The sequence below is a fragment of the Syngnathus floridae genome, chromosome 19, assembly GCF_059516105.1.
Source record: "Syngnathus floridae isolate MCC-2025c chromosome 19, RoL_Sflo_1.0, whole genome shotgun sequence".
Taxonomy (NCBI): Eukaryota; Metazoa; Chordata; class Actinopteri; order Syngnathiformes; family Syngnathidae; genus Syngnathus; species Syngnathus floridae.
Genome location: NC_142431.1, coordinates 395,202 through 615,954, shown reverse-complemented (window position 1 = coordinate 615,954; position 220,753 = coordinate 395,202). Strand labels below are relative to the sequence as shown.

General features: G+C 51.9%; 28 protein-coding genes and 3 long non-coding RNA genes across 64 annotated transcripts; 16 read left to right on the top strand and 15 right to left on the bottom strand.

The window, feature by feature from the left end:
* Positions 1-4,733: 4,733 nt before the first annotated feature.
* On the top strand, positions 4,734-36,484 carry ylpm1 (YLP motif containing 1). Of its 4 annotated transcripts, XR_015854475.1 has the most exons (34): positions 4,734-5,593; positions 5,780-5,980; positions 6,072-6,260; positions 6,460-7,490; positions 7,583-10,321; positions 10,399-10,519; positions 10,590-10,698; positions 10,758-10,838; positions 10,915-11,089; positions 11,244-11,425; positions 11,491-11,627; positions 11,708-11,770; positions 11,854-11,973; positions 12,222-12,398; positions 12,479-12,562; positions 12,634-12,717; positions 12,789-12,863; positions 14,960-15,011; positions 15,393-15,520; positions 15,666-15,852; positions 16,513-16,763; positions 18,623-18,960; positions 19,304-20,400; positions 20,503-20,551; positions 23,003-23,284; positions 23,353-23,406; positions 23,558-23,779; positions 25,005-25,080; positions 29,196-29,396; positions 30,355-30,447; positions 31,640-33,163; positions 33,242-33,338; positions 34,773-35,677; positions 35,848-36,484. XR_015854475.1 is itself a non-coding variant. In XM_088362576.1 (21 exons), the coding sequence occupies exons 1-20, from the start codon at positions 5,060-5,062 to the stop codon at positions 15,810-15,812; spliced, it is 6,429 nt and encodes a 2,142-aa protein (XP_088218702.1). In that variant the 5' UTR covers positions 4,734-5,059; the 3' UTR covers positions 15,813-15,852; positions 16,513-17,104. The 4 variants fall into 4 exon arrangements, 2 of the variants coding, with proteins under 2 accessions (XP_088218702.1, XP_088218701.1); XR_015854474.1 differs by lacking the exon at positions 34,773-35,677; XM_088362576.1 differs by lacking the exons at positions 18,623-18,960; positions 19,304-20,400; positions 20,503-20,551; ... (8 more) ...; positions 34,773-35,677; positions 35,848-36,484 and having other exon boundaries at positions 16,513-17,104.
* On the bottom strand, positions 17,664-21,639 carry LOC148381323 (uncharacterized). Its single transcript, XM_088362584.1, has 5 exons — positions 20,171-21,639; positions 19,351-20,066; positions 18,844-18,945; positions 18,555-18,749; positions 17,664-18,286 (listed from the first exon to the last, which is right to left on the bottom strand). The coding sequence occupies exons 2-5, from the start codon at positions 20,035-20,037 to the stop codon at positions 18,131-18,133; spliced, it is 1,140 nt and encodes a 379-aa protein (XP_088218710.1). The 5' UTR covers positions 20,038-20,066; positions 20,171-21,639; the 3' UTR covers positions 17,664-18,130.
* Positions 21,766-27,765, bottom strand: jdp2b (Jun dimerization protein 2b). Of its 2 annotated transcripts, XM_088362582.1 has the most exons (5): positions 27,580-27,765; positions 26,608-26,651; positions 22,970-23,190; positions 22,798-22,902; positions 21,766-22,700 (listed from the first exon to the last, which is right to left on the bottom strand). In XM_088362582.1, the coding sequence occupies exons 3-5, from the start codon at positions 23,162-23,164 to the stop codon at positions 22,509-22,511; spliced, it is 492 nt and encodes a 163-aa protein (XP_088218708.1). In that variant the 5' UTR covers positions 23,165-23,190; positions 26,608-26,651; positions 27,580-27,765; the 3' UTR covers positions 21,766-22,508. The 2 variants fall into 2 exon arrangements, with proteins under 2 accessions (XP_088218708.1, XP_088218707.1); XM_088362581.1 differs by lacking the exons at positions 26,608-26,651; positions 27,580-27,765 and having other exon boundaries at positions 22,970-23,798.
* On the bottom strand, positions 31,089-33,695 carry LOC148381321 (protein c-Fos-like). 2 transcript variants are annotated; one of them, XM_088362579.1, is made up of 5 exons: positions 33,453-33,695; positions 33,228-33,371; positions 32,970-33,143; positions 32,311-32,418; positions 31,089-32,230 (listed from the first exon to the last, which is right to left on the bottom strand). In XM_088362579.1, the coding sequence occupies exons 2-5, from the start codon at positions 33,342-33,344 to the stop codon at positions 31,628-31,630; spliced, it is 1,002 nt and encodes a 333-aa protein (XP_088218705.1). In that variant the 5' UTR covers positions 33,345-33,371; positions 33,453-33,695; the 3' UTR covers positions 31,089-31,627. The 2 variants fall into 2 exon arrangements, with proteins under 2 accessions (XP_088218705.1, XP_088218704.1); XM_088362578.1 differs by having other exon boundaries at positions 33,228-33,695.
* Positions 36,485-37,362: 878 nt separating the features above from the next.
* On the top strand, positions 37,363-39,765 carry fosab (Fos proto-oncogene, AP-1 transcription factor subunit b). Its single transcript, XM_088362577.1, has 4 exons — positions 37,363-37,674; positions 38,022-38,249; positions 38,351-38,458; positions 38,672-39,765. Exons 1-4 carry the CDS (start codon positions 37,528-37,530, stop codon positions 39,260-39,262), a joined length of 1,074 nt encoding a protein of 357 aa, XP_088218703.1. The 5' UTR covers positions 37,363-37,527; the 3' UTR covers positions 39,263-39,765.
* Positions 39,766-40,237: 472 nt separating this feature from the next.
* LOC148381318 (uncharacterized) lies at positions 40,238-43,801 on the top strand. 3 transcript variants are annotated; one of them, XR_015854477.1, is made up of 3 exons: positions 40,238-40,369; positions 40,890-40,973; positions 43,117-43,801. It is a non-coding gene; the product is annotated as an uncharacterized LOC148381318 (long non-coding RNA). The 3 variants fall into 3 exon arrangements; XR_015854478.1 differs by having other exon boundaries at positions 42,334-43,801; XR_015854476.1 differs by having other exon boundaries at positions 40,890-43,338; positions 43,432-43,801.
* A 58-nt stretch (positions 43,802-43,859) lies between these two features.
* Positions 43,860-46,814, top strand: tmed10 (transmembrane p24 trafficking protein 10). The gene is made up of 5 exons (XM_088362580.1): positions 43,860-44,123; positions 44,768-44,888; positions 44,971-45,044; positions 45,452-45,578; positions 45,727-46,814. The coding sequence occupies exons 1-5, from the start codon at positions 43,947-43,949 to the stop codon at positions 45,846-45,848; spliced, it is 621 nt and encodes a 206-aa protein (XP_088218706.1). The 5' UTR covers positions 43,860-43,946; the 3' UTR covers positions 45,849-46,814.
* A 279-nt stretch (positions 46,815-47,093) lies between these two features.
* eif2b2 (eukaryotic translation initiation factor 2B, subunit 2 beta) lies at positions 47,094-49,312 on the top strand. The gene is made up of 8 exons (XM_088361740.1): positions 47,094-47,378; positions 47,666-47,786; positions 47,964-48,115; positions 48,250-48,413; positions 48,541-48,636; positions 48,700-48,837; positions 48,914-48,980; positions 49,127-49,312. Exons 1-8 carry the CDS (start codon positions 47,207-47,209, stop codon positions 49,282-49,284), a joined length of 1,068 nt encoding a protein of 355 aa, XP_088217866.1. The 5' UTR covers positions 47,094-47,206; the 3' UTR covers positions 49,285-49,312.
* Positions 49,313-49,845: 533 nt separating this feature from the next.
* On the top strand, positions 49,846-61,053 carry LOC148381315 (apoptosis-stimulating of p53 protein 1-like). Of its 4 annotated transcripts, none has more exons than XM_088361736.1 (19): positions 49,846-50,222; positions 50,439-50,519; positions 52,517-52,664; positions 53,341-53,460; positions 53,742-53,806; positions 54,717-54,818; positions 54,919-55,093; positions 55,273-55,472; positions 55,549-55,689; positions 55,852-56,044; positions 56,453-56,578; positions 57,098-57,225; positions 57,329-57,776; positions 57,880-58,655; positions 58,771-58,902; positions 58,963-59,096; positions 59,175-59,341; positions 59,446-59,645; positions 59,875-61,053. In XM_088361736.1, exons 2-19 carry the CDS (start codon positions 50,511-50,513, stop codon positions 59,914-59,916), a joined length of 3,306 nt encoding a protein of 1,101 aa, XP_088217862.1. In that variant the 5' UTR covers positions 49,846-50,222; positions 50,439-50,510; the 3' UTR covers positions 59,917-61,053. The 4 variants fall into 4 exon arrangements, with proteins under 4 accessions (XP_088217862.1, XP_088217861.1, XP_088217863.1 ...); XM_088361735.1 differs by having other exon boundaries at positions 55,549-55,713; XM_088361737.1 differs by lacking the exon at positions 56,453-56,578 and having other exon boundaries at positions 49,847-50,222; positions 55,549-55,713.
* A 672-nt stretch (positions 61,054-61,725) lies between these two features.
* LOC148381313 (disheveled-associated activator of morphogenesis 1-like) lies at positions 61,726-77,375 on the top strand. Of its 8 annotated transcripts, none has more exons than XM_088361544.1 (27): positions 61,726-61,888; positions 68,803-69,086; positions 69,614-69,703; positions 71,226-71,297; positions 71,409-71,503; positions 71,564-71,897; positions 71,962-72,072; positions 72,152-72,255; positions 72,330-72,396; positions 72,507-72,624; positions 72,702-72,840; positions 72,961-73,019; positions 73,093-73,280; positions 73,356-73,640; positions 73,712-73,819; positions 74,148-74,177; positions 74,413-74,510; positions 74,598-74,682; positions 74,760-74,866; positions 74,966-75,054; positions 75,127-75,295; positions 75,387-75,494; positions 75,565-75,625; positions 75,716-75,847; positions 76,352-76,522; positions 76,598-76,813; positions 76,947-77,375. In XM_088361544.1, the coding sequence occupies exons 2-26, from the start codon at positions 68,883-68,885 to the stop codon at positions 76,808-76,810; spliced, it is 3,237 nt and encodes a 1,078-aa protein (XP_088217670.1). In that variant the 5' UTR covers positions 61,726-61,888; positions 68,803-68,882; the 3' UTR covers positions 76,811-76,813; positions 76,947-77,375. The 8 variants fall into 8 exon arrangements, with proteins under 8 accessions (XP_088217670.1, XP_088217668.1, XP_088217669.1 ...); XM_088361542.1 differs by having other exon boundaries at positions 76,891-77,375; XM_088361543.1 differs by having other exon boundaries at positions 76,598-76,836.
* Positions 63,511-68,273, bottom strand: LOC148381314 (uncharacterized). The gene is made up of 3 exons (XR_015854331.1): positions 67,590-68,273; positions 67,254-67,512; positions 63,511-67,164 (listed from the first exon to the last, which is right to left on the bottom strand). It is a non-coding gene; the product is annotated as an uncharacterized LOC148381314 (long non-coding RNA).
* Positions 77,105-79,343, bottom strand: l3hypdh (trans-L-3-hydroxyproline dehydratase). The gene is made up of 6 exons (XM_088361547.1): positions 79,197-79,343; positions 78,472-78,959; positions 78,219-78,388; positions 77,940-78,062; positions 77,708-77,845; positions 77,105-77,645 (listed from the first exon to the last, which is right to left on the bottom strand). Exons 2-6 carry the CDS (start codon positions 78,950-78,952, stop codon positions 77,520-77,522), a joined length of 1,038 nt encoding a protein of 345 aa, XP_088217673.1. The 5' UTR covers positions 78,953-78,959; positions 79,197-79,343; the 3' UTR covers positions 77,105-77,519.
* A 2,535-nt stretch (positions 79,344-81,878) lies between these two features.
* On the bottom strand, positions 81,879-89,973 carry LOC148381311 (voltage-gated delayed rectifier potassium channel KCNH5-like). 3 transcript variants are annotated; one of them, XM_088362062.1, is made up of 13 exons: positions 89,719-89,973; positions 89,267-89,382; positions 88,291-88,414; positions 87,976-88,082; positions 87,762-87,890; positions 86,946-87,061; positions 86,440-86,832; positions 86,281-86,364; positions 85,773-86,202; positions 84,510-84,709; positions 84,186-84,438; positions 83,916-84,112; positions 81,879-83,562 (listed from the first exon to the last, which is right to left on the bottom strand). In XM_088362062.1, exons 1-13 carry the CDS (start codon positions 89,838-89,840, stop codon positions 82,627-82,629), a joined length of 3,207 nt encoding a protein of 1,068 aa, XP_088218188.1. In that variant the 5' UTR covers positions 89,841-89,973; the 3' UTR covers positions 81,879-82,626. The 3 variants fall into 3 exon arrangements, with proteins under 3 accessions (XP_088218188.1, XP_088218187.1, XP_088218185.1); XM_088362061.1 differs by lacking the exon at positions 89,719-89,973 and having other exon boundaries at positions 89,267-89,425; XM_088362059.1 differs by lacking the exon at positions 89,719-89,973 and having other exon boundaries at positions 84,186-84,659; positions 89,267-89,425.
* LOC148381310 (sphingosine-1-phosphate phosphatase 1-like) lies at positions 89,858-93,565 on the top strand. Its single transcript, XM_088362063.1, has 3 exons — positions 89,858-90,870; positions 91,286-91,375; positions 91,727-93,565. The coding sequence occupies exons 1-3, from the start codon at positions 90,229-90,231 to the stop codon at positions 92,276-92,278; spliced, it is 1,284 nt and encodes a 427-aa protein (XP_088218189.1). The 5' UTR covers positions 89,858-90,228; the 3' UTR covers positions 92,279-93,565.
* Positions 93,566-93,986: 421 nt separating this feature from the next.
* On the top strand, positions 93,987-98,663 carry abcd4 (ATP binding cassette subfamily D member 4). The gene is made up of 19 exons (XM_088361690.1): positions 93,987-94,235; positions 94,311-94,432; positions 94,834-94,961; positions 95,045-95,184; positions 95,243-95,359; positions 95,489-95,614; positions 95,862-95,912; positions 95,984-96,078; positions 96,155-96,276; positions 96,503-96,594; positions 96,662-96,751; positions 96,826-97,031; positions 97,112-97,203; positions 97,271-97,307; positions 97,402-97,451; positions 97,564-97,616; positions 97,740-97,816; positions 97,881-97,996; positions 98,406-98,663. The coding sequence occupies exons 1-19, from the start codon at positions 94,192-94,194 to the stop codon at positions 98,493-98,495; spliced, it is 1,848 nt and encodes a 615-aa protein (XP_088217816.1). The 5' UTR covers positions 93,987-94,191; the 3' UTR covers positions 98,496-98,663.
* acss1 (acyl-CoA synthetase short chain family member 1) lies at positions 98,094-104,571 on the bottom strand. Its single transcript, XM_088361689.1, has 14 exons — positions 104,133-104,571; positions 103,694-103,790; positions 103,360-103,559; positions 101,425-101,600; positions 101,208-101,360; positions 100,868-101,015; positions 100,603-100,740; positions 100,155-100,247; positions 99,881-99,993; positions 99,526-99,652; positions 99,317-99,444; positions 99,151-99,214; positions 98,959-99,074; positions 98,094-98,877 (listed from the first exon to the last, which is right to left on the bottom strand). The coding sequence occupies exons 1-14, from the start codon at positions 104,413-104,415 to the stop codon at positions 98,698-98,700; spliced, it is 2,016 nt and encodes a 671-aa protein (XP_088217815.1). The 5' UTR covers positions 104,416-104,571; the 3' UTR covers positions 98,094-98,697.
* Positions 104,572-104,688: 117 nt separating this feature from the next.
* Positions 104,689-108,826, bottom strand: LOC148381307 (visual system homeobox 2-like). The gene is made up of 5 exons (XM_088361691.1): positions 108,125-108,826; positions 107,474-107,564; positions 107,073-107,196; positions 105,993-106,173; positions 104,689-105,391 (listed from the first exon to the last, which is right to left on the bottom strand). The coding sequence occupies exons 1-5, from the start codon at positions 108,594-108,596 to the stop codon at positions 105,129-105,131; spliced, it is 1,131 nt and encodes a 376-aa protein (XP_088217817.1). The 5' UTR covers positions 108,597-108,826; the 3' UTR covers positions 104,689-105,128.
* A 5,214-nt stretch (positions 108,827-114,040) lies between these two features.
* On the bottom strand, positions 114,041-117,516 carry LOC148381306 (uncharacterized). The gene has a single exon (XM_088361839.1). It carries the CDS (start codon positions 117,341-117,343, stop codon positions 114,518-114,520), a length of 2,826 nt encoding a protein of 941 aa, XP_088217965.1. The 5' UTR covers positions 117,344-117,516; the 3' UTR covers positions 114,041-114,517.
* A 137-nt stretch (positions 117,517-117,653) lies between these two features.
* On the bottom strand, positions 117,654-118,577 carry LOC148381305 (adenosine 5'-monophosphoramidase HINT3-like). Of its 3 annotated transcripts, none has more exons than XM_088361975.1 (5): positions 118,376-118,577; positions 118,194-118,311; positions 118,029-118,098; positions 117,839-117,965; positions 117,654-117,751 (listed from the first exon to the last, which is right to left on the bottom strand). In XM_088361975.1, the coding sequence occupies exons 1-5, from the start codon at positions 118,460-118,462 to the stop codon at positions 117,677-117,679; spliced, it is 477 nt and encodes a 158-aa protein (XP_088218101.1). In that variant the 5' UTR covers positions 118,463-118,577; the 3' UTR covers positions 117,654-117,676. The 3 variants fall into 3 exon arrangements, with proteins under 3 accessions (XP_088218101.1, XP_088218102.1, XP_088218100.1); XM_088361976.1 differs by having other exon boundaries at positions 117,654-117,741; XM_088361974.1 differs by having other exon boundaries at positions 117,654-117,965.
* A 125-nt stretch (positions 118,578-118,702) lies between these two features.
* Positions 118,703-120,130, bottom strand: LOC148381304 (adenosine 5'-monophosphoramidase HINT3-like). Its single transcript, XM_088362010.1, has 5 exons — positions 119,962-120,130; positions 119,516-119,633; positions 119,377-119,446; positions 119,080-119,206; positions 118,703-119,014 (listed from the first exon to the last, which is right to left on the bottom strand). The coding sequence occupies exons 1-5, from the start codon at positions 120,052-120,054 to the stop codon at positions 118,967-118,969; spliced, it is 456 nt and encodes a 151-aa protein (XP_088218136.1). The 5' UTR covers positions 120,055-120,130; the 3' UTR covers positions 118,703-118,966.
* Positions 120,131-120,249: 119 nt separating this feature from the next.
* Positions 120,250-125,775, bottom strand: ncoa7b (nuclear receptor coactivator 7b). Of its 3 annotated transcripts, none has more exons than XM_088361863.1 (16): positions 125,646-125,775; positions 125,119-125,267; positions 124,384-124,454; positions 124,207-124,314; positions 124,040-124,135; positions 123,836-123,961; positions 123,567-123,751; positions 123,173-123,327; positions 122,684-123,085; positions 122,446-122,617; positions 122,202-122,349; positions 121,996-122,121; positions 121,753-121,905; positions 121,587-121,682; positions 121,430-121,503; positions 120,250-121,366 (listed from the first exon to the last, which is right to left on the bottom strand). In XM_088361863.1, the coding sequence occupies exons 1-16, from the start codon at positions 125,720-125,722 to the stop codon at positions 121,231-121,233; spliced, it is 2,274 nt and encodes a 757-aa protein (XP_088217989.1). In that variant the 5' UTR covers positions 125,723-125,775; the 3' UTR covers positions 120,250-121,230. The 3 variants fall into 3 exon arrangements, with proteins under 3 accessions (XP_088217989.1, XP_088217991.1, XP_088217992.1); XM_088361865.1 differs by having other exon boundaries at positions 123,173-123,294; XM_088361866.1 differs by lacking the exon at positions 125,646-125,775 and adding an exon at positions 124,590-124,695 and having other exon boundaries at positions 125,119-125,253.
* Positions 125,776-132,494: 6,719 nt separating this feature from the next.
* On the top strand, positions 132,495-136,603 carry gata4 (GATA binding protein 4). Of its 2 annotated transcripts, XM_088361941.1 has the most exons (7): positions 132,495-133,317; positions 135,313-135,479; positions 135,564-135,689; positions 135,763-135,844; positions 135,968-136,137; positions 136,201-136,375; positions 136,452-136,599. In XM_088361941.1, the coding sequence occupies exons 1-6, from the start codon at positions 132,723-132,725 to the stop codon at positions 136,324-136,326; spliced, it is 1,266 nt and encodes a 421-aa protein (XP_088218067.1). In that variant the 5' UTR covers positions 132,495-132,722; the 3' UTR covers positions 136,327-136,375; positions 136,452-136,599. The 2 variants fall into 2 exon arrangements, with proteins under 2 accessions (XP_088218067.1, XP_088218066.1); XM_088361940.1 differs by having other exon boundaries at positions 136,201-136,603.
* Positions 136,604-137,650: 1,047 nt separating this feature from the next.
* On the top strand, positions 137,651-141,782 carry fdft1 (farnesyl-diphosphate farnesyltransferase 1). Of its 2 annotated transcripts, XM_088361927.1 has the most exons (8): positions 137,651-137,936; positions 139,026-139,123; positions 139,359-139,542; positions 139,682-139,810; positions 139,995-140,186; positions 140,294-140,470; positions 140,602-140,754; positions 140,900-141,782. In XM_088361927.1, the coding sequence occupies exons 1-8, from the start codon at positions 137,838-137,840 to the stop codon at positions 141,119-141,121; spliced, it is 1,254 nt and encodes a 417-aa protein (XP_088218053.1). In that variant the 5' UTR covers positions 137,651-137,837; the 3' UTR covers positions 141,122-141,782. The 2 variants fall into 2 exon arrangements, with proteins under 2 accessions (XP_088218053.1, XP_088218052.1); XM_088361926.1 differs by lacking the exon at positions 137,651-137,936 and having other exon boundaries at positions 138,087-139,123.
* A 494-nt stretch (positions 141,783-142,276) lies between these two features.
* On the top strand, positions 142,277-144,702 carry LOC148381300 (phospholipase ABHD3-like). The gene is made up of 9 exons (XM_088361943.1): positions 142,277-142,588; positions 142,762-142,922; positions 143,023-143,205; positions 143,290-143,335; positions 143,405-143,517; positions 143,590-143,763; positions 143,828-143,876; positions 143,986-144,151; positions 144,233-144,702. The coding sequence occupies exons 1-9, from the start codon at positions 142,469-142,471 to the stop codon at positions 144,427-144,429; spliced, it is 1,209 nt and encodes a 402-aa protein (XP_088218069.1). The 5' UTR covers positions 142,277-142,468; the 3' UTR covers positions 144,430-144,702.
* Positions 144,703-144,836: 134 nt separating this feature from the next.
* On the top strand, positions 144,837-150,833 carry prkg3 (protein kinase cGMP-dependent 3). 2 transcript variants are annotated; one of them, XM_088361879.1, is made up of 22 exons: positions 144,837-145,595; positions 146,222-146,341; positions 146,420-146,482; positions 146,543-146,669; positions 146,732-146,898; positions 146,966-147,079; positions 147,316-147,421; positions 147,497-147,560; positions 147,645-147,722; positions 147,795-147,883; positions 148,118-148,183; positions 148,286-148,333; positions 148,428-148,469; positions 148,534-148,645; positions 148,707-148,843; positions 148,915-149,004; positions 149,120-149,261; positions 149,333-149,496; positions 149,703-149,819; positions 149,897-149,959; positions 150,127-150,202; positions 150,264-150,832. In XM_088361879.1, exons 2-22 carry the CDS (start codon positions 146,236-146,238, stop codon positions 150,348-150,350), a joined length of 2,058 nt encoding a protein of 685 aa, XP_088218005.1. In that variant the 5' UTR covers positions 144,837-145,595; positions 146,222-146,235; the 3' UTR covers positions 150,351-150,832. The 2 variants fall into 2 exon arrangements, with proteins under 2 accessions (XP_088218005.1, XP_088218004.1); XM_088361878.1 differs by having other exon boundaries at positions 147,645-147,883; positions 150,264-150,833.
* On the bottom strand, positions 149,651-154,601 carry LOC148381298 (potassium channel subfamily K member 2-like). The gene is made up of 7 exons (XM_088361939.1): positions 154,197-154,601; positions 153,515-153,834; positions 153,333-153,450; positions 152,863-153,023; positions 152,434-152,629; positions 152,096-152,238; positions 149,651-151,379 (listed from the first exon to the last, which is right to left on the bottom strand). Coding segments are annotated over exons 1-7 (1,296 nt in total). The 5' UTR covers positions 154,198-154,601; the 3' UTR covers positions 149,651-151,022.
* A 288-nt stretch (positions 154,602-154,889) lies between these two features.
* Positions 154,890-165,882, top strand: LOC148381297 (fibrinogen-like protein 1). Of its 3 annotated transcripts, XR_015854379.1 has the most exons (12): positions 154,903-155,138; positions 155,386-155,444; positions 160,013-160,176; positions 160,475-160,669; positions 160,737-160,955; positions 161,341-161,460; positions 161,542-161,659; positions 161,733-161,870; positions 162,001-162,217; positions 162,495-162,690; positions 163,040-163,233; positions 165,756-165,882. XR_015854379.1 is itself a non-coding variant. In XM_088361921.1 (11 exons), exons 4-11 carry the CDS (start codon positions 160,532-160,534, stop codon positions 163,291-163,293), a joined length of 1,395 nt encoding a protein of 464 aa, XP_088218047.1. In that variant the 5' UTR covers positions 154,890-155,138; positions 155,386-155,444; positions 160,013-160,176; positions 160,475-160,531; the 3' UTR covers positions 163,294-164,421. The 3 variants fall into 3 exon arrangements, 2 of the variants coding, with proteins under 2 accessions (XP_088218047.1, XP_088218048.1); XM_088361921.1 differs by lacking the exon at positions 165,756-165,882 and having other exon boundaries at positions 154,890-155,138; positions 162,500-162,690; positions 163,040-164,421; XM_088361922.1 differs by lacking the exon at positions 165,756-165,882 and having other exon boundaries at positions 163,040-164,421.
* On the bottom strand, positions 164,091-171,947 carry snx9b (sorting nexin 9b). Its single transcript, XM_088361893.1, has 18 exons — positions 171,632-171,947; positions 170,694-170,780; positions 170,275-170,349; positions 169,475-169,600; positions 168,718-168,886; positions 167,928-168,051; positions 167,714-167,798; positions 167,508-167,633; positions 167,291-167,408; positions 167,093-167,223; positions 166,916-167,019; positions 166,753-166,856; positions 166,602-166,679; positions 166,370-166,446; positions 165,786-165,875; positions 165,315-165,429; positions 165,095-165,186; positions 164,091-165,028 (listed from the first exon to the last, which is right to left on the bottom strand). Exons 1-18 carry the CDS (start codon positions 171,641-171,643, stop codon positions 164,981-164,983), a joined length of 1,761 nt encoding a protein of 586 aa, XP_088218019.1. The 5' UTR covers positions 171,644-171,947; the 3' UTR covers positions 164,091-164,980.
* moxd1l (monooxygenase, DBH-like 1, like) lies at positions 168,710-176,046 on the top strand. Of its 4 annotated transcripts, none has more exons than XM_088361890.1 (15): positions 168,710-168,904; positions 169,805-170,061; positions 172,716-172,936; positions 173,016-173,162; positions 173,560-173,715; positions 173,801-173,884; positions 174,018-174,173; positions 174,254-174,356; positions 174,430-174,602; positions 174,681-174,769; positions 174,828-174,924; positions 175,188-175,247; positions 175,324-175,436; positions 175,542-175,641; positions 175,874-176,046. In XM_088361890.1, the coding sequence occupies exons 3-15, from the start codon at positions 172,748-172,750 to the stop codon at positions 176,030-176,032; spliced, it is 1,626 nt and encodes a 541-aa protein (XP_088218016.1). In that variant the 5' UTR covers positions 168,710-168,904; positions 169,805-170,061; positions 172,716-172,747; the 3' UTR covers positions 176,033-176,046. The 4 variants fall into 4 exon arrangements, with proteins under 4 accessions (XP_088218016.1, XP_088218015.1, XP_088218017.1 ...); XM_088361889.1 differs by having other exon boundaries at positions 172,711-172,936; XM_088361891.1 differs by lacking the exons at positions 168,710-168,904; positions 169,805-170,061 and adding an exon at positions 170,226-171,312 and having other exon boundaries at positions 172,711-172,936.
* A 344-nt stretch (positions 176,047-176,390) lies between these two features.
* Positions 176,391-217,356, top strand: rps6kc1 (ribosomal protein S6 kinase B1). 3 transcript variants are annotated; one of them, XR_015854373.1, is made up of 23 exons: positions 176,391-176,620; positions 177,549-177,584; positions 178,060-178,180; positions 178,365-178,480; positions 178,552-178,645; positions 178,931-178,984; positions 179,077-179,478; positions 179,578-179,702; positions 179,792-179,890; positions 181,578-181,625; positions 182,241-182,373; positions 182,709-184,223; positions 184,869-184,958; positions 188,218-188,300; positions 189,998-190,093; positions 190,258-190,402; positions 191,624-191,759; positions 192,030-192,283; positions 192,358-192,448; positions 195,550-195,668; positions 205,862-205,923; positions 212,908-213,014; positions 217,315-217,356. XR_015854373.1 is itself a non-coding variant. In XM_088361834.1 (16 exons), exons 1-16 carry the CDS (start codon positions 176,519-176,521, stop codon positions 190,357-190,359), a joined length of 3,216 nt encoding a protein of 1,071 aa, XP_088217960.1. In that variant the 5' UTR covers positions 176,392-176,518; the 3' UTR covers positions 190,360-190,858. The 3 variants fall into 3 exon arrangements, 1 of the variants encoding a protein (XP_088217960.1); XR_015854374.1 differs by lacking the exon at positions 176,391-176,620 and adding an exon at positions 176,651-176,756; XM_088361834.1 differs by lacking the exons at positions 191,624-191,759; positions 192,030-192,283; positions 192,358-192,448; ... (2 more) ...; positions 212,908-213,014; positions 217,315-217,356 and having other exon boundaries at positions 176,392-176,620; positions 190,258-190,858.
* Positions 205,754-207,402, bottom strand: LOC148381294 (uncharacterized). The gene is made up of 2 exons (XR_015854384.1): positions 207,199-207,402; positions 205,754-205,981 (listed from the first exon to the last, which is right to left on the bottom strand). It is a non-coding gene; the product is annotated as an uncharacterized LOC148381294 (long non-coding RNA).
* Positions 217,357-220,753: the final 3,397 nt, after the last annotated feature.

Below are 220,753 nucleotides of genomic sequence, written 5' to 3'. Positions count from 1 at the left end.
CGGCAGGGAGGTTTGATGAGTCGCCATCAAACAGAACTTAAATAAGCCTAGTCCAAACGTTTTGTGTGCGATGTCAAGGAAAGTTGAATGGAGGCGGTGTCGTCGTTCTCCGTGCGTTGACCTGCCATTGGTCGCTCTGCTACCTTGCTAAAAAAAAAAAATAACTATGATGGCACGACAACCTTGCGCTGTCAAGATGGAGTTGGGCGCCTCTGAGAATAGGTTGTAAAGTGTCAGTCACGCGTTGTCGCCGACGATACGAGCGGGTGGACGTGAGCGGAGGAGATGGCTAACCATCAATATGCCTCCAGTGGAAATTGAGCAAGCTCATGATTTATGGCGTCCGCATCCACACCAAATACATGCTGAATATACTCTTTTTTTTTTCCTTTCTGTTTTCCCCCATTCCTATCAGGCTCAAGGGCAGGGAAGAGCATCTTGGACAGCAAGTACTTAGTTGAAATGGATTCAAAAGTGTGAGGCTTCCGGTGGGGTTCCTCAGGGCTTCCTGTTGCGGTCATGCATCCAAACAAACATGGTTCATGCAAACTAAAACTGTGCAAGGATTCTTCTCAGTGAGCAGATTGAAGTCTTTAGGATTTATTGGGGTGATTTATTATGTCTCTCTGCCCGATTTAGTCGGAAGGAGCCAGACTTAATAAACTCAACCTTCATTAGCATTTGACCGCCACGCGATGTGTTGTTTACCTTCTTCTCCTTGCTTGTCCGTGTGTCTCACTTTAGCGGAAAATCGGGACCTTCGCAAAACAAGAGCGTGACACAGTTTTGCAGCTAAAGAAAGGTAAGTGTCTCATTTGCATCGTAGGGGTTGTTACCAGCCAGGAGGGGGAGGGGGAGGGGGGGGCCCTCTGGGATAAGGCTCGCTTCGTCTCATCTCGGCTCCGAAGTCCTGACGGCTGCCTAGACCCCAAGAGACGATGGGAACGGCCAATATTTTGTGGTGAGACGCTTAAAATACGTACGAAGATCTTGTACGCGCAACAGCAAATCATTTTCACAGGCGTGTATGCGCTCGCTCGCTCGCTCGCTCAGGCTGCTCTGTGGGAACTACGTACCTCGGGATTATCTGCGGACTCTATCTGCCGCGTCTTGCTCATTCAGTAGCGTGCACGTTTAGATTCGTCGACAATGCTCGTTCGTGTGTGAGCTTAACTGACAAAGATGTAAGCAAAGATAAAAAAAATATCATCGGTTGCTTTGATGAAGGCTCTGAGATCAAGAGGTCATATTGGTTGCGCTTGTCGTTGAGAAAAACGTACAGTCGCCGCAGAAAGAAACGCACCACAAGGGCAATTTTACGCATTCCCACGTCTGGCGGGCGAGGCAGCGAGCCAGCCATAACAAACAAACGTGCGCGAAGGTGGCGCGCGCTTAATTGCGCTCCAAGAAACGCCGCCGCCGCTGCCACCCTCATTTATTTCCTGCCTGTCCGTACAAGGATGATCATGGAAAGCCATTCATTTCACGCAGACACAATTTTCATATTTAATGAGCATGACTCGGATACAATTACTGTAATTAGTCAAAGCTCACTTGCTGGCCCGCATTATTAGCGCCTCTTATTAATGATGTTGCACGTGTGGAGCTCGCAGGGTAATTGGGGGCATGTGTGGGAACAAGAGGGGGGCGGGGGGGGGCGATACCCAACCCCCAATAAAAGTCACAAAGAAGAATCTTAAAGCATATTGGTAGTGGTGCTGAAGGGAATCCAAGCGCCCCCAAATGTATCATTTGATTTTTTGATTTGATTTTTTGACCGCGTGACTCATAACTTGTCTACCTTCTCTCTCAATGTTGCCACGCACAGGCAGCTTGAGTTGCTTGATCCGCTTGCATTTGTACAAAGCGTAAATAAATGTCAAATCCTTCTTCCCGCCGCTGAGCTGACTGATGACGCCGCAGCGTGTGACATTTGCGAGGCTCCTTAATAAGTGGCGCGCTCTTAAAGAGCAAGTGGCAAAAAAAGTTGCGCAGAATCGGCGCCGGCCGGGGAAGAAAGCGACAAACGTGACCTCCGCTCTTTGATCCAATTAGGAGCAGAGTCACCGCCAAAGAGTTAATGACTTGAGAACACATTAACGTGGGCTAATTAGCGCAATTAAAGCGCATCAAGCCAAAGACAATTTGCTGGGCTTTTATTGAATACGCGCGAAAGACAACAATTAAGGCAGACTGAGGATTGCCTTTGTCTTTCGCGGTCTTCGGGGACGTTGCAGCTCCGAGGGCGACAGAGGTCACATTGAGGAGGCCCCGCAGCGGAGCGGCTGCAGAGCATGAAAAGTCGGCAAAGTCTCCTTGATTGCGCCTTTTGGTTCATGAGCGCGTCACTTTGACTGGGATGCCCCGCCCCCTTCCTCTCACCTTGATGCCAAACCTCCATGACCCGGGCCAAGATCAATACGGCGCTTTAAAGAGGACGGACGGCATGTGTAAAGAGAGACGATAAATCCTGCCGAGGAGGATTTCCTGAGCGCCGATCAAGTCTCACGTCGTCGCCTGCCAATACGGGCGGCCGTCCCGTCGGTGGGACGTCAGCCAGTTGAAAGGCCGGTTGCTGCCTTCGGGGTCGACCCGGGATTTGGAGTTGCGCTCGGATGTGGTCAAGCGGCTCGATGGCCTCCGGCGGTGTGAACTCGCACCTGGTTGCGTTCACAGCGACGAATGGGTACTCCCTCCGTTCATTCGGAGCTCTTTGATTAATCAATTAATATTCCTCTCTGCCCCTCAAGGTCCGTTCATTCGGAGCTCTTTGATTAATCAATTAATATTCCTCTCTGTCCCTCAAGGTCTCTTTATACAAAGCCCGTCATTAATAAAAGCAGACATTCAATTCACGGGCAAATCTTGATTGCCGGGTTTTTGTCACAATACGCTTTCATTCGGCGCCTTTGTTTTTTTTTTTTTTTGCTTCAAGTTCACGCAATAAAGCGTCCGTGGCCGCAAACACGCTGAGGCAGCACTTTTGAGTGTCATGCGCTCGATCTTATCAGGCCAGCATCACCTCCGCTCTAAACAAAGTCGGATTTAGCCGCCTGATTCCGTTTCGGGTCTTTAACTGGCAATAGTTGACAGAGGCCTGCGTCGGGCCCGACCCGAAGCCGTCGGAACCGGGCAGACGATGAAGGCCGGTCGGCGCTGGTCAAGAAGAGGCTTTCAAATGTCATAGCAATTAATCCATGCAGCCATCAAACAATATTCTGGAACCAAAGTCAAGGGAGAACAGGGGAGGGGGGGTGGGGGGGGACGAGGTGCCGATCAATCCGCATCACTTTTCTCCTCACCGGGTTATGGGAAAATTGATTTGCCAAACAAAGCATTTTGGAAGCAGCGCGTGGACGTGTTGGGGATCCATTAGCCTCCAGTGAGCATTTTGTTTAACATCGGATTTTCATCACAGAGAAAATGCAGTGTCCTCAATACTTTGAGCCGGGGCTTTACCATTTCTGATTTCTTTGTTCTTGTTCCGAAAGCTTTCCCAAAAGTGCTGATCAACAATGGCAGGGGGTGCGCTGGGGAGGGGGGGTCACTTTCAATTACCCAGAAAATATTAAGGGTGTCTGTCCATCTTAAAAGTCAACATTTGTTGTTGTTGTTATCAATGCACGGTTTGAGCTGTCTGTGCTTTTATTGGTTGCAGTGTGCATGGTGGCCCGTGGCCTTAAGCTGTCTCATCAGCGCAGTGGCGCAAGTGTATCACATTGTGCCCGTCACGCTGTTTTCCAGCTTCCTCTTTGGGATTTCCTCCACACACCATAATGGATCGTCTCTCCCTCAAGGCTCGGCCTCCGTGACCTTGTCTTACTCACCGAGGGCGTCTTAAGCCAAAGAACCCGAAGAGCGCCGTTCCCCCGTCTTTTCACACCCCTTTAATGTCATCAGTGAAATATGAAGTCATTAGGCGATATTAAAACACTGCTGACAAACTAATTAACGGGGGACATTAAACAGGGTGGCCTTGATTAATCCGCTTTAACGATTTCTTTTTTAAATTGGCTGCGCTCAAAAAGGAATACACGTTTACTGGTGGTCTTAAGTTGGGAAAAAAATACTCCGCTGTGTATCGGACCTCAAGGGCAAGCTAAAGTCGGTGGTCCTCTTTTTACCTTCAAGTGTTCTCCCGCGGGTCCTGAAGTCTTTTTGTGGGGTATTTGCTCTTGAGCAGAAGTCAACTGACCCAGCCCAACCTTCTTTCTTAGAATGTCTCTTTCATCTTGGAATGTTTTTGTAATGTTCAACAAACCAATCAAACGCTCACAGGTACGTGGCACGCATTAGACATTCTAAATCATTTGGTTTGTTTCATTTCTTGTTTTTGTACCTTTATCCGCAACCCCTGAGTGCTTGTTAAGAAATGATCTTGTAAATGACGCCCTCGCGTGGTCAAAATTCGTATAACACCTCTTGAGGATGGTGAAGCCCTCCAAAAGGAAAACGAAGCCCGAACAAGCCAGTGCAATTCAACATATTTGTTCTAGCTCACGTTCTATTGCATGCATTTTTTGTTTGTTTGTTTTTGGGCTGTGTCTTTTGTGGGTTTCTAGTTTCTCCGCTGAATTTGCTTTAGATTTTGTCCAAATAATCAATTATTACAGTAAAGTAGTTTCACCACTGATCACACACACCTTCACACCTAAATGTGTATGAAATTAGAAGTAAATACTCTCAAGTTACGATTACTGCCTCAACGGATGGTATCGATTACCGGAAGTCGTCACACAAAATACGTGACGTCACTTCGCGGTTGTACGGGGGACGCCACATTCACAGCCATTCCAACCGACGGATGTAAAAAATATATAGCCGAGGAATAAAAGTACACGTTTCTAATTCCAAGTGATAATTTAAGGCGTTATTGGTGCGGGTAAAACGTTTTTTAACGGGACGTTGTCGGTTTGTAAAATACGATGTAGCAGCTCTCGTTTAGCGAGAGCTAGCTAGCTAGCGAGCAAGCAAGCGTTAGCATCATCGTGCGTATCGCGGCCCCGGCTGAATGTGAGCACAAAGGCAGCGCCCCCACCGCACGCCTCGTTTCGGAACAATGTATCCTTCATGGGGGAACTATGGTGCGCCCCAGTCGCAAAACTACTCAGCGCCCGGACCGCGTAAGCTCCCGGGCGGAGGCCACGCAGGCCCGCCGACGAGTTTCGGCTCTTTACAGGCCCCGTCGAGCGGCTCCATGTTCTCGAGCCTGCAGGAGCAGCACCTCCAGCAGATGCAGCAGCTCCAGATGCTGCACCAGAAGCAGCTCCAGAACGTGCTCCATCCGAATAGCGCACCACCGTCCTTTGGTGGCGGACTCTCGGGGGGCTACTCGGCGCCGACCTGGCAGTCGACGGAAGCGGCTCCTTTGGACCGAAGCTCCGGGATGCACTCCCACATGAAAGGAGACAACGCCGCGATACAGCCGGACCACTCGCAGCCGCCTCCAATTTCTTCATACGCGCACAAGATTGAACCTAAAGCGGCTCCTCCGCTGACTGAGAGCCAGTCAGTTAAACCGCAGGACGCCAACGCTGCTCCGGACGTAAAAGCAAAGGACCCAGTCGGTAAAGACAAGAACTCCACTTTGCAGGTAAATGTCAACAAATGTCAAGTCACAGTCTAATATGACAACTGCGCATGATTATTCATGGCTGTAGTGTTAAATAGTGGTGTACCACAAACGCTTGTATGAGCAGCATGCTCAGACTATTTCTTGTTTGATGTGTCTGTTTGATGGACTTTGGTGTACATGAAGAGAGTGTTCATTTTCACACAGGATCAGCAGCAAGTATGGTACAAGCAGCATCTAGAGAATCTGCAGAAGTTAAGGCAAGAGAAAGCCAAGCCCAATCCAAATAATGCAGAGCCCCCCAGCAGCCAAGCCGTGCAGCCGCCTCCTCCGTCCGAGCCTCCCAAAGGCGAGCCTCCTCCTCCCCCTCCGAAGGAGGAGCAACCGGCGCCGCCTCCGCCCCCTGAGGTGAGCTTTCTGACCATGCTTGTGTGGGCCACTGTGGGCCAGTTCCAACTCGCCATGCTGAACTCCATCTTGTCACGTTTTCGTTTGAAAGCCTGACAAAAAGCAAGACCCGGAAGAGGCGGCCCGACTCCAGCAACTCCAGGCTGCGGCGGCTCAGTGGCAGCAGGTTCAGCAGCAGAGGGTCGGCTTACATTATCAGGCTCTAATGCAGCAGCATGAAAAGCTTCAGCAAATACTGGAAAAGTATCAGCCACTTATTCAGCAACCTTCAAACCTCGAGGTGGGTGATAAAAGCCAATGCCAAACTTTCTCCGTTTACCGTAAAAAACAAGCAAGTCTTTTATGAAGTGTTGGCGTTTCCAAAATGATCCCATTTAGCAACCTTTATGTCTTCCATTGACACTTTGGATTCCGATCTGTTCAAACTTGCGTAGCTGTTGGCATGGTAATAAAGCGCGCCCTTCACGTTTCCTTTTCAGTCAATGTCTCCCGAGATGCAGCTGAGGCATTACGAAATGCAAAAGCAGCAGTTCACGCCCCTTTTCCGAGATTGGGAGCTTACCTTCAAGCTGTGGTCCGAGCAGTTCCAAACGTACCCGCACAAAGACCAGCTGCATGACTATGAGAGCCAGTGGAAGCAGTGGCAGGATCAGATGAATGCCACCAATGTCCACATTCAGGAGACCATCGTTGCACTCACTGCCATGGTGCCCTACGCCGCCATGCAGTATAACAATGCAGCCATGGCGCAGTATGGCGCTTACCCGGGACAAGACATGCGAATGCCGCCACCTTCCATGACTCAGCCGCCGCCCATGACTCAGCCGCCGCCATCCATGACTCAGCCGCCGCCATCGATGACTCAGCCACCACCATCGATGACTCAGCCGCCGCCATCGATGACTCAGCTGCCGCCATCGATGACTCAGCCGCCGCCATCGATGACTCAGCCGCCGCCATCGATGACTCAGCCGCCGCCATCGATGACTCAGCCGCCGCCATCGATGACTCAGCCGCCTCCGCCGATGACTCAGCCGCCACCATCGATGACTCAGCCGCCGCCGTCGATGACTCAGCCGCCGCCGTCGATGACTCAGCCGCCGCCGTCGATGACTCAGCCACCACCGCCGATGACCCAGCCTCCCCCGCCTATGACCCAGCCGCCCCCGCCGATGACCCAGCCGCCCCCGCCGATGACCCAGCCGCCCCCGCCGATGACCCAGCCGCCCCCGCCGATGACCCAGCCGCCGCCTCCACCACCAACGACTCAGCCACAAATAAATCAGCCACCACCAACGCCTCCTGCGGTTGCTGCCAGTCTCACATCCCAAGGCCCACCTCCCGGTCCTCCTCCCGGTCCTCCGCCGGGTCCTCCGCCGGGTCCTCCGCCAGGCCCCCCGCACACTTCAACTGCTGGACCCCCGCCCAGAGGAAGCACCCCCTCTGGAATGGGAGCCAAGTGTCCTGTTAATGTTCCGCCACCAAACTTCAACAGCATTGGGGGCCCAAGGTCAGTACCTATAATTATTTGTAACCAAGTACAGATGGCCAAATTCAAACTTGAATTTGGATCTTTACGCTATTGTTTTATCGTTTTCTTAGAGAAAACATCAGCGGATTCAACCAGCCCATGACGTTTGACGGACCTCTAAGATTTGGTCAGCGTTTTGATCGTCCCCCTCCGTTTCAGCCACCTCAACAGCACTTTGACGGTCCTCCTCGGTTTAACCAACCCAGGATGCGCTTTAATGGGCCTTCTGGGTTTGATCAGCCCCGCCAGAGCTTTGACGCTTCGCCTGGTTTTCAGCAACCCGGTTCACGTTTTGATGGGCCTCCCAGGTTTGACCCGCCCAAGCAGCGCTTTGACAGTCCTTCCAGATTTGACCAGCCGCCCCCATTCGGCAAGCGCTCTAGATTTGACCAACCCCCTAGACAGGCTTGCCCGCAGCCTCCCGTCAAAAGCCCGCCAGTTCCGCCACCAAAAAAGGAAGAACCCCCGTCTCAAGCCCAACAGGGCCCCACGCACCCTGTCAGCGAGGACTCTTCCTTAAAAGCAGTTGAATTGCCTCCAACTGATCAGCAAAACCATACAAAGAGTTTTAGTAATGGCACCACGGACAAAGACATGATCGATGACTTGGTGGAAAGTGGTGGATTTTTTCTTCCTAGCGAACCAATACCTCAGAACAAAAATGCACACACCGAGGAAGATGATTCGATGGACATTTGCAACTCCCCCAAACAAGTTGACGGTGATTTAAGCCAGCCTGCTGCTGCGGCTGCTGCTGCGGCTGCTGCTGCGGCTCCTGCTGCGGCTCCTGCTCCTGCTCCTGCTCCTGCTCCTCCTCCTGTGGAATCCCAGCAAGCCAATTCACCAAATTACCTTCAATTGAACGGCCCGTCAAACAGCAGCGCTCCCGCCTCCCAAAAACAAGAGGAGGAACAACCGCCTACAGAAGCGCAATTAAGACCGGAACCTGTAGGTCCTTTCCCAAATAGAGGGCGAGGTCACCCCATGCAAGGCAGAGGACGAGGGCTGAGGGGACACGGAGACTTCAGGGGGCAAAACACAGGAGCACCCGTAGGGGAGTCTGACAAAAGGCCTCATGAATTTATGCCTCCTGAGGAAGAATGTTATCAGGCGCAAGAGGACTGTCACTGGCAGGATCCACCATACGAGGAGTTTGTCGAGTCTGGGGAACCAGCTGAAGAAATTTGGATGCCAGAGGAGCATCACTTCGGCCCAGAGGAAGAGTATTACGAAGAACCCATGCAAGGACCTCTCAGAGGTAGAGGTGGGCCGATGATGAGAGGACATTTTCCCATGACCCGAGGAGGACCACCAATGGGTAGAGGAGGGCCACCCATGGGTCGAGGCGGACCCATGATGGGTCGAGGCGGACCCCCGATGGGCCGAGGCGGACCCCCGATGGGCCGAGGGGGGCCGCCCATGGGTCGAGGGGGGCCGCCCATGGGTCGAGGGGGCCCGCCAATGGGCAGAGGTGGGCCGCCTATGGGTATGACAGGACCGGACATTGCTACAGGTCCACCCATGGGCAGAGGCGGGCCTATGGGCAGAGGTGGTCCGCCCATGGGCAGAGGGGGTCCGCCCATGGGCAGAGGGGGTCCACCCATGGTGAGAGGAGGTCCGCCCATGGGAAGGGGCTGTCCGCCCATGGGAATGGGAGGTCCGCACATGAGTAGAGGAGGTCCGCCCATGGGAAGGGGTGGTCCGCACATTGGGATGGGAGGTCCACACATGGGGAGGGGGGAACCTATGGACAGTCAATGGGATGAAACGGGGCCAGCTGAGTACCATGAAGAAGAGGAACCTTGTTGGGGGGATGGGGGCCCTCCAATGAGAGGGATGAGACCTCCATTTCCGCCTAACCGCGGTCGTCCACCCCGCGGCCATCCTGGATTCATGCGGGGTCGAGGACTCCCGCCGCACCGAGCGCACGGGCCAGTCGAGGAAGAGTCATTTGGCTTTGGTAGGGAGTCTGGCGATATGGGCATGGAGCAACCGGGTCCTTACATGGGCCACGGGGACGGTCCTCATAACTTAATGCACGCCGGTGCAAGAAGAGGCAGGTGGGCACCTCCTCACAAAGTCATGGTGCCTGACGAAGAGCCATTTTATCAGGAAGAGATGGAGCCCGATCAGGACTGGCGGACACCCTACGGCAGGTGTCCTCCAATGCCGCACGAGCTCCTCGAAAGAGGTGGCGAAATGAGGAGACGACCTATGGGTCGTGGAATGGCCAGAGGCGCGATGAGGCCAGGTATGCCGCACGAAGAGGAGGAGGAATACGCTTTTGGTTTTGTCGATGACTACGGCCGCGAAGAAGATGACCGTCACCGGATGCCGCCTCAGTCCGACGACCCTCGAAATGAAGGTCGGTTCTTCAACCCTGAATGGGACAGAGAGCATCCTCCGCGAGACAGAGAGCATCCACCTCCACCGCCGGAGCACTACCGGGATGAGCGCTGGCTTGAGGACAGAGAGCGAGGCCCCCCGCGTCCTTTTGAAGAGTACGACCATAGAAGAGGCGAGATCAGAGTTCACGATTACACAGAGGAGCCGCCGTCCCGACCGGAAGATCTGCCACGTCCTTCCGAATGGGATCGGCCTCCTCGATTCGACCCGCCGGCAGAAAGAGCTTTCCCAGCCTATCGTGACGGCAGAGATGAAGCTCCTCTGGAAAGAGCTCCGCTTCCAAATGAACCTGGCGGAAACCCGCCAGAGTGTTCAGGCGACATGCACGGAGGGAATCTGCTGGCTCTTTCCCAGCGGCAGCATGAAATCATCTTAAAGGCTGCCCAGGAATTAAAACGCCTTCGGTAGGTTCCGTCCGACTGAGCTCCAGCGCCGTGTCAGTCAGTATTGTTCCTCAGCGCGTCTTGCCTTTGGTGATCAGGGAGCAGCAGGAGGTGAAAACCGATCCTACTTCTCAGCACACGCTCGTTGACACCTTACCTGACCTTCCCGCCGGGATTCTGGGTTTGGAGATCCCGACCGAAGTCCGAACTGCGCTAAAGGTAAACAAACGTTTGATGAGCGAACCCATCTCTGGTGTTTGGAGCGCCCTCCAATTGTTGTCCTTTGCAGGGCATGAGCTCATCTGGCCACACGGCCGTATCGCAGTCTTGGGATCCCAATCCCGCCGCCTCTGCGCCCACGGTTATTCCAAAGACTGTGGATTACGCCCACGGACACGGTATAGCAAACCATCCGTCTTTATTTCACAACAGCCGCAATACGTGTAACGTGTTTCAGAACCCGGTACCACTGTGGAGAGGATCGCTTACGGTGAGAGGATTGTGTTGAGGCCCGACCCGGACCGCTGCTATGAAAAAGGTGGGTGTCGCCTTTGATTGACAAAGCTGAATTTGGCTTTTTTTACATTTGGATTTTTTCCCCATTGCGCTCCCAGAACCTCTCCGAGATCCTTACAGCAGGGACCCCTATTACGACAGACGACCGGACCCTTACATGGAGCGCCTGGAGTTCAGTCGAGAAAGAGAATTCTACAGAGAAACCCCTCCGCAAGAATATGAACGGGAACGATTCGGGCGGGAACGATACCCTCCGAGAGATCGAGACGATAGGTAGCGCCTCCTCGGCGTAGTAGTATCGTGTTTTTTTTTTTTTTAAATTCAAGCTCGCTTTCAATGGCTGACGAAAGGGATCGCAGCGCGGCTAAGTATGGCTTTGACGAAAAGCCATCGGATCGGAACTCACCTGCCTTTTCCGTCCACGCAGGCCCCCTCATCGTCCGGGCTACCGGGAACGAGACCTGGACTTTCGAGAGAGGGACCGGAGCGGCAGCCGCGATCGGGAGGACCCTTTCGGGAGGCCGGGCTACGATAGGCCGCCACCCTATGAGCGCTCCGGACACGAGCGCGGCGGGCCCGAGCGCTACGGACATACCTCCTCTCCCTTTGGTAAAGCAATTTTAATCTTGCACCTGTTAAGGAGAGCTGGAAATTGTCAAAATGTTGTCCGTTAGACCGAAGAAGCTACCCTGAGGAGCGAGGCCCCCCCTCGGCAACGCCGCAGCCGGCGCCCCCTGTGGAGAAGAAGCCCGAGATCAAGAACGTGGACGATATTCTCAAGCCCCCCGGAAGGCTGACGCGGCCCGAGAGGGTATCTGATGCCGCCGCCGTGTCTCTGCTGGCTAAGTGGCTTTCGTTTTCGTGCTCATTGCGAAGCCGCTGTCGTGACAGATTGTCGTCATCATGAGAGGGCTCCCGGGCAGCGGAAAGAGCCACGTCGCAAAGCTCATACGGGTCAGGAGCGGCGCGTTCGTTTTTGGTTTGAAATGTCATTTGGGTGTTTACGGGCAACTTTCTGATCGTCTTTATACCTTCAGGATAAAGAGGTGGACTGTGGCGGCGCCCCACCAAGAGTTTTGGTTTTGGATGACTACTTCATGACAGAGGTTGAGAAGACCGAGAAAGACCCAGACACGGGCAAAAGGGTCAAAAGGAAGGTGAGGACTCCAAAAAAAGTTGATTTCACTCCAGGGTTGAGACTGTTGCGCAAAAGGTAATCATCCAACTATGATACAATTGCCACCAAGATGGCGGTAAAGCACCCCTTTTGTCTAAATGACGAATTCAACAATTTGTATGTCAAGGCACTTGCGTCACATGATGCTCAGCTTTTGAATTTGATTGCTCGGCATTGTAATTGATCAAAATTGCAAAGCCTTCAACAACAGGACGCCTCCCCCTCCAGGTCCTCGAGTACGAGTACGAGCCGGAGATGGAGGACACCTACCGCGGCAGCATGCTCAAGACCTTCAAGAAGACCCTGGACGATGGCTTTTTCCCTTTCATCATCTTGGACACCATCAATAACCGGGTCGGGCATTTTGATCAGTTCTGGAGCGCTGCCAAAACCAAAGGCTTCGAGGTACGTTGTTTTCTTAGAGCCACAAAAACAAGTCCGTCCTCTCCCTTCGCTCATGTCGAGAACGCTCGTGTTCCGTCAAGGTCTACATCGCCGAAATCAGCGCCGACGCCCACACTTGCGCCAAGAGAAACACCCACGCGCGCACCCTGAAGGACATCCTCAAGGTCTGAAATGGCAAATGACTGAATGGGCCGAGAGCACAATTGCTTGACGGCTCGTGTCACCCCTCATGCAGATGTCCAACACCTGGGAGTCCACCCCTCGTCACATGGTGCGCTTGGACGTGCGAGCCCTGCTGCAAGACGCTGCCATCGAGGAGGTGAGTTCTTCCACGCTCCGCTCTCCCTTGCCACGCTTGCGCCTTCAACTCACAACGGGTCACCCCGCCAGGTGGAAATGGAGGACTTCCATCCCGAGGAGGAGCCCAAGGAAGCCAAGAGAGAGGAGGAGGAAGACGGGGATCGGGTAGGACATGAAGCACTCTCGCATTGGCAGCATCCATACATATGCACATAAACTAAGTTGTTTAGAACATTAAAGATCGGGGGGCGGGGGGGGGGGGGGGGGGGGGGTGATAATCAGCCCGGTTCACAAAAATGGAAAATAAAAAGAAATGCCCTAATTAAGCCTGCACAAAAATGGACCGACTGCCGAGTGTCAGAAAAGCTTGAAAGTCGTAAGAGCAAAGCATCAGACCAATTAAATTCAATAGAACCCAATGTAAAGGTTGCGCAACCGATAATTACGACGGCCTCTTTCGTTAGTTTGAAAAAGTCAAAAGCAATTTCACTGGTGTATTTAATTGCGCTAAATGTGTAATAAGGGTCAATTCAAGCCAGGAACTTTAAAAGCACTTTACAGAAAGATGAAATCAACTTTTGATCACTTGAATCTAAACTGACATTTTATTTGTATTTAATATTTGTATTTCGACTGCCCATTTACTTGTCACACAGTCGTAGATCTTTGCTTCAAGTTATTGGACAGCCGAGTAACTATTTAGTAGTCCTGCCAAATAGTAAAGTAATCATTAAAAAAAACATTTTGGAAAAAAAATAAAAATACTGTACCTATGATACTGTAACTTTCTATAAACAAACAAGCTGATTATGAGCAAACATATGCATGTTATTTTTTGTCATAAATGAGATGAGGGGGACGGGTTAAGACCTCAGCCGAGGCTCAGCGATTGTACTTGTCGCCTGTTGTAACTTTTCATACATAGCAGCCTTGCACATGCATATTGCCCACTTTGCATTTTTTTCATCCATCTGGAAAGATGGCTCCTCTTTGGACCCTCCCTCCTTGTGTTGCGTAACCTCTGTTTCCATTATTTCCTTGACCTAATTGAGCAATGATCACAAAAGATGAGACAATGATGTCCAATGTGAAAATGATCTTGAATATTTTTCTATCCTCCACGTACTTGCGCTAGCAAGATTTCAATATAGCCGCATTGGATGCGCAACGCCAACTCGGTGGTGGGATGTTTTTAGTTTGAAACATTCAATCAATTTTCAAAAATGGTGGTCAATTTATCTGACAAGACACTGAGAATGGCATCTTTGAACGGTGGTTTTCAAAGTGCAGCCATAAAATATCACTATTGCATGTCGTTAACTCTTTATTGTTCAGTCATCTGCCCAAGAACATTTTCAGTGCTGTGTGCAAATGATCATTTGAAAAATATTTTACTGTTACCTTATACAAACAGAAACTGTTGTTGATGTTGTTTTTGTTGTTTTCTCAAAACTGCAAAGTCTGCTTTTAAAATCAGATATTTATTTTTTATATACTTAAAAAACTGTTGGTGACGCGTGTCCGAATGTCCGTGGAGCATAAATGTCGGCCGCTTAAAATGCGCTTGGAAAAGTTGTTCACTCAAAAATGTTTAAATATTAGTTTAGTTATATATATCGTTTTAAATACATGTTGATGTATCGCCCTACTCTGTGCCACTCTATTTTCAAAACATATTTTTAGGCTTTAAAAGGTGAACAAATTCCATCATAAGGTGTGTGACTTGGTTCAAAAACCACTCCTGGCAGTTATACAAAGTTAAAAGAAAAGAGGTGAATTTTATTTGGGGCATTTTGTGTCTGTCTTGAAAGGAGTGAGGCAACCTTTGAAACCTTGTCAATGTTTGTCCACCAATGTTGCCCATGTGGCCCTCGAGGTCAGTCGGCTGCACCAGAACACTTGCTTTCCCAAAACTCATAACTTGCACAAATGTCAACAATGTCTAGCACATGCCTCATAATGTGTGTTTTATTATATTCAATTAATGAGCAACAAATATTTTGAAAGTATAAAAAAAGACAAGTCCCACGCAGTATTTGACGTTAGCGTGGACTTGCGCACTCGTGTCAGCAAATTATTATTTTATCTGAGTTGATATTGTTTTCGTACCATCTGCTAGTTTGCAGTCCTTCCACTTGACCTCATAAACGGGTGTGGTCTTTTCTTTTGCAGCAGCTAACCCTTTTCTTTCTCTCTCCTGTCTGCCTCGTTTTGCCTTGCCGAGATGTTTAACTTCTGCAGTGTCTCTTTACACAATCCAGGGCTACATTCCAAAAAGCAAATGGGAGATGGACACGTCGGAAGCGAAACTCGGTAAGTTCACTTCATGTGTGTGATGCGGTGTTAGAAGAAATAAAAAAAGCAATGGCCGACTTGGGCTTTGCGGTTTCCGTAAGCGATTCTTCGCCAGCACGTTTTGCAATTTAGCATGTCTGAAAACACTCGAGCAGGCTTTGGCGCAAACTCAGAGAGCGAAACGAAAAGCGCTAACAACAGATTGAGGATTTGAGGGAAATCTGCTAACCGTCTCAAACGAACGCTGACATTTTCATCGGCGACGTGTCGTTACCTCAAAGCAGCGGCTACGAGCGTCAGAAGCTCGCCGAGCCATTTTGCGCTTCACCAATAAATGCCCGGCCGGCCCGGCCGGTTCTTGTCGGCCGTGACCTGAACAGCAACGGTGCGTTTCTTCAGACAAGCTGGACGGTTTGGGGATTGGCAGCAAGAGGAAGCGTGACGCCGCTCACATGGCAGGCATGGAGGACTACCTTCAGCTGCCCGATGACTACGCCACCCGCAAGTCTCAGCCCGGGAAGAAAAGGGTAAATGGGCCCCCGTTACTCGCTTTGACCCGCCTCGCCCAGCTCCGGTCGCGCATCATTTCTTTCGAAAGTTGCAAGGCGCCACTTGACGTTTTTGTTCACTTGATTGTGATGTCACGCAAAATGTTCTTGTCTTTTTTTGAAGGTGCGGTGGGCCGATCTGGAAGAGCAAAAAGACGCCGACCGCAAGCGTGCGATCGGCTTTGTGGTGGGCCAAACGGACTGGGAAAAAATTACAGACGATAGCGGGCGCCTTGCACAGAAAGCGCTCAACCGTACAAAATATTTCTGAAGCATCACCACCGTCGCTCTTTTGTTTGTTGGACTTGAAGGTATGTACGGCTTTCTTCTAACTAACATTGCGTACACTCGTCATGTATTTCTGAACAATGGTGAAAATGGGCAATTGATTGACGCCCGCCGCAAAAAGGAGGCCGTGATTGGCTCTAGGGGAGGGGCGCTAAGATGGAGAGGATGGTAAAACCTCAACGCCATCCATGTAACAAGTTCATGTCAGTCACTCGTGACTTCATGTTGGAAATGAATTCCACCAATAATCGATTCATCACACTTGAGCATCACAAAGACTCGGACTGTTCCAAATCTCCAACGGGGTTGTTTTGTTTTGCAGATGTCGGGACGCTAAAACGGGAGACTCTTCAATCAATTCTTTTGTTCTCCTTGACCAGGATAGGGTTTTTTTAGGTTGATTTTTAGGTCAGCATTCTGGTAGTTATGTATTCAGACAGGCCTTTTTGATGTTTTATATCTGTAACCGTTTGTTTGTTTGTTTGTTTCTCGGACCATGTACGGAAACAATAAAATTTCACACACTTGGCCAATTTGCAACCACATCCGTTTTTGTTTTTAAATTCAATTTATGGACCGAACCGCACTGGTTCCGCAAAACGTACATTTTCACTCTCCTGCATTGATAACGTGTGGTGCTTGATCTATCCTCTTCTTGCAAATGTCTGCTTCCTTTTCCTTAGGTCTAATTCCCTCCATGATGCCGCTGACTTGAATGTAGCGTGTTATTGTAGGGCACGCTCGTTCGCTCGTCATCACGCTTGAACATTGAGCTGGGAAGCAGGAGTCTCCCCTCCGTCACCAAGACTCACTTGTTTTTATGCAGCATTTCCACCCCCAAAAGCCAGAGGAACAAACTTGTTGGAATCTTCCATTTTGTCACTGGATTGTCCTAAAGACTTGAGAAGAGACGAAGCACCTTGGATTCACCGTGGTGAGTATGGAGGAGAAAATGCTGATGTTTTTGTTTGACTGCACTGCCGGCCGCAACAATGTGAGCCCGCCCTTCCAATCCGTTTGCCTTTTCACCTGCCGAGGTCTTTTTTGTTTCTGGTCAAGATTTTTTGCCTTTACCTACAGACCGGCGAGCTATTTTTAATGGGACAGAACGGTAGCAGGCGTTCAAAGGCTTTATAAGACCTCAATATTTGCCATACTTTGTACAGTTACTTTTAAAAAAGGTTGAGAATGTTGGATTGAGGCAAGTATGAGCAAGGAGGGAAGCCCACCTAATTGTCACTTTGTTCAATTGTCATTAAATAGTCAACAAGCACAGAGTTGTGTCCTTTTGTTGCTAACAAGGTTTAGTTTGGTTGAGACGAGTCACTATCTCGGAAATTAGTTCAAAAAATCGAATGCGGCAAACGTGCTGCTCCCAAATTTTTTCATTTTGGTCATTTATCCAGGCAAGGCAATTAAACGGTTCTCTTTTGCAAAACGGACCGTCATGTTGGAGAATGAATCATATCTGCCAACCCAGAATGGGTTTTAATATCAGGAATTCTGACTGTCACAGTACTTGACTTCCTATGTTGATGAGCATGACATTGAAATGACTGTTTTCTTGCCAGTCTACTGCAAAATGTGTTTCTCTTAGATGACCCCATGAAGGGCAACTCTCACCCAGGTTAGTAAAACTGGCCCATTTCAAGTGTCCAATCTTTTGTTGCAACTGCTGTGTATGTCAATCTACTGAGTACAGTATTTATTTATGTACATAAAAAAAACCTATGCATCTGTGTTTGCGTATCCGGGAGTCGACATTTTACTCTCACAAGTGTGCGATTTGACATCGATGTAACGTGGATTTGGTAAAAACATTGACCGTCCAAAATCATGTTTACTCTGATTTAATATGCTTCAAACATTGCTCATTTACTACACAAATGTATCTGAATGTATTTGTCATTATTGTCTCCAAAAAACATCTCCTGTGTCAACCTTAAAGGGGAAGTCTACCCCCCAAAAATGCTGTGTAATATGCTCTGTGCAGCCCAACTGGAGGATGAATTTAACAAGCAAAACTGGTCTCAGCGGGGCGGCAGCCATTTTGCCCCTTGTCGCGGACTGAAAATGACATCGCAGTTGCCAGCCAATCACGGCTCACCGCTTTTGTGAAGCTGAGTCGTGAACGGTTGTCGAGACCCGGCATCTCCGATGTCATTTTTAGTCGACAGCAAGTGGCAAAAAGTGACTGCGGAAAAGTTGCATGGGGACAGACCAATACAATACTGTTTGAATGCTCCCGAGTCGCTCGAGTAAGCCCACGTCGCCGTTGTGGCAAAGCAGACGTCATCAGCCCTAAGTCTTGAACTGGGCCGGGACGTCGGCGTCCAGTTTACAGATGACCTTGTAGATGGCCTTCTTCCAGGACGGTTCTCGGTCCTTTCCCGTGGAAATGGCAGTGTAGAATTGCCGCAGTGTAATCTCGGCCACTTCAAGGAAGCCATTGGGGACCTGCTTTGAAAGGCAGTAGCATAGACATCTCTGACATTTTTCACATTCTAAAGCAGCCCTTGTAAATCAAGGTAAGTGCCATCAAACAGCAAACGACTAGCTGAGTAACTGCGCTTGTCATAACATTGTTTGTCCTTTCACAAGACTTTGAACTTTTCTTGTTTGCCTTGAAAACTGCCATTTGAACACAAACGGTGCAGCCACACATGTAGACAGCAAAATGGGGGGGGGGGGGGGGGCATTTCAACACGGAAAGCCTCAAGCTCACCTGGAAGTCGCCGCCTTTGTTGTAGTGCACGTTGAGGGCTCTGAAAAGTTGCGACTCTCTGCCCACAGACAGCGCCACCGCGTGGGCCGGCCCCTCCGCCACGGCGCGCCGCGCAAACTTCTCCATCTGGATGTAGTAGAACTCGCGGAAGTTACTGAACCACTTGATGAGCTGGGAGCCGATGCAGCGTGTGAACTGCGAGCAGCGGGTGGGTAAGTGAGATGGTCAAACGTTTTTGCTGTGTCCTTCCATGAAATGAGAAGAGCAGCGCGCCGGCGTTCACTGTCACCTGCACATCGTGGAAACACATCTTCAGCACCGGCGAGCTGGGATAGCGCGTGTAGAAGAACATCAGCTTGGCTTTTTTCAGATGCTGCGTGGTCAAACCCTCCTAAGTGGCCCACAGGTAAGGACCACACTGGTTTTGGCTTTTTTTGTGTGTGCTAATGTGCTCATTTCCGATGGCATTTTGCATCATGTTGGCATTAAGCTAGTGGACCTTTGACAATGTGGCTTGCTTAAACATTTTGGTCTTGAACTATACTAATTGTCATTTAATGTCCCGGTTTGAAATGAAAGTGGCAGTGCTTGAAGCAAGCACGCTTTACCTCTTTTGTGAAGAAGCACACAAGTCTTTGTTTTCCCAAAAGTGCTTAGTTCTAAATGACAGATAGGTGATGTACTTTTAAAAGTGTGACTTAAAACTTGTTGGCAATGCACCCACGTTCTGTCCCACCTTTCTTCACCAGGTGAGCCAAAGGCCCCCCCCACCTATGTGGTCAACATGGAAGGATACGTTGAGGCTGTAACGATGATTCTTGAGAAGGCCGCTTGACTCCATCTTGACGCGCGGGAAGCAAACACTCGGCACCTCAGTCGATCCGGACTCCGCCTCGGATGGGACTTTGAGCGACTTTGACGCTTCCTCTCGAGGTCCTCGTACCACCAGAGACAGCGCCTCGGTTTGAACGTCGAACACCTGGCGCGGACCCCTCGAAGACCCGTCGGCCGCCCGTATCAGCGGCATGCTTTTGAAAAGCGAGTCGACGCTGTGACTCACGGCTCTGGAGAGTTCGTACTTGAAAACGTCGGCCATTGCTTTTCCCGGCTGGAGTGAAAAGTTGCCTGACTTTGTGCCACTTGTGGTTTCGCAAGAGTCGCCATCCCTTAAGTTTGCATGCGGGGAGCCGTTCCACGTTGGCCGTGGCTCTTCCGGAAGAGTTGTCAAGAGAGCCGGCTTCCGACTTCCCTCCGCTCTCTGGACCGGGTCTCGTTTCATCTCGCCAACGCTCAGGGTATCTTCCACCCGGGCTCGCTTGGCTGGACGGCCGCTCCGTTGGACGGCGGGAGATGCGTAGCAAAGACGTGGCGTCCTGCTCGTCTCGTCGAAGGCGTCTTGGGATTTTGCCCGAGTGGGACGGAGCTCAAAAGGAGCCAGTTGGTCCAGCCAAAAGATGTCATTGCTACACATGCTCACATTCATGTTGGATTAGGATCAGTCAAGCCCTGTCCCTGATGAATGCAAAAAAACGTCATCTAAGTGATGCGGGGCACATATGCATCAGGATGAAATTTAAAAAAAAAAAAAAAATGGTTTTGATGAAAGCGAGTCCTACCTGATGTCCACCTGTTTGTTGTCTTCAGGGAGACGTCTTCGGAGGACGGCTGGCGGACTGGAGCTGTGACTCGGCTCGCCGCGCGCGAGGCCCTTTAAAAATCGAGGGGTGCGGCCAAGCGACAGGTTGGACCGGCCCCCTTTTTGCCTCCCATTGACCGACAATTTCTCTTTCTGTCCAATTCATCATCCAGCGCCTGCAGTATTCTGGCTCCAAGTGACTCCTTCGAGGTACGGCTCACATTAGGATTCTTTTTGTCTTTATGAATTTGACGCTTTGCTCCGTTCTGTCTTGTCTTTGTATTTGGACTGGGATGCTGATGAATCAACAAGTGGCACCAGAGGATCACTCCAGAGCCACCAGAGGATCACTCCAGAGCCAGTAAGTGCCACTTTGCCACTTGCTCATGTCTGACTTGCCTTCAAGTGCTCAATTTGCTCCTACAAAACCACTTTGCTCATCTTCCAAAATATTTTTTGCAATATTTTCTTGATTCCGTTTTGTCTTATTCGGCACGCCGGCGCCCTCTATTGGCCAGACGCCCCGGACAGCTTCTCTGAGCTTTTACGCGTTGTCGTCACATTTGCACGGGTGGCCGTAACGAACGCTCTCGCGGGCCACGTGCGGCCCGGCGGCCCCGAGTTGTCTGGCCCTCTTCCTGTCACGGCACATTTCATCTGCTGCCAAACGCATCCCGAGTCTTCAAAGCCGTGATTAGCCGCCTCGCTCTTGAGAATGCCCAAATAATGAGATGATGTTTTTTTGCCCAAGTCTTGAGGGTCGCTTGCTCCTTTCTGCCGGCGTACAAACGCGGCCTTGGAGTGCCTGCAGCTGCGAGCGAGCCCCCCCCCACTATTTTCTGTTTACTTTAATAATCGTGGGGATGACACGGAGGCCCTTACGAATGTCTTTGTTTCTCTGCCAGCACCTACACAAATGTCCGAGGTAGCAAAAAACACAGAATTCATTAAGGCGGAAACAAAACGAGGCGGAATATGCGATTAGCATGAGAATATGGCCGCCCCAATGCAGGAGACAATGGCCCAAGGCTTCCTTTTAATGCCGTTATTTACTTCCAGTAGCCCTCAAGATTCCATTAGCGTTGTGCAGACGATGTTAATTGGCCGCGTGCGCCAGTGGGAGCATAGAAATCGGAAGGGTTCTTGGCCGCCTTTTTTGTTCCTCCTTGGAAATGCGGCCGGCCAAATCTGTGAATTTGTCTTTGTGATGAATCACATGAAAGGAAAGTGTTTGTTTTCATCGAGCCACATCACAGGCATCGTTTACCTTCATTATTCCCCCCCGTCGTATTATGAAATAGGACAATTGCATCAATGTTAGTCCAAGCGAGGACTCTTTAGCAGACCCTCCAATGTTTGATGAGGCCTCAAACAAAAGTCGCCTTGTGCAAGATTGCCAAGACGGATGTAAATAAGAAAAATGAAAAGGCAACAAAACGACCGATGGATGGGAAGTGTAGCTAACCCAAATCCCACTTGATGTTGGTTCACAAAGTGTCCAGCAGATGGCGCCAACAGTATTGACAAACGGCCCCTTTTCATGGTGTGTTTTATAAAAGGGAGGACGATTACAAATGAATTCAAAAATAGATTTTAATCTATGCAGGGTAACAGAGTCATACATGGCAGATACATGTCCAGACATTGAAATACTGCTCAACAACAAAACGCTCGCTTCCACTGGAGGTTGAAGAATCACATCAAGTGATCGCCGGGGATTTTGGGTCGTAGAAAACAAGTACAATAAATGAGTGTAAACATTTTTTCAATTTTTTCCTTATGTGCTATTTCATGACGCCAGCGTCACCACGAGTCGGATCAACCGGTAACTGCCGCCGTCGTTTGCGGGCGGCTTATGCAAAGTATTACAAAATCCAAAAGATGTATAAAAAACAAATGGTGGTGCACTTGCACTGAGTATAGTACGCCAGAAGTTGAGCAAAACTGGCCACGGCGCACCGCCAGAGCACCGAGCGTTCTTTGCGGCCTTTTCCCACCGGTGTCCATTGGTCCCTTTTTTTTTTTTTTTTTTTTTCCTGGGTGCCGTTTCCTTTCATATGCGGAGCCGGCACGTCGGTGACGAGGCACGGCGGGTGTCACCGTCGTTGGCACGGCAACCAATCCGGAGCTCTTTCCGGTCTGCCGCGGACACAGCCGCCTCCTGTTTGCACACAACTGCACGTCTGTGTGTCCAGTCCCCAAAAGTGGCCAGCTTGGAGCTCAAGTGCTTACTTGGAAATGTGATATTGGCACGTGTGACGTACGCCCGTGGCGGGGGTGGGTTAGGGTTCCCTCTGTGTCCCCTCCACGTCCCCCCTTCACTTGGCGTCGGTGGACAGTTGCTCCATCAGGGGGTCGGCCTCGCTTTCGGGGGTTTTGACACTGTCGGTGCGCACGATGCAGGTGGGCCGGTGCAGGTTGAGCATCACCATCAGCTGCTGCCGCTCGAGGCGGAGCTCCTCGATCTGAGCCTTCAGATCCGAGTTGACCATCTCCAGACGTTCCGATTCCTGACGGGAGGGAAACATGGGCATTGCTCAGATCGACAACGGCGGGGGGGGGGGGACGTCGCTCGTGCATTCGTGGGGTTTGTGTCGGAAAAATTACCCTTTGAAGGAAGTCCGTTCGTTCCTTCTTCTTGTTCCGGCATCGCGCCGCCGCTACTTTGTTTTTCTCTCGCCGTCGTTTCCTCCTCTCTTCGTCTTCATCCATCTGCAAACGGGTCGACGGTCAGATTTGAATTTCACTTCGGGCCGGCCGGCCGCGTCTGGAACCTCACCTCTGTCTTGATGCTCAGCGGCCTCTTTCCCAGCCTGCCGAGGAAGTGCAGCGGCGAGAACATGGCGCCCAGCTGGTGGAAGTCGGCCAGTTTCAGCTGGTCGGTGAGCGTGGTGGCCGAGATGCCCGCCAGCGGGCCCAGGCAGGGCAGGGAGCCCGCCGCCAGCGAAGGGTCCGGGATCTGTCCCGGCATCATGTCCCGCCCGGCCGCCGCCGCCGCTGCTGTTGGGAGGAGAGCGAAAGGCTTGTGAGTTTGTATCCCAGCAGAGTCCTTGGTCAGACAGCGGCCGTCCCAGCGTGACATTGCGGCCGCGACGTAAGCCCCGCCTCCCGTCCTTGTGCTCTGACATCACCGCGACAACCGCTTGCTGTTTTTGCCAACAGACCATTTCAACGCCGCCGCAGCCACTTGGTGCGAATCGACCCTACACTTGCTTGGTTGCTTGGTGTTGTTGTTGTTATTCAACAGTGGGGAAAACCCAAAAGTCATTTGAGGAAAGATTAACCATTTCTAAAAATATAGTCTTGTGTGGCATCCACATTCCGCTCCAATTTCAAATCGTCTGACCTTTGAGCCCTTTGATTTCAGAACTTGCCGCATCCCCGGCCGGCCAGGGTGGTGGGGGGGGAGGCCAGCGCGTTGCCAGTTGTATTCCCGAACGGCCCCCTCCTCGGCTTCCGTGCCCGGACAGGTTGGACGGGAGCCGAACAAAGCCCCTCTCAGACGCGGCAAACAAAGAGCGCTATTGTGCCGCGCTCTCAAACAGCTGACTGTGCTGCAGACCGACGAGCTGACAGCCAACGATGGATGGTAAGTTATACCCCCCCCCCCCAAGACTTGCGCTATTACAAAAGCCATAGAGGGAGCTTACGTAACGCACTCCACCCCAGCATATGGAGCGCAAAGTTTTTTACGGTTGGACTGAAAGAGAAGAAACATTGATTCTGACTCTGAAATGGCCGCCGTCTTTAACTTTTGGCGTCGACAGGAAAAAAGCGTCCGTCCGTCCACCTGCGCTGGCAAGCTCACGTCTGCATTTGTCGTGACCTCTTCATTGGGGCTGCGTGACTTATTCGCTCCAAGGGTTCGAGTGCAGAGCCAGCGTCAAATGAGGCATTTGATCATTTAATTCCTCTCTCCCTCCCTTTTTTTTTCCCCCCCTCTCTCTCGCTCACTTCATGTATAACTCCCATTTACACGGCGCTTGGCAGCCGCCTGTTGTTTTTGCTGGAGAGGAAAAGAACAAGACAGCTCTGGTAAAGATCTTTCTCAGACAAAATTGCCTCTCTGTGAAACTCCCGCGAGGGATGTCAGAGCGGAGGGCGCCAAGGACTTTTGCATTTTGTGCAGCGGCCCGACCCGGCCCGTATGGGAGCCGAGCGAGAGCGACAGTTCCCTCCAAACGAGTCGTTTGAGAAAGTCCCTCGAAAGAAAAACGATTTGAAAAAACCATGTTGTTCGAGTCCCTCTATGACAGGGCAGGGGCAACCCGCTCCGGGCCTCGTTCCACTTCCGACCGAATTCCCCTTTCGAGTTGGGCGCGAGCGTCTGAAAAGAACCTGAAAAGTGTTCATCTTCTCCAACGCGAAGGACGCCCGGCCGTGTGAAGCCACCAAATGTCACTCGTGTATTAGCTATGAAATAAAGGAAGGACTCGCTCAATGTTGGTTCTGGTTCCTGGCCCAAAAGTAGTCTGGCTGGCTTCACGCATACATTTTGGATGGCCTGGGCTCACTTTCAGCTCGCTCCATTTCCTGAGTCTTTCCTGAGAACAATTAGCAGGGCTGTGGAATTCCTTCTCAATAGCCAGCGGGACGACCGGCGGCCCCCATTATCCGCATTCCCTCCAGCCGCCGTCAATGTGAGGAGGGGGGGGGGAGGCGCTTTCAAAGGCATTTTTTATATAGGTTGTTTTTGGGGTTTTTACAGGGCCACTGCACTGTAGGCTAGTTGTTGTTTTGAGCAAGCGCTCAGTTCCATTTGTCACCATGTGCTCCAGCTTTTGATTTGTTTCCCCCCTTCTCTCGTCACGCAGGAGTGGAAATCCGAGGAGCGCTCGGCCGCCTGTCCCGAAACCATCGCACCTCCGTGGGACGGGAGCTAAACCAAAGGTAATTAACTTGGCTTGCTTGACCTTGAGACAAAGCCTTTTGGCCGCCAGACTTGGTGTTTGAAAGCGCCACATTTACGGGAACAGCCAGAACACTTTCCAAAATGGAATCAGCCACAGCTATTGAAAAAGGCCGCACAGCAGCATCTCGCCCGGATGAAATGTTCCGCCGAGTTGCGAGCGGTAAGCGGCGAGGCCGGAGGCCAAGGCACGCACGCACGCACGCTCGCTCGCTCGCTCGCCATCTCCGGCCAGCGTCTCAGCCATCATCGTTACCATCTGCGCTCAGTCGCTCGGCCTTACGCAACGCACCCGGGAAACCGGAGAATTTGTCTTGAGAACAGCGAGAGTCAGGACGGACATTCCTGCGAGCCCTCGTCCTATTTTCATTGGCGTGTCGGTACAACCGGCCCGGGAGCCGGCGCCTAAATGTGGACGCGAGGCCCGGCGGGTGGGTGGGCGGTCGGACGGAGGGTGGACGGAGGGTGGGAGGTGCCGTCTGGGCGGGCGTCGTCAAAGTTAGAAGGCGAAAATTGCAACAATCAAAGAATAAGCTGTCCGCCATCATCGGCCCGAAGGTATTTGCATCTTGGGTGGGCCTGTTTGATACATTCAATAACGGCAGACAAAAAGCCACGGCGGTTCCCACCCGTGACAAATCTGGCCCGCAATCCTCCACGAGAAGAAATTGGCCGAGCCGAGGCCAGAAAATGTGATTTGTTGAGGCGACCGTGGTGAGATTATGCAACAGCCGCATGTCAATTTAATGCCCTTCCATCCTTTGTTCCGTGTTTCGCCATCCATCCATCCATCCGGCACACTGTGATGAAACACGCTTTTGGCCCCGTTGCCTATTGGAGCCCACCGTGACGTACTTCTTGCAATAATATTCAAAAAAGATTTACAAGGCCAACAATGATAAGGTGACACCATCAGCAGTGAAAATGGGGGGGGGGGGCTTGCTGTTGCCTAGTTGGCTGGCGGGCCTGCAATGCGTCTGCAGTGTGTGCACTGCGGTGCAGCTCGCCAATTCCAGCTCCCCACAGACGTACTGGAAGGCATTTCTACTTAAAATAAACCGCCCGCGCGCCCACGTCCAGGCTCTCAGCACCTTTAGCCCCGAGCTGCCTGCCGGCGGCAGAAATCCCTTCTTTTTTTTTCTTGTCTAACGCCCAAACATGCCCCAACGACACAAATAGAGCCAAAGGCGAGTAGACGCGTCACACACGCGTTGCCCCCCGCCCCCCGCGTGCATGCAGCAGCTGGAGACTCGTCCGGTCACAAATTTGGAAAAGGCTGAACCTTTGAACTCGCAGGTCGCATGCATGCCTGCCATCACATCATAGTTCCCATTCCACGGTCGGCCTTAACTATTCAGGCAGACCAGGAGCCTCGACAGCTTGAGGTTCATTTCGATGAATCACTCCAAAAATGTTCTTTCTTCCCTTCTTTGAAATATATTTGCGTTAACCTTAGTCACACAATCGATTGCTTAAATTGAAAAGTTTGGTCAATGCACAATACTTACTCAGAGAGAACTTCTTCTGTCAATGGTGCAACTGTGTTCGCACACTGTGGAGAAATAGCATGATTAATTAGCATTTAATTTGAACGCAGCGGTCAGGAAAGTTTGCCGCTTGAGTCATTTGTGTAAACATGCCCCAGCAGAGTATGTGGCAATTGAATGAAGAGCATCACATTCTTTTCTTATGTACTGTATTTTTTAAATCTCTTTTGTCTGAATCTGTTTTGCCTAAAGAATACTTGAAAACTATGACCATTTATTCACACAGTGACAGAAACATTAAACATGACAAGTTGACAATCAAGAAGCAGGTCAGGAAACGTCTTTGCGATCGTTTACGACCTTGAACGAACCCTGCCGAAAACGGCCAAACCTACGCTCAAACAAAATTCTTCCATAAACGACACGTACGAACAGTGATAGGATATCTGACGTGGCCGTATGTGAGCTTTCACTTGTCTCTATAGCTGCGAAGTGACAATATTGGAAAGTCGCGATTGAACTCCCCGCTTTTACCGGTTTGAATCTGAAACGCGTGCAAAGTGAGCGGAGTCTGGCCGGGCGGGCGGGCGGACGAGCGAGCGAGCGCGGAACTTCGCTTGCCGTCATCCTGCGACGTGTTGGCGTTACATAACTGTCTCCGCGAGCGGAGTAACCGACACACAGTCCAGTGCAGAGAAAAATGAAAACGCTTGATCATTTGGCGTGTTATTAGAGGAAGCAAGCTTGCATATCGCGGAGGGGGAAGCGGGTGCCAAGCACACATCCCCTACGACCATGTAACACAGCAAAGTTTACAAGGGATTGCAGCGCGGTGCAGAGCACATGGCCGAGCAGCGACTATTTTGCCAAGTAGCAATTCCCCCCAAAATGTACATCGTGTACTCACGACTCTAGCGAGCGATCAAAATAATCATCATAATCATAATAACACATAAGCGACGCAAGGAAGGCGACGGCGAGTCGCGCGCTTACCTGTTGTGCGTCTAAACAAACAAAAATCAAAACAATCCGGATGGGATGAGCGAAATGCGGAATTCGGCCTTTATTTTTTTCCCAGAGTCGGCTTCGGGTTCGGGGACTAGCCCGAGTGGTTGCATCAGCCCGCTTAAGTAGTGGGCCAGGTCTGGGAGAACTCCGGAATGCGGAAGTGGCCGAGCCAGACGTAAGCGTGCGCGCATGAGACTCATGCAAGAGGACGGACGGAGGGGGCGGAGCCGACCAGCCGGCCGGCCGATCGGCTCCGCCCCCTAGCAACCGAAAACATACACAAGCAAGCGGGGAGGAAAACTTTGGACGCTCATCCAGGCAGGCGCCTCTGCTGTTGACAGGAGCCGCTACTTAGAAACAAGTGCCACTACCGCACCGAATCAATGCAAGCGCAGTCCCCTGCAAAAGTATTGGAACAGGGTTAGCAAACATACTCTTTTAGAATGTGTGCATTGAAAAAGCAGTTATTGTAGTGGCCTATTTCCGCTTGGCTATATTATTGCTGGCGTGACAAGTGTTGATTTGCACTTCCTCTTTTATTCCTCGCTGTATGCGCCACTTGACGAGTTACACAAGACTTACTTGACTGGCTTTTTATTTGCTTTGTTTAACCCTCGTTTGCCCCCTTCGTCGACACATGCGATTTGTCGCGCGCCTTCCATTGACTGCTACGGACGACCTCACATGCAGCTTGAAATCATGTTATTGCAGCTGGCCCGCCAACTCCGACGCTATAAATCTTGCAAGGGCGACCGCCATCTTGCTTTGGCCTTAAAGTGCCCTTAAGTGCTGTTTTGCTTGAGTCACAATTCGGTGTTGTTCAAGAAACCCAAATCGAATGTACGTCTCACGATTGGCTGCATGTTGTTAAGGGAGGTTAAGGAAAGTTCCAGAAAGTTCCAAGAGTGTGAATTTTGGCCTCTCTGCTTTCCCCTAGTGTTCATAATCGGTAACAAAATAGGAACGTGCTGCATCGTAAAGTAGACGTGCGGTATTCGAGACTTTACTTGCAAAAGTTACCGTGTGTCTTAGTTCAAGATTGTCCACTCTTGACTAATTTCATATTTTTGTCAACGTGCTCAATTGTTCCAGTCACAAAGCATGCCACCGGGGTTATTCCAGCCCACCCCCCCCCTCCCCCAAAATACCCCACTGTGTTCCCCTTTTTTTAGCTTCTAATTTGGCTCTGCTGTGATTTATGTCTCACATCTGTGGGGGAGGGGGTCGTGTGTGTGCGTCACACTCGCTCCAAACATAGACCTGGAACACATTTCAGAGGTGCCAAGCGGGTTAATAAAGCAGAAGTGATCATAAAACAGGCCACGTTCTGTAAGGACGAGATGGTCACAGCTCTCTCTGCAGCAAAGTTGTCCAAAATGTCACCCGAAATGATCTGACATCGTCAAACGTGTCGCCCGATCGGATTTGGACTCCACGTTCATCGGTCGGAGTGCCTGTGAAACAAAAGTCAATGTCTTGTCAATTTGACACACCACAGAGAAGAGTGGCAACAACTCAAATGAGCCTGAGGTCAAATGGACTTTTTGGGTGTTGCGTTTCTCATCACTGATGTGCTCCACATTTGTGTTTCCCGGCGGCAGGTGTCATTCCCCGAAAGGCGCCCGCCTCCTCACGTGAGCGTGCAGGTCAGTCAGTGTTATTTGCTTCACGTCGGCTGGGTGACAACCATGCCACCTCTCTGGGAAATACCCGTGGCTCACGCCAGACAGCGTCCAGTCCTGTCCTGTCCCGTCCCGTCCTGACTCATTCCTCTTCCTTGACCGCACTGCAGACACAATAAGGCAAGCGGTCCCTATTAATTTGCTTCCTTCCTTCTTGTTGTTCTCCTTTCGGGATCGTCGCAGACGCCCGTCCGGCCGGCCGTTGGCACTTTTTTTGAAAATCTTTCCATATTTCATAAGAGCCGGGGCGGAATAGGAAGTTGGCGGCGAAGCGCTCTTGATTTCAGCAATTGAGATCTTTGCCATTCTTGCAGTTGTGCTGAAGGAAATTCTACTGTTGAGTTTCATTTGTATTATTCCCATAGCTCATTTATGATCATTCGTAGTTCCATTGAAAATGGAATAAATGGCTAAGGAAGCACAAAAACTCTTTTCAGTCTCTTATCAAATACCAAGTGGGACAGTTTTAGAATAAACAGAGCCCGATGCATGAAAGAATCGCCCCATCGTCGGCTCGTTACTTGGACGGATTGTCTCCATCGTCTTGTTGCATGTCTCACATTTGCGCTCACTTTTTCCGCATCATGGTATCTCATCACCAGCGCGCTTGCGCTTACATTCCCAGGGAAGTGCTACATATACGGGCATTCATCAATGTCACGGGGCCGAGTCACCATTTATGGCGAGCGCGTGGTGACGTCAGCCCATCCCAGCCCATCCCATCAATGGCCTTTGTATTATATGTTAGCATGAAGCTTGCAGACTGATGACTTCCACTAAGCTGCTTTCCAAATATTAACCGTCCTACTGTGGGAAAGTTGACCCGCTCAATCAAGTCCACAAGAACAGGGGTGTGTAGACTTTTGATATCCTCCGTGTTCACGCACCTACCTAACTATTTGTCCGAGCCAAATCCACCGCGTGTCTCGTAACTGTCAGCTTGTAATGTTTGTGGCTTCAACAGTTGTGTGGTATTTTGCCGTCGCAATGCCAGAAGAGGTGAGAAGCGTCTCGCTCCCGGGCTGGGATGAAGCCGTCAGATAACATCAACGCTCACAAGCTCTGTCCATCATTGCAGCTCAAATTTCAAAACGGGAAGCGGTGGATTGGACACTGGGACATGTACAGTCACTGGCCAGAATATTGGGAACACCTGCACAATGCCACACAGGTATGAATCACTGGTGACACAGCACTCACGCGAAGGACAAATTCTATTCACAGATAGCTCAAATAAAATAAACCATTGGTTCTACACGCTAGTAGAATTTTGATGGAGTCCACATTATTGCCCAATGTTGTGGCTAGTGAGTGTCGTTAGCCCGTGAAGGTTGTAGCGCCCCCTAATGTGTCTGAACTCAGCATCTGAAATCTCATAATCGCACAGTGACCTTGAACGCACCAACACATGCGGCGTCGTGTCCCCGTTTTGCTTCGACTTTCTTTGCTAGCTCGTGATCTACTAGCAAGTTGTTACGGGAAACTATTGTTGAAATGCTCGTCGAAACTCGTGGTTGTTTATTAACGTTCGATTAAAAAAAGAGAGGACGTAAAAAACGCTCCCTCTTTTTCCCCCGGCGACGACACGGCCGTTGCCATAGAAACAAAACAGCCCGCTATTCCCCGCCCCGCTCCATATTTGGTCAACGGACGTGACGCCGCACGCAACTCGCTCTGTGACGTCGGCACGTTGCTTTTGTGGAGCGTCGAAAACGCAATGAATAAGTCATTCAAATCAAGCTCCCACTCAGTGTTTTCTCCTCCACAAATGATTTTTATATAATCCTCGTTCTAAATATAACTAAGACGCTCCATGTTTCAATGTCACCGTTTATTTTTTACCTCTTTGCATCGCATATTTTCCATATGTAAAAAAATAAACTATGTCATAAAATATGTCCCAGTAAAATAGAGATGGCACAAACATTGAAATAAGACATTACATGGCAAGAGATACACGTAAAATGCTACACATCAGTTACTCTTTTGGTAATTGTTACATCACAAGTTTGTCTACAGCACGTACATGTTTAGATCCAGCTTTACATGACAGCTAAGGGATAAAAGACACTTGTTATAAGAGATTTGCATGCATGTTTTTGTGAAGCGTTCATTTTGGACAACCGCACTTGCACCAGAATGGAAGAATTCAGCCCCGCCATATTTATTCCACATCGTCTGCACTTTGGAAGTTTCAACAACAGCAAACATACACTACCAAAAAAAACAAGAGTACAGTGAACCCCTCTAGATCACAGTTTGGCGTTTTTACAATAGATATTTGATATATAGTACGTGTATGATTCACTATATATTGTACTTTCTTTTTTTTTTTTTTTTTCCCCTCCCATTCACAACGCCAGGAGTGTCGGTGAGTTGAGACTGTCTTCCAGGCCGCTCCGGGCGTCCTCCGCCAGGGCGTCCAAGTCGGCCAAGTTGAAGGAGAAGACGCCGGTGCGGTAGATGCCGCCGCACGAGGGGCCGGAAGACGCGGCGAGCGGCGCGGCCAGACATTCCAGGTCGTCGGCCACCGACTTGTACAAGGTCTCCCAGTCGGGCAGGCAGAGAGGCCCGCTCAGGTCCACGATGTCGGGGACGAAGGCCCCGGCCGCCGTCTCCCCCTCCTCGGACGCCTCCATCTCAAGACTGGGGACCAAGTCGTCCAGGTCGTCCTTCAGGTCCTCCAGGCTCTCGTCTTGGTCCTCCTCCAGGTTGGAGGACAGGAGGAGGTTGGAGTTGCCGAAGATGGCGGCGGCCGGGATGCAGCGGACTTGGGCCAGGCCGACGCTTTCGGCCGACATCATCGTGACTTCGTCCTCGTCGGCTTTCTCCTCCAGCTTACAGCAGGAGGACTCGTGCGAGGACAACACCTGCTCCAGGCGCTCCTTCTCCTTCAGGAGCTCGTCTATCTCCGACTGAAGGATGGACTTCTCCTCTTCCAGTTGGTCAGTTTCCTAGCGGGGAGGGATCAGGGAAGTCAGGCATCGCGCCTATGCTCTATAGAGATAAACAACAGGATTTTCTTGACACGTACAGCTTGCAGCGTGTCGATCAGCTCCCTGCGCCTGTTCCGGCATTTTGCCGCAGCAATTTTGTTCCGCTCGCGGCGAATTCTCCGCCTCTCGTCCTCTTCTTTGGAAGGCTGCAGACGCAATCGACAAAAACAGGCACATGGATGCATTTCAAGAAAAAAAGTGTACACGTGTTGTGCTCGCCAAAAGTTTAGATGAAAAATATGTTTCAAAAGTCAAAACTTCTCAAGGATGATATTCTTCCACTGTAAGGAAACCAGTGTGACTTGACGGTGGGTGACCTGCTGTTAGGAAGTCTGTTGTTGCCATCTAGCGGTAGGACTGAGAATTTCACTCATTTTACTATTATCATTAGTACTGCATTTTAAAGGTGATCACCTTTACTTCAATTGCCCCCCCAATTAGAAATGTTAAAACAGGTTTTACAATGGTAATGGTGTGAAATCCCGGAGCAGATGAGATTATTACCATTTTCATGAGCCCCAGTGGACGGGAAAATATTTAGGCGATGAGAACAAGAACCGCTCCACAAAGTCCCTGCACTGAATGCTGATGCAGAGGCGCTGCAGACTCGGAAGATGCGCGCATGCACCTCGTGTATTAACATGCACGCGCTGTCCTTTAAACACATTGCAGCGTCGTCTTTCCCGTCGTCCCGTACCTTGTCTTTGTGCCCTTTTCTGCAGGCGGAGGGCTTGGCCTTCTTCTTAAAAGGCGTCTGGCCCCTGCTGCCCTCTTTGGAAGGCGAGACGCTCGGTTGAGACGTGCGCCACCGATCCGGCGAGATGGCATCCGCGCTGGGGACCACGCAGTCCGACGCACCGCTGTCCACATCCTGACACCGCCAAAAAAATGGTGCGTCTTTTTTTCTCTCTCTCTCTCTAAATTGTAGTAATAATGCTTTTTTCTGACTCTTTACCTGGTCGTTGTCAGGTGCCGGTGACAGAGGCTGCAGGCTGCACCCAAGAGTGTCCCCGCCAGGCGATGCTGTGCTGCAGCTGGACGACGACGAGTCCGAGGAATAATCCGGGTGCATGATTTATTTCAATTTTCTTTTTCTTAACTATCAAAAGAAATGAAAAGAACACATTTAGATGCGTCTGGAAAAGGCAGAGGATATCAAATAATGCATACGATTGCTCACTTATCTTCCATTTGCCAGCCTTGGTGAATGTTGCAAAGTGCAGCGAGTGGCAGGACGACCCGCCTTTTATAGTGAGCTGGATTTTATGAATGAAACGTACGAGAGCAAACCATTCGGTGGGGTTAGGGGGGAAGCAACGGTGCGTCCCCCGCCCCCTCCAATGTAGCACGTGAAAGTAACAATCATAAATCCACAATCAATGATAATCCAATGAATATATGTTTTGATGAATGCAAATGATGGAAGTAGAACAGTCTTGTTCGAGGCGGCACCCCACGCATCAGCACGTCACGAATGAACGACGTCATTGAACGCATGCAGTTACTGGATCGTACCTGCAACGTGACCCGTGGCCCGTTTTTTTTCCTAACTCGTTTTATGAGAACATGCCCTCAGAAATAGGATTCATTTCCAATAGCAATTCCTTCTTTTCAACAAGAACATTATTTTTGCTCAGTCAGCTTGTGCAATCGTCATTTTGCACAGCTGGTTTATGCAACGAGGCACAGCGCTCACGTGCTCATTATCAGATGTTTTTTTTTTTTTCATTCAATGTTTATTTATATAAAAAGGTGCCTAAATTAGATACAATTCGTGTTGTCTTTTACGTCTGTGCATCTGATCAAAACGATAGATCGTCAGCAAAAAAGAAACAAAATTACCCTCTGCGCCATATATGGCATTTCCGGTGAACAGGGACGCGCAAGCGCAGGCAGGGGGCGCTTGGGACGGCTCCAGACGCAACAGAGAGAGAGGGGGGGGATCTGTTAATTGACCCTTCGTGATTTATTTTGGTTTTTAGCACTCAATGAAGAAATTTAACGCCCACTACGTCACCCATGTTACACTGGCAACAAATTATGACTGTATTTTTATAATCAGAGATGCAAGTCCACTTTTACAGCTATTTTGGAGTGGTAAAAACCTTGTTAAATTTGAATGCGACTTTAAAATCCAAGCAAAAAAGACATGTTCTTGCCGCAAACACTGTGGGCGTGTCCGCATTATTCGCAGTAATTGTCAATCACATTCCACTAGTCCTGCAGAAATGATAAGAACCAAACCCAAGCCAAAACCCTGTCGAAGTTTTATTCCTTATTGCCTGAATACAAAGTGTTTCTTAGCAAGATTGTGAAAGAATACAATACAACTTTATAGAGCGCATTTCACAACAGCTTGAGCTGTCACAAAGCGCTTGTCAGTGAAAACAGTCAATGAAGCCACAAATGAATAAATACAGTCGTAGAACAACACAACAAAGTCGAAAACCAAAATGGGTCCCCTGACTTCACTAATGGGATTTCTACGGGCTATTTTTAGGTCGCTGATGACATCACAGAGCCATTGGAGTGACCGGTAGTCGGGGAAAGCGAAAGCGGGCCATTGTGAATGGAATAGAAAGGAAAGGATAGGAGAGGAAAGAAAAGGGGGCCTCTTGGGCTTCCCGGCAGCCGCTGCCTCTTCTGCCAGGGAGGGGTCGGGCTTGGAGGAGGCTTATTTCCTGGCACATCATTAGCCAGGGAGTTCAAAGTTCACCTCCGAAAAAGGCTATTTTTAACTCGGCAGCATCAGCGCATTGGTTGATTTAGGACTTGAAAATAAAAACAAACAAATGGCAGCACAGAACGCCCAATATGTCATGGAAGATGCAATTATGCAATCTATTTGCCAACCAAGCGAGCCAAACAAAATACGAGAAGATGGCACGCTCGCATCGCCTGCAGAGGTGTCCTATTTCAGCCACGACGCTCACAGACAGGAATCCACGCAAGAGCGCTCACTCTGCCGTCTTTCTGGAAGCTTCGCTCGTGTCGTCACTGAGTACAAAGCCCGCCGGAGCGAGGAGGAGTCTGGTCCTTTTTTCCTGCCGTCGAGCAATGCCACTTTGTTGACATAAATAATCTCAGTTGCCCTACGAAACGATGACGTCACTACCGCGAAAGGGGTGGAGTGTTGTCATGGCGATCGGGAATATTCAACAACAACAACCAGCGCGGGAAAGAAAACACACAAAGCTTTCAAGCGGCGTGATATCGTCAATAATGCACATTCTAAACTTGTTTTCAGCATTTATACTCTGTCTCGTGGAGTTACTATGACATCATAAATTGCATTAACACGTAATGAATAATGAGCATAAACTGAACTATGACCTCGTTCCGCATTCGCTGGAAGTATTGCACAACATGACTGTGCACCACGCAAAATCCTTCACGTGAAGGGAGGTCGGTTCGTGGCAATGACAATAGCGGTTGCTTGGTTGCTTGGTTGGTTGCTTGGTTGGTTGCTTGGTTGGTTGCTTGGTTGGCTGGTTGGTTGGTTGGCTGGTTGGTTGCTTGGTTGGTTGGTTGTCAATGCACAATGACCTTGTTCTACCTGTCTGTCCTCCATGCAGGTGAGAAGGGGAGAGGTCACAGGGTTCCCTCTTGTCCTTCTCAGGGAACACCTGGAAAAGTACTCGCCCACAACCATCTTGTTCTGCAAGTGCGACACGCCTGTTTGAGAGAAACGTACGAGCACCTCCCCGGGGCTTTGAACATGCGCCACACCGCACGTCAACGGATGGCCTGTTTTGCACGTCAGCATTTCAAGATTCAAGAATTTTTATTCGCCATGATTGGGTGTGCCAAACAAGGAATTTGACTTTGGCACATCACAGCCTCTGTTCAACATTTAGGTGTTAGGACTAACAACACTCATTCAAAAATTCATTGGAAGTAGACAAATTGACATCCCACACAACTTTACCTTAGGTATGCCCCACTTGCTCAATGCAAACACGTAAGCAAAAATGGCACCCACAGGCCAAAGATTTGCACATTAAAATCTCTTCCATTCATTTATAAGGGTAAATATACGAGCATTTTAAGTCACGATTTTGGTCAAATTAAGATCATATCTCAAAACACTGCTGTGTTTTACTCGTTTCTGTTCTAATGCCTTGAGTTTACCATCATCTTCTGAATGACCTTTGTCGCGGATTACTATATTAGTTAACCAATTTTAAATGAATACATTCCATTTCATAAATTCATGGACTCTTTTGTTTCTCTGTTGAGGTTGATCCATAACTTTACACATTTCACTAGTATCTTCATTTCCTTCACTAAATCTCGGTCATCAAAGAGCCACTGACAATTAGGAAGACCACTCTTCTACCTTGTTGCCTATAAAATATATATATATTTTTTTTCTTAATTAAAGACAAGATAAAACATTACTGGCATTAAATGTAGCGTATAGGAGTTGCTTTAGGCCAAAAGGAGAAAGATTAAGTTTACTTTTAAAAATATGCTAAGCAGCACAAAAATATCCCCGTTTATAGATATGCTGTTCAAATATTTACTCTCCTTTTTATCCACCGGCTGACGTTTGTCTGACTATATAAAAGAAAGTAGGTCGCTCCTTAGTTGAGAACAAGCCGTTGAAAAGGCACCGAATGATTGTGCTGTCGTGTTTTCGTTGCATCACGTCCTTCACTTCTCGATTGTGCTGAGCATTATCTTTGGTAGTTGTTGCGTTTTCACAAGTTGAGTGTTTGTTGCCTTACGTAACGTCACGGCGGCCAGCTCTCGGGTTTACCATCAGAGCCCGCCCCTTTTTACAGGATGCGCCATATTTGGAAAATTACGTACAGGGGATCCCGGAGCGGAATCTTCCATTCCTTGAAAGCTGGAGGAACACTCTTGTCAAAATGTGGACTTTATGCCGCCATAATTATCCTTTCAGTTTCACCAAATGCTACTTATTTTGAACGGTAGACGTATTTGAAGAGGTCTTGTGTTCTGATAGCGTGACGTTTTCTTCCGCGTTTCTGTCTTTTCCACCCTCGGTGTCTCCCCCTCGCCCCCGTGACGTCACTCGAGCGGCCCGGCCGCAGACTATAAAAGAGCTGCTAGCAGACTTGCCTGCCAGTTCACGCTCAGCTAGGCGACGAGACAACAAGACCGAACAAGCCTTTGGAACGCCTCTCATTTGATTGTATTTGAGCCAATCTACCTTTGCAAGCCTTTGCTGGCACGGATTTCCTCACGCTTTCCTGTTGAATTTGGGAATTTGCCTCGGTGCCGGAGCGATGATGTTCAACGTTTTCAAGCCGGAGTGCGACTCCTCCTCCCGGTGCAGCACCGCGTCCCCGGCCGCTGACAGCAACAGCAACGTCGGCTACTACCAAGCGTCCCCAGCCGGATCCTACTCCAGCATGGGCTCGCCGCAATCTCAGGTACCCGTTTGCTTCAAAAAGAAATAATGATAACAATGGAGCCTTTGAGCAGTACACATTTGTTCAAATGCAAATATGAATCTTAACTTTTACGCATAGTGCATTTTATTGGAATCATTATGCAATTGAAGTGTTAATATTGAAAGAGTGCCTTATGTCGTAGTGGCTGACAGGAGTATTTATTAAATACGCTTATTAGGGATAAAACTGGTCTTGTTTTTGACCAACATTGCGCGTTAGCGAAGATACGAATTCGCAAGTTTGATGTCTGACAAAAGTATTGGCTACAAAACATCATTCCCCCTCCTGGAATTGCGCTGACGTCCATTTTTCTTGCCCCTCTGCAGGATTATACCGAGCTGACCACCATGAGTGCCTCGTTCGTCCCCACGGTGACGGCCATCTCCAGCAGCCCTGACCTGCAGTGGATGGTGCAGCCGCTCATCTCCTCGGTGGCCCCCTCGCACAAGGGACACTCCTTCACCTCCAGGCCCAGCCCCGCCTACCCCAGGGGGGCCGTGAAGGTGTCGGCGTCCCGCCCTCACAGCACCACCAAGAGAGGCAGGATGGAAGAGGTGAATATTTCACTAGGGTTATTATTTCATCAGATGTCTTGAAAATGTGCATTTTCTTGTCCATGAACACACGGGTTAACGTTGTCTTTCAATTTTTGCAGATTTCAGCCGAGGAGGAAGCAAAAAGAAAGATTCGCCGGGAGAGAAACAAGCAGGCGGCCGCCAAATGCCGCAACAGGAGGCGGGAGCTTACCGACACCCTCCAAGCTGTAAGTATCTGCCTCACTTGGGACTGACTTGGAATACGCTCGATAACGCTGGCAAACAGCTGCTGTTGGCCACAGTTCACAGCCAGATGCTCACATACAAACTAAGCGGCCAATCTGGCTCCAGTCACTCATGTCACTGACTAGGCCACGCCCACAGCAACCCAAGATTGCAATTTCCGGCACTGATTCCTCTCCTCTTTTATGTCTTTTCAGGAAACCGATCAGTTGGAGGACGAGAAGTCGAGCCTTCAGAACGACATTGCCAACCTCCTCAAGGAGAAGGAACGTCTGGAGTTCATCCTGGCCGCCCACCGGCCCATCTGCAAAGTTCCCGCCGAACTGGACTCGGACTTCCCTCGGGCATCGGTCTCGCCGGCCCGCTCGTGCGTCTCCGCCGAGCCCCCCGCCGTCTCCAACTCGCTCTTCTCCGGCCTGTCTGCCGGCACGGCCGCATCCGGCGCCGCGATCAAACTGAGCGACTTGGACGCTTCGGTACTGGACGAGTCCCTGGACCTGCTGAGCAAGACGGAGGTGGAGCGCTCGGTCCCCGAGGTGGACCTGTCCGGTGGCGCTCAGGACTGGGAGCAGCTGCACCCGTCGGTGACCAGCGGTGACTTTGAGCTGCCGCTGTGCACGCCGGTGGTCACCTGCACGCCGACCGGCACCACCTTCACGTCCTCCTTCATGTTCACCTTCCCTGAGGCTGACGCCTTCCCTGGCTGCGGAGCGGCCCACAGGCGGGGAAGCAGCGGCAACGAGCAGTCGTCCGACTCGCTCAACTCGCCCACGCTGCTGGCCCTTTAAGACATCTGGAGACCCTTGGGAGTTACGGCGACTCAGAAGCCCCTCTGTCCCCCTACTTGACTTCCAAAAGAGCACATGGTCTCTCTCCATCACAGAGCTACGGACAATTATTTATGCTATGACTTGCCTTTTTACACGTAGCATGTTTCACTACCACCAAGTAATCTACAAATTCTTGTACCATCTGTTTTCCAATGGTGCTACATAACCGAGAGTCGTCTCTGTCTTTGTTGTTGTTGTCGTCGTAGTGTTTCCCGTCCGAGGAGCAATAGTAAAGAAAAAAAAAAAAACTGACAACTTCAACCATTGGTACAGGTGCTCTGTCCTGAATGCATATGAAAGTTTTCTGTGAAAACAACGCAAGTTTTTCTGATTTGGGGGAATTAATTTATGAGATCTGACTTTATTTTTTTACAACAGAAGCAAACAAAACAAGTCAATGTCAATGTTTGTTATATATACGTAGATAGATGTAAATAAACTCTTAGCGATATTTAAATTGATACTGTGGTCTGGTGGCGTTTGTATGCTCACATACCTTTATTCGGTATGCACCTCATCTTTGGAATCGAAAGGTTATGCTGCAGACATTCAACTTTTTGATAATGACACCATTGATATAGTGTATATTTAGTTTTTTTAAATTCCGTTATTTTGAAATACATTTTGAAGATATATTTTTGAACTATTTTAAGATTTACATGTCAGAAAATGATTTCATAATATATCAGAATAGATGTTTCTATTTTTTCAACTCTTTAAACACAACCTGTATAGTTCCAGACATTTTAAACGTCTGCTATACAGTAGTTCAAATCAGACCAAATGTTTGCCTAAGTAAATGATACAATATGTTTGTCGGACTTTTCCAGCGTTACCCATTTGTTCTGTGTATTCTATTCATGTACTTTCTGTTGCCAAGGTTAACTGTGCTACAAGTCACACAACTCTGACGTCAGTGGTTTTTTTTTTCTTCTTCTTTTTTCCTCCGAACGCTGAGCGCGGCGAGATGGCGTCACACTTCCGTGACCAAATGGAGACTTCGAGCAAGCCGGTTTGGACTAGCGTTGAAAAGTTCCCAGAGGCGGCCTCAAAACGCATTCAAAGGTGACTATTTAGAGCTTCACCCCTCGTATAGTCAATCGCAATCAAATTGCACGGGAACGGTACAAAAGGTGCCAAATTATAGGGGGGAACATGGTCGCTTCGTGGTAGCTTGGTGGTAGCTTGTGCAACAGAGAGGATCCGAAAGCGACGTCGTTTGCATCTCGACCACAAATTTGCAAGAAAGCAAAAACCTCACTGGAAAGCCTCCTCACTCGCAATACATCAAGCAAAACTCCACGCTGCACCGAAAATTGCTTAATAATGCACGCAAACGCAGCTTTGCAAAAAAAAAAAAAAAAAAACCACACGTCCAAAACAAATGTGACTTTTGGCACGTACATATTTTATACGGTGGAGCACTGTTTGCACTTAACACTCGATACCAACAGTCTTCGTAAAGTTTATGGTTCAATAATTCCCCCGAATCTCCGTGTTGCTGGCTCGTGTCATTTAAAAGTGTACCGTATAAAGCGAAGTGTACTTTTTACAGGTTGTCATAAGAGTGCTATTTGATTGACAGTTCACAGTTGAGCCGACCGGGCGCGGTCTCAGCGGATCCAGCGGACACGCCCACCGGAGAAGAGCACTTGATTTGTCTGTTTTCGTGAGTATGGATTTTGAGGACATTTTTTGCCTGGAATATTCATGTGAAACATTACGATTCATGGAGTATTTTCGATCCAATTTTTTGTTTACCGTGCTTTGAAAAGTGTGTTTTGTTAAATGAATACATTGCTCTATGTTCTGCTGCTCCGTGTGTGTCAAAGTTGTACTTTAAGGTTTTGTCATATTTTAAAAAGCGTTTTAAAAAAAAAAAAAAAAACTCCAGCAATCTACCACAGTAATAGCGTGCGCAAATGACGCAACGCCTAATCCTCCCCACCCTTCCTTTCTGTGCAATTATCATTTATTCATTGAATCATGTGCATTTTTTTCCCCCAGTATAAGAGCGGCGGCTTGCCCAATAAGGCGTGTGTGAGTGCGTCCGTTTTTTTTGTGTGCTCGTGTAAGGAACGTTATCACCCTCGCACACCCAGCTATTGTTCAGGCGCGACTGGCGTGGAAATTTCCGCAAATGACACCAATTCAGCCGGCTTCGGTCTTGGCAGTGATGCACTGGCGTAGCCCGGACGGGTTATTAGCCGTTGCATAAGAGCCGTGCAGTGACTGTCTGCCCCCCCCCCCCCCCCCCCCTTCCTCTCAACAAAAGATGCTACGTGCCTAATATGCGTCTATTAATATTCTTCACAACCCCCCGTGAGGATGGAGGGCTATAGCAGCAGAAATAGCAGGTGCCTCTTTTTTCATAACATCAGCATCAACAGCGGTAAAATTAGACCACTATGACGCCAAAACGCGTCGGCTTCACAGCCCAGGGGAGGGAGGGAGGGAGGGAGGGAGGCAACCAAGGCGATGGGGAAGAAGAAGAGGAGGGCGATGATGTTGTTGTGAGGTAGACTGGATGGTGATGACGATGGCGATGAAACAGGCAGGTTCCCCCACATGCCAACCTGAGATGCTTTGAATAGAACACTTGAGACACGCCAGGCAGGCAGGCAGGCAGCCAGGCAGGCAGGCAGGCAGCCAGGCAGGCAGGCAGGCAGGCAGGCAGGCAGGCAGGCAGGCAGGCAGGCAGGCAGGCACAGACGTACACTTCTGCACGTAAGCACAAGTACCCAAACGTCAGTCCCCCCAAAAAAAGGTCTGGTTTTAGTTTGGACGTTTGCTAATAAGTGGTCAATAGAGGGTGCTAGGGCACATACCGCACGATTTCCCCAAAGACTAAAAATTCATTCAAAAATAAATAAGGTGAAACTTTTGTTGCATGTCATTTAAGAGCTTGCTTGTCTCAAATTTTAAGATGTCAAGACATACTCATCGAACTGACAGACACATAGCTTTACTAAGTGCCAAATAAATGGACTGTATAATTTCCTTTTGTGGAAATGTACTGCATTTGACAGGACTTGAATAGCTTGGAAGCCAAACGGGCGTGACAGAAGATCATATCCTGTTCCACTCTGAAGACTCAAACATTCTCCTCATCTTTGCACATAGTGCGATTGGCGTACACAATTTGATGATCTCAATAATTGACAGCGATCAGCGTCAAGGGGCGGGGCGAGGCGCCGCCTTGCGTCACCCGGCCACATTCAGGGAATTTTTATCTTTGTGCTCTGAAAAAGTAGGACACGCCGTTGCCACGTCAGTTCCAAGTTTCATTGATAGATCATCGGCACGTTACGAGCTTTAACTGGAAATGTACGTTCTGGCCTCCGACCAAGTGAGCAAGTCTTGGCCTGAAGCAAACTTCTACTTTTAGTGTTACAAAATGATCACAAAGATGGAGCAAAATAATCCCAAGCACAAATTATTTTGAGCAAGTAGCTAAAAGGATAATGAATCAACACGAGCATGGAAATGACCCCAGCTATGCCCCAGAATACAAATTGGGTGTTTAGAGTGGTGAGAGCACATCGAAAATATCATTGCAAAGAAGGTTTATGAATTGACTTCAACTTTATGATGATTATGAAACACCAAAAAGTCCATCCGATGCTTCTTAAGTGGCTCACATCTGCTGACGTCTGCCGTGTTTTGGGGAGGGGGGGGAATTGTACCACTGTTATTCTTGGAAGTCCATCTGGGTGGCGTCGAGGAGATTGCTATTCTTAGAAGCCATTTGACGCACCGAGCTGCGACACCGGGGAGATTTCTCCATCCAATAATTGTCGTTCTTGCGCCAGACTCGCCACTCGGTATCCCCGCCTCGTCCGGTGGGCTCAGGAGCGACGATGTCTCCGTGGAAACTGGACAATTTTTATGTAACCGGCTCATGTGTGAGCTGCCGGCAGACAAGTCGCAACGAATGCCGGGATGCTTTGAATGACACTCTCCCTGCCGTTGCTTTTAAACGTGAGCAATTAGGAGGACAGAGAGTGGCACTGGACGGAGTTGTGGAGCAATAAGTGAGCGATAAGAGATTTATTGTTTGTATAAAATGTCTGTGACCCAGATGGAGTTAATATTTAACACGATTTTCTATCCTGCCGCATACACAGACTCCAAGTACAAAAGCTTGGTGGCCGGAAGCCCAGCCAGATTATTGAAGAAATGGAAATATTCATAAATGGAAACAAACATACAGATTGTATACACTCTACTAATTTTCAAATAAAAAAAAAAACGAAATAGAAAAGGTTTTGCCAAAGTGTTTATTTCATTCAACACACACCTGCTTTATTGACCCCAGACAAATTGACCTGTTTGACTATCTAGAAAAAACATATATTTAAAAATGTACCTTTTTTTAAGGATAGATCTATTTGAACATCTCGTAAAATAATGTTATTTTAAGAAGAGTATCAAATATCCTCTTTTTTTACATCATTATTGCGTTACACTTTTTCATGTGTCAAAATGTGACGTGTACGTGCAGTTACCCCCTCCGAGCTCGGAGCGTCGCTGCTGCTGGCAGTAAACTGGTTTCGTTTCGCCGAAGCAGGAAGCTGTTAAGCGGACTAGCTAGCTGGCAGTGGCTGGTTGGTTGCTCGGCCTGTGAGAAAGGTTCCCAACCATGGCTCGGTTCGCGACGTTCCTGCTCTTACCAGTTCTCGTCGAATTGACGTCGTCCATCTCCTTCTTCCTGCCGGTCAACTCGAGGAAGTGCTTGCGGGAGGAGATCCACAAGGATGTGCTGGTCACCGGGGAGTACGAGATAAGCGAGCAGCCGAACACCAAAACCAACCTGAAGGTGAGCCATGCCGAATATCCGGCTCGTCCGACGAAGGCCACGGATCGACGGAAGCACAGTTTTATGGACTTTGGAGTCACAATTTAATGTCGATTGTTTCTGTCATCATCTGAGCTCGCGGGCCCCAAAAGGACGACTTCCTGGTTTAAATAAGCTATTTAATAGTTCAAGCTTAATGTCGTCAACCGCTACTTCGACATCACAGTGGCTTTGTGTGAAAGGCGCTTTTATGCTAATATTAAAATGAGTAGCTTATGTGCGGGTAGGTCATGTTTATTTTGCTCCGCCGGCTGTTACACGTCACTCTTAACGTGCCACGCTGCTAACGTTAGCATGCTACTATACGCCAACTGGGAATGCGATGACGCTCAAGTCAAACAAAACACAAAACTATAAAAGTTTATTCTCACAAGGTTGGTTGTTCTGAGAAGTCATTAACATGATCAGTCATAGCACAGCTCGATGTCTATTGACTTGTTTGTAATCCATGTCAAGTCATCATTCGTGTCATCTGAGCACATTCGTTATTTCTCAAGTGTGTGTCAAACTGGTAGCTCGCAATTTGAATAAGATTGGTGACCCTTGATTTATGGACATTCCCCCTCCCCCCAAAATGGTAAAAAAATACAATCTTTTTGTCATAGATCACAGATTCTGCCAGCCATTTGCTCTACAGCAAGGACGATGCCATCAAAGGGAAGTTTGCGTTCACCACAGAGGACTATGAAATGTTTGAGGTGTGCTTTGAGAGCAAGTCCCCCATGGGTAAGTTTCAAGTTGATAAAATAACGCTACGACTTTTGAGCAAGTCCTAACATTGATATTTGTTTGCTGCCTTTCTGTAAAGGAACCGGAAGAGTGCAGGACCAATTGGTCAACTTGGACATGAAGCATGGCGTGGAGGCCAAGAACTATGAGGAGGTACTTGCTTCGTAAATACTTCCACGAGCCCTGTTGTGTTCTCGCACTGCACTCGGATAATAAGCATACAGAAGTAATGCTGGGAATTGTGGCACATGTGGCGCAAACCTTGCGTGCGGCCCCAGCTCACAAAGACCACCTCAACTGTCATCTGTCAGCATGGACTTTACAATAGCATGATAAATGTGTCAAAAATGTCTTGTACATATTTTAGTCCTATCGAGGAGCTGCATTGATAGATTCCTAATTGTTGTCGTTTTGGTTGGACGCTTTCATTGTGGCCACCAAGTCTTAGACTGACACCTACTGGATGAACTACGTAAGAACGAGTGTTGGCTTGCTGATTGCAATTGGTAAGGCTGAGTTTATTTATAAAAATGTTTCTTATGCACGCTTTGTGAGTGCAGATTGCCAAGGTGGAGAAGCTGAAGCCTCTTGAGGTGGAGCTGCGGCGACTGGAGGACCTTTCCGAGTCCATCGTCAACGACTTTGCTTACATGAAGAAACGCGAGGAGGAGATGAGGGACACCAATGGTAAATCCATCCGTCGCTTTAGCGCAGTGATTTCCCACGGGCATGCATCTGGGCTCAATAACCGTTAGGAAAGACTGCAACTGAACACAAACGCATTCCCGTCCGTCCTTGGGAAGGAGATGTTGAGTTTCCCTTCTGCCTCCGACAGAGTCTACCAACACGCGTGTGCTGTACTTCAGCATCTTCTCCATGTGCTGCCTGATCGGGCTGGCCACGTGGCAGGTGTTCTACCTGCGCCGCTTCTTCAAGGCCAAGAAGCTGATCGAGTAGAAGAGGAGCCGGCCGGCGTTCTTCGTCATCCGGCTCGACCGACGCGTCCGAACATCCATCATTCCTGGACGGCAAGGGAAGTTTTAGGCACTGGGGGTGGGCTCAATCAAATTGGACTTTTTCAAAGATGCCAGACAACCGCAATGATCCAACAAGACGCAAAAATTAAAATGAAAATATGACAAGCTATCAGGCCTGCTTTGTTTTGCGCTTTGTAACATGACAAGCGCTGCGTGTCGGGAGCGACCGAGCACCATTTCCAATCTTCTGGCTTCCCGTCAACAATGAGCTCGTTTTTGTTTGGAGCAGACATGCCACGAGCATGCCGCTGAGGAGATCCTCGAAATCAAGTGAAGGCTATTTGATTGTTTGCTTTAGTTTGTTGCCCTGCTACATTTGCGTACGTCATGAGTTTTATTTGTTTCCATACTGGAAATGCCCGCCCCCTCCATCCCATGCACATGTTTATCTTTTTGGGGAATGGCTTGGTCACTGTTAACGTGTTTTTTTTTTCTCTTCGGTCCATATAAATGAGGTTATGTTGGAACTCATTTATGCTATCATTCACTCACCATCTAAAATGGCCTCCTGGCAGCATTTGTAAAATAGCCTGAAGGAGATGTTAGTTCAACAGCCTGCTCTTCAAGCATTTTGCTAAACTGAACTTTTGATAGCAACAAGTAACACTTCACAATTTCTTGTACTTGCAGATCCATCCCAATGATTTTTTTTTAGGTTTATTTTTTTAGGGACACTTGAGGAGGTGTGGTTACATGGACTTAGGAGAAGTTAGCTTCCGGTCTGATAAAGGTTAATTATCAAGGTATCTATTATGGGGATTTCTCTTTTTTTTTTTTTTTAAGCAGCGACCGTGTGCATTGTGCGCAATCGATTTTTATGTTGACTGGTGCATTTTGTAAATTTGTGTTGGGCTTTTACTGAATAAAATATAGGATGGATTTGTTATTTATTGCGTGGTCTTATACTCCATTAAATATTACATATACTAACTTTGGGTGATCAGACGTCCTCTTTTCCCCGGACGTCCTACTTTTGAACCCTAAAAAAAATCCCACATCATGCATACAACAGTAGTTCTGATAAAGTAAACACGCTTAAAAGACACTAAAGTGGAAATTGCAGAAAACTGTCCCGATGGATTTGACTGCGTCAAAATGATGCACGGCAAACACTGGCAAGATCTCAGCCAATCACTGACGACACCGCATTGTCACTGTGACCCGGAAGTGCCCACTGATCACTTCCTTCCTAAAATGGCCGCCATACCAACATTCGACAAACTCACCAGATAACTTCTTTTTCTTTCCCTGTGACAACAAGTTGTATATCTCGCCACAATGCCGGGCGGGGATAAAGAAACGGACCTGACCGAGCGAGTCGAGGCCTTTTTGTCCGACTTGAAGCGTGGCGGGAGCGGCACCGGACCTCTGCGGGGCTCGGCGGAGACAGCCCGAGAAACGACCTCGTTGCTCCGTAGGATCACGTCGCAGGCTCGCTGGAGCAGCGCAGGTGCTGCATAGGAAGCATTTGTTTTTCTTTTTTAAGATTTGTATCCATTACAACTCATCTGGCGTACTACTGCGCTTTTTGTCCTCACCATTAAAACAGCACAGAAATGTCATCGATGCATTACACCTTTTATTAATGAAGTCAATTGTCACCGCGTCGTTTTTCTTTTATGACCGGTGGTCTTAAACTGCCTTGTAATGACAAACTTAATTTCTCGAGCAGGCGTTGGCTGCAAAATAGTTTGAATGTAAACAAATAACTGAAATGAAAATGGTTTGACATCTCAGGTGACCTCATGGAACTCATCCGGAAGGAGGGCAGGCGCATGGTCGCTGCCCAACCGTCAGAGACCACTGTAGGGAACATGATCAGACGTGTTCTCAAGATTATAAGAGAGGAATATGCAAGGTGATTCGCATATGGAAAATGTACTTTTTAATGACTTGTGTACAGGTAGCGTGGCCTCTGGAGTGCCTGTCCAGTGCCCACCCATTAAGAATCAACCAAACAAGTTTTTTGTTATCTACTTATGACATATGTATAATTCCTTCATCGGTTGTTCACATTTTGCACGTATATCTGCAGGTCTCGGGGCAGCAGCGAGGAGCTCGACCAGCAGGAATCTCTACACAAGCTGCTGACAACGGGAGCGCTCAGCGAGGAGAACTTCCGGCAGCATTTTGCTCCCCTCAAAGCCAACGTCATCGAGGCCATCAACGAGTTGTTGACGGAGCTGGGTCAGTTGCTAACAGACGTCCGCTGTACAGTTGGATGTGTGTTCAAAAGTTAAAAGAAAGTCAAATGAAGTCGAGCTGTAGGTTCAGCCTAAAATGACACTCAAAGTGTAAAATTGCCAACTTGCTTCTTGCAGACGGGACGACAGACAACATCTCCATGCAGGCGCTGGAGCACATCCACTCCAACGAGGTCATCATGACCATCGGCCGCTCTCGCACCGTCGAGGCCTTCCTGAAGGACGCCGCACGCAAACGCAAGTTCCACGTCATTGTCGCCGAGTGTGCGCCCTTCTGCCAGGTATGCCACACTGCAGCTCATAAAAAAACAAAGTCCAGAAATGAGTCTATGTATCATGTTTAAAATGATACACTGTAGTATATATACAGTATGTTGGCTATTGGTTTATACTTTGCATTTCCATCAGGGACACAAGATGGCCACCAGTCTGTCAGAAGCTGGTATTGAAACGACAGTGATCGCAGATGCCGCCATATTTGCGGTCATCTCTCGCGTCAATAAGGTAAGCAAATCACGGCGGAAGACATCACGAAAAAGAGGACAGCGCCTTTGTTGGGCTCGTCAGGTGATCATCGGGACGCAGACGGTCCTTGCAAACGGAGGCCTGAGGGCTGTCAACGGGACGCACACGCTGGCCCTGGCAGCCAAGCACCACTCTACACCGCTCATCGTCTGCACGCCCATGTTCAAGCTCTCGCCTCAGGTGACCCGAGCGCGCCGTTTGGATACGCAGCGTCCGGCCGGCTCCGAAACGATTCTGACTCTCCAACCTCTTGCAGTTCCCGAACGAGGAGAACACCTTCCACAAATTTGTCTCTCCGCATGAAGTGCTTCCATTCACTGAAGGTGAATGAACTCACAGTTCACATCATCTGACTTACTGTTGCCAGAAGCGGTTGGGTTCACAGCTCACTCTTGACGCCTTTCTGTGCAAAGAGCACTTCGAGCTTAATTGGCTGACCAACATTGACGCTGAACCATTTCTGCCTTAGGTGAGATCCTGTCCAAGGTTAACGTGCACTGTCCCGTGTTCGACTACGTCCCGCCGGAGCTCATCACGCTCTTCATCTCCAACTTTGGCGGACACGCGCCTTCGTACATCTACCGCCTCATGAGCGAGCTCTATCATCCCGAGGATCACGAATTGTAATCGGTCCACTTAAAGAGGCGTGACACAAGTGCTCTGATTGTGTTGTGCTTATTTCAATGTGTGGGCTGCCACTCTTGGATCAAAGACATTTTTAAAAACAATCTCAGAATGACAAGAGTAACTCTAGTTTCATTTGCAGAGAATTGCTATTGGTCCTCTAAAAACAATCAAATAAACTTGATAACAGAGGACATCCACACCACAATTGTCATTTGGATCAGCAGCATTTTCATTTGGGCATTTTTTTGCATAAATATACATATCCATTACCGTGCATGAAAACATCAGGAAGTATTTTTGTAGGTTTGTGAAGTTGAGGCGGTGGTCGACCAGGGAGAGCTGCTGCAGTTAATGCTCTTACCTTATCACAAATAAGATGTTTGATGGCAAGTTGGGGGTTGAAAGAGGCCAAATAGCGTTTGCCATTTTAAAAGAAAATTACTCGCACACACACAAAAAAAAAGAACGCATTTATTCCACTATAAAGATTGTCAAGCGTCCCCATTAGTAATGTGCAGTTTTTCTACTAGCGTAACTAAGCACCGCCCCTCCCTCCCTCCCTCCGTGTAAGCACCGCCCGCCCGGTCGCCGTCAACAACACCGCAGTCGATTTTCTCCCATTAGCACTCGTCGAATAAGCAAGCAGCGAATGACTGTTTGCTAACTAAAAACGAGTCTGTCGACCACAGTTTCGCCCGATTTTGGGGGCTACTCCATCAACGGTGACAACCAACAGTGAGTGCGGCGGCGATATCTCGCTCGTGTCGCCGCAAGTGGAGGCAGCTCGCGCGGTTAGCATCTTGGCGACACGGCGCTAGCTGGTTAAGCTAGTTAGCTAGCTGGCTGGATGGATGGATGACGGTTTGCCTGGCTTTCCTAAACAACCGGCTCTCTCTTATTTGTTGCCTCGACGAGACAATGATTCGCCCTTGACAGTGGTGAGTACATTTGGTTTGCTAACATTGCCACAGGAGCTCGTGTTTTTTACAGACATTTTAAGGCTGAGCTCAGAGCAGCGGCAGCAGCTGTCCGGGAGCCACGCCTGGGCCATTTAAAGCCATTTGTTGACATCACTGTTTGCTGCTATAATTGTGCATCTCGCCACTGTCACGTTAAAGTAATGTTCTATTTTTGTGTGTGTGTATGTGTTTCAGAGAGGGAGGGAAGGGCTGCACAGGTTTATCTCAACGCGGGTTTGCCACTGATGCCAATTTGGATCTGACAATATGATGCCGGTAGGTGTGACACCCCTTGTCATAAGGCTTTTCGAAATTCTGTCTTCCAGTGCTGATCAAATTACGTGCCACGGTTGTCGAAAACCAAATGAGTTAGTGTTTACATACTGTAATGTTGTTTTTGCTCAATTCAGAACTGTCCTTTGACAGAAAGATGAATTGTCTGTAACAACCAAGAGTCCAGTTGCGTTGATTCGACTAGACTTTGTGAATGACTGAGAATCTATTCCGTCATATCAGCGTACCAAAGAACATAATACGAGAACGGGAGCAGCGCTTTGTCAAGACGACCTATTGTTAACGTTGCGGTTGACAATAGCGGGACGCATTGTGAGAACGGGAGAAAGGGAGGCCGACCTGCAACTCGTAGCTGAACTTGTAATTAGCCGAGGGAAGTCGACTGTGCGTGCGTGTCCCCCGCTGGATGTTTGCACCCAGTGGCGCCGGCTGGCTGTCATGTCAAGTCAAAGAGTCGGTGGAGCAGCTAGCGCCTGCGCTGGTGATGGTGGCAGCCAATAGGACGCCGGCCGGCACGGCCACTGCAGGTCTCTCTTGTGAAAGGCCACTCGGGAGCCCACTAAATTGTCAACCGGTGTTAATCTCACCCAGCCGAGCTGCGCTTAGCGCGATTTACCGCCGGAGTTAACACTGGAATGTCCCATTTGTCATCTGCGGTCGTCCACGCTGTCGTTTTTTGGTTCTCATATGCTATCTGATGTTTGACACATTTAGTGTTCAAGCCTGCTTGATTCCCAACTGCTTGGCCTCTTTTTTTTTTTTTTTTGCATTATTGATTTGACTTCCTCTCAGGCAGCCTCTAATGCGCATTAGTCATGTCTCAATCAAAGCGACACCTGCTATTTCCAAGACGCTGGCTAATCGGTCCCAGAAGTCCTTCTGTTTGCAAGCTGCATAGAAGAAGAAAATATGGACGGTGTAGAACCAGGGTGAAGAAATGCCCTCCTTGCCAAACACTTGGCTAGAGGCTCCTCTCTCTCTCTCTCTCTCTCTCTCTCTCTCTCTCTCTCTCTCTCTCTCTCTCTCTCTCTCTCTCTCTCTCTCTCTCTCTCCCTCCCTTCTCTCTCAGTGTGTTTGCTGCTTTCTAAGCCACTGCCCCCCCTCCCAACCCCTCTCACAAAGCCAATGCTTTTTCCTCCCAAGTCTCCTCTGCGGCACAAGCGCATCGCCACCACTTCTTTCCTGACGCGGGCTACGGCTTAGCGCGGTCTGGCGCCCTGCCGCCGTCCACCATGAAGAGGTTCGTGGCCACGATGTTGCGCAGCCTGGCCGGTCTGTCCAAGGACAAGCCCGTATGGGCCAAGGAGCTCCAGCGGCCGCCAAAGAGGGAGATCAAACGAAAAAGGAGGGCGTTCCCGAGAGCCAGAAGCGCCGGCAGACGCAACTTAGTGAGGGCGGTCGGTATCTCGCCCGCCCGCCCGCCCGCCCGCGCTTGCTCGGACCGACCCATTTGAGGCCACGCTGAGTGATTGTGGATTGGCGCTAATATTGCTTTTGGCATAGCAAAATATGATGTCTTCACCATGTTATCCCTTTTGATGGACTTGGATGGCGCTTGAATTTTGGATTTACAGTCATATTGGAAAAGTGCTTGAATCATGCAGAGAAGGCTTACACTGATGGAAAGGCAAAAAAGCCAAAGCTATTGAATGTATTTTGTGTTATTCTTGCAATGCTCGTAGTCCAAGATGGAAGTTGTTGCAATTTGAATGTTTTTTGAAAGGGACGCTGCGGGCTCTCAAATTCTCCCGGAGCAGAAGCTTGCAGGGACACGCGTTGCAATGCATTTACGTCGCAATTCAAAGTGTGTCTGTCTAATGCATGCTGCAACAGGTCTTGCCGCCGTGTGTGTGTGTGTGTGTGTGTGTGTGCGTGCGTGTGCGAGCGAGCGAGTGCGGAACAAAAATAAGGATAAGAATACACGAGAAGGCCACTGTACTTGTGCAATGCCAGTAAAGTTGTGAAACCTTTGTCCTCAGATGATCTTAACGGTGTACCTCAGCGACGGGGAACAGGCTGCGACAGAGGTGCCGATCACCCCCGAGACCACGTGCCGCGATGTCGTGGAGTTCTGCAAAGAGCCCGGCGAAAGTGGCTGCCACCTGGCCGAGGTCTGGCGAGGCAACGGTAAGACCAGCGCTCTTTGGGACCACTTTTTTTTTTTTTTTTTTTATGGTGGCAGTGAACCCACTCAAGAGTGGATCGGGAATGATTGTGAACGCAGTCCAAGTCTTTTGGCGTCTCGTGCTCACCCATGCGAATACTCGAATCTCTCACCCGCCCTTTAGCTTTCCCGGCTAATCTCGACATGCCTGCCACAGTGATGAACAATCTGCCGCTATTTGCCCAGAATTAAAAATGGAAGGAAAGTTGGGATGATCCTTTTAAAGGCCAACATCTGAAAGGGATTACGTGATGTCACGCTACACAGGGCTGTCACGACGCATTGCTCTCTAACAATTAGCTTCTGTCGCTGCGCTGGCGCACTGGGCGTCATCAGCATTTTTTATTTTTTTTTTGGTGCTGCCGAGGGGCCACTCGTCTGTTGAAAGCACCCTCCCAGCCAAAGTCGGGGTTTAGCTGGTGCCTAACAAAGCACGTCTCCTCACAAAACAAATCCGACACCCTCTTTCTCTCTGAAAAATGCAATGACCTGGTTGCCGATATTAATGATGAAATCTTTTTTAAATGCTGGGCTTTATTCTGTACTGACCCCAGCAAGTCATAACCTCATGCCTGCTCGTTTTGTGGAAAGCCATTTGTTGGCTATCCAGATGAAAGCCCCCCGTGTCTGTGTCTGCAGAGCGGGCCATCCCATTTGAGCACATGATGTACGAACATCTCCAGAAATGGGGACCTCGCAAGCAGGAGGTCAAGTTCTTCCTGCGCCATGAAGATTCCCCCACTGAGAGCAGTGATCAGGGTAAGTTTGGCCCCTCCTTGTTCCTGACATCTGCTCGCTGTTCCTGTGTCGTTCTGAATCATGTATCCATGTGTTTGCGTCAAGCAATTTTCCCTTTTTTAGCAAAAAAAATAAAAATAAATAGACAGTCTTGAGTTAGTCTGCTTTGCTTGTCCCTGTTCCTGTGTCCCTCGTGTCATGTGCAATCTCTGCCGCGGGGCTTCAAAGTGACAGTGCGTGTTTGCGTGCGGCTGAGCGAGTCTCACCCTGCTTGCGCGCGTTTGCCGACTGTGCCCGCGCAGGGAGTCAGCAGTCTCAGGATCCAATGAGGAGCGGCAACGCCGGAGAGAAGCACAACGACAAGGGGGTGAGATCTCGCCAACGAGGTTAAACGACGACACTTACACTTGGCGCCAAGGCACATGTTTTACATTTGGGAAAAAAATATACAATCGCAGCACCAAGCAAAAAAAAGTCTGCGCGTGTGTGCCTGCCTGTAGATGTGCCTGCTAAAAGCAGCCTCTGGCACGGCGTCCTCTCTTGCTCCCTGGCTCGGACCATCTGTCCCAGATTTCACAATAGACAAGTGATGTGCGCAAGGAATTGAAGCTAATTGGTGCTGCGGGACAAAGAGCGCCACCGTGGAGGCTGCAGCCAATAGCTTTTATTTCCTCCGTGACCTGCTAAGTGGCGAAGATAAATTGCGTCCAGGTTCCGCTGCAAATATGCAATTGAAGGGATTATATCCGCCAGCCCGCAAGATGATGTAACAGCCCCCTAAGAGGATCATTGCTTTGGGATTCAGACCCAGCTTCTGGGACGCCGTCTGCAGCAAGCGAAGCACGCGGCCCTCGGAAAGCCTCGCAAAGAGCCCGAGTGGCCCCGGCCAACGTGCCGAGGAGTTTGGGATTTTATTCCCGCAGCCCAATCTTTCAATAGTTCGCACTCACTGCGGATAAGTGCCAGAGCCGGGATTACAGCCCTCGTCGCTTGCGGTCGGTCGGGTCGGTCAGGCGGGCCGGCGGTTCTCCCGTCTGAGGCACCGCGTCGGCTTCTCCCTCGGGGGAATCGACACGGATGCGCTGTCGCTTCGGTGCCTTTTGGAGCGTGGCAGCGTGAGAGGCCTGTGAGTCGAGATACCCTCACAAATGGCACCGAGACATTCAGTTGACGTGTCTAGAAAATGGCTTCTTCCATTGTTAACGGCCCAGTTATTTTTTATTTTTTTTTTTGTATTGTCCCAGTTACTCGAGTCCAACATGTGCGTGTCCATGCAGGTTGGGAACCAGCGTGTGGAGCTGACGCTGTCCGAGCTGCAGGAGATGGCCACGAGGCAGCAGCAGCAGATTGAGGCTCAGCAGCAGATGCTGGTGGCCAAGGTAGTCAATGTTTCACGACCTCACTACTTTTGGGTAGTGTCACCTTTTGTACACATTTCAAATGTATTAAAGTCGACTTTTGATGCCCCCCAAACTGAAGGAGCAGCGTCTGCGCTACCTCAAGCAGCAGGAGCGGCGTCAGCAGCAGACGGCCACCGAGAGCGAAAAGCTGCAGCGGCTGAAGGAGCGTGTGGAGAGCCAGGAGGCCAAGCTGAAGAAGATCCGGGCCATGCGGGGCCAGGTGGACTACAGCAAGGTCATCAACGGCAACCTGTGTACGTCGATTCTTATTCGTATTGGACGCCAGCTTGAAGCCCTAAGGGACCTACAGTACATAAGCGTGTCTTACAGATGGGGCTAGTGAGCGCCATTGCACGTTGACTTCAGACCACACTTAATGTTTGCAAATGCGCTCATTTGAACCAATCGTCTCGTCCGTCCGTTCCCCATCCAGCGGCGGAGATCGAGCAGGTGAGCGGCCTGTTCCAGGAGAAGCAGGCCGAGCTGCAGGCGGCCGTCTTGCGAGTGGACCAGCTCAGCCTGCAGCTGGAGGACCTGCGTCGGGGCAAGCTCAACGGCATCCAGACCGCGCTGGGCGGCCAGGTGACCGGCACCGCCGCCTTGGAGCTCAGGAAGCTCTACCAGGAGCTCCAGGTAGCGCCTTGCGGCCGGCCAGCGTCACGCTAACGGCGAAAGGCCGTCGTTAACCTTGACGTGCGCACCTTGTCAGATCCGCAACAAACTCAACCAGGAGCAGAACAGCAAGCTGCAGCAGCAGAAGGACCTCCTGAACAAGCGCAACATGGAGGTGACGCTCATGGACAAGCGCATCAGTGAGCTGCGAGAGCGCCTCTACAAGAAAAAAGCTGAGGCACGTCAAAAAGAGAACCTCCCTGTAAGGCTAGAAGCGCTCAACACATCTTAAAGTGTCCTACAAATGTTCACCAGCAGACCACCCCAAATGTTGTTTGAAAACAGATCCAGATTGCCTATTCTTGTGCTTTATATTCAGTGTATCTCCTCCCTCCCACAGCTGAACAGGGTCAACGGGCCGCCCTCCCCGCAGCCGGCCGCCAGCACGCTGGGCCGCGTGGCCGCCGTGGGTCCCTACATCCAAGTTCCCGTGCCGAGCCGACAGGACTCTGGTTACGCCTTGCCGCCCGAGCCGCTCAAGCCGCAAACTCTGGCCGTCAACAACCAAGCCAACCAAGGCCGCGCCAAATCAGGTTGGTCCCACAAGTCAAAGCTAAATGCGTTGCCAGGGTATCGGACCGGGACTTTGCGTGAGCGACCGTTTCTCTCCTACTTGGTTGATGTTTCCCACCTGCTCTTGAATCCTGTGGTTTCCTTCGTCCTCTCTAACTGGGCTCTCTTCCTGTCCTGTCCTGTCCTGTGTGTGCTGTTGTTGTTGTCTGTGCTGCGACTTTCCCCTTCCTTCCTTCCTTCCTTCCTTCCTTCCTTCCTTCCTTCCTTCCTTCCTTCCTTCCTTCCTTCCTTCCTTCCTTCCTTCCTTCCTTCCTTCCTTCCTTCCTTCCTTCCTTCCTTCCTTCCTTCCTTCCTTCCTGTGTCAATGTGGTGGTGCGTGATGTGTCTGTCCCGCCGGGTTCACGGGGCGCCGGGGCGGACGCTGGCAGACGGCGGCGTGCAAAAGCCCCCCGGCGGCCCCTGGAAGGTGTCTGATTTAGACATCGTCGTGGACCCGCTGCTTCCGGAGTCTCACCCGGGTCCGGGAGCCCCCGCCGGCTCCGACGGCACGTCCCGTGAGTGCGCCGTGGGTGTGGCGCCTCGCGAAGCCTGGCTTGAGTTCATTCAGTATTTTTCCCACCACCACCGCCACCGACCGTAGCGACCCCATCGTCCGACACAGATTCATGTTTTGCTTCCATTAGTAGTCGCATCAAAGAAGCACTTTGATGCGCAAGTGTTCCCCTTTGTTGATGTCCCCCCCCCCGTATGCTTTTTCCTAAGCTCACAAGAAGGTTTTGTAATCGTCCCCTCCTAATTTTATAGTCTCGCCCGCTTGCTTGACTTTTGACTTTATTTTCTCAGATTCTGTTTTTGTGTTCTGAATTCTTCTCGCATCATAGTGAAATAACAAAACGCTAATGCGTACTTCATGTATTCAGTTTAACCATTCGTGTATTGAACATTTGCAACTTTTGACGATTGCTTTTGCGATTAAGCAAGCCGATGCATTTGAACTGACTTCCCGTGTCGTTGCAGCTGTTGTTTGAAGCTCAGGTATTGACCCCTCTGTGTCTTGACTTGTTGCGCTTCAGCCGGTGACGCCGGCTGGCCCCCTGCGGGTAAGACGGGCGCGTCCTTGAAACCTCCCGAGAGAAGGGACTCGGATACGCTGGCCAAGACCCCACCTTCCGGCCCCCCTGCCGCTTCAAGTGCAGAAAAGGTCAGCAGCGTGCTGTCTCGTAATCCTCTTAAACGCGTCCAAGGATGAGCTCCGGCTTGTTTTCCAGCTCCCGGCGTGATGCCATCCGAATGTGTTCTCACAGGTGCTGGAGGCCAAAACGGCCGCTTCGTCCCCTTCCCTATCCAAGCCGCAACCTCCGCCGTACGGTTCGCACCACTCTTCGGCCAGCTCTTTGGAGCGCCGCAAGGATGCTCCGCCCCCGCCGCCTCGCCAGCTGCCGAACCCCCCGGCGCCCACTTGGCCCCGCGTGGCGCCCACCAGCGGCTCCTCCTCGCAGCAGATCCAGCAGCGGATCTCGGTGCCGCCCAGTCCCACCTTCCAGCCCCACGCGCCGCTCTTCCCGCCCGGCATGAGCGAGCGGCTGGACCACCCGCCGGCCGTGGCCGTGCGCCCCTTCATTCCGGACAGAGGCTCGCGCCCCCAGTCGCCCCGGAAGGGCCCGGCCACCATGAACTCCAGCTCCATCTATCATATGTACCTCCAGCAGGCGGCGCCAAAGAGTCAGCCACTCAAACCTGCGCTCAAAGCAGGTAAGATAGTCGTGTTTAATGCAATGTAGTATAGAGAGACTGTATAAAACAATTATTATTATCACCGATGCTCACTTGTTTTCTTTCTTTAAACTCTTTGTAGTCTATGGGAAGCCTGTCCTCCCTCCCAACTCAACCCCCCCTTCACCCCTGCCTTTCGTCCCGGCCGGAGGGGCCTTCCCGTTGCTCCAGGGTCCGCCCGGCAGCATCGAGGATACGCTGGACGGTGACGTGGAGGATCTCGAGGGCCTACGCCACATGGAGCCGTCGGCCCCTCCTCCCAGCGTGGAGAACATCCCTCGGCCGCTCAGCCCCACCAAGCTTACGCCCATGGTCCACTCCCCGATGCGCTACCAAAGCGATGCCGATCTCGAGGTGCTCCGCAAGAAGCTGGCCAACGCCCCGAGGCCGCTCAAGAAGCGAAGCTCCATCACAGAACCGGAGGGTCCGAGCGGACCTAACATCCAGAAACTTCTCTACCAGAGATTCAACACTCTTGCAGGGGGGATGGAAGGGAGCGCCGGGTCTGGGAGCGGCAACGGCGCCGGCAGCGGAACGCCGTTTTATCAGCCGGCAAATCCGCCCGGCTCTCTGGGTTGCGACCCGGCCGCGGACACGGACAATGGCAACCTTCCCTCGGACACCTTGCCTCCGCCGCCGCAGCCCCAATCCGAGGAGCAGGGCTCGGAGGTTTCCTCTATCGACCCTAACGACAACCGGCCGTTGCCTCCACCACCCGAAGGACTTTTGGACCCGGCTGAAGAGGAAGGACCTGAAGACAACAACAACAATTTGGAGAGCTCCGAGGCTTTGCTGCCTAGCCCCGTGCTGGAGGTGACGTCTCCGGAGGAGAGCGGTATCGTGCAGACCCAACCATCAGTGAGTCAGGCATAAGTAGATGGTGGTGGGGGGGGTTGATGGTCTTCGCAGCATGTGCCTAGATACAAACAAGTAGTGTTCCACAAGGCTCAATATTTGTTTCCTCTCCCTGAAGCGCACAAACTTAAAGAAACCAGAGTCTGAGCGCACCGGCCACGGCTACCGAGTGAAGTTCAACCCTCTTGCGCTCCTGCTGGACGCCTCGTTGGAAGGAGAGTTTGACCTGGTCCAGAGGATCATCTATGAGGTGCGTTTGAGTGGCCGCCTTTGCACGAATGAGAACCGAGCGGGTCCCGCTCTGCTCCAGGTGGAGAATCCCAGCACCCCCAACGACGAGGGCATCACCCCGCTGCATAACGCTGTCTGCGCCGGACACCACCACATTGTCAAGTTCCTGCTGGATTTCGGCGTCAACGTCAACGCGGCCGACAGCGACGGATGGTCGGCGACGCCGCACGGACGGGTGGGCGCGCTACACGACGAGATCGCTAATGTGCCGATGTACCTTCTCGCAAGCAGGACTCCGCTCCACTGCGCCGCCTCGTGCAACAGCGTGCACCTGTGCAAGTTGTTGGTGGAGTCGGGGGCCGCCATCTTCGCCAGCACCATCAGCGACGTGGAGACAGCGGCAGATAAGTGCGAGGAGATGGAGGAGGGCTACGTCCAGTGCTCGCAGTTCCTATACGGTAACCATTTTCATTTTATGACGCTGGCTGGCAATTCCCAAGACTGCAGCAAACAGTGAAAATGTGCAAATACCAAACACACCGCTTTTATTTTTGCGGCGCAGGCGTTCAAGAAAAGATGGGCGTGATGAACAAGGGCACGGTGTACGCCCTGTGGGACTACGAGGCTCAGAACCCGGATGAGCTGTCCTTCAGGGAGGGCGACGCCGTCACCGTGCTGCGGCGGCAGGACGACAGCGAGACAGAGTGGTGGTGGGCGCAGCTGGAGGACACGGAGGGCTACGTGCCGCGCAACCTGCTGGGGGTACCTGCCATCTTTTCAACCAGGGCTGGCCGATGCATCCAAATTTATTTAGCAGGACAATTTTCTCATTTGCAAATACATTTTTCCCCCAGTGTTGCCAATTTGTGTTCTCGTAACCATTCTGGGGGAAATTCTTAGAACGCCATGGCCCTGCCCTTATTTTAAACACCACTAAATGTTTTGCTCAAATTTATTTTCCCCATCTTTCTCTTTTTTTTTCCCCCCACAGCTCTACCCCCGCATCAAGCCTCGCCAGCGCTCCTTGGCATAGCGTGGCAATGCTATAACAAAAGAGCAGAGAACAAATGAGCCTCATCGATCTTCTCCTGGTGGCCATTTTCCCCTCCCTCACCCTGCTGTCACTTATTTACATACACGCACTGTGATGGACAAGCACTCCAAATGCAGGAAATCCCCATGGTCACTTGGAAGCCATCACTTGAGCCAGCCCAGTTGCCCTGTTCCACAGTGCAGCTGTTGAAGGTAACCCTCGTCGCTGCAGTCCCCCCCCCCCCCTTCTTCTCTTCAGCCATCTTTTCTCCCGTCTCGTGGTCAGTAGGAGTCTACAGAGCAACAATGACAGTGCCTTGTTGCTCATGTGACATTGAATTGCATTTTCACCCCCCCCCCTCCCTTTATAGAGGAATCAACCCAAATGTTTTCTTTTTTTGTGTTTTTAACCACCAAAAATTGCAATAGGTAGTTTATGCGTTTAAAGGTTTTATGGGTGTACTATTAAAAGGTTTTACACAGCACACCAGAACTGCTGCTCTGGCAAGGTCAACACTACTTCACCAAATTGCGATAAAGAAACTGAGACGGTGACAGAAAGGCATCCTGAACTTTTTGTGAGTAATTTACATTTAATGCTAAATCAAAGCGAGTTGACATTCCCGATCGTCATAGAGATGTTTTCTATTCCAATGCGTCCCGGCTCGTTATTTTGCAACGCCACCCGTTCGTTGTGTTCCCACGATGGCTGTGACAAGCCTTCTAAGCTCAGGACCAACACGGTGCTGCCGGTGACACTCTAGTGTTGTTATTTTAATGTTCACCAAATCTCACAGGGGCAACAACCAAACGTTCGTAAAAAGTCGCCTCTATTGTGGCTGTTTTAGGAGAGACTCACCATACGGAACTGGCGTCTCCATTCATGTATTACCTTCCCATGCATGTACATTGTTGTACATGTGTGTTACCCAAAACTCTGCAGTGTATTTTTCATCCTCACGTGTGCGAATGGTCCAGGGCTTCATTTTGGATTCCAAAATTGTACATAACCCGAGGAGGAGTGTCCTACGATTCTTTGTTTGCTGTACGGACGAGGTGGGCTCGCTCTTATAATGCTGTACTCCACACAAATACAAAATCTGTAAATGTGAACAATAAAAGTGAAGCTCTGGCATGACTCAAATGTGGCTTTGTGGAGCTCCAACATAACGCAGTTCACGCATTTGCCGTTAGGGGGCACCCGAGTACCAATGTAGAGATTTTGTGCTTGAATGTAGGAAATAATACGTATCTTCAACCATGAGAATTATACATATATCTACAGTCTCTGATTTCATAAAAAAGATCATATATACGCTAGTGGAAAAAAAACCCAGAAGATAGCAATGCCGTGGTAATACCGGATCGGGATGTTTTTGCAGTCGTTTCAGTTTATATGCAATTAACTCATCTTGTGTTTTCCCCGTTCTGTTTTATTGCCAACATTTTAAATACATGCTTACCTTTATAAATAAATCAAAGTAGTTTACCTTTAGTCATAAACTCCATGCACAACAAAGGAATAATGAATGAGAAAATCGTATTTATTTTACCATAGTTGAGTTACAAATTTTTAAAAAAACTCTAAATAAATATTGATTTGTATTTTTACGTATCAACAACGTCGCTACAAACAAAATAAATCGACTAACAAAGCGATTGTGGGAATGCAGGCGTCCCTAATGAGGTGACCGTTGAATGAACTGTTTGCATTCTCCTTGCGATCCAGGTTGGCGCATGCGCAACGAAGGGTGGAGCACATCGATGACATCACGCGAGACTCATCAGGCAGGCAGGCAGGCAGGCAGGCAAGCGGCCAGTCAGTTAAAGCCATCTCACCGTCACTCGCGGAGCCTCCCTCCCTCCCTACCTACCTCCCTCCCTCCCTCGCTCGCTCGCTCGCTGGGTCCCTCCAACTGTGTCCGTCGTACTTTTCCGACCCGCCCGGCGAGGAGAATGTTCAACAGGACGCGGTAAGAGAAGCTTTTTGCATTCTTTTCTATTATCGACGGTTGTAAGTCGGTATTAGTGGAGGCTTTCGCTCCCTCCTCGCTCGGCGGTGACGTCCGTAGCCGGCGGTCAGTGCCGGCCGGCCAGCCAGCTTGTCTTGTCTGGTGACTGCCGCACCTAGCACCGAGCTTCTTATCATGCGCTTTGCTGTGGTTGTTTGTCCAAACAAAGGAGTGTTTTTGTTGTTCAATTGCTTGTCGTTGTTGTTGAACTCTAGCTGCTTCCAAATCAAGGTGTCACCGTCTACTTCCTGGCAGCAAGGATCCTCATGTGACTTTTGATACAGTGAAAGAGCGCTGCTCCTGTCAAGAGCATGCAACTGATGCATTTGGACGTCATCCACCCCCCTGCGTATCAATGTTTAAGAATTGATGCATGTTGAATTCAATAGTATGCACCTGTTGTTCTTGAAAACAATGGAAGCTAATGTGAAGGCAGTGTGCCCAAGATTTGGCGATGAACTACCCGGACTATCGGTACTCTGATATTTTCCAGAATACTTCAAAGAAGTAGCAACAAAACTCTTTTCAAGCAAAAAAGATCACATTTTGAATGTTGACTAAAACAGTCACCAACGACCAGATCTTTCTTCAGCAAAAGTAGCACCAGTCGGAGTTTGCCCTGAAAGTTGATTAAAACAAAGTCACGGCAAACGGAATGAATATGACAACAAAGATGGTAAAACGGATATTTGTGTGATGAATCCAATTGCATCCGACGGGGTGGGTTTCTCCACAATCAGTCAGGCAGGCAGGCAGGCAGGCGGTTCTCAGCGAGCGCTGGCATTCCTCAGCATTCAAATGTTCTCAACGTCTTGTGCTGCATGGAGGGAGGCCAGGGCCTGTACATGCTTGTAGTGGACTGCTGCCGCCGCCGCCTTGTCAGGGAATCCTTGCTCCCTCCCTCCCTCCCACCTAGCTAGCTGCTCTACTTACTTGGCTCGCTACGGTGGCGTGCTGTGCGGACGTCAATGTTTTCAGTGTAAACGCAGCCGAAGGCCTCTGCTCGTGTTTTGGCCACAGACATTTGGGTGTTTGCCCTGACCGTCAACTCCAGCTGCGTCCTCCCGATGAAAACTCAGCGAGGTCATAAAAAGACAATGACGAGCCACCCGCCGTAAAAGAGTCATACAAAGTGCCCAGATCAGCAATTCCTCGGCAGCGCTTTGGGAAAACTTAGCGTTTTGTACCTGTTCCTGCTCGTCAGTGCTCCTAAATGGTCTAAGCGGGTTAATGGACTGAGAGCGTTCCAATTACAAAGAGTAGAAGGGGGGGTGCCTGTCCTTCACGGTTGGCCTGCGTTCGGGGGGGATCCAATGAGCTCCTCTTCTCGGCCTTGTCACGGTCCCGTCTTGGTGCCTGATGGATGCCGAGGTCCTTCCGCGGCAACAATCGGCCTGTTTTCGCCTCTTTTGTGCTTCATTTGGGCCGGACAATGGCTTCATTTGGCATCCCTCCTCCGTCCGGACAGGGTCTGTCACCATAGGGCGACCCCCCCCCGCCCCCCTCCTCCCACACTGCTCCCCCACCCACCCTTCCGCCACCCCAACCGTGCGTCACCCTACGCCCCCAGCCCCTCCGTGCCACACCCTGCCCCCAATCCGGCCCTCCGGCTTTGCACTTGTCCCTGTTGTTGGAACAGCTGAGCCCTTCGGCGAGCGTTATTGGTCACGCCCGACTGCCGAGTTGACATTCTGCACATTGGTGCCGAGCCGGAGACCTCATTGTTGCAATTATTAACGAGCAAACGTCCGTCGTTAGAAGTCTTTTCCAGCCGAGCCTCGAGCTAGTTTAGGAAGTTGAATAGTTTACCTGTCTGTCATATTTTGACGGCAGGAAATGCTTTGTAAGAAGTAAAACTGGAGACCCTATAAAAAGCATCACTTGCAGCTCTTTGGAGTCTTTTCGTCTGCAGTCCTCGCAGCTCTGTAACTAGAACGAGAACTGGGTGACCCGACAAATTCATTTCAGGCCCATCTGGATTCACTGCGGCCGAGTTCAGTTTTTTTTTTCCTTGTGCTACAAACGCTTTTATGAAGTGAGACTGTTCTACGTTTCCGCGGGCGCCGTTGCCCTGCAGTAAAAGCGAGAGACGAAGGAGCCTTAAAAGATCACGCTGTGGCTTGAACAAAGGCAGCATCTGAGTTGGAGGATGGGAGGAGGCTTTTACGGGCCACGCGGGATTCATGTTTCAACACTCGCATGCCTGCTCTGGCGCTAATCGTCCGCTCCTGACACACCTGAAATTAGAAAACGTCTGCGCATCTGCGGCTCCCTGTTTCATGCCACCGCCGCGTTGGTCTCATGCCAGACGCTCATCTAACGCAAATGTTGCCTTCAGGCCGCTACATGTACGGTAATAACAGGCAACGTGTCTCGGTTTGAAAGAAAAAAGAAAAAAAAAAGAGCCTGCTCCCACAAGAAGCATGACGCTCCAAAATGTAGCAAACGTCATTTTCCATGTTCAGGTCACGGCGTTGTGACTAATTGCAAGTCACTGCCAAAGTCATGGCAGCTGCCTAACAAGAGCAATTGAGGCGCGCCATCCCGTCAGCTCCGCGAAAGGGAACGGACGGGCTGCCGAGCGGCGTCTCGGCCCGGCGCAAAAGCCAAGCGTGCGGAACAGGAGCGGAAAGCGCCAGGCGGGTAGCCGTGCCAGAAAGAAGAGCGGCGTGCGGCGCGCTGCTCCTGACGTGCCGCCGCCGCCGCGCCACCCTATCTATCTCAAGTTGGGGCAAGTTTGCTCCTGGCGGGGAATTTTGTTGAGGCTATGTTGTCCTCCCTCCTTTTGCCGCCGTCCACAACTTAAGTGATCTGACGGTTGTTACGTGCCACGGACGCCGCAGGGCACGCCGACAGTCAAGTCGATCCGGTTTTCTTGTTAACGTAGCCAAACGCCCGCCCGCGCCCGCCCGCCGCTCAGGTCCAGCTCGTGACACGTCCCACGAGCCTTGTTCTCAGGGCTCTACGGGTTGTCTTCCTTGTCTGTCTGTCTGTCCACTTTGCAGAACGTGGAGCGGCTCGTTTCCCCGCGCACTCGGTGCACTCGGCCTACTTCTGTCAGGATCGACAAGTTAATCCTCGGCCTTTCGACCCGCCAACTCTGTCAATCTGTTACGAGGCCGCTCACCGTCGCTGAGGCCCTTTGGCGTGTCGTCGTAGCCGCAAATGCTGCAAATGAGCAGTAGTGCAAACACTTTGACGGGACTCTTGTTGCCCTTGTGGAACCTTCAAGTTGCGAGAGCACAGTAACTCTGTCAACGTTGTTGACACAAAACGCCTTTCAAATGGCTCATAAAAGTTCATTTATTCAACTGCGTGTTAGCGAAACGGTCCCAAAAATAGAGTAGCCGTAGCCCGTTATCAAGATGGTCACGCCGGTGATTTACGTCACTTCATTTATTGACCATATAGGGCGAGCGCAGCCCCGATCCAAACTCCCCAAACTTGTGGTTTTGCCCAACTTAGCTCCCTTTTCATGATTGCTCATATTACGGGATGTCGGCAGCGGTGACATACTGCTCCAGGGGGTAATTACAAGCCAGGCCGAGGGCGGGAACCCATAGAAGCCGTTTAATTTGTGCCGCTTGGGGTCTCCTGCCGCATTGGTGGGATTTAGAAGAAACAGGTCCCGCCCTGAATCACGTTGTTTGCTTTCCGGTCGCCCGGCCGGCCTCCACCGCGCCAGCAGTCAAAATACACCCCCCCCCCCTCGACGCATTCCTCAACTGTCGCTCGCAATCGGGCCGAGTTTGTCTCAAAAAGTCGCCGGGGTCGAGATGTTTTAGATCAGATTGCAATCTGCCGTTCCGCCTGGCTTCCGACAGGTCCGGCGTGTTGTGCCGCTCGCGAGCGCGTCAACAAGTCCGTTTTTTGTTTTCTTATTAGACAGCCTTGTAATCAATCACACGGCGGCGTTTTCAGGGTCACCTCCAGTCCGCCGCTGCCACTGCCGCCGCACCGATTTGCATGCTCGCTTGCCACCTGCCAACTTGTTTTGTCAACACGTGCGACGTGTTGTGCACAAAAACACGGCAGCAAAGTCTCCCGTGTCGTGCTTGTCAAAGTAACTCTGTCACGATTCTTCCAACATTTTCCATTCCCTGCCTGCCCGGCGAATCTGATCTTCAATGCGCAGCTGCGCTTTGGTTAGAGTTGCCGACACACGCCTGCCTCAGTTCACACCCAGCCTTTGTTTCTCCTCGTGCTGCTCTCCAAACAAACCCTTAAACAAGTTGTCCACAGGCCAGGGTGGAGACTGACTACGAGGGGGAGGGGAGGGGCGGTCTCCCAGATGGGTGCCATCCTCCCACAAACCGCATCCTATTAGAATGAGGGAGTGATGAAAATGGGCGTGGCCCAGAGCCGCTAACATCTGTGCCCGTATCCCCCCTCCCCTCCCGCCCCCCACGCTGCATTCTGCAGAAGAACGAGGCGAGCGAGGGGAGGGGATCTCTCCATGCAGGCACAAGTTTTCGCTGGCCAGCTCGTCTCCCTTTTTTTTTTTTTTTTTACTTTAGTTTCACCCGTCGGCAGATTCTGGAATACCTCTGGGATGGAAGCTGCAGCAGAACGCTCCGCCCGCATGGGTTAAACGCCTCGCAGATGGGGGGATTTTAAAAAAAGGACCCGGATAGGGTAAGACCGATCGAACGAGCGAGCCAGCGCTCGCAGGGGGCTGCCGGCGGCTGGCTCGGCGCTATCTGCCGCCTGGAATGCGCGTGGGGCTGCCCGGGCCGGGGTCAGGGCACCTTTTATCACCGGTCCGTCTCCAATCTAAACCGTCCCGCTCAGGGAGGCGGGAGGGAGATGGTATCATGTCGGCCAAATTAGCGGAAAACCGTGTTGCCGTAGAAACGTCCGGGGGGGGCGGATGACAGCAGGCGCCGAGCGACGGGAATGCCCCGTAATGACAAGGTCGGTGCAAACGTGCCTTGACGAATGGATGAAAAGGAAAGTCACCTTGAGCAAAGGGAGCTCTCCAGATGCTTCTCAGGTTGCACTTGCTCAGTGTCGTGGCACGAACGCCGCCGCACTCCAGAGAGCTGCTGCTGCTGCTGCTGCTGCTGCTGCTGCTTCTTTTTTTAACATTGGTCCACCTCCATACAGGGGCGATCCCATTGGACGCAAAGATTCAAACGCGAGGGCCACGGGTGGCTTACCGAAAAAGAAAACGCCCACCACAGCGTGCGCCGGTCGACCGGCAACTGCTCTGGTTGCCATAGCAACTGAAAGGGGGGCTGTGGAAGAGAGATTACAATTCCAACAATGCAATCCGCTGTCTGTTTTTTGTCAAAGAAACTGCGCAACGGGGTCGACTCCAGCTCACCTGAGGACGACCAAGTGGATGGACGCGCTCCATCCGTAGCGGTGCTTAGATGGCGTATCGTGGAGACGAATGGATGGTCGGTCATAGTGCTCTTTGTTGGCAAGATGCCCTGCATTGGGTTTCGTTTCCTTTTAACTAAAGCCAAGGGTCACTTTTGCGTGTTTGCTCGAGACACACGGCTCCTCGTTCCCAAATAACACCAACGTGTCAGATGGCGGCAAATATTGTCGAGGGGTAGGATGATAGTTGCAGCAGCGCCCTAGGGGAAACGAAACAATGACGAAAATGCAGGCGCGTCCGAAAAACGACACCGTGATATTCCCGTGCAAAACCTACGGCCGTCTCCAGTTACTCGGCCACTTAACGTGTTACTCGGAAGGTTGTGGAATGCCCCCCCGCTGACGCACAAAAATGATTTCAAAAGGTGGCAACATCGGAGAGCTCAGCCGGCCCGGACGCTCGCACCGGAGACCCCCGCAGGCGCGTCTTACGTACGACTTTGGCCTTCCGCCAGGCGCTGATATTAATCTCCTCTTAACCTGCCAGTCAGCATTTCTGTCGTGGCCCACTTATTTTCCAATCTGTATCCAAGTATTAACTGATGAAGCTCTCTCCAAAGCAGGAATGTGGAACCTGCAGCTCGGGCACCTTTCCCCAAGTGCTTGGATGAAAGGGAGGTCACGGCCTGCCTCCAAGATCCATTCTGAACATTCCCCTTTTTCCACAACGCTTCTCGTGTTGAAAATTGTGTGTGTGCCCTCAATCCCGCTAACCTTTGAGCATCTCGCCATTCCGTTTGTTGCAAATATGTAGGTTGGAATGGCATTAGCACCTACGCGGCGAGATGATGGGCAAATCGCGTCCAGTCTGATCCATCCCAAATCCCAAATCGGAAAAGAAGATTAAAGCTCCCGTGTAGCAGACTCCTTTGGGGCCCGTCCGTGCTTGCCGCTCGCAACATCCGCCGGCTGGTGCCCTTTCTCTTCAGAACCCCGACGCGCACGCCGCTCACGTCTCCCCCGTCTCTCGCTCTCCAGAGTTAACACAAAGTTTACTGCCGGCTTTAGCTCATGGAAAAGATGGGCAGCTTTGTGGACAAATATGGTCAGAGAAGCGAGAAGCGGCGCAGCTGCCGCCCGCCGAGGCCCCCGTTCGTCAAGGATGTGTCAAAACAAAGAAGCGCTTGGCTGCGCTTCCACGTGCGGCCCCTTTTTAGCTGCTCTGGCTACGCAACCGCCCGTCGGACACATTGCTACCGACTTGTGCAGCGGCGGCGTTGCTCATCCCTGCGAGACGGAGCCAAGACGGTTGCTCACAAGCCAAGCCTCCCTCGGGCCTCGGGAAGGGAAAGTCCGCCTCCCGAGACAATGGCGACGATTGAGGCGGCCGCACGAGCTTACTCATCGCTCAGAGAGGCTTCACGGGACCTCTTTTTGTACTCCGGGCCAAAACAGCGTCACCCGTGTAATGACAAAACAGGGAGCGGCACAGTTGAATGGAAAGGAATGAAATGAGTCAATGCTCAGGACGGCCGCCGTGTCTTTTTCAGAAGGCTCTGACGGAGGCCCAACCGTGAGGCGCCGGAGGCCGTGACCAGGCAGGAAGGAGCCCGGCCCGCCAGGGAGCGCCATGGCTCCCCGGAAGCGAGGCAGCGGCGGCAACCGCGGCGCCGACGGCGGCGGCCTCTCCTCCTTCTTCTTCTGCTGCTTCAACAACAGCGAGCACCCCGAGATCACCTACAGGCTGCGGGAAGACTTTGCCCCGCAGGCCATGGAGCCGGTGCTGCCCATGCCGGGCTATGACGAGCTGGACGGGATCTTCTCTGAGTTGGTGGTGAGCGAGCGTATCAAGTCTGTCTTCTCATTTTGGAGCTTGTGGAAACGAGTCCTTTCTAGTTCATTGTGTTTGGCAGCGTTCCAAGTCCGGAACAGCCGCTTCTTGCTAGTTTAGCTCATCTTGTGAGTAACAAGGCCACGGTGCCATTCTTCCAATTTGGCTTGCCCCCCCCCCCTTCCACTCCACTTTCTGTAAGCATGACATTTTTTTGCACATCAATGGGCCTCATTCAGCGGCTCTTCATGTTCCAAGCGCTCCGCCGTCTAATTGCTTGTTTTTGTCCACTGCCCTTTGTGAGCGCATAATTGAGCGTGACGACGGGAGAGGTTTCCCAGTCGCCGTGTTTGCCCAAAAGGAAACGGCCACGTGCTTTTTTTGCCCTCGTGACCACACGCGAGCCTCGTGCGCGCCGTCTAATGGAAGGCGTTTTGCAAAGCCTCGTGTGGCTCGGGGACGGACGCATGTTGTCTCCAGATGTCAACTTTTGTAATGATCCTTTATTTTTTCTTTCCCCCATCGCGCAGGACGAGCTGGACCTCACCGAGAAGCACAGGGAAGCCATGTTTGCCCTGCCCGCTGAGAAAAAGTGGCAGATATACTGCAGCAAAAAGAAGGTAAAAAAAAAAAAAAAAAATCATTTCCATAAGGAAACGGGATGTGCGTCAAGCACACGGGGCTGAATCATTCAACATCATTTGTGTCAATTCCAAATATTCACCTCAACTCCTTTGGTGATAAAAGCATCAATGGGGCCGTAAATCCGAGCGTGAGCCCTTGTGACTTTTTCCTGCGCTCAAGCTGTCAAAACAGCCGTCGGCCCGTCGTGTATTTTCCCTACCTTCCGTCAAACGCCCGACCGACCTGGTTTCAATTAGATGACGCCGACATCGGCGCGACCTCATCGGTGTTATTTTCTCAGGCTTCGCTGAGCTCCTCCCAAAAGGTCGCCGGCACTTTTCTGTGCTCGTGGAGAATGTCAGGCGGTGGGACTTTTAGTTTGCCTTGACACAAAATCACCCGTCAGTAATCATGCTTTGACTTTACCCTCGTTTTGATTTCATTTCAACTCACCGTGAAGCGCTCTTTGTTGTCTACCGCCGTGTGATCTCAACCATCAGCTCGTGAGAAAAAAAAAAAAAAAAAGAAGTATTCCGCCGTTTCTCACGCGTCCTAGATAAGCGGCCTCGTATCTGCAGCCCAAAATAGCTCCGCCCGCATGACACGTTGGGAAATCAAACTCACCGCAGGAGTTTGTGCTACGTTTTTCTGCCGGTGACACACGCGTCGATTGCGCCGAGTCAGCTTCGAGGCCAAAGGGGAAGTCGCCGTCCGTGCGTGGCGAGGAAGCGCACGGCCGGCCGGTGGGAGCAAACAGGAAAGGCCATCAAACACCAGCGTTTGTTTTTCTGTGGCTGTACTGCTCAGGTGTTCCATGTCCAGTCACGCAGCAGTCGGCAAAAGTCAATTCTGCCCAAATACGCTCCCTACTTCCTTTGTTAAGTGCAGAAATACGCCTGAGTTGTTACGGTCTGACCTCTCCAATAAAACATGAGAGAAAAAAAAAAAAAGCAAGTGTTCTGGAGCCTTCAGCTGCTCCATTAATGAACTCTCCAAGCTCCACTTGGCAAGTTGGCCGGTGGCTAGGTGGCTGGGGCGGGTCCCCCCCCCCCCCCCCCCCCCCCCCCCCCCCTGGGCTGTCTGTCACTTCCTGCTAGACGACCGTGCCAAGAAAAAGCTGCACTTCTGCCGCTTTATGAACTACCGCCCAATTAGTGTGCCCGCCTCGCAGCTTGCCGTGCGTTTAATAGGCGTGAAGTGGGGGGGGGGGGGTGTCTTTTAACGTGCCAGAGTCGCCTTGACGGAGCGGACTCGGACCGCATTTTCCAAACGCGCCCGCCCAGGGATTAAAAGTCAGCAGGAGGCCGAGCCGTGTCCTCAATCCACAGTTTGAACAGCCTGCGCTAATCTTTGGCCGCTTTCCTCAGGCAGCTGCGCTTCCAGCTGTGGAACTCCTTCAAAGGAACCGGGCCGGGCCAGGCCGGGCCGGGCCGGGCCGGCCTACTTTTTGGCCCACTGAAACGCAGTTCCCACCGGACTGTCGTGGCTTCGTTACAAATTGTCCATTGTGTTTTCTAGGAACAAGAGGAGAACAAGAGTGCGACCAGTTGGCCGGAATATTACATCGATCAGCTCAATTCCATGGCAGCTGTAAGTCCCCCCACAAAACTGTGACTGCTTGAGGTTCTTTCCTTCCTTGTTGTGATATTATTCTTCAAAAAGCATCTGGAGTGATGCCATCAAATGATGTTTGTGGCACAGCGCAAGACGCTCCTGGCCCTGGAGAAGGAAGACGAGGAGGAGAGGAACAAAACGGTGGAGAGCTTGAAGACCGCCCTCAGGACTCAACCTATGAGGTGACGCCACCTCGGCGCTGGCGTCGGTGTGTTGAGACCTAACTGTGAATACGTGGAAAGGTTCGTGACGCGCTTCATCGACCTGGACGGCCTGACGTGCATCCTCAACTTCCTGAAGAGCATGGACTACGAGACCACCGAGTCGCAGATCCACACCTCGCTGATCGGCTGCATCAAGGCGCTGATGAACAATTCTCAGGGTCGTGCCCACGTGCTCTCGCACGCCCAGAGCATCAACATCATCGCCCAGAGCCTGGCCACCGACAACGTCAAGACCAAGGTGGCCGTGCTGGAGATCATGGGCGCCGTCTGCCTGGTGCCCGGCGGCCACAGGAAGATCCTGGAGGCCATGCTGCACTACCAGCGCTTTGCCTGCGAGCGGACGCGCTTTCAGGTGCCCGCAAACCGCTTCGCCCAGAAACATTGTGTTCCGCCCCTGACGTGACCTTTGCCCCCAGACGCTGATCAATGACCTGGACCGCAGCACGGGGCGCTACAGAGATGAGGTCAACCTGAAAACGGCCATCATGTCCTTCATAAATGCTGTGCTGAGTCAAGGCGCGGGAGAGGTAAGTGCCTGCCTGCCTGCCTGCCTGCGTGGCTGCCTGCGTGGCTGCCTGCGCCAAGTCCAAACTTTTATTCCTCCAGACAAGCCTGGAGTTCCGCATCCACCTGCGATACGAGTTTCTGATGCTGGGGATCCAACCGGTGATCGATAAGCTGCGTTCTCATGAGAACTCCACCTTAGACAGGTGAGAGATTGCTTGTGAGTGTTTCACGCAAGAAGGGAAATGAAAACATCTGGGCCGTTTTCATCTCCTCGCAGGCATTTGGACTACTTTGAGATGCTGCGGAACGACGACGAGCTGGCTCTGTCGAAGCGTTTTGAGTCGGTGAGCAGACGGGGCGAGACGGCCGGACGGACGGACAGACGCACGGCCGGACGGCCTTCGTCCACCAAAAAGCCCATTCAGCCACTCGTCTGTTTGTCGTCCGCTCGCAGGTCCACATCGACACCAAAAGTGCCACCCAAGTGTTTGAGCTCATCCGCAAGAAGATGAACCACACCGACGCATTCCCGCACTTTATGTCCGTCCTCCATCACTGCCTCCTCATGCCACGTGAGTCGGAGCTCATTTGATTGTCAAAACAACAGCAGCAGCAGCAACAACAACAACAAGCCTCCTCGTGTGCGCAGACAAGAGGAGCGGCAACACGGTGCAGTACTGGCTGCTACTGGATCGCATCGTCCAGCAGATGGTGCTGCAGAACGACAAGGGCCACGATCCTGACGTCACGCCACTGGAGAATTTCAATGTGAAAAATGTCGTGCGCATGTGAGTCCAGCCTCAACCACAAGTGGCCCATAGGAAAATCGACATTTTTTAATTTTTTTATTTTTTTGGTGATGACCCTGAAAAGATGCCGTGTCGCTAAAACCACGCGATCTCCTTCAGGTTGGTCAACGAGAACGAGGTGAAGCAGTGGAAGGAGCAAGCGGAAAAGATGCGCAAAGGTGAGCGCGGCCGGCGCCGGCCGTCTGCGGCCGCCGCGCTCACGCCCCTCCCTCCCGCTTTTGCCCCGTCCAGAGCACCACGAGCTGCAGCAGAAGTTGGAGAAGAAGGAGCGCGAATGCGACGCCAAGACGCAGGAGAAGGAGGACATGATGCAGACGCTCAACAAGATGAAGGAGAAGCTGGAGAAGGAGAGCGGCGAGCACAAGAACGTCAAGCAGCAAGTGGCCGAGCTCAGCGCGCGCCTGCACGAGCTCAGCGCCGTACGTCCCGAGCCCGCTTCCTCAACGTGTGCGCTGGCTGGCGCCTTTCATCCGACGCGCATTTCCTCCCTGCAGAGACAAGTCACCTTGGTTCCAGGCGGCGCCCCCGGGGGCCCGGCGCCACCCCCGCCCGTGCCGTCCTTCTCCGGCCTGCGCCCGCCGCCTCCGGGCGGCGCCATGGTTCCGCCGCCGCCGCCCCCTCCTCCCCCGCCGGGCGGCCCCCCGCCGCCGCCGGGTTGCCCGCCCGGGGCAGGCATCCCCCTGCCGCCCGGGGCCCCGCTGGGAGCCTCCATGCAGAAGAAGAACATCCCGCAGCCGTGCAACCCGCTCAAATCCTTCAACTGGTCCAAGTTGGCCGAGGTGAGGAACGTCGGCGACTTTTGCGCTCCGACGACCAGCACGACGACGTGTCTCTCTCGTCTGTCGCTCAGAACAAACTGGATGGCACCGTTTGGATGGATGTGGACGACGCCAGGGTTTTCAAAATTCTGGATCTGGAGGACATCGAGAAGACCTTTTCGGCCTATCAGAGACAGCAGGTATCGTTCGGGCCCTGTATTTTGGGGGACTGGAAACCAGCTGAAAATTTTGGCTACACAGGAAGAACTGCGAATTTTGTGAGCCGCGCCGTCTGAGCCCGTTCACGTCTCACCGGCTTTTGCTCTTTTGCCTTGCGTGTGTGCATGCGTGTTGCGGCCGGCCGGCTGGGCGGGCCGGCTGGGCGGGCCGGCCGGGCGGGCCGGCCGGGCGGGCCGGCTGGGCGGGCCGGCTGGGCGGGCCGGCCGGGCGGGCTGCCATCACGTAACTTGCCTGACTCATTCTAACGACCGCTTCTGCGTCTCCCCCTGCTTCCCGGCTGCACTTTAGGACTTCTTTACCATCAATAACAGCAAACAGGTGAGTGAGTGAGCAAGCAGAGTTGCTGCTCTTTTTAGGCCCTTGCCAATTTCTTATGTCCACCTCACGCTCTGCTCTGACGTTTGCTGCGCGCCATATCGGCAAGACGTGTCCGTCCTGTCTGTCGTACCGTCTTGACCTTTCCCGTGCGGCGTTTATTTTGGGTGTTGCGTAGACAGCTTGTTTGGGTGCGTGGGCGACAGCGAGTCACTAAAAGGGCACGTTTGCCTCGCAGAAAGAGGCCGAGGACGACGCGCCGGGCTCCAAAAAGGTGAGGGAGCTGTCGGTGATCGACGGCCGGCGAGCGCAAAACTGCAACATCCTCCTGTCCAGGTAGCGCCGCCGTCCGTCACAGTCGCCCGAGCGAGCGAGCGAGCGAGCGCCACGCTCGACCCGTCGCTAACGTGTCTTGTGCTGCAGGCTCAAGCTGTCCAATGAGGAAATCAAGAGGGCCATCCTCACCATGGACGAGCAGGAGGACCTTCCCAAAGACATGCTGGAGCAGGTGCCGCAATGGACCTGATTTCATCTGCTGGAATGGAATGCAGACAACTGGACCTTGACCCCTTTGTGGCCTTTCAGCTGCTGAAATTTGTGCCAGAGAAGAGCGACGTGGACCTCCTGGAGGAGCACAAGCACGAGCTGGACCGCATGGCCAAACCCGACCGCTTCCTCTACGAGATGAGCAGGTGCGTTGCAAGGGACAAAAAAAAAAACCGAGCCAGCCCCGCTTTGTCGCTTCTCCCAACTTTTCCCCACTCAAGCCTGTTTTAATCCCGCCCGTCCAGAATAAACCACTACCAGCAGAGACTGCAGTCTTTGTACTTCAAAAAGAAGTTTACCGAGCGGATAGCGGAGATCAAGCCCAAAGTTGAAGGTTGGTGGGCGAGCGAGCGAGCGAGCGTCTTCTGACTTTGAAAGCCGCCGTTGATTGCGTCGCCTTCCGCAGCTCTGACGAAGGCTTCCAAAGAGGTCCTGCACAGCAGAAACCTGAAGCAGCTGCTGGAGGTGGTGCTGGCCTTCGGCAACTACATGAACAAGGGCCAGCGGGGGAACGCATACGGCTTTAAGGTGTCCTCGCTCAACAAGATCGCCGACACCAAATCCAGCATCGACAAGTGAGAGGCGGCGCCCCGCCGGCGGCGCCAGCGACCGCCACGTCCCGTGGTGTGCTTACTTAGCGCCCGCCGCTCGCTTCCCTCTTGCCAGGAACATCAATCTTCTGCACTACCTGATCACCATCCTGGAGAAGAAATACCCCAAAGTGCTCAAGTTTCACGGTGACCTGCCGAGTGTCCCCGAAGCAGCCAAAGTTAAGTAGGTGGACTTTTCTACGGCCGACGAGCGGCGTGAGCACAGGTGACGCTCACCGAATGCTTGCTTGCAGCATGACCGAGCTGGAGAAAGACGTGGGCAACTTGCGCAGCGGCCTGAAGAGCGTGGAGAGCGTACGTGGGCCACAAATCTCGCTCACTCTTTGTCGGGGGGCGCTTGACTAAAGGTTGGCCTGCTTTTTTGTTCCTCCCTCCGCACGCCAGGAGTTGGACTACCAGAAGAAGCGAGCGCAGGAGCCGGGTGACAAGTTTGTGTCTGTGGTCAGCCAGTTCATCACCGTGGCCAGCTTCAGCTTCTCGGATGTGGAGGACTCGCTGACGGAGGCCAAAGACTTGGTAAGACTGACGGGAATTACCGTGCGGGGAGAGAGCGAGCGAGTGAGCGCGTTGACGCCACAGCTGCTGCATCGCAAACACCAAAGAGCAACTTTAACAAGAGTCAGGCCTCCATTAGGCTTTTACAAGAGGAAACCTGAGCACGTTGTTGGGCTGACGCCGCTTTATTGGCATTTTTTTTTTCCTGTTTCCGCTCATGCTTGCTGTTGTGGGCTGACAACCGTTTACATGGGGGAAGGTTTCCGACTCGAACGTTGCACAGTTCCAGCGAAACCCGGTCCCTCGGCTCGGCTCGGCGCGGCGCGTCCTGCCTTCTCGTTAACCTGCTGTGAAAAGTCGTCGCCTCCGTTTGGACTCTGGTCTGGGCTGTAATCAGCCGCCGGTCAAGCTGTGAGCCGGCGTGGCTTTCAAAGCATTTTTATTTCAAAGAACTGGCTCCCTAACGAGTCTTCCGTAAAATGGCCACTCATCGCCGAGGGGCCCTTCTCCCACTTCCTCCCGCAGTTTGTGAAGGCCGTAAAGCACTTTGGCGAGGACGCCGGCAAGATGCAGCCCGACGAGTTCTTCGGCATCTTCGACCAGTTCTTGCAGTCGTTCGGCGAGGCGCAGCAGGAGAATGACAACATGCGGCGGCGCAAGGAGGAAGAGGAGCGCAGGGCTAAAATGGAGGCTCAGGTAACGGCCGCTCGCGCGCGCCACGTCGAGCCACCGCGCTTCCGCGTTTCTGAAGTCGGTCGGGTTGCCGTGCAGCTCAAAGAGCAGCGGGAGAAGGAGCGCAAGGCGCGCAAGGCTAAGGCCAACGGCGAGGACGACGGCGGAGAGTTTGACGACCTGGTGTCGGCGCTGCGCTCGGGCGAGGTCTTCGACAAGGACTTGTCCAAGATGAAGCGCAACCGCAAGCGCATCAACAGCCAGAATTCGGAGGGCGGGCGCGAACGACCCGTCACAAAGCTCAACATGTAGGAGGTTGTTCTCCGCGCACCTTCCAGGTTTTCCCTTGCTTTTGTTTTGATTTCATGGCTAACGGAGGCGCCTTTTGACAGGATCCGTCAAGTTGTTGTTGTTTTTTTTGGTACGTATGAACCCTTCCTCCAAACAGGTTGAAGATCCCCTTAAAGACTCCAAACGCGAGGCCATTTTGTACAAAGTTGGTGAGCGGAAACTCAAGTTGAACTTTTTTCCCCTCGTCAGAGCTTTAACCGCAAGCAAAGGTCGCTGAGAAGCAGCTTCTTTTTTTTTTTGGACACGTGTGCAGCATTTCTATAAGTAATATCAGATCACTGTTTAAGAGCTGGCCTTAACTGTTTATAATTTTCACGTCAAGTCGGTACTTTTCCAGGCCTGGGCCTAAAACTTCCAAGCAATTTGGAGTGTGGACACTTGTGTATGTCCTAGATGACATACGTACGGTATATGTGTTTCAAAAAAAACACGCAAGGTTGTAAAGGTTACGTGCTTGTTCCACTTGCACATACCAAGCTGTAGTTCCTATGCTAAAATGCCATTAAAAATATACCGAAACAACCAATATTTGCGCTTTTATACATTGAATAGAAAACATATGAGACACTAGATGGAGTTAGAGCTCCATCTTGCGGATCAGAATGTCAACATGCGCCGCGACGTCACGGCTGTATTTGAACCGATGCGACGTGTAGCGAGCTAGGCTAGCTCACTTGAGCAGAAAGCCACCTTTCAGCTGATCCGCCTCCTCCTGCACAAAACAAGACGCTCCCGTGTAAAAAGCTCTGCCGGCCACCTCCACCACCACCGCCTTGAAGTCGCCGCACGTGGTCTCCTGCACAAGTTGAAGACACAGGCTCAGCAAACGTCCAGCACGCCGGCCGGTCAGGCAGGTACCTCCACGGCTTTGCCGGTGAACTGCGACCCCGTGGCGCCGCTCTGGAACGTCCTTGACTGGTTCAACCGGATCTGACCTTTGTGGTACTGGAGGGCCACTCGCGCCGTCACCCCGGATCCGGTTGGGCTGCGGTCCACCTTCAACCGGCAAACGTAAGTAGCACGCCCTCAGTATGTTTGCTTCAGTTAAGTCCCGACGGAGGCTCGTTGCACTGATTTGTCAGTAGGTGACCTGCGCTTCGGCAAACACGCAGACATTGGCGGTGGCGTCGGAGGAGAAGTCATCTTTGCCGTCGGTGAGGATGGTGCCGTACAGGAAGGCCAGGTCGTCGCTCACCGGGTGGCGCAGCTTCACCTAGGAGGAAGAACAAGATGCTGTTAATCAACCCATTTCTTTTTACACTTGTTGAGATTTTTGAAGCATTTTGACAGCGTACATGATCAATACACACTTCATCAACGCGATTGATCATGCCAGCCAGCCAGCCAGCCTTCCATGACCTCGTCGTACCTGCGATTTGACAGCTTTGGTAACGGCTGTGGCGGCGTCCACTAGATCTCTGGTCCGGGACTCCCTCACATCCAGGTCAAAGCGTCGCGCATCCACAAAGGCGTAAAAGGCTCCTCCGTAACTGATGTCCACCGTGACATCGCCAAAGCCTTCCACCGCCACCGTCACGTCTGCCAGAATCAATTTTTCAATCAATTTGCCTAAGAATTGGTCGGTTAAAATACACATTGAAAAATAAATGGTGTATATATACCCGTGGCAAAGACAAAGGCCGGCACGCTGAGGAACCTCACCGCGCCCGTTTTGCCTTGGTCGGCGTACTCGACGAAGGCCCTGACCAGCCCGCACGGGCAGTGGATGTTGACGGGCGTCTCGGGCGAGCGCGGCTCCTTGGCCAGGCCGTAATCGACGGCAAAGCGTCCCAGGGCCACTACGGCGTGGCCGCACATGGTGCTGTAGCCCTCGTTGTGCATGAACAAGACGCCCAGGTGGGCGTCGGGCAACTCGCTGGCCACCAGCAAGGCGCCGTACATGTCGTAGTGACCCCGCGGCTCCAGCATCAGCACTCGCCGCAGGTGGTCCAGGTGCTCCCGCACGTAACGCCGCTTGGACAGCAACGTTTGGCCTTTGACCTCCGGGTAGCCGCTCACGATGATGCGGAGAGGCTCGCCGCCCGTGTGCATGTCCACCACCGACAGCTTGGCGCCCTCGTGTGGCGGAAGTCGAACATCCATCGCTGCCCTGTGCAGCAAAGCAAACATTTCAGATTGATTTTGTCCGCAGATTTTTGCAGTTTATGCCATTGTTGTCACAGAATAACCGATTTGACTGATTGTTGCTTGCTTTAACGCGTCGTTCCTCAAGACCTTTCACATCGAGTGACACTTTGGCTTTCAACTATGCAATTGCAAACCAAACTAATTAAACTACGTCTTGAGAACTAATTCAAGAGTGAAAACGTCAAATATTCACGTTTACCTGCTCGACTAAACTTTCTTCTTCAATGCCACTTTTTCTTCGTTGGTTTCTGCCACTGCAGCATAGCGTTGGCTCGTGAGTGAACGATTCGTTCAAAAGAACGTACGTTTTCAGTGAACGAGAGTGAACGAATCACTTCCCGAAGTGATTCGTTCTTTTTTTTTCAGTTCAGTCTGACTTTCCCCTTCGCGAACGAGTCAATGGGGCAACTGCCTTCCTTCCCGTGCATCAACGCATCAGTCAGTGAATGATTATGCTTCTCTTTGGGTCATCTTGATTTTAGAACACTTCAAATAACGTGTAGACATATATACGCCTAGATATTGTTATCCAATATATCTACTGCGATTTCACATTCGATTGCTGGTTTGAAATTTACCTTTATTTTTTTATTATTATTTTAATAAACATTAAAACCTGTTAAAAATGTGTCTGGTGGTTTATTCCTTGTTTTTATTTTTTGGGGCATGAAAACAAAAATCTGACATTTGGTTAGCTGCTTTATATGACAGTATGTATGTGTTTTACATTGTGTAATATGTGTTGGTGTCCCCCAAATAAAGAGCAAGTAGTCAAATACACATGCTTGACACGTACAAAAATTGCATAAAGCTATTATGTACACCTGAAAATGGCGGCGTGCCTAGTAGAGTGTCCAAGTGACGTCACAGATCAAACAGCCAATCAGAAAGTGGGGGTGAGGGCGGGTGTGGCACTTTTCACTTAAACCAGGGGTTCGTCACGACTTGTCCCCGGTTGTTTTATTATGTGTAGGTTGTCATGGTTTCTGTCCGCGTCTGTGTACTCGCCCCTCCCTTCCTGTGTCTACTCACAATCAATGTACTAATCAGTCACCTGCCTCTCGTTACCTGTCAGGTATTTAAGTCCTGTCTGTGTTACGCTCTGTCGGGTCGTTGATGTATTTTTGTCTCGCGTCTTTGTCGGTCCGTTCCGTTGCTGTTATCGTGTCTGTCTGTCAGTCCTGTTGTTGGTTTTGTTAGGAAGATATGTTAGTTTGTCAGTTCCGTTGGTTTGTCCCCTCATCCTCCCTACTAACTAACTAACTAACTACCTTTTCCCCCAAGCTGCATTTGGTCGCCCTGCTCCATTCCGATCCGTGACAGTATTGTATTGCCTTTGCCTTTGTCTTTGCCTTTAACTTTGCTTTTGTCTTTGCCTTTGCCTTTGTCTTTGCCATTGTCTTTGCCTTTGTCTTTGCCTTGTAACTTTCAGACAAATCTAAATACCCAAATTATAACTTAGAAACGGGTGTCATTCATACAAGTCAGATAGTGTAGCAAAAAACCGGAATGGTGTCAGTTTGACACCATTCCGGTTTTCGATAGTCTTGCGGGTAGGTCGGTTCAAGCGTAATAATCCAGAGGTAAAAAATGTGGACGTGTAATGAAGCGGCTTTGTTTGCTCATTTCCCAAGTTTAAGAATGATTCCTCAGCTCACTAATCCTGTGTTGCTAATTATACTGCCATTATATCAATTTATTCATTTTGATTCAAAGGTTAACAAATGTTATGAAAGATCACCCATATTTATTAATTCAAACTTTTATTGTTGTTCATTCCTCTGGTAAAAGTGGTGTACCTAATGGAGTGTCCATGTGATTCCCTCGTTAAGTGCACCTGCATAAAAAGTTTTAGCTCCTGCAGAACGTGAAAGAAGCTAAAACTTTTCACGCAGGTGTGTTTAACGAGGGTCACTTGGAAAACATGTTGGAACGCGGCTCCGAGGACTAGAGCTTGACACCTGTGACTTTTGACCATGATATTTCCCAAATAAAGTGGCCTGTTATTTACACTTGTTTGTACTGTGTCCTCTCTGCATCCGTTGCAGCCTGGTCATCTTAGAAGAGGGACCCTCCCATCTGTGGTCTCTTAAGGTTTCTTATTTCCCCTAGCTGGAGTTTTGAGTTTTTCAAATCAGACAATCAGAAAGTGGGGTGAGGGCGGGTGTGGTACTTTGCATTTTCACTCAAGCTTTTTCCCCAATGAAGTGGCCCGTGATTAGGTACATCTCATGGACACTTCAATAGGTACACTACACGAGGTTAAAAAAAGGATAAAGTGTAGCGAACGATTCTTTTGAACAAATCTTTTGAGTGAACCGATTCTAAAGATTCAGTTTACTTAAAAGAACTGGAATGCACATCACTACTGTGGGAGTTGGCGATTCAGTTTAGAGGCGCTTTACTGCCTTCAAGTGACTCCAGGGAGGTATGACAGATCAAAATGTACATTTGTTGTATTTCACTCTTATTGACATTAGGAGAAATATACCTTCATTGAACTCAAATAACAATAGTTTGCTAAGTTGAATGACTAAATAAAGAGACAGAACAGCTGATGGTGGCAACTTTTTTTTTTTTAACCCCCATTTTTCAGTGTAGAAAGCTTTCCAGCTTACATGCAAAGGCCGTTAACAAATCTAATCTGCAAACACCGATGTAGTGGAGAGGTTAACATGCTTACAAAGATTGATTGCCGCACAAAAGAAGCAGGTGCATTCACTCAAATGACAATCACACTCAGATTTGCATATTCATATTTCAGTATTTCACCCTCCGTACTCGTACGAGATAAATATGATTAAATCCACACTTCAAAACTACCTGAGCATTAGAGTGCATTGCTACATTGATTTGTCATTGCATTTAACCAGGAGTCACATTTCCAAATAAAATGGCCGTCACTTTATTGCACCCACATCTGTGCTTTGCGTGCTTTGCAACTGAGCTATGCAAGGGAAACGCATCCGGCAGTTATTGCATCATCACTGTGTCAGGCCGAGGTCAGTTTAAAAATAGCAGTCTTGCGAGAAATTATAGAGTAACATTCAGACTTACTTTAGCATCAAAAAGTAGCAGACTCAAAGAAATTGACCAGAAAAATGAAAAATCTATTTTCTTGTACTGGACACATGGTAACATATGAATCAACAAAGCATCACTGAGGTTCTAGTCAAGTGTAAGGCACCAATAGTGACTCCAAGGGGAGTTCATGTTGATTTTCGTGTATGTTTAATTCATGAATAAATAAGCGGGAGAGGATCTGTAGACGTCAGCAATTGGACACGACATTCCCGTCACGCTAGCATGCCAACAAAAGCCAACGGCTCGGGTTACCCTCCCCGTCCGTCAGTGACCTGGTAACCCTACGAGTTGGAAATGTAATGCCTAAGGTTGCCAAAGGAGGGCGACAAAACGTTCTGTTGAGGGTTCTCCCCTCACTTCAACATCCAAGTTCTTTGGCACACATGATTTTTGTGCTGGGCGGCTGGCTGGGCGGTGCCATCTAGTGGGGGGGGGACAACCGTAAAGCAATCCTCCAGTCACGTGTGGGCGTTGTTTCATGCAGTGTTTTCAAACATTTCCTTGGCAGGCCAGCTCGCTCATGCTTCCTGGCAGTCACCACTTTCTCAAAAGGGCCCGTTGTCTTTCCTGGCTTGAGTCACGGAGGTGGCGCCAGAGTCTTGGCTTTTGAGCCTGGGCCTGGGCGAGGACGTGGGCGGCAGCGAGAGTCTCCTTCTGACGCAGAGCAGTCGGAGGACCTCGGCCACCTGCGCCTCCAGCGCCACCAGCCGGCCGCCCAGCGCCCGGATGTCGCCCTTCAGCTCCACCTTGGCCTCGTACAGCGCGGCCTGCAGGAGATCCCGCTCGCAGCCGCCGCCGCCAGGCCCGAAAGGGTTCCGCTCCATGGGGCTGCGCTCCATGGGGCTGCGCTCGAAGGAGCTCCTGGAGTCTCCGACTCGGTCGATGCGCAGGTCGCTCTTGGTGAGGCCGCTGTCGCACGAGTCGGTTTTGTGGAGGGCGCTGGCTTCCTCTGTGCCGGCGGCGGCGGCGGCAGCGGCACCGCCCGCCTCCTCTCCGTCCCGTTCGTCCTTTTGGCTCTGGTTCTCTTTGGCTGCTATTTCATCCGACGACTGAGATCCTTCAGTCCGAGCCTCCGCCTTCTTCTCTGGGGGCTTCTCCTGCTCTGGAGCAGGCGCAGTTGATGTGGCGTTTTTAAACTTTGCCCACCCACGAGCCCCTCCTCTGCGGGCGCCCCCCGTCCCCTCTCTGTTGGCCCCCTGGCTCTGAGGCTTCTCCGCACAAGGTGGAGAGCTCGCGGCATCGGCGCAGTTTTGCTCCGACTTGTCGGCTTGGCCTTGAGCTGCGTTGGCAGTCGGCGGCTCCTCCGGTACGCAGTTGCCATCGTGGTACGGCGACGCTTCTTCCGCCGGCTGACCGTCCCTCTGCTGCCGGAACCTCTGGAAGAGCTTCCGCACCGGGTGGTCGTCGGGAATGGAGAGCGCCACCTCATTCCTCTGGCGCTCCTGCTCCCGCTTCACATCGGCGATCTTCCGAAAGATCACCTGCAAATAGGTGAGCGCGTGAGACTTCACAGCTGCAAGTCTTAAGTGCACTGAGTCAGCAGCGATTTGTGCGTGCGCTTGACATCATTTCACTCATGCCTTTTCCACCAGCACAGCACTTTTCAACCCTGATTGTCAAATTTTCTTGTTGTTCAAAAACAGTAAAGATCGCCCGAGCAAAGCAATGCGTTGAAATATTAAAAAGCGGGAAGGAGCGAGCCCCGGAGGAGGTTCTTAATGGAAGTGTGCGGCCGTGATCCAGGCAGGCACATTGCGCAACATTGATGATCATCATTAATAATACTTCTAATGATCATTATTGTCAGACGATTGTCATAATTCATCCGGGTTACCCGTTTGCGCAGGTTGCAGGTGAGGATGAGGTTGCGCGAGAAGGAGTGGGCGAAGGCCGTGTAGAAGTCCAGCACCCGCATCAGCGCGTCCCGCCGGATCACGTGCAGGTCGCAGTAGGTCAGCGCGCGCACGTTGGCGCACGCTCGCGCCATGCTGCTCTCTTTCCAGAAGACGTCGCCGAACACGTCGCCTTTACCTACGCCGCAATTGTTGACGCGTTCCCACAGCTGAAAGCATCCATCCACACATGCAGGCATTTCCATTCTCACCCAGTATGGCGATGACTTCCTCGTCCTGGATGACCTCGAGGGAGCCGGAGACCACGAAGCAGAGCGTGTCCACGCTCTCGCCGACGTGGAAGATGAGGTCGCCGGGTGCGCAGTGCGTGGTCTGGAACTCCACGGCCAGCGAGCGCAGGCAGCCGTCGCTGGCCAGGCGGAAGGCCGGGTGGTCGTTGAACACCTGACGGTTGAGGTGCACGCAGATGTCCGCTCGCATGTCTTTGGGGCAGATGGACAAGACCTGGAGAAAAAGCCGAGAAGAAGCACAGGAGCGGCACGCCCGCCTAGCGCCGTCGTCGTCCCGAGCGCTACCTTGTCCGTGTCGATGCCCTTGGACATGGCCCAGGTGGAGACGATGAAATCCATCACGCGCTCGCTGAGGCCTTTGGGGACCTGGTAGAGTTTGAGGAAGTCGCGCACGTTGTTCAGCATCTCGTGGTAGCGGTTGGTGTTGGTGTACATCTGCTGAAAGATGGTGGTCACGTTTCCGAAGATGGTGGCGTACAGCAGCGCTGAAAGGTACACGCGCACGTCACACGCTAGCTGCGTAGAAGGATACGGGGCGGCAGAAACATTCGCACTTGAGCGGACCCCCTGTCCAGCACCCGGCCGGCCGTCTAATGGGCCGCCTCGAGCCAGTCGAGAGGAACGAGCCGAGGACTCGTAGCTCCTCCGCTCGCTCCTCCGCTGTTGGGTGCCGAGGCCTCGGGCCGCCACGCTCCCTTTTGCGCATAATCGCCGCCGTATCCATTGCGGGACATTTATTGGCGGTAATTGCAGCCTCCTCACACAAGTGAGGAGGGGGGGTTGTCGTGATTTTGCGAGTTGGCCTCCGGCGTACTGGTGCCGTTGTTCTCGAGGGGAGGCGGCGGGCGGCAGTGGATAGGGGGGCAAAGCTCCGAGCGCCGCTGTCACTTTGCGTCGCCCTGGTTTAGTTTACATGATGATGCAAAGGTTGCCACAAAGACCCATTGGGATGAGCTTGACTCATACTCAGGCATTTTTGTTCATGGAATTAGCCTCCGTTCAAGGGCCCAAACATCCAGAGTGCACAAACAAATCGATCTAAATCAGAGTGGAGCAACGACTCAATGAAACGACATTTGCTTTGGGGCATCTTGGCAGTGCGCAGGAAGGACATGGACGCCGTATGTATGTATATACGTACGTAAACGCTACTGTACTGTATATACAGTCCGTCCGTGTACATTTCGTGGGCAACTCCGGCAGCCCAAGAGTGAGCTCCGCTCCGAGCACGCTTGTATGAACCTGCGCTTCAAATGGAATTCCATTCCACGCCATGTCAATTTCAACAGCGCGTTGTGCACAAAGTGGTGGCTCCGGCTGAAAGCTCCCACACGTGTGCTCGACACGTCACTTTTCATCAGGGACGCTCACTCTCCTCCCTCCCCCCTCCCTACTGGGCGCCGGCCGCTTCAATGGGAACACCAGCTCAACGCTGCCTGCGAGTTATTAGCCGACGCTGACATGGTGACATAGGGCCAAATTAACGTCAATCTCGGATTTGGTTTTCCTCCTAGCCGAGCGGAAGGAGCGAGCCGGCCGCGTACTTACATCCCACCATCATCATGGCCACGGAGAAGATCTTCTCCCCGTCGGTGGTGGGCGCGATGTTGCCAAAGCCGATGGTGGTGAGGCTGGTCATGGTGAAGTAGAGCGAGGAAATGTAGAGCGTGTCCTTGTTGGGGCCGCCCTCCCACTGGCCCGTGCCGCTGGCGTTGTAGCGGTACGGCGTCCCGATGCTCAAAGCCAGCTGGTAGAGCCAGCTGTCCTTCTTGATGCTGTTGGTGCTCTCGTCGATGACCTCGTAGTCGCCGATGCTGTACCAGATGCAGGCCAGCCAGTGGGCCACCAGGCCGAAGACGCACACCAGCAAGACCAGCACGGCCGCGCCGTACTCCAGGTAGTGGTCCAGCTTGCGCGCCACCCGCCCCAAACGCAGCAGGCGGATCACCTTCAGCGAGCTGAACAGGCTGCTCAGACCCTGCCAGGCGAGGAAGGTGGCGCGAGTCACAATCATGCGCAAATGTCACGGTCATTCATCGCAATCCGTTTCCCTCACCGGCAGCATCGAGTCCTCCGCCCTGGTGACGTTGCGGTGGAAATTTGCCGAGTCGCGCGGATGACCCGAAGGCATGACAAAGTCCTTAGGAGACAAAGACGGAGCGGCAAAGGTGAGGCGGCGCCACCCGGACCCGGCCTGGCCCGGCCCGGCACCCACCTCTTCGAAATGCTCAAAGGCGTTGATGATGTCGTAGGGCAGGCACGACAGCAGGTCGATGACGAACCAGGTCTTGACGTAGTTCATGCGGATGAGCCTGGCGTCCGATATCACCTCGCCGGCGGGGCCCACGAAGGTGGTGTGGAAGTTGAGCACAATGTCCACCAGGAAGATGACGTCCACCACGCTGTCCAGCACCAGCCACAGCAGGTTGTTCTGCCGGGTGCGGAAGGACACGTTGTAGGGCACCATGATGGCCGTGTAGAAGGTGAGGATGAGGATGACCCAGTCCCACGTGGTCTTGAAGGTGCAGTAGTGCAGGATGATGTGCGGCGGCGTTTTGGGGGCTTCCTGCTTGTACTGGGGGAGGATGTCCGAGCCCAGCTGGAGGGCCTTGCGGCGGCGGCGGGGGGGGGGGAAACACGCACCAAAGTCCCATTGGTCAAGATACACACGCTTGCGCTGGGCGAGCTTAAGCTCTTTGCCGTGCGTCTCTGGGTGCGCACCTCTGCCAGTCTGGACGGCTTGTGGGCGACCTCCGTGTTGCTCAGCGGCGTCATCTGCTGGACCAGGTTGCGATTGTTGGTTAGCGCTCGGGTCAGCCTGGCGAACTTTGTCCATCCTGAACCAAAACAAAGAAATACGTTACAGATGTACAGTTTTCTCAATTGAAATATTCCAGTGTCATGAGTGTTTTTATGAAAACAAACCTTCCTGATTCAATAACCCTAAAAAGACAAATGCATTCCATTTTTGCATTCTATTTGCACTGGTCATGCGTGCGACTGTCCTCATGCGCTCCAACCGTTATTTTGGCTTGACGTATGTTATCGGGGGAAAAAAGACAAGCGGTCTTCGTGGCACGCGAAAGGCCCGAGGACAACATGGCGCTCGGTGCGGCCGCCGCTGCTCGCTGACCCGCACAGGCGACACCTGGTTAGCTGGACGCAGTCTCGTCTGTCTGTCTGTCCGTCTGTCTGTCGCCTTGCTCAACACGCCAGCCTTCCATCGTTGAATCCATCCAAACCTTTTTCCATGCATCCATCCTTTCGTCTTCATCCCTCCTTCCATGCGCCCCTTCTCTCCCTCCCTCCTTCTGGTTGCATCATCACTTGACCTCGTAGCTGGCTGGTGGGAGCACCGGTCTCCAATTCCATTCTCGCTGGGGCCTTCAAGCTTTCTTTGCCTTGAGCGTTTCATTGCAAGGCGCTAATATCCATTCATAATTCAGTGCGCCCTTTCAGCGTTTATTCAGTGGGCTGAATCTTTGCAATGAGCGCACGCTAATACATATATACACGTGGACATGGGCGGCGTCCCACCTCGCGTGGCTTCATCCTCGATGGGCTGCTTGAAGAGCGTAATGTCCCGGAAGGTGCAGAGGAAAAGCACCACCTTGTCGTTCTCATTGCGGATGGGCGCCACCTGCATGTAAAGCCAGATGGGCGTTCCTTGCGACACACACACACACACACATGAAATGAGCAGAAGGTTCCGGTGTGTGTCATTATTAAAGCCCCCCCCCCCCAGGCTTACTGTTTTTGGTGTAGAGCAGCACCTCGTAGAAGTTGGACTCGTAGCTGTCAAAGGTGCGTCGGATGTTGTCGATGGTCGTCTTGTCCGTCAAGTCGCCGTACATGAAGCTCAAAAGAGGAACGACACAAATTATTCTTATTCTCGAATTCCCAAAACAAGGATTCATTCAGCCTTTTATCCTCTCATCCATCCATCCATCTATCCATCCATCCATCCATCCATCCACCCATCATCCAAGCACGTCAACCCTGATAGCTGGCCCAAGCCTCCCATTTCCCAGCTGCACTTGAAAACGTTACATTTGGCAACATGTACTTGCACGAGCTGCTCCTGTGCATGACCTCGGCTCTGTGGTAGCCGGACAGCTTGCAGAATCCGTCGTTGCTGTACACCACCGGCCACTCCACGATCTGCGCGTTTCCCAGCAAGAAGCTGGTTTCTGCCGCACAAAGCAACAACGTTCCGATTGACACGCTATGTATGCAAAAAAAAAAAACATTTCAAGCAGCAATAATAGTTGTTGATAAAATGTTTATGCTGCAGCCTCGGCCTTGATGAAAAATGCATGAGGCGCTGCAAAAGTTCTCAAGCTAGGAACGCTTCAGAAGTGAAACAGTCCTAATTACTTTGGATGTCTCGGGTGTGGGGGGGTGCACTTTAGGGTGGTGTGCAGTTGCTTGAAATACACCAAAAGAAGACCACTAATGCAACAAATGTGTTTTGTTCCGTCTGCATCACAATAAACATCACTAACTAAAGAGGAGTCAACTTTTCATTGCAGCAGTTTTGTCAAAAACCGTGTGGGGGCTGAAAATACTGCACACTTAGAGTTCCTTGGAAATGCAACGCTTCTATTGTCAACCTCATTTTGGAGAGTTGCGTCGCTGCTGGGACGCTTGTGCTGCGAGGCCATTTTATTGCAAAGATATGTATCCACTCAGCACTAATGCAGCCACTACTGAGAGATCAAATAGCAGTAAGTGCATTTAGGATGATGGCACAAGCCAACATACAGTAGAGGAGGCCTCTTCAACTAAGTGGATGCATAATGAGGATGCACCTTGATGATGGGTATGATATCATTAGTCACCTCCAGTGCCCCAAACTCCTCATATCCAATAGGAACAACAATGGCTGTTTCTGAGAAAAAGTGCTTTTCTTACAAAAAATAAATAAATAAATAAATAAATAAATATCATTATTATATTCTATATTTACTTTCCAGCTTCTTCTTAAGTCTTGGTGACGAGAATGTTCTTTTGAATGAAAAATCCAAATAAGCCCAACTCACCACTAGAGCGTCTGACAATATTCTCCAAAAAGGTGTTTTGCGGGGCCACCAGTCCTCTCTTGCCCCCGTGCATGGTGCAGGCTTCAGGGTGGAGACTTGGCACTGCTCGCCGCTGGCTGGCATCAAGCGCAACAAAGCTCAACACTCAAGTGGCAGAGAACTTAAGCAAGTTCGAGGAACGCTTGCAAGACGCTTCCGAATTAGGCCTTTCAAAATAAAGGTCTTAGTGGTCTTCTTTTGGTCATTTAGGTCGTCTTGAAAAAGACCAGTTTTTCCTTTCAAATAAAAACGACTAGGGGAATGTTGCATTGCAGAACCGCGTGTGAGTGTTTAATAACAGGCCACTTCATGAGGGACAATTCATGGTCAAATCTGAACTGAAACTGGAAGAACGAGCAGCACTTCCCTCAATTGCATTTGGTTATTTCTTCATACAACTGCTTCAAGTTCACTCGTATACCTTTCTGGTGGCGTGAATGAGCTTGAAAATGTTTTGTATTAGCTTAAAAAACTTTCGGGAGCAACTTCCGTCAATACTTGTTGAATCCGCCAGAGGGTGCTCGCAGACAAACATTGAACGTGGCGGGGGAATGAGTAAGAATCGAAGAAGAGCTCCGAAACAATGAACCAACGACGAAGAGACCGCCTGCTGCCTCGGACGGAAACGGAACAGGCCGAATCCCGACTTGACGCAGTTAACGGCAACCTTCGTGAACCGGCCGGGCCCCGCTTTGTGATGTAATACGCTCGAACGGACTTTGACTGCTGCGCTGCCAAATTTCCCGCATCGGTCGGTGTACTACTCCAGCTCGGCATTTGCTCATGCTGGCAGTGAGGTGTTCATAAACCGTTGACCCGTTTTTTGTTGTTGTTGTTTATTTTTTTCATTTTTGCTTTCTTCTTCTCGTTAACGGTCACCATGAACTCGCGCAAGTAAGTGCGACGCGACGTAGTTGGACATCATGGCGATGGACGTCGGAAAGACATTTGTGGAGACGTGTAATTATCTCCAGGACCCGCGCCTGGTGGCGAGCTTCCAGCGCCTTTGCGGGGTCCGGGGGACGTTTCCGGACAATGCGAGTGAGCCCCGGAACTGCAGCGACGACAACGACCGCCCCGAGCTTCGAAAGAGGAGCCCTGGGGACGATGCTGGCAACGGGGCGGCGTCCGCGGTGCACGCCAACGGGAAGCCGAGCGAGCCCAGGCCCGAGGACGAAGACACTTCCGCCCGGGCCAAGCCCCTCCGCAGGAACTCGCTGACCGGCGACGTGGGCCAGGAGTTCCTGATCCACAACAAGTTGCTCTTCTATCTGTTCACCTTCGGCACGGAGCTGGGCAACGAGATGTTCTTCATCGTCTTCTTCCCCTTCCTCTTCTGGAACGTGGACGCCCTGGTCAGCCGCCGGCTCATCGTGGTGTGGGCCTGGAACTTGATGGTGGGCCAGTCCACTAAGGACATGGTGCGCTGGTCCCGGCCGGCCTCACCTCCCGTGGTCAAGGTGGAGGTCTTCTACAACTCCGAGTACAGCATGCCATCAACGCACGCCATGACGGGCACCGCCATCCCCTTCTGCCTCTTCATGCTCACCTACGAACGCTGGCAGGTGAGACACGCACGCACTCAAAACAGTACAACGGCAAATATTCAGAGCTTTATTTTGTTCTTCTCTATTGATTTTCTTCGGACAGCAACACAAAGGAGTAAAAGAAAAGATTCAAGTCATGTTAGAAGAATTGATGTTTTATGTCTTATGTGGATTTGTGCGCCTATGTGTGTTTTGTGGAGCGAGGAAGAGATAAGAATTGCAGGAGGTCTTTGTCATTGTTGAACACAGCGCTGCCGCTTCCTGTTAAACTCGCCCAGCACATTCCGATCAGGATCTTAGCAGTTTGTTTGTCAACGTGCAAAGGCGCCAAAACCTTGTGGAGGGAGGCATGCGACGAGACGACAGGCGGCTCGGCTCGGCTCGGCTCGGCGCCGTGACCGTCTTAATGTGTGCTGTTTGCTTTGTATGGCAGTACCCCTTCCTGCTTGGGTTGTCCGTGGCGCTGTGCTGGAGCCTGCTGGTGTGCGTGAGCAGAGTCTACATGGGCATGCATTCGGTTCTGGTAAGTGTCCATGGACATCGGGACCGTTTGTAGGCCGTGCGCACGTCAGTCATTTTCAGTCATCATAAGCGACAAGATGGCCGCAGTGGGTGAAGTGCAAAAGCGCGCTTTTCTGGCTCTTGGTCATCACAAATTTCTAATCTGCTCACGGGAAGAAGCGATAAGATGCTTTGTAGGACCATTTGATTGCTCAGCGACGGCTGTTTATTCATCACAAACGTCATTTATTATTATTATTTTATATCAGTCGGCCGCGCCCGCCGACTGCACTGACCGTAGTGCGCGAGGGACAACGCTCTTTGTCCCTTTTGGTTGGCAACAAATTTCCAGCGGTGTTATTTGCGTTGGCAGGAAGTGATCACCGGCTTCCTGTACAGCCTGCTGGTGCTGGTCTTCTTCCAGCAAACGCTGGACACGATCGACCACTTCTACATGACGCACGCCTACGCGCCGCTGGTCATCGTGGTGTCGCACGTGAGCCTGGGCCTGCTGGCCTTCTCGCTGGACTCCTGGAGCACCTCGCGCGGCGACACGGCCCAGGCGCTGGGAACAGGGGCCGGCGCCGCTCTGGCCACCCACGCCAACTACCAGCTGGGCCTGATGGCCGACCCGCCGGCTTCGGCGCTGCCGCTGGCCCTGCCCCCGCTGGGCGCCGGCTTGGCGGCCCGCGCCCTGCTGCGCTTGGCCCTCGGGGTGGCCGTCATCCTGGTCACCCGGATGCTCATGAAGGCGGCCGCCATCCCGCTCCTCTGCCGGCTGGCCGGGCTCCCCGCCGGCGACGTGAGGCGCGCCCGGCAGCGCATGGCGGTGGAGCTGCCGTACCGCTACATCGTCTACAGCGTGGTGGGCTTCACCTGCTTCTGCGTGGTGCCGCTGCTCTTCAGGCTCGTGGGCCTGGCCTAAGAACCGGCCGGGCTAAGGCCGGTCTACAGGGTGAATGCTACCTAGGCCGTACTGCTGCAACGCCAGGGAGAAAAAAAGTCGGTATTGTGAGAATGGTTTTGTTCTTCTCTTCCATTTGGATCTGCTAAGCGCTGACTCGCAGTGGTGTTCATGATGTTAAAATACGAACCTCATCGCCTTGAAATTGATCGCACTGTGATGTTTTTTTCTGGTGTGGCAGCTTCTGCCTCCAAATCTGGTGATGTTTTACATTCCTGGAAAGCATTTTAGTTTCATCCTGATATGAATCCCCAAAGCCCCACGTGCCTGGCCTTTTGGGAGGATTTTCTGGGCAAGACTGAAATAAGACCCCCCCACCCGCCGCTGAAAATGTAGCCGCCGATTGAGACACTCCAGCGGACGTTCCAAAGGGAAGAGAAACAAAAATGTGTTTTCAGGGTGTTGTGCAGGTTTTTATCGCTGACGCAAACAAAAGCGCTCCGTTGAGCGACGTTTGTCCCGCACCAAAGTGTGTCACTGGGCTGCGTTTGTGCCCAAATAAATCAGGAAACGTAAAATGGTGAAAAGCAGTCCGACGCCAGCACAAAACACTTGTCAGCCTTTGCACGTGTTTTTGAGCATGTTGGCGGAATACAATATTTGGCAACTTTGAATCTTTGACTTCACGACACAGGGTCTTCAAATCATGTCGATGATGATGATGATGCTGTAAATACACCACTGGAAATACTTTTTAAAAAATGTAGCGTTTTCTTCTGTTAGAAATGGCTTAAAAATAAAAAGTTTAGGCTCACAAACGCTCGACAGCACACTGGAGAGGAAAGATTTGGTGTCTTGAAAATATAGAAATAGCCGCTGGCAACTCCCCACGCCATCACATGATGACTTTGTGTCATTTCATCTTTGTTTCTCATTGATTGTGCTACTGTGTTATTTTTGTTTGTTTTTTAGGATCACCATCATTTTGATCCAGAGAATAAACCAAATGATGAATCATGTTTGTAGAAACGCATTTCAAATATTTGAAGTATTTGATTGTTTAATGGTCTGCATAATCGTTACGATGTCACCACTATTATTATTCCTACTTTTTGTATCTCGGGCGTGAATGATGTTTTATGTAAACTTGAGTGCTTTAAGACGGCACATAAAAAAAATGAATTACAATATAAAAGACAGTATTTTTGATGTAATGTACTCTCTTGAATAAGACGGTGTGTTAAAAAAATATTACCAGGATGTTTAAAAGTTCTTGCACTAAAGTGGATTAAAATCTTTACCTCCTTATCTTTTCTTTGGCTGGCTGCACTCAGTGGGAAGGGTTTGACTTGGTTTGGGCCAGTGGTCCCCAACCTTTTTTGCGCCACGGACCGGTGTGTCGTGTCAAATATTTTCGTGGACCGGCCTCTATATATATAAATGATACATTTATGTAAATAAATGATACATTTATAATAATGAACAATGAAATAGAATGAGACGACTGGCATAAAACCAAATATAAACCACATCAAATAAAACTCACCATTCCGTTGAATTAGTGGGAGCACTGAGGTTGTAAGCTGCCCGCGGACCGGGGGTTGGGGACCCCTGGTTTAGGCTCCTTTATTTTGACTCAAACTTTGTCTTTTATTTTCCGAAAACCACTTCCTGTTGAAGACGGAAGTGCAGATTTTGCATTCGATTACACTTCCTGTTGAAGGCGGAAATGCAGACTTTGCTGTCGCTGACGAACTTGACGGGTAACCCAATCATTCACCGTGGTCGTTCAGTAGGAGGAATGCTCAGAAAACGTTTGCTTCTATTTTTAGAAAGTAACTGTAGATTTAAACGAGCGTTTCGGAAGCTCACCTAGCTAGTTAATTTGGCTAACTGTGACATTTGACCTCTCTCTCACTCACTCGCCGGCGCAAATGCCTCGCTTCGTGAAGTCAAATGACAGAGGAAGCACACGAAGGTAATTGTTGTCAAAAGTCAATTTTACAACAACACTTTGATTGTGTAACCATGACTTGTGTCTTTGACTGTGCAGTAAACCAAAGTTGAACTGGAGCTTCGTGCAGAGGTTCTGTAGCATCCTGAAGGTTCTGTTTCCATCATGGAGCAGCCCAAGTGTCCTCATGTTTGCCACACTACTCGCAGTGACTTTGGCAGGTATTAGGAAGCTCAGCTCACACACACACACACACACACACACATACACATGTAAATAATCAACACGACACTGCAGCTTGCAAAGCAGGAAAAGCGTGACGTCAAACATCGTGAACAATCATGTGATGGAATGACTTTTTGGGGGTGAGAATATTCTCCCCAGCTAGAGGTAACTGAACCTTTGAGAAAGTCGTTACACATTGTGAGGATTGTGTTGTAATCGTTACGAAATGAAGTCGATTGGGGGGAAAAGAAAATCACAAGACGCAGCTTGAAAGCAGAAGAGGAATCGTGTCGCAATTTTATGAATTCAACTCGAGGCTTTTAACCTTTGACTTTCTTTTACGAGCTCTTTCGACGTAACCATGCGCTAAGGCATCATTTTTCCATCCTCAAACCAGAACAGCTGATCATTTACCAAGTGGGCGTCCTTCCCAGCCGCTTCTACAACGTGCTGGCCGACAAGGACAACAAGAGCTTCAAGAGCCTGCTGCTCACCGCCATGCTGTTCATTGTGCTCAACTCCACCGTGAGTCTGAGTCGTGAAGACGGATGGAGGGAGGGAGGGAGGGCGGCAAAGTACAAAGTGATAAATTAGCTCGCTCTGGACAGTTGAAAAGTCTGGAGCAGTACATCGGCAACCTGATGTACGTGAGCTGGAGGAGGATGCTGACGGAGAGCCTGCACGCCGCCTACTTCCGGGGACGCGTCTACTACACGCTCAACGTGCTCCGGGAGGACGTGGACAACCCGTAAGCGTTTCCTTTCCACGCGACGTCTTTGCCGCGCTGAAGCTCCTTTGACCGGCAGTGACCAGCGGATCAGTCAGGACACCGAGAGGCTGTGCAAGCAGATGAGCACCATGGCCGCTCGGCTCATCGCCTCGCCCTTCACCTTGGCTTACTACGCCTACCGCTGCTTCGAGAGGTATCGCAAAGTCGATTTCAATCTCACTTGGCCAAAACGTGAACAAGCCCAAAGAGCTTTTGTGACTAGCCCAAGGTGCGGCCACAAACGGGGAATCGCTATCAAACTGCTTAATCCTTTGACTTTCAGCACAGGCTGGCTGGGCCCGCTCAGCATCTTCGCCTACTTTGTGGTGGGCTCGGTGACCAACAAAATCCTGATGGGGCCCATTGTGTCCACGCTGTTCGAGCAGGAGAAACTGGAGGGCGATTTCAGGTACCTGGCGTCCTCAGGAACGGCGGCTCGATGCCCGTCTTTTCTCCGACGGGATGCATCTGTTCCATCTTGGCGTTGGGCCCTTTTAGGAAATGGCAGCGGAAAGGGACGCGCTTTCATGAAGGGCAGCTTGTCCATTTCCTCCAAAGAGCCTTGCCGCTCCGACAAACAAACCTAAAAAGGAAATCCATGTGAGCACAAAATGAATACGAATACATGATTGCTTTGTCTCTCCTCCTGGTCACAGATTCAAGCACATGCAGATCCGAGTCAATGCTGAGTCGGCGGCTTTTTACAGGTGAGCTACTCCGCACAGTGTACGGAGGGAGGCTCGCCTGCCTACTCCCTGAAAGATGTGATCTGCTGCAGGGCTGGTAAAGTGGAGCACATGAGGACCAACAGACGCCTGCAGACTTTGCTGCAAACTCAGCAACGTCTCATCAACAAAGAGCTGTGGCTTTACAGTAAGCGAAGCGCGCACTCTCGCACACGTGCACGTTGACACAGCCGACGTGAAGACGCCGCCATATTTGTGTCCAGTTGGGGTGAACAGCTTCGACTACATGGGCAGCTTCCTCAGCTACATCATCATCGCCATTCCCATTTTCGGCGGGCTGTACGATGGCCTGACGCCCGGCGAGCTCAGCGCGCTCATCAGCAGGGTGACGGACGGCTACTTCCTCTTTCTTTTTAGGACTGACGCTCTTGAGCCAAGACTTTTGTTTTGCAAAAAAAAAAAAAGTCAGGGCTTGTTGAGCAAAATGTTTCACAATAGAATGCTAAATAGTGGAAATAGTAACCCATCTCATCAATTTGGATGGCTTGAGTGATAAAAAAAGTGACCGCTAGATGGCAGCACAACTTTATGTTGTTGTTGCTTGTGTGCAGAACGCCTTCGTGTGCATCTACCTGATCAATGGCTTCACACAGCTGATCGACCTGTCAACCACGCTGTCCGACGTGGCCGGCTACACCCACAGGTAGTCCGCCAGCCGTGCTTCCAAGTCGCCAGGAGGGTTGACGTGATTCGGCCTGTGTGACGGTCAGGATCGGCGAGCTGACGGAGGTGATGGACGACGTTCTGCGCCAGCAGTGCGACTACGACCCGGCTTCGGGGGAAAGCTACGACTTTGACAGGTAAAATATCAATCAAAAGGACTCCTGGTGAAGGTCCGTCCATCTTATTTTTTTCCTTCCGTCTTTCCGCACAGTGACTTCAACGTGCACGGGGGGCCCGTGGACACGGCCTTCATTGTGGACCATCTGTCTTACACGTCTCCCTACTCGGAGCAGCTGCTGGTGGAGGACCTGAGCCTGAGCGTCAGCGAGGGGACGCACCTGCTGGTGGTGGGCAACACCGGCACGGGCAAGACCTCGCTCCTGAGGGTCCTCAACAGACTGTGGGAGGCCAAGAGCGGTGAGAGATGATGTTGACTCACTGGTGATGTCACACGGAGGGAGGCCCAGTCCCCTGAAGTTGTCGGTGTTCCTTGACAGGTTTTGTCCAAATGACCACATGCTTCGGGCCCAGAGGAACCCTGTTCCTGCCGCAAAGGCCTTACCTGACCGACGGCACGCTGCGTGAGCAGGTGGCTCACCCCATTGGCTGGCGTTTGAAAATGGCAGAATGACAAACGTGCTCTCCTCTCCCAACAGGTCATCTACCCACTCAAGGACATTTACCCGCAATCAGGTAGCAAGGACACATCGGCGCCGTCCATCAACTCAGTACTTTAGCCGCCCGCCCACTGCAGGTGCAGTATGATTTTTTTTCTTTCCTCCCCCAGGGTCTGTAGATGATGACAGAATAATGAAGTTTCTCAAGATGGCGGGGGTGGTGAGTTTTGCAACATACAGAAGAACTCCATTCTAAAAGCGCCATCTGATTTGGACTTTTTTTGTCTTTGTTTGTTTTCAATCCTGTTGGACTGCGTTGCGTTTCATTCCAGTCCAGTCTGGTGAAGCGGACCGGCGGCCTGGATGAAGTGGTGGACTGGAACTGGTACGAGTCCCGCCTCGCCTCGATTTTTCTGCTCACGCATCATTTGCTTGCCTTTCAGCCTTTCCAAACGGGGGGGTTTTGACTATAAAGCTCAAAAGATGTCTCTGGCAAACCTGGTTGCAGGTACGACGTTCTGTCCCCGGGCGAGATGCAGCGCCTTTGTTTTGCGCGACTCTTCTACCTGCAGCCCAAATACGCAGGTAGGTTCAAGTGGTGAGGAAAAGCGAGGCCTTTTTCCCTTTCATGGCGCGCCGCCGTTGACAGTGCTGGACGAGGCCACCAGCGCCTTGACGGAGGAGGCGGAGTCTCAGCTCTATCGCACCTGCAAGCAGCTGGGCATGACGCTGGTCAGCGTGGGACACCGCACAAGCTTGGAGAAGGTCAGCTCTTCTTTCATGACCTCCGGCTTAGAATTTATTGAGCTTTTTGAAAACCATTTCAAATGTCCTTATCTAAACAAAATGGCAAAAGCAGGAAAAAAGTCATGATTTCTTTTTAATTACGTCTTTACAATTATAGTTTAAAATCATTTGATTAAATACGCCACTCACAAAAAGGGAGCGCTACTCGTCTTTTAGTGGAAAGTTAAGGCTCAACCTCAAACGGATTGCGTGGCCGCTAGACGGCGACAGAGATCCGGTGGACATACTTGTGGTTTCAGTGGGAAGCTGGCTGTCCACGTCCTTGTTTCAACTTCAGCCTTCTTTAGCCATCAAAGTTAGTTTGTTTAGGACAGCTGGGTGTACCTAATGAAGCGGCCTTTTTTTTTGGTCTCCTCCTCGTCCGCAGCACCACAACGTCCGGCTGAAACTGTGCGGAGGCGGCCACTGGGAGTTGAGCCAAATAAAAGGCAGGAGTCTCAGAGAGGACGTCATGTGACCCAAGCGCCTGCCACTGTGGACACGTTAAGAAGCGATACTCCATTCGGGGGGGTTGTTCACGTCGCTTAGTTCGAGGGCTCGGCCACAAAGGACGCTGAGACTCAAGTTGCTTTTTTATGGTGGCCATCCGCTGATTCCGTGAACAATTAAAACAAGTTACTAAAAATCGGAGTCCCTTTAAAAAGGTCCACCTTGAGTCTTCATGGCTGCTCCTGCTGTTTTGCAAAGAGGTCACGGTGACCTTGGATGATCTCCTGCACGGCAGCGGGATCGTCCAGCGTGCTGAGGTCGCCCAGGCCGTCCAGGTCTCGCTCCACCACCTTGCGCAGAACCCGACGCATGATTTTGCCCGAGCGCGTCTTTGGGAGGCGCTGGACGAACTGGGAGAAGAAGCCCAAATACGCACGTTAGCACCGCTCAAGTCCAGCCAGCTCCGGCCATTTGCAGATTTTCCAACAAACCTGAATGTGGTCAGGACAAGCGTACTTGGCGATCTTGTCGGATACGGTGTTGTTGATCTGCGAGGCCAGGTCCGCTTCTTGGGCCTCCTGCTTGAGGACCACAAAAGCGTAGACGCCTGCAAAGGAGACGGACGGACGGACGTCAGATGGGCACGGCCACCTCTGAAGCCTGCCCTGCCCTGCCCGGCTCACCTTGGCCTTTGATGTGATGCGAGCAGCCGATGACTGCTGACTCGGCCACGGCGGAGCATTGGTTCTGTGACGCACACCTTGGGAGTGAGAAGCTCGGGCCGGAAAGCCAAAACTAAGCGAAACCCCAAGCCTCGCCGAAAGACAACGTAATCCAAAGCGGCTTTACCACCACATCTTCGATCTCGGCCGTGCCGATCCTGTGCCCGCTGACGTTGATGACATCGTCCAGGCGCCCCGTGATCTGGTAGTAGCCCTCCTTGGAGCGATGGGCGCCGTCTCCAGTGAAGAAGTAGCCTGCAGGGGAGGGGCCGCATCACGTCAGAGACCACAACGGCACCCCGCCCGCCTGCCGAGCGAGCGAGCGAGCGCTCTTACCGGGGTAGGTCTTGAAGTAGGTGTCGATGAATCTCTGGTGGTCGTTGTGGATGCTGCGGGCCATGCCGGGCCAAGGCTGAGAGAGGCACAGCGCGCCCGAGGCATGGGTGGAGGTCACCGCTCGGCCCTGGAGGCGGACAAACGCAACAGCGCTTTTCAACAGCCATGTGAAATACAACAAATCCTGTCTGCTCTGCACTCCACATCATAACAGCGTCCATTTGGAGTTTGGAGTGTCTGTGTTGGCTAAAACTACTGGGAACGGCTTGGACGGAGGGTCAGATGAGGATTATAAAATAGTCACCAGCTGTTTCACTTTTGATACTCCTCTCTCCCCCACCACACACACACACACCTCGCCATCCATGAGCACCGGCTTAATGCCGAAGAAAGGTCTCATGGCCATCCCCGGGACAATCTCTGCGTGCGGCTCCGACGGCCTCGGGGCGATGCAGATGCCGCCCGTCTCTGAGGAAATATATATATACATATACTATGGATTTGTTACAGATAAGGAAGTCACTTTTTTTTTCTTTTTTTAAATCAAATGATCATACCCGCAGCAGAGTATGATTAGCGGAAAGATTTGGGTCATGCAGAAGGGCGGTGAGAAGTATTTAGCAGCTTACCCGTTTGCCACCAGGTGTCCACCACGGGGCAGCGTCCCTCTCCCACCACGTGGTGGTACCACTCCCACGCCTCTGTGTTGATGGGCTCGCCCACTGCGCAGAGGACATTGGGAACATGCTGCCGTTGACTCCAAACCACCCGAGCTGGACATCTATCCGTGCGCGCGTGCGTGCGTGCGTGCGCTCGCAGGAAATGAATGCAGTAAACACACACGAGCCAAGTAAGCGCTTCCGTGGCCTTGAAGGAGAATTAGCACTCACTCCTCATCTAGTGGCCGGGAGCCAGACTTCAATAAATCAGCGCCACCCGATGCCGCTGGCGCCAATTGGGAGTGCGGCATTTCTTCTACGTTTCAAGCCACGACGGACAGCTTCTGCTTTCAACGTCAGCGTGTGTGCCCGAGTATGTTTGGCAGCGAAGCGCATATGCGAGGCGTTTGGGTCGTACCGGATCCCAGCGTCCGGAGACTGGAGCGCTCGTACTTGCGCACCCACTGGTCGCCGTACTTGAGCAGCAGGCGGATGGCGGTGGGGGCGCTGTAAAACTGGTTGATTTTCAACCTCTCCACCATCTCCCAGTATCTTCCTGCCAAACAAATAGAAACAGAACACTCCACAGGGGTTTGGAGCATGCGACACGCAACCCGACAGAGGTCCGACACGCTCCTAATTTTAGCACTCGTTGCCGTCTGGCCATCCGGGGTGGAGCGTACCTGGGTGGGGATAAAGGGGCGTGCTTTCAAAAAGCACGGTGGTGCCCCCGTTGGCCAGGGGTCCGTACACGGCGTAACTGTGTCCCGTGATCCAGCCGATGTCCGCCACGCAACCAAACACATCTCCGTCGTGGTAGTCAAAGACGTACTGGAGCGAGACGTAGTAGTACACAACATGAGATTTGAGATGAGTCCAGGTTGAGTGCTACTCAAAAGCAAGGCCACAAATATTCTTGGTCAAGATGGCCTGAAGTAGCAGTGGGAAACTAAACTACGGGTGAGGCTTGATTGTAGGGCCACATCTGATGTGTCAAGTGAGTGTTTCTTCCGACCGACTGACCTTGTGCGTGAGCGAGGCGTACAGCAGGTATCCGGCCTGCGTGTGGACCAGGCCTTTGGGCTTCCCGGTGCTGCCCGACGTGTAGAGCAGGAACAGGACGTCCTCGCTGTCCATGGCGGCCGGCTCGCAGACGACGTCCTCCGACATCATCTCCTGTGATACGGAACCCGTTGGCGCGAGTCCTCGCTTCATCTGCTTCATCTTAAGGTGCTCTCACCTCCTCCATGTCCACGTCCTTGGGCGTCATGGTGACCGGCGTCTCGGTCCTCCTGGCGACAAACACCTGGCGCACCGTCGGGCAGCTGCGCACCGCCTGGTCCACTGTGGCCTTCAGGGGGGTCACCTTGCCCCCTCTCACGCTCTCATTGACGGTGATCACCGTACTGGATTGGGCTGGAAGGAAAACAAATGAAGGTGAACTTCCTAACGTGTCCCATCTTCCGGAGACTTGTAGGATTGTCCTTGTGGTGGTTAAGTGGTGACGCCCTTTTGGAAAGCCTACTCAATACGTTTTATGAGCGACTCGCCAGTCCTTTACAATAGGAAGACGTTCTCGATGAGGCCGCTGTCCTGCAGTAAATAATCATCAGATGAGCAGCTATATGGTTCCCCATCAGATACACGGCGCAATAAAGATGAAAGATAAATACAAGATCAACTGATAAAGTCAATAAAGATTGGCTGTTTTTTAACGCTCGGCCCGCGATAAGCATCTTTGGCCCGGATCGACCTCTGGACCCAAAGGAGGCCGAGCCGAGCCGAGCCCTCATTCCTCTTATTTGCAACACACACAGCACCGTCCCGCATGGTCGGCCGCATGGTAAATACACACTCGACTGATGCAAGGACTTTGTTAGCGTTGATGAGTGTGCCGAGATCTACACAAACTGTCTACAGACAGTCAGAGTTTGCACTTTTTTGACTCTTACCAGTTGGCAAAAAATACTTCTTTTATTTATTCTTCCACTTGAGGGCAAAGTAGAGTTACTTTTGCATTCCAATGTTGCTCTTTGCTCTACACCGCTTGAGGAAAGGCGACTTCCCTCGGCCGTGGGCACAATAAATGATTATCTTATCGTGAGAAGAAAATGGTGAGCTATTAAGTCCATGCGGGGCTATTGAAATGTTCTGAAAAAAAACATTGGTGAAAAAAGTGAAGAAAAAAAAAAAAAAACCACTCCACCATCAATTCAGTCGAAATCACAGGTGTCAAACTCAAGGCCCGGCCAGGGGGCCAGATACGACCCGCCACATCATTTGATGTGGCCCGCAAAGACAAATTGTGCATCAAATTCCTGTGTCATGACTAGAATTGCAAATTGTCTTCACTTTTAATGTCTTTTTGTCAAATATTTGACCAGTTTTTACTTGTCTGATTTGAAAACGAGTTGTTTTGTAGCTTTTACTCGATATAATATGAGGTGCTCTTACATTTATTTAGTTTGGCCCTCCGAAACAAGCTATGACTACAATGCGGCCTGGCAAAAAAAAAAAATGAGTTTGTCACCCCTGTCACGACTCGTCCCGGGTTGCTTTGTTTGTTACCATGGTTTCTGTTGGCGTCGCCCCTCCCCTCCCCTCCCCTCCGCGTCACCTCAATCAATGCAACCGCGGTCACCTGCCTCTTGTTACCCATCTTGTATTTAAGTCCTGTCTGTGTGTCGCTCCCTCCGGGATCATTGCGTATTAATGTCATGATGTCTGTTTGGTTGTCGGTGCTGTCATTGATAATGTCACCCTGTCATTTTGTTTCATGTCTTTTTCGCTCATTCTTGTTGTTAGGTTTTGTTAGTGAGTTACTATGTCAGTTTACCGAGTCTGTATTTTGAGTTGCGCCAATAAACCAAGCTGGTCCGAGCTGCACTTGGTCGCCCTGCTCCATTTCCACTCCGATTGGTGACAACCCCTGGTTTAAATCTAGGCTCAGGGTTTCAAAGTAAGCTTTCATACTAGAGTTAGGGTTTTGAACTAGGGTTTAAAATTTTAAATTTTAAAAATAGATGTGTTATGTAAGGCACGCATCTTAAGCTCGATGCATTAGAAAAGTTGCGGTGCTCGCAACGCTCACTTTGTGGTCCACTCTGAATTGGCAATGATTTGGCATTGCGGCAACACAAGTCAAATTGGTCATAAGCGGCGCTAACATGCTCACCATCTCGGATTCGCTCAGCCAGAGCCTCCGCGCTGAAGCCCGCAAACACCACGTTGTGCGCCGCTCCCACGCGAGCGCAGGCCAGCATGGAGGCCACGGCCAGCGGGCACGGCGGCATGTAGATGGTGACGCAGTCGCCCTTCTTGACGCCGCGGCGCCTCAACAGGTTGCCCGCCTGGCAGGTCATCTCCAGGAGCTGCCTGGTAAGCACAAGCAAATTTGGGCTTCCTCCATTTTTTGGGGATGAGCAGAGCCAGACTTTTGGGTTGTTGTTTTTTTCCACTGAAGCCTCTCCCAGTTGACGAGAGGTGGAAAGACAAGCGAGCTAACCGACCTGTAGGTCACCCTGACTTCTGATCCGGGTTCATCCCTCTCCCAGATGAGGGCCACCTTCTCCGGGCCGCTGCGTACATGGCGGTCCAGGCAATTCACTGCAGACAGTCCAAACAGACAAGTGGAAAATAAAAAACCTGTCGGAGTGGTCCTGGCTTGGAGTTGGCAAGGTGCCAGAAGTTAAACTACGCAACACTGACGTGGAGCAGCAGCAAGCACTTATACAACCAAAGACAGCTCGAGCTAGGTTAGAGAATATGCTGCAGTTTGACACTCGAGCATTCGTCGTTTTTTCAACACTTTCTAAGACAACCAGCTTGTTGTGGTTGATGTTGTGAACTCAATTGTTGAGCAAAACGCGTCACATTTCCGAAAGTGCACGAGCGGTGGTGCGTTCAATGTCAGCAAGTTTTGAGTCCATGCGAAGTCAAGCTCCTCACCGGAGACGTTGAGTTGTCCTCCCTGGAACCAGCTGACTTTGCCCCGCTCCATGTCGTACTCGAGGACCCCGCGGAAGGGGCTGATCCAGTCGAGCCGGCGGCGCGCCACGGCCGCCCAGAAGCTCTCCTTGTGAGCGACGGAGAACTCCTGGAGCCCTGCGCGGTCCCGCACGCCCTGGAAGCCCGCAGCCTCCGGCATGAACGCCGACACTGCCTGACTCTTGCACCTCCAGCCGACTGTCGACGCGCAGGCCGCCTTGACGCATCGCTGGGAGAGCCACATTTTGTCTTGGAGGGAAGAACGCAAAGAGGAAGAAGCGAGCCGTGCTGAAACGGGACAGCCAATCCGCGCGCGGAGCCAACTTGGCTTTAGTTTCCCGAAACAAGCGGCTCCATTCCAGGAGAGGAGAGGAGAGGAGAGGAAAGGAGGGCAGGGAGGGCTGGACTTGCTTTGCGTGGAAGGAAGGGCGGCGCAAGCGCCGCCAGAGCAATGCGCCCACTTTCTCCAGCAAAAGCACAAACCCCGAAAGAGGAAACCTCGTTGGCAGCCAACACGTTTGTTAAATATTCCATTTTAATCAGACCGCTGATACATACACTATTTACAAAGACAAACAAACACGGAAACCAAATACATCTGTCCACGTTGATGCTTTTCACATTGACGGTCGCTGCTCTCCCGACTGAGGCTGTCAGAAGGCGAGGTCAGAGGTCACAGCATGACGGCTGGGACTCGCACAGCTGCTGAGCCAAGTGTGAAGAGCAAACATTCGACCTACAGCTGCAGTCAACCCTCGCCAGTAGCATTTATCGGTGCAGACAAACCACATGATTTCTTTTGGTCCATTCTTATGCTCCTCATGGACACAAAGCGGAGGCTTGACTGTATGTACAGAATGTGAGGCCCGCAGAGGGGAGGAGGAGGCGGCTCCTCCATTCTTTTCAAGCCAGCTCCTGACCCGTTACGCGCTTTTCGAACGTTCCCCCGAAACGTTGTCAGTTGTCCGTCTCGTCCTCGGTCGACCCGCGCTCGGGTTCTCCCGTGCGTCGTCGCGTGCCCAGCATCTTGGCGCTGTGCTCTTGCGCCTTGGCTCGCAGCACGGCGATGCTGTGCACCCGCAGTTCGTCTCTGTCGCCGTCCGTCTGCTCCTTTGCCTCGGGCGGGTCCGCCCTCTGGTGCGGCGGTGGCGGCGTGGCGCCGCCGCTGCTCCTTTCCTCGGCAGGGCTGCGCGGCGTCTCCACTGACTTCTTGTGCATACCTGAGGGATGGACGCAATGTGTTACTTTGTGGCAACTTTCCTCACTTGCAAATGCAGATTGAACAAGAACGGATGCCTCTTAATCAATTACGAGCCGCCTGATAGATTGCGCCCAATCGATTGACACAAAGCCAACGGGAGATAAGGCTCTAATCTCCGCTAATGAAGTAGGATTATCAGCCAATTGACTGCTGCCGCCTTATCGAGCGCTTTGACACTCTCTGGCCTCCCGTGGGAATCCACGCCGGCGCTCAGATTAACACATCCGCCGATGATGTTTTGCCAGTCGAGCGAATTTGCAAAATATTGTTGGATGCAAAAAAAAGGAATGAGGAAAAACATTTGGTTGAATAGGCAAGGCCAAAAATGTGGTCGTGAAAGTGCCAGTGACATAATGAAGCTACCCTAGTGGAACGCAAAGACACTTTAACACAAATGTAGAGAAGACCAAACAGCGAGCCTTGCGCAACACCACGAGCTCACAAATGCTTCAAATTCTGAGCACAGAGCCGTTTGGAATGTCCTCGGGCTAAAAGTGAGTTTCGTTCCTAAATTTGGGAGCATCGTTTATCCCGCCGCCGCCGGTGCCGCCGCCTCTCACCTAGTAACCAGGGAGCGTAGGACTCAGTGACGCCCTCCTTGGCTGATTTGAGAATGGACTCGGGCAGCGGGATGGAGTGCCGCACCATGGCCCCGTACAGGCCGTATTCGGCCATCACGCTGCTGCGGCCCCAGCACTTCTCACGCTTGCGCCACTTGGCCCGGCGGTTCTGGAACCACACCTGGGACGGGAAAGGAGGACACGCTGAGCTTAACCAATGCAAATCATCATCCAATGATCGACAGTGTTCATTGACGGAAACATTTTTGGGGCTACTAGCTATGCTCATTTGGAAATCCGACGGTCTCTCTATCCCCGTTTTGCATGCTTGCAACATGTGCACAACATGTGTGCGTGCGTGCATGCACCAGGAATTCATGCGCATTCTTCTCCTCCTGAGCCCAGATTGATTTTTCACACAGCCAGGCCTCGTAATAGCCTGGGTGAGCTCGTGAATATGGATGAGCCCCGACGAGCATCATAAAACGGCCCGCGAGATGGAATGAGATTGTCGGCGTAGCGTGTGCGTGCGTGCGTGCGTGCGTGCGAAGGGACGGGATTAAAAACGATCAAAGCGGAAAAGCGGGAAAGCCATTGAGGTAGCTCTGATGATAACCTCCATCCTATAAAAAGACGGGCCTCAGATGAGCAATCATGCTTTTGACAGCAGAGCGCTCGCGCGTGTGTGACAGAGAGGTGACCCCAAGGGCGCCCGGGCTGATTGAAAAATAAGTTAATTTCCAGGCCCCATCCGTGGATGAGAGACAGGCCGTGAAATATCAAAGTGGAGGGAGGGGGGGGGGGGGCAGCCAGGGAGGAGGAGGGCTGATCACCTGCTAATTCATTTGGGTGTCGTTTGGTCTCACGTTATCGATTATGATGAACGATTGAAATTTGCTTCAACCGTCCATAACAAAGCACTACGTCGGTGCTAGCTTCTCTATGGTGTTTACAGTTATGCGCTTCAAAAGTTTGCAATCCACAATATGCAGTTTTTTGCCCTGTATTTTTTTGTTTGGTTTGCCAGTGAGCTTCTACCAGGAGCACGCTAAAAAATGGAGGCAGAGTCACAGCACTTACCTGTATTCTGTCCTCTGGCAGCTCCGTCTTCATGGACAGCATCTCTCGGGCGTAGACGTCCGGATAGTGGGCCTCGTTGAAGGCTTTCTCCAGCTCCTCCAGCTGATAGGACGTGAAAATTGTTCTGTGTGGAAAACAAAGACAAATCCAAATTCAAAAGAATACTTCTAGGCACATAACATTTTCTCCAGCATACATCTTGAATGGATGTTTAAATGCATATGCAAATACATGTAAACATTTTGGAGATATATTTTTTATATACCAGGATGACAGAACAAAGGAATAAAATGCATGACAACTCCGTCATGCCTCCTCTTCCAAACTGCATGCAGGCTATAGTGTAGAAAGTGGCATGGATTTGATTTGTTTTTTTTTTTCATCAATGTTCTTATTTTTACCTGTGTCGTCTTTTCTTTCTTTTCTTGCTTTGGCTCAAGGAAGATTTGGAGAATTTTTTATCACTGGTGGGAAGACTCATGTCATCAGAATCTGCGGGAAGAAATTGAATTTTGACACCCGAGGATTAACGTTTGTATATTTGATAGCATGACAAAGAAGTTGATTTTATATTTCAGTCTCATCTTTCCTGACTGTTGTAATGCAAAAAAATAACAGTCAATGTGAAAACAATATTGGAAATATTTCTGAACATAATGAATTAATCTAAATACAGAAGGTGAAAAGAAATCTGCAGGCTTAATCAGCTTCGACGAGTCAAATTCATCTCGGATTTATTTGTGGCCGTCTGCTTAATTCCGCCCATGCTAACCTTTAAAAAAAAAAAAAAAAGTAAAAGCTATGACTGTAATTTGAATTGAATAAAGCTTGTAACAACGAAAAACGTCTGGATTAAGACATTCAACGCGATGTGTAAATGACGTTCAGACAAACGCCTGCAATATTTTCTCTTTCGTTAGTAAATGTGCCAAGTGTTGCTAATTTTTTCTTTTTCTTTTTTATTTTGGGGCATGCAGCACTCACTCACTCACTCACTCACTCACTCACTCACTCACTCACTCACTCACTCACTCACTCACTCACTCACTCACCCGAGCTGGCCGAGTTGTGCACGTCGTGCATGTGCGCGTTGGCCCTGTGCAGCGGCTGCAAGTGCACGTTGTGCGCTTCGGACAGAACCTCCAGAAAGGCGGGCTGGCCGTAGAACGAGTGCACGCCATCGGGGCCCAGCAGGCCGACGCCCAGGCCGCCCAGGCCGCCGTGTCCGAGCTGGGCCGGGCGGCCCGACAGGAGGTGGCCCCGGTGCGGGAGGGCCTCCAGGGGCCGCCTCAGGGCGGCGGCGGCGGCGGTTGCCACCGGCACCAGCGGCGGTGGCGGCTCCTTGTTGAGGCCGAGGAGCTCCTGGATGCCGAAGCCGGTGCGGCGGTGCGCCGTGGGGGGCATCTTGCAGGCGGGGGTTGGCTGCTGCTGCTGCGGCTGCGGCGGCGGCTGCTGCTGCGGGGCTCCGACTGGTTTCTGCTTATTCTCCGTGGCCGAAAGCACGGCGCCGTCCTTGCCGGTCATGATGCCGCTCGCAGATTTCACTTTTAGTTTGCAGTCGGGCGGGATGCTCCTCTTTATCCGACAACACACACACACTCTTGGACGCCCCCCTCCACCGCCTCCACCGCTGCAGCAGCAGGCAACAGGCGGCAGCCAATCATGAGCGACCCCACGTTGAACTTTTCGTTCTAATCACCCCTTTATATTATTTTGATCACGCCTCAGTTATTATTGTTAATTTTTTCGTTCCGTGTTGAACATTTCGATTTGTCGTTTTCCATTCAAGGTTAAATAGTAAGGCAAAGAGAAGCTTGTACTTTCCCCTCTTCATGCTTGTGTCACTGGTCATCATCGTTGAGCTCATCTGATGGAGCCAATGAGGCGGAACAAGCTCGCAAAATCATTTGGAAATTTAGCAGACATCACATTTGGACTTTGTTTTGTTTGGGGAGAATGGCTCAATCTGGAGCTGCACATTTTTAACCCCAAAGCAGATTTTTTTCCCCCCAAACTCCTTAGATTTTTTTTCTTATGTCGATGTTTTATTAAAGGGCATTAATTGTGCTGTACTAGAATCTTGGGCCTCGGATAAAGAAAGAAGGCGCATTTTCAAATACGTTGTGCTGCGATAAAAATATTAAGCACACTCGCAGCATGCTATTGATTGAAAAAAAGATTCACTAAAATTTCAAGTGATCATATACTATCTACGTGTTAACCACATGGCAAAAAAAATCAACTAAAGTAACACAAAATAAGGTACTGTTATAAACATCAGCTATAATTACAAATATATGTAAATTGTTTCGTTTTTTGTACCGAGACATTGCAAACAATTACAAAACATTAATGTAATCCATATACAAATATATATGAGTTTTTGTTCATTTGAAAGGATTGATACAAATTGCGTTATTGTCCCAAACATGGCATGAAGACGTCACATTCCAGCCATTTGTCCAATTTAATGAAGCAATTGAAGTGGCCATCGATCCGTTAGACGCTCGACCTCGCCGTCCGTCCGTCCGTCCCCACGCACGTACGCACGCACGCACGCGCGCTCATTTGCATATTCTAATTAGGCTTGCGCAATCAAAACGTTTTGTCTTATAGTGCGCGCATCTGTTGAAATGTTATTAAGCTGCTTGACATCCCCCCACCCCGCCAACTCGCATTTATAATCGGTCGGTCACGTGATTAAACGTCCCACTTTCGGGTATTGAGGACACACCGGGGGGACAACAGCAAGCAAACAAACAGACAGTCTGCTGTCATGTGGCTTGATGTTCTCCAAAATATTCTTGCCTTCTCCATATTGGGGGGGGGGGGGAGGAAAGCGATTTGATTTTTGTTTTGCCCTTTCTCTCGAAGCTAATCGGCTATTTATTCAATGAGTGCATCATTTCAAAGGCTGGACGTGCTGCACGCACGCACGCGCGAACAACACCAACGGGATTCCTCGGGGACCGTCAGCACGTTTGGAGAGATGGGCGCAGATAAGAGATGACGCCGCGTGGGCCATCTGGAGGCCTGCACGAACCATCAAAAACGAACAAGTGGCCGCACCAGTGAAAAACTGAAAGCTGATCCAATTTGCCACACATTAGACGTGACGTCACACCGAGCACACTTGACTCATTGAGAAAACTGGTGGTTTTAGTTGTATTGTCAGGCTCGAGAAAGGTGTAAGAACATTTTTGCATTTCAGTATTTTTTTAAAAGGACATTGGCAATATTTTGAAAAAGACAAAGGAATCACACGGATGGGCTTCCTGAGAAAACTGAAATGGCACGCAGGTCGTGTTTGTGAAGCATTGCTCCTTGTGATGGCCTTTGTCTGCGGGGCCCAGAAATGGCTCCCCTAATCTAGCTAATTGCCGTTTCCCAGCCCGGGCCGGGCCGGGCCGGGCCGGGCTCGGCGGCAGGCCGCAAACAGCCGTTGAGCAAAACATCCCATTAAGGTGAGAACACAAAAGCTTTTCTTCCACAATGCTGATTGGGCATTAATTAGGGCAATAACTTCATGCTATTGCCTTCCTCCGTCAGCTCTCTATTTGTGGGACCGGCCGGCTCCCCTTTGCCCCCTGTTGCATGTGCAGATGTGTTACTGGCGTAATGAGGCGGATATTTTCATGGGAGAGAGGCCCCCCGAAAAGAAAAACTTTCTCGACGACTACGGGCGTAATCACAAGTGACATAATTACTCGGGCCCATTTCGAGTGTAATTAGCACACTCCCGCAGTGGACGGGACGGGGACAAGCAGCCCGGCAGGAGAAGGGAATCGGACAGGCATGGCGGTGGCAGTGACACACACACACACACACACACACAAAATGGGGCCCCTGCCTAATTAGTTGAGACAATGCCCCTGACTGTTTTGGGCCATGGCGGCGGCGGCGGCTCAGGGCCGGGGCCAAGAGTGGACGCCCCGCGAGGTACACCCCGATGAGGCCCTAATTGTCCTCACTGGGGCCTGCCGGGCCCGGCCTCCTGCCGTGAGCCTTGTCCTTGTCCCGATGGTGGGGAGAAATGGGAGTTGACTGGCCCGGGATCTTTAATGTTTGCCCCCCCCCCCCCCCCCCCCCCCCCCCATGTCCAGACAACTTGTTTTAACGTCCTGCGACATGCTGTTGAAAAGCAAGAGAAGACAAACACGACATCCGGACTTAACCTCCATCCGTCAAAAGTGCTTTGTGTAAAAAGGATTGCGGGAAAGCTGCGTGGCTAACCATGAGCGCGTGGCTTGGAAAAATAGAGGCAAAATATTGGGAAAGAATTTTCCTTTATTGTAAGGAGCATGTGTCTGTTGTCATGGTTTCTGTCTGTGTGCTCGACCCTCCCCACCCCTCCCCTCCTGTGTGCCCACGATGAGTTGGATTATTCTCACCTGCCTCTCGTTACCTGTCGTGTATATAGGTCCTGTCTGCCCCTCGCGCCCTTCCGGGTCATTGTTGTCTTGATGTGTTTTTGGTTGCTGTTGTTGTCATGTCTTAACATCCGTGTCGGTCGGTCGGTCTCCTTGTTGTTTTGTTAACCTGTGTCAGTTTGCCGCATCTGTCTTTGTTCTCTCCAATCTAACAAGCTGGTCCAAAATGCATTTGGTCGCCCTGCTCCGTCCGATCGGTGACGGAGCAGAAGTCGGCCATTTGCGTCACCTTCCGATTCATTCAGTCGAGTTTGCTTTTGAATTTGTCTCATTTGTTCCAATTCCCTTTCAGTTTCTCCAGCACGGCGCTGCATTTCAACACGACGTGGCACATATGTTTGAGGGATAGGAAAAGGCCGGCGGGGGTCACCAAGGCGTAAGCATGGTTCACTCCGGCCGGCTACCTATCACCCGCCATCCCTCGGGGCGGGGTGGGGGGGAGCCGTTTTGGGGTCGTCGGCGCCCCTCACTTCTTTAATTAGCTGTCAGTTGGTGCAAATGAATCAAGTCTTCGCCTAATTAAGCAATGCCACCAGGCAGCTCCCATACACGGCCCATTGTGTGAGCGCCATGAGAAAAGCACAGCTAGCAAACCTGTTTTGGATCACGAGTGCAACTTAACGACGGGGTGGGGAACTGTTTGTGGAGGGAGGGAGGGAGGGAGGGCCAAGTATGCTTCAAGTTTAGGTGTCGACATGGCTTCGCTTAAGAGGAAAAAGTGTCAGCAACAAATTCAATGACTGATTGAATAAATATCTTGAAATATTCAACTTGATTTGTTCATTTTCCTTAATTCATATGAAATGCAAAAAATTCTTAAAATAGTAGTACTATATGGACTTAGTACAATAATAGTTGTACTAAGTTCATCTTGTTTTTCCTTTTCTAAATTACTTCACGGCTTTGTTTAATATCAAACCAATTGTTTTAGGTTCATTACCTGACATGTTTCAGCGGTTTCTTCCGCCACACTCTGATGAAGGTGGAAGAAACCGCCGAAACATGTCAGGTAATGAACCTAAAACAATTGGTTTGATATAAAACAAACCAGTGAAGTCATTAGAAAAGGAAAAACAAGATGAACTTAGTACAACTATTTGTTTTTCCCATCGTGGCCCAGAACGAGCAACGGGCTGAAGTGAGCTCAAACCGGATGACAGTGTCCGTTTGTTGCCATTCAGAAAAAAGATTTGAAGGAAGGAGCGCCACTATGCACCATCAGAGGCCGTAATTGTTATTTAATGGATTACACATTCATCCCTGCTGCGCTCGTCCCCAGAGGGCCTGACAATGTGCGCGCGCACACACACAGCAATGTTTGTGCTTAAAATTCAATTACCCACTTATTGATGGTTCTCCCGGGTGCTAAAAGAGGTGGACACGGTGCGGCTGATTTCCCAGGAGGCTTTAGCCGAGGGCCGCGCATCTCCACTTGGATCTATTTCATGGCTCCACTCATCAGTGGCAAACGAGGAACGGAGCCATAAGCGGCGGCAGCCCGCCATACCCTTGCACACGCAGAATACACAATGACACATCGAGTAGATACAGTTGCATTAGCAAACGGAGGGAAAAAAAAATGTCAAAATGAGACATTGGACTTCAGTCATGCCTCCAAATGTGTCATGGCTCGAGTCGACGTGATGTCCTCGTGGACTCCATACAGCAGGTAGCTAGCTCCCTGCGGATGGATTAGCCACGCGTCTCAAAGTCCCCCGAGGCCCAGAAGAGCACTTGGCTGGCCGTCCGTGGGCGCTAATGATGCCGCCCATGCTCCTCCCCTCCCCTCCCCTCCTCTCCGTGGCCACGCTAGCAGCGTGATGACAACCTGCTGCACGAGCAACAGCTGGGGCCTGCCGCAAGGCTTTTGTTGCCATTGAGCTGGTAAATTGTGGCTCGTGATCAGTGCCAGCCACATGATGCTCAGATGACTTTGATGTGACAGGCTCACAGGCAGACAGTCAAGGAGGACGCTAGATCGATGGCGAGGCTAGCTCGATGCTTCATTAGCAGCGCCTTTTTGCTTTAATGGTGGCCGCAACTCATCAGCTGTCAATTTGGGGGGGGAACGGACGTTTGCTTCCCCGTCTCATTCAAAAAAGGCCGCTCGGTGTGATGAGAAACAGAACCCGAGCTGGCTCCATAAAAGGTGATGAAGCCACTGGATGGACTGAGGTGCTTGATGAGGGCGGGGCTTGTGGCTTTGCTCAAAGTAGCAACACAAATAAAGCTGCACAATAGAGGAGGGACAGACACATGCCTGCAAGCCACAGCACCAACAAATGAGTCTTTTGCCTTCTTGTGCCGCATGACAGGCCATTCTTACACGCCGTGCCAGCAGGCAACATGTTTAATCCAGCTCTTGAATTGGACTGCGTTAGATTGTGCAGGCTGTCCTATGAATTTTTGCTCATGTGTTAATGAGGATTAAAAAAAAGAAAAGAGGGTTGACTGCCCGATATGTGTGTGTGTATGGGGGGGGGGGGGGGGGGGGGGGGGGGGTCACAACGGTCATTTAAGCACATTGCAACTAATGCATCAACAAATGATTAGTGTTTAACTGGGCCAGATTAGAAAACTACAAATGGTATTCACTTAACAGCAAAACAAAAGCAAAACATTCATCTTCTACTTTTGGTTCTCTGATGAGCTAATTGTGCATGAATATGGTTGGACAGTTGAATGATCTCACCAGTCGAGTGAAGACATGTTGCTGTGCTGCTGGTGCATGGCGCTGACCTTTTTTTTTTTTGCCAGTTCCAGGTCACGAAATTTGGGTCAGAGAACAATGCACTGTCAGCTAGTTAGCAACACAAGCACCAAATTCTATCTGCGGAAAGAGACTCAGTGGAATAGTATTCATAAAGTGAGCCATCTCCTCACAAGGCTTTTGTTGTTATCAATTGAAATCTTTTTTATTTTATTTACATTTGAGTCAATGGAACGTGCTGAGGAGAGCCAGGCATCAGGAGGAGCTTCCCGTTCTCTCGCTCAACTTGTTTCAACTCCGCAAAGTTAATTCAGCAAGGAGCAGTACTCGTCGGGTGTAGGGGTGACCTCCTCTTCCTCCTCCTCCTCATCTTGGTGTCCATCCTCCTGAGGTTCATTCCGCACTCCCTCAGGTGCCGCTTCCTCCCGAGGTTCGGCAATCGTCTCGTCCTGTAACGCTGAGGTAGGAGTGTCATCTTCTGGAGGTGCGCTCTCACTCTGCACCTCCATTTCCAGAGGTAAAGTTGGGGTGCTATCAACTCCAGGGTCAACATTTGCTGTCACATCCAGCTGAGGTCCATCATTGGTCTCGCTCTGCTGGGCTAATGTAGTGGTGGTGGTGTCATCTTCTGCGAGGTCATGCTGCTGCGCTCTGACGTTTTCCTCGTCCTGTAAAACGGGTGAAGGCGTCTCATCTTCCTGGAGAACAAGAGTCATCTCATGCCGAGGTCCAACTCGGCCCATTTCATCCTTTTGAGCTGCCACAGTTGCACTCGGACCGGCATCTTCCGAGCAAGTCGTGTGGTCAGACGGCGCTCTGGCGTCCGGGTCCAGATAGAACTTGACTTTCTTCACCACCCCGGGCGCCGCGGTTCTTCCACACTCGTTGGGCGGCGGCGGCGGCGGCACCAGCGCTTTGTCACTCACGAGCGCAGTCACCAAAGCCACGGGCTCGTCCGGCTCGACCGTGGCCGTGCTTTCCTCCCGTTCTGCGCTCGTCTCACATTGCTGAGATTCCAAGGTGGCTGCCGCATTCTCTTGGGGTCTGGCAGCGTTCTTCTCTTCCTCCAGCGCCGATGACTCGTTTGGACTCGCTTGACCGGTGCCCTCCTCGGTACGACCCGGAGCTGACCCGTCGCCTCCGTGCGTCACTTGCGGCTCAAGCGTTTGTTCTACCGGAGTCCCACCGCTCGGGTCCCCCTCGTGAGAAGTGGTGTCCTCCAATCCAATCTCCTGGACCTGGTGGGAAACAAGATTTGTCTGAAACTCCGGACTTGTGCTATCAAATTCTGTCCGCTCCTCAGCGCTGTTGTTCGCCGCAAGTGCAGCGGTGGTCCAGGCCGGGTCAGGGTGGTCCGGGTGGCTTTCGACTGTCTGGACCTTTTGAGCCCCTGCGTCATCTCCATGTGCTTCTTCTAAGGGCATCTCCTCTTCGACAGGCTTTGTGTCACTCGTTTGAGATTCAAAGTAGGTCTCTTCCTCTCCACATGCTGCTGTGTCATAGATTTTGGGCTCTGAAGGAATGTCCTCAGCCTTCAGCATCACATTTGAGTGGACCGTCTGAGATTCTGACGTGGTCTCTCTCTCCAGAGCCGCTCGTGTGCTAGCACTGGCGTTGCCCTCACATTCTGCGTGGAGCCCAAAGACATGCTCAGCTGTTTTCTTTTCCCCAAGAGGTGCTACATCCATCTCAATCTCCAGTCTCGCGCTGGTGTCATCTTCCAGAAGAGCTTCAGCTATCCAGTGCGCTTGAAGCGCCGCTATATTCTCCTCCGCATACGTGTCGTTCTCCACAGGTGACAAAGCAAAGGTGATGACGTCATCCCCTTGGGCCATTTCATTTCCGGGATTTGCAGCAGTCGCGGCGGCCACGTCCTGCTCCTCCCACGCCGTTCCTTCGAGCTCCTGAGGTGCCGAGGTCGTTTCCGCCTCCACCGAGGCGACGTCATCGTCATCCACTTCCTGCGTTGCGTCAATATTAGGCAAGGCTGAAGTGGTGTCCTCCTCCTCCTGAGGCGTAGGATTTGTCGGAACTGTGTCCCCCCGAGGCGAGACATCCGTCACAATCCAACAGTTGTCTGAAGTTGCTGAAGCTTTTGTGCACTTCTCCTGCAGCTCTGCGCTCATGCAGTCCGCCTTTGGGTCTTGGGGCGTTTGCTGCTCCAGAGGTGAAAGACTTCCGCCTTGTTGGAGCAGCTTCATCTTGCCCAGATGAAGCCAAGCTCTCAGCATGAGATGTTTCATGTTGAGCGCAGTCAGTCCCACGCCGGTCAGAACCTCCTGAGATCCCACCAGCGGCCTGGTATCCTCGTGTGAGGTCGTACGCGTGTCATCTTCAAGCGCAGCCTCGGGAATTGTCCAATCCTTCGCTTCACCGGCCGTGCCGGCGTCAGGTGCAGATGTTTCAGATGCGTGCAGACCATCAAAGTGCGTCTCCTCGTCTCCACGGGACGAAAGCATCTCATTTTCCCGAGGTGCAAAAATGCTCTCATCCGCATTTGACTCCAGTTGGTTGATTGGTGGAGCTCTTCCCTGCTCCTGAGTGTCATTTACAAGCGATTCGACACGAGTCTCTAGTTGCTGAGGTGATGGAGCTTTTTCCTGCTCCTGAGGTGCATCAAAGGTCTCATCCAATCTAACATTTCTTCTGTGGTCTGTAAGAGATGCAAGATGTTCCTCAGGCTCCTGAGGTGCTGCAGGTGGTGGTGGTGATGGAGCTCTTTCCTGTTCCTGTCCACTTGTACAATCGTTGAGGGAAGGCGCAGGCTGCTCTTCATTTGCTCCAAGTGTCTCAAATGTCTCGTCCAAGATGGAATCGGCAGCTGCGTCAAGAGCTTGCCTTTTGTGGGGTGCGCAGTCCACGTCCTTCTGGAGCGTGGCTTCAGCTTCAGGCCGGTCGGCATCCTTCTGATGCTCGGCGTCGGGTCTGACCTGCTGAAGCGACGCCGTTAGACAGCCCAGCTTCTGAACCGTGGCCACCTGCCCGCCGCCGGGTTCCACGAGCTGCTCCTCCTTCTCATCGTGCTTGGGTGGCGGCGGCGGCGGCGGCGGCGGGGCTCGCTGAGATCTCTGGTAGGGTGTTCGGTGTTTTTGATTATGCCGGCGTTTGCGCAGCTTTTGTTTACTCGGCATTTTGGGAGCGGGCTCGCTGCCACAGATGGGAGTGAGAAGATACTCCCGCTATACCTCAGCCAGCTTCTCCATGCGGCCCAAATGAGCAAGGTGCAGTCATTCTTTGCAAAGCCCTAGCATGCGTTTGTCATCAGAGAATCAAAGCACCTTACTCTTTGGCGCGATGATGACATCACGCCCAATCTAATCCAATCCTAAAAAATGGAATGAAATGCTGCAGGAAGCTAAAAGTTACTCTACTGCCCCCTAGTGGTCGACAGCTGTCATTGACAGCCAAAGGATCCCAAAGTGTCACTTTGCCACAAGTGAATTGACCTCGGCACTTGACTATGTTTATTCCACGGAAGATTTCATTTGATTCTGCCTCGTGTCCTGAGCTGCGACAGCGTTTCCTCGACCTGCAAGACGCTGCAGTAAGAGAAGAGGCAGGCACCCAAGGAATGTGCCCGTTGCGCTTGCTCGCGCGCTCGCTCGCTCGCTCGCTCGCTCGCTCACCGAGATGAACCAGTGCGACTGCGGCCCGTATCTCCGCTGCGAGCTTTCGTTCATCTTGCTGGCCGGGGCCAAGGCGTGCAGGTGGAGGTGGGGCACGGATGAGAAGGGAGGTACGTGGAAGCCCAGCCTGCATTGCGGAAAGGCAACAACACTTCAACTCCATCACAAGACACTTGCAATTGGCCTTTACCTGATGTCTTGGAGGTCGCGCACTTTGTTTTTCTCCAGGGCGCACTTTCCCATCTCGGCCATCCGCTCCACTAGCAAGAGCGCAAGACACTCTGTCAGTCTGTCGGTCTGTCAGTCTGTCAGTCAAGTGACCAAGCGCACCAAATGTTGCCCTATTCCCGCTGACCTGTGGGGATGTGTTGCGCACGCAGAGCTTTACAGTTGCAGATGTGCTTTCTGGTTATGACGAGATAATGATGACCAGCGCCCGGCTTGACGTCCCGGAAGCACAGCAGCTCCTCGTCCTACGCGCACACACGAGTTGGAAAAAGAACACCCGCCCAAGTTTTCCATTCGGAACTCACTTACGCTCAGGATGATTTCTGTGTCAGTTTGGCTCTTGGCTATCTGGCAAAAAGGACATTCGTCATCGTCACTGGAGATTTGAGTGGCCATGAGACCATTTGGAAGAGCGAGCGGTGACCGGCGTAAACTCAGCTGTCAGGGCAAAGCAATCGATGACCGAAGGCGAAGCTGCGCTCGCAGGCTGCCGTAATCGATGACCGAGCGGATCGGGCCAAGGTGCGTTCGAAGGCTGTCGTCAATTCCGCAATTTCAAGACACGGACGTTTAGCTCCACCTTTTTGACGCGATTTTGGCCACTTTCGGCCAATTGAAACACATGGAAATAAGAGGTTTACAAGCCTTCATTGAATTTAATCATGCATAAAAGGTTTTCTACAAGATTACATATCATTTGGGGGGTAAAAGAGCTATAAATTAGGCGTCACCAACGTTTATTTAAAAGTGAAAGCTTTTCTTTATAATCCACATCACAACACAACAGATTGCTTTTGACAAGTGAGACAGATCTTGGTTGTAGTGTGCAAAGTAAACAAATGGGGGCTAAGCATCGAAGCCCACTTTCCCTTTCGTTCCATCTGGTCCTCAGCCGCAACATCATGATGGTGAAGAAACAGTTTTCAGATGGTTCCTCAGTTTTTTTTCCTAGAGAAAAAACAGATTTGAGATCATTTGAGTAGGATACATCATTCATGCACGTTAGCGCTCACCTCGATAAAGGCCAAGGATCCCGGTCGGAATTTAAACATCAAGACCTCTTTGATCATGCTGGCCGGGGCCAGAACGTGCAGGTGGAGGTGATCTACCGACGTGTACGCAGGGCGATGGAATCCCATCCTTCAAAAAAAGACATTCACGGCATGCACACTCTCAGGGCTTCACTTTGATGCTCATTTGAGAATGGGATACTTTCATTTGATTCCCTCATCATTGCAAAAAGAGCAGACACAAGGCAGATTTCCATAGTTTGGCACATAGTAAACAACTTTTTTTTTTATAAGGGTCACCTTATGTCGTCCATATTTGCAAATCCTTGCTCCCGTAGTGCAGCTCTGCCCATTTCAGCCATCTTTTCAACTGCAACAGGTATCGCTGAACGTAATGAAAAACCATTTGACACCATCAACATGAATGAGGCGCACTAACCAAGTCTAATGTGTCCTTTGTGCAGCGAGGAGCAGTTTACAATGTGCTCGACGGGAACAACCAGGTAATGATGCGGGGCAGCAGGCCAAATGTCCCGGAAACACACCAACTCATGATCCTGGGTGGAGACCGTCACAACACAAGTGCCTGAAAGCGCGTCCAAGAACGAAAAATACAGCCTCATTCTCGGCGGCAAAATAACCACAGTTCATGAACGCACCACACGTCAATTCCTGAAAATGCTCCCTGAAGGCACCACTTCATAATCAATTGCACTAGTAAAGTCAATTGTGTACAGTATCGAAGACATTTGTGTTAGTGGCTGCGCAACCTGAAACAGCGATGACATTTTTCTACGGCCAAAATATCAACATAAACTCACTTCCTGCTTGTGCGCCGCCACACCCCCGCAAGTACATGAAAGGAAAAAAAAGTCGTTTTCTCACTTTTTTCAAAATGTCAGCTTCGTTGTCTTTCCCGTTGGCGATCATACAGAAAGTACACCAATAGTTTTCGCTTGCGTCGGTAGTTTTGGTCATTTTGTTCCCCGTTTGAAACCAGCCTTCTGGTTTTACGGGATGCGATGACGTAATCGTCAAAGATCGCGTGTGAGCAATACCAGTCTACTCGGCTTGTGTTTTCTCAAACCCTTCCAAAATGCTCCACATCGGCCTGTAATAATTTGACAGTTTGATTTTTTTTTTAGCAAAGAGAATTTACGACACCACACACAGTTTGAACATTGACATATGTATGCAACATTTATTCCTTTTAAATGGAGTTGCAACATCACCACCACAATAAATAGAGCTTCACTCACTCGCTCGCTCACTCACTCGCACAAGACAGCAGTTTGGGGATTGACAAGCAACGAGAATACTCAAAGAGCATTCACAGTAACGACAAGGACAACATCACAGCTCGTTTTACACAACTGGCATGGCTATGGCACAGTACTGATGATCGAGCGCACAATCTATCCATGCACTTCCAAAGCGGTGTCAGATCCAGGTGCATTGACGCAATTATGTCTTTATGAAGTTAGTGGTATGTAAAGAGTGCAGCGACAACCCCGAACGGGATGGGGTGGGGTGGGGTGGATCCCTTTTTGTAGTGCTGTGGGGACAACCCTCAGTCCTAATTTAAGGACGCACTTTACATGCCTTTTAATCCTCTAGTGCAAAGCATTACTGTCTTCGGGCTTCAAAACACCTCTGACGTCCGTAAACGGGAGCGGGTGGGGGGGGTCATAGTGCTTGTCGGCTTGCGTCACAATATTTACAGTGCAGTAAAGCACATTATCTCTATAAAAGTACAAGCGTAAAAAAAATAGCCTTGCTCGTAGAAATAGAACCAACGCAACGTAAAATACAACTGAAAACAATTCTAGTATTTGGTCAGCAAATGAAATTGTGGAACACTTTGCGCTCACGTTGACGAGGAAATGTCACTTCATCGAATTAGATCGAGAGGAAATGCAGAATTTGGAAAGAAATATTCTGGAATTCCAATGGCAAATCTCGCCTTCCGTTTTCGGTTTGTACATTCAGACAATGGCGGTGGTTTAGCCCGATGATTCGCAACCACGCATTTGCTAGCGACCGAGACAGATGGCAATCGAGGTTGGGAAACCTCGGCTTGAACCTAAAGCCACGGGGGTGGCCACCTTGTTCTTAAGCTCGACCTGTTCCTCCTGGACGCGTGATGGCGGGGAGCTACTCGAAGCTCCACACCTCCAGGCTGTGAATGTTGAAGTCCTGCCGGCCGGAGAGCGGCTGGTTGTTGAAGGTGGCGCACTTGGTCGTGGTGCCGCGGTACAAGCTGGCGTCCAGCCACAGACCCAGTTGACCGCTAGACAAAGAACCAACATTAAGGGTCAACAAGTAGCACAAATGACCACGCAAAGGGACCTACCCGCCTCCTCCCATCTGCAGCGAGTCAATATTGCCTTTGACAAAGTAGGAGTTGTCTCCCGTCCAGCGGTACACCTGCATACAGGTCGCGAGCAACGCAGTCTTACGTGCTTCGCTAATGCCAATCGTAGACACGGGACATTTTGAAAGGCACAAACCTTGATCTCGGGGCAGAAGCTGTAGAGGAAGGTCTCGCCGGTGCCGTAACAGTGCTCGCTCATTCGGAAGGGATGAGTGGAGAAGGCTCCGAAGATCTGCCAGCACGTCAAAGTCGGTACGCGTTCGCAAACGGCCGCCTCCGAGCCAAATGGCAAACTTGCCTACCCGGTTATCCGCATCTTTGATGACCAGCAGAACCGGACTGTCCACGTTGAGTAGGTTCCGGTAGAGCGTCTTGAGGCTGGTGCCGTGTTCGACCGTGCTGTAGGCCAGCCGCCACACGTAACCCTGCACGCGGGCCGGCAAGCGGCAGGCCAGCTGGACCGTGGCAGGGGGCCAGCCGGCCATCGAAAACGTTAGGTAGGCCGTGCGTTATGATGGCTGTCACGCCAGCAGAGGGCGCCGTACCTTCTCCACATGCGTGTCCTGCAGTAAATGGCTGGCGTCGCTCAGCAACGGCAGCCCGTCCACCGGCAGCTCCCCGTCGCAGCTGCCCAGGCTCTGCCTCCGCTTGGCCTCGTCGATGGTGATGATCTGGAAACAAAAGTATTGGGACAGCTGAGCGGAGATCAAACCGTGAAGACGGACGGGATGCCGCCGGCGCCTGCTCCGACCTCCCAGCTGCAGGAGGCGGGGTCGCCGAAGAAGTTGTCGATCATGTCCAGCTCGTCCTTCTCCACCACCACGAAGCCTTGCTCCCTGGCCTCCTTACCGTACACGTCTGGTGACCACTGGACGAAAAAGGCGTACAGGTGGTCCACTCTGAAACACGCACGCAGGCACGTGTCACTTTTAAGACGCCGGATCTCTCTCTCTCTCTCTCTCTCATGCGTCACAGGTGCCAAAGTTTCATCACACCTCTCCTGCGGCACAGCAAACCAGTACTCGGGTTTCTTTGCCGAGCTTCCGAAGGAGTGCGCCGGGCTGGACGTCATCCCGGTGGCGAAGGACTTGCGCATTGGCTTTCCCACTTTGAAGCACAGGAACATGGGCGGGCTCTTGCTCTTCTCCTCGGAGGACAAAAGCATGTCTGCGCGCAGCCCATCGTCGCGTTGGTTAGTGGGCCAGCTGTCCCGATACTTTTGTCCACCCTTACCTTCAATGGGCGCCTGAATCCTCTCCATCAGCCAGGTCTTGACGTCGGCGTCGTAGCTCTCCCTCCGTCCGTGCTCCTGGCCGAGCCGCTGGGCTTTCTGGGGATTGTCGGCGACATCGGCCGTCGCCTTCTCGCTCGACTCCTCCGCGCACGTTTGGAGCTCCGGAACGCTTGACGTGGCCTCTCGGGCGCTCGGGTTCCCGCGCGTCCGCCCCGCCTCCGACCGGACGGACTCGGCGTCTTCGACGGAGCTGTTCCGTGCTAAGCCTTCGTCCTCCTCGCCGTCATCGGCTTCCCCTGTCCGTCTTTGGACGGCGCCGGACGCTTCTTCGACGGGCTCCAGCTCGGTGAAGCCTTCATCCGAGGGAGACTTGGTGGTTTGCTCTCCTTGCTCCGTGCCAACTGTCATGGGACAAGACGGATGGACGGGAGGGAGGGAGCGGCGTGGGCCGGCGTGTCGGAAGCTAGCCTTTCCGAGCGAGTCCTCACCTGCGTCCAAGAGGGCCGACTCCAGGTCGTCCAGGATGATGGGCTGCTTGGCGTCCAGCGCTTTGTAGCGACTGAAGGGGTTCAGGTCCTGCTCGGAGGGCAAGCGCTCCCACTCGCCGGGCCTGTAGACAGGACACAGATCCTGGGCTAGGTCGCTGTGGGGGTCAAGTTGAGGGTGAAAATGGAAAAGGGGGGGGGGAAGAAAAATAAGGTCCAAATGAAATGACGCATGACTGAAATTAAAACATGAACGCCAAGAAGACAAAACTAGGACAGATACAAAACTTGTGTGACGTTCTCCATACAATGGGACACTTTTGGAATCGCAAACAGGCATCAAGTGCGGGAAATAAAAAAAAAAAAAAAGTAAAAATGTTTTGGGGCGTGGGCTTACGACGGCAGCGCGTCTTTCAGCTTCATGCGCGACACGTCGTCGTAGAGCGCCACGGAGACCATCTCCTCCATGGGGCAGATGAGGCCGTACTCCTCGCAGCCGTGCTCGATAACCAGCGGGTCCGACTTGTGGGGGTCAAACATGATGTTGTTGGGCGTCACGATCAGGACGCCGCCCACCACGCCCTGCAGAGAGCGACAGGGCGCCACATCCATCCGGCTGCTGCGCAAAGCCAATCCAATCAAAGTTGAAAGAACGTCACGACTCACCATCCCATCAGTAAAGTACTTGCAGCTCATCTTGATGAATTTAACCGTGGCCGGGCTCTCGTCCTCGGAATTTGGGGAGAGCTGGCGTCGGAGGGACCGCGCTGGCCTGCAGTTTGGACCGTCTTCCTGAAGACCAAAGTTTGTCCGTTATATTTGGATCAACGTTACTTCAGAGTGTACGCTGCTAAGGCAACAATGACGTACGAGACTCGTCACCGCCGAGGACCCGTTGGTAAGGAACGGGTCCGAGTCATCCTGAGCCTTTACTTCCGTCCGGCTCACGTCGGGGACAAACAGCTTCTGCCAGAGCAACGGGCCAACGACCTCGTCGATTACAACTGGGAACACGTCAAATTGGATCCGTTTCTCACCTGACCAGGGTAGACGCTGTGGCAGAAGAGCTTGTTGAGTTGGACGAGCTTGTTTGGGGTGATGTTGAAGTTGAGGGCAATGCTGTTGAGGGAATCGTCGGGTCCCACCTACGACAAACGGGGTCAACGGCGGCGGACGATCCGGGAGCCGACGCCGCGCGACTCGGGTCTACTCACAATAAAGTCCACCGTCCCCGGTGGCCTCCTCTTCTCCTTCTTTGCCGGTTTATTACTTTTAGAGCCGTCGGCTGCGAGCGAGACGACAGACGAGTGAGCGTCGTACGGACCGAGCGAATGCGCGAGCTCGCCGTCACGTGCTAAGAATGAAACGCCGAAGCTCCCGACTGCGAAGCACGTGGCCCATTCATCGTGCTGCTACTAACACAAGGCTTCGGATGGTCCAATCCAGTACCAGGGGTTGCTTGTCTCCCATTTTGTAAAACTCAAAAGCTTAGCCAGCCCAGTCGCCGTTATCATGCACACATTTGCCTAAGAGACACAGAAGCTTTTAGTGGAGCGCTGCCCCCCGCCCCCCCCCGGCATGACTAAGACAATTGGCGTCTGAGCCATTTCACTTGACTCAAGCTGGCTGCAGACAGCCAACAATCGATCAAGCGTGAACGTTTGCGTCATCCCGCCCGATGAGGTGAACTTCCTAACCCTGATCCAATGCCTCCTTGAATTTGACAAATAATCCACACCTAATGTAAACGGAAATGAAATTAGAGCAACAAACTGGAATTGTCTGGCGTGACTGATTGTCGCTGGCTAAAAAAACTCGGCCGGCTGTAGCAGGAAACGGCTTACGCAACTTCCTGCTGAGCTCATGGCAGCAAATGGCTTTGAGAAGGCACCATCTCGGTTGCTAGCTAATCAGGAGGAGAAATCCAATCCAAGGTGCGCGGTCTTTACCTGGGCTGCCGGGAGTTTTGGCGCCGGCTGTTCTGGGCAAAGTGGCCTTCTTGGGCACTTCGCTGTCGTTTGGGGTGTCCGGACAGCCGATGTGCTCGCTGGCGCTTTTCTCCGATTGGCTCTGCTTGAGCTGTCGCCGCCTCTTCAGCCTGGCGGATCGACATCAAAACTAGCAAGCGAAGAATCTCACGGCCATCGTTTTGAGAGCACTTAAGCTGCCAACTGCGTCAGGCCACTTGAACATAGGGAAATTTAAAAGCCATACAAAAGCATCCTAAGTGTTGTTAATGGGCCGGATGGCGGGCGAGGCAGGGTCGATGAGGCCTCTCCATTCTTGGGTTGGGCCGGGCCGGGCCGGGCCGGTGCAGCTCTGGAATCCCCAGCGTGCCATCTGTTTCACTGCAGGCTATTTCCCCCAAATCGCCCTTTCCTTGCCCTCTTTGTCGCCCGAGCAACGCGTAGTAGAAGGCAGGGCAGACTTGTGTGCATTTCCCAAGCACATTTAGCCATGCCAAAGCGTTCCTTACCTGGCAAAATATCCCGGCTTTCTGTCCCTCTTCTCCATTGGTGCTAAGCGTGCATGCTCGGGCACATCAAACTGCATCCATCCATCCACCCTACACGTTGTTGCTGCTGCCGTTTCCCGTCGTTCTCCTCCTGCAAAGGGAAGATGCACACACCCTGGTTAAGAGCCTATGGTCATGCTCGGTGCAACAACAAAAGCGAGGGCAGGGGCAGGGGCGGGGGCATCCGTCAAACTGTGCATGAACTGAAACACACACATCTGCTTACGCTTAACGCTGCTCCCCGTGTTATGATGCAAGCAAACAAGCGAGCAAGCAAGCAAGCAAGCATCCCTGCCCCAAAGCGTTGAACTTGGGCACCATTATGAACCTTGCACGAAGACAACCCAACGTTACATAAGCAGGCGAATCGGTGGTGAAAGTGGCGACGTTTTACCGTCTTGTCATCGAGCTGCATTGCTGCCTTTGCATCGGCGTTTGCTCACACAACATAATTCCACAACGCCATCGACGGACGGACGGACGCACGCACGGACGGACGGACAGAGCGAACGACGCCAACGTCTGCCTTCCTGCCTGCCTGCCTGCAGGCAAACAGTCTGTGCTTGCGTCCCGAATGGAACGCCGAGGGAGCAAGGTCCAGTTTCCCCAGCGGATGATGCTAACGCGCTTGCTAACTGGTAGCAGCGGCTCTGCTGGCAAGACAATGGGCGGCCGGGCGGGCGGGCAGGCGGACGCGATGCGACGCGACTCGTTACTTGCACGTTCTACGCCGCTCCTCGTTCGCTCCCGGTGACTTTATGACGGCATCGTTTTAAAGTCTCGTGTCATGCAATTGATGGAAAAAGAGCGCTTTTAGCACATACCTCGCGTGCATCCTTGCGCAAGTTCCTTTCGAGCTGGACGCGACGTTGACGCCCTCTACGGGGGAAATCAAGTGTCAACAGCGATAAACAGACGCGCTTAACGTGCGTGCTCAAATCAAACTTTCGGGCCCTCTAACTTGGATTTGTCCTTGTTTTACAGCCTATCTTTGAGAGGTATTCTTTTTAAGGCATAAAAACAAAGAAACAGAAAAGACTTTGATTGATGATATCATGCGTGTCACCTCTGCAGTAAAATGTCTTTACGTGGCTCCCCCCCCCCCCCCCCCCCCCCCGGTGGCGAGGGAAATAGGTATGAAAGTCAACGCCATTTAATTAATGACACCCCATTAAAAATCCCCGACTTGATCCAAAGAGGATGCAATCCAGGCATTTCGCCTATAAGTGGCAATGTTTTCCACCATTTTGCATGAGCGAAGACGCCGCTTGCCACTTGTCTCACTTTTCTACATCTTTCCATATCAGATTGCATCATCCCCCCCCCCCCAAAAAAAAAGTATTTATTTTAGCTATTGTTTTGCAAAAGTGACGAGATAAATTGCCAACACTTACATGTTACTGAGGAGGGGCCTTGAGGAGATCCCAAATGATTTGCCCAGACGTCACGCAAAGGTCCAGCTTAGACTAGCGCGGCTACTTGTGATAAGCGCGGCGGAGGCGGAGGCGGCGGCAGCAGGAAGACGCCGAAGCTAAACAACGCTTGACAACGCTCTCGTACGTCACACAAACCGTGATCGATGCACACGAGGGGGCCCGCAATTCTTTCGAACGGTATAACGTGTGAAAAGGCCGTGAGTTCTTCTGTCGGTTTTGTTTACAAGACAGAAGGATACTTGACAGGCCCGCCAATTAGGAGGAGAACTATTCGAGGCAGGCGCGCTTGTTATTTATAGAGCTGATGTAAGGACAAAGAGCATCCTCTTGAAAACTTGACAGCGATTTTGCGCCGTGACTTGAAGTTTGAATGAATAAAGCGCTGTGATACACGTTTGGTTGGTTGGTTGGTTGGTTGGTTGGTTGGTTGGTTGGTTGGTTGGTTGGTTGGTTGGTTGGTTGGTTGGTTGGTTGGTTGGCTGGTTGGTTGGCTGGTTGGTTGTCTTCATTCTTATTCAAGTTACGTCACTTCGATAGCACAATACATCATAATAGATTGTTATCCGACAAAGTTAAAATAGCGACTGTAAAACGCATTTTTTTCCGGTGCGTCCAAATCGGTGACGTCACTCAAGGCATTACTTAGTAAGAGGTTCCCGTAAGGTTAATTGCTCCCTGACCACAAACGCGCATGCAACCCACCGATCTATCCGAACCCGGAAGCGATGGAGACGCGCTTGTATCCATCCGGTGCGCTGCCACCACGGCCACCGTCACGAGCTGTGCCGAGCCGGCGCGTGACCTCTGACCCTGGATCAACGCGGTCAGCCCGAGGTTATCAGCGCTGAGCTTTCTGCTCTTAAAGCGTGAGTGCGGATTCTGAAGGAGCCTCCAAAAATATACAGAAAAAAAACAACAATACGGCTCCCTCCTGTAACACTCTTTGCTCAGTACTCTATTTTTTTTCTGGCTCACATGAGCGTGGCAAGGGCGCAAACAAGAGCGGCCGATTGTTTACCTTGCCTATCAGTGATGTTGTAACACGTGGACTGGACGCAACACAGAAGATGGCTTGACTTTCTTTGTATGCATCTCAATAATGCTTCAAAAACAGGCTGTGCGGCTAATCTGCTCTCCCCTGATTCCATCTGCCATAAAAAAGAGGCTCGTCTCGCACAGCAATAATCCTTTTCTGACAAAAAATTAAAAAAATGAACAGCCTATAGGTGCAAATATGAGGCCCCGCAAAGAGCGGCTGATAAATAACAGCCATAAATTCCAGTATGATTTATGAGCTGGTCATCTCGGCACTTAGTCAGCTTTTTATGCACCGTGGAGGTAATGTTCCCGCTCGAGGGAACTTGAGCGTGCTATTGCCGCCTGCACGCACACGGAGATAGATGGACGTATATATGCTCCCACGGCCGGCCGCACTCAGACGCTGCTTTAGACTAAGCCAGCGCCACATCAGTACATCAACGCAGATACGCCTCGCAAGCAAGCGCCAGATAGCAAGTCTGGCGGCACACAAGACATTGTGTCCACTCTGTCATGTTTACTTATAATGATAAGCTTTGATGGATTCGCAGTCCGGCTCGAGACGCCACACACGCATGCATGCAGTGGGAGGAGGAGGAGGAGGAGGACGGAAATGTTGTTTGGGATGGCAAGATTTAGCCCGGATGCATCGGAATCACCCGAGTTAGCCAAACGTGATGTCGGTCGGTGATGCCGCGCAACAAAGCAAACTCCCCACGAGGACTTAAAAGTCAACTTCAAAGTTTGGCTGGCTTGACTCAAGAGCTCAAGCAGGCAGGGCTGTCCAATAAAGGGAGTCCGTGTCGTATTTGGGGCCACGCTCCAAACGAAAACAAAAGCTTTCATTTACCAGAACCGAGAAACTTTTGGATCATCCAAAGTTGTCTTTGCCAGGTTGGATTTTGCACTCTGCGATCCGCCGCTCGCTCTGCTCTGCTCTGCTCTGCTCAGTGTTTCCTACCAGTGGTTTACTTAAAGCCGCCGGTGGTCCAGACCTTCGGCTCGGGACCAATTAAAAAGACAAATGAGCTATTGCGCAGACGGACCCCAACAAGCCAGGGCTGGGTGGCGTTCCGCTCACGTTCCACTTGCGCCTCTTGCTACCTGCAATTCTTCCTTCTTCTTGACGCAACCTGACTCATTATTTTGCAGCCAAGGCCGCCATTTGGGAGTTTAGGGAGGAGGAGGAGAGGAAGGGGGGAGTGAGAGGCAGCCATTGGGAAAACAACGCTGGCCTGCTTTTTTTCGCCCGCCTGCCCGGCTCTTAGGCTACGTCTCACCCCTCCGCTGCCGTCTGTCAAGGCCGTCGTTTTGTTCCTCCCACTTGCGGAGGTCAGCAAGAGAGAAAGGGAGCAATACACACACAAACGTGGGACTGAGCAAGCGTAACCGTTACAAATCTTCTCCGTCTTATCGGGGACAAGCCACTGATAAGTGTGTCTCCACTCCCCATCCGAGAGATCCATCTCGGAAAACATCTGAGACGCTCCGAGGAGGGCCAATGCGGAAATGAACCTTCGGGCGAGGGACAGATTGATGGCCCGGTTCCCTCCCCAAGCCAAAGCAAAGGTCCGAATGGGGAGCTGTGACCATTGTGAAGAGGGTTTGAGTGGGAGTCGCCCGGGCCGGGCCGGGCCGGGCCAGGCCGAGCCAAGATGTTTGCTCTCTTTGGGAGTGCTGCACCTGCAACTAATGATGTGAACTTAGCTAACTTGGACCGCTGCCGCCCTCTCCCATCAAACCTGCACCCGATGACCCGTCCCCCCCAAACTAATCTGACACCGCAAATGCCCAAATGCATAAAGCCCCCCCCAATTGCTTTGGCCTCAATGTGCCAATGCTAGCCCGCTATTGGTCGAGGTGGGCCGGGTCCTCGGTTCCCACAGCCCGCGCGTCGGCAGCCCCTGCGGCGCTATCGGCCTGTCTCCGGCCCCAGCACCGGCGGGCCCCCGTGACGTCAGGCCGGCGCTGATAACGGGGTCCGCTCAGGCCCGCCGCCAAAAGGGCCGGCCCTTTGTATTTTTTGGTTTCGAGGGATGAGGTGGAAGGAGAAGAGCGGAGGGGAGGGAGGGGGATCGGGGTTACACTAACAGAGCCGGCCCGGCGGTGGATAAGGCCCGCGGGCAGATAAGAGCGGGCCGAGCGTGGAGCCGCTTTTGTTTTGCGTGGCTCGTCCCGTCTGGCGGCATCTTCGCTGCGCTCCTCTCGGTCGCGCTCTCCTTCTCAAAGGCTTTCTTTCCATGCTCTTTTTGTCCAAACACCGCTGTTATCGACTATTTGTGTTTTGACAGTCCCGCTTGTTCTCCTCTTGCTTCCTGATTTCTCAAAAAGGGGCGGGGTTGATTTGGGACAGGAAGCAAGTGGCTGTCATCCGGGCATCTTCAGCCCCACCTGCTGAACTCTGCGCGACCCCTGGTTGCGACCACGTCGCGTCACCTTTACCTAACCTGACGTTCCCCCTCCGGCGCTCCTCCTCGTGCAAACAAAGGGCCTTCCCACGGAGCCGCGCATGTGTCGGACCGCCGCCGCCGCCGCCATCCTTTGTAGCACACGTGAGGGCGGGGCCTACTGCGTCATCATCTCAGGAAAGAAGTGTTGTAAAAGCATTTTCAGAAAAGCCATTGCATTCAGACTCCCAAAATAAAGATTTGCAGTGGCGCTTGAAGTGATTGCCGTGGCCTTTGTCCGTTCAACGCGAGCGCTGCAAAAATGTGTACGTGGACGTGCCTTCCCTGTTTGTTCCTCAGGCCTTGGCTTGCCAGCGGACTTTGGCTGCTGCTTATCAACAGGAGAGGACCCGGGAGCCCGTGGATAGCTCTTAATGCTAAAAATACACATCAGCAAAACCAAAAAAAAAAAAACAGCTTTAAGGGCCACAGTGTGAAATAGCAAGCAAATATTGACTGGAAAAAAATCTGAATGATGACAAAAAGAACGGAACATTTTCAATCGGAGCAGAACCGAGCCCTCGCTGCAGTCCACTTTCAAAGCTATGTGGCCCGTCCGTCATTTTGGCTCATTGCATCCTTATTCGGTGTCATTGAGTGTTTGAGCTGCACTGTAAACAAACAGCGGCAACGGTCGGGCCGGTCCAATTCAACCAATGACAACCTGCCTGCAACTGAGGAGTTAATTATTGCTCCACAAACACACGGCCGCTCGACGTGTGTGTGTGTGTGTGTGTCGCAAAGCAAAGGGAAAGAACTTGTGTCTCGCCTGCGTGACTTTGTGACCTTAGCTGGTCAAACACGTTTAATCCTCAAGCATAACGCCGAGATACTGTCCGATAACACACGCGCGCTAAATCCGTATTGATTAGCACTCTTTCATCATTAACAGCCGAGCGAGCGGCGTGCCGATGATTGGCCTGATCAGATCAACCGAGTCAAACGAGCGCGATCGGCGGTGGGGGAGCGTGTCAAAAACAAAAAGGATTTACGCTGACGCGGTGAAATGACATCAGACACGTCGGTGGTGTCGTCTCGGGCTTCCTGCGTCACCACGTGATGGCTTCTTCCTGGAGCCAGGAGTCTACCATAGTCTGGGAGCACGTGTGTGTGTGTGACCCCCACATGATTGAGACGCTGGCCCAGCCAAGACGGGGACAGTTTTCCTGGTGCCTGCTTGACATATTTTGTGTTTTCCTGGAAGCAACATACCTTGACCCCAAAGGACGTCACGCAAACACAGGTCGATTCGTTCGCAACAAACTGCGAGCGGAAGGAATCATTAGGAAAAGTCACTCCTGGCCATATCCTTCATGTATGACCATGCTTATGCGTTATTTCTTTGCTGTTCATTTTTTTGAGCCTGCCACGGTGGTAACCATGACAACCACGCCACAACACCCTTTGCTCCGACGTCGGTGGAGCGCTCTTCCATACAGACACGCCTTAATATTATTAGCCGGCTTATCACCGTGCTTGCAGTTACACATTGATGACAGTTCCCCATTTCCACTCAGCTCCTACGATGGCCCCAGTGGAGAAGGACAGACAGACAGATAGATTTCAACAATAATTACAATCATTTTAGACACCAGACTGTATTGCAGAAAGCACAAATAAGATATTTACTATTATTATTATTATGACGTGTCAAGCTTTCCCTTCAGTGCGAATTGAGTGATTTTAACTTTCCAAATGAAAAGACATTTTCACAGACGTTTGTCTGCGGAACGTCTCGAGATCTTTCTTGGATTAAACGTGCAAACTGCACCAAAACGACAATGCAACGGCGCAATTTGCTAATGCTAATGAATGTTTTGGGAAAGAGTGCAAGGCCGAGAAAGAGAGAGAGAGCGAAAGATCTTGATCGAGCTAAGTATTCACTCCTCCTCTTCCTCCTCCTTTCTCTCCCTTCACTTGTTAATTTGATAAGATTCTATCGCACCGGTTGACCGGCGGACAGCAGCGACTGCAGCTCTTTTTTGACGTGATGTGCACGCTTCAAGTCACATTCTAAGGTGTGTTTTTTTGTTTTTGTTTTTTTTTAATTGTCGCACAAGTGCACCCCAACTTGCCCTAGCTCCGGTGAGTCGGATGTGCAGCTTCCAGGAGAGGATATGTACCAGGGAATCATGAGCAGCGGCAGCAGCAGCAACCACGGCGGCCTCGGCCAGCCTTCGTACGAGGCCGCCGGCTTCCTGCACAGCAGCAGCTCGTCGTCGGCCACGTCGCCGGTCTACGTGCCCACCACCCGGGCTGTCACGCAGATGATTCCTGGGCTGCCCTACCTGCAGTCTCCCGGCGCGTCGCAGCCGCCGGCCTCCGCTCACTCCGGCTGGGCTCAGCAGGGCGTCGAGCCCTCGTACAACCACTCCCCGGTGTCGCCGCGGTTCACTTTCTCGGCGAGCCCGCCTCTGGCCTCGGTCGGGCCCAAGGACCAAGCGGCGGCGGCTGCGGCGGCGGCTGCTGCGGCGGCTGCTGCGGCTGCAGCTGCAGCCTCCTCCTACGGTAGCCCGCTGGGCATCTGTGCAAACGGGCGAGCAGAGCACTACGGCGCCCGGGGGCTCGGCGGCGCCTACCATAGCCCCTACCCGGCCTACATGAGCACCAACATGGGCGGAACGTGGTCGGCGTCCCCTTTCGAGAGTCCCGTGCTCCACGGCCTGCAGGCAGGTGCTGCGACGGGCGGCGGGACTCGACACCCCAACATAGGTGAGCTTGTGTGCGTGCGTGCATGCAGAAAATATCCTTGGAATTAGCAAATTATTATTTGACCCCTCACAAAATATGTCCGAAATGGTGATAAGGACCACTTCTATGTACTAGTCGTTTCTCTTGAGATGTATACGTTGCTGGGCCTGAACAAAATAGATTATTATTTTTATTATTATTATTATTATTTTTAAACAAAGTCAAAATGTCACGCAGCCTATATTTCTTTTTCGGACGTTACTTTTATAGTTCTTAGTTGTATTATTGCGTATTTGCTTTATTTGTTGTCGAGAAAATAAATGAGAAGAAACGGAATTTCCATTTAATTGTCCCGTTTTAGCATTTAGTTCAATTTTAACTGTACAGTAAAACTCGATTTTGTTAACGCGAATGCGCGTAATTCTGCACAGGGCCAAGGACGATATTTCGATTGTAGTATGACGGTGTAAGTTATGAAAAATGCAACTTTACCTCCCCAAAATACGTATTAAAAAATCCAACAATTTGACCCCATTACAATTATAAGGAAACATTGTACGTATCAAATTAAAACCCCAGCAAAAGAATCAAATAAATCAAGTTCATAGCAGTCATTTTTGAAGATCAACGTAATGTGTGTGTGGGAAGGTATTTCATTTCAACATTTTTTTTTCTTAAATCAACACTTCAAACAGAATAGCTTATTATTTTAATTTTTTTAAGTAAATTGATACAATCATTTTTGTGACATCCTTTATTTGAAACATTATTTTCTGCAGTGCTGGTAGCTATGAAATGACCTCATTCTGGCATAATATGACTTCATAATGTTATGTGAGCTCTATCATGGCATCTTTAGCTATTTCTTGAAATGTTCCCCCTGGATGAAAAACACTGAGGTGTGTTCAGGCGATAAAACGATTGATCCAATCCGACCTAACCTGATGGTTTCACTCACACTTCATTCATGAAATGGCCTCTTGAAAAAAATCACATGAACATAAATCTGATCAAAGAAAGTGACTAACTGCGTGAGTTTGAATGCATTTTGCAATCGATTTTACCAATGCCTTTCTTTTCAGCGTAATCGCCTTTTGTTCACGGTCGATTTCCCGACTTCCACCTTTGTCCTGGTTGGATGCTAAAGTGTTGTTTTTAAATGGACGGCCTGATAAGGAGACACGCTGACATTTGTACATGACACACGAGTGCAACAAGAGTATTGTCTTGCGTTGATGTGTTGGCTACATTAGCTTCCGCACTCAAGGTTAGCTTCCTTTGCTTGTCTGTTTTGCTCCCAGCCTTGGGTGAGATCTGCTGAATCACGATATCATATTAGACAGCAGGGTGAAAATAAAGAAGATGATTATGAGGAGCGCGTGTGTTCCTATAGCGGCCCCACTTGTGCAGGTGCTCACCATATCTGTGCGAGAAAGGGCCCCCGCAGAAAAGCGAGCGCGACTCCGAGTCTCTATATGTCTCCCTGTGTGATGAAGCTTCTATTGCGGCTCTATTTCCAGCACTCTCTTTATCTGCTGGGAAGGGGGGGTAGATAAGCGCTGGGACCTGCACCTCCTGCCGTTGCTGCTGCCGTTGCTGCTGCTGCTGCTGCTGGTCCACAACCACACAAGCAGGGCTGCAGGGCTGCAGGGCTGCAGGGCTGAAGGTTGATTTGCATCTTTCTTAATCTATATTTACCCCCCCCCCAAAAAAAATCATTATTTGTTTTGGTTGCACAAATGTCAAGAGAATGACAACAATGTAAGATAAAAGCCCTTCACTGGCCACCAAGTCCTTCAAAATGAAAACCCAAAATGGACCACATTTGTTCATTGAAATAGATCACGGCAGAAGTTTTATTTTGTTGAAAAACTGTCAACCAGTATTACAAAACGAGACCAAGGTCAATGATTTCCAGACGCCGTCGGTCGGCTCTTTGCGACGCTCGGCAATTTGCTCAAGTCGACCGGGCGGCCGTGCGAGATGTCGCTGACGGTGCGTGTCCCCGTCCCGCAGACCTCTTTGATGACTTCGCCGAGGGCCGAGAGTGCGTCAACTGCGGGGCCATGTCCACGCCGCTGTGGAGGCGGGACGGCACGGGCCACTACCTGTGCAACGCCTGCGGCCTTTACCACAAGATGAACGGCATCAACAGACCTCTCATCAAGCCCCAGAGGCGACTGGTGGGCCAAAAGCTTTTCTCACTAATAGCAGCAGCAGCAGCAGCAGAGGCCAAGCGATTTCTGAGCCGTCCGTGTGTCCTCTAGTCGGCCTCCCGGAGGCTGGGCCTGTCCTGCACCAACTGCCACACCACCACCACCACCCTGTGGCGACGCAACGCAGAGGGCGAGCCCGTGTGCAACGCCTGCGGCCTCTACATGAAGCTGCACGGGGTAAAAACAAAGAGGAGAAAATACTAACGGGGCTGTATTTCACCGTGACTTTACCCAGCTCCTTTTTGGACAGGTCCCGCGGCCGCTAGCCATGAAAAAAGAGGGCATCCAGACCCGCAAGCGCAAACCCAAGAACCTGAACAAGAGTCAAACTGGTTAGCGGCAAATGATTGTCTTTTTGCTCCAAAAATGGACCCCTTGACTTCTTTTAGCAAGCTGAAAAATGTCAGGAGCTGTGTGATAAACATCAGCGTGGTGGGCGGGCGGGCGCTCTACAGGGCCTCTAAGCAACGAGGGGACTCCGACGGCACCGAGCAGCACTCCCCGGGGCCCCAGCTCCTCCTCCTCCTCCTCTTCCTCCTCTTCGGCCATTTCCGAGGAAGCCCGACAGATAAAGGCGGAACCGGAGACTCTCAGTTTGTACACCCACAACGGCGCACACTCGCAGGTAATTGTACGATTTCCACTTTAGTATCCTGTTTTTTTTAATTCTTGTGACCTTTTGCACCAGATCTCAGCTCTGCCCGCCTACATGACGGCTCCAGGCGGAAGCCTGGCTCTCAGGATGTCCCCCGGGGGTCACGGCGGCTCTTCGGGCTCAAAGGCCGAGCCGTGGAACAACCTCATCCTGGCGTAGGACCAAGACGTGCGTGGGTGGGCCGACGGGGGCGGAGCGCCGTGACAAGGTTCAAAACACGATTTTGACAGATGATTGAATCGCAAGGCTTCACGTCCAACTCCATTTGTGACACAATTAAACAGGTCAGAGTTCAACGTCCAGGTCAGTATTGACGCATCTACTCAGGCAAAGTCGCACACGCCGAAGGTGACGGGCCTCAACTACAGCGGCATTTGTAGAAAAGTTGCTACATTTTCCTGTTACGTGGCCAGGCGTTGGCGTTTCTAGTCACAGAATATCCAAATATTACCTTCAAGTGCTTTAAAGCGATAGCGATTGTATCATCACGTCCATTATCAAGAACATTTCGGTTTGGAGAAATGACACAAAGTGGTAAAACTAAATTGTTGCTTTTTTTGTACACAAAAATAGGGCCCGTCCTTTGTGTCATTGTCTACTCCTTTTCAAAAAATGTGGATTCTCACGCTCAGGATCCTGTTATACTGTAGTATTTATTTCCAAACATAGCCACATAATCAGTTCATTATTAAGCAGCTTAGTAAGCTCAAAGTTTCATTGTGTAGAATGATTGTACAGTATTTCTGGTGGCAAGTGTGTAAATGTGGTATATCATAGAAAAGCCGCAACTTTTACTCACATTAATGTAAAGGCTCTTCACTCCAGTATCAAAAGTTACAAAGAAAAAAAACTCGTTTGGGCGATATTGCAAAACCCCAGAAAATGCATGAGCACCCACTAACGTGACACTACCTATACAACTTGCAAATGTGGTGAGTTGACATGTTGTCGTCGTTGTTGTTTAATGAAGAAAAAGGGGGCTCCAATGTCAGACAAATTATGTTCAACATTTCACTTCACGCCTCTATCCAAACAATAAATATATCACGCTCCTTTATAATTTGATCCAGTTTCACTTAATTGGTCCAGAAAACACTATTTGCTACCAATAATATATCGTCGTTCAACGAGCTATGCCAGACTTGTATGGTTTTGGTTTTGTTTGTTGGTGTGATTATGTTCTCATGCAAAATGATGCGTCTTTAGAAGCACCTCAGTAGATTGTATCTTGTGCCAGGACCAGTAAGTCTGTCATCAATTGCGTGACTTCAAATATGTTAGTATTTTCAATCTACAAGGTGGGCGTTCCTTTCTCAAGTGGCTCAATCAGTTTTGTGTACATGTACATACAAGTACTGCATGGATATTTCCAGCCCGTTTCAACCATTGGCCAGGGTTTATGACACCGGGGATGAAAAAGCCAATGAAAGGCCAAGCTGTGCTGATGTACGAGGAGGCGGGCCATCACACCAGCCGCTCTGCCCGCTCATTGGCCACTGCCCCCAAGCCATGCTCTGCCAGCCAATCGGAGGCGTGAGTCGATCTGGCCCCAGCCGGGAGAAAGAAAGTGCATGCAGTCTTCAATCTACCTTCGCGTATCTTTATTATTTCTTCTCGCATCCACGGACATTTTTGTTTGACGCTTCCTGCAGTCCGATTGAGTCGGCAACATGGACATCCTCAAGTCTCTCGGCCACCCGGAAGAGATTTACAACCTCTTTAAATTTAAAATGGGAGGCTGCCGAGCCGTCATGCCCAAATTGGATTACGTGAGTAAAACTGGAGCAATCATCGAAAGGAAGACAATTAAGGGAGAATATCATATCTTCTGCAATATGTTGGAGGATTTATTATGTAAGGGTTTCGGCCGCTAATCCCGCCGTTTTGACGTCAGTGTCACCCCGGCAAGTATCAACACGTGCGACCCCAAACGTTATTTTGTTGTCAATCAAAGGTTAAATTCTTTAGCGTGGCAGAATCGAGACGTGTCTGCAAATAATTTGAAAGAGACTAACCACTGGAAAGATCCACAAGTTTGTGCAATTACACTAGTCGGCCACTAGATGGTGACAAAAGACCTGTTTTTTTGTATTTTTGTAATTGTTTTGAAAAATGTCAGACTACCTGCACCGAAGCTGCACATTGCGAGTTGTGCACTAAGTACTGCAGTGTCAAACAGTTGTCAACAATCAAAAAGAGAAGACACAATGAAAATATAGAATAGAGAAGAAAATTACACTTCACTTGCATTAACTTCTAAGTCCGTTCTAAGTGCATTCAATCTTAAGGTATATTTTTATTCACGGTATGCACTTATGTTGCACCGGCTTCCATTGGTATGAATTGTTCTTGTGTATTGACACATTCAATATGGCGGCGTCGTTGACGTTCATTCCTTGCCAAACATGGGGTCTATTTATTTGCGTCCACGAAGCTAGCGCCAAGGTTGCGGAGGAAGGCGGAGGCTTCTCCCTATTGCAAAATGTTGAGTCGAGTGCCCCCCCCCGACTGACTCCAAGGTTGTCTCAGCAGCTGCTCCTCTGACGCCCTCTACACAGGGCGCACGCACGCACGCACGCCGCGTCGAGCCAAGCCGCTGCGGCTTCTCGCTCGTCCACTCGTGCTACCACTGACGTCGCATGGCCGCTGGAGCGTGCTGCAAGTGCCCCATCTCGCTGGCCGTGTTCAAGCGCTCTCTGTCGGTGGCGCCACGGGGCCCGACGCCCGCCTGTCCCCGCTCGCTGCTGTCGGGCCGAAGGCTGGGCGAGCGGGGCCTGCGGGGAGCCGCGCGCTCGTCCTGCGTCCCGAGAGCGACGGGCTTCGGTCGTCACGCGGCCTTGTGTTGTCTTTCGTGCCAGGAGTCCATGAGCCAGAGCCTGAGGACGTGTTACGTGTACCTGAACCAAACCAGCAGGAGCTTTGCGGCTGTCATTCAGGCCCTGGACGGCGAGCTAAGGTGAGGGAGTGAGTGAGTGAGTGGGTGGGAGTTGTACACAAACAAGCGTGGCCCCGCCCCCTGCTCGGCTCGGCTCTGCGCAGTTCGTCTGGTGGGTGTCCGGCCGGCCGGCCGGCCCCATGCTGCACTATTGTTGCAGCTCACGTTTTTCCAATTGGAAATTGAAAAAGCCACAATGATCTGATCTTTTATTATGTGGACATACATACATAGCTGTCCGTCTGTCCTATTTCAGACACGCCGTGTGCATTTTCTACCTGGTTCTCCGGGCGTTGGACACAGTGGAGGACGACATGAGCATCCCCCTGGACAAAAAAGTTCCCATGCTGAATGATTTCCACACCTACCTGTACCAGGACGCCTGGAGCTTCAGCGAGAGCCAGGAGAAAGACCGGCAAGTTCTGGAGGACTTCCCCACGGTCAGTAGCTTCCACATGACGAAAGGCCACTTCAATGATAAGCTTGCGCTTGTAGTTTTTTTCTGCTGTGACGTAATCCCATTGAGGGCTTTTTCTTGTGTTTGGGCTAAATACGTATTTGGCTGATGACAATCAACAGATATCTTTGGAATTCCGAAACCTGGCTGAAGAATATCGGGTGGTCATCTCGGACATCTGCCGCCGGATGGGAGTCGGAATGGCGGAATTCCTGGAGAAGAAAGTCGGATCCATGAAGGAGTGGGACAAGGTGAACCTGGTTGTTTTAGAACTCAACTCCCAGAACACCTTAAACATCTCGTGAAGTGTTTTCAGAGATGTGTATTTTTAGTTCCGTGACTCGGAACAAAGATTTGACTTTTGGACATTGTGCACTGTTGCCAAATGTTGAGCCACAGTGTGACAGTTTCTCTCGTTGCTATTCGCCCGTGCAGTATTGCCACTTTGTGGCGGGGCTGGTGGGCATAGGCCTGTCTCGCCTCTTCTCGGCGTCCCAGCTGGAGGAGCCGGAGGTGGGCTGGGACACGGACTTGGCCAACTCCATGGGCCTGTTCCTCCAGAAGACCAACATCATCCGAGACTATCTGGAGGACACCAAGGAGGGACGTGCCTTCTGGCCGCAAGAGGTGGGAAACGTGCTGCGTTGGCATCGCGTCGGTTTTGTCCGTAGCAAATAAGGAATATGAGAGCTCTTTTTTTTTCTTCCTGCCCACCTTCCCACTATCAATACAAGGCGTGGAGCCAGTTTGCAGGCCGTCTGGAGGACCTGGCGCAGCCCGAGAAGCTGGAGTCGGCTCTGTCCTGTCTCAACCTGCTGGTCACGGACGCGCTGCGTCACGTGCCGGACGTCATTGCCTACCTGGCCCGCCTGCGCAACCAGAGCGTCTTCAACTTTTGCGCCATCCCTCAGGTAAGGCCACACCGCCGCCCCGCAGCATCCGCCTCCTACAAATGGAACAAGCTAGCACTGAACTCCTCTGTAGTTCTTATGTTTCCATTTCAAATGAGTGGTGCTTCAGCTGTAATGCCCTTGTTGACCAGGTGATGGCGATAGCTACCCTATCATCGTGCTACAACAACCCCCTGGTGTTCCAGGGGGTGGTGAAGATCCGAAAGGGGCAGGCCGTCACGCTCATGATGGAGGCCACCAACATGCGAGCCGTGCAGAACATCATCAGCCAGTACAGCCAGGAGGTGGCCATCTTTTATGTATCTCTTTTTAAGGGAAAGCGCCACAAGTCAAAATGAAATAAGTAGAAATATATGAAGAAAAAAACTGAAGTACAGCAGCAAAGTATGAATCAACGGCACCGTTTCAACCGTGTGCTTTTGCCTGCAGATTCTGCACAAGGTCTCGCTGGCGGACCCGTCGCGGGACGAGACGCTGCGCATCTTGGCGCTCATAAGGGAGAAATCGCAGTCGTCAGACCTGCCCGTCAGGAGCCAGCACCTGTCGCCCGTGTACCTGTCGGCCGCCATGCTGCTAGCGGCCGTCAGCTGGCAGTACCTGAGCACCACGGCGGCGCGGGCCCAAGGTGCCGGCGACATGCAGGGACAGTAGCGGACTGGAGAATGCGAGCCCCTTCGCTGCCCTCGAAGGTCCGCTTCTCCGCTGAATAGACAGACAATGTTTGAGACATTCAAGGATTTTTGAGACATGGGGGCGGGTGGGTGATCAGTTTTACCAAAGGATAGAAAATTGAGTGGACATGTCCATCATAAAAGGACACAATGAAAAGTCTCCTGGACTCATGCCTGCAATCGAGCGAGAAGTTGGCAGTTTTGGGAAAAAGTCCAACATTCACCTCTCCCCTGATATTAGCGTAATCATGATAAAAATGTCTCAGACGCCCCCCCGACTGCCCAAACGTCGTCTTTTTGTTGAATTTTTGTAGCTTTCATTTTGCTCAAATTATGTACATCTATGACCGATAAGCTAAATATAGACACAGATATGTTGTCTATTTCAAACCCTTAGAGAAATGTTTCTCATTCTGGGGGGTTTATTTTTTTTAAAAGAGAATGATATCTAGTTCTGTGTGAGTGTATGTGTCGTGTACATGATGGAGTTGTGAGGCTGTTAGTAAAGTGTCCTTAAGTGAGCTTTGGCCAGCACAAAGACACCGAAGGTCTAGCTCTCCAAAACATTGCTACTCAACGAGATCCTTGTTAGATTTGCTACTTTGTACATATCCGAGAAAATAAAGCAAAAGGACAATTTACTGCGATTGTGAAGTGAATGATTTCAGATTTGGTGAATTCAGACACCTTCCTATCTATTCGTGTGATTTGAAAAAAAACAAAAAAAGGATATATTCATATCTTCAAGATAATGTCGTCCATGATCTGTAAAATATATGTATACTATATAAAGAAACACAGTTTGAACCTCACGTGTATTTTTATGCTGGTCAAACAAACTTGAGCTGCTTATCGTCTAAAACAGTACGACTATTACTTAATAATAAAAAACATCTTAAAAACGTATGGACGCATGCGCATGCGCATCACCTGGCGGCCATGTTTGTAGTCGCACGAGCAGTGACGTCAGATTGGGACTTCCTGTTGGAACGTACGACGATTAGATTCTCTTTAATTCAGTGGATATAATTTGTGGAAAACTCATCAAATCCTTTTAGTGTGTCAATAATAATGCTATAAATAATAACAAAAAGAAATAACATTTATTTCACCGTACGCGCTTGACATGCAACCCGGAAGTGAAACAATCCGTTATGTTGCCTGCGGGCAGGGGCGTGATCGTAAATGATTAACGGGCCGAGTCGGGTTATCGGCTTTGTGTCCTCATGTGTCGCTTGATTGCTCATTTACATTGAACGCCGGTTTCTGGCGAACGGTAGCTGCTTTTTTTGTTTGTTTTCATTTGAGTTCTACAGAAGTCGGCGCCATGTCATTGTCGCTCCTGGACCTGTGGACGGTCCATTGGGAGTTGGTCTCCAGGGTTGACACCGTGCTGTTGTGCTCCCTCACGGCTGCCCTCTGCTACTTGTGGGGCCGCAAGAGTCAGGTGATAGTGAATGGAATGGATTCATTCATTGTTTAGATTCTAAACCGTCTCATAAACTTTTTACATTTGTGCGTGTCAGGACTGGTTGCCATGTGATCGTTTTCCAATTTCTGTCATCATCCTGGCTTCAGGGTTACTTGCACTTTCAGCTAGCTATGAGCTATTCCTTTCAGAGGCCATTGGTGGTGTGCGGCGAGAAGTTTGGGGACTTCCTCCAGGAGCGCTGTCCCGCCTTGAGCGAGATCTTCAGGCCGACACCGTGGTGCTGGGGAGGCCGCCTACAAACCGTGCTGTGTTTCCTCATCAAGTCCAGACCGCACGTCGAATATCGCAAGTAAAGCTCAATCGCAAAATCGAGCGCATGATTGTCGATGAAGTATCAGCCACTCACACACACACACACACACACACACACACACTGATGCGTCTGTCAGCGAGCGCATCCGGACGGCCGACGGCGGTCAGATCTCGCTGGACTGGGAGGACAACGACGGCAGTGCCGCCTACCCGCAAGCGTCCACGCGGCCCACCGTCCTCATCCTGCCGGGCTTGACGGGCAACAGCCGACAGTCGTACGTGTTGCACGCCGTCAGGCAGGCCGGCGCCCACGGCTACAGGTCGGCAGCCCGCCACCCGCCCGCCCGCCCGTTTCTATCTGGGCCTCAAGCATGAATTTTGTGCAAATACGCCGCCTCTTCTAGATGCGTGGTCTTCAACAACAGAGGCTTTGGAGGAGAAGAGCTACTTGTAAGTCTTCTGTGAACCTTTATGAAATCCGATCAGAGCCAAAGCACTTTGCGTCTCTCTGCCCTTCAGACACCGCTCACGTTCTGCGCGGCTAACACGTCCGATCTGGAGCTGGTGATCCAGCACGTGAAGAGCCTCTACCCGCAAGCCCCTGTTTTTGGCCTTGGCGTCTCCTTAGGAGGGTGAGTGGGCACCCCGGGCGGCCGGGCCCCCTTTTGCGGCAAACGCGCCAAGCTCCCGTTGTGCCCGCGCAGCATGCTGCTGCTCAACTACCTCGGCCGCAAGGGCAGCCAGTCGGGCTTGGTGGCGGGCCTGACCGTCTCCGTCCCCTGGGACGCCTTCAAGTCGGCGCAAAGCATGGAGGCGGTGCTCAACTGGCTGCTCTTCAACAAGCACCTCACGCAAGGACTGTGCGCCGCCGTCCGCAGGTCATTTCAGCTTCAAGTGTTCCCTTTGGGAAAGGCAAGCCTACTATTTGTTTTGATGTCGCAGGCACAGGAAGATGCTGGAGAAGGTGGTGGACATCGATCACGTCCTCAAGGTACCCGTCTCACCCGCTTGTCAAAACAGAAGATGATGTGGGAACGTTCAATGGAAGAATAACAAACGGAGTACGAGCAAAACTCACCAGACAGCAATTCCAATCCTAGGCGCGCAGCATCCGCGAATTTGACGAGCGCTTCACGGCGCCGCTGTTTGGCTACGCCTCGTGCGCCGAGTACTACCGCCACGCCAGCCCCGACTGGAAGCTCCCGCAGACGGCCGTGCCCGTCTTGTGCCTCAACGCCGCCGACGACCCCTTCTCCCCGCAACACGGTGGGTTCCGCAAATCTTAGCAGCGAGTCATCTTGGGACGGTGGTGACAAATGGCAATTCTTCTTGTCAAAATGGTCGCAGCCTTCCCGTTGAGCGTAGCCAAGGAGCTGCCCAACGTGGCGCTGGTGGTCACGTCGCACGGCGGCCACATCGCCTTCCTGGAGGGTTTGTTCCCGCGCGCCGTGGGCTACATGGAGCGCCTCTTCAGCCAGTTTGTCCGAGCCGTCCTGGAACACCCGCTGGATGTCCGCAAAGCCTGCGGCCTGGCGCCCGGCTGAGCGAATGTACATGCCGAGAACCCGAAACAAAACACGCAAATCGAACAAATAGACCTCTGCGCAAATGGCCATCTACCTCGTAAGCTCGCTCGCTGTCACGATTCAGGATGCTGACTGTCAATCAAATCAAATGACATCATTCTTGTCATTAGTCGTCCCACTCGCAAATAGAATGCAAAGAAAAGACACTTTTAAATATGCTTTTTTTCCCATTGATGTTTTTCTGTGAGCCACTCAAGTTAATCACTTAAATTAAACACAAATTGGCTGCTATTTAAAGGGCTGCTTTACTTTTCTTTCACTTCTGTGTCAAGAAGACTTTACAGGCTTTACATTTAATGGTCAATGAAAAATTTCCAACATTGCCAGCAGGTGGAACGGTTCGAAAAAATTGTTGACGACATATAATAAGCACGATTGCTAAAATGCACTTTTCACATTGTAATTATACAGAAATTCATTTGGCCTGTATAAAAAAGTACAAATTCGCATTTACATTGATACCTTCTGCTAGAAAAAAAAAAAATTTTCCTAACCTTCCCCCCTCGGGAGGCCTTTAATCTGTGCTTGAGGGTCAGCGGTGTCGCTGATTAACCACGGCGACCGATCAATAATTAACCCGAAGCTTCGATAAAAAGGCCCACGCCCTCTCATTTAGATACCACCGTGCCTGCCGCCAGCAAAGAAAAGGTTGAGAGGTGGAATAGAGGTGAAAAATGGTATAGTCGGTGAGGAGAAAAGTCACCGATCACGCAAAGTCGCATTTGGTCCAATTGGTAGATGAGAACATTTGACAAATAGCCCTCGTTCGCTGCCGTGTATGTTGCTTTTGGTAACATGCGTGTTCATAGTCATCCTCTGCTTGTTCCCCCGCCTCCTCTGTGTCTTTCCCCCTACCTGGAGAGAGGGGAGGAGCGTCAGGTGACAGTAAATGATTCGGCGCCAGAGCAGAGGCGCTGCGGAGACTGACAGGCAGACAGGCGGGCGGGCGGACGGACGGACAGACGGAGGGACAAAAAAAAGAAAAAAAAAGGAAGGACTGCTAAAGAGTCAAAGTCAAGAGGCAGCAAAGTTGAAAGTACGGCCGAGTCATTTTGGGGATCCGAACCCATGCGGATGACGTGAAGCCCTGGTCCGGACTGCCCAGCTGCCGTACAAGCCTGCAGGTGAGCCAACGTGGGTGGGCCCGCCGCCACCTTCAACACTCCTCTCACCTTTTACGTGCGTGTAGCTACCGCTTGGAGATAGGCTTTCTTTATTTGCCTCCTATTCATGTTTAGTCAGCAAAGATAAGAGTAAGAAAGCACTTTGCATGCAATCATGGCAAATTGCGAGGGTGCGTCTGTGCATGCACATTTGTGCCTGCCTGTCAGAAAACACAGTGACATGGCCAATCAAACACTCTTCAATCTTGACTTGCAGGTGTTTTAAGTCTCTGTCTTGACAATCAATATTGTCGTTTGGTTCGGGGTGGGCGACGCTAGCCCACGATTCCTTCATGTGCCGAAAAAAAACCTGACAAAACCTGTTGAATTAATAACAATACGGAGGCAAGAAGGCAGCAGCGGCATTCCCGTTCATTGCCATCTAAAATGATCATGCCAGCTCCTGACAGCTTGTGTGCCCCCTAAGCCGCAGGAAGCAGATCATTAGCCGCCACTGGCGCGGGCAGGAAGTGTGGCAGCCGTGCCCCCCGTTGAAGGGCCACAGCGAGTGAGCGGGGGGTCACGCTGGGCGGGCGCTGCAAAACGCTCCGGTTGAGCGGCCAACCGTCTTGTCCTTGTTCAAGCAGCCAGCACTGCAGGGATGGAGAAGCAAGTGAAAGTGGAAGTGGAAGTGGAGGAGCTGAGGCAGCAGCTGGAGAAGCAATGCCTCATCAACAAGGAGCTGCAGAGGCAAAATAAAGATTTGGGTCCGTAGCTCAGCCCGCCGCACTGCATTTCAAAGCAACTTGACCTTCTTTCAAAAATGCATTCCTGTGTGCCCTTAGAGCAACGCCTGCAGGAGAAGGAGAAACTTCTGCAAGAGCTCCACACTCAGTACCACGACCTCGGTAAGTCCGTACAAAACCGGCAAGGTGGCGGCTGACTCCCCCCCCCCAAACTATTTGCAGAGTTTCCGCCTCCGAGCGGCGATGAGATCAAACCCGAGTACAGGACCAGTCGCGCCGCCGTCATCGCGTCCGAACCCCTCCCCGAGACGCTGGAGATCAGAAAGTCCAGAGTCAAGAAAACGGACAGGTCAGTTGGCGCCCCGCAAAACCAATCGGGGCCCCCCGTTGATCGCATGCGCACGTCCGCAGCGAGACCGGCCTGATCGTCAAAGCCATCCGCAAGAACGACTTCCTGAGCCGGCTGGACGACGAGCAAATCGCCATGATGGTGGACCTCCTGGAGACCTCGACCGTCAGCCGCGGCAGCGAGGTCATCAAGGAAGGCACGGAGGGGGACAGCATGTACATCGTGGCAGGTGCGCCATCCATCGCTCACCCCGTGACTTGACATCGATAACGTCCAAGTTTTGTTCCTCCTCGTAGCCGGCGAGCTTCTGGTCAGCCAAGCGGGCCGCGACCTCCGAACCCTAACCAGTGGCGACATCTTCGGGGAGTTGGCCATCCTGTACAACTGCAAACGAACGGCCACGGTTAAAGGTCAGCACCGAAAGCGTGCACCCAATGCGGTGGCCGCTAACTGGACTCGCACGGCGTACGGGAAAGGGAATTCTTTTGCTCTCCCGCCTTTGGCTTTCATTTGTATTCATCCCACCTCTTTGTTTTTGCCTTAATAACTCACCGCAGAGCGACGTGTCCATTAATAAAAGCAGCAGCGAGATCTCAAGCTTGTTTTGAAGTAGGAAAAGCTTTTTGTTTGTTTTTTTTGCCCGCAGCAAAGACGGAGGTGCGTCTGTGGTCCATTGAGAGACAGACGTACAGGACCATCATCACCAACAAATCCAAGAAGAAACGAGAGCAGCTCCTGGGCTTCCTGAAGACGTGCGTCCGCCATGGTTGCCCCTCGTTCACGCCAAGCGCTCATTTCAACGTGGATTTCTTTTTGGGGCTTTGAAGGTCTCGGACTCTGAAGGACCTGAACGACGTCCAGTTGTCCAAAATCATCGACTCCATGGAGGAGGTGCGGCCCACCGGAAATTCGTTTTTCTACATTTTGTACAAAGCGTGAAGCTTTCGACACGCCCCTCGTCACCCTTTTGTGCAGGTGAAGTACCAGAACAAAGAGGTCATCGTGCGAGAGGGCGCCGAAGCCAACACCTTCTACATTATCCTCAAAGGAGAGGCGAGTATTATTCTCAGCTTTGTGACGATGTCATTTGAGAGGCTCTGCCCAGTGTCTTTTGGCTCCCGACAGGTCCTGGTGACCAAAAGCGTCAACGGGCTTCAGAAGCCCATCCGACGGATGGGGAAGGGCGAGCATTTCGGGGAGCAGGCCCTCATACGGTAACCGTGGTGACGCCTGGATGGCATTTGATGCCGCTAACTTTGTTGTCTGTGCGCCACATGTGTGCGCAAAGCTGGAATATCATTAGCGCTTCAACATCGTCATGGCAACAGAGACAGCACTATGCTGCCAGGCCAGGCCAGCCCAGGCTTTAGTTGCAAGCCCGCTATTTCTTTTCCTTGCCGCGCTACGCGGCCTGACAATCGAGGCGTCACCTTTTGTGCTTCCCGCAGCGAAGTGTTGCGAACGGCCACCTGCACAGCCGACGGGCCCGTCACCTGCTTCTCCATCGACAAAGAGTAAGTCCACGTGCGCAAAGGCGTCAAGGCCTTGCTAGCTTCATGCTTATTAGCATCCCCTATGGGATTCAACGTAAATTGCTTTTGTCTCATTTGCTCAAGGGTGTTTGAGGAGACCATCCCCGTCGAGCACTTGGAGCTTTTTGACGAGTAAGCGTTTCTTCTTTACGCTCCGTCCCGTCACCGAGGACGGTGAATTGAACGCCTACGTCTTCTTCTTCTTCTTCTTCTTCTCCACGGTCAGCTCCAAGATGCTGCAGGAGGCGCAGGCTCCGCAAAAGTCCAGGTAAGAGCTCGGAGGGCCTTTAGCGCCGTCAGGTCCGCTCAATCATCTTTGTGCGCCGCCGCAGCCTCAACACCACTCTGAGGTTGAAGGACCTGGTGCCGGTCCTGTACCAGGAGGGCCGCTACCAAGGGGACCCGGTCACGCTAGGAGTCGGAGGATTCGGCCGCGTGGAACTGGTGAGCCTGGCCGGCGCGTCGGGCCGCCGCTTGCCGTACTGAAGCTTTGGCTCTCGCTAAGATGACCACCTTGAACCACGGCAAGTATTACGCCATAAAGCGAGTGAGTAAGAAGCACATCGTCGCCAAGAGACAGGAGGAGCACATGTTGTTTGAGAAGAAGATCCTCAAGGCCGTCCAGTGCGACTTCATTGTCAGGTAAAGACGGCAAGACGAGTCAAGTCTGCCTGCCCTTTGGCCGCCCGAAATTGTAAATGTTGACTTTGCAGACTTCACGCTGCCTTCAAAGACACGCGTTACATCTACATGGTGATGGAGTTCTGCAGCGGCGGAGAAATCTGGACCAAACTCAAAGAAGTGTGAGGACGGCAAACACGCCTCATCCCGCCCGCCCGCCCGCCCGCCCGCCCGCGTGCGCGTTGCGTCGCGTCGCGGCCGGTGCCGTCGTCAGCCAAATGTCCCTTTGCCGCTCAGAGGGCGTTTCGACGAGCAGATTGCCGTCTTCTGCACGGCCTGCGTGGTGGAAGCCTACGCCTACCTCCACAAGAAGAGCATCATGTACAGAGACCTCAAGCCCGAGAACCTCATGCTGGACGCGCGCGGCTACGTCAAACTGGTGGGCTGCGTTCATCCCGCCCCCATTGCGGTGGTGGCATCCAAACCACCGTCCTTTCTCTTGCCGCGCAGGTGGACTTTGGCTTTGCCCGAGAGTTGGTGAGCGGCGAGAAGTCCTACTCCTTTGTGGGGACTCCTGAATACATGGCCCCCGAGATCATCAAGAACCAGGGACACGACTTTGCGGTTGACTTCTGGTCGCTGGGCATCCTCATCTACGAGCTGCTGGTGGGAAGGTATCAGAGTGTCAAATCTTTTTGAGCCGCTCCTTGTCTTCCTGATAAACAAACACATTTTAGTTTATTATGACACAGTGCAAACTGGCCAACATCCACAGATGAAGTCTGATGGCAAGTCTGTGTAAAAAAAAAAACAACAAAGAAATGATGGCCCGCTTGATCCCATCTTGTTTTGTCATGTTTAATTCACGCCAACCGTCAAGTCCTCCCTTTTCGAGCTCGGAGCCTCAGAATATTTACGCCAAGATCTTGGACGGCGCGCTCACGTATCCTCCCTACCTAAGCGAGGCGGCCAAGTCCATCATCAGTAAGCTGTGCAGGTGAGAGCCCCACGCACGCAACGGAGACCGCTCAATCCGAGATGACTTATTCTCGCCGTTGCCGCTGGCCGTTGCAGACCGCGACCCGGCCAGAGGTTGGGAAACACCAAGAATGGCATTAAAGATGTCCGACATCACAGGTGAGCAATCTTTTGCCGTGGGTGGGGACACAAGCGGGCTCGGTCGGGTCTTTTTGCTTCGACGTCCGTTAGCTGACGCAAAATGCAAATCGCATCCTCTTTGCGGAGCGCCATTCTTATTCGGATTAAAATGGAGTCCTTGAAAGAAGGCCTCTTTTTGCCAACAGGTGGTTCGGCAACATGAACTGGCACAAGCTGCGCGTGGCGCAGCTGGACGCGCCCACCGTCCGCCTCATACGCAAGGTGAGGGCAACTCAAAAGAGAAAAACCAAATGTTTGTCTCTGACTTTTGTTTGGCGTTCAGGGCCCGTGCTACATCAATTTTGACCGCTTCCCTCAGGACCAGACTAAGGCCGATGAGGAGTTCTCAGGTTGGGACCGAGACTTCTAAGCGCAGCCCATTACCGTGTCGTAGCTCAGGACAAAAATGAGCCTTTAAGTGCCTCCACATAGTCACAAGCATTGATACGAGTGCCGCACCGAGGAGCTGAGGCCCTCCGGCTCATGTACAGGATATGCTCGGTGCTTTCGTTCCACCTGAATAAATAAAACATTCTGTCGTTTCTCAAACACATACTACGTTGCGTCTTTCATGCATGCGCCCGCAAGGCACACGTGGGCGATGGATAGTATCTCAGGGGTAAACAGGCGCCTGAACAAGGAAGGGGAAAAATCAAATGTCAACATTCATTTTCATCTCGTGAGCAAGGAGCAAACTGAGAGGAAACATTCAAGTGTCCACATTGCTCATTGCTGTGTGGCGTCGAGGCTCCTCTTTTATCTGATGCAGATGTCTAGGCCTCGTGGCTAAATTGTCCGTAGATGAGCACGATTCCATCTATTCTACAATTACCCGTGCTTTCATTTATTCATGAGACTTCTTTCCTGGCGGTTGCAGCTTGCTTCTTCACTTTTATTTTTTCTTTGGTGTGCGGTGGCATTTGGATGCGGCGTGTTTGTTTGCGGCGTGCGTTCACCGGCGACCTCACCGAACCTTTCGTAGCGCTAAACTCCGGCGACAACACGTCCGTGACACGCCAGCTCGTGAACGTTTTTGCGGCCCTCATTTGGGCTTTTCCACCAGGGCCACCTCCAGCCGCTGGGCAAAGTCCGGGCTGAGCCCGTTGAGGAAGAGGCTGCCGTTTCTGCTCAGGGCTCCCGGGCCGGGTGCCAGCGCCAGCGTCAGGTTGGCGTAGGCCTCGCGATCCTCGCCCAGGTTGACCGACAGCGTCCGTTTGCCGGGCGTCATTTCCTGGCCGGCCGAGGCGTTGATGCCCAGCTCCGAGGATAGTTTGCGCTTGATGGAGGCGGCGCGCTGGAACCGGTCGTAGATGTCCACGCTCAGCCGCCGCCGGGTTTCCTTGAACTCGGCCGACACGTTGGCCGTCCACTCGGCGGCGTGGGCCCGGAACTCGCCCACCTGCGGCGACAGCGTTAGTCAGTAGAGGGCGACAGCGTTAGTCAGTAGAGGGCGCCACCGGCCGGCCGGCGCTGCTCCCTAAATAGTCCAAAATTTGGACTCCAAATGGTTTGGTTCATGTCAAGAAAGCGCCTGTTTTTTCCGTGCGTGGGCTTTGTTAAAACCTGTGACGTGGACAGCAAGTGCAAGTGCCTGCTTGCAAGCCATCGAGGCGCCTGCGGGCCTGTTGATTTATTTACCAGGCTTTTTGTTTACTTAAAGCTTCAGCCCATTTAGGTGAGAACATATGTTCCCCCACCACACACACACACACACACACACACACATCCACCAGCATCACACAGTCGAGCACGTGCTTCCACCTCCTCATTCTCACTTTGGTTGTCTGTCGGCCCAACGCGCCAATCTTGGAATCTTCGGCCCTCATGTACTGAAGCCCTAATTGGGGAACCCGACTTGGGCCCATACTTACATTGATGCGATCAATTTTCTCTCTCTCTCTCTCTCTCTCTCTCTCTCTCTCTCTCTCTCTCTCTCTCTCTCTCTCTCTCTCCACTTGTCGTGTAAATAAAAGATGAAGCCGCGGCAAGCAAACAGCAACGTGCCTAAAGCAAGCTCCCGTTAGCCTAATGCTAACATACAATGGAAAACCTCATTGACGTGCTCAAAATAAGAAGAAAACCATGAAATGCAGCCTTTTTTCTTCCTTCACTAACCTCCTCCTTGGTTTTCTTGGAGATGACGCGGAACCAGTCGCTGATCATGCTGAGCACGGCGGCAAAGTACGCCAGACCCACCAGGATCCAGAACCACACCACCGGCTTGTAATACTTGAGGTACTCCGGACTCTCGGAACCTCCTGCACAAGCACAGCGGCGCCGATGGAATCGAACGGACACGGACATCTTTTGTTCTTGCGTAAGTTCTGATTCTTGATTTTGGAAATGAGGCGAGAGGGACGGGGCCCATCTGCACCGCTTTGCTTTCTGCGCCAATTCACGTGACAGCCAAAAGATGTCCACAGGTTGCATGATTAGGACGTTTCACGACGGACCTTTTTCCCCGGCGACAAAGTCTCCGAATCCGATGGTGGTGAGCGTGATGACCACAAAGTAGATGGACTCCAGCGCGCTCCAGCCCTCGATGTGCTTGAAGATGACGGCCGGCAGCGCCACGAAGATGAGGCAGCCGAACAGGATGAAGAGCAAGGTGGAGATGACGCGGATCTTGGTCTGGCTGACTTGCCACTTCTGCGCAGACGAGAGACCGCAGCGGCGGGCGAGGGGGGAAGCGCTCGCTCTTTTATTTTGCTAGCTGAGAGTGTTGGCATGGCAACCGCGAGACCCGCATCCGCTGCAAAGGCCCGAGGAGGCAAGCATTCCAGAGCCACGGTGTCCACCGGGACACGTTTAAGCCATCCGGCCCCGATAAGGAAACGGCAAAAGGTAAAAGGGGGAAGACCAAAAAAAAAAAACAGGCTCACCACGATCATCTTCTCCACTTTGGCGATTCCCTTGCCAAAAATGGTGCCCAGCTGGTCGCCCACGCCGGCCAACAGGAAGCCGAAGAGGGGGATCCCCATCAGAGCGTAGATGATGCAGAATATCCGTCCGCCTTCCGTGTGGGGAGAGGTGTTGCCGAACCCTGCCGGGAGACCAGACGTGACGCCTTGGTCGGTCCGAGTGCGATTAACCAAGCGCGGCAGGCGGGTCGTCTGTCTGCCAAATGACTTCGGGGTGGGGGGGGGGGACTCGTAATGACTTTGGGGACCGCAGCGACACTGAACGGGAGAAACGTGGCTATCGGCTCCGATGGCTCCGTGGCGGCAAAGCAACAACAACAGCACGTTGCGTTTTGGTGTCAAAGTGCACCCGAGTCACCCCGACCGAGTCTGCCGCTCCATCCAACTGGATTTCACCGAGGAAAATGCAAGTGACAGGTGTGCAAGCTCACCGATGGTGGTGATGACGGTGCCGGCAAAGAAGAAGGCGGAGCTGAGGTCCCACAGGCTGCTCTGGTTGCACGAGTCTCCCGACGGATTCACACCCGCTCGGACGGCGGAAACCACTTGCTGGAGACGGACAATCGGAAGCGCAAAGGAGAAAACCGAACAAGCGTCTCCTGCTCGGACTTACCTTGACCAGATCCTCCAGCTCGGAGGAGTTGACGCAGCCGTGGAGGGCCAAGAACTCCAGCTTGTCGGCCAGGATGGCCATCTTCCGGGAGCTCTCGAAGGGCTGCTCCAGTTCGCGGAAGACGGTGGCGCCGATCACCAGGTAGAGCACCACCAGGAAGAAGATGGCCGACACGGTCTTCCAGCGCATGACGGTGGCGCGGCCGCCGGCGAGCTCGTCCTCCTCGGCGCACGTCAGCGGCGCCGGCTTGGCCGAGAACGACAGGCGGGGCTTGGCGTTGTGCGTGGCAGACTTGGGGTCAAGGAGATCAGGTGCAGCCACTGCGCACCGAGGAGTTTACAATCCATACAGAGCGGTGAGCAGCAAAGATGAATGCAAGCATGTACTACACTACACTACACTACACAGACACCCTGCTCCGCAGAACGAATCAAATGATTTCCCTTCACCAATTTATACGACAAACACGATTACATAACCAAGTTCATAATTCATGTTATCCGCGTGGCTACATGGAACGCAGCCTCGGTGGTAGCCATCATCAAATATTCAAATACAGTATGTATATTCATATTCAAAAGCGTTCCTCGCCCGCAACTGTGCTTGGCAACATCATTGAAAGTGTTTCCAAAAACACAACTGACAGCATCTAGCTGAATGGCCAATTATTTGTTGCACTTACTTCTCGACCATCTCCTCTCTTCTTGGGTCCCTCCTCGACAGATCTTATCTCCAACAAAGTGCTTCGGTACCCCAGCCCCCTCCTCCTCCTCCTCCTCCTCCTCCTCCTCCTCCTCCTCACTCGAGTTGTTGATGATTTTTGCCTGGCGTGATGGATGTGGGCGCGCTCCACATGGCTCCTCCGGCGTGTCGTGTCCAGCCGAGAGACAAATGCAGGCAGGACATGATGTTTGGCTCCTGTTAGGCACGACAAGACCTCACGGGAGAGCAGGAGATCTTCTCTGTGAAATCCATTCAGGTGTTAGGGAAGCCTGCTGGATCTGCTGCTGGAGCACTTTTGTGTGTGCCTTCAACGCTGGAACAGACCGACTGGGATGCGAGCGCTTGTTTTGTAGGGAGGAAGAGAGGGAGGGGGGGAGAGAGAGAGAGAGTGAGAGCGAGAGAGAGCGAGAGAGAGAGAGAGCGAACGAGAGAGGGAGAGAGAGGGGGGGGTCCGCCACTAAAAAGGATTTTGTTCCTCTGTCAAGTCTCACATCAGCTGCTTGACTTGCAATTGATCCAATTTGCATGAACCACTGGTGCTAATTGACGTTCATCACTTTGTCTTTGACACACACACACGCACGCACGCACGCACGCACGCACGCACACACACACACACACACACACACACACACACACACACACACACACACACCCCATTCTGCTGCAATTTACTGAGTCAATTACTGTGGTTGTCAAAGTTTTCTTTCTTTGTGCCTCTATGTTGATATTATATGCTTTTCACCAAAACACTTGTATTATTATTAGGATTGAACATATATTTTCTTTTTTTTTTTATTGACACCTGTGCATTTATGACGATGCTGGTGCACGTGCCGCTGGGGATAATTACGTGGTGACGTCACTGTACGTGCGCAAGCCCGCGCAGCATGTGGCCGAGGTAAGACATGTCCGCCGCCGCCGCCGCGACAAATAAAGTCATAAAATTCAATGTTGCGGCTCGCGTAATTGTGTTGAATATTTTGTTCAATATTGTCTTGTGTGTATTTCGGGATCATGTTGTAGTAGCTTAGTGGCGATTTTGAGCGGTTGTCTGTCGACGGATTGAGCTAATGTTGCTAACGCTAATTAGCGCGCACCCTTTTCATATAACTAGGTATATATTTTTCATGATTTCTGACTTCCAGGATAGCCGGCGAATCCGTTGCAGTTGCAAGCTGTGCTCACGAGTCCTATTTACACTCAGGTAGGATGTTTTAATTTTACATTTTGTTTTCAATGGCGCTGCAAAGCAGGGATTGTCAACCGGTGCCCTCTAGTGGTCCGCGGCGGTGTTGCATTAGAACAACTCATTTCATGCACCAAACAAGAATGGCAATTATTTGAAGGCATTGCAGTGGGTAGTTCGAAATGGCAACATTTTTATAATTGCTTGGGGTGGCTCCTCACTTTGTGTTGTCACAATGTGAGGACCCGCTTGTTTTCTCGACTAGGAGGGATGAGCAGGAATGCTCGGAGATGGGTGAAGTGGGGTAAACGTCACTTTGTTGACGCATTAAATGACTTTTCATTTGAGTTGAATTTGTCTGCCAGTTTCAGCGCTGCTGACCTTCTCTTGTGCTCTGCCATCTCGGTCACGACTTCATGTCTCGCTACCGTTTCCAAACAATTTCAGTGACGTTTTTCGCTTGGAGTGACGCAGCCAAAATCAAGCAAGCAGGAAAATGGGAAAATGCGTCCACTCTGACAACATTTTATTCGCTTTGTCATTATCAAGTAGTGGGTGTAAACTAATGAGGTGGGAAATGAATTTGAATTACTTTAGCATGATGACTAATAGGGGGGGAAACAGAAGGGTGGGACTATTTCCTGAAGGTCAAGCGGTCCCACGTCACTGTGCGTGTGCGTGTGTGTGAGCGAGAGACGCATTCACTTAAGGCTTTCCTCACCTTTGTTGGCAGCATTTTTAACATGAATGGCTTTTTGGGATGCTGTAAATGGGAGAGAAAAGCTTATTGTCTTCTTTGTCTTCAATGTCACCTTTCTTCCGACAAGTGCACTTGAGCAGTGGGGGGTTAGTGAGGATAAATGTGGGGGCGGTGGCGGGTGGGCCGGCAAGCGTGCCTGGGTTCCGACCAGCCTATGGCTGCCGGAGAGGACAAAGGCTCCATCCCAAGCGCTTGCACAACCGGGGAGATGATGCCTTGATGCCGTGCCGTGCGCCCCGCCCCACTCGTGGAAGCCGCTAGCGGTCTCACGGGTGGCGAAGCAGCATGTGGCTCATCATCCAAACTGTAGAAATTTGGGGTGGTCAATGTTTTGTGCATTCCGTGCATCTTAAAGATTGCGACCGCACTGGTTTTATCCTCTCCAGGCGCAACAAATGCTTTTTGTGATTCTCCCAAACAATGGCGCCGAGAGACAATCACGGGCCAATCAATACCCGTCTGGAAGCTCAACTGGGCAGTCCGTGCCAGTCAATTAGACTTGTCATGTTTGACTCCCGCCTCGCTCCTCCCCGCCCGCAGACACAAGCGGCTGATTGCCGGGGAGCTTTTTCTTTTTGTCAAGAGAATTGACTCTTTCCTGAAGGGGAAAAAGAAAATCTCAAAGCAGGCGGGCAGGCGGGCGGGCTGGCGGGCTGGCGGGCAGGCAGGCTGGCAGGCAGGCAGGCAGGCAGGCAGGCACTCGCACTGGGTGAAAATCTGCCGTAAAGAGACCAAATAAAAAAGTCAATCAGGGCTAGAGTCTTTTCTGAAGATACTGATGATCAGTTCACATGTAGCAGCAGCAGCAGCAGCTTCTGACGGTGCGACATGCCATTCATCAGACGAATCATAAATAAGCGGCAATGGCGGGCGGCGGCTCCTCGCGGAGAGCGCAAACGCCGTGATTGATCATGACGGAGACTCTGGGCAAATTGCGTGCGGCATCAGCAGTCACGGAGAGGACAACCTTGGAGGTCACGTGAGCATCCATCCTCGAGGCTGATGCCACAATTGACATTCATGTGACTTCCTGCACTTGCACCTCAGCGTACGAGACGGCACTGTGCTAATTGCGGCTTTTCTCGCAGTCACGTGCGTGTGGTTTAGCGCACACGGAGCCGGACTGCACTTTTCAAATGCAATTTGCTCCCGTTTGACTCCCGCTTATATGTGTATTGATGTGCCAGAAAAGCAGGCCCGGTCGGTCATTTCCCTTTGCGGATGAGGATTTTGCAACTTTATTAACGATTGTGGCAGAGCCCCGACTGGCGAATGCGCTCGCGTGGGTCGACGCGCGAGCTGAGCAATTAGCCAAACCTCCCCCATAAATCCAAAGTGTTGATGTCGCCACGGCCTTCCCGTCGTCATGAATATGATCACGCGACAGGGCAGATGTGCTCGGTCCAGATGTCCAAGCTGCTGTTTTCATAACAAGGATGATGTTCGAAAAAAGGATTACCGCCGGAGCTTACGCGCCGCGTCGGCTCTGTTAGTTTGCAAACAATGCAAACTGCTGATAGTGGGGATTTACCTCCCATCCCATCCCATGCCATGCCGCTCGGCCGTATGTGTCATCTGCACTTCCTTTTTAATCTGATAGTTGCATAAAGCGGATGGCTCATTAGCGGCGTCACCGCCAAGGCCTTTTAGCGCGTCCGGGTCAAAAACCACGAGGGGCCATTTACTTGCGCCGGTAATGGTGCCACCGGAAACCTACCGGACACTTCATTAGGTACACACTTTTCAAGCAACTTTGAGCTAACTTGTTATCCAAAGTACATACGTATCAAACTTCAGACGTAGTTCTCTGTTCAAAACGCTTTTCAGGGCAACATTTTCTTGTGTTCACGCAAGTCACAACCAGTCATGAAAGCAACCAAAATTTAGTGATGGACTTGAAATGGAAAAAATGTTGTAACATAGCTTTTAGTAGCATGATAGTTGTGATGTGGCTGGAAATTGGATAAAGCCAGCAATATGGTTCTAGCTTTTGCAGGCCACATAACGGTCGACTAAATGCTCACACACAAACATCTCAAATTGCATTTGCATTATGCAAATGCGAGATGGCGTGATTATTAAAGCGTGTGAGCACAGCAAGTTTAAAGCAAATACGAATTGGAGGTTGCTAGGAAGCGTTAATGCACACTTAAGGTGTGTGTGAGTGTGAGGGAGGGAGGGAGGTAGGGACGGAGATGCAGTGCATTATGGGTAATACATCACTCACCCCTTCCACCTGTAGGTCCCTTTTATCCTGATGTCTTTTTTCTGAGTGGACTGATCTCATCCGAGCACAGCCAAAATGCTTTCCCCTTTTCCCCCCTCGTTGTCGCCCTTTCGTGCCCGCGCCGGCATGTTGCCATGGTTACCTGTGCGCCGTCACGACAAAATGTTATTCACCGCCGCATGTACGAGCTCAGGCTTTATTGCGCGAGTGCAGTTTCAACTTGAGGAGACGGCAAAGAGTCACGGTCGCCACCTTCGCTGTTTTTTGGCCCCATTTGGACGCAAATTTAGTCCACGCTCAATTAGCCGTGAGGGGATGCGTCATTGTCGCCGCCGGGTGTCCTGACACCAAGTGCCTCCATGACATAATGCCTCTTCCCTCTCTCGTCAAGGCGTTACCAAACAACAGACTTCATTGTTTGGATTCCTTGCAGTCACCAATGCGGGCACTCGCGGCCAACAATGAGGCGCTCTGAAACGGCCACACACTCGCTGTCACGTTAGACTTAAAAGCCAACCTAGCCAGCCGTGCCTGACTCCTCTGGCAATAAATCTGTCCTCCGTTGTGAAGTAAGTGCCCCCCCCTTTCAATAAGAAGAAGCGGGGAGTCCACTACGGACAAAAGCAGCGGACGCCCGCCACACCGCAATCGGCGACTGACGTCAACAGACGCTCTGATGAAACATTGGGCCTGCTGCTAGAGAAAAGACACACGCTGGGAGTGCGGATGTCTTGATAAACGCTGCGATAACACTTCACAGTACACCGCGCACCGTCATTAGTGTGGAACTAATAAGTGTCGGCCACCGCCGCCGCCGCCGCGTATTGACACATTGATGCGTCAGGCCCGCACAGGATTAACAACTCATTGACTACCAAAATGTGACCCACTTACATATACAAGATCTAGTGTGGATATACTAGGTATTTACAATGTGTGTGTCGACTGTATGTATGAAGTCTTTGACAGAATTGAAAGACAATGCTGAGTTGCATTACAGTGCCACCATGTGGTCGCAAGCCTCCTGCAGGCACCAAAGACTTTGACCCGAAGCCCCCGTCGTCTCGACCATGTTGCCTTGTTGAATGTTGGTCACCACACACTTGATTTTGCACCCAAGCCGACTTGTCATGACGTCATTGGCCGAGTGTCACCTGGCAATCAAAGAGGAAGTCGAGGATGCGGAGGAGCCGGTGGCGCGGCGAGCGGATTGGCGTCATAATAGGATAAACGCCCCTCATACGCCCACTCGCCCCCGGCAGGGCCCTTGGGAGATACGCGAAGGGATTAGCCGGCCTGCCGCGCGCTTTACTCGGGGGCGGCAAATATCAAATATGCACAGCATGCTCATTTCCTCAAGTACCCTTATACAATTGTCTTTGTCAAATCAAGTCACTTTTGAAGTGCTTGGAAAATCCTTCAAATCCAGTGCTTGTGTTTTTTTATTGAATTTATTTTTTTGCATGTGTTTCTGCTTAGGCGTGGCACCTGTCTTGAAATTCAACAGCAGCTCCTCATTTGCCTTGTGCTCTCTCTCTCTCTCTCTCTCTCTCTCTCTCGCTCTCTCTCTCGCTCTCTCTCCCCCTCATCCTCTTACAGGGGGATTATGGGCCTAAGATGTCTAGTGAAAGAGAGACCGCAAAGTAAGACACCACAAGACAGCCAAACAGTGGGGGAGAGGGAGAAAAAAAAAGACGCCGGAGCATGGAAAGGGGCCCAAAGCGCGGGGCCCAGGACGGGGTCGCAGGTCGTCTGTCAACGAGGTCAGTTTCTTTACATTCTTTACAAAGACTTGAGTCGATTTGATCTGTACTTAACTTGGGTAGCTGAAAAAACAGAGCGAGTTAAGGCGAACCCTCCTCCCAAGTTATCATTCGCTGCCCCGGTTCAAAGAAATCATACGTATTTGACAGTTAAGAACATTTCATCTCCAAGTACCTATTCATGAAACACAAGAACAGAACAGCGCAATAGCCCTTCAATTCAACCACAACTTGTGCTCATTTTTTGCATTTGACTATGTCACGAGCGTACGTTTTGAAAAGGTCTTTTTCTCGCTAGGCCCGGCGGGCCGAGCCTCACCCGGTGAAATCCGTCTCGGGGTCCCGCTAGGCAGCCATGCGCTGGGCCGAGCCTCCTGCGCGAGGTTCGGCTCTCTGGGCCCTCCTGCTGCTGCTCTCGGGGGCCACGGCAGAGCAGCTGAACGCCAGCGGCCAGCACGGCGGCGGATCCCAGTGCGGCGACTACACTAACCAGGTGCGTGACTCCTTCGACCCCCTGCAGATCACGATGGAGATCTTGTCCCGTTTTCACCACCCTGCAGCCGACGGAGGACGGCATGTGCCGGCTGGTGGCCACTCTGCCGCAGCTGGACGGGCAGCGCTGCCCCGACATGTTCCGCTGCACGGACGAGGTCTCCTATTGGCTGCGCCAGAACGAGGAGCGTAAGCAGCAGGTGGCCGAGCTGAAGGAGACCGTCCGCCAGCTGCACGAGGAGCTGCGCGACCACCGCCATCGCATCAGGCACTTGGAGCTGCTACAGGTGACCCCCGCTCGATAGATAAGATGCCGCCAGTGAGTGAGACTGCCTTGCGAGTTGTATTGTGATTCAGAAGCAGGATTGGCGGCAGGAGGGGCCTTTGGGGCCTGGTCTCGTTTTCTCCACTGTGCCGTTTCCACCGCTGTGCTCTTTCCACCGCTGTGTAATATGTCGGCGGGTAGCCCCCCCCACCCCCTGTAACATATCCTTGACCTCGCTAACTAACAGGATTAGCTTCATGCGCCATGATCCACTGAGCCAATGAGAAAACACGGCCTTGAGCCAAAGGTGGCCTCACGTGACGTGTGATGTTGCGCCTGGCAACGAGGCTTCGGGCCTCGGGCGTCGTCCTGGCAAGCGAGTCGACTTTGCCGCTGTTGTTTGTCAGCACGACGACGGGAGCCATTCCAACGCCACCCAGGAGCGACGTTTCCACCAGATGGAGGTGCACTACGCCGAGGCCACCAGCCTGCTGCACCTCCAGGGAACGCTCATCCTCAACCTGCAGGTATGGAGCTCCGAATGCGCATAGCCGCTTCCTTCCGAGCGCCCCGCTTAGTCGTAGTATTTTGTGTGTGTCTACTTTTAGAACCAAGTTCACAACCTCAGCCGATTAGTGGAGCAGGCCAAGAAGAGCCCCGGATGCTTGATCAACGCAGTCCGGCCCAATCCTCTCATGAATAGCCGCCAGCGGGCTTCACATCCGGGTACGCCCGTACCGTCGACTTCCAGCAGAGGGTGCTTGCCGCCCACTTGTTGCTGTCCTTTGGCCTCCTTCAGAGATCCAGCACATGAGGAACTGTCCCATCGACTGCGCCTCCATCTACTACAACGGAGTGACGAGGTCGGGCGTCTACACCGTGGTGCCCTCACTTGCAGCCCTGCCTGTGGAGGTCTACTGCGACATGGACACTGACGGTGAGTCGCGCGTCCGTCCACGCCACGCCACCAAATGCACTGTGGCGTTGGCGTGAAACCATGACCAGGTGAGGCAATGTCATCCAAATCGCCCACGCTCACCGCCATGCCTTGCTCTCGCCGTCGCCAGGCGGCGGTTGGACAGTCATCCAGAGGCGGGTGGACGGCTCCGTCAGCTTCGACCGCGGCTGGCGCGAATACCGGGCCGGTTTCGGCGACCTGCGCTCCGAGTTCTGGCTGGGCAACGACCACATCCACGAGCTGAGCGGCCACGGGGACTACAGCTTGCGAATCGATCTGGAGGACTGGAGCAACAAGCGCAAGCATGCCCTCTATCAACACTTCAGGTGGGTGGCCCATTTCAAAGAAGCACTTAAGCCCAATGCGGACTCACAAGTCTTCCGCTCACTACCAAACGTGCACTTTTGCCTACAATATTTACATCATGCCTCAGTGTTGCACGAGAACCATTAGTTGCTAATCTCAAATCCTAAGCAGTGCAGGTGGGCCATCCACCAGCGGTTTGCAAAGAAAAATTGCACAAAGGGTCCAAGCGAGAGGCTCGGCAAAGCGACCCATGACTATAAACAGTTCGGACGTGTCCGTGTCGTGCGTGTGGCGCAGCGTAGAAGACGAGGAGCACCGTTACCGTCTGCACGTGTCGGGCTTCGGCGGCAGCGCGCACGACTCTTTCGGCTGGTACCACGACAAGCGCGGCTTCAGCACGCCCGACAGCGGCGACATCTGCGCCGAGATCTCCCACGGTGGATGGTGGTACAGCCAGTGCTTCTACGCCAACCTCAATGGCGTCTACTACAGGGTGAGTGTCCCGTCGAGTGGCGGCAGTTTGGTGCAAACTGACCAGCGCTGGCTGGCTGGCTGGCCGGCTGGCTGGCCGGCTGGCTGGCCGGCTGGCTGGCCGGCTGGCTGGCTGGCTGGCTGGCCGGCTGGCTGGCTGGCTGGCCGGCTGGCTGGCTGGCTGGCTGGCTGGCTGGCTGGCTGGCTGGCTGGCTGGCTGGCCGGCTGGCCGGCTGGCTGGCTGGCTGGCTGGCTGGCTGGCTGGCTGGCTGGCTGGCTGGCTGGCTGGCTGGCTGGCTGGCTGGCTGGCTGGCTGGCTGGCTGGCTGGCTGGCTGGCTGGCTGGCTGGCTGGCTGGCATGTGTCCCGCAGGGAGGCCACTACGCGCCCAACGGTCAGCTGGGCCCCGACGGGATCGTGTGGCACTCATGGAGAGACTCCGACTATTACTCTCTACGCAAAGTCACCATGATGATCCGGCCGCGCGCCTTTCGAAAACATCGCTCTCCCTGAGCGACCGTTACCATGACGACGGACCAACTCTTCATTCCTGGACACTTTTCACGGTGACTGATTTTTTTGTACTTTGTTTTGATTTTTTTTTTGTCAGCAAAGAGGAAAGTTAAAGTGGGCCGATCAAAACATTTCTTTTGTTTGAATTATTAATGACTTATGATAATGAGTGCACGACAGCAGAAAGGGCAGTACGGAAATAAAATTGTATAAACAAAAGTCCAATAAAATTACAAGTGCAGCTCAATAAGAAATTCAGTAGTAGATTAATACAAAAAGCCAAAGTCTCTCTATATATATATAAATGTAAAAATATATGTATAATGTTTTTCATGTCATAGTCTTAATATCTTGAAGTGGATTAATTTTGGCTTTTCACTAGCCTGAAGCGATGATATTCTAAAAATAAAATCAAACTTTCATCATGTGCAGTGACTCAGAGTCAGCGCCTCGTGGTCAACCATGAGAGCATGCGAGAGATGGACAGAAGGCAAAAGAGGGAGAAAAAACAAAAAAAAGTTTCATTTTAATGGCAGGGTTGTTCACGTTCTTCGCCGGCGTAGCAAACTTACTTGACAAAGTCAATAGCTGTGCATGTTGCTCTCCAGCTGCACCTGATGACAGCGGGAGGGAGCTTCGTGCACGGCTAAAAGGCCTCTTTCACCCACGGCCACAGGGATGCACAAACCCCCCTTTGACCCCTTGCGCGCTCATTCGCATTCCATTTTGTTTCTCAAACGCAAGAATCTGTTCGGCGCAGATAAGGACCCCAGTGTGCGTGCGCGCACGCCAAGAACAAGAGCAGAATTCTTTGCATAGAAAAGGCTTCCAATTAGAAAAGAAAAAGTTGTTTTAGCAATTTGTATTCCATTTCTAGGCACAAAGAAATCTCGGGAAATGAGCAAAACAGTTGATAGAATAGTGTATATTTATTTTAGGAATTGTACACTCACCAGCCACTTCTTTAGCTCCACATGTACTACATAGAAATAAGAGCCAATGCACCTTCATCAAAGTCTGCCTTTGGACTGAGCAAAACAGAACCTTCCATCAGGCCTTACTTACATTGTACATTATGCAGCCGTGATGCCGCTCGGCGTGCTTTTTATTAAATACATACATACATTTACTATAGATGTGTCTCACAGGATCTCAAAACAAGGTGAACAACAAAATGATTGCGAGCGAAAAGCAAAAACAAATTGCATATGTGCTCTACAGCTCCTGCACCTTCATATATATATATAAAGAAAAACACCAGAATCAGATTCAAGGCAGTGGCAATTCATTCGTAGTCTTCAAATGCGCATTAGGTCTTGAAATGTAAACGTCCATCAAATGCAACAAATGGAATTGGATTGAAGCGCTTTTTCTTTTCATTTCAACTGAGCAAGGCACGTGGGGCGAGGAGGACGGGAAGGGGCGGAGCTTCCTGTCTTCTGAGCAGAAAGTGCAGGAAGAAAGAAGGCGCCGACAAACACGCACGCACGCACATTTCCTTCGAGGGAAATGTACAATAGCGCACATTCATATGAAAAGGCACAGCTAGCTTTTCTGAATTGGATTTGTTTTTTTCTTACAGGCTACAGTGACACAATTATTTCCTCAGTCGTGTAAACGGCGGTTGAGTGCCTTTTGTTCCCGTCACCAGCTCGCTGATCTTAAAAACAAAAAAAGAGGAAGAAGATTTGTGCGCCGCACTCAGCGCTGGGCCTCTCCGCTTTGCCATTTCGCTCTCGATGAGAAGGGAAGGGGGAGGGGCGGGTGTCGAGTTCTTGGGCCGGACCTTGCGAGGCGCCTTCACATTGTTGTGAACCGGCTGTGAGCTTGTCTCAGCTTTGCGGCGATCTGCCGGTGGACAGAGAGGCGAGGGTTAAGGGCCGTCCAATCAGGGGCCAGACAATTGCTGTTTACCGTCTCGTAAAACTTGACTTGCTCTTCCAGGTATTGCTGCATGACCCTGTTGTAGTCGTAGATACGGTTGCTATGGAAGTGGTTCATCTCAGCTGGTCACGTGAGAGCAAATGGTCAGAGTGCGCCGGCGAGTCGCCCCCCCCCATAAAGCGCTGGTGAGTCGCCCCCCGTAAAGCGTCGCCTCGCACACGCGTGCGTGCTGCGTGCGTGCGCAGCTTACCTTGTAAGGCGTAGGACATGGTGCTGACTCGTTTGGCCATGGTGACCTTTTCCTGAGGGCTAATTTTACTGGTGGCCACCAACTTGTCACCTTCCTTCACTTTGTCAATAGCGGCCTACGACACCACAGACACGCGCACAAAAGCGGTTCCGTTCAATGGTTGCGATCCACGACAAACCAAAACATCAGCGCTACATTGGCATCCTCAAAGGTATGTAAGAGTTTACACCTGTAGGGGGAGCCCAAGAGAAATCATAACGTGACTATTGATTGATTTAAAAGAAACATGAGCAGCAGGGCAGACTTTAAAGTACGCGGAAGCTCAGAAAAGAATGGTGTTTAGACTTACTATCCAGATGTGTTTTGGTTACACTGGTAGTCAATGTACAACATTGCTCTGTGCCCTTTAACCAAATGTTTTTTTTTCTATTTTCTTGTCAGAGTTGTACACGTGGAGGGAGGCCACTGTACCTTATGGACGCCGATTGTGTCCGGGAAGCATCCAAGCAAACCTTTGTACTCGTTGTTGGTCTCCATGAGGAAGTGGAGATCCTTTTTTGGCTGCAACCAATGTAAGGCACACAGACACAAACACGGATGGGGACGCGGGGGGGTGAAAAAAAAAAGGCTAGATTACAAGCAGAAGGAAGAGAATTGTTGCAGCGGTTAACGGAATCCAAGTAGGACACCACTGATAAGTGGGAACAGGAAATATGTGATTCTATCTATCTGAATGTACCGTACGTCTGCTATTCGTCACTAGTGGGGCATCGAACGGGGAGACGTTTGAGGCCCCCCAAAAAAGAAAGGCTACTTTTGTCACCAACACAAGCGACTCGAGGATGGGCTCAGGCTTACCTACCCCATATTGTCCTCCAGGCCGCAGCAAAAAAGGCCACCTTCACACTTGAATGCCAACACTTGGCACAATGTACAAACAAACATGTACAGTAGTGTATTATTGTAGAATAGCAAGATTTTCCGTCAGCGTATCGATTATTTCTTCCAATAGAGGGCGCGACAATACATTTTGCGAAGAAGTCACGAGCACCTACCTGCTCTGCTACCAACTGCGCTATCTCCTCGTAGGTCTTCCCTGCGGCTGTCATGGCATCCGTCAGCGTTTCCTCACCTGCAAGAGGAAGACGTCTGATTTTTTTCGTTTTTGCATTCCGATGCACTGGTGTGTCCGCGTAGTGTACACGGACGGACGGACGGACGGGCCTAACTTGCTGGATAAGCGTGGCCATTCCAACTTTGCACGTTTTGCGCCATGCCGGTCGGTACCTTGGTATCCGCTGCTGGCGAACACCGAGGAGAGGCTCTGGAAGGCTTTACCGATTCGTTGGTATTCTTTGGGCAGAGCTGAAGTCACAGAAGTACATGGGATTCAGCCTAACACCTGGCGGCCAAATGCCGACGGCGCTACGTTACGTACGGCCCGTGCATCGCTTCCAGTGCTCGTGGCCCACTGTGAGGATTTCCTTCACCCCGTCGTCCATTGCTTTGGTGAAGCGGCTGAACTGGTCGCATTTATTCTCCCTGTGCGCAAAAAGAGTGAGCGTTTGCCTCGCCTGTCGAGGGACGATTCGTTCACTCACACTTCGATAGGATCCAAGTCGGGAGCCTCGGGCTCGATGGTCGTGAAGATCATCACTCCCACCGTCTCGTCCTTTTCTGCTTTTCTCTTGCCCGTTTTCCAGTCCTGCGCAAGAGCGGCCGGGCGACGCCTTCAGTCGGACGCAACTCGGGCCTCTGAGAGCAGATGGCGGCCGTACCTTCTCGTCCTTATAGGTGAGGAAGAGCTGAAATACTTCGCTGCTGGCAACGACCGGGTGCCTGCACATGCGGCTCATCCAGCCCTGCAAGCGCTCCATTCGCATCTTGATGAACTCCTCCTCAAAGCGCCCTGGCGCGCAAAAGAAAAAATGAAGCCGCGCTCGTCCCCCTCGGGACGCCACAAGCGCGAGACTCACCTGTTACCTGCTTGTCCGGTAACGACGGGATGGGAATGGCCGAGCCAAATTTGTCCAGGAGCCTCTCGTACAGCCAATCAAAGTGCTTGTATCTGTGGTTGACGGGGCGGTTGGTGGTCTGGAAGGACACGGCCGGCCGCGAGTTAGACGCTGATGGAGGCGGCGGTTGCCGGCGGCGGTTGCCGGCGGCCTAACGTCCGCCCGCCCGCCCGCTTACGTTGGCCGTGATTTGGTACTCGATGTAACTCTTGAGGCCGTACATCTTGGAGCCCTTCTTGGGGTCGGCCACCACGCAGTCCAGCTGCGATTCCGGGTAAAGCCACACCGGACCGACCTCGCCCATCTGTGCTTGGGCAAAAAAAGTTTCTTTTTGAAGGATCCCCCAAAGCAAGATGGCAGAGAACAATTTCCAATAGAACCTACGTAGATGGTGAGCTTGTCCTTGCCCTTTGCTATCTGCTTACACAAGAGATACAACTCGGGGCCAGACTTTGAGAAGCCGGGAAACCTGAAAGACAACAGCCATGGGACTTTTGGGCTTTTTCAGCCGCTCTCCCATCTGTCGACTTTCCACGCCGTCCAGACCTCGAGGACTGTGCGATCGTGCTCAGACAGACCTGACCATTCGGTTCCTTACTTGAGTTTCATGGAGGCGTGAGCGCCGCCTCGCTGCATGGCGCCCCCGTCTCCCGATTCGGCCTCATTGAAACCCGCGGCCGACTTGTCGTCCCACTCGTCGTCCCACTCGTCGTCGTCGGCTCCTGCGGGCGGTGAGACGGACAAAAGTCAGGACGGCGGCTGGGATGCCGTGGTCCCGCATGCTGGGGCTAGAGATCATCTGGCCCCGAGCGATGTGCGCATTAGCGAGAGGCGGCAAATTGGGTCTGCGGGCTAAAGGATGATTTGCCTAAATTAGCCGAGTCATTTTCAGCCCACCTTTGACGTACTTGATCATGCCTTATGCTGATTTGAACACAAACTCTCAACAACACGGTGTTAATGCAAAGACCAAAAGTCGTCACATGCTTTGAATAGTTGACCCAGCCCCTGACAAAAAAAAAAAAAAAAAAAAACTGCCACGGGCACACCATGCATAGGATACCTGTGTAATCAATAAGGTAAGGATAAGGGTAGATGTCTTTGGAGAGAGAGAGAGAGAAAGAAAAAGGAAAAGTCTGTTCACTCTGTTCCATCCGCGTTTTCCTTTTGCAAAAACAAATGAAGAAATTGAGGTCAGGCCTCATTTGGCCTGCTTGACTCATGCGTGAGTGAGTGAGTCAAGCTTTTCCACCGCTTGATCTGCTGGGTCAGGCGGCGCACAGCTGCAGAGCCGTGCTTTTGTTTTGTTTTGGTTTGGTTTTTTCTCAACTTCCAAGGAGAAAAACACTTCAGAGTGTCAATATGTGTGCGCAGGGCTCCGTGACTACCTGGACCCTGGTAGGCCTGAGGGTGGCCGTGAGAGGCGCCGGCCCAGGAGTCGCCGGCGGCCGCCTTGCCCGTCTGGGTGCCCTCCGGATTGGACGCCCAGTTGTTGGAGGCGCCCGCCGAAGGGTCCGTGCTCCACGAGGACCAGGGGTCGCCGCCATTGCGATCAGCCTGCGCAGGACCACAAAAGTAAGCCGCACCTTGAGGAGCTTTTCATGTCAACCATTACAAATTGCACGGCTGCCAAACATGCGCTCCAAACCAGCAAACAGTTAGCGTGCCATCATGCTGGTCACAGGCAACGGGAAGCGCCAGAGGGTGCAAAAAAAAACATGGGGAGGGTCTGGGGGGGGGGCGGGCGGACTTCATGCCGCTCAGCTCTGCCGACCACCCACGAGTGGCAGTTACCTCATCAGGGTAGGGGGAAACTGGGGTGTCGGGTGGGGTGCTCGACCCCCTACCGGCCACCTTAAGGGAAGGGAGAAAAGGTGATGTCATCACGAGGCGCCGACAGCCAAGCGGTTGAGGGATGGAGCGAAGCGGAGGGGGTCAAATGGAAGTTGAGAGTGAGCGTTTCTTGACTCATCCGCTTTCCCTGCCCCGATTTGTACTGATGCAGCAGTACACTCATTTCCTGGAAACTTCCTGCTAAAATGCAAACGTGACCGAGCTGCGCGGCATATGTGGACCTCTCACTTCTGCATTTGTGTGCGTAGCTCACACGGGGAGAAATTAAAAAACATGATCGACTCGACTCACCTGGTTTTGTGTCCCGGCCGCGGGGGCAAAAGCGTCAAAGAAGGACAGATCGGAATTTGTGACGCTGCCGACGTTGGCGGCCGGCGCTGCCGCCGCTGAGAACGGCGGGAGGGCCGACTTGTTGAGCTGCAGAAGGGAAACAACTCCAAGTTGAGCCTTTATGACTTTTACAGGTGCATTCCTCCGGGGTAACGCCACCGCGTTCCACTGGAAGCTCAGACAGCAAAATAAAGAAATAGCCAGACCAACTGTGTGCTCTCCTTTTCATTACAATCCAAATCAAGCCTAATCAAATGGACATCTCATCTCCTCATGTTTCTGTTCTTTTAGATGAAGGCTTGGCCCGGAGCTGAAAGCAATCTCCGGACGGAACCTCGTCGGAGCCCCGCAGGCGCCCAATCGGCCCCACGGAGGGACAATCCATTAGATACAGCCGTGCTTTCTGCTCACACTTTTCCATGTCTGCAGCATCCTTGAAAAAGATAACCAGCCATAGCTATGATGACTATCTCAAGGACTTTGTGACTTCTGACCTCGGCTGAATCTCCAAGAGTGACAAACAACATGGCTGGATACGTCTGCATGGGGTAAGCCTTGACTTTTAACCGTCTTTTTAAACACGCCCGAAGGGAATCGGCTCAACCGGATGGGCAAAGACGAGCACCACATCCTGTTGAGATTTGGCTTTCAAGCTGCGGCGCTATCTGCTTGCGTTTCTGTTCCCCCCCCCCCCCCCCCCCACCCCTTTCACAATACAGTACAGGACGTGTGACATTTAGTCGTGTACATGCGTGTGTCACCTCAATGTAGTCTTCAGGCACCAATCCCACATCCCCTCTGGAGTTTTGCGCTTCAATCCAGCCACCACCAATTTGCTGGAACCCAAATCAGACATTTTGGCTAAATCAGTGAAGCAATTGAGAAGGTCACTCCAAGCAGTAGATTTGCGCAGTCATTCCTGTTTAAGAAAAGCAAGCAGGGCCGTTATCTGACCCAAAACGTCCCGTGTAGAGGTAAATGTCCAAAGTCAAGCGAGTGGCGCAGTTGTCAGACTTTTCGAGCAACTTTGCAAAGTTGCCTGCCGCTCAGCAAACACAGCTTAGAGACCTTTGAACTGTTGGCCACCGACAATGACATCATGTTTGCGCTCTTCCTTCCTGCGGCCGGCCCGTGTTTGTGCACCAGTTGAGAAGTCCAATTTCATCCAAGTCCAACTCACCTGATTGGTGATAGTGACCGTTTCGCCTTCTTTCACCGTCAGCTCATTGTTTCCCGGCTCCGCGGTGAAGTCATACAAAACCTGTGCCTGAGAGCAAACACACACAAGGCGCACTTTTGTTTGTTTTCAGCCAGTTCTCTGTCGACGTAACATTATTAACATATCCCAACACGCGTGAGACACAAGTCGCCTCGCTCATTGATCAAACAGGACCAACGGGTTCCCCTTTGCCTGTTTTCTGCTGAGTCGTAAGCAGTATCAGTGTCAACCAAAAACAAGTACGGGGAAAAAGCGGTACGCAGCACGAGGTCACTTTAGCAACATGAAGACAATCGTTTCAGATTCAGATTCAGTCATACACTTGGCAGCACTGATGAAAAACAACAACAATTATTACCAACAGCTCTCAGAGATTTGTTTCCAAACTGCACGTTTGAATTGAATCGCCAAAGACGTGCAAATACTGAGAACCAAGTCCTAGTCCATTTTCGCTCATTTTCACCATTGCAATATTCCTCATTTGGCTAAACCGGCCGGCCGGCCGGCCGGCGCCACTCAACAGGCGAAGACTCCATTTCCCAGCTCGCACCGCGAGCAGCAAGCGACCCGCACTTGAAAGGTAGTAAAATGTCACAAGACTCTTTTAATGAGACATTTTTCCACCATCGGACAAACATGAGCACCGATTACTCCCCGACTAAATTTCGCCGCGCATTTTGAGCGCATAAAATGCCGATGTCGTTGCGTCTCGCTTTGTAACTTTGACTTTCAAAGTTACTCTAAAGCTAACGTGACAAACTGCAACAGTCAGCCGTCCAGCCAGCCAGCCAGCCTGCCTGCCAGCCTGCCAGCCAGCCAGCCTGCCTCCACGAAGGCAATGCAAACCGCCACAAGTTCCACTTGCAATTCTTCCAGCCTGGGGACGTTGCCGATCTTACCTTTAGTGCCATAGTCGAAGCATTTATCACTCATTAGAAAAAGAAAAGCGACAAATAATGCAGGCAGGCCCCAGCAGTCGGTTTGGAGGCTTTTCCAACACTCAGCTGGACATTTCCTTCCGCTGCTTTTCTTCTCCGTGACGTAAACACGGCGGTTCCTGTAAACAACCGCAAGCAAAGCACTTTTCAAGGGAATTAAGGCGAGAGAACGCCCAAGTGGGTCCGGGTGAAAACGCAGATGAGATCCGTCCGTGTTGGTTCGGGCCGCCCTGAGCTGTGTGGATGCGGGCGGGCGGGCGGGCGCTAGGGGAGGAAACCGGAAAGATGGACCCGATCCGATAGTACTCCCGTTCGGATCCGCGCCTCTTATTAATTAACATTTATTGAAATAATAACACGCTTGTGCAAAAGGTTGACATCGTTTTACATTGTGTTAACCTTACTTTCGCAACACCGGTTTACGATAGGGAAGTGCATTACTTGCTTCATAAAAATATATTGAAAGAAAAACGGTTAAACTACGATCAGCACAAATATGAGATTGCACGTGGAGCAATTATTTTTTAAGATAATATATAACGTTGTCTGGTTTTTAAATCAAAACAACAACAACGTAACAGTTGAATGATCGTTTTTGTCTGTTAGTGTCGCCCTCAGCTGGCTAAAAGCTGCGTTGCAAGTCTAGTCAATGCACTCTATCATAAAAATGTCTAACTTCAGTGTAAACCCAAACAGAGGATTCAAATCTTTCCATAGGAATTTCAGATTTTTCTTTTTTTCTCCTGATGCAGTCCCATCATGTTTTCCCAGCTTGTCTCTCCTCGCCACCTGCTCATATTTCAACCAGATGACGATAGAAGTGACGGATAATGAATTGTATGATGATAAGGGAGTTGGCCGAGGGTGTGGTATGTTTGGGGGGGGGCGGGGGTTATCACAAAGGTTTATCTAGCACTGCAGGTGTGTTCAAAGCGTGGGGACGCTCTTTGGCTCCTCAAGCACACGCACGGTCCAAAAGCTCCCCGGCCTCAGCGGGACGTCATGCTGACTCTCCTTCCCATCCTGTGTCTGGTGTGGAGCCAAGGAGCGCAGGCGTCAGATCCGGACCTGCCCTTCATGGACTACCTGGACAACGATCACCTGGTCTGCATCAAGTGGGGCTTCGACGACGAGCAGGGGAACATCACCATCAAATTCATCGTCAACACCACCGGCTGGGTGGGCTTCGGCCTGAGTCCCAACGGAGACATGACGGGGGCCGACCTCATCATGGGGGGCGTCGGGCCCGGCGGGACCTACTTCAAAGTAAGTCACGTGATCAAAACGAGGCCAGATTTGTTTTCAAATGCATGTTTTTGTTTGTTTGTTTGTTTGTGCTGCGCAGGATTATTACGCGACGGACAACGGCTACCCGGTGGAAGACCAGCAGCAGAGCTACACGCTGCTGTCCCTCGAAGAGAGCGACGGGCAAACTCTCGTGACCTTCTCCAGGCCCTTCCAAACTTGTGATGACCAAGATCTCGCCATCACCGTGAGTCAGAATCGAAATTCTTCTCGTAGCACACACCCGTCCGAGCTAGACGTGAGTCACCTAGCAATGATCAGCTCTGAGATGGTCACTTTCTACTTTGCATTTGGCAATTTTCTTCTCTTGTGTTGAAAATGCCTTTGTCCTTTGTCAAGCTCAAGTTTCATTTAAGCTGCATTTGCGGGTCTTCTCCTGTTTCGCTCCACTGAATGCTTTCATAAGGTGTTGTCCACTTTTGTGTTTCGACACGAGAGCGCGTCATAGCAACACGGTTTATTGTCATTGAAAAGGACGTAATCCGACACGGTTTTGGTCCAGAATCGTTTAGGTGCGTGCGTGGTTACGTGCCGACGCCAAGGGTCAAACTTTCCTGCTGGTTTTTTTGTGCTGAATCTTCTAGGCCCAAGCCATGAATCTGATCTACGCTTACGGAAACACGGACGAGATCAGCTACCACGGGCTCCTCACCGGCACCAAAGAGCTCAACCTACTCAATTATGTCTCCAGAGCCACCGCGGTGGCAAATGGAAACTCCATCAGAGCCACCGTGGAAAACGTAGGAATCAAATCCCGCTCCTGTTCTGTTGTTCCACGCTTGGCAAGATTTTGCAAAACAATCATCGGGTGTGCATTCTTTGTAGGTCACCATCCCTCCGCAGGACACTTATTACCACTGCAGGATCATGAAGCTCCCCACCTTGATTGGCAAGCATCACATCGTTCGGGTATTTTCAATTCGTCGTCACCTTAGAAATACTCATTTCATCCCAGCCGATTGGAGTGCAATTTTATTTCGTTTGTTGCGGAAATGACCGAACCGCTCATTCTCGACGACGCACGCCATTTTCACGCTTTCAGTTTGAGCCGGTGATCGAGAACCCTGACGTGGTGCACCACATGCTGCTGTACAACTGCCCGCCTTCGGTGACCACACCCTACGACGGCGATTGCCACCTGGACCACCCGGGGGCCCTCTGCCACGCCATCGTTGCCGCTTGGGCCCTCGGAGGCCAGGTGGGCCGTCCGCCTTGCCGCCTTTCTCCTTTGACGACGCGTCTTGATGAATCCGTCCGCTGCCGCCGCCGCCGCCACAGATCTTTGACTTTCCAGAAGACGCGGGCATCCCCATCGAAGGCGGCGACGACTCAGCTTTCTACCGGCTGGAAATCCATTACAACAACCCCAACAACGAATCGGGTAGCCTTTTGACAAGGTCTACGGCGCCGCCGCCGCCTGTCGCTGAGCCCCTGCTGTCGTGCTCCTCCCGCAGGCAGGACCGACAGCTCAGGTTTGAAGCTGCACTACACGGATGAACTGCGCCCGCACGATGTGGGCATCCTCAGCACGGGCGTGTCGCCGTCCGGTTTGATCAATTACGACATTCCTCCCGGAGCCACTAAGTTCCGCACCTTCGGCATGTGTAACACCAGTCTCTTTTCTCAGGTACGTGGCTGCGACACGTGACGATTTCCCGCACGTAGTATTTCCAATGTCCTCCCTCTACGTTTCTACCCTACGCAGATCATGGACCCGGTGCCAGACTTGCAAGTTTTTGCCATTATGATGCACACTCATCTAGCCGGCAGGGAGGTCCGAGTGGGACATTTCAGGTAAGAAAGGGAGAAAGGACGACCCCGTGCCGGTGCTGAGCACGCTTGTTGCCGATAGAAATGGGGAGCAGTTGGGTTTCCTCGCCACCAATCCCAACTATGACTTCAACCTGCAAGAGATCACCAGATTGGGAAGCATCAAGACCATCAAGCCGGTGAGCCTGCCGGCTTGTTGATATCACGTGACCCTTTGAGTCAGCTAGCAAAGCCAGAAGTCAGACTTTTTGTTTTTGTTTGCTCGACGGGCCGGTGGAGCGTACAAGAGTTGCTATGGAGACAAACCGTCGTGGCGTGGCCCCCACGTTTTACTAAGCAACAAGTGACTCCAGATCATCCCGTTCTCTACCGCCTTGTTAACAAACAGTCAGGTTTGTCTTTGCTTCCCGTTGAATTCTCGAATGTGTGATGTCTGCTACAGGGAGACGTCATTGTGGTGGAGTGCTCCTACAGCACCTCCGATCGAACAAAACCTACAGAGGTAAGCGGAAGAAGCAAAAAATCATACCAAGCGCAACTTGAATGCCTACCGTGCGAGCACTTGTGGCTTCACGCAGATGGGCTTTGCCACCACCGACGAGATGTGCCTGGCCTTCTTGCTCTACTACCCCAAAATGGAGATTGTAACCTGCATCAGCTGGCCCAATATATCATCAAACCTGAACCAGCCGTGAGAGCCTGTGGCCCAACTTTCTGCTCCAAACAAATACTTTGCTTCAATTGGGCGCATGTATCGTGAGATGGTCCTAATGATTTGATATGAATTCCCCCGCAGATTCCCTCTGGGAGGCTCGCTTTCAAACCAACAAGAAATCGTGGCGTATGAGAACCTGGTGAAGAACTTGTCGCAAATTCAGATTGTATACACTAATAATGTAAGCGTTTTCTGCTCATGTGAAATTTCCAAAGCAAGACTTTAGTCATGACAAATGTGCCTTCAAACTTGTCGAAATTTCAGGCGCTCTTTCTCTCTCTTGCTCTCTCACAGCATTGTCATGTTCATCAATCATGCTAAACAGAACAAAGCTAACGAAAACAATCACATTTGAAAGAAAATGTGAGAAAAATTGTTGACGTATTGCTTTTGCCTTTTCTGCTTTCTGACAGAGCCAACTCGGCATCAACCCCAACGGTCACGTCGGCCATATGATGGAAACGCCAACTTTCCGCTGCGGGCATACGGGCAACGCATCGAGTAAATGCACATCCCGGATTTGGCATCAAGCAGCAGTCCTGTTGGTACTCCTCTGGATCGCTCTTTTCTAAACAATCCACAAACACCAATGTCTCATTCGGTTTCTGTTGTGTCACATCTATTTCGCAAATATTATACATAGTCAGTTTGAGGACATTCATTTGAATGCAGTTAGTGTTTAGTATTGTGAGAGTAGTTTGCACCGGTGATCAAATACTCTGTATTATTGTCATTGTTATCAATTATGCCGCAATATTAATGATAACAGTTAGATTTGTGATTTTTGTATTGTCTTTTAATTGTGACATTTTGCCATATAGGATTGATAGGTGTGGTGGAGGAAATGCATTTAACCAATTAAAAAGCCCAAACAAAACGAAACAAAACAAAACAAAAAAACGTTTCAGTGGTCTCACACGTAGGACGTAACGGTTACATAGATTTGTTCGAGGGAGGGAGCTCTCACTCCTACTGGCATTTCGCCGCGGCTGTCAAAGTGATTGCATGTGTACGGCGTCGCCGGCCGGCTTCAAGCTTTCGGCAATGTTATTATCAGAATGATATCGCAGCGGGACAACGGGGATTTCGCTCGTTTTTATACCGTCACGGAGCCCACGAAACACTCGAAAGGCTACACAGTTTACAAAGTGACCGCGCGGGTGAGTTGCCAGCTGTGGCTAATAAAGATGGTGCTACGCAGCTAGCACGAGCTAAGCTAGTCGAGCTAATGTGATGCGAACGCCTAACGGTATCCACGACAACATAGCAGTGTCGCTGCATTTGTGCGTTTATAAGGTCATGCTCCTTCTAAAATTATCAATAGTATTTTTTTACGCCCTTGGGGCTTATGTTAATTGCTTAAGCGTTTGTCATCACAACGGTAAATGAACCTGACCCAAAGCCGAGCGTAAACTGCGTAGCGAAGTGGTTCGCTACGCTTTAAAAGGACCCAGGAGGTTGGATTTGTATCATTTACAGGGGAATTTACTTTGCTATGACTGAACGGCGTGTTCCAATTTTATCTTCACATGATGTACAGGAATTTTGAAATCTGTGTTCAGAAATGCGCGATCTGCGCAGCGGTGTGTCAGGAATACCGAGGAAGTATGAAGTTTGCGTACGCACAGATGATTGACGTATATAGCAACCCTGAAATACGAAATCTGCGTAAGGGCAAAACGCGGGATAAATACTATTTTAGATTTTAAGCAAATGCAATTTATCCGACTCAAATGTCAAACTACTACTGATAAAAGCGATTAGAGTTTATCAATGCGTTATTCTTTATTTAGTCTAGATAGATAGATAGATAGATAGATAGATAGATAGATAGATAGATAGATAGATAGATAGATAGATAGATACTTTATTGATCCCGGCGGTGGGGGGGAATCCAGGAGCCATCAGTTCCATCAGTTTGACACAGACCATCACCTTCAAATTTACTGGTGATGTCTCCCTCTTCCCCCGGTCATTCACCATATAATGCATCCATTGTCCCCCTCCCTGCTCATATTTGTATCAGCCCCCACAAGAACAATTGGATTACAATCTTGACTCCTCTCCCCCTCTTCTGGTTTTGCACAGATCATTTCTAGGAATAACACGGAAGACGTCCAAGAGGTAAGACGTGCAAACATTTTTCACTTGTGTGGGAATCACTCGTTACTTGGTGTAGAGGTAGGGCACACCGGTCCAACGAGCACCATAGTCTCTCTTTGCTGCAGCACACCACATTCAAATCAGTAGAGGTTTCCACAGAGCTTGCTGATCACCTGATCTTTTGAATCTGGTGAGTTGCACATCAGGGAGACACGGCTCACGCAGGACTAGGGTGGGCCGCACTAGTTGAGTTGGCTTTTGAGTTACGACGTCCACTTCGGAATGCGGCGCACTCTTACCCGGAAGCCGCGCTAATGCATTCAGCGTGATGTTAATTACCGTCTTGAGAAAGGATGACTTCAACGGGGAGCGAGCCGACTTTCTCGCACACAGTAAAGAAAAGTAGCGACTGGATCCGTGGATCCGGACTTGAGTTTGTTTGTCTTGTTTGACCGACCCCATCACACTGCGCTCGCTGTCTGTCACTATTGTCCAGATAACGGTGTGGAAAAGGTACAGCGACTTTCGGAAACTTCACCACAACCTCTGGCAGCTGCACAAGACTGTTTGCAGCCAATCGGAACTGTTTCCTCCCTTTGCCAAGGCCAAGGTGTTTGGTAAGTTTGTATCAAATACATTTGTCTTGGCTCTCTCAAGTCTACAAATTAGAAAAAAACAAAAGTGAGATCTTGTTCTGCCTCCTAGCCATCGATGATGAGAGAGCCAATTTGTAAAGTTGTTTCTTAGGAAGAATCTCAAAGGTGACACTATATGGAAAAATGTCTCTTCTTTGACGTGGAGGTCGCTTTGATGACTCCGTGATTGAGGAGAGGAGACAGTGCTTGGAGGATCTGCTGCAGTTCTCTGCCAACATTCCAGCTCTGTACAGCAGCCAGCACATCCGCGAGTTCTTTAAGGTAAGACGTCGGCTCCATCCAATGCACATGCACGAAAGCACGAGCCCCGAATCTTGACACGTGTCGTCCAGGGCGGCGAGGTCCACGACGGCTCGGAGCTCATCGGACCGTCCGAGCCTTTCTCCCAATTTCTGGCTGGCGGTTTGTCGGACTGCAGCTCGGATGGTAGGCGCTCGTATTTTCAGTTTTTCTAAATCTGATTCCGCACTGATGCTATTGTGTGTGTGCGAGAGAGAGAAAAAAAAAGCCTTCTTGAATGTTGATCGGCCACAAGAGGATGCCAAAGCACTTCTTTTTATCTGCAAGGGCCTTGCTGAGCTGACATTCTAGCAGCCACGATGAAAGTTAGAAGTGATCCTTGGACTCTTCCAAGTCACAATGTAAAAATCAAAGAGTGGGCGTGGGCGTTTTTCTCACAATCCTTACAATCCATTTGTATTTCTTCTTCAGTTCAACGAGACCGCAGCTGTGCAGAAGATTTCACAATCACGTCGGAGTATGGCGGTAAAGCTTGAGTTCTTGGTCTTAATAATTGGATGAGAGCTGCAATTCACATTCAAGCAAAGCTATGTTCCTTCTATCCGCACATTTTCCAGGCCCGTCCGGTGACAGCAGCGACTTGAACTCCCTGGCCGTGGACACGCAGTCTCTGGCCGAGCTCAACGATGGCGTGGCCTTGGGCCGCACTTCCCCGAAGCAGCCGCACGGGGGCGCCGCCAGCAGCAGTAGCAGCAGCAGCAGTAGCAGCAGTCCTCGCTTGCCCTCCCTGCACCGTCTCCGCCGCCCCCCGTCGCCCGCTTCCCTGGCCTCGAAGCCGGAGGTCCCTCGGCCTGGCCGCGCGTCGCTGTTCTCCAAGAAGGAGAAGCTGAAGGCCGACTACCTGGACAAAGCCAGCCAGCTTATCTGCGTGGCTGCGCAGAAGGAGAAGGATCAGGACTACCGGGCGGCGTTCTCCTTCTACCGCAGTGGAGTGGACCTGCTGCTTCAAGGTGTTCAAGGTGAGAGTGGGGGATCAGGCAGGAATGGCTATTCCTTGACCTCCTCTTCCCGAATGCTCATCAAAATGTTGTTGTAAATGAATGAACATCCCAACGCAGGTGAGCCCAGCCCCACACGGCGAGAGGCGGTCAAGAAAAAGACGGCCGAGTACCTGATGCGAGCAGAGCAAATATCCAGTCGGCATCTTTGCGCCAACATGGGCCAGGCGCCTTCGCAGACGCTGGTGGGCCACCGCTCGCTCGCTCGCTCATGTTGTTTGATTCATTCATTAGGTGTGCATCAATCTTTGCGGAATGACCGTTTTGCTTGCAGGTGATGGGGGCGCAGTGCTGCGCGTCCACCAGCAGAGGGAGCCAGCACAGTCTTTCCGATGATCTCGCCGCTTACCGGGTGGTGGGCGTCATCGATAAGGTCAGTCGCTGAAAGGTCGTAAAAACGGGCCGTCTGTCTTTCGGGGTTAGGGACCGAGCCGTCGACATTTTTTCTGATAACGAAAGTCCACCCGGAAAATGCTGACACTTATTGTATGTATATTGGGAGCACAAGTTCGATTCAACAGAAAAAAATGTCAGTGGATTTGCGGGGCTCAAGGTGAAAGGCGAATGCTTGCGTCTGTCTTCACCAAACACTTTGTTCATGCAAGTGCGGAACATTCATTGACTCGTGTCCTGATGAATATGGACAGCGTGTCCCCGAGTGGCCTCTCCTCCTTCAGCAATAAAACAGAAGATTGACTTGATACGATTGTAGAGAGCTAGTGTGTGTGTATGTGTGTGTGCGTGTATCCACACGTTTAGCGGCGCTTATGACTAGCACCAAGGTCAGTTTGGGTTGCCGGTTCTGTCAGCCAGCTGCCGGCGAAGCAGCCTCCCCACTCAGCCATGAAATGACTTGGCAAGCGGCTCGGCGAGCGCCGCGCGACACCGAATCAATGATGCTCATCCTCAACACGCGCGCGTAAAACCCTTAAGGAGAATGTTGACACGAGAGCGGCGCGCGGCCGCCGCCGCCGCCGCCGCGCCCGACTTGGCCGCTCCATCACTTTCAAAGCAGCTTGGCAATTGGAGTCGTGGCAAAACGCTGAGCGGCCCGCCCTCCTCGTCTCATCCTTCCACCTTTCACTTTTAATGGGGACAGAAGAGACAGATGGAGAAAGCTCCTCGCCCTGCCGCCGTCCCCCCCCATCCTCCCTGATGTTTGTGTCTTAATTATATTAGCGCCCTGGCTAGCGACACCGCTCTGTTTACTCACATCTCCATTCATATCCATTTAGCCCGCACCTGTTTGGTCCCGGCCAGGGTCACGCGGAAAGAGCGCGCACACACACACACACACACACGCGCACAAAACTCACTCACCGGGTCGCGCACATATGCTCGGGCTCTCCCCCGAGAGGCTGATGATGGAGCGCGAGAGCGATGATGATGTGAGGACAGAAAAGAGCCGCAAATGAAGATATCAGGCAGAGCGGGAGGGAGGGAGGGAAGGAAGGAAAGAAATTGGAACATTGGTGGCACGTGTGAAAGGAAGGTCAGCATTTAAGGACGGCGCTGGCGACATCTGCTCGTTAATTGAAACCGTTGACACATGCGGAAAAAAATGATTGAATCATAAAACCTCCTTATATCATAATAAAAACAAGAAACTCGTTGGCAAGTACGGACGCTTACGTTGATTGACACATCGCACGGCAGCGTTCGAAAAAATGCACAAAGACCGAAATGAAATGCGCTCGGACAAAACCGCTGAACATGATCTCGGTCAAAAAGTGGATGGCGCGACTTGCGCAATGTCAAAGAATCAAATGAGAAATGTTACGTGTCTATGCTCAATAATTGACTGCAAACTCATTTGTTTGCACCCATCTGCTCGGCTAATCGGCTAATAATGTGAGCCCTAATGTGCTTAAATCAGTGTTCGGCGGCTGTGACATTGGCCCGGCAAACACGGCGGGGCCCGACGGGTTCATCCCCCCCCCCTCTCCCGTCTCGTTTAGTTTGCGCTCGGGTGGAATACGAGCCCGTCGTTGAACGCTTTTGTCATCTCCGTTTGTAAGCTGCCTATTGACGAGCCTCTCCCTTTCCTTCTGCCATGGCAGGTTCTTTTGGTCATGGACAAGAGAACAGGAGAGATGTTCGTCATGAAAGTAAGTCTGGTGTCGTTGTCCTGATGACGGTGAGTGTGAAGTGTGCCAGATGCCCCGCCCCGCCCTGCCCCGCCCCGCCCCGCCGCTGTCGGTGACCGCTGTAATTGATTCTAATGGGCCTGTCCCTGTCAGCTCCTCTGCGCTCAGGTGTGAGACGCGTGCCAGATGTCAACGTGCGGTGTGGGCACACATGACTACACACACGCATATGGAGACATATCTGCGGACACTTGCTGCCAATGCGAACTGGATTTGTGCGACTCTCTGAAAGTCACACACGCTTGTATAGCTTGATGGATCCGCTGACTTTGAGTCGGGGCATCCCTGGCATTAGGAGATAATGGTGCCTTTGCCAGGCTGGAGTCAGAAGAAAAAGAATGGCAAGAATTAAATAGCTCGCTCGTCACGATGAATCCTTTGAGGCGCCTTCTGGTGTGCGCTTGGCCACCAGGGGGCATTGTCAGAGCGTTTCGCAACTTTCACAGCTGTAAGGGCAGTAGGATCAGCCGTTTTCCCCCAAACCATAACGAACGTTTGCCTTTGCGGAAGTGTGTGTATAGTCGAGAAGGTGATAATGCAAAACGTCTCCAATCCTTTTTTTTTGGCCTCCGTCAGGGTTTGAGGAAGAGCAGCGACTGCGGCCGGGCCAAGAAGAGCATCACGCCTCGCTCGGTGCCGCACATGGTGCAGCTCAAGAAACTCATCGACTCGGAGGACACGGTCTTCTTGCTGCTGGGCCACGCCGAGGGTAAGACGCTTGACGCCGGTCTCGCGCGTGCCCTTGTCCCGGCCGGGCAGATGTTTGATGGAGATGGCTGTGCGTGTCACAGGTCATTATTGCAATAGCAGGTGGTGGCACGCTTCATTAGCGACGCCAACACCCGGGCCTCATTGCATCGCTCTCACCTTTTGGGTGGTGCTCAAGGATTCCAACTTGGACTTATTTTCTGTGAGCTTGCGCTTTGGGTTGTTTTCCCGCCAGCAGTTTTGACAAATGTATTCATTCCAAAAAAAAAAGCCATAAGCCAGCTTTGATCTCGACCATGCATGCCTAAGTCTCCTTGATTGTGTGTACCACTGCAGGCGGAAAGCTGTGGTCCCACATTGGCAAGTACCTGCACACTTGCAACTCGGACGACAGCTTCGACATTCCTTTTATCCAGAAGAGCCATACGGCCGCCGTACGCTCGCCGCAGTCGGCTGCGCCGCGCCCGGCTGAGGATTCTTCTTTGCCGCTCGCCGCGTGCGCTTCCGATTCTGCGGCGCAGGCAAACAAGCAAGTCGGTGAGCCGGCTGCCTCTCCTCGTAAAAGCGGTCTCTTTGCCAGGCTTCGCCAAAAAGTGGCGGCCCACCCAGACTCTGGCGCAACGTCCGAGGAGGAGTGCACCAATAGCTACCTAACGCTTTGCAACGAGTACGAGCAGGAGAAAGTGGAGCCGGACGCTCTGGAGGTGGACGACGACGTGACGAGCGAGCGGGAAGTGTCGTTTGACGTGGCCAGCGGGACGGCCAGCGCCTCCTCGCGCAGCCGCTCGCTGCTCGGCAACGACAGCCCGCCTTCGTCCCCCGGCTGTCCGGAGCCGGGCGACCCCGCGGGCCCACCGCCTTCCTCGGACGGGTTGCCGTCTCTGGAAGGGTCCAAACGCACGCCCATGGAGTTTTTCCGCATCGACAGCAAAGACAGCGCGAGCGAGGTGACCTGCCAAGACTACGGGGAGCGGGCCCAGCAGCAGGCCCAGCAGCAGGCCCAGCAGCAGGCCCAGCGGCAGGCCCAGCAGCAGGCCCAGCGGCAGGCCCAGCAGCAGGTCCAGCTGCCCCCATCCTCCCATGAAGAGCCCCCCGTGGTGGAGAACCTTCAAGAGCTGGCTCTGGAGGTCAAGCGCCACAGTGCTCAGCTACGAGGCTTAGATTGCGGCGATAAAGACTCCAACGAGTCAGTGCCGGTTATTTCTTTTGAAGAGGCGGCCGCGGAGGATGAGGCTCATCCGCCGGACCTCTTGGTCAATCTCCCCGTCGTGAGCGAGCCCGCCGACTCTCAACGAGAGCCATCGGAGACTTCGGCGCCGCGTCCGGGCCTGGAGGTGGCCGCCTCCCCTCAAAGGTCAAGCAAGCCGGATGTTCTACAACTCCCCGAGGAAGAGGAAGGGCAGCAGGCAAAACCTGACCCCGGTGTCGCGTCTTCATCCCTCTTGACCTCCCTCTGGGATGACTACAGCTTGACTTTTGGACAAAAGCAGCCAGAGAAAATGCCGGCCGAGGCCTCCAATAACGACTCTTTGCTCGACGTGGGCCTCGGCGACAAAGCGATACAGGGCCGCGCCGTCGCCGACGTCCAACCCCCTCGGGCCCGTGAGAAATCACCACATCGCCGCACGCAGCCGTCGGCGGTTACGCCCGACGAAGTCGAGTTCCACCAAGAAGTATCGCGGCTGTTTGCCGAGCTGGACGAGTTGTCGCTGGCCGCGTCGCAGGCTCGAATTCCGGAGGCCTACGTCTGTCGCTGGGCCGTGGAGCTGCTGACGGCGCTGGATTGTCTGCACCGCGAGGGCATCATCTGCCGGGACCTCAATCCCAACAACATCCTCCTCGATCGCCAAGGTGAGAGAGAGCGATAGAGAGCCAGAGAGTGGCTATGAAACTCAAATGGCCAACTTGATCAACCATCGCACAAATGAAAAAAGACTTCAATGTGTGTGTGTGTGTGTGGAAAGATTGCTGCTTGGGAGGGGAGGCACTTTCCATCCATTTTCTATCCGTAGATCTAGATTTGAGCTGTTGTCTGGCGAGCACCCTCTCTCATCTGATCAGTTGTCCAGCAAAAGAAAAAGCAGAGCCGGTTTTAGTCGCCGGCCTGCACATTCCTCCCCATTTTCTTCTCTCGTCGTGCCACAATCATCTCTCTCCACCTCGTTATCTGCAAGCGTCTAATTAGCTGAGTGGCTGTTTTAGTCTCCCCCGTGGTAATTATTGTTCTAAAGGGCCCATCAACCAAGTAGCGCGCCGCATCATTCTGGCTAGCCCCGGCTAATGGCCACGGCTACCTAATGACACCATTAGTTCTAATGATGGCGTTAACGGCTAGCCGCTAAACAGGAGTAATCGCCCGGGCGGTGCGCTTGAAACGGATTCGCAAAGGAGCGGCCGCAAGCAAGGAAGTGCCCGTCGAGAGGCCGACGGTTGGAAAAGTCAGAGTGACGCTTGACTGGCGAGGTGCTGAAAACCAAACTCTTCTTTTTCTTTCAGGTCATGTTCAGCTGACTTACTTCTGCAGCTGGACAGATGTGGAGGAGTCGTGCGACAAAGAGGCCAGCGCAAACATGTATTGCGCGCCAGGTGAGACCCTCCTCTCACCTATTTGTTGACGTACCCTTGTCGTCAGGGTTCTGACAACTTTTGAAAATCTTTCGAAATGAATATAAAGTGGATGGGAAGGTGCGTTTCTGCCCCAGCCTCGGTGCGAATTTACCAAATGTTGTCGCAATGCTGTCGCGGTCCTCTAAAGGGCGCTGCTGCGCAACAGTGAGTCCAGCCGCAGCGCCCGCTCGGCCCTCGCCGGTTGCCCCCGGCAGGCTCCGGCACGGCACGCTGCTCAAAATCTGGCCAAAGCAAAGCGGTTGCCACCAAATGCAACAGTGCAATTCTGCTCTGCGCTTTGGTATTTTCACACACTCGGATGGAATTCACATTTCTTGCTGAAAACAACACACACACTATCCAATTGATACTCTTGACTTTTCCTACAAGGTGAGGTAGGTGACCTGTCATCTGTCCTAGTTTTTTCCATTACGTCTATAAATTCCATGTCCTTTTCATTGCATTTCCAGTTCAAGTTTTCTCATAAAACACGTAAGACACGTACAAACAATCATCACTATTTTTTTGTGTGGAGTCGATGACCTCAAGGCTTGAGAGGCATTTTTTGCTTTTTTTTTTTTAATCAGGTTAAAAACTATATTTTGAACTAAAATGAAAGAAAATATTGTCAACTGAATATTCATATTTTCCATATAGAATATATTCAAACTGGTTGTGCCTAACGCAAAGAATGAAAAATTAAAAATAGCCTTATTTCTATAAATAAAATGTTCTATGTTGAAAATGTCCTTAGTTTGTAAACAGGCCAACACAATAAATAGCCAGCGTCTTGAGCGATGAGGCAGAGAATTGATCAAATAACCTAAAGACAGTAATCCGAATAATCCCGCGCCTTAATACATTAAAAAAAACATCAGGGCTATTGCGGCTCAGCTTTGCGCTTTACTTCCTTTGTTTATCATATCTTCTTACAGCCAAAGACATTTCATTAAAAACATGTACGGGATCATCCCAAAAATCCCATTGTTAGTTTGAATACCACCGATGGTATTCATGGCGTTGTCATCATGGCCGTCAATAGGGGGCGTGTGCTGCCTGCTCGCTTTCTGCCTGTCTGCCTTTATTGCTCTTTTTTTCACACTTTTGTCCAATATACAAATCTGAATTTAACACCTCTATTCATTTCATGTATATGCTTGTCATTCCAAACTGTGTGTGTGTGTGTGTTTTCTCTTGCCCTTGTTCTGTATTGCTGTTTATCCAGACAGGGTCAGCTCTATGGCTTCATTCCTGATGACAGATTTATGAGTGTTTGCCAGAGAGCTAGCAGGGGGTCTGCTCTCTCTCTATGGTTTTGTGTGTGTGTGTGTGTGTGAGAGAGAAAGGAGGAGAGAAACAGGTTTTGAAAGCACACGCTCACACACACACGAGCAGGGAGTGGACTTGGAAAAATCCAGTGGCAGTGTTTTAATCTGTTTATTTTGCACTTGTGCTTATTTACTTTCTCACCATTTGGTCACCGCTAATAAATATCAGATGGCAAATGTTTTGGTTTATTATAATTAGTCAAAGGAAACGAGATGAAACAAAAACAAGCAGTTGAATGTTTGCCAAACAGAAGCAAATTGAATCCCTTTTTATTTTTCTATGGAGAGGGAAGGACAGCTCAGGGAAACTTTGGATTGAATATTTCAGTTGTAGTGCCGGCAGCAGGTAAAGCCGATAAGTGTGTACACACACAGACAACCAACCATCATAAAAAGTATGCATCATTCTGTATTGCTTTTATAATTGTGTGTGTGTGTGTGTGTGTGTGTGTGACATCATCCCACCTGATGCCTGAGTGCAATTTTCATCTGCTTAAACGGCGTTTCTTCTTTCCTCAAGTGTTTGAGAGCGAGAGTTCCTTACGGCCCACAGGAGAGTCAGTCCATGTGATTGGAGATAGCCAGCGCAGTGTGTGCTGTATTGTTCTTAAATATTTGGCATGCAGTCCAGTTGAAGGCGCAGTCACTCTGCGGAAGGGTAGCTCTGCGATGACCTGTGGCCTCTGGAGGCGCTTAACCCCCCTTCCCTCCCTCCCCCATCCTCTGTCTCCCTTTCTCCGTGCATCGCTCTGACAGAGCGGTAAGTGTAGCCAGCTCCACTGTACTCTCCCTGCGGCTCCTTCGACATTAATCCATTGTGATGACATCGACCTTGCTCTCAGACGTGTGTGTGTGTGTGTGTGTGCGTTGACCATTGCCCCTCCAGCTAAGGGCTACGCAGGTATCACTAGTCCGTTCAATGACGATCTTCTCTCCTTGGTTGTCAAAACAGTAGTCCTGGGGAGCCCTGAAGACTGGTTGCTCAGTTAGCGCTAAGTGTGTGCACACGCACGCACGCACGCACGCATGTGTGTGTGCGCAACAGTATCATAGCCCTGTCTAACCTTGGCTGCAAGAGAGCCACACGGCCCCTCCAGGAGAGCAGGGGTCTTTGTCTCTCGTGTTCCCCCAGCTGAGAAGCCTGATCTCTGGGCGCACACGGGGTCACGGGCGCCCCCCTGGGTGAGCACAACACCCCCCCCCCCCCCCCAAAGCAAAGTTGAGCGGCATGAGAAGCCATCTGCTTCCAAGCGCAGCTACTGTACTAGTATGCACCCACGCGCACTTTTTGACTTTGGCAAAAGAGCGTGCGCTCTTTTCTGTCTGTGTCAAATTTGGACGCATTGCTTTTTAGCCTTTCCCCGTCGTGGTCGTTTCGATGGCTCGCTCGAGCGCCCTCGACCGCCGCCGGCACATTTATTTCTTCAATGTTTTTATTTGATTTTTTTTAAACGTGTAGGAAGCATCCGCGAGACATGGGCGGAATGACTCTCAGATCCCCGTAGATGGCGACGCCTCAAACGGCACAAAGACAACATGATTTGCGCTCTTGCGCTTTCCATTTCTTAATGTGCGCTGTTTGCTGTCGGGAGGTCGGGTCATGCAGATGGCGTGAAGTTGCCGCGCAGACGCTTGCCTCAATTTAACTGCTTTTTTATGATGCAAATTGCGCTTTTATGACACACACACACACACACACTCCGCATGTGTGCACGCGCACGCTCATTTTGAAGCAAGTGTGTCAGTATGACGGAGCGATTCAAGATGTCGGCCTGGGACAATGTGGAGTGTTTTGAAACTCAAGTAGCCGCCGCACATTGAGTCGATCTAATTCTTTCTTTTAAAAGAAGTGCAAGTGGATCATTATTTTGCTCCATTTGATGGACCCCAAATGTGTTTCTCTTTTTCAGAGGTGGGCGGCACCGGCGAGGAGACGGCCGCGTGCGATTGGTGGAGTTTGGGCGCCATCCTCTTTGAGCTGCTGACGAGCACGGTGAGTCCAAAAAGGGCCGAGTGGGCTTTTTTGTTTTGTCCTCCCCTTCCTTTGGCTGCTCGGGTATTATGGGATGTTGATTGGCATTTTGATTGGAGCTGCCAGATCGTGTGCGCGAGCACGGTGCGTCTTGGCCGCCACCGCCTCTCGCTGCGGTTCTCCGGGAGCGCCAGGGGTGTCGGTGTGACTTCCTCCCCCAGCTTGAGCTCCATCTGCCGGGCCACGGGGTCGGCCCTCGGCGGGCCCCTTTGCTGGCTGCCGCGGCGTTGCGGCGCTTACGCGGGCCTTGAAGGTGAAGACCGGGGCAGCTCTCTCAAGTCACCGTCGCTCGGCCGGTCCAAAGGCCGTGTGGCGCCGGCCGGGGTCCGTCCTTTGAAGACTCCTCCGTTTCGCTTAGTCGTTTGCAATGCGCCGTTTGCCCAAGCTCACATTTGTCTGTCAAACGATTAAGTGAGAAAGAGCCAGCGCGAAGTGAGAAACTGGTTCGTTGCGTGCTCTTCATAACCTTGTTTGGGCTTAATGTGAGCAGACTTGCCTCCTGGCGCTGTCTTCTTCTACTATGACATTACTTTGACTTTTTTTTTTTTTTTTTTAGACACTGGTTTGAAAATGCAATGCGCGGATGGATGAATCATTTTGTTTTGTCTTATTTCACAACGGTTAACAGAGAACGGAGAACTGTCAAACGGCATCAAGAATTTTTTGGGGCCATTGGCGTTTCTTTATTCTTCCTCGCGACATGGATTGGTGCAACAGAACTGATGGTCTAAGAGTGCAAGTGCAAAACGGGGCCTTCAATTTTTCATTGTTTATTAAATTTAAATCGAATGTAACTGTTTGCCAGTGGGCATGTTTCCTTATCAGCCATCAAGGGTGCCCATCAACGTCCCGAACACGAGTCGGGGGTGTCGAACAATATGCGGGCGCGCTTACCTGGGGAAAAAACAACAAGTCAGCGGCACAGATGTCTCCTTTGATGATTACGTCTGGCAAAGATACACACAGACACGAGCGCAAATAGCGCCTCTTGATCCTTGCAGGATAAGATCTTGCCTAAGGCGGTCTTGACTGCAGCCAGGAACCCAGCCAGAAGTCCTGCAGCAGGTATCGAGAGGGAGGGAGGGAGGGAGGGAGGGAGCCAGCCAGGCAACAGATCCAGCTGGGGGGCACACAAAGCAAAGCGCCACGGTTTGACGCACACACACACGTGCGCAGTCGTTTTGTACGTGTGCGTGTGCGTGTGTGTTTTTTCTGTGTTCCGTTGGAAGATGCGCCGCTGCTCGCGGTGATTACTGGCCATTATTGTCAATTATTTGAACAATAAGGCTTTAGTGTGTGCACTTAGGGGTCTTGAGCTGCCTTTCGCTCGCTCACTTTTTTCGTTGTATTTTTGGCCGAGTGCACTCGTTTGCTTTTCAAAATCCCGCCTGGTTAACCATTCCGGTGAACTTTTTCCAAAATTGTCATGATGAAAAACACACTTTTGTTTTCCATTCTGTGACACTCGCACGCACGCACGCACGCACGCACGCGCACGGGCAGTTCCAAGAAGAGCAGAACGGCCGTCATCATTGTTGTTTCAGGTGCCGCGTCGTCCTCCCTTAGCTCCCGCGCTCGGCGGGCGTCCCGTTTGCTTGCCCCGTTTTTTTTTTCCTTTTCTTTCTGTTTGCGCTGATGGTTATCTCTCCTCCCCGCAGTCGCTGCTGCAGTGCCATCCGGCGGGAATCGGACGCCACACGGCACTCAACATCCCAGAGTCTGTGTCGGAGGAAGCCAGGTCGCTGCTGGAACAGGTGCGCATGAGAACACGGTGAAAAATGTTGCCGGCTGCATGTTAGCAAAGCCCGTTAAGTGGCATCGTCGTCGTCGTCGTTGTTGTTGAAGGCTGCCTCCCTCCGTCCCTCCCGTGTGTGTGTGTGTGTGTGTGTGTGTGTGTGTGTGTGTGTGTGTGCGCCAGTTGCTGCAGTACAACCCCAGCGAGCGGCTGGGCGCCGGAGTGGCCGGCGTGGACGACATCAAAGCGCACCCCTTCTTTGCCAAAGTGGACTGGAGCAAGTAGATGCAGCTGGCCCCATTTGCGCGGCGTCATTCTTACACTGCAGGTAGACACAAGAGAAAGGAGAAAAATCTCTCTCTTCCTTCTCCTGTACACTTCCCAAAGCCGGAGGCGCTCGCTCACAGCCCAAACCGGACGGGATCGCGCCCTTCTCTTTTTCATATCCGTATCGCGGCCTGTACTATGCAAGTGAAGGAGCAAAACCACCGGGCCCAGTTAAAAGGGGCCGCCGTTCTGCCTCACAATCAAGAAAGTCGACACTTTTGGCAAAAACAACTCCTTTGACGTCACAAAGCGCAAGATAACCAACCCATTTTGTGGACATAGTCAAGTTTGACATTGAAACGACTTTGTGGTGATGTCATTGGTGCACGTTGAAAGCCAGAGCTGTCGCAGGCAGCGACAATGTTGTCTTTCTTTCTTTCTTCCTTCCTGTCTGTACCCTAACCCTGCGCACACTCCCCAGCCACGCAAACAACAATAAACGCACCTGACAGACAGACATGCTGCGATGTTGCTTCCTCTCTCACACGCACACACACACCCACGGTGGACTGTCTCCCTAACAAGGAAGAAAATGTCTCTACTCCCTCGCCGCGGCAAAATGTGGCGCCGCTAATAACAGAGCGAGCCATCCCTCCCAGCGAGCCCCCTTAACAGAGCGTCTGAACTGAACATGAACCCAGCGGCTCGATGCCTCCGTCAGCCGCCGTGACATATTCACGCACAGGTCAGGGGAGCTGCCGCCTCGCCTTCCCCGGCGCCCACCTCATTGGCGGCGGGGTCAAGAGTCTGCGGCGATTAGCGCTCATCACAAGGCCCCGTCTCTCGTTAGCGCGCGCGTCGGGGGCCAGAGGTTCCCCGCCGTGTCGAGCGGAAGCCTGTCAATCTTTGCGTCTCGAGCGGCCTCCGCCGAGCGCTCCTCCGCTCGCGTGCCTTTGATGCCGGCGCGCTTACAGGTCGCCGCATTAGCTAGTCTCACGAGACGCAGCCAAAGTTGAGCCTTCACAAAGGTCATGTGGGCTTTTCGTCTTTCCAAGTGTCATGAGCGCCGAGTCCGTCGGTCGCTCATCAAAACAGCAGCACCCACGCGCTTGTTAACGTGTTCATTTTGAGTCGAATTTTCTACTTGACAAAACGAACGAACTAAATATTGACTAGTAAATGTGAATCAATAGGAAATAACATTAAGTCCATGTTTTTCAAATGTAATGTAGATTAAAAAAATAAATAAATAAAAAGCCTTTCATGTTTCTTAATATTCAAGGATGCTCCGTTTTGCGTGCTGCCTTGTTTGCAAGCGAGTGAGCAGCGAGCCAAGGTGCACACGCACACGCGTGTCTTTGCCACAGGGAAGGCGGAGAGGACGCGCCAAGGACTCCCGTGATGCAACGCTTCTCGTGGTAAGCCCTCGGAGCCAGGCTCCCCGGAGCCCGCAGGCCGAGTTGACCCCTCGCATATTCCTCCAACTTCCTGGACCGCTCTCCTATCACTCCCTCCCTCCCTCCCACCATGGCACGGCACCGCCACTGTTGTCTTTTCCCACCCGGGTGTCTTTGCTCTATTCAGGCACACACGCACTTTTCCACACAAGCAGCGGCCAAATGGCCTGCCCTCTGTTTCATATTGCTTGTGGTCAAGTTTTGTTTTTGTCTTTGACGCTTTGACTTTAGCTCACAAAGCCCAGGAGGGCTCCTACAGCCTAGGGAGTGACACACGCACACACGCACACTTGCGCCAAGCTGAAGAGTTCCGCTCGGAGAACCTCGGGCATCTTCTCCAGCTTCTGTCAGAGCCATGATGTCATTATGAAGAGGCACAATGCCTGCCTCTTCATTACACCCCCCAACCCTCCACATGCACACACAACCTTGACGCACGCACGCACGCACGCACGCACATGGACGAGACGACGGCCTCGGTGCAGGTAAGCCGTTGACATGCGGTGCGGTGCCGTTTTCACCACGGTGAGCAAAACTTAGCGATCTGCTTTGTGTCCAGTAAGGCCACGTGAGGGCGGCCCGTGCGGGTCGCACGTCCGCCTCGCCGTCCAGACCTTCTGGGTTGGAAAGTCCACTCTGCAAAAGTTAAGGTTAGCTACGATGACACACTTTTCCTTGTTTGACACGTTTAACTGTGAAAATGTTGCATGGTTGACGGTGGTCGTGCGTGCGCCTTCCGCACCTGCTGAATGCCATCTCATTTCAAATCAAGTCAGGAGAAATCTGTTTTTTGTTGTGAAGGTAGCTGTGGCAACACTGACTCTTGCTCAAAAGATGCCCTCCAGTATTTGAGTGTTCCATCATGGTTTCTTTTCAGCCCCCCCCTCAAATCTAGCAGCGTTTTTGTCCCATTTTTGTTTTTGAAAGTGTCAGGCAAGCCAACAAGTGACGCCATGTCTAACAGTTGAATTTCAAGTGAGTGACATTTCCATTGATGCCGCACTCTCACCAATGGCAGGACTTAACATCCCATAAACTGGACTTCAGGTCCGATTAGCCGAGGTGCCTGGCTCCCTCCCGAAGGCCGTCGGACCGCAAGTGTCCGTCGTCGCAGCTCACCTTCCCCGCCCCGCCCCGCCGCGGCCCCCTCCTTTCCGCGCGAGTCACCAAACGAGAGGCTCAGATGCGAAAGGAGTCGCAACCGGTGGCCCAAAGACGTGTCACGGCTAACGGCTCCCCCCCGAGACCCGAGGTGTCTCCTTTCGTCGCGCTGCGGGCCCCCGTGATCCGTGTGGAAGGGCCGCGCAGGCACGCCGTCAGCGGCTCGCTAACGCGGCATTAGCCGGGCGCTCGTCTCCTCTCCGTGCTGTCTCAATGCTTTGCTCACGCTCGGCTGCACGTACCTTCTGTGGCTCCGCTCGTTAGCCGCCGAGAACCGCTCTGTCACAAGACCCCCCCCAAGTGTGTGTGTGTGTCTGTGTCTGTGTGTCTGTGTGTGTGTGTGTGTGCGCGCGCGCAATGCTGCACTTCCATTATTTCCTACGGGAGAAAAGCGTTCCAAATTCAAACCACCAATGGTGTTCGACCTTGGAGGTTCCACAAGAAGAACGAACAGAGGTGCAGATGAGAGCGCCATCAGATCTGTTTCTCATCTTGTTTTTGAGGGGGGGCAGGAGAAGGGGGGGGCTCTGGTGGCTTTGCCACCAGGCACCCGGAGGGGAATGCGACGCCTGTTTAGGAGACCTTCCCGGGAATGTCGCGCTGGGAGTAAAGAAGCCAGTCGCTAATCTGTTTGTTCCTCTGAGGCACGGGTCTTCCTCGTGATGCCACGCGTCCCTAACCCAAAGACGCGGCCCAGCCAGACGACACCCCGTCCTCCTCCAGGGGCCGGGAGCTTCAGAGGGAAGGGGACCCATTGACGTCTCATCGGTTTTGACAATCATTTGACGGAAGCGACCACGGTGCCGATTGGGAGACGGAGGGGAAGCAGGTGGGGCGGCGGTGGCGGCGCCTTTCAAAGTAGCGGCGGAGAGCCATCTTGAGGGAGCGCCGAGGATCCTCGGAGTCCCGCCACCTTATGGCGTGGCCTGCAGTCAAACAGATGCTGCGGGCCTCACCGGCCTTTGCTGGTGGGAACAGAGGAGGCGCTTGAAAGGCAAACCGCAGACGTGTCTTACACAGCAAGTGTGTGTGTGTGTGTGTGTGTGTGTGAGTGAGCAAGGAGGAGAGACATGCAATACATCTCGCTCGCTCGCTGGATTTCCAGCCAAAAAGCAATTTCAGCTTGTAAAGTACGGCTTGCTGAAAAATGTAAGCAAGTATTTGTACTTTGCGGCACTGTTTGGAATGGATGGCAAAGGGAGGTTTTGTCGTTTGTTTGAGGAAGGGGCGAGCGAGCGAGCGAGCGAGCGAGCGGCCGACCCGGGGAGGCCGGCCGGCCGCTCGCTGGGGGCTATCGGGCCCTGGTTTTGGAAAAGCCGTGGGCGGAAGTAAGTGGAAGGAGAGCAGCAGCTAGCGGCTAGCGGCTGGCTCCTCACCATCTATTTTCTCTCCTCCATGTCTATTTTTTTCAAGTGATCCTATTCTCCCTCTCTGGCGCCAAGCTCTCCACGGCTTGAGTGATTTGCTAAGGCGGTGCGTGTGTGCGTGCGTGCGCGCGCACGCGTGTCTCCTATTAGCCCTTTTTTCCCATTAAAGCAATTTTGCCGCCCATTGTATTCCTGAAGAGGGCCCGGGAAGTCACTAATGGTGCCTTGCGTCCACACTTGCGCGCTCACCGACATCTCTGGCGGCGAGCGCCATCGTCACCTGTCGCCTGATTGCTGTAAAACGCACGCATTAGCATAGAATGAGACGCATTATCACTCGTGGCGCGCTAAGAGGTTTCACAGAAAAAGAAAAGACCTCGCACCTTTGGCGCACAATGGCGCGTGCCGCTGAGATAAATGCGTGTTGTCCAACACGCGTGACACCGCCGCTAACTCTGAAGACTCTGCTGATGCTTTTCAATGGCCTCTTGTTGTGCCTGCGCGTGCTTGTTGTGCCTGCGCTGCTCCGCGCCGCGCCGCGCCGCGCTGCTCCGCGCGCCACGCTGCTCCGCGCCACTTCCCTTTTCATCTTTTTCATCCTCCATTAAAATAAGCACAGACTGCATTTGAGAGTGGCCTGCCTTCTTTTTGTAAGTTGCCATCAGATTTGCTTGTTTGTTTTTCTTCTCAGCGGGTGGCCCGTCTTGAAAGCGGGAAGTATCCGCCGTGTCCAGCGGATGCGCCCGACGCTCGTTGGGGCTAAAAGGGTCGTCCCCCTCGTGTTTTCTTAAGCCTAGCGAGGTCCTGGCACGTTTGAAAGGCCCCTTGCGCTGGTTTTAGACATGGGAGAGGGCCGCCACCATAGGAAGGAGGAAAGTGCCGCACATTTAACTCTTTTCCTCTCGTCTGTTGCTTTTGTGCAGACTGAAAGGGGGGCGGAAGGTCCCGTCTGGATCTCCAAATAGCCCGATGGGGGTCAAACGGTGATGGGTTAAAAATGGGGATTCCCGTGCTCGTGCTGCAGCAATTTGCAACGGAGTAGACGTGGTCTGTGGTTTCTGTCGTCAAAATTGAAAAGTAGACAGGGGACGGTGATTTGTGATGTTGGACGACATCCTCGGTTGCTTAGTAACAAGCTACTTTGACTCGGTTACATTTCCAAAAATCATGTTGTGCTTACCAAAGTGAAGTCTGTTCTAATGGTTGCCTTTCTCCCTCCTCAGATGGCTGACCTTCAATCACTTCAGTCAGTCAGTCAGTCAGCCAGCCAGCCAGCCAGCCTCCTTAACCACAACGTAAGAAGGAGCACACAAGTCCGGTCGTGGCCGCCCTCCTGTGCACTGTGAGTTCATTTGTCTATTTGTCCCCTGCCCCGCAATACGTTTAGCGGAAACCGTCCAGAAAATGTTGTATCCCTGTTTGCAAGTAGAACAAGAAAAACAAAAACCTTTGTCGCTTTCACGTTTGGATTTACTTTTGTCATTTGCCACAACGCGGTGCGATGGCGCTAATGACATAATTGTTGGGAGTGCGAGTGGCGCTCGCTCGCTCGCTCGCTCGCTCGCTCGCGTTGCCCTCCGTAGGTCTCCGCCGTCCATCTATTTCCATTATTCTAATGCATTGCCACTGATGAGCCGCTCTCACGCAATTACCGGCTTCCAGCCGGCTAGGCCGGGCCTGGCCGCCTTTTCAATATTTTTCTGCCCTCGTCTTTCCGCTGTGACACCTCTCTTTTCATTTTGGACTTCTGGAAGAGGTCGCCGTGCATCTTTCGCTCTTTGGAATGGCTTACGCTATAAATATGTGTGCCATCTTGGGCCGTGGATTCTGCCGCCTTCCTCCTTGGCTCCCTCCCGTTGTCGCGGTCTTGGCCCGCTTGTGATCCTGTGATTGGATCTGGGGGTCTTTTGTGGTGGCTGATGAGAAAAGATAAAGCCTAGCGGTGCGAGGCGGGCAGATGGACGCTCGGCCCTCTCCGAGATTTGCCGTCTGCATCTTTAAGGCACCGCTGGCTGGCTGGCTGGCCGGCTGGCTGGCTGGCTGGCTGGCCGGCTGGCTGGCTGGCTGGCTGGCTGGATGCTAAGCAGCCTTCAGCGTCGGAGCACAACGCGTGGCCGTCGTGCAGCTGTCGCTGCCAACCGCTAATTGAAGATTGAAATGCAAACGTCATTTTTTTTCTCGACCCAATGTGGATGTGCCTGACGCGCTTTGGCTGACGTCAGTCTTGTCACTTAGATCGCAAAATCCAAACTGAGCCTTTTGCTTTGTTTGACACAAACAAAAAAAGACACATTTGAGTGTGTGCGCCTCTTGCCAATAAGCCCGCCCGAGCGCGCGCTTGCGAGACGCTTAGGCGACGCTTATGAGATTTAGCAAGTCAACAGATGCCCTAAATGTCTGTTAAACATATTCCAAACCTGATTAAAAACATCCCAATGGCTGAGAAATTGACGCAGATTGCGCCTGACCCTTTTACCTTTTTTTTTTTTTTTTTCCCCCCCTTCCAAGCATGCTGGGGGGAGCGTGTGATGGTTGACACCACGTTGCTTTCCATCATATCCATTTGCCGCCCGCGTGTTTGGGTGAACGTGCCGATTACAGCAGATTACTTACACTCTTGCTAAAATGGGCATTAACTCGGTCCGAGAAACCTGCTTAAAAAGAACCACATAGTTGGAGGGAGGGAGAAGGGGGTAGTTTTTTTTTTTTTTAACCATCTTGGGCTCCAGCCAGGAAGTCGTCCGTCCACAACTTGAAGCCCAAAGTCTCCAAGAGAGGCAGGCAGGCAGGCAGGCAGGCAAAAGCCGTCAGGGATGTAACGGCAGGCACGTCCTCGCTACTCGGGAAGGGCCGAGCCGAGCCGAGCCGAGCCGGCGGAAGCCGCACGGATGCCCGAGCAGCCTGGCCCGGCACCAGACGGCCCTTTTTAAATCTGCTAGCAGGGCTAATCTCTAATCTGGAGATTTGCTCTATCTGTCCACCGCTTCTCTCGCCCGTTTGGAGATCGACAAATGGAGCAATCTGTGACTATTTAAAAAAAAAAAAAGGAAAAGAGAGCGAGAGAGGCATTTATCCCCAAAATGTGTTATTAAAGACGATCTGATTCCCTGGGCCGGTTCGGCGGCGACCGAGCCCCCCGACACCCTTCTGCAGATGGTCACATAATAACGCACAATCAGCCTGATTACGGGCTGGAACGTCAGGCAACGCCACATTGTTTGCGTTGCTATTTATAGTTTGCGTTGCCCACCAAAACCTTTGCAGCCAAAAACAGCCAGCCCCGCTTGCACTCTCAAAATGCTGCCGAGAGAGGAAGGGAGTTTGTTTGCAAGCCATTTGCAAGTCTTTCAGAAGATGCTGAAAGATCTCAAGTTGTTTGCTTGCACTTGGCAGCCGTCTCGAAACGGCGCCGCCTCCTCGCCATCCTTAGGCCTTAGTCTTAGTCTTGGCCGCTCGGCCAAGTGACCCAGGCTTGTTTGCGCTCATTAGGAAAGGCAGCGAAGAAAGGAATTAATGACTTAATTGCGGAGGAGCGAGACGGGAGAAAGCGGCCCGAGGGCCTGCGCCAGCGAGGGATTGTGGGATGGCTCAAGATTTTTGGGCCTGCTCCAAAGCAGATGGCGGAGGCTCGTCCTTCTCTGCGCGTCTCTTCTTCTCATTGTCCCCCCCCCCCCAGCCGAGTGACACTTTGCAAGTTTTGAGCGAGTGGCGAAGGATGCTGCTTGCTAGCTGCAGGCTTGGCACGTCGCTCTTCATTCCACGGCAGGCTTTCCCACTGCCAAGCCGCTTCTGCTGCTTCACAGACTCTCCATGACTGTGGAGAAACACGCCAGAAGAGCCCCCACCCCACCCTACCCCACCCCACCTCTCCAACTCCTCTCCACGCACCAATTGAGACCTGAGCGATACGCTACCTCCAGGAAATTCTGGCTCCGTTTGCTCCAGTACTTGGTCCAAGGTTTAGGCGCAATAAAGTAATCAAGAGGACGGAGGAAACGGCTCGCCGGCTTCTCGGCAGCGTCTTCCATCGCCGCTGCCTGAAAAATGCAAAGCCGTGCGCCTCGGGCTCTGTGTACAAAGTGAGGCGTGCCAATTTCCCCCCGTTTGGTGCGTCCCGGATGGCAAAATCCGTTTGGGGATGTTTGATTTGTGCTTGCAAGATGAGGCGAGGGAGTGGCGCTGGCTTGAACGAAAGCCCGCCCCGCTCAGGTGTCCATCAGATGCCATTTCTACTTCCTCGAAAAATCGTTTTCCATCTGCTCCAAGCCTCTGCTTTCACTCACGAATCTTTCAATCATGCTCACCATTAGATCCTTTCAGTCAACAACACCAACGAGTCCACTCCGAGAGGAGATGCGGCGCGGCCAGATTAGCATGACAGAGATGGAGCCGTCGCCCTGGGGCATCCTCCAAAACTTCTCTGTTCCTCTCCAGCTCTTTCCCACCGTGCGCTCTTTCTCGGTAGACGTCTGAAGGGCCCTCGAGTCCCACCTCCGCAGATACTGAATCAAAAAAGACCGCGCTCAGTCTGGAGACAAAAAAGGGAGACGGGGGCCGGGGGGGCCCAGGTTGGCTGTACTTGAGAACTGCGCTTCTCTATAGCAGGAGGTGAGACTGGAGAGGCGGGTCACGCATTAGCATGTCTTTTGTGTCCAGCTTGGTTTTGTCACTGGTGAGAAGCAGTGAAGTAAATGGCCGCGGCGCTGCCTTGAGATGCAAGCCACCCCACTCGCAAGTTTCTCCGCACTGTCTCGTACCAGCCGGCCAGCCAAAATAGTAACAAAGTTTCCGGTTGCCGAGCGCTATTTACACAGCCTTGCCGGCTTAAGGCGGACCATGCAAAGCTTCCCGTCACCACACGCTGGGCTCGTCCGCTCGTCGTGCTAATGACCCAAATGATGACGTTTGCCCTCGGGGAGGGAAATAATCACAAATGAGTTTGCTCACCTACGTGGCTCCGCAAAGCTCAAGCGCGCCATCTTCAATGGCGACACTTCAATGGCGGCCGGCGCATGGCAGGAGTCTTGCTGGGCGACGGCGGCCGCGCTCAGCAGTCGCCGCCGCCTTTCAACCGCTCTTGAAAAACAGATTTGGGGGCTTTTCATTTTGCCCCGAGCTCAGCTCCTCAAGGTGATCCCGCTCGCAAATTCTTTGAAGCGAAAGATCAATCCGTCGGAAAGAAGAAGGAAAAAAAAAAAAAATTGCCCATAGTTGGCATAAAACAAAAAAAAATTCAAAATTGTCCTCCAACTTCCCTCGTTGTCAGCGTGTAGTAGCAAGGTCACATGGCCGTCAGTTCAAATACAACTAAAGCGGTTGCGACCTCCGACCTCCGTAGTGCTAATATTTGAATCAGAGATTACCTTACTTCAACTCTCAAAGTTGACACAAGGGCAAAGCGCCCACAATTTGACACCAACAAAAAGCACGCTCGATGCGCCGGTCTGCATTTTTAGAAATGTTTTTTTTTTTTTTTTTTAATTTTACCCCCCCTCCCCCTCCACCCCCCAGTAGGACGAATGATAATAGCGCAAAACAAAACGAGGAGAAGGCGTGTAAAACGCTTGAGCTGAGTGTGATTACAGCTGCGGGCGTCATTAGGCGGCCTCTTTAGCGTAATTGATGGAGTGGCTTCTCGTAGCGGACCCGAACGGACCGGCCGAGGTGTCCCCGTTTAGTCGGACTCATCTGCATTCGGCCCGTGACTTCACACACTTGAGAGGAAAACAAAGCGCGTGTGTTTACATGTGCCATTGGATACATTTCGCCCCGTAATTGCGCAAATGCAAGGCTGGCCTGCCTGCCTGCCTGCCTGCCTGCCTGCCTGCCTGCCTGCCTGCTGCCTGCCTGCCTACCTGCCTGCCTCGGCAGGCCGAGCATGTTTTCTGCTCGCCTGTTTGCATTTGCTCAAAGATCCCGACCCTTTGCAAATGACACGTTTTCTCCGGCGCGGCGCGACTCTCCCCGCACATTAGGTGCTTACAAAAGACAGAGCACTAATGCATCATCTAATTGGCCGAGGCTCCTGCCTCCGCCTCTCTCTCCATCACTCTATTAGCTCAGTAATTACCCATATGCCTGGACGAGCCTCTGCGAGGCGGGCGTCCGCGTAATGGCCGCCTCAAGGGCCCTCCAGCGCAGCAGAGAGGGGCCGCGGTCTGGGAACACTGCGAGCGCTCCACCGCGAGCGAGCGAGGGAGCGAGCGCTCCTCTGCTCGCTCCCGGCGCCGGAAAACAATGGCCCGCCGCTAAAAGGAGAAGTTTGCCAGAGCGCTCCTTCTGGGATCATGCGCTTAAGAAATGGAGGCAAACAATCTTGTCCAATTTTATCATTGAGATTTCTTATCCAGCCTTTTTTTTTTTCTGTGCTTCTGTGCCTGCTTTGTGGTGTCCACTGTCCACAAGTAAAGGGGAAGCTTGAATTTGGACGCTCAGGTTTTCAACATAAAGGAGAACAGAAGGAAATATTACAGCTCTCCCAACTGTGGCTTTAATTGGAGCTGGCCCAGGCAGGCAGGCAGGCAGGCAGGCAGGCTTGAGCCGTCGTCATCTTCTCTGCTGCTCTTTTTCATATCCTTTTAAAAAGGGACATGGCAATCCTCCAATCGTTTATCTTTAGCCTCTTAATTGAAATCGCATAATCTGTTGCAGAGTAGCCCCCCCCCACCTTCCCTCGCTCATCTCTTCCAAAAGGAATACAACAAAGGGCTTCTTAAATAATTCCCCGGCTTTTTGAGCCGCGTGGATTACGGCCGGCCGGCCACGGTCTCGTTCGTCCCTCCTAAAGCACCCAAGGCAGATTTTGTCACACTCAAGCTCGTATGATCTCTTTTGCAAATCAGATAAATATATAAATAAAAGACATTGCGCTCATGCTAATATGCGCCCTGAGAGGGCTGCTTAATCTGGATTTCAGGCCGGCGCGCCGAGGTATCTTTGCGCGATCACGCCGGGGTCCTCGGCCGGGCTGAATTCCCGCGCTCGCCGGCGTTCTCTTTGTGCTAATCTGTTGGCACGCACATTGGGCTGGACCAAGGTTCAAGAGGGAAGGATTAGGGCAGATCTGAGCAAAGCCGATGCGAAATAAGGCCCGGCGACGCGTTTGCGCCGTCCCGGGGGAGGGAGGGGGGTAGGGAGGGAGCGCTCGGCCTCCTCGTCGCCGCTTGTTTCCTCCCTTTCGCATAATTCCCCTCTTGAAATCTCAGACCGACCACTCTGAGTGGAAGCCCCCCCCCCCAAAAAAAAAAAAAAAAAAAAAAAAAAAGGCTATGTCCACTCTGCAAATCCCAAACCCTTTTAGAGCTACTTGATGGCGAGAAATCCGTATTACTTAGCGACTTTTAACTCGGTGCTGTTTATTTACATCAGCGCACAGAACAAAAGCACTTTTCGGACCGGCGCTTGCCCCGCTAATGCCTTATTCGGATGATTTCTCGCTCAACGGACGGACAAGGTTTGCAACTTTTAATTGTTGGCCGTCCTGGCCGCCGCCATTAGCTGTGGAGAGAAGAGGGCTAAAATCACTTCAGGTAAATGAGTGTTTGCACTGGAGGACCGCTCAAGTACAGTTTAGCAGTCCTTCAGCCGCTTCTGTTTGCCAGTTGGGAGGATGAGGAGGCTGGACGGGTCACCCGGGGCGGGGTGGGGGTCCCACTGCAAATGCGTGCGTGCGTGCGTGCGTGCCTCTCCTACCACTCTCTGAAAATGCTTTCATTTGCCCGAGTTGTCTTTGCGGAAATTCCATCTCCTAACGTGATGCCGATGAGCATCTCCTGCCTGCGTGGCTGCCTGCGTGGCTGCCTGCGTGGCTGCCCGGCCTTTTCTGCCCTGCCCGCTTGGCTTTGCTTAATGGGGGCTCTAATCGGATAAAGTGAGGCAGGAAGGAAGGAGAGCGCAAGCTTTTAATGAAGGAGCGATCAAGATGCGAAGGACAGTTGTTTTGTCATGTCTCCAATTAAAGAGCGCGAGCGGGGAAGCGTGGGCCCTCCTCCTTTGCCGGCATTCACCACGGACGGCATTTGTGACCCATGAGCGAGCAATAAGGACGCAAATAAGCGCTGATTTGCGCCGTCTGTTGGGGCTCCTTGCTCCGTTCTTGCATCTAATGAGCTGGGACGCTGATGCGACTCCTCACGTCATCCCCGCCGCATGGCTTTGCGCTCTTACCAAACGACATGTTGTGCAAATAGGACCTCCTTCCTTCCTTCCTTCCTTCCTTCCTTCCTTCCTTTCTTTCTATCAATTATTAGCGGCCTAGATTTGAAGATCAAATGTGGCTGAGAAGAGAAATAGCACAAAGGTGCCCAAGGAGGACAACAAAAGGCCACTTCTTTTGCTCACTTCCATGTACAGAAAGATATCTTTTCGATTCAGCGGGCGGCATGTGTGGCCGGCCGTGTGCTCGGGAGTTTGAAAAACGTCTTTTGCGAAGATTCAAAGACGCTAAGCTGATCAGCGTCTCGGTGTGCGGTCAACGGCGGCTCTTTCTCGCCTGCTAATTCTTCCGTCTCAACCGAGAAACGGCGGCGTAAATGTGACACCTCGAGGGACGCGTGCCAGAAAACACAAAGTAACCGGGTTTGTGCGGGTGACCCCCTTTGACTCCTCTGAGCAGCCTCTTTTTGTTTGCACATTGATTAACAACCACCGCAGCAAAAAAGAGGAACACTCAATAATCTGTTTTCCCAAATGATTTGTAATCACCCTTTCAAATATTTGTGCGTCCTTTCGGATTTCTGACGGCCACACAAACAACGGGGGTGGGGGTGGGGGGGAGGTCCATCCATAAAGAGAGCCAGAAAAAACACACACACACAAGAGTTTGAGGATGAACGCTGCTAATCCCGACCTCAGCTAACGCTAATGCGAATGCGTGTTTATCAAATGTCACATCGACGCTGCTGCTCTTTGTTCTGTGATTGTGGAAAAGAAAGATTGAGATGACAAGAGAGCATGTGTGGCTCCTAGCAAAGAGGGCCAACTTTTTGGGTGTGCAAGTCGCAGGAAGGGGGGTGACGCCGGCCGGCCGGCCGCCAGCCCCGGGGCCGGCCTCGGGGCGTGAGCTGAGCGCGGGCCGCCACCTCCCGCTCCAGCGTTTCAAACAAGCCCGCCGTATCTGGTCGGCTCCTTCCTTGCGTTGTGCAATCTCGCCCCCGCTTTTGCGGTGCCGGCGCTCTCATAAACATACTTCATACGCCGCATCTCTAGAGTGTATGCCATTGTTCCTGGAGTAGGGGGAGGGCGAGGGCGAAGGGGGCGGGTGGAGGGGGGTCGCCGCTCTCCAAAATGGACGCCTCCTGAAACAATGCTGCAAATTTCAAAAAATCCTTGACCACTTACTCAACTGGAAAGAAAATTAGCCAGGACAAAGCGGCGGCTCTTATGTTCACACCCTAAATGGCGTGAAGTGGACCTGGCGCCATTAGCGACAATTATTTTAGCCCTTCACACCGAGTTTGGTCTTTGCGATGCATTGTCTCGCGCGGGCGCCCGTCGCTGGAGGAGCCGTGCGTGTGCGTGCGTGTTTGCGGTCGGGGTGGTCAAGGGAAGGCTCAACGCAAATATTGGGACACCTGGACAGTGAGAGGCAATTAGCTTGAGTTCAGTTGACGCATTGTATGATTGCTGGGTCAGCAGCAGCAGCAGCAGCAGCAGCAGCAGCAGTGTTTTGAGGCTCCATGCGACGCAGTCCATTTGTTTTCAATGAATTATTTGCAATTAATACATTAAAAAAAAAAAAACTCAATACGGTCGTCGGGGGCGGCGCTGCACTTTATAATCTTTCAAATCAATCCCATCAAGCCACCTCCATCCTAAATGGAGTTGCCACCTTGCGCAATACCTTTTCCTCTGTGGTCCACTTTTAAGGCGCAAGGTAGCACTTCAAAACATGGCAAAAGTATCCAAATGCTTGCCATTAGGACGAAAAAAAAAACCATGTTGGTAGGTGTGAGACGCGTGGGTGGTTGGCCGCGACGGCGGCGGCGGCGGCGGCCGCGGTGGCACCGGAGCTTAACGAGAGGTGAGCCAGAGGAGAAACGGCGCAAGGGCAGACCAAGGGAAGCAAGCCATGCCAGAAGGAGGGAGCAAGCCAGTGAGACACAGACAGAGAGATAGATAGATGGATAGATGGATGGATAGATAGACGTTAGATAGATGGTTAGATAGATGGTTAGATAGATGCCAAAGAGATAGCAGCCAAAGAGGACGAGGAAGAAACAAAAGCGCCAAGAATAGAAGACACAGCGCAGGTGAGCACCAATGCAATGCAACAATCCAAGTAACCATCAGGCAGGTGCCCTTGGCGCACGCTCACTGATAGATGGATGGATGGATGGACGGACGGACGGAAGCGAAGGAGAAGAAAGTAACAGTAGGCGACAGTGATGGAGTGCAAGTGCACGCCAGCGCCACATCGCACACAGCTGTTTTGCGGCGGCGGCGGCGGTGGCACAAAAATGGAAGCCAAAACTTGCCCTTTGGAGCCAAATATGCGCAGCGCTCTTGTGTGTTTGGAGCCCATCCCGCGCACCGCTCCGAGGCCGGCCCGGCCCGGCCTGGCCGCAGCCTCCGGGCCAGCCCCGGGGCCCGGATCAGCGCGCAGCTGTGGCCCACGGAACATCGATTGAATGTTTATCAGCGTATTCTGGGAGAAAATTGGGGGCTTGGGCAGCCGCTTGTAAAAATCCAAGCCAAACGACGGGTTGAATCTTATTTGAATGGGACGCAAGTGGATGCCGTCTCGTCCGGCGGGTTTTCCTTTGTCGGACCGGCCAGGCCTGGCCTGGCCTGGCCCGGCCCGACCTGGTCGCTTTGTGGTGAAGGGCAAGAGCGGTCGGTGCACTTGCGATGCACTTGTGACATGGAGCGCTATTGACAGGCGGGGCTCGTGCCCCTGAGAAAACCTTCACAATTCAATCTCATTGATTCCCACACAAGAGCGAGCGAGCGAACGAGCGAGTGAGCGCAGGACGCCGCCTCCGGTCCTCACCCTGAGTCATCGCACACTCACACGCACATCAGGCTGCAAATAGGAGCGCAATCCTCCACCGTGTCTTCATGCTCTCTGGTTGTTTGTTTGTTTGTTTGTTTGTTTTGGATCATTTTGTGTGTGCGACGAGCATGTGCAATGAGCAGGAGGAAAAGCAAAGTCGGCTGTTAAGGGGGGGAGGGGGGGGGGGGGCGCTTGTATGGGTGGCACAGAGTCCATGTGTTGTATGACCTTGGTCACCGCTGAGGGGACCTAGTTTCTTGCCAAGCCAATCAATAAGCTAAACAGGCGGAGGATGGCTATTTGGAGCATGGGAAGCCAAACTCAAATACTGATAGGTTATCTGTCTGTCCCAGCACCACTTCTGTGCAAATATTGGACCAGCACATTTTTCACGGTGACTTGCATTTGGATAAAAAAAAAAAAAAAGGATGGGGGGGGTGCAAGAGAACGAGCGAGCGGGCGGCTGTCGAGTGGGCCACTCCACTCCGGTCTCACCTCGTCAACCCAAACAACAAGTCTGTTCTGTTTCTGTTGTGTCCCAGGGTCCGGCGTCGTGAGAGTCGCCCCGGCAAATTCCACGATGTCACTCAACATGAACTTGACGGTAATGTCTTCAATTTCTCCCAATATCGCTTGATGAATACGTTTCCTAAAATTCCAAGCTGCGGATGTAAGACAAAGCAGATAGATGGCTTTGTTTTAGCTTCATGCTAGCAAACAATGCAAAACACCATATACAGGCTAATGAATGGCATCCCTCTCACGGCCTGAGAAACCTTTCCACAACACACATAAATGGATAAGGTAACAATACTCGCAGGCAGATATTCTTGCAATATTACATCCAAAATTAAATTCAGCAAAGAATGCTGTCATTAATTTGCTGTCCTGTTTAAGAATGTCCCTATGTCGTTGATTTGCTTTAAGTAGAATATGATCTTCTTCGGACCGTATTATGATCAAAAATATTTTTCCGGGCAGGCTCAGAAGTATTCATCAATCAATACGATTGGCAAATATCAGTATAGGCAAGTAAAGTCAGGGATTTGGTGTTGCCACGGCAACATGGGTGCAATCACAAAAGCTGTTTCTGTGAACAGCTTACCACACTTTTATACAAATATTCTTGATTGCACCATTGTACTTGAGCCATCGTGTGTGTGTGTGTGTGTGTGTGTGTGTGTGCGTGTGTGTGTGTGTGTGTGTGAGAGCACAGAATGGCACATCCCTAAATGATGCGCACTCCATGATGGCAGTTGGATGTGATCAATAATAGATGAGTGACACACGCCAATGCCTCTGGAGGGACTCCAGACAATGTAGCTCGTGTGTGTGTGTGCGTGCGCGCAAATGTTCCAACACAACAACAAAAAAAAGTCAGACTTGGAATGGGGTGGAAGAGCGAGCGAGGGAGCGAGCGAGGGAGCGAGCGAGCGCTTTTCCCATCAGGTGTAGCAATCAAAGGCGAGACTGGAACGATGACTTCAAGAGCAGCGTGCGGCGGTGAAAGCGCATTAATAATTGGAGAGGAGCGATCAAAGCGCAACTGTGACATGAAATAAATGAATTAAAGGTTGGGGGGGCGGCCGGGCGGGCAGAAGGGTAATAATAATAATATCGCCATCTGGATAGAAGAGTTTCCTTTCCGTGCGAGCCCACATTTCACTTGAAATGTTGTCCCTTTTTGAAACCAAAACAGGAAGTTCTTCATTCTCCGCCATTTTATTTGGCAGCAAACGTATTGGTCAGATCAAATGTTAATCGTCGGCATAAAGATGTGCTTTGCCATCTTCGCCACATTTTGTCTCTCTGACGTAGCCAAACACCAAATATTAGAAACAGCTATCGGCGCTTAATGGAGAAGGAGGCGTGTGTGTACCTAATGAAGTGCCCGTCTGTCTGTCTGTCTGTCTGTCTGTCTGCGCGCCCGTGTTAGCGTGTTAGCATTTGCTAGGGTTGCGCGGCCGTCACGCTCCACTCTCGCCGTCTTCCCGTTTGGGCGCGTCGGTCGGCCGGCCGGCCGGGCCTGGCCGCCGGCCCCTCGTCCTTCTCGTTCCAACTCTCTCTCGCTCGCTCTCTTCTGTTTCCCGCCTTTGCTCGCTCTCTCTCTCGCTCGGCGACACTGGCCACCGCTCCCCCTCCCTGACCATCTGGGCCTCCTCTACACACACACACACACACACACACACACACACATGTAAGTGTACACAAGTAGTGAGAGAGCATTTCTCCTCTCAAGAGGGCATGCAGTGTGTGTGTGTGTGTGTGTGTCACTAAAAGGCTTTCCCTTGGCCAGGTGGACAGCTGCTACTTAGTAGCTTTACAGCCCAGCCAGCAGAGTCAGGGAGGGAAAGCTGGCCGCTGTACCCCGAGCCTTTATCCTCCCAAACAATACTTGACGGCCACAATGCGCAGATGCCGAGGCGCTTCTCGGCAGCGGCAGCGGCGGGCGGGCGGGCGGGCGGACCGTGGGCATCCGACCTACATTGGTCATTTCTTAGCCACGGTCTTGGTTTGGTGTCGGTCCATCCCGTTTGGGTCAAGGGGCCTTCAGAATGGCAAGCGCCGGCCCGTCCACTGTGGTTCGCACTAGGACGGACGGCTTGTGTCACCATTCAAATTTGCTATACTATTTGTCTATATAGGGAGACAGCATTTCTTTCTGTCTATGATGTACATTGCAAACGTACAGAAGTGAGCGCGTGGCAGTGGCAGCGGTCGGCAGCGGTCGGCATGAAAAAGCCTGATCTGATCCGTCCCCGGGGCCCCGTCTTTGTCTAGCCCTTAAATGGAGGTTTAGCCTGCGCGAGCGTCGGGGTACGGGCTCAATGAGCTTAATCAAACCATTAGGGAGGCCAGCCCCGAGGATGCTACCCCCCCCCCCCCCCCCCCCCGCTATCTCCCGCTGAGATTCGCCGGAAGATGCCGGCCGGCCAAACCTCTGGATTAGCCCGCTTCGCTTTCCTCCGGCACGCTGGCCTCAATGCCCGCACGCCACCCACGCCAGCCAAACGGATCGTCCTCAAAGAGATCATTTTGTCGGCGGCTCCGACTTTGCTAGAAAATGGACGCGTGGAAGGATGATTGTCTTTTGTACAACAGTATCAAGCTAGCCGACCTTTCTTAATATTAACAGTACGTAGGAGTTGGTTTTGCTTCTCGTTGTAGAGAAAGAAATAATTGAGGAAGTACAATCTACCACCAAAATGGCAAATTATAATTCATACGCTAATAAGAAAGAAATGATGACTGATACTTCCAATATCATGTACATTTGTCAATAGATAAAACGTAAATGAACTTGAGTAAAATCGTTTCAGGTACACTACATCAAGTATAGAAAAAGAATTGATCGATTGAAATCTCAAATGGTGCCATCCAATTTGAGCTTTGGAATATTTTGCTACAGTGCACTCGCACCTCATTTTGCGTCGTTCCCAGACAACGTGTCCTTGACGCCGTCACGTCCTCCTCGCCCGCCGGCGCGTCTCCTAGTCTTAATTGATTGTGGACGATTGTGTTTCAATTCCGTCGGAAGCTTTGCTCTGCTTATGTTTGGGCGTTCTTGACCCGATATGGCCGGCCGGCGGAGGATGGGAATTAGCGCTCGTGCCGTTTGCTCCACTGGAGGCCAGATTAGGTGGCAAAGATTAGAAGCGGGCCGACGCTCCCTCGCGTGGGCTCCGTGGAGATGTTGGGGCAAAAAAGGAGGGATGAAAGAAAGCGGCTTAGACTGTTGAGACAAGTGCACGGCGGAGAATGCACAAAAGGAGGGGTGTAAATGGCGGATTCTTCGCAGCTCAAAAGTTATCACGCGCCGGCGGCTTTGTGCTCAATCCATTTAAGTGAGTCCCTAACACGCCCCCATTGTGCGCCTTTTAATGGCGCAAAAGTGACTTGTGCGAGCGAGGGGGCTATCGCCTCTTCATGGGGATTACGGCTAAGTGCTTAAGTTGCGCTCAAACCCGGATTTGCTGGTGGCAAAGAGAGCGGCAGCCGCCCGCCGGGAGTGGGGAGTGGGGGGGGGGGGACCCTTAGCAAGTGAGGAATTGTGTCAGGATGGCAGCCTTTGCCTCTTGTGCGTGTGCAGGGGGGGCAGGCAGTTGGGCCAACTCTTAACAATTGGATCCATAACTGCTTGGGAAAACACAATGCAGTCCAAAAAATCAAGCATATTCTGTAAAATCCCCAAAAAGGCTTGCAGGAGCTCAATGTCAAGTCAAATGCGTTGCAGATGGAACCAGACACGTTCCGCCATCCATGACAACTTGGCGCGAGCGGTGGCGGCGGCGGCGGCGGCGGCCTTCTCCTTGACCGTTGCACGTCTTTTGTGCTCCCGCTCCCTATGCTAACAAACGGCGGCGAGGTGAAAGGCGGAGCACCTGCCCGTATTGTCGCGCACCTTTGCCTTGAACACACAACGGCCGACAAAGGCCTGTCAAAAGCCGAAGAAAGGGGCGGCGGCCGCCTATTCAAACAGCGCTCGGAGCCTCGATCTGCTCCTCGGAGCCGCCCGGCCCATTGTGGCCGCCCGCCCGGCCGCCTGTACGCGCCTTTTGTGGCCGCCCCACGGTGATGGCGACTGTGATGATAGCCACGGCCACGATGATGACGAACGAGGAGGAGAAGCAGCTGCTGAGGGTTGAGAGACGTGCAGACAATGGGCGTGTTTACTCAAGAAAAGCCACACTGCGCATGCATGTGAGCGCAAGCTGCAAATTGGACACAGAGAGAGAGAGAGAGAGAGAGAGAGAGGAAAAACAGGAGATCCATTCGGAGAGAAACACGCGCTCGTCTCGTCTCGTCTTTGAGGGCCAGCTGGGCCAAAAATAACCCAACTTTTGGATGTGTATTTGCGTTTTGATCAAGTACATGATTCTCAAGTACGGCGTTGGGAACAGCGTTTCCACTCTGTTCTCGGCCCATTCCTTAGGATGCCAACGTTTGGCAACGGGCTCGCTCACTCGCTTCCATCTTGCAGCCAGACTGGTGACATTGATGTTGTTGTTTTTTTTTTTTTTTGCTTGCCGACTTAAGCTCCAGATGCTGAGAGGCTCCTTGCCCTGGCACTGCTGCAAGAGGGCCAGCGAGGTTAATGCACCCAGGGAGGAAGCCAAGCAACCAGCTGTTGGCCTTCTAATGGTGAAAACCGCCCTCCCTCCCTCCCTCCATCTATTCTATTCTTTACCCCCCCCCCCCCCCCCCTCCCTCTATCAAAGAAAGAAAAGCCTGGCCAGTAAAATGCGCTCAAATGGCAGAACATCTGCTGGGAGCGTTTCAGTGCAGCCAAGAGCATCTTAACTCCTCCTGAGCAACAATATGAGGCCATTTTTAGGGCTTGGACCACGAGGACTTAGAAAGAGATAAGAGGAGATAATGGCTGCGTGGGGGGTGGGGGGGGGGAGCTGCAAATGCACAACCAGGACGGAGGGAAGGAAGGTTTGTGGGGCCAAGGAAAAGTGCTTTGGTAAACAATGTCCCGCCATTAGAATTGTAATGCGGACGTGGCTCGGTTCCGAACGGACGGATGGAGTTTGCGAAGGCCACTGTCGCGCACCTTTCCACTCCCACTTGTCACGAATGGACAGAAAGGACACCTGCTGTCGCCATGCAAACGTCCTTTCCAACATTCCTCCCTTCTCGTACGATTTTTCATCAAAATTTCTGGGAAAAAATAGATTCAATATTGCTGTAAAGAAAGTGTTTTGGCTTTCATCCAATATGACAACCATGGACAAAATATAGTAATTGATATTTTTAACGAAACACTGATCAAGTATTTGATATCTGAAAGTGAAGGGGGGGGAAGAATCGTCTTTGATCATCGTCCTCAAAAGAATGGAAATATTTGCGCATGATGGCCTCGCCTTCAAGGCATGCAAATGTACTCCATTCAAAAGTGGCAAAGCCAAAGACACATTGCCATTGTTATGCACGCACGCACGCACGCGTTTGTTGTGTATCCTCATCACATGCTCTTGTCATGTACTTTGGAAATGAGAAGTCGCAACAGCTGAGTTGACCGCTCCGTCTGGGCAGCTAAGATGAATCTGCGTGTGTGTGTGTGCGCGCGCGCACTTTGGAGGGGTCAGTGCAGGCGCCACAGGGCCCTCACAAGAGCCCTTTGACACTCAGCTGTTTAACAGCTTAAAGTGTCTTTGCTCAGTGGATTAATCGTGCGCGCACGCACACACATATCTAACAAGGAATAACGGCTTACAAAGGCACGCACTCGCACTTGCACTCGCCGGCTCACGTATGGTCCAGGTCGTCACGCCTCGTTCGGTCGCCCTCATGTGCAACTCAACACGCCGCTGACAGGTGCTGTTGCATGAGACAATGGCGCAATAGCGGCGTGCTCGTGCGTGCGTGCGTGCGTGCCTTGCCCAAATTGACAGTTTGAAGTGGGCGAGAATCTTGAGTGGCTCTCAGAGACGAACGAGCTCGGCGACGCTTTGATCGGCCGACAACAAAGATGGCAGTTTAGCATTCATTACGTTCTAGAGGGACAGAGCGTCTTTGATGAGCGGCCGCCGGGCCCGACTCGGCCCTACTCGGCCCGGCCCGGCCCGGCGGCATCCGTCGGGCCCTTCGCGATGCAGATTTGAATACAAACATTGCAGCAAAACGTGCGGATCGATCGGCAATACCAGCGCAGTCACCCAAAACAAAAACTAGACAGAGAAGAGAAAGATGGATACCAACGAGGTGCCTGACGACGCTTGTTGCTTTTCTGCATAAACGTTGGTGTCCCAGGTGCAGGGCGGGTCCGGGACCCCGAGCCCCCTCAGGATGAACAGGCAGGCCACCGGAGGCCGCCACTTCCTGGCGGGCGCTCTTTGTAAACGGGAGGAGCAGATCAAACGGCCGGCCGACGTCCGTTGTCTTTGCTGAGTCAGGCGGCAGGCAGGAGAAGCCAAGCGGCCAAAACATGCGGGAGCCATTGAAGTTTGCAAAGTGACAAGCGGCGGCTTGACACGAGGTAGCGCGGCGGCGGCCGGCAAAGGCAGCCAAGGTCAGCTTGCTCTTTGAAGTCCAGTCAACGCTCGTCGTGACTTGGGGCTTCCCCATCCGTCCGTCTGTCACAAGGCGTCGTCCATCGGGTGCAAATCTGCCGTATCCATTTTTCAAGCCCTTGCCGATGACATTTTGTTTTGCTTGAAATACCTTTTCATTTTGTTTGTTTTCCGCCGTCGCCCGCCGCCTTCCGGCTCCGAAGCCACTCTTGATTATTTTTGTCCTTATCGGCTTCGCTCGTCGGGCACATTTGATGCTATCGGCCGTTCGGACCCCTTCGATTCTTCGTTTACGAGCGCCTCACAAAAGTCGTGATTTCATCGGAATTCCCCCTCGGAGGCCGAGATGATCCGCCCGCCCGGCCGGCCGGCCGGCCGGCGCTCTGCCCCCAGCACAGGAAGCGGAGTCGCCGGGCCGTACTGTAGCGGTCCCTGGCGTCTGGGCCGGAACCAGGATGTGTTGCTAGGCGCGGGCGGGGATGATTGTGTCAGCACTTGCTGAGCGCTTTGTTTCCTTACAGGTGATCTCCTGAATGGACAATGACAGATATACGTTTCCTGCTATTTTCCAGCGCTTTGCAGGAGGCCGTCACGAAAACAAGGAGGGGCTTCAAGCGAGCAGTCTGCCCGAAGCAGTCCGTCCACCAGATGCTTTCAGCGAGGCCTCGCAAGTCAGGAGGTGGGTGGCTGATGAGCAAATATTGAGGAAGTCACTCTTGATTTCTGACGCGTTTGATGAACTGCGAGGAAAGGGGGGTCACGAGGGGGGGGGAGGCAGGACGCCGGCGTGTGGCGGGTTAGCCGAGGTCAGCCCTGTCCTTTGCGGCTTTTTGACTTTAGCGACAACGGACGAGTTTGAATTTTGTTGTGATTTCCACTTTGACGACAGGTCACGGGAGCACGCTCCCGATGACGGGCCATTAACGCTAAAGGATATTAGCTCTCGGAAAATACCCCCCCCCCCCCTTCACTGAAGTTGTTTTATGAAACACGCCTGTCACTCAGGAGCGATTTGGCCTCCTTTTGTTTTGTGACGCCAAGCGGCGACAGGGGTCATCTGTTGTACGGCCGCCAGGAAACATCTTTACGATGGACTTTTAATCATCGCCCCCAACCCCTCCTGCGTTACTCTGAAAATGGCCAGTAATAGCGCCTGCTCCCCGAGTGGCTGTTCCTTGAGATTAGCATTGAAGTTAGCGGCTAAATATAAAGACGTTCTCTCTATATATAAACGGCTTCCTGTCATTCACACGGCAGCTGGGCCGGCCACACGCAACAAACACTAACGAGGCCGCGCCGCGCCGCGCCACACGCCGGCCGCCAGCATTACAGGCGGCCTTTGAACAATTTGACCCCCGTACGCTCCAAGTGTTTCGTTTTGATGGGTGGTCACGACCTCTACAAAATGGCAAGCCACAAGCGTGAGCTAGCCACGTCGCTAGCATGATTTATTTACAATCGTCTGACTAAGTGGATTGGAATCAAGCTGCAGTTTTTTGGGCAAATATTGTCAATGGAGCTGGTCGTAGCACGGCAAAGGTTGAGCACGCGGGAGCCGCCGTACGTGTCGCCTTTTGCCTCGTCCGCCACCCGCCGACGACACGGCAGGAAACACAAAGGTCGCCGATGCCCCCTCTCGCTTCATAAATCACAGCCGGCGGAGCGGGTTCCTGCGCGCTTCAAAGGCCTTTTGTTTCTCCACGCGGCCACGGAGGGAGGTTATCGGCGGGCCAGCGGCGATAGAGGCCGGCCGGCCGGCTGTCGCTCCGTCAGTGAAAGCGACCTGTTTTGTCAGGTGGCGTGCCAATGCTCGTTAGGTTAGGTTAGGTTAGGTTAGGTTAGGTTAGGGGATTGTTTGGGTTCCTGTCTACGGGTCGGCCGGAGTCTGGGTCGCTCGCCCTCCGACACCGTTTGGATTTTCAGAATTTGTAGGAGACGACTGTCGATCTGGGTCACTCCAGGGCAAAAAGACAGCATCAATTAGGCCACGTGCTCGCTCGACCTCTCTCGTTCTATGCGAGTAAGGAGAAGGACGCGGGTGGGGGGGGGCGGCGTCTGATCACTAATCACTAATGCGCCGGCTAACGCTAGCCTAGCAGCCCTGTGTGATCTCCGGCTAACCTTGCCCACGGGCCTCTTTTGTCTGCGCGCGGCTGGCTCCCGCCTCTCTGCTATTGAGTGGCTGGAGATGGGAAGGCTGTAGGCGGCTGGAGGGGGGCTGTAAGGGGGGGGGGGCGCAAATCAATGGCCAAATCGCTGGCACTCTTCTCAGGACAGTGACCCAAAAGCCCCAAGCTGGCATTGGAGTCGCCTCTCTCCTGATTGACACTTGAAAGGTGTCGTCCGATGTGGCCGGGGGCGCCAGCCGGGAAGGCTCCGTGCGGGCAAACAGCTGGTGACATCTGCACGGAGGCTCACAAAAGCAAGTTGAAAGCGCGGCGCCGGCGCAAGAGCCTTTCCTTTTGTCCAAAGCGCACTTTTAGCCTTTGAAAGTGCCAAGTATGGGCAGCAACAGCATAACAAGGCCCCCGCCCCCACGCCCCCGGGTTATTTGTTGCGCTGTTTGATCTCCTGCCGTGGAAAACTATCGGCTGGGTAGATATCCACGTGCAGTTAAAAGCCGTCTTTTTGAGAGGGCAACCCCCCCCCCCATAGCCTCGTTCCCGTTCAATGGCATCGGCTTGCAGCGAGCGAGTGCTCAGGAAGCGGAAAGGGGGTCTTATCGACTGGCGTTCAAAAAGCCCAAGTGACACACCACGGCACGCGTGGCCAGCAGGAATGCCACCCCCCCCTCCTTCCCACCCTCCCTCCCTCCCTCCCGAGCGTGTGGCTGCAGTCGTTCCCTCTGAGCGTCACTTAATTGTCACAAAAATTGGCCACCTATTTTTTTTTTGTCCACAGGGCTTCTTCTCCTGCCTGACAGCCCCGTTCCTCGTAAAGTTTCTTTTGTTTCGGCCTAAAGGGTGAAAAGGTCACCGGTGCGCCGGCATGAATATTTGACGGCCGTGCGAATCGTCGGCGCCGGTCGGCCGGTCGGCCGCTCGCTGACTGAAGGCTTGTGCGGCAGAGCCGGGACGCGGCTGACGGATGAGCACAATGCGCGCCGGGCGGGCTCCCCCGCGGTCTCCTTTGTGAAGCCCGGCCGTGACGTGAGTGACAGAGGAAAGCGAAGCCGGGCGGGGGTAAAACGAGCCCGTGACCCCTCGGTGGCCGGCCGGCCGGGCGGGCGAGCGTCCGTGCGAGCGTCCGTGTGACCGTCCGTGCACACCTGAAGACCTTTTAGCGCCTCTTGGAGTGTGTTTTATTTTCTTGCCACCAACACTTTTTGCGCGACATGAAAGGAGAGCCCCGGCAAGCGCGGCAAGCCCCCACCAACCGCGAGCCCCCCCACCCCCCCCCCCCATCGTTCTCATGCTAATATTCAGTTTCAGGCCCTCCAAGACAAAAGGGGCAAGGAACCTGGCGGGGAACAGTAGCTTCTTGTTGTCGTGCCACGCCGTAATATGAACTCCTTGCAAGACTTGTGCTGTCATCCCGTCCTGAGCTTCCCTTTATTCCGTCGGCGGGGGGTGGGGGGGTGATGCGCGGGTCACGGCCCCCTCGGACGGATTATAGCGGGGGGGACAGTTCAAGCTCCCTTGAGGGGAATGAATACAGAAAGAGTTTGAGCTGTTACACTTCAACTTATAACAAATGATCAGTAATTCCAAAATACCAAAAGGAAAATGTACTACTTGTTTAAAACTGGCAAATATGACACGACTAGAATGATGTTGCAAAATGTGTTCCTTGGAAACATTGGCGCAGCGTTGTTTGTTTTCCAGTTGGCCCCTGTCACAATCTCACCCTGTTTTTTTTCTCACTGTGCCCGTTGCCGCCATGCATCCGACAGAGTGACAGCGAGCGCTGCTTGTTAAGCGACCAAATAAACGCGCCGTGAAAAGCCAATAAGCGGCGGGAGGGAGGGAGGAAGCCAGGCAGCGCCAAGTAACGCCGCGTCAAAGGCGAGCTCTCCCGCCATTAATCTCTCCAACGCCGCATCACCTGATGCCCCCCCCTCCTCCCTCCTCCCTCCCCCCCCTCGTCCATCTCATCCCCCTTTCTCGCTTCTCCTCCTCTGAGAGAATTGCAGCCCTAGATGTATAATTCACGCGGCTGGCTGCGCTAGGCTGCGGCTTTTTGTCGGAAAACACGATGACAGCCAAGTTAGCGCCACCTCTCATTCCTCTCAGCCACCTGCTCACCGGGGAGGGAGGGAGGGAGGGGGGGGGGGGGGGGCTTAATTTCTATTTCATCTCTCCTCGCAGCCGGCTAACTTTGTTGGCGCTCTCATGTGTTAAAGACGTCAACTTAAAGGAGGCCCCAAAGTCCTGAGGCGTTGACGACCCGACACTTTTGGGCTTGTCGCTTGGATTGCTCGCGTCAAGTTCAACTTGTCAACGGGCAATTCCCGCAGAGCGCCCCCCTCCTTTAGCATTCCGCCCGGCGTTGGCAAGTTGGCGCCAAACAAGGGACAACTTTGTGCAATTAAATACCACTTGATGACATCACTTCAATCTCGCTGGCTCCGAAAATGGCTCGGGAGTTTCGGGGTACAAAATGTCTTTGTCAGTGCACTGACTTGCTAGCTTAGTGCAGCGAGGGAGCGGCAATGCTAAAACTTGTCTTGTCTTGGGTTGGGTTGGGTTGGGTTGACCGCTGCAGGAAGGCCCGGCCGGCTTCCTGGGAGGCCCCTTTTGCCCCTTTTGCCGACGGCGCGGTAATGAGGTTCGGACCCCGGGGCCGAGTACTGATGAAGAGGCCAATTACGGCAATGTATTGCACGGCGCTTCAGGTCAGGCGAGCGGCGGGCGTCGTCGTCAGCCCCGCTCGTCATCACGATCGAGCTCCGGATTGGTGAAAACGGCTCTGATTTGCCCTCCAAAGTGTTTGAAAAGCGCTCGGCCTGAATTGAACGGATCTTGTGCTGCTCCTTCCAGCCTCGCACCAACGCGCAGACGGGACAAGTCATGTGACGCCTTCTTCGCGGATGATCAAGAACCTATGCCCGTGAGTGTTCTTCCTTTATCTCCAATGATGCTATTGGTCGACCTGGTTCGTTTTGAAGTGCGCAATCTGTCATTGTCTTGATGTGTTCATGAAACTGGCATGAATGGTACAAATTGAAGATTCGAAAGAAAAAACAAAGTCGGTGTCATGAACCAGATTGAATACGGTTAGTCTGTCTGCTCGTGAACGAGCGCAACATGAACGATGACGGCCGGCGCCGACGTCATTGGGGCGACGTTTCCTACCATCATCAACTCGAGCATTGTGTTGCCGTCATGACGGGAATAATCCCAGATTAAAAAGGAGAACAGCCCAGCCGACGCACACAATGAGCCTTTTGTGCATTTCACGTGTGCCAGTGTGTGTGTGTGTGTGTGTGTGTGCGTGTGTGTGTGTGCGCGCGTGTGTGTGTTTGCTTGCACACCTGCCCTCAGTTAGTTGCTGCAAAAGACAAAAAGTCTCACTTTGGCTTTTCCCTCACAAAGGGAAGTGCGCTTGACTCGTCCGTATAAAGTGGAAGCCGCCAGGGTTCTCGGCGCAGGGGCTCGACCCGTCATAGTTCTCGCTCGCTCATGCGAGACAGTTGCGGGTCACGAAGCCGGCTGGAAAAAGAAGCAACTCGCCGCCGCTCGCTCGCTCGCCCCCTGTGACAAATGTCCTCCCCTCCCCAGAAGATTCTGGGTTTTTTTGGCCTGTCCCCACCGCAGCCAATCCAGTAAGGGACCCACCTGAACCCAGTGGGTCCACCGGTGCCCGTAAGGCCATCACCAGTAAGGGACCCACCTGAACCCAGTGGGTCCACCGGTGCCCGTAAGGCCATCACCAGTAAGGGACCCACCTGAACCCAGTGGGTCCACCGGTGCCCGTAAGGCCATCACGGCCCGTTTGGCCTACTTGCCGACAATCAAACGCATGTTTAAATTTGGGATGCTCAACTTTGATCCTGGAGCACCGTCCTGCCTCTGCATGGGCTCGCAACACTTAGGAGCTAATAGAAAGACACATCGCTGGCCCTCCTTTCATTGGATCAGCCTCCAATTGCTCCACGGTGTGTGCGTGTGTGCGTGCGTGCGTGCGTGCGTGCGTGCGTGTGGTCAGGAGGAACAGTTGGTTTGTGTGTCTGGATTTCGCAATGTTAGGAAGGAGGACAGTCTCAGGGGGTGACGGAAAGAGGATGACACACTCACACACACACACACACGTTAATCTCCTCATTTTCATTTCTCTTAGCATGCGGGATTAGAATGATTTTATTTAAAGTGTCAGCTTGAGTTTGCGGATTGAGAAATCTGGATTTTATAGGGATTACTATGACACGCACGCACGCACACACGCACACACACACACACACACACACACACACACTACCTTTTCTGTCACTCATTAATGACCTGCTTGACCAACAAACAGTATTTATGGTGAAATTGGGGCTCTTGAATGCAACACAAAGAGCGGCGTCATCTTTTCATCCCTTTTGATTGAGCCTCTTCTCGTTGCATTTCAAGATGAGCACGATTTCAACACGGCGTTGCCTTCATGCTCTGAACTTGAATTTGGAGTCCCACGTGGTCATCCACGAGTGCACGCATCTCGTGGAGAAAAGCTCATCCTTCCTGCTTCTGTCCGTCACGTCTTTTCTCATCAGATTGATGCAAGCGGCCCGGCAAGCTCTCCATCCATCCATCCATCCATCCATCCATCCGTCTCTCATCCGCCGTCTCCGAGGCCGTCCGCCTTCCTTTTAACGGATAATCTTGCGCTAAGAGGGCGCCGCCTTTTCCCTCTTAAGTGAGCGTGGCGTAATCTGGCCATTGCCTGAGCGACCCATCGCCAGTCCTCGTCCTCCAGTGGCTCAAGATGAGGCCCCATGTTCTCTCCTGAAAAACAAAATGTGGCCTTTTCTTCCCCAAATTAGGAACGACTTGTTGTACTCCAGGAGCAAGTCGAACCTTGTCACGCTAAAATGTTGAATGCCCCCCCCCCCCCCCCCCCCCCCCCCAACATTTACTGGACAGCAGAGCGAGATAGAGGCCCATGTGCCTCGATGTTGTCTCCTGAAAAACATAATGTGGCCTTTTCTTCCCCAAATTAGAAACGACTTGTTGCACTCCTGGAGCAAGTCGAACCTTGTCACGCTAAAATGTTGAATGCCCCCCCCCCCCCCAACATTTACTGGACAGCAGAACGAGACAAAGGGTTATTCTTGGTGCTCTGCATGCATCGGCATGGCCTCCTTTGTAGTTGACGTATGAAGGCATTTGGAACGGTGCTGCACGCACACACACATGCGCGCGCACGCACACACACATGCGCGCGCACGCACACACACGCACACACACACGCATACACACGCACACACATGCACTGGCCACACTCCAGTCCAATGCAGCTGAGTGGAAGAAGGTGCTCATGGGACGAAAAAAAGGCCATTGGCGTCTCCTCCCAATGCAAGCTGGACATTACGGCCACGATGACAGCCACGCTGTATAAATAGCGCCGTGCCTCGCGCTCGCTATTCCGAGCGTCCCAGCCTCGAAAATAAACATACACGCCATCTCTTCTTTTAATGTGTGTGTGTGTGTGTGTGTTGGAATGTATAAATCCCTGAGACCTGGTGCACCCCACGTGCGTTTGTCTCGTCCCGCCCCGCCCCGCCCCGCCAATTCCAGCTTTTGAGGTTCTCTTGTACTTGCAAAGGTAATTTGGGGAGGAAGTAATCAACGGCGTGGGAGCCCGCCAAGCTCCACGGGCGGCCAAACGGTGATTCCGAGCGTCTTTTGTCCGCACCGACACCTTCAAGTGGAGCCAAGGGCCGGGCCGGGCCGGCCGGGCGCTTTGTTTGCTCAGCTTCTCCCGGCGAGGCTGTAAAAATCAAGGGGAACAATCGGCAGATAACCTGCCACCTTCTTTCTTCTGCCTTCCCCTTTTCTTTCATGTGGGCAGCCGTGCGTGCGTGCGTGCGTGCGTTTCAGATTTGCAGCTTTTCGGGGCGTAGGAGCCCGCCCGTTGCTTGTGCTTGCTGCCCTTTTGCCGCCCTTGTTCTGTTTAGCCTTCATCCTCTTCTCCAAACAGGAAGTCATTGGAGAGATGGAGGGAGGGAGGGAGGGAGGAAGAGGGAGGCGGAGGGGGGGGGTCTCCTCTCAGGTCGTGCTTGGAGGGCGGCGGGCGGCACGAGAGGCAGGATGTTATGGTTTATTCAGCCCAGGAGTGGACAAGGTGCGCCTTGCCCTCAGCACCAGCACCAGGGTGATTTATAGCCACGCTGGCAGACGCCCGAGTCCAGTGGGGGGGGGGGGGAACTCCGGGTCTTTGAACGTGCCCGCCCGGGAGCGTGTGTGCGAGTGACGCCGACGTGCTCCAGTAAATGCA

Coding starts and splice junctions, on each gene's coding strand:
- ylpm1 (XM_088362576.1), top strand. CDS start 5,060: ATGTATCCTTCATGGGGGAACTATGGTGCGCCCCAGTCGCAAAACTAC. Junction 5,594..5,779: donor ACAAGAACTCCACTTTGCAG/GTAAATGTCAAC, acceptor ATTTTCACACAG/GATCAGCAGCAAGTATGGTA. Junction 10,520..10,589: donor AAGTCCGAACTGCGCTAAAG/GTAAACAAACGT, acceptor TGTCCTTTGCAG/GGCATGAGCTCATCTGGCCA.
- LOC148381323 (XM_088362584.1), bottom strand. CDS start 20,037: ATGAATGTGAGCATGTGTAGCAATGACATCTTTTGGCTGGACCAACTG. Junction 18,946..19,350: donor ATCATCGTTACAGCCTCAAC/GTATCCTTCCAT, acceptor TGGGCCACTTAG/GAGGGTTTGACCACGCAGCA. Junction 18,287..18,554: donor ACAAAGGCGGCGACTTCCAG/GTGAGCTTGAGG, acceptor CTTTCAAAGCAG/GTCCCCAATGGCTTCCTTGA.
- jdp2b (XM_088362581.1), bottom strand. CDS start 23,272: ATGTCACGCTGGGACGGCCGCTGTCTGACCAAGGACTCTGCTGGGATA. Junction 22,903..22,969: donor CGCTGAGCATCAAGACAGAG/GTGAGGTTCCAG, acceptor ACCCGTTTGCAG/ATGGATGAAGACGAAGAGAG. Junction 22,701..22,797: donor GAACGGACTTCCTTCAAAGG/GTAATTTTTCCG, acceptor CCCTCCCGTCAG/GAATCGGAACGTCTGGAGAT.
- LOC148381321 (XM_088362578.1), bottom strand. CDS start 33,344: ATGCACCCGGATTATTCCTCGGACTCGTCGTCGTCCAGCTGCAGCACA. Junction 33,144..33,227: donor CGGCACCTGACAACGACCAG/GTAAAGAGTCAG, acceptor TGGCGGTGTCAG/GATGTGGACAGCGGTGCGTC. Junction 32,231..32,310: donor TGATCGACACGCTGCAAGCT/GTACGTGTCAAG, acceptor CCTCCCCGCTAG/GAAACTGACCAACTGGAAGA.
- fosab (XM_088362577.1), top strand. CDS start 37,528: ATGATGTTCAACGTTTTCAAGCCGGAGTGCGACTCCTCCTCCCGGTGC. Junction 38,250..38,350: donor AGAGAGGCAGGATGGAAGAG/GTGAATATTTCA, acceptor CAATTTTTGCAG/ATTTCAGCCGAGGAGGAAGC. Junction 38,459..38,671: donor TTACCGACACCCTCCAAGCT/GTAAGTATCTGC, acceptor ATGTCTTTTCAG/GAAACCGATCAGTTGGAGGA.
- tmed10 (XM_088362580.1), top strand. CDS start 43,947: ATGGCTCGGTTCGCGACGTTCCTGCTCTTACCAGTTCTCGTCGAATTG. Junction 44,889..44,970: donor TGAGAGCAAGTCCCCCATGG/GTAAGTTTCAAG, acceptor CTTTCTGTAAAG/GAACCGGAAGAGTGCAGGAC. Junction 45,045..45,451: donor AGGCCAAGAACTATGAGGAG/GTACTTGCTTCG, acceptor TTGTGAGTGCAG/ATTGCCAAGGTGGAGAAGCT.
- eif2b2 (XM_088361740.1), top strand. CDS start 47,207: ATGCCGGGCGGGGATAAAGAAACGGACCTGACCGAGCGAGTCGAGGCC. Junction 48,414..48,540: donor AGTGTGCGCCCTTCTGCCAG/GTATGCCACACT, acceptor CATTTCCATCAG/GGACACAAGATGGCCACCAG. Junction 48,838..48,913: donor TGTTCAAGCTCTCGCCTCAG/GTGACCCGAGCG, acceptor AACCTCTTGCAG/TTCCCGAACGAGGAGAACAC.
- LOC148381315 (XM_088361739.1), top strand. CDS start 51,770: ATGAAGAGGTTCGTGGCCACGATGTTGCGCAGCCTGGCCGGTCTGTCC. Junction 56,579..57,097: donor CGGCTCCGACGGCACGTCCC/GTGAGTGCGCCG, acceptor GTTGCGCTTCAG/CCGGTGACGCCGGCTGGCCC. Junction 58,656..58,770: donor TCGTGCAGACCCAACCATCA/GTGAGTCAGGCA, acceptor CTCTCCCTGAAG/CGCACAAACTTAAAGAAACC.
- LOC148381313 (XM_088361544.1), top strand. CDS start 68,883: ATGGCTCCCCGGAAGCGAGGCAGCGGCGGCAACCGCGGCGCCGACGGC. Junction 69,704..71,225: donor TATACTGCAGCAAAAAGAAG/GTAAAAAAAAAA, acceptor TGTGTTTTCTAG/GAACAAGAGGAGAACAAGAG. Junction 72,256..72,329: donor GAGAACTCCACCTTAGACAG/GTGAGAGATTGC, acceptor ATCTCCTCGCAG/GCATTTGGACTACTTTGAGA.
- l3hypdh (XM_088361547.1), bottom strand. CDS start 78,952: ATGGATGTTCGACTTCCGCCACACGAGGGCGCCAAGCTGTCGGTGGTG. Junction 77,846..77,939: donor GCGTGTTTGCCGAAGCGCAG/GTCACCTACTGA, acceptor TGCCGGTTGAAG/GTGGACCGCAGCCCAACCGG. Junction 77,646..77,707: donor TCACCGGCAAAGCCGTGGAG/GTACCTGCCTGA, acceptor CAACTTGTGCAG/GAGACCACGTGCGGCGACTT.
- LOC148381311 (XM_088362062.1), bottom strand. CDS start 89,840: ATGTTTGTCTGCGAGCACCCTCTGGCGGATTCAACAAGTATTGACGGA. Junction 86,365..86,439: donor CCTTTGAGCATTTCGAAGAG/GTGGGTGCCGGG, acceptor TTGTCTCCTAAG/GACTTTGTCATGCCTTCGGG. Junction 84,113..84,185: donor GGAAGTCATCGCCATACTGG/GTGAGAATGGAA, acceptor ATTGCGGCGTAG/GTAAAGGCGACGTGTTCGGC.
- LOC148381310 (XM_088362063.1), top strand. CDS start 90,229: ATGGCGATGGACGTCGGAAAGACATTTGTGGAGACGTGTAATTATCTC. Junction 90,871..91,285: donor TCACCTACGAACGCTGGCAG/GTGAGACACGCA, acceptor TTTGTATGGCAG/TACCCCTTCCTGCTTGGGTT. Junction 91,376..91,726: donor TGGGCATGCATTCGGTTCTG/GTAAGTGTCCAT, acceptor TTGCGTTGGCAG/GAAGTGATCACCGGCTTCCT.
- abcd4 (XM_088361690.1), top strand. CDS start 94,192: ATGCCTCGCTTCGTGAAGTCAAATGACAGAGGAAGCACACGAAG. Junction 97,452..97,563: donor TTCTCAAGATGGCGGGGGTG/GTGAGTTTTGCA, acceptor GTTTCATTCCAG/TCCAGTCTGGTGAAGCGGAC. Junction 97,617..97,739: donor GAAGTGGTGGACTGGAACTG/GTACGAGTCCCG, acceptor ACCTGGTTGCAG/GTACGACGTTCTGTCCCCGG.
- acss1 (XM_088361689.1), bottom strand. CDS start 104,415: ATGTGGCTCTCCCAGCGATGCGTCAAGGCGGCCTGCGCGTCGACAGTC. Junction 100,741..100,867: donor GCCCCTTTATCCCCACCCAG/GTACGCTCCACC, acceptor TTTGTTTGGCAG/GAAGATACTGGGAGATGGTG. Junction 98,878..98,958: donor CTTGTCCTGACCACATTCAG/GTTTGTTGGAAA, acceptor TTCTTCTCCCAG/TTCGTCCAGCGCCTCCCAAA.
- LOC148381307 (XM_088361691.1), bottom strand. CDS start 108,596: ATGACCGGCAAGGACGGCGCCGTGCTTTCGGCCACGGAGAATAAGCAG. Junction 107,565..108,124: donor GCACAACTCGGCCAGCTCGG/GTGAGTGAGTGA, acceptor TTCTTCCCGCAG/ATTCTGATGACATGAGTCTT. Junction 105,392..105,992: donor CTACGCTCCCTGGTTACTAG/GTGAGAGGCGGC, acceptor TCCATCCCTCAG/GTATGCACAAGAAGTCAGTG.
- LOC148381306 (XM_088361839.1), bottom strand. CDS start 117,343: ATGCCGAGTAAACAAAAGCTGCGCAAACGCCGGCATAATCAAAAACAC.
- LOC148381305 (XM_088361974.1), bottom strand. CDS start 118,462: ATGGCCACTCAAATCTCCAGTGACGATGACGAATGTCCTTTTTGCCAG. Junction 118,312..118,375: donor ACACAGAAATCATCCTGAGC/GTAAGTGAGTTC, acceptor GTGTGCGCGTAG/GACGAGGAGCTGCTGTGCTT. Junction 117,966..118,028: donor CGCGACCTCCAAGACATCAG/GTAAAGGCCAAT, acceptor TCCGCAATGCAG/GCTGGGCTTCCACGTACCTC.
- LOC148381304 (XM_088362010.1), bottom strand. CDS start 120,054: ATGACCAAAACTACCGACGCAAGCGAAAACTATTGGTGTACTTTCTGT. Junction 119,634..119,961: donor AAGCTGACATTTTGAAAAAA/GTGAGAAAACGA, acceptor GTCTCCACCCAG/GATCATGAGTTGGTGTGTTT. Junction 119,447..119,515: donor CAAAGGACACATTAGACTTG/GTTAGTGCGCCT, acceptor TACCTGTTGCAG/TTGAAAAGATGGCTGAAATG.
- ncoa7b (XM_088361863.1), bottom strand. CDS start 125,722: ATGCAGTTTGATGTGCCCGAGCATGCACGCTTAGCACCAATGGAGAAG. Junction 122,350..122,445: donor TTTGCTGTGCCGCAGGAGAG/GTGTGATGAAAC, acceptor TGCGTGTTTCAG/AGTGGACCACCTGTACGCCT. Junction 121,367..121,429: donor CTGCAGATGGGAGGAGGCGG/GTAGGTCCCTTT, acceptor TTCTTTGTCTAG/CGGTCAACTGGGTCTGTGGC.
- gata4 (XM_088361940.1), top strand. CDS start 132,723: ATGTACCAGGGAATCATGAGCAGCGGCAGCAGCAGCAACCACGGCGGC. Junction 135,690..135,762: donor TCTACATGAAGCTGCACGGG/GTAAAAACAAAG, acceptor CTTTTTGGACAG/GTCCCGCGGCCGCTAGCCAT. Junction 135,845..135,967: donor CCTGAACAAGAGTCAAACTG/GTTAGCGGCAAA, acceptor GGCGCTCTACAG/GGCCTCTAAGCAACGAGGGG.
- fdft1 (XM_088361926.1), top strand. CDS start 138,807: ATGGCCGCTGGAGCGTGCTGCAAGTGCCCCATCTCGCTGGCCGTGTTC. Junction 139,543..139,681: donor TTCTGGAGGACTTCCCCACG/GTCAGTAGCTTC, acceptor GACAATCAACAG/ATATCTTTGGAATTCCGAAA. Junction 140,471..140,601: donor ACTTTTGCGCCATCCCTCAG/GTAAGGCCACAC, acceptor CTTGTTGACCAG/GTGATGGCGATAGCTACCCT.
- LOC148381300 (XM_088361943.1), top strand. CDS start 142,469: ATGTCATTGTCGCTCCTGGACCTGTGGACGGTCCATTGGGAGTTGGTC. Junction 142,589..142,761: donor TGTGGGGCCGCAAGAGTCAG/GTGATAGTGAAT, acceptor TATTCCTTTCAG/AGGCCATTGGTGGTGTGCGG. Junction 143,518..143,589: donor CTTGGCGTCTCCTTAGGAGG/GTGAGTGGGCAC, acceptor GTGCCCGCGCAG/CATGCTGCTGCTCAACTACC.
- prkg3 (XM_088361878.1), top strand. CDS start 146,236: ATGGAGAAGCAAGTGAAAGTGGAAGTGGAAGTGGAGGAGCTGAGGCAG. Junction 146,342..146,419: donor GAGGCAAAATAAAGATTTGG/GTCCGTAGCTCA, acceptor GTGTGCCCTTAG/AGCAACGCCTGCAGGAGAAG. Junction 149,960..150,126: donor AAAGATGTCCGACATCACAG/GTGAGCAATCTT, acceptor TTTTGCCAACAG/GTGGTTCGGCAACATGAACT.
- LOC148381298 (XM_088361939.1), bottom strand. Junction 153,024..153,332: donor CACCGTCATCACCACCATCG/GTGAGCTTGCAC, acceptor GTCTCCCGGCAG/GGTTCGGCAACACCTCTCCC. Junction 151,380..152,095: donor CCAAGAAAACCAAGGAGGAG/GTTAGTGAAGGA, acceptor CTGTCGCCGCAG/GTGGGCGAGTTCCGGGCCCA.
- LOC148381297 (XM_088361921.1), top strand. CDS start 160,532: ATGCGCTGGGCCGAGCCTCCTGCGCGAGGTTCGGCTCTCTGGGCCCTC. Junction 160,956..161,340: donor GGCACTTGGAGCTGCTACAG/GTGACCCCCGCT, acceptor GTTGTTTGTCAG/CACGACGACGGGAGCCATTC. Junction 161,660..161,732: donor CCAGCGGGCTTCACATCCGG/GTACGCCCGTAC, acceptor GGCCTCCTTCAG/AGATCCAGCACATGAGGAAC.
- snx9b (XM_088361893.1), bottom strand. Junction 167,799..167,927: donor CACGCCTCCATGAAACTCAA/GTAAGGAACCGA, acceptor GTTGTCTTTCAG/GTTTCCCGGCTTCTCAAAGT. Junction 166,680..166,752: donor CTGGAAGCGATGCACGGGCC/GTACGTAACGTA, acceptor CTGTGACTTCAG/CTCTGCCCAAAGAATACCAA.
- moxd1l (XM_088361888.1), top strand. CDS start 172,673: ATGCTGACTCTCCTTCCCATCCTGTGTCTGGTGTGGAGCCAAGGAGCG. Junction 174,357..174,429: donor CAACCCCAACAACGAATCGG/GTAGCCTTTTGA, acceptor CTCCTCCCGCAG/GCAGGACCGACAGCTCAGGT. Junction 174,925..175,187: donor GCATCAAGACCATCAAGCCG/GTGAGCCTGCCG, acceptor TGTCTGCTACAG/GGAGACGTCATTGTGGTGGA.
- rps6kc1 (XM_088361834.1), top strand. CDS start 176,519: ATGATATCGCAGCGGGACAACGGGGATTTCGCTCGTTTTTATACCGTC. Junction 178,646..178,930: donor GTCGGACTGCAGCTCGGATG/GTAGGCGCTCGT, acceptor TTTCTTCTTCAG/TTCAACGAGACCGCAGCTGT. Junction 188,301..189,997: donor TTGAGCTGCTGACGAGCACG/GTGAGTCCAAAA, acceptor TCCTCCCCGCAG/TCGCTGCTGCAGTGCCATCC.